This window comes from Gobius niger (genome assembly GCF_951799975.1).
Source record: "Gobius niger genome assembly, chromosome: 3".
NCBI classification, from domain to species: domain Eukaryota; kingdom Metazoa; phylum Chordata; class Actinopteri; order Gobiiformes; family Gobiidae; genus Gobius; species Gobius niger.
The window spans coordinates 21,710,906-21,947,521 of record NC_136854.1 but is presented as its reverse complement, the minus strand read 5'-3'; the positions used below and the strand labels follow the sequence as shown (position 1 = coordinate 21,947,521).

Genomic DNA, 236,616 nt, shown 5'->3' with positions numbered 1-236,616 from the left:
GATCATCTCGAACACAATCTGCAAACATTTAGGTCAGTATAGTTAAAGGTGCATCATGCAACTTTTTATGCGTAAAAAAGAGTTGATTCTAGTGTGTATCTGACCTTGTAGTGACCCAGCGGCTGTATGAGTGCTCAGCATGACACCTTTACTTTCAATCACGGTGGCCTCTAAAACGCTCCGGGATCAATTGTTTTGTAGGTTTTCTGGTGAGAGGGTCAGTCAGCAGAAAACCTTCCAAATTGATCCTGGAGCGTCCTACAGACCACTGTGATGGAAAGTAAAGGTGTCATGCTGAGCACTCATACAGCCGCTGGGTCACTACAAGGTCAAATACGCACAAGAATCAAGTCTTTTTTTTTCTTTAAGTATAAAAGTGTCAAATGAAAAGTAATCAGTAAGTAGTCTCAAGTAATTATCTAATAAGTATCTTCGAAGCATAAGTAACTCTCTGCTGTTTTTGTGTAGAGGTCGGAGACGCCTGATACACATTGACTATGGGGTCTTTTATTGCTACTGTATAATGTCACACCACACAAATATGTAACTGCTCACACTGAATCGATCCACAAGTCTACAAAAATCTATATTTTATGTGAATAAAAGCTATGAGCAAAAAAGAAAATGCATGTAGTAAATAACGCTAAAACACCAAATTCCCATCACTGCAAATCTGGTTTGGGAAAATCATCTCTCTAAACTAATTATACAGCAACCATCTTGCATTGCTCTCGCTAAGTCCTTGCTATAATTGGATTACATGTAGTTAAAGACATCTGGCGTTTTCTAATCACCAATGGTATTTTATTTAGTATTAAAAGGAACTGTGTCCATTTCAGAAGGCTTAAATTCTAATGAAACTTGACTTAATTGGTGCCCTGATAAATTAGGAAAGCTTAAATGCACACACCATCTGTAATACGTGAATTAGAAAAAGGTAGTTTAGCCTGTGTAACTCCCGATTCACGAACAGAACAAATACTTAATAACAAATACGGGAAATAATCTTTTTGTATGATAGTTAGTAGCATAGCACATACTTCTGATTCCATCGCTGACTTACAACAATGACTCTGGTGCTTCGTCTTGAATACGTTTCATGTTTGAGTGCACAAACCCCACTGACACACACAGGCTGTGATACCTGAAGAGGAGCGGTTGTGATCCAGCTCTGGGATGTTGACATTTGCCTGGCACACAAAGCAGGTCGTGTCTGTCTGTGTCGTGTTCCTTTGATCGGCCGCGGCACTGAGAAGATGCTCCCATTGTTCAGGACATGTGCTGTTGCTCCACACTACTACAGTCTCCTCCACACTCTCCTCCTCATCTCCACACAGCTGGGGCCGCACGCAGTGCAGAGACACGCTCAAGACTGAAACCAAGCAGAGCTATTTGCACATGAAAAGGAAAATATTTTGAAAACTGAATAAAATATTGAACTTTTCACAACCCAGTATGAGAGTAAAAAAGCGCAAAGGATGATGGCTAGTGTTTAAGTACAGATACAAAAAGAAGAACAAGGTGCTGCCAAACAAGACAGTAAGAAACCATACAGCGTTTTGCACCCTGAGACTGTAAAGAGAAAGTGACCCCACATAATGATTTGGCCTTCTTATCTAAAATACATGGACATATTAAGCTCTATCTAAAAGCACTGACCCACCTCTGTGGTCACTGAAGAACTCTGGGAGGCAGAGGATGAAGGCGAAGATCACGAGGAACAGAAGTTTAGTCAGAGCTGTGCGGGTCATTGTTGCAACATACCATAAAACCCCATTCTGTTTAAGGGCTTCTCCTAACTTGTGACTTGTGGCCGTCACTTCCTTCTGTAGTTAAACGAAAGCTTTATATTAACAACACACAAGGCACTCGAGGGCCGTGTCTCGAAGAGTAAATGAGAAATACACAACATAGGCAGCAGTTTGTGTCTGACTTCCTATTGCACTTCCTGCCCTCTTCTCAGAACATGTGAGAAATGGAGAGAAACTCGGGGAGGTTTTTTTCTACATAAAGTAAGTACCGGTTCATGTACACGCCTACGTAGACAGATATCTATAGGTATGTAAGTGGCTCTCATCGATTAAGATACAGACCAGTGTTGTTTTATGATCACTATGCACCTCAAAAATTATGTGTTGATTGTGTTCAGTCAATTAATGTTATTATCACTCCTAATTTTAAAGCAGGGTGAGTTCAATGCTCTGTCAGGCTTTAAAACTATAGGATATTTGTATGTGTTTTCAATTATACGGAATTGTAAGGAAAGAGCTTTCATTTTGTCGTAAGAAGAAGACACTGCTGAGATTAAACAACAAACAGTATATACTATAAACAGTATTGCTTGTGTTTTGTCCTGATTATATTTGGATTACTTAGCTACCCCCTCTCTGCTCAATAGAGAACCTGAATATTGGGTAGGCAGCAGATTTGATGGATGGGAGAAGCACTTGTCTGGGCATTGGACCAACACACACAAACAGTGATGCAAGCAGCACACAGGTGGAGTCTTATCTCCACTCTACAGCGACACAGCCCACTGTTAAAGGGCTCTTCTCTGTCCATTACCAAGCCTTATATTTGCATGTGCTCTACTTTTCGTGTGGCCGGTGCTACTGTGTGACTGCACTGGTTGCTGATCATAGTGTGTTTACATGTGAGAATTTGTCAGCTAAAAAAAGGCACCGATAACATCGAGATGCAATATACTGCAAGGGGAACAACTTGCTTTAGGTACTGAAACACTTGCTTGGTTGAGGAAATAAGTCAGGGCAGATGAATGTTAGGGCTTCACAGTTACAAACTTCATATTTCATGCTTGTCTTGCCAGTATTAGATCAGTGATGTTCATTTTGGTGGCATTATGGAAACTGTTCACTTACAGTAATGAGATGCACAGAGCTGCAGCATCCTGGAGAAGTTTGGCTGCATTTAATGATCCGGTCTTTCTCTCTGGCACAGGATGAACTAACACTTTCTCTCTGACAAGGCTTTGGCCTCAGACATTATGTATAATGAGTTGAGCCAGCAGAACTCTGCAACATTGTGTCTTGTTTATAGCAAACATCTGGTGGGAGCTTAATTCATTTGTTGTCTGAAACTCTGTGGAAGATATAGTAAATACATATCCTTCAATTAAACAGAGCGGTCATAATCAAATTCAGTGGATGCATGAAATCAAAGTCGTGTCTCAGAATGGCAATCACAATATGGCCGCTGATTTGATTGTGGAGGGATACATGCAAATCAGACAAACATGCTTCCTAGCTAGCAAGCACCCACATGGCTTCTTTTGCATACTCTACTTGTCAAACATGTCTGCCCAGTTCCTAGATTATTATTTTTCACCCCCATTATAACATAAAATAAAATAAAGCACCTTCACCTCTTACCATTAGTGCTAGAAAGTTAATTAGGTAGTGCTTGTGTCGAGACAAATTGGCAATTCCACTTCTTCTTCATGCAAAATGAATAAGGTAAATTCTAATTTGGGGGCATTGATGTTTTTCTCAATGGAAAAAAAAAAGGAACCAAAAGACATTCACTTCCACTCTACTATATAGTCTCTCCCCAGTACACGAGCATTAACTCCAAATAGTTCCCATTCAGTATCTTGGATAAAACATCAATACACAAAAAAAGAGACAGAAATCACCTATGACGGGAAAGAAGTGTTGTTTTCAGTGTTAGAAGGTTTGATTGATGTCGAGTTGAACCCCTTGCACTGTTGTGAGCACTGAATATAAAAATAGATGTGGGACATTAACAGAGGAATAGTAGTAAATGAGGTATATTGTGGAGGTAAATAGCGGAGATTGAGAGATTGATTTAGCTCCATGTCAACGCCTGGCTCTATGTTGATGAAGCCATTGTAAGACTATCATGATTGACTCATGATGACATTTTCTCATTAGCACTGCCATCATACTGAATGTGTTTTTTATCTGTCTTTGTTGCCGCTTGTGTCAGTTTAAGTCTTTCATTATAAGTTCCTGCTCTTGGAATTTAATTTATTATTTGATCTTTATTGAACCAGGAAAGTCTCACTGAGATTTTAGCTGCCAAGTTTGTTCACTGTGTTCAGATTCAAGCAAAAATGGAGAGGTGAAGGTACAGACAAGATTTAAAAATGCTGCTTATGATCCATGGTTTATCAACATGAAAAAGATGCAGAAGGGTGAGTACAAGTATAATGTATAATCATAAAAAGTTATTTCTGGTACATAAAATCTTATCCACACTTTAAAGAAGGTGAACATTAGAGTAGGCTCGCAGTGATAGCTGCATGGTGTGTAGATAGAGTGGCACTGTAGATTAAAAAGGATTTTGAAGTTCTCTTTATTTAAGGCAAGATATGGGAAATTAGGATTGATTATACCAAAGTGATGGATCAAATATTTTTCAGTTTGCTATGGTATTCGGGATGGTCAGGCAGCAATTCAAGGTGCACTGCACTATGTAACTTTTTATGTGGAAAAAACAATCTTAATATTTGTGCATATTTGACCTTTAAGTGACTCAGTGGCTGTATGGGTGCAGTGTCACATTTGCTTTTCCTCACAGTGGCCTCAATGATGCTCCAGAATCAATTGTTTTTTGGGGGTTTCTGGACAGTTTCTGGAACAAACCCTGAAACACATTTGACTTTGGAGCATCATAAATGCCACTGTGAGGAAAAATAAATGTGCTATGCTGCACCCATACAGCCCCTCAGTCACTTAAAGGGACTATACGGAGTTTGAAAATGGAGTTTAAAAATGTAAAAACTATGTATTTTCCTCCCCCTACATGTTCCAACAATGTCCTAATGTGTAGAATGAGCCCAGACATATTCACCACAACAGCCTCTAAAATCCTGCACTGTCACTCAAAAAGTTGTTACTTCGGGTCCGAAGTGCCGTCATGCACGAGCTTTATATAGAAGGTGCAGTTATACATGTGACCTGAGGTGGCAGTAGTAAGTATAAAATGGCCAACTTGCATCTAGCCCCTTTAAAGGTCAAATATGCACAAATATATAAGCGGTATTTTCACCTAAAAGGCTGCATAGTGCACCTATAATTTACAACGTTATAACATGGTTCTCAAATGTGTAAAAACATGGTAATTACTAAAAACACGACACACACCAAATTTATTTCATGGCATTACGAATAACCTTATCCCGTACTTAAAAAACAAAGCCAACTGCACAGTAAAAAACAAAGCTTTCAGTTTAGTCAACTTCACTTCCTCCCCTTTTCTCTCACTCTAACCTCTGTACTGAGAAAATGTCATGTCAAATAATGCATTTTAACATGGAGAAAAATCAATGTCCTCCGATTGCACCTATTTTCACCACCCGGCGAGGGGAAGAGGGGGCACTTGCTGGGAAAAAGGCTGCTTGTTGATATGACTTCACACAGAACCTTTACTCTTATGGTGCTTTATTGGCCACATCTCGCACTGTTAAATTTTATTGAGCTGAAAAGGGAAAGGAGGTGTATTACTATAAAGATTCACAACTGATGAAATCACAACCAATAAAACTCACTACAGACATGTTTAATTGCTATAAGCTACACCCAGTCCTGTTGTCAGTGCACTAAATAAACTGGTCAATCTTGGAGATTTGTTACTGTTCAAGGACAGTAACAAATCTCCATATTTCCACCTCACACACGGCAGCAGCACTCGGTTCTTATACTTTTACAACGTCAAAGCTGTGTTTAAATGCTAAGTACTTCACAAGCTTTGAATAAACCGTCTCATTAGCCATCAGCGGCACTTTGGGATTGCAGCAATTAGTGCCATAGTCACTATTAAACCTTGAATGACTTTCTTAAATGCTGTAAGAAAGTAAGCAAAACTCTATACAGACTGGCTTCTGGCTGCAGTTTTTAGATTTGACTTTTCTATATGAATTGCTCTGTGTCTGGATGCTATTTATGGCTCACTGCAGCTTCCTAAAAGATTTGTCACATTACATGGAAAACACGTTTTGTGTGCATGTTAGTCAGACTCATCCTTTCCTCATTCTTTCTTCTCAACAAAATCTTGGCCTGGTTCTTACAAATGTATCTGTCACCTCTGGAGTCATTTTACTGTACTTGCTCAATCAGGACTTGCATATTGTGTCCTTGGGAAAGACACTTGATCCACCTTGGTCTATGATTGAGAGTGCTTGTGAGTACAAATATGAGGGTCAATGGATGCAAATAAGCCAATGCTTACCGTCCGGGGTGGCATAAATTTACATGGACGTGTCTCTCACACGATGATCAACATGCATTATAAAAAATAGGGACATGTAAAGACATAGAAAGACAGTATTTCTATGTATGTATCAAAAAACCAATGAAAGTGGTCACACAAATGCTTTGACTTGGGGGAATGTCCCTCTCATGCTTATTGAGATGCATGCGGATGCTGACGCTGCTGCATTACAGGGCTCATTTATGCCACTGCTCTTGATTAACACTCATCATAGAGACTCTGCATGTCACTCAGTTTATTTACTCCCTCTACTCAGTTGCCGTGATGCATACCAAATGCTTTTAGTCTACCACTGTGATCCAGTTGTGATTTGAAACGCTGCAGAGTCAGCGTCCTCTAAATGCCCCCTTCTGTGGTAATTATCCCCACTACTGTTGATGAATCCATTGTCATTGTGTCGGACAAAGCTCCCTGCTCTGCATCTTAACATGTTTCCTTTATCCGTCAATATATCTGAGCAATGCAGTTGGTCATAGATGTTTTCATTGATACATCCACAATAGGGTGGTCCATACATTTTTTTTTTAAGATTCCCTAGATTAGAAACATGCAATGGGTTCCATATGTCACATCTCTGCAAATGAATTAATATTTATAGTTTGCACAAAACACGTGAAAATTCAATTGCCCTATACTATAACATAGCGAGCCAGCTGAAAAAGGCACACTATAATAATTTGTGGTTTTAAACAAAGTGAAACTTGCATAAAATGTTACTTAGAAAGTCCACTAATCACTGTGGCTGTATTGGCGTGCTGTTTCTGCTTGTCCTTGTTTGTTCGGCTACAGTTGAAATCTTTGTTAGAGAATTAACAATGGTGTTCGAGAGGATGGATGAAAAATAGGCAACAGTCTGGATGTCTTATACAGGAGAAGTTTATTTACCACTGGTACGGGATCCGGAGACATGAATTCGAGACATTGCGCTAGTCCCACCATTGAAGTCTGTCTATGCTTCCACAGAAAAGGGATAAATACACTCTCAGTGTTAATTCTCTAACAGTCTTGAATAAGTTTCACTACCCTTTGACATCTTTCCTGGAATTGACCATTTTAACAGCCTTTTGAAAGTCTGCATCATCAGCCCAGTCCAGTCTGCTGGAGAAAGTCTTAAGAATGTTTGTGGCAGATGCAGAATTTCAAATAAACGCATCGTGCTGGTGGTGACAAAATCACTGATCTGTTTCCCTTCATAATCTGCTTGATTAAGGGCATCACAACACTTTGGTGGAACCTCTGACCCTTCCATTGGAGTCAAAAAATGCCAGGCCAACCATCTCTTCATTCAAGTACCAAAGATGTCGGCCGAACGCTGTTAAGGCTGCTTTGACAACTGAATTTTCATACTGTGACAGCTTATTGAGGAATGCCAAATCATTTGCAGGAGCTTTTGCTGGTGATGGGGCTTCAAATCACACCCTGATGTAGAGACTTGCTACAAAGAGAACAAACTGTAGCACGGTGAACTGCTCTCTGAACATCCACATCTTAAAGCAGTAAATCACCTCAGCCATTGGTCTTGCTCCATGAAGAGCACCAGGAGCTTGGAAATAAACTCCTCGAGGTGGATCCTCACCAAGGAAAATGACCATAAGTTCCAAGAACTCTCTGTAATCATCACGTGGTTGCTTACTGCTGAGCTGTTCCATCGCAAACAGAACCGTGTCTTCTTCAACTCTGCAATCTCACTTCTTCCAGCAGCTGTGGAGAAAGAACTGGTATCTATTGAGGACCATTTTTCTTTGAAGTGTTTGAATAGGGCAATGTCTGGCCCTGATGATGCTGTGGTCACTGGAAACTTTGAACAGCCTCTTAAAAAATCTTCTTTTCCTTCCAAATTTCACCCCAAATCATCTTATGGATACCAAAACCTAATGCAGGGTTCTAAGCAACTTTATCTGAAACTTTCTTTTTTGCTTTGACGGACCACCCTAATACACATACTATTGCTTATGTACACCGATCCTGAAGGAGGTAAAGATACGGCAAACGGGACACACTACTTTCTGTTAAACACTAAGTTTAGTTGAGTTGATACGTACCTGTCTGGTCTTTGTGCGTGCCCTCAGTCACGCAAAACGACCAAAGATGTTGTTGGCATTTGGCCTCTCCCAATGTATTCCTATAGCTCCAAATGGGGTGAAGTTAGAAGCGACCAAGCTCTTCCACGGGCACGCACAAAGACCAGACAGGTACGCATCAACTCGTCTAAGCTCAGGTAAGAACATATGTCAGTGTAGAAAAACGGTGGCCTGTTCCTTTAAAGTCTTCTGATGCTAAAGGTAGCATTTATTTACTGCTACCTTTGAATTTGAACACTCAATTTAGCACTCATACGTTGTATCATTCTGCAACCACAAGGGCTCCTAAGATAGACATGGATGTTTCAGGAAATACATAAGGCCTCTGTCCCACTACATGAGGTAGATATCTACTGTCACATCATGGAAAGTGACTATACAAACGCCAGCAAAAAAATATGCACAACCACAAAATCATGTGAAATCTCAAACAGCGTGATTAATTATTGACCGTGAATAGAGCACTTGACGGAACACCTAGCTCTCTCTGTCTCTGTCACGTTCCCTGCCTGACACGTCTGTAACCTCTGCCACTCCATTTTATCGAGCAGCTCTTAATTCTCTCCTTTCACCTCCTGTCATTCGATTTCTCGCTCTGTCCATCCTTGTTCTCATCTACCCTCTGCCGCCTCATCAGTTTACGGATCAATGGCTGGAGAGGGATAAGGTGACCTTCCTCTAACACTGACCAATAGCCAAGCTGGGAAAAAAGAGTCTACCACAGCGAGAGGAGTGGTGTAGACATGAGCACGACACCCCGGCCAAGCAAAGCGGCGCTGCTCTTGCGAATAGGCAGGCTGAGAATGTCCTGTGTCTGTGCTGATAAAGTGGATGCCCTCAGCTGTTTGCACCGTTCAGCACAAATTGGTTCCTGTCCCAACTTGGGTACACATAAAATTAGGTTTAACACTGGGTTGAGACATGAATTTAAAGTAGTCCAGGTCCAGAAGCTGTTTCTCAACACCTTCAACATTTAGTTCTGTCTTTCTGCAAATAACAAAATAAATGGCCACATTTATATATCGCCTTTCTACCTGCTTTAGGCACTTAAAGAACCAGTCACCCATTCACACACCAATGTACACAGACACTGGAGGCAAAGAGGGTGAAGTGTCTTGCCCAAGGACACAACGACAGTGTGCACCTGTGGGATTCGAACCGCCGCCCCTCCGGTCACAAGTTGACCCACTCTACTCTCTGTGCCACTGCTGCATAGAACTTAGTCCATGGGCAAATACTGACATGTTTGCACATTTATGCTCATCAATGTACGTACCGTCCCTATTTAAATAGATAAATAGAAATAAATATTTGCACATTTTATACGTCTCTAGAAGCTTTAAATTTTAAGTCTGAAATATAATCTGCTGAACTAACAGAAGAACCAAATAACTACATTATGTTAGTATTTTTTATGTGGTTTTAAGGATTAGCAGGTTTTATTCAGACTAATACCTCATGGAGGCAGGATATTTTGTTGTTTCTAGAGAACATAACATTACCTTAACAAATGCTGTCTTCACAATTTGCTAGTTTGCAAAGATTGAAATTTTGACTCAGTTGTAATTCATTTTACAGCCCTACATGTCACTACAATGAATACAGTTTGTGGATGGATTACCTAGTATATCATGAACAACCCAATCAGCTGTTAAATGATTGTTTCCTAATCTGATTGTAATCAGTACAATGCTTTGGGGAGGCTCTTACAATAATTTATGAGTGGACTGCGTGGGCACAGACAGCTGTCTCCCTCATTTCATCTGTATGGAGGAGATGGGATGGGATTTTGTGGTGGCTGTAGGGCAGACTGAATTATTAAGACACGCTCTTTATTTGGCTGTAAATGCTCACTGACTTTGACTCTCTAGTGTTACCCATTTCCTCTTCCCTGCTAACTCTCTGCCTCCCGTTAGGAAGCAAGGGACAAAGAAAAGAGGGCACTGCAGCATGACATATTTATGGTTAGCTTTGATGGGATGATCTAAGTTTCAAATGTGGGAGTGGGAGGAGAGAGCAGGGTTGCAAAACATTTTTTTGTGAGAAATATTCAGTGTAGATCTGCTGTATTTGTTTTAAAGTAAATATTAAGTTCATAGAGCTCTTTTAAAGCTCTTCAGCTCTCTTAAAAGGCAGGACAGTCCCAGGCCTTTAAGCATTATTTTAACTTGTGAACACGGACTCTATATTAATGATTGTCCTGTGCTTAAGTTATATTTAATTTCTCTTTCTTCTTGAAGGGAAGGGACGACATTGCCTTAGGGTCCCAAGCAGTTGCTTAGTCTGCGTATAGGCTGGGCCGGCCCTGGAAGAGGGTGAAACCGAGCTGAGCATAGGAGCGTATGATCAATTGCACTGCAAGCAATTCGCCGTCCCCTACCTGCCACACACACCTGCCTTACAGTCACACTAAGAATAGATTTCCTGCACTTAAAGGTGTATTTGCCAATTCCATAGAGACCAGTTCTGCTGCGGTCATAAGAGAGCTGTTAAACCAACAAATGGGTTTTAGTGACGAGAAAGCTTGAAGGGAAAGGCTGCAGAGAAAAAAACACAAGAGTTGTTTTCATTTCTATCAATAATTCAGGATGTGTATTATCTCCTGTTGTGTGCAGGATGCAGTATTCATGCTTCAGCGATTTTAACCAGCGGCAAAACAAGTAGATAAATATGTGAGGAAGCAACAACGCAGGGCAAATAGGAGCATTACTGGTCATTTGGGTTGTTTTTTTGCAGGGTAATGTTGCTGTAGTAATGTTGTAAATAAGACAGCAGTGTTTGCGTAGACAGGATGTGTCTGTCAAGGTTACACTTGATATTTATATCAAGTGAATGTTCATTCACTGAACATGTTCTTGTATCAAACGCTCTAATAAAAGCTACATACATTACACAGATACACATACACATACTGTATTTCACAGTGGGGGGTCATTTGTCAAAACAGGTGCTAAATAGTGAGTCCAAGCTGTAATATCTGTGGGCATGTTGCTCACCATTTAAAATGGCAATGGCCCTAAATCTGTTATGTAAAGGCGAGAATGTTGATTATCCACTTTTGCATCTGCTACTCATTTTGTCCAGAGCTTGGTAAATGACCCCTAGTGTTTGCATTAATGCACACGAAATAATCAGCATGTGGTTCTGTGGTGACCCTAGACTGAAATAATTAACTAATCGGTTATTGAAATAGTGGACAATAATCGCTTAATCGACTCAAAGAGCAAAAATCATATGAAAATGTAGTATTTTTGTTGAAAAAACATTTTATTTTTAAGTATAGGTAGACTGTAGAGTTCTTTGTACATTGTAAATTTCAGACACACATTAGCTCCACTCTTATTGCGGCCAGAGCCTATAGTTTAAACCAGTTTGGGGAAAAACTTCCTCAATCCCTGCTCTTGTCCCCAATAAAGTCCCAATCAGTACTAGTGCAGCCCTCAGTTGTTAAAGCAGGGGCTTTAACGAGGTTAAAGGTTCTTTTCAAATTAATACTGCCATACGCAGTAACGTGAGCACGTGAGCACACACCTCACATTGGCAATACACAGTCATCAGTCTGGCATATTTATATTGGTTTAAATGTTCATTCATATGCATTGTCCCCTTTTTATCTTGAAATAAATAGGTGGTTAAAAGATTGAAAAAAAATATTTTTCAAGATCCTTTTGTAACCAAGTGATTAATCACAAAAATAATCTATATATGAATCGTAGTAGTATTTTTTTAATGCAGGCTGTTATTGAAGCTGCCTCTCATATTTTCTGCTCATCTCGCCTCATTCCCTTGGACGTCTAAATGTATCATACAGCTGAATTTGCGTAACCTATCTGTGCTCAAGTCAGGGCAGCCACTGAAATATGACGACTCTTTGGCCATTGTTGCAACAATAAATTACCTCGACACAGAAAATGTCAGTATGGTAGAATCTTTTGCCTTAAATTGCAATCCTTTCATCCTTCCCTTATTTACAATGTCATTCAGTTTCCCACATGCATCACCCTGGCAGATTCTGTTTTATGTTGGGGATATCTTTGCCCGTGTCACTCTCTGCATTTATACTGGCTTTAGATGCAGCACAAGGGTTTACTCTATATATACTATATATATAATAGTTTGCCTTCTGGAATTTGATGGACTCTCTGGACTATAGAAAATCTGCACCATTCCATATGCTATCAAACTTACAATTCTGCATGATTGAATAAAATAAAAATAATACATTTGTCATTCTGAAGTCTGACTGAAAGGACATTGATCTCCATACCATAAAAAGTTATAAGGCAAATCTTACCACACAATCCAGGCCTTTACCGACCTCAAAGCAAAAATATGGGCTCTTGACGTAGTTACGACGTCCCCATCCCTTGACATTGTTATTCTTGAATTGTTTTATACTGACCTATTGGAGGCCACGCTGTGATTTGTCCGTGGTCACATAATCTCCGTTCTGTGTCCTGTGTAGCAGCAACATTTTATGTCAAAAGTTAAATGGAGGGAGTTCAAATGTCACTCTCTCTGACAGATCGATAAATGCTTCTTTCTCCCCCCACAATAGATGTATATGTGGTTGTGACGGGGCGGCTGATATAGGAGCGCTCCTGATTAGATTGGACTGAAGCCAGGCCCCATTTCTTTTCACTGTCGGCTACGCTGCCAATCGCCTGGCTGACAATATTGGGGTCTTTTTTTAAAATACTTTTGGACACTGTGCTTTGGGATTTCATGTTTTGAAAAGATGTGTGGAAAGTGGAGGAGCTCAAGTATCTCGTGGTCTTGTTCTCGAGTGAGGGACGGATGGTTCATGACGGGCGCAGCTGTATCGGACTGTTGTGGTGAAAAGGGAGCTGAGCTGAAAGGCAAAGCTCTCGATTTACCGGTCGATCGATACGTGGGTCATGACCGAAAGGACAGGATTGCGGATCACAGTTGGTCGGCATGAGTTTCCTTTGCAGGGTGGCATGGGCTCACCCTTAGAGATAGGGTGAGGACTCGGAGCTCAGTCACCTGGGATGCGCTCAGAGTAGAGTCGTTGCTCCTTCACAGAGGACCCAGCTGAGGTGACTCGGGGCTCGGGCGTCTGTTCCAGATTGAAGAACTGGAGGATGTGTGTGTGTGGATAGTGAAGTCAGTGGCACAGACTGACCGGGTCTGGATAAAGCGGAAGGAAATGAAAGGATGGATGGATGGAAACTGGTCCAAAGTGATTCCTCCCTTATTTCTGAGCATATAAAAAACAGGACTACCGGGGGAAATTAAATGAACGGTTGCCAGCTGTTAGCAAAAGGAAATGTCTTTAGGGAAGGCAATGTTGGTCTTGAAATGATCAAAGCCTGAACAAAAAAGTAGCACCACCTCAGGTCAGCAGAGCGAACAAACCCTTTTAAGCTTTCGAAAAGGAGACGGACTAAGAAAGATCTAAGAGATGCACAATAAATTGCCTTGTCGCATAAGGAGACGCAATATCCAATACAAATCACTGAGGTGAGAGATCTTAAAAATGTGAAAAGGTTCAGTTTTCGTTACGATTCTAATGAAGTCAAAATTTTGCTTTAATGTGAACAAAAGTATTATGTTTAAATTTAATGGAACAAAACACAATTCCATGTATGTTTTTTTCACGAGGGAACAACATAACAGTGGTTGTGTTTGGCTGCCTCAATTCTCCACTTTCCCTTCCCATCCTCTGGGCAATTACAGGAAGCCGAGCGGCCAAGCCAGACCATCGTCATTAGCTTTTCTCTGTGTGGAGACGTGTGTGTGCGTGCACCATAGTAAACCCAGGTGGTTGGCTTTAAGAGTTAAAAAAAAATGCCGACAATAACAGGCGTGGATCAGAGTAATTGGACATTTTGGTTCACACTTGGTCTGTTCATACAGTGCCCATATCGGAGTGTGGGTTTCTTTTTCACTGTATTGTACGTTCATTTAGCTCCTCGCACTCACCCAATAACATTTTTCTCCTTGTGTTGAATAAAACATGGAGGTATAAGTGTGTCAAAGTCTAAGTGTGCGCTAAGGGAATGGGGTTTTTGCTCCATGCTGTCTGAAAGGAGTAAACTTTAAGATGTAAGGATGTTATGATCATTGTCGGATTTTTCTGGTCATAAAAGACATTCGGTTCCTGGCTTTTTTTTCACCCTGCCCGTTCTTTCTTAGGACACACTTAATTAGCCCTGGGGTCTTTCATGCAGTAGATTCAGCTGTAGGAGTGAGGGAGAGGCAGGAAAAGGAGGATGAAAAGAGTGTGTTAGGAAAGAAGGAAATGGCTGTCGGGGGTTATCAGAGCAGGTGATCAAGAGAGAGATGGAGTTAGACAAGGTTTTCGGTCTACTATGGTTTACTTGGTTTTACAGCATTTAAGATGTTTTGGTGCAAGAAAACACAGTAGCCTATTACACTACAGCTTATGGGGGTCACCGTCATTACTTTGTCCATGGATGGATCTCATATTTAACACTCCTGAGAAGAACATTTCTACATTTGTATTCAGGCTTTCTACTCAGAATCAATGACATAGTTATGTATAACATTTCACTGACTGATGGTGATTTTTTTTGCTCTTCTAATCTTTCCGATTAGACATCGGAAAGAAACTGGGACAAGTCTGTCTAGACTCACAACACAGTGTTGCGAAAAAAAATACACAAACCACTGAGTTGTGCCCTTGATCCGGGGCTCTGCTTTAGACTGATGTGACAGAGGATAAGAGGGAAATTAACAGCCGAAGGTGGTCTGCTTTTTATTCAAATGAGACACACATTTTCAGTGAGGCTGAGCTCTGCTCTGCCTGCATGCTCCCTGCTTCTGTCAAATTCATTATCAGCTTTAGAATATAAAACGGTCGGCATCTTTTGATTGCGTTGGGTTCTCATTACTTCACACTTTACTGAGCGTGGTTTTTACTTTCACAATTTCTGTACAATAATCTTAATGCAAATGATATGTTGCATTTTTTAGACTCTAATGACAAACTTTTTTCAGTGGTTTCAGCATTTCCCTCTTCGTCCTGCTACTGCTGTCATGTCCTTAGGCAAGATATCATCCCACTCCTCCCCCTCTGGACAGATGTGTAGGTCTGCATCATAACCAACATTCACATGATGGATTTAGAAAAGACAAAATGACTTAGGCAGTACAATGTCCTCATCGTTTAACCTCTTACCCCTGCCTTGACCGAGTGCATTTTCTCCAGTTTGGCTTTACCCAAATCTAACAGCTTAAAGCCTATAGGCCAGAGCAACGCCTCATTTGAAAGCTAAGACCTACAAAACAGATCATGTCTTTTTTGTTTTTCACCACTTTTTGTCACATTTTTTAAGCATTTTGTCGTGCTTTGGTTGCTGTCTTCATCTCTTTTTTCCTTACTTTTTATGCTTTTCGTCATGTTTTTGTCACTTTTCAGTCTTGTTATTGTTGCTTTTTTCACGTTTTGTTTCTTTCCATCACTTATTAATCATGTTTTTGTTGCTTGTTTATTGTGTTTTTGTCATTTTTTTTGTTCCTTTTTTGTCACTTCTTCAATTGTATTTTCATCCTCGTTTTCATCCTCTTGGTTTGACGCTGTAAAGCGCCTTGGAGTGTCCAAAAAAAAAAGCTAAACAAGTTTGATGTATTATTATTAATACATTTAGATACTTTTACTAAATCATGCAGCTCTAGTGTCATTGTTTTGGTCATGGTATGAAAAGCTTTGAGAGACTTTTGTTTGGTTCACAGCTCACTAAAACTATTTTTGTGTGTGTCTACAATCAATTTTGTGGCAGTAACAACACAGCGTTTGGAGGAGTGCAGTGAAAGATTTAGTATATTGGAAGGCATTCATTTGTTGTTGGTTTATTAAAAAGATCTATCTGTCTATATGTGCATGAATCATAAGAGTAGCTAAAGCTATGAGATTGAGATTGATCAATATTCTGACTTATAAAAATAAAAATCTTGCCACATTGCCCAGTTATTATACTAGGCTACTGTCTCACACCTGGATTTACTCCCCCTGTTGGGAGCAATCATTTTGTTCATAAAATCGCTCGTATATCCTCTTTAACCTTCATAACACACATATTCCTCAACTTGACTCCAACCTTAACCCTAATCCTTGTCTCCGGTGCATGCTGTTGTTATTCTATATGGAATCTCTACTGGCATAAGATTTACAGGCTGCTGAACATCTTCACTCTATGCACTGGGCGGAGTCATGTCAAAGTTTGCGTGTCATGGAGAAGCTCAGATGGTGTCCTTGTGTATGCACGGAGACTGTATACTGGCCCTGTGATTTATACTTTTGCATTGCCGTGGCATGTATACAAGGCAGGTAACTCATCTTGCGTGAGTGCGTATGTGTGTAGAACAATGGCTCCTGTGGCTTTGTCCTTGTGGATATTGTATGCACCTCAGGGAGCCACAGCCACCATCCCAGCATCACACTTTTCTTTTATTGCAAAGGATAAGAGCAAAGGATGCGGAACCAAGAATTGAGGCACGGATTGAGAAGTAAGCAGAGGAGACAACAGCAGAATACAGACCTGATCAAAAGTTTAAGACTAGTTGAAAGACGGCAAAAATTCACATAAGCAGGGCCTCTCATGGTGCTCCATCGCTGCTGAGGTGAGACGCAGTAAGTCATTTTGAATTTCTTAAAGGATTCTGAGGGTTATGGAACACAAAAATGAGGTGGAAGACCCAAATAATGTCACCAGCACTGAGCCGGAGGATCCAATTGGCTGTCCATCAAAAGCCTCAGCCCAAATTAAGGTTGTTACTGGTGTCGCTGCAGCCCAATAACCATCAGAGGCATCTGCGACTTAAGGGCTTCAAAAACTAAAAACATCCTCTAAGGCCTCCTCTCCTTGAATGCCACAGAACTGTCCATTTAGACTTAGTGAGAGAGCACCTAACTTGGGACATTGAAGAGATCACCCTCATGACTGTGGCCCTCGTCTGTGTGGTAACCACTGAGGTTTACAACAGGACAACGTTACAGGTCACAATGCCCACAGGACAAAGGACTTCTTCCAGGAGAAAAACATCACTCTTTTAGACCAATCCAAATGAGATTCTTTGGGGATAAATGGCAAGGGAGGTTTACAAGAATGTACAACAGTTTCAGACAGTTTCAGATGCCCTTCGTGAGGCCGTCTTCACCATTTAGAGAAATGTTCCCACTCACCCCCTGGAAACACTTGCACCGAGACACAACGATTGTTTGATGGGATCAACAATATCAGTTGGCTCTACTCATTACTGAGTTCATGTTTGTAACTTTAAGTTCTATTTTGAGGTGTGTTTTTTTGTCTCATTCCCATGTTTTTCTTGCTGCATATTGAGGTTCTAGTTGGAACCTTATTAAGATGCAAAATGAATTTTTGCCATCTTTTAACTGGTCTAAACTTTTGATCAGGACTGTACAAAGATGTAGTTTATTTGAGAAACGCATTTACTGATCAAATATGTGATAACATTTTTGCACCTTTGCAGCTTTTGCCTTTAGAGAATACTCATCAATCCTGCAGGATGACCTGATCATCGCACCACAGCAGACAGATAATGTTTCACTTTCTAGCCTCATAAAATGTTTTTACGAGTGCTCTCCCCAGGGCACTGCTACCTGTTTTTTGTTGGCACAGACTAGTATTTGTAAGTGTATGCGTACACTTGCAGACTACAAAGTGGGAATGAGTATCGGAATTCATTGCGCTATTACAGTGTGTGGGGCAATGTACACAGGCCAAGCATCGGTTTGTGTGTGTTCATAATCAGGATGAATATCGAGAATGAAGTGTGTGTGAATGCAATTTCATGGTGTCATTTGCCTGTGTGGAGCTGCCGTAAATCTGTACCAGAGGATTTTGAGTGATAGTCTCGAGCAACTGCGGCCGGAAGAGCAATAATAAAAGTAGCTGGATCAAGGAGGCTCCTGCCAAGTGGCCAATGATTAGACGGGATTGAAGGAGCGTGGGTTTGAATAGCCCCTCATCTCTGCTTCATTCCCCTCCAGAGGCTAGTTTCAGCTTAGCTTCAGCACTACGTTCATCAGTGAGTGCCAGAAATGTCGACTTTCTTGAAAATTTTAGGATTCAAACTTTAGTCATCTTGTTGAGGCAAGTGATGAATTATTACAGGAGTAGGACAGTTGGGCCACAGATTTTTGTCATTGTTCTGTGGGACTGTCCCTGAATCAAGTTATTATTTTATGGTAAAACATTTACTTCTGTTTATTTGCAGGGAATATTAAACGTTTTTAGCTTTGGTAACTTAATACCATCCCTTTTTGTTGTGGGATTGTGAGAGGCTTCAAGTGTGCAAATTATACGGAAAAGGTTAGGGTGTGTTTTGTTATAGGGAAATTTGTTCTCTGCATTTCAAACATCCTTCAGTGCTGCTGGAGCTTTGTCTCTGCCACCGTCAGGAGTGGTTGCCAGATTTAAAATGGCATATTCTTCACTGAATCAAACCACAATCCATCCAAAAGACATCCGAAGAGGAACTTGATCTGGAGTGGTCGTATTGTGCCTGTTCTTGTTTAAACGAAGACACATGACTATTGATTTAAAGCTCTTCCTGGTCATCCACTTGCCCGTTGTTTTTCTTCTTGTATTGAAACAGCGGCTCGGTGCATGTGTCCCTTGCAGCTGTTGCTTGTCTAGATGCAGTCTTTGTTTGTCTTGTGCGTCTATTGACTCTGTAGCATTGATCCAGCATAACAGGGGGCTGGTCCTGCTCGTATACTGCAATGTACCCTGAAATTGAGGAAAAGCAGCTTGCTCTGCCGAATACAGTCTGTAAAACGGAAATAGACATCTGCCACCCTCAGTTGCTTGTTTATGGGAAAAATTAGTCTCAGTCCTTTCCTTTAGTCTGTGGAGCCAATTTATGACCAACGCATATCACAAACTGACCTCGCCTGCTTGACTTATTGATTCTTCCTGGAGTGGGGCTCTTAAAGCATCTCATCCCTAATGTTGGTCCAAGTCCAAGGCGAATAAACTTCCTGTCAGTGGATGAGGAGGTTGCATCAAGGTGAGGCTGGTTCTGGTTGACTGGTCTGCAGGGCTGCTTGATGCCCCGGGCGTCTAAATGAAATGGCTCCCATAGGACCCACTCCCACTGATCATTACTGTCTCTGAATAGCTGCTGCATTGCAGATAGAGGAAATGGAAGAGTGAGAGGAGAGAGATGTCGATCTGTATTTGTACGATACCAAAAAATATTTAACTTTTCAAATACCACCTGGCCTAGATCAAGAGAAAAACAGGCCTAAACCGGGTCGAAGAAGGGAGAAACAAGAGCTAAACCATGACTAAATATAGCTAAAATAGTCGTACAAATCGAAAAAACAAACCCTAATTTAAATGCATCACAAAGTATGAATGAAGTTGTCTCCAGTTAAAATGAAAATTGCAGAACTGTCACATTCTTTATAGCTGTATTTAGCCCAACAAAAAAAGTCAATTGTAGAACAGGCGAATCACTGACTTTAACTGCCTGTCGGGCTCTTTTGAGGGAGATAAAAAGTTACATCCTGAGAATTGGGTCAGATACACAAACCCCCAAATAAAACAGTAATTTAACCTAAAACAAATGTTAAATGCAAGAGTACAGTGGATTTAGGATTTACAAAGTATGTCATTAATTAAAACAGTCTTTGTTGGTAATTCCCAATATAACTCACTGCTAGTCATGTTTTCCATTCAGTACAAAATAGTAGAAAAACGAAGAGGCAGAGAGACAGAGATGTGAGCGGTCCTGTTTCCTCTCTCTCTCCTCCACACTCCTGATCCTCAGAGCGTCCAGTTGCGTTCACGGTGAGCGGGCGGTAACCGAAGAGGCGCGTGCAGCTGTGTAGCTTTAACTCCGGAGCGTCTCGTGCTCTCCCCGCCATTTCCTGTCGGTGCTGAGCCTGGAATGTCGAGCAGCGGCTCGGGCTCGTCCTCGCGGAAGGAGTTTGACGTGAAGCAGATCCTCCGGATCCGATGGAGGTGGTTCGGCCACACCGCGCTGTCTCCCACTCACTCCCCGCCTCTGGAGCACTTCTCCGGGAGGAGAGCGGGCGGCAGCCCTGGAGACAGAGCCTCCATCAGCGGCTGTAGCAGCTCCTCCTCAGCCGGCATCAGCTCCAGTGTGGGCGGTCAGGGCGGGCTGGTGACCAGCGGCAGTGCTGGGTCTAACCTGTGCCACGGGATCAGTAACAGAAAGTTTGGAGAAGCGGCGGGGAGTCGGAGCAGTGCTGCTACACCCGGGGCAGGCAGCTCCTGCCCCCGCTCACTGAGCCAGCCCGAGTGTAGGAGCTCCTCCGCGGCTCTTTCGTGGGACTCTCCCCCGCTTCTACGTCGGCCACGTCCGCTCTCGTGCATGGAGCCGTCTGGAGATGCCCCGTTGCCCCCGCTGCCCCTGGAGCCCTCTGCCCAACCCGGGCTGGAGGAGGAGGCAGCAGCGGCTCCAGCGGCAGCGGGCACCGAGGACAACAACAACAACAACCCCGCAGAAACAGACTCCAGCTCCTGCAGGTACGGGCGGGTTTAAACATTACTCACAGTCATTAAAAAGTATTCAATCTCAGCGTTGTTTTAGTTTTTTCCATGTTTATGTTGTAATGTGTAATGTCGTTTGAGTTACCACTGAGTAAGCTCCTCTATGATCAACTACACTGAGTTAAATCAGCGTTTATGACCCTTTATTAGAGAAAGATGCCATCACGAAAGAAACAATAAGGCATTAAGCTTCCATTGTATAGTCTATCTTCTGGCACAGACTATGTCTATCACTGGCAGTGATAGTTATTATGTTTCCTGTTTTATTCTAGTTCAGATTATGATTAGATCACACACAATGACACAAATGTTTTTTTCAAGGCACAAGTTATTGTAATAAACCACAAAACTTTAACTTGAATAATTTCCAAACCGGTTTGGCTGAACACATTACACGCTGCGTGGTCTCTACATAGACTTTTCAGATTTATACTGGATGCTCCAAGGCACATTTTCAAGCCAAACTACAGAACTTGCATGCATTCATCTTATGAACATTGTGTTTATATCATTTGGTCAAATGGGCCTGAGCAGCACCAGAAGAGCCTGACTTTGTCTTGAAGCAATGCACTTCCAATAAAAGCTGCACAGATCCAGTATTTAGTGCGTAGTCCCAGGCAAAGACTGCGGCATATACTAGTTAGCATCTGTAAGCATTTAGTCAGTTGTGTCTTTCCTCTGTGTACTGCCAGATAGTACGGCTGACTGAGTGGGATTATGGGAGATGTACTGAATCCCGCAGTGGATGAACAATATCTGTCTGTACTCCGCTATCACCTCCTTCCATGACAAGTTTTCCTATTATTTCCATTAGCTGTAATGTAGAACTTAAACAAATTATTGAAGGAGATTTGACTTTGAATCTACTGTAGCAATGCAATGTTTTTTTCTGCAAGCAACAATGATCTTAATCTGCAGCTCTACAGTAACTCGAGACTCCCCTTATTGAACTGGCCAGCTCAACATGTCATTTTCATTGCTCACCTTTTAACATTTGCTTTTGTGAACTCCGAACTACCTTTAGATTGCTATCACATCGGCGTGCTTGTGTTTGAAGGGCGGACCCCCACACACACTGACAACATCTGAGTCTGCTTATGCCTGGCAAAAAAGGTTTTCAAAATCTGTTGGCATGTTGTGCCTCACCACAAACACACTCTCTCTATCTATCCCTGTGCTTTTCTGTCTGGCCGTGTTTGAACGGCTGCCAGGCTCAATTAAGAGCCCTGAAAAGACAGCGTTCCCATCACTTCAAAGCTGTCTCCTGTGGCAGCGTTTAGCCACAGCATTCATCTGCACACACACACACAGTCGGACAAACGGGCAGGATGCAGGCCAAACACCTCCTCTGAGCTATGAGCCGTGATAAATTGGAGAGCAAGTTTCAGACGGTGAAGGATAAGATTGCTGGAATGATGCATGAGTGAGGAGGACAAGGACGGTGGATGTTAGTTAAGCACAAAGAGGCTGCTACAATGTCTCCGTTGGACTTGCAATAAAGAGATTTTGTCCCTAAGCTATATTTTAGGATGACTATTCTCTCAAAAACTTTTCATTGTAGTGGTATTTTTATATTAAGGCCCTCTTACTGAAGTCTCTCTTTGTCTCCCTGTGGTGGTGTATATAGAAAGAAGTGCTTGCCATTAAAGGCAGGGGAAATGTCCGCTCTGTATCAGGCTCAGCTCCTGTAGACATTTAACTGGCATCTTCTTTAAACTGAGCTCAATTTATGTGGCCCTTTAGTCCCAGTAATTGGACCGTTAAGAGTCTTTGTCCACCCGCAGTGACTTACAGTGAAATCAGTGAAAAGAGAAGGCAGAAGAGGTATGTGTGAGAAGGGCGCCGACATAAAGACTGCCTCACACAGCAGCTGGTCTCACTCTCCTCACACATCTGTCTCTCTGTGTCAAAGAAAAGCCATCAGTTTCTGCTCATGGTCTCAAAGCTCCTGTGTCCTTGTGTGTTTGTGTGTACAGGACGTCCAACAGCAGCGTTACCCTGTCCTCCTGTGTGTCCATGGAGCCATGCGCCTGTCCAGAAGACTGTGTGTTCACCGCTCTGTCCCACGCCGATGCCACCTTCCGCAAGATGGAGGGCTACCTGCGCTCACGTCAACTCTGTGACGTGGTTCTGGTGGCGGGAGAGAGGCGGATACCGGCGCACAGGTAACCAAGGATCATCATCTAGTTATTACGCAATGTTGAGTAATAACATGGTCCCTTTTTACCCTCCTTCATCCACTGACTTGCTAATTGACACCGACTCAACCAATTCAAAATGAAATAAAACAAATAGAAGTGTGAAGAAAAGTACAGATAATGGAATTCATTGAAAACTTCCATATTCTTTTCACAAGATGGACAGTTGTGACAGAAATCCTTTGCTATACCCTGCTATAAAAAGCCCTTTTTTATTTTTGCACTGGATGCACATAGTCAAGTGGTCCTGAGTAAATCGTGCATCGCTCACATGCACACTTGTCGTCCAGCTTGCTGCAGCTGTAGTCTCTCTCCATCCTTCTCTCTCTGGGCGTGTGGCCTCTGTTGCAGCAGCAGCAGGCTCCTTCAGTGTAAAGATGAGGCAGGGGAGTGGCCCTCCATCAAGCCGCAGATGCCTTTTCTCTCTTGCTGCCTTCTACTTCTGCTTCATTTGGTTAGTCTGCAGGCACAGATGGTGGCAGACTGAAGACCCGCTGTACAACAATCCTAATGGAGCATCTTTGTATGTGCTCTGGGTGCTTCAAGAGATGGATTGCTTTTTTGTTTACGACTGATTTATTTTATATCTTTCTAGAAACACATCTTGCGCCGTTTCATCCATGAATTTATTACAATATGTGCTTTAGTGCTTGCGTTTGGTTCTGTACAGGTTTCTGCACTGTTTTCATTTACAAAAAAAAAACATTCTAAAAAAGGACATTCTTAATAATTGAATCATGATTTCAGCCACTTATTGCTCATACTTTGGGGACAATGGTGAATGTGTTGCAACCTCAGTCTGATCCTGTCCTCGACTGTCACTCCTCACAATGACACAAACAGACTGTTTTGGTTGGACTCTTTGGCCTCCTGCGCTCAGTCCCTCTCTCCTGTTTCCTGCTGCCCTTTGCTGTGGCAGTTTGTCAACTTTGTGTTCTTTCCATTTACACGGGGACATCTTGGCTGCCATCTATTTGTCTCCCACACATTCATGTTTATGTATAAATAACCCATAGCTGTAGCCACTGTCGCTCACAGCACGTCACAGAGGAGAGCCACATGAAAAATGAAAGCAGCTACATTGTGTCCAGGCCAGGGGATAGAGCTGTGTCCTGACTGTAGAGTGTTGTGATGTCTTTGTAGAAAACAAACACCCCCTCCAATATGCACATAAATTCAACATTACGATTCTCTGATTAGGGTTATATGACAAAGCGTGGTTGGTTGTCACATCCAGTAATGAGTTATAAATATACATACATGACATACGCACTCGTGTGCAGGCTCTCGTTCAAGTCTGTTGGTTTGGAGAGGAAACAGACATAGGAGCAAAAAATCTGCACAAAATTCATTTTAACAGCAAACATTTTGACATGATATGACAAGTGCAGCTGCTGTGTAAGCACAGCCATGTGTATTTTCAGCCTTATTTAGATCAAACGCCAAAGAGTGTGCGGTGATCAGAAGGACTGCTGCTGATGTTGCTGTTACACGCCTCATCGAGCAAGTCACTGCTGGATCATTTCTGCAGACGTCTCAATTTGAGTAACAAAAACCCACACCACACATGGGCTGGTAGTTGGTACACAGACTTTATCTGAAGAATTGGACCATAAAGTAAATCATATCTTGCTGGATGCCATTGTGAGATTGCAGCCAACATTCTTACACAAATATATGATACCAAATGACTATCTGGATCACATGTCACAACGTTTGTTGACGGCAGTTAACAAGGTCCTTTGAGTTGCATTAGTCAAAACAACATTAAAAAATTAAACAAGGTTGAATAAACACAATCTAGCATTATGATAGAGGTTATGCAGATGACATTCCAGCATGGCAACAGCTTAGCAACAGAAGTAAAATGAGTGTCAATGTATATTTGTATTTGCTTTGACACTTAGCCCACAATGTTGAGGGTTCTGTTTAGAATGAACCAGAAAAACATGTGCATCCCCTTTACGCACTATGGGGTCATTTACTAAGCCTTTGCTCACATGCAAAACGAGTAGCACGTACTAAAGCAGAGCAGCATTTCCTTATTTACAGATGTGTGGCCCTAATACTGTCATTGTTTCAAATGAATGTGAACGCTAACTTATATAAGATAAGTCTTTATTGATCTCACAATGGAGAGATCTTGTTACATTCAGCTCTCAAGAAACACTCAGGGTGTGCAGGAGAGACAGGAAATGTGCAAACAGTTACATAGCAAATAGAGGTATCAGAAACTTCACGGGGGCAAAAAGTATGCTGTAAAACAAATAGACTAAAATATCCTAGACAGACTATAGTAAGGGGGGCAAAAGTATATGAACCAAAATGTATATACAGTAAAAATAAAATAAAATAAACATACTGTAGTAAAAAATGTCAGTGTTGGCAGTGCAGGTTTTATAGTATGTAACATATTAAAATCTACATTGGCTACTATTATAACAAGTGGGAGTTCAGAGCAGAGAGATGAATCCTAATCTCTGATAGTTATTAAAAACAAACCAAGCAGTCAGCTACTCCCTTAACGTGTGTACTGTTATGAACTTTGTAGCTGTACTAAACTGATTGCCAACATATTGCTGTAAAATCTCTGGGCTTTCCTGTCTAGTCTGAAGGACAACGTCTGTAGTCATTGGATCACCTTTGACTGATACATACCCTCTCTCTTCTCAGACTCGTGCTTTCATCAGTGTCCGACTACTTTGCCGCCATGTTCACCAGTGACGTGCGTGAGGCCAAACAGGATGAGGTAAAGATGGAGGGCGTGGATCCCGATGCTCTGTGGGTCCTGGTGCAGTATGCGTACACAGGTAAACCTGCTAGGCTAAAACACAACGTGATGTCTGCACACCCACAGTATGCAGTCATTTTGAAAGCTCTGTCCTCTCCGGCGTCCAGGGCGTCTCGAACTGAGAGAGGACACCATCGAGTCTGTACTGTCGGCCTCCTGTCTGCTGCAGCTGTCCTCCGTGGTTCAGGCCTGTTGCTCTTTCCTCATGAAGCAGCTCCACCCGTCCAACTGTTTGGGGATTCGCTCGTACGCCGACGCTCAGGGCTGCTGTGACCTGCAGAGGGCTGCCCATAACTACACTATGGTAGGTTTCAACAGGTCTTTGTGTTCTTTCAATCCCATCAGATTCTTTTTGTCTCCTGTCGGCATTGAGAAATTGCCTTGAACACACACGATGCCACTATGGTCTGTCTTCTGCTCATGGTTGCTATGGTGACTGATATAGCAGCTTTGTGTCTTTGATGTTTTTCCTCATCTTCCTCAGTTTTAGTGTGTTGTGGCAATACATAATTATAATTCTATACTATGGTAAAGTTGCACAAGCTGTCATGCAAGCACAAAACAAAGAAAATGGATCTTTTGCTCATCCTGCCTGTATTTTTCCAGCTTTTCGTTTCCATCTCTCTCTGACCTTTCTCAAGCCCTCATTTCCTTCCCTTTTATTCCACCGTCATTGATCCTCTGTCGCCCTCAACTAAAATCTTCCTCAGTCTCCTTCCCCTCACCGCCCCTCTCTTTTCACTATTCATTATTCATTCATTTTTTCTCCCAATTGAGACTAATCGGCCTCCTTCGCTCTCTGTGCGGCCTCCTCGCGGCTCTGACAGGAACACTTTTTGGACGTGGTGGGGGGCCAAGAGTTTCTGCTGCTGCCGTTGGAGGAGATGTCGCGGCTGCTTACCTCAGATGACATCAACGTGGCAGACGAGGAAACCGTGGTGAACTCGCTCCTGACCTGGGTCCGCCACGATGCCCCCAGTCGCCAGAGGCATCTCCCTTCTCTGCTGACCCACGTCCGGATCTCTCTGCTGCAGCCACAGGTAAAAAAAAGACACCACAGTTGTCACATTACGGGCACCATCTGTTTTTTTTACTCATCCAAGTGGGAATTGCTAAGAAGGATGCTGAATAATTTCCATTACTAAAACCTCATTAGCATAATTCACTGTGACTTTCTTTCTGCAACTCTGTGACACCTCTTTTCCTGCTCGCATTTTCCCCCAGTCTCTTGTTCCAGCAACAATCTGTCTCACTATATTCACTTAGATTGTTAGACAATTAGATCCTTTACATTAGCTATAAATAAGCGCCATTACCGCCTCGGATGTGCGCTTCTGTTTGTGTAATTGGGTGTGAGCAGTCTCTCTTCACTCCCTCCCCCCATCGTTTCTCCTCGGCTACTGGACTATCGAGCTGGTAATGTGATTTTGAGCCGTTTATATGCTGCTCAGATCCTCCGCTGCAGCCCTGGGCTTAAATGTGCACTCTTTCATACACGCACGCATCCCTGACCTTAATTAAGTGCGATATCTTGGTTAAATGGTTCTTCATCTCTCTAATCTCCTTTAGTTTATATACTTCACTTTATACTAGGGCTGCACAAGTTTGGAAAAAATATGTGTCAAGTTTTCTGATCAACATAGCAAAAGTAAATTTGTTTAAATGAATGACGAAGTTCACAGTGTACATGTTAAACAAGTTCAGAAAGGTTAACATTTCAGTGCAGATGATTATGTCTTGTCTACCTATAGTAGACAGTTAAAATCCCGAGCACTCACAGTAGAGGATGCGTCAGCCATAATGGACAGATACAGGAGAATTCTCGGCCCTCAGCAGAGTGAGCGGCCATTGCTAAACTGACAAATGGATTAACATTCGGAGACCTCAAGGGCTGTAAAATGCACATGAAACACAGAATAATCTTCACACAGAGGGCAATCAATATTCATAATATGCCGCGTGATTATTCATCAAGAAGAAGAGGATGTCATAAAGCAGATTAATACCTCTAATCCCTGCCCCTCGTTACCCCATCTCACAGCGAGAGGGTATGGTACATGCGCTGTATTTTCTTACATACTTAAAAATAAAAATGTGGATTTATTTTCGAGACCACACAAAACTTCTTTCGAAATGTAATCTTTTAGACAAATAATAGACTGTGATGTAATGTGATGTATGAGCCTGAGAGAGTGCATGAAGGACGTTTTTGTCATTGCTAGCTATTTCCCACACTACTTGCATTTGAGTAGGGTCAAAATGTCTTCTTCTCTGTGTTTTTTTTTGCAGTTCTTGGCAGATTTGGAGTCAAACCCTCTGCTCCGGGACAGTGTAGAGTGTCAGCGTTTGTTGATGGAGGGAATGAGGTACCACCTTCTGCCTCAGAGAAGACCTTTACTGCAGAGCTCCAGGACTCGACCACGAAAGGCCACTGTCGGGGCCATGTTTGCTGTCGGGGGCATGGATGCCACTAAAGGTGAGATGCCTTATGTCTCTTCACTTTACCGAGCTATAATGTTTATTATATTCATTAGAAATCTTTGAAAGTGTGAAGACTTTAAGTCAAATGGGTGTGATGTGAACCCTCGCTTCTGACTTTCAGGCGCCACGAGCATCGAGCAGTACTGTCTGCGGCGGGACACATGGCGGCAGGTGGCCACCATGAGTGGCCGCAGACTACAGTTTGGAGTGGCTGTCCTGGACGGACGGCTGTATGTGGTGGGGGGTCGAGACGGACTCAAGACTCTCAACACTGTGGAGTGCTACAACCCACACAGCAAGACATGGAGCGTGATGCCCCCAATGTCGACACACCGACATGGTCTAGGTAAGACGACGTGTGGTCACACATAAGGACTAGTAACAACTACTGGTGTCATTACTTAGTCTTATTGTAGTTAGCTCTTGGAAGCACTTCAGAGGTGCCTGATTGGATCTCATGTTCACTAATGGATATTTGTTGTGCTCTGACTAATGGCCCTAAGTGCTGAGTCACTCAACAAAATCTTACTCTCCCCTTTTCAAACATGTGTTTGAGCGGAGCCCTGATATACGGATGTACGTTGTCCCGCAGGTGTAGCTGTCCTGGAGGGGCCCATGTATGCTGTCGGGGGCCATGACGGCTGGAGCTACTTGAGCACAGTGGAGAGGTGAGGGCAGGCTGTCCATATCATTGTGTTGCACTACATCCACATCTCATCAATGTCACATTTTGACAGGTGGGATCCTCAAGCTCGACAATGGAGTTTTGTTGCAAGTATGTCAACTCCCCGGAGTACTGTAGGAGTAGCTGTTCTGAATGGGAAGTAAGTAAAAAAACAAAAAACACACACAAACATATTGACAGTACATTTTTTTTTAAAAGTACGTGTTTCATGTCTGTTGTGCCACTTACAGGTCAATCAAGATGTTAGTGTATATGTCATAGCATTTTATTGCCTGGCTTAAGCCTCGTGCTTTATCTGGGATTTTCTAGCAGCCCGCCAGAGAAGATTAAAACTGAAAGCTACTGCTTGTTGTTTTATTGGTCTGTGCCACTGAGGCTCCAGCACAGGCCTTTAAAGATGGTAATTAATACAGAAACAAGTGATTTGAGCTAAGCATGCCCAGCAGACCCGCCTTTGTTTGTAGACTGGGCATCATGTGTGTTGAACTGGTTTAGTTCATTACTTGGTTGGTTGGTTCAGTTTCAGTCTAGTTTGCCCCTCTACAGACTTTCTTCTTGTTTTGATGCCCTGGGAGTGTAAGGAAGATTGATTTTTTTTTTGCACCCCATTCTGCCTCTCCCTAAAACTTTCCCTAGACGCTCAGATTGCTGCAGTTGTTCCATTCGTTTCAGCGTCACTAAAACGAAATGAGGCTTTCGTTCCAGAAAGGTGTGCAGATTTTGTGTGATAGTGAGGCCGATGTTGTTGTGTTTGTCTCCGGAGATAAAGCCTTGCTGTTGTTGATTGCAGGTTGTATGCAGTGGGGGGTCGGGACGGCTCATCCTGCCTGCGCTCGGTCGAGTGTTTTGACCCTCACACCAACAGGTCAGAATGAAGACGACGATCAAAATAGATAGATGTGCCCAGATGTCTTTCATGTTAACTCTATGGACACCTTTTTCAATGATTATATTATTTTATTATTATGTAAATAGCACACAACAGAGGCATCAGTTATGTTTTCTATTCTTTTGGTGCTAAAAATACGCTGGCCTTGCTTTGCAGGTGGAGTAGTTGTGCGCCCATGGCTAAACGGCGAGGGGGAGTGGGTGTGGCCACATGGCATGGCTTCCTCTATGCCATCGGCGGTCATGATGCTCCTGCCTCATCCTTGGCCTCGAGGCTCAGCGATTGTGTCGAGAGGTACACGTAGTATATGGTGTAAATTTAGTGTTTAGCTTATTTTATCTTTCACTCTTCCTATAATAGTATATTACTGCACTATATTTTGTCCTGTGTATAATTTCTCAATTTATGATCTTTATTTTTCTTAATTTGCTTGTCTGCTCTCCATTTCAATAGGTTGCATTGTATTCATATTCTAGAATAGGATGTCATGGAGGGCTGAGATTCACTGTTTTGAAAGAAATGTTTAACCTGATTATTATTTTTGAGGGATTATGCCCCCAAACCTGCCAGATTAATCTTTTTCGGGAGAAAGTCCTTTTGACAGACCAACATCACCGCCATGTTATTAAATATTGTGCCACTTTCAGACACCATTATGAAAAAAATATTTGAATTATTAGTCCATTGAAGACACTGAACTTTGTGCCAGTTTATTTGTTTCATGTGGACAGTAATTACAGAGGTATTAATCCAAGTTAAAACCTCTACATTTTGGTTATGAAAGTTATCGCCATAGCCTTCTTAGCTGCCCACTACCTCAGGGTTAAACTACTGGCTCTTTAGGATGTTGTCACATGAACACAACCTACTGCCAAAGCAAAGAACGATATTTAACACACACAATGTACAAATGTCCTTTTTATGCTTATTAAATGTAAAACTGTGTATTTTACAGATATGATCCTCAGACAGATGTGTGGACAGCTGTTGCTCCCATGAGTGTTAGCAGGGATGCAGTTGGTGTATGTCTCCTTGGAGACCGTCTCTTTGCTGTTGGCGGCTATGATGGGCAGGTCTACCTAAACACTGTGGAAGCTTATGACCCTCAGACAAACGAGTGGACACAGGTACACACCCTGACGCGCACACACTGCTCTGGAAACAGGAACTCAAGAAAACAACATTTAATACATTTTTACATTTCAAAAAGTGGAAATAGTGGACATTTTGTATGATCAGTATAGGCAAACAAGGCGGCGCTCCGGAGCTTCTTCAGCTTCAGCTGACTGCTTTGAGTGTTGAGGCGCTAATTAAACCACAAATGTTTTCTGGTTCTTACTTTGACGATGTAAACCCTAAGTGACAGAAATCTGCTGCCTTTCCCCCTGTTTTTGTGTATAGAGCGCGATCCACAGAAATGAGCTCTGACTGAATTAAGTAAAAAGATTGTGCATTGATGTCCTGCCTCAGAGCAGCCGAGTGCCAGCTGACTCATTCGGCCCCGCCCACTGGAGCTCCATGAAGCACAGAACATATTACAAAGAAAATTGCTCTTATTTATTGGCCTGATTGATCTGATCATTCAAACATCAATAGCAGATTGTTTATGCAAAAAACCACACAGCTGAAACTTAAATTGCACACATTGATTTGATAGAGTCAGTTAGTGCCCAAACAGAATGAAGCTCCGAATCTTGATCAATGATTTTTTTTCACTCTGTAGCACATTTTGAAAAATGTTTCTTTAATTGTTAAGTGGTCTTCAAGCTGCTGGTACTTGGACTTCTTTAAAATGTTAATGTTATTCATTTTAATTGAAGATAATTTCATTTATGCTTTAATATTTAATATTTAGTGTTTTTGATTTATACATGGTTTACACACACTCAAGACATAATTTTGTCCTATTTTAGATGTTCCCAGTGTAGTCCCAATTTGACCTTGATGTAGCTCTTGATCTAGATCTAAGTCTTTTCTTTTTTTTTCCTTTTTCTTTGACATTTATTTAACCAGGAAAGTCCCATGGAGATTAAGAATCTCTTTTTCAGGGGAGTCCCTGTCTCTTAGTGAAAACACCATAGAATTGTGAATTGAGGTAAAATAACAATGTAAACAATGTACACATTACTAAAGTGAGCACTGTTATAGTGGATGCCATTAGGGCAATTCATTTGGTCTGTGAACATAAAATTATAATTGTAGCATAAACTAATGCAATAATTACTACTATATTTTTCTGCAGGTGGCCCCGCTCTGTCTGGGCAGAGCAGGTGCATGTGTGGTGACTGTCAGACTCTAACAGCACAGCCCGGGTATATCTACATACATGCTCATTGCACACACCAAGAAGAAAGTTTTGGAATTAGACTTGTAACAGCATTGACTAAACAGCTTGCTATATTTTTTGTTCCTTTTTTGAGTATTTTATTTTCTCACTTGAGAATCTTGTAAATGACTTCTGTGATCAGTATTTGGGCTGACATTCTATACTGTAGGTGAGAAGAATTGTTAAGACTGTTGAGATGCCTGATGCCTATCATGTCTATTTTCAGGATTTCTAGCACTGACTGAAGTACATTACAATGATGCTATTTTCATGTTGCTCCCGTTATTTCATGCTGCAGTTGGCAAGCCCTTGTGTACTTGCTCTGTACCCCCGACAGGAGAAACAGTTCTGACATATTCAGCACAAGCTTCTGAGCTGCCATGCTTTAAAACTTTGCTCAGTCTTTATTCTGTAGCACATGTCTCATTTCACATGCACATTGCATCAAGACAAGCCACAGACACAAGTATATTTTTGTACGACACATGTATTTTGACATGTTTTAGTTTTAAAAGGGGGATTTATAATTGCTCCGTTAACAACAGATTATTACAGTGTATTTTTATGTGAGTTGACTTTATTCCATTGAGTTTGAGAATTCCACCATTCCCATCTTATATGCAATACTCTACCTCCTTTACCGTTTTTTTTTTGTGGGGGGGGGATCACTGCATACACCCAGTGCACATCCTTTGGAAAAAAAAAAAAAAAAAAGCAAAATGGCAAGTGAGCAGAGTAAGCCATGTAACAATTGATTAAACTCCAGGTGGTGTTACTTGATGTTACATTATGTTACATTACTAAGAATGAATAGTTACATAGTACATAGTACATTCTTGTTATATCATTGACTTTACACGCATAATACATTAAATTTCAGGTTGGTTTTGGCCATATATTTGCAGTTTCTCCCTGACCCTGCCTCCTCACAGCTCTCAAAATACACATTTTTACAGAAATGTAAGGGACACATTTAGTGCCTAAGCAGGGCAGGGCCTTGTTTGGTATTTGGATGGGAGACCGCTTATTATTATTATTATTATTATTATTATTATTATTATTATTATTATTTTATTATTATTATTATTATTATTATTATTATTATTATTATTATTATTATTATTATTATTATTATTATTATTATTATGAAGAGCCAGTCAAGATTGAAGATTCTCACAAACTTTCCAAATGTTCTCACAGCTAACCCATATTAATTCAGGCTTATCAAACAGCAACATTTGCCATTTTGCTTTTGCGAATGTGCTCGATGTTTATGTGGAGTCAAAGACATATATAGTTCCGCTCTATAGATGTATGCTAATGAACAAACATTCCGATTCAAATTATTTATGAATGTGTGTAAATATTATGTGTCGGATTTCTTGTTGGAGATTTTTTTTGTACATACAAATGTGTATCATAATAAGATTTGTATCATGTATTGTGTATTATGATCAAAAGCAGGTCAGAAATGGCCTTCTCATGCCTCTGTGCTTTTTGTACCATGAATTGTAATGCCTCCTGTTGTACATTATATATGCAATATACCATTATTGGACTTTTGTACATTAAAATCAGTGTAAGATATAATACAGCACTGACTTCTCTTGTGTGAAACAAAGATTCGACTGCTTAAGTGTAGCATTTAAATCGTGTTTATGACACCAAAGTTGTCATTGACACTTAACATTGACATTGACATTTTTCTCTTAAGCACATTGCTATAAAAAAAAACATTGCTGTGGAAATGTGAGTCCTTATTTATGGGTGGTGTCTCTGCATTGGTGCATCCCTATAAACATGTTTTTATGTGTCTGAGGGTCTGTCTATTGAGTGAGTGCAGAATTGTGAGGTGCAACTGAATTCATCATCTGATTTGTGCCAGAAGGTTAATGTTAGAACTCATTATTCTTAGATGTAAGCTCTAATTAAAATGTTCAATGGCAGCGAGCTACAAGTACAAGAATTGGACAAAATATAGCTTATCCTGCGTCACTGAACTGTTAGTTTATGGGTCTATCCGCAGTAAATTAAAAGTAATAAGGGCCTAAATGAATGTCTCTGAGCTGGCGACACCAGGCCAGCTCAGAGACACTGTCCCTCTAGTGTGTCCTCGGTCTTCCACGAGGCCTCTTCCCAATAGGACTTGCCTGGAAAACCTCCTGAGGGAGGCGACCAAGAGGCATCCGAAACAGATGCCCTAGCCACCTCAGCTGGCTCCTTTCGACGTGAAGGAGCAGCGACTCTACTCCGAGCTCCGCGGGTAACTGAGCTCCTCACCCGACCCTGCGAAGGAAACTCTTTTCGGCCGCTTGTATCCGTCATCTTGTCCTTTCAGTCATCACCCAAATCTCAAGACCATAGGTTATAAAGCCACCCCAAATGTACACTATCAAACAGGCTTAACAAGGCATGAATAAGCAAGTGAATGATTGCAATGATCAAACATTTAAATGTAACAATGTAACGGCTTAAACATTTTTATATATTAACATTGTTTTAGCTGCTTTTGAAATGGTTGTAATCTTAAGAGCAGGGACTAAATGTATTTGAGAGCACTTTGATATGAAAATCATAAAGTTCTTTCGTCCAAATAGTTTTGCACCCATTTGTAAGGCTATAACTTTAATCCCATAATTTTAAAAGTATTGTATTACTGTCTATGTCTACAGATATAGCCTACCAATAGTGTTATTTTTGTGTGCTTATAAATAAACTGCAAAAGGGCTATTTCTGTAGACATGATTTCTCTAAACTTGAGAGAAACCATGTCTACAGAAACAGCCCTTTTACAGTACATTAGTACGGCTTTAGTCTAAGCCATACTAATGATCATATAATATGCAGTTTTCTGTTAAATGTTTTAATATCCTTCTGTAAACCGAATTTGTTAATTACTTAGGTAAAACAGAAAAAGGTTGGCAATTGTTAAACAAATTAGAATCACTAGATTTAAACAATGGAGTTACTAGTTTGAGATCTCTTTGTACATCAGCTATTTTGAGAGACAGAGAGAGAATAAAAGTGAAAGGCTCAATAATAGAGGAATTTACTTTATTTATGAGACAGCTCTAATTTCATCATGTCCTGGAGTAGCCGTGTCCCTCATCTTTAATAGGATCTGAAATACATAATTTGGAGTTGGAGGATCAAATACAGATCAAGTACACGGTATATTAATCAAGTACACAGTGTATAATGAGACTTGAGTCAGCAGGGTGTCCTCAATTGTCTGCTTGAAAAAAAATGGCAACTCTAAATGTGATCTGCAGTGTGTCACACTGCATCTATCTATGCTATCTTCTGGCAGGCTGATTGAAAGATTGAAAGACAAGAAGTATTGAAAGTTAAATGTAGTTGACTTGTTATGATGAGTAAGAATGAGTTGAATTTTAGTGTTGGTATTATATTATCATGTACGTAGGCCGTCGGGACTCCTTAGATTATCCATCCAAGGACTTAATTAACCAAAATAACCCACCTCTGAATATAAAAACTTTTTTTTTTACATTTGTGTTTTGTTTCTGAAAGGAGGAACATAGTGGAGGAACATAGTGCTGTATTACTTTCTACCACATTCCTGCTCTTAATCCTATGCTAGTTTAACAATTAAACTCATATTTATCATCAAAACGAGCAAACATACTTAAAAAATCACACCTATTTCTGGGTACACCAGAGAGTACGGCTAAACTGTACCCACTTGGGTAAAATGCAATGAGTTATAGTTCAGCAGTGATTGCAGAAGCTCTAAAAGGTCATAGAATAAGATGCAAATAATGTACAGGCATTTTTTTTTAATCTAGGGAAAAAAACTCAAAAATAGCTAATAAAATATTTGATGAATGTTTTCTTTTATTGGTTTGTTTTTTGGGAACACAACAACAACATCTATCAGCACAAGCATTGCATGGCTGGACCTAGCCCGATGGTGGCAGAACAAGTTACTATGTTGTACTATGTAAGCAGCAGCAGTAAATACCTTTAAGTAGATCTGATAGTAGTATTAAATGTATACTAAACACGGTATGCACTCTGCAACAACCCCATCTAGCGGCCAACTTTCAGCGTTGTTTTCAGGCATGGCACTGTGATCAGCAGGTAACCTTTACTATTCATGATTCAGAAGACTTTGTCGAAAGAAAGATTTTGCCTGTAGCCATACATCTTCCCAGAACCTTGTAACTGCTGTTGGACAAAGTCAAAGATGCTGTCTAAATATGCAAAATCTCTTCTTCGCTCAAGTCTTTTGTCAAAATGCGTAGTAAACATTTCCCCCATCATTAAGCCTCATTATATATATATGTATAGATATATTGAGGGATTTTTTTTAATGTTCCCCGTAGTAGCATATGTTGTTGTTAAAACAAGACCTGCCTGTTCATTATTTACATCTTATTCTATGACCTTTTAGGGCCACCGTAATTGTAGTACGGCTTGGGCCGTTGCTATGACATCGCCGTGTTTCCGCAGACGCTGTGGAGTGAAGCATTGCGGGATACAAATAATAGTCTGCCGAAGATGCTGTGACTGAAAATCCATTCTTTACGAGACATAAAACAAAATATGCAATGAAGGTTAGTGGAACTGGAAAAAGACTAGTTTCTTGCATATTTAATTTAAAGATGATCCGTTGGAGCTTCCCGTCTTCTTACTTGTTAGCCTTAATGCTAATAGTGTTTGTTAGCTAGCATTAATTATACAACGACCAAAACCGTTCAGACTGAAGAAAAGCTTCCACAATTGAATTATAAGATATGACTTAACTAGTTCATAAAGCTGCTGATAATGTAACATGTTCAATTTGTGTTTCAGTGTGTTTTTGTACTTGCGGACAAAGCTTGGGCAGGATCCAACATACTGTACAAGTGGCAGAAAACTCTTGGCAATTACATCGCTGTGGCTGGGTAAGTACATAATCTTGTTGGATTATCATAACAAAAACATGAGTTGTTTACTAAGACATTACATTTTCCCTTTTAGACATGATAACACTGTAAAAATATTTGACCGCCATGGACATAAGTGGGCTGAGCTCAATCTTCCAGGGTAAAGTGCGCAAGTTTAGTTAAACCCACAGGCAGTGGGTAGTACTTAGTGTATAAATGTCTCTTCCTCTATACAGACGCTGTGTGGGGATGGACTGGGATAAAGATGGGGATATTCTGGCAGTGATAGCTGCCAAATCCAACACTGTTTATCTTTGGGATGCTAGTGTCAATAAAACATCTCAGATAGATAGTGGAATGAGGTATGTGTTTGTATAAATTATATGTTCCTTTGACTCAAGTAAAAATTATTATTATCTGATATCTGTTTATTTTAGAGATCAAATGTCTCTCATTTTGTGGTCAAAAAACAATTCTCTGTTGGCCATTGGAACTGTCAAAGGAAATCTGTTGATTTATAATCGGCAGACATCACGCAAGATTCCTATACTTGGTAATGCTCATAATGCCTGCACAGACACCTTGGTCTATGTTTGGAATTCCCTTAATGTCCCTATTGGCTCTCTAATTTCAGGGAAACACACCAAAAAAATTACATGTGGTTGCTGGAGTTCTCAAAATCTTTTGGCTCTTGGAAGCGAAGACAATACTCTTACGATCAGTAACCATGAAGGGGACACCGTTCGACAGGTACAGTATCTCTGATACAAGGTGTAATTACAAAATACTGAGCCTCAAAGTAGAAGTAGTCTACTTATTGTTTCAGACAACATTACGTGGTGAACCAGCTGAAATATACTTCTCTGTAAAAAAGACGGATGAAAGATCAACGCATGGTGAGAGCACTGTAAGTTCACTAATATCACAATTATGTTAAAAAGGGACTTGATTGAATTCTAAATTCTCTGTTTTTAAGTAACTGATTACACGTCTTTTCAGGTGAGTGTCTCCGTGGACAAGAAAATACTGGTTCTTTTCAACATAAATGACCCAGAAGACCGGATAGATTTGGCGTTTCAGCGTCACTATGGATATATTGTATCTTATTGCTGGTACTTTCTTTACTTTTTCAGATTAAATATTCAGGATACCCAGAACTATTCCAGTGTTGTAATAATATTTGTTACATGTAGGTATGGTGATGGCTATATCCTCATTGGTTTTTCCCATGGATACTTTGTGGTTATTTCTACCCACGTCAGAGAAATAGGCCAGGAACTTTACCAGTCACATAACCATAAAGATTGTCTCAACAGTGTGGCTATCTCTTCAGCTTTAAACAAAGCTGCTTCCTGTGGTGACAACGCGTATGTCCTTTTCCAAGTCAAGTTCACTTAATATTTAATAGATTTATTTGTAATGCGCTTTACATCTGAAAAAAAGTAATTAAAGTATGTTTTTGCAGAATAAAGGTCCATGACCTTTCTGATCTTAAAGATATCAACAACATTCTTCAGCTGGATGATGAGACTAAAGGTAACTCATTTCTTTATAGATTTAGTTTTTGTGTTCTTGCTATAAGCTCTTTTTCACCCCGCAGGGCTCGACCAACTCAGCTGGACAGATGATGGTCAGCTATTGGCTATTTCAACCCAAAAAGGAGCACTTCATGTCTTTCTTACAAAGCTGCCCATCCTGGGGGATAGCTTTGGAACAAGACTGGCTTTTCTTACCTCTTTGTTAGAGGTTACTGTGTCCAACCACGTGGAGGGGGTGAGAAGACTATAATAATAATAATAATAATCATAAAAAATAAATGATATATATAGAGAGATTTTTATTTTATTTTTTTTAAACTTTAATGGTCCTCTTCTGTTGGTTTTAGGAGAGTCCTGTGGCTATAGAAGTGGAGGTTGAGCCAACTTTTATTGCTGTGGGCCCATACCATGTGGCAGTTGGAATGAACAACAGAGCCTGGTTTTATGCTGTAGTGGAGCAAAACCCCGGTCAGTGTTATCACTGTTAGAATTAATGACAATATAACATATGATATCATAATAAGTGGTTGAAGTGCATCCTACATTCAACAAAATCAACTTTAACTTCTCGTCAGGTTTTAAAAAGCTGAAGGACATTGAATATCTGGGTACAATAGCCAGCATGTGTCTTAATGCTGACTATGCAGCTGCGCTGTTTGAGGGAAAGGTGCAGCTGCACATGGTGAGTACAACTGATCTTCAACAAACTTTAGTGGTGGTGTTTGCAGTTCAATTATTGACATATTATATATATATTTATATATATATGTCTGTGTGCAGATTGAAAGCAGAGACCAGGAGGAGAAAAGGCAGATGAAGTTGTTCCCAGATGATGACAGGAATGGACGGATTTTATGTCATGCTCTGACAAACGATTTCCTCTATTATGGCACAGATGTATGATTTGAGCCTCTTCATTATTAGTAAACAATAGATAATAAACATACTAGCACCCAAAACATGAACAGTAGGCTAATCCTTTAGGTGGCCACTCCCTGACCAAGATCCTGACTTATCAGGATGTAGATGAGTCGCTGCACTGCGGTTTTCCTGAGGCACTTGTTGACTGATGGGTAAAATGCAGAGGACTTTCCCTACAAACAACAATAATTTTAAATTGTATATGTAGCAAAGTATTATGTCAATTCTTTTACATTTTATATCATTATTATAATTAATTTTATTATTATAAATAGTTTTTTTGCTTGATCTTTTTTTGTTTTCTTCTACCAGTTAGGTCATATTCTGTGTTTCTTGGTGGAGGACTGGGAAAAGGTGTGCAGCTACAATCACTCTGTTAGCGTGATCAGAGTGTTTCCAGACCTGAATGGATCAAGAATAGTTTTTATTGATGACAAGAAAAGTGGCTTCCTGCTCTCTCCTTCAAATGTATGCAAAGGTCTATCACGTATCAACTTCCAGAGCATACACTGAGTGTGACTAAATAAAACGTGTGTTTTTTCCAGGCAACAGATTCCTGCCTTGAGCTCCCTAATTTCTCACCCACCATCACAGGAGTTCTTTGGGACAACTGGCATTCTGATAGAGGGGTGTTTGTGGCTTATGACGATGACAAAGTCTACACTTACGCCCTGCATAAAAACACTATTTATGGTACAGTAGTCGACACATGTGACCGTTTATTTGTTTTTGATATTGTTTTCGTTTTTTTTAATCACATTTTATCTTGGGTCTTCAGGTCCAAGGGTGGTGTTGGTAGGAAGCACTCCCCTGTTGTTTTCTCAGAAGCCTTTGCTCTTATACAATGGAGAGTTGACCTGCCAAACAGCAAGCGGAAAAACAAGCAATGTTACTCTTAGCACACACTCTTTTCTAAAAAGCACTGCCATACAAGGCACAAATTCATCAGATGACCTCAATAAGCAATTAAACGATGCCCTGATGCTTAAGAGGTGAGGTGTGGTTGGTTCAAGGCGACAGTTTCAGTTAATTCAAACATACAGATGATTGTAATTGTTAAATATCTTAATCATATACATATGATATGTTTCCCTAGGTTCCACAATGCTTCGGAACTGTGCAAGTACTCAACCAGTGAAAAAGATTTTGATGCGATGGGTAAAGCCTGCCTGGTGCACATGGAGATTGAGCAAGCCATGCAAATATATCGTAGGGGTGGCAATGTTGGCATGGTCATGTCACTGATGAGCATTCAGGTACAAACTTTACAAAACAGAGATACAGAAATACATATCAATACTTCAGTGCACAAGTGTGTACAGATGGCTATATATATTTTTGTTCCAGGGCATTGAAGACAGGAATTTACTCGCAGGTCATTTAGCCATGTTCCTGGGTGACTTCAACCAGGCTCAGGACCTTTACCTTTCTTCAAGCTGCCCAAACGCCGCCTTAGTGGTAAGCACCATACATGACTTTTGCTTTGTATGTAAATCTAGTTTTAAAGGTGTATGTGTTCTGATATTGATCAGATGAGAAGGGACTTGCTACACTGGGACAGTGCCCTGATGCTAGCCAAGCGATTAGCAGAAGATCAGATTCCTTTTATATCCAAGGAATATGCTGTTCATCTTGAGTTTATGTGAGTACATTGTTAAGTTAATTGCATGAAAAATCCCTTTATATTTATATGAGGTCTTTGTTCTTGTTCTTTCCAGTGGAGACTATGTGAATGCTCTGGCACATTATGAGAAAGGCATGACACACAACAATAAAGTAAGGAAATACATTGATTCATTTTTGCACTGAAACGGGATATTATTCCATCTAAAGTTGAACTATTGTTTATGGCTGGCACTTCCAGGAGCATGACGAGGTGTGTGAGGCAGGAGTTGCCAGGATGTCCATTCGGATGGGGGACATCAGGAGGGGCTCTGCACAAGCTGTTCAGCACCCAAGTCGAGTCCTGAAGAAAGAGTGTGGGGCCATTCTGGAGAGCATGAAGGTTGCATGAACTGACTATTGATGACTATAGTGATATTGTTTGGCAATAACCAATGCATTATTGTAATCCCAGCAATTTGCTGAAGCTGCTCAGCTCTATGAAAAAGGACAATATTATGACAAGGCTGCATCAGTTTATATTCGGTGTAAAAACTGGTAAGACATTTTTTTTCCTTTTTTTTTTCTTTCCTTTTTTTAAATAATTTTGTCTGTTTGTAATTTCCACATAGGAATAAAGTGGGAGAGCTACTTCCAAATGTTTCTTCTCCGAAAATCCACTTACAGTATGCAAAGGCAAAGGAGGCAGATGGCAAGTGAGTGTTTCTGTTTTTATTAGTACCATATCTTGTTAAAGCCATGTATTCATTTAACATCTGTGCACAGATACAAGGAGGCAGCTCGAGCCTATGAGAGCGCCAAAGATTGGGACAATGTGATCCGTGTGCTGCTGGACCATTTGAACAATCCAGAGGACGCAGTGCGCATTGTCAGGGAAACACAGAGCATTGATGGAGCAAAAATGGTTGCAAGGTAAAATGCCCTCCTCACAGTGGCCGTAACAACAGACATAAAAACTAAAAAGTGTTCTTATCCTCAGATTCTTCCTGCGCTTAAACGACTATGCCTCAGCTATCCATTTCCTCGTGCTTTCCCAGTGTAACGATGAAGCCTTTCAGCTGGCACAGCAGCATGGACAGATGGAAGTTTATGCCGACATCATTGGTCTGTCTTTACCTGCAATAACTGCATGCTTGTCATTATTTAGGTAACCAAGGGTCATCTGTCATTTTTATTTGGTCAGGTTCTGAAGCTACACAGGAGGACTACCAAAGTATTGCTCTCTACTTTGAGGGGGAAAAGAAACATTTGCTGGCTGGAAAGTTCTTTCAGAAGTGTGGCCAGTATAGCAGAGTAAGACACTGTGCTGTACTGGGGTTTCACACCATTTGAGCTTATTTTCACCATACTGCTTCTTCTGTCTCAGGCTTTGAAGCACTTCCTCAAGTGTCCCCACACTGAAGATGCACTGGCTGTTGAAATGGCAATAGAGACGGTAAGAGATGTCACATTATTAAAAATATTAAAAATTACACATTTCAACCAATTGTTTTACTGCTGTGATTCAGGTGGGCCAGGCCAAAGACCCCTCACTGACCCACCAGTTGATTGATTACCTGATGGGGGAAAGTGACGGTGTGCCCAAGGTAAGCAAATGTGTCACAAGTGCACACTGTACATACCAACAATGGCTTAGAACTATTAAAGTACTGCAATTGGAATAATAAGACTTGTTCAGATGCTTATATATATTTAAGATCATCCTGCCCTCTTTTCAGGATGCCAAGTTCTTGTTTCGTCTCTACATGGCATTGCAGCAATACCGAGAGGCTGCTCGCACAGCTATAATTATTGCGAGAGAAGAGCAGTCAGCAGGTGCGTACATAGTCTGCATCTTCAGCCACGAGTACATGTTAGAAGTCATTCACCCCCCCACCCCCCTTCCAGGAAACTATCGAAGTGCACATGATGTGCTTTTCAGCATGTACACTGAATTGCAAGCCCAGAAAATAAGAATACCGTCTGAGATGGCCACCAACCTAATGATCCTCCACTCCTATCTGCTAGTTAAGGTCATTGCACCTCATATTAATTAACGGTATGTACAAAGCACTTAGAGTGTTGGAAATTTACATGTTTGTATTGTCAATTCAGATACATGTAAAAAGAGGAGATCATCTCAAAGGGGCTCGAATGCTGATTCGTGTCAGCAATAACATCAGCAAGTTTCCTGCACGTAAGTCATAAGTCTAATTAATGTCTGAATTAAATGAACAAAAGTGTCTTACATTTCTGTGTGCAGATGTTGTTCCCATCCTAACGTCTGCAGTCATTAAGTGTCACCGAGCTGGTTTAAAGAATTCTGCCTTCAGCTTTGCTGCAATGTTAATGAGACCAGAGTATCGGAACGACATAGACCCAAAGTACAGGAAGAAGATCGAGGCCATGGTTAGGTGAGTGTATGTACAGTATAGTATATGTACTGTATATGTATGTGTGCATGTATGAGACCATTTTAAAAATATCTTTGTTTCAATATTTTATGAATCAATACAGGCATCCAGACACATCAGAGCTGGAGGAGGAAACTACCCCTTGTCCTTTCTGTGGATTTCAGTTACCACAAAATGACCTCATATGCATTTCTTGCAAGAACAACTTGCCATACTGCATAGCAACAGTAATGATGTTAAATACAATGTAATATTATAACATTTTATTACCTTTTGTTGATTATGATCCCACTACTTGTCATTGTTCCTCAGGGTCGTCATATGCTGAAGGAGGACTGGTCTGTTTGTCCCCACTGTGAATTCCCTGCTCTCTACTCCCAGTTCATCCTGTAAGTAAACCAGGTCTATACCTATATTGAATTTCAGAAATGTGTTTTACGTTTCTTGGGACAAAAACAGATTGGCTCTAGCATGAATTTATTTAATCAGGGACCATTCACAAATGACATACTCTATAAAAAATTGATGTCATGTGCCAGGTTATAGCAAAGGATGCTAAATGTTCCACCCTGGACAGGTTGATACTTAAATCACATCATGTGCACTGACTAAAAGTTCATAAAATATACAGAATAATAATGGTCATCTATTAAAGATGGTTCAATTAAGCCATTACTATTAGGCCAGACTGTGTTTGGGACTCACCCCCTGGCTTTCAGTACAAAACATTTAAGGACTAGAAATCCAAACCCACCAAGCATTTGTTGTCAAAACATTGTGATAGTTCTACTTGCTGGTCAGGTACTGTATGCTGAAAGCTTGTTTTTGCATTTCAAGGTTGTTGGAGACAGAGACAGCGTGTCCCATGTGCTCAGAGTCTCTCAGTGCTAAACAAATTAAAAAGATTTCAGATTGTTCTGAATACCTGAAGATTGAAGAACCGGACAATTGAGCATTTGTTTCCACCTGCCCAGATTTTACACACCTGTTTGAATAGTTCCTGCAATTATCAATCCTCCCCCCCAGAAAATATATTCCCACATCCAACATATTTAAACGCAACCATTTTTTTGTGAATTATGAAACTTTTTGACAATAAAAAAACTACAGAAACTAACAGTTGTTTGATTTGATTATTAATAATGTTTATGAACACTGCTTTAAAAACACACACACACACACACACACAATTTGAGACATTCTGTATTGATTCAAAAGTTGAAATGTACAATATGTAATCAGTGCTTATCCGAAGCTGCAGCTGTTTTCCGTAAAAAAGTAACAGTCCTTCTAATGTTACATTATTTACAGCCTAAATACTCTTGACTCCTAAAACGACGTGGTGTTGGCATGATAAGTGGTAAACAGATCATTTGCTCCATTCAGACAGGAAAGTAAAACGCAGAAAACACTACTTACAAGTACATAGTTCAGACAGGGTAGATGTTAATGTGAAGTCACTGATTAATGTCGGATGTCGTTGGGGCAAAGTGCAGAAGAAAGAGCATCAAGTCCTTTTCTTTCTCTAGTTACTTTTTGTTCTTGCCCTTCCCTTTTCCTTTGCCCTTCCCGGTGACCTCCGTCTTTTCTTTCTTAGTATCTTTTGTCGCTTTTGCCTTCTTTTGCTGTGGGTAAAACCATACAAAGGTCATTTAAAAGCCAACGATCCGATGATCACCACAAATGCTTTCTTACTTTGATCATGGCGTCTGTTTGAAGGTTGTCTCCTTCATCTTCTGACTCACGAACTTCAGCCTCCATGTCCCCCCAAAGCTCTGACGATTCAACTCCACCGCCACGCCGGCCTTTTTTGATCACTTGCAAGGAGTACGGCGTGAGATGGGTCTCTTTGTTGTATGTACGGGTAAATGCTGCTTTGACCTGTCGGTAAACACAATGCAACAAGTTCAAAAAATATCACTCACTTAACAAAAAAAGAAAATGTGTTTTTAAGAGTTGAAAACCCATTGAAAAACACCAAGAGTGAAGCCTGACCTTTGAGTCCAGTTTGGAGTAGGGATCGGGCTGTCCACCCCAGACACTGATCTCCATCATGCTGTCCACGTCCTCTCTGATGAGCTGGTAGTCGTCCAGGAGCTGCACAGCCTCCCCCGCACCCTCCGCTCCATGCCTCTGGAGCGGATGCAATAGTGCCTTTCGCAAGTAGTGAAGGTAGTCGAGGTTCACTGCCTGTCTGCTGCAGTAAGTCCTAAGGGAAGTAGAAATAGATGTTACTGCTGCTCTGTTGGTGATCACTTACTAGCAGGTGGTCAATGTCACACTCACTTCAAGCTCATGTGAGAAGAAAGCTCCTGCACAATGCGGGAATGTTTATTTGTGGATGAGTTTTTGCCGAGCCAGCCGGGAAATGTGGGGAACTGACCCATGTAGCCTCGCATGAGTTCTCCTGGCAACACACTGGCATATATCGCCTTGAAACACAACATGTCATGGGATTATTCGAAGAAAATCCCAAAAAATGTAAACATAAAAATGCATAAAGCAATGTTCTACCTGCGTGGGCAACAGTGACCAATTCTGGCCAGAACGAATCTTCTTGTCAACAAGATCGCCGTCACAGATCGAGTCTGCAGTTTTGCTGATCAACACCAGGTGGGATTTGAGGTCACCACTAACAAGAGAAAGACTGTTTTCAGAGGCCTTTCCTATCCTCTCTTTATGAATGGTACATGCAGAGATTAAAGAAGCTCACGCTGCAGCTGCTGGGCGGACATGGAGGTAGTTCTCCTGAACGAAGAGTGGTGCGAGTGAATAGTCATGGAAGAAGAGGTCAGACTTGTCGATTAAGCTCATGTGAGCCGTTTCCTCCCCTGATACAAAGACCTTTCTGCAAACATCAAATGGACCCAGTTTCATGTCCTTGCGGGCATTGGCTGCATCAGACTTGCACTGATCATAAGTCATCACTTTGTTCTTGGCAGACCACATGCTCAGGTTGTGCAGCACCTGGGAAAGTACAAATACAATGAGTACTTTTCTAGGACTGTAACAACATCCCTTACCCGTAACAGTTATATCAATCAAACTGGTACCTGTCGGACATCCTGATTGGATGCCAGAATAATCTCATTTAGAGCTGGGGGAGGAATTTTTATTCCCTCTTTGAAAGCTATGGACATCATTGCTCCCTGATAAAGATGTCAGAAAAAAGAAAGGTCAGAAAATGGAAAATAAGATGTATAGTACCTTGAAAAGACACAGTTACCTTGATCTGTTCCAGTCGTGGTCTTTGGAAACGCAAGTCAAAACAATAGTTGGCTAAGGAACGAATCTTCTGATGGTTCCGATCATTACACATGCAAATGATGGGGACCTTTGAATTTTTAATCAGGCCAATCATTTCCTACATGTGGCACACAAAAAATAAGTGTCAGCGATATAAGAGAAAATGTAAATACAATAATATTTTCAACAAAAGGTGGATCTACAAACCTGTATGCCTCCTCGATCCTCATTGCCAGCCATTCCATCGATCTCATCCATAATGAGGACGTGTTTACTGCTCACCTTTTGTGATGTGCCTGCAAAGCACCAGTGTTACCACCACTCTACTCAGCAAAGGCTTCATAGAATACACAACGCAATAATCACCTTTGTAGAAGCCTTCTATGCTTGTGTTATTGAGTGACTCTGCAACTACTTCCTTCAAGCTGTTTTTGCTCCGAGTACAGCTGGCATTCATCTCCACAAAGCTGTAGCCCAGTTCCTAAGAAAGACATTAGTACAGCTAAATTATGCCATATTCAAAAGCTGCATCAAACGTCAACTACTGCACTCAAACAACACGGACCTCACAAACCAGCGCCGCCGTGGTCGTCTTCCCCACTCCAGGAGGTCCAGAAAGTAGAGCCGCTTTAAACGAAGAGCCATCATCTTTTCCGCCTCCAAATTTGCCAAACTTTGCAACTTTACAAAACAACGGGAGAAAATTCAAAGCAATTTTCCTAATGAGATATACATATGTTTGTGGGTTGTCGGATACCTGTGGGCTTGGATGAGACACCGCTGTGGTTTCTGTGCCAGTTTTGGAGCCAACGCACAAGTTTATTGGCACAGCTCTGATCGCCTTGTTGACCGATTACCGTTTTGAGAGACCGTGGACGATATTTGTCCACCCAGAGCAAACTGGGCTCATCTCCGGACGTCGAGGATGAAAGACCCAGGTCTCTCCGGGCAGTTTGGCCAGTCCCTCTCCCAGTGGGCGTGCCCGACTGACCCACTCGAGCACTGTGGGCTTGTGACAGGCTGGTTTTTGAAGGACTCGGAGTTTGAGGAGACCTTGAATTTCCTTTTGAGGGGGAAATCTTCTGGTATTTGGGTGTGCTCTTTACTTGAGCAGATGGAGTTCTAGTCGTCGATGCTTTCACCTTACACGATTGAGTAGAACATCAAAATGAATATCTTTTTTTAATTTTTTTTATGTCCAATCCAACAATCTAGCATTTTACCACAAAGAGGTTGTTACTGATTATAAAAGGAAAGGTTGAAGGGTTTCCTACCTCAGCTTCTGCAGCAATTTCGTACTTGGACTTTTTTCCAGGCCTTGTCCTGATGAGCTCCAGTAAACCATCTTCATCCAAGATCTTGGTGCCTAAGCTTTCAGCCTGAAAAAATGAAATACTTGGGTATCAACATTTCAATTCAAAAACAGAAAATGAATGAAAATAATCACTTGAATCACCTTTTCAAGCTTTGAAACGCCACTGTCCCGCCCTTGTACCAGGTAGTTGGTCTTTTTACTAATGTTGCCGGTCACTTTCCCACCGTAGCGCTCGATGAGGGTTTTGGCATCGTCCCGCTCCATGGACTCTAGGACGCCTGTTATCACAAACACAAAACCTTCCAGGCAATTCTCAGCTCCCTGCAACGTACATCAGCTGTGAGTAAAGATGACCAAACCACAGTTATCGCAGCTTAATCTAACGTCACCTGTGGGATTTGCTTCGATCCCAGCGCCCTTGGTCCATCTCTGTTGAGGAAGTTTCTGAAAGCTGAAGCATTGGCCTTCTTCTTCTCAGCGTCTTCGGGGCTGACACTTGTAGTCTGAAAAGAAAGAAAAGAAAAACATTTAATTATAATGAAAGAGAGGAATGCACCAGTTTATACGGCAAGTAAAACACTTAGCACAAACACATATTTTTCCTCACCTCTGTTTTCTTTGGAGAAGTCATTGGTGTTCCAGCTTTTGGGACAAATTTCTTCTCTGAACTTGGCGACTCTTTTTTAGGTGAGATAATTTTTTTGGGTGTAAATGTCACTTTGTGTTTAGACTGTTCCCTTTCCTCGGCCTTTTTCTTCATCACAGCAAGTTTAGAGCTAGTTTTGACGGGGCTCTTTTTCGGTGATGGAGAAATTACATCCTCCGACATGCTTCGTCTTTGCTGTGGCTTTATTGGACTACTTTTAGAACCAGAAGGGGAGTCTGCGGCAATGCTGGAACTTGCACCATCAGGGCCTTTACGAGCCTGGGAAATACACAGGGTTGTAAAGAAATGTACTTAGCGTTAATTGTTCACAGGTTAAAATGCTATGTAGCCCACCTTCTTAGCCTGTGGTTCTTCATCCAACATAGAAAGGGTCCGGGCAAACTCCTCATCCTCATGGACTTGCTTCTCAAGCTGCAAAGAGACAACAGTTGCAATGTAAACATAACACAGAAATGCATGTTTTACATTTACATCGTTTAACACTGTTGGCATTAGGGCTGGGTACCGTTACATTTTTTTAGATACCAGTACTTGGTTTTTGCTAAATTATTTGCCATATAGAATCAGAAAACAGAGTAAAAATATTAATGTATTACCTCTCCTTCCATTTCATTTCTGTTCCATGTGTAGCATTTGTTTGAGGTAAAACGACAAAAGGGCAGAAAAAAATATATTCCGCATTTGTTGTTTTTCCTAAATTTCACACATTTTTTGTGTGTTTTTTCCTCAATTTTCCCCCAAAAATATTTATTCCCCCTTATTTTGCCCAAAATTTCCCCAGTTTTTATTTTTTAATTTTTTTTGCCCTACACTTTGTTTCAATTTGTGCTTCACTCTTTTTTGCCTTTTAAATTTTGATGACCAACAGCATCACAACTATTTTATCATATATTATATATTTCTTTTCAGTACCTGCTTTCGATTATTATTTCGAAACCAGTCGTACCTTAACCTTTTTTTTTCCCGATGCCAAAATCGTCTAACGTTACCCAGCCCTAGTTGGCATATAGTGATGATTTCTGAACACATACCTCCATGTCTTCATCCATTTGGAGCTCCCGAGCAATCTGTTCATCAGTAAGTTCATCTGCATCTTGGATGGGCTGCACCGTTTTTTTACCAATAAAAGGTGAATACATTAACATAATATGTACAATTCTATAATTATACCAAAACATAAGCACTCACAGCTTTCCGCTTGGCACTTGCCACAAGCTTCTTATCCGAGCGCTGAACAGCCCCGCCACCAAAGTAGTCAAACACTGAAGTGGGCGTTTGTTTGGGTTTAGGAGGTGGAGCTATTTTAGGAGTGCCTGGGGACTTCAGGACAGATGTGCTTCGATTTGTGGCCTTTACAGGAGATGTGTGGCTTTCTTTGGTCCCCAACACTTTGACAGCTGTATTTTGTGATTTACTTGAGCCATTCTGTTTGGTTTTAGCAGCAATTTTCAAGCTTTGAAAGTTGTCACTATCAGAGTCTACAGGAAAAATATGTAATTAGACTTTCACAAAGAGAGTGGAAAATATACATATAATGAATAACTAACGGTGCGTGTGGGTGAAAAAAAAGCAAAAGCTGCACACCAACTAAAATCCTTCATAAACCATGTACCTGTTTCAGAGACATACTGAATCGGATCCTTTTTAGGCAGTTGTTTCACCTTCTGTTTCTCTTTAGGAGACTTCTTTGACTTCACCGGCTTCTCCTCTTCTGAGTCTACATGGAAAATATGGGGACAATTAACTAATAACAAAACATATGGATCTTGGTCTTGACCTTGCATTGTATTGTATTGTGGCACTGGCCTGAATCTATTACTGCGCGTTTCTTGCGTTTCTTCTCTCCCTCTTTGCGCTTCTCTGTTGATTTCGAAGCCTGATATGACAACAAATTGAGTCCAAAAATACAAATAGGAAAAGCAAAGTTGGAAAAATACACACGGATAGCAGTCATTACCTTGGTATTTTTTGTACTTTTTACATCCTCGTCTGAAGACAAGCGTTCCCTCCTCTTTTTCTCGTCTGACTTTGTGTTTTTGTTACCATTGGAGGGTGGTTTCTGCACCACAGGTTTGGAAGACGACGGGGCGAAGAACCGCCTGATGTCCTGTTGTGCAGAGACTGCTGTCAGTGTGTGTCACTAAAGTTCTGATCAGCAAGAGTAACTTGACATAAGGGGGAAACATCACATAGAGCTGAATGCCAGAGCATTAACGTTTCTTTGAAATATCACTTATTTTTCAACATGGCATGATCCTAGCTGAAGCTAATTCGGGCGAAGTTTGGCGCAACGACAGTGTAACAAGAGAAACCAAGGTAAACACTGATGTAAATTGTTAGGTGCAATCTACTACACAAATTAAGAAACTCGTAGGTGCCACTACTACACTTACCATGTCTGGAAATACTTCAAATTTACACTTTCCTGACAGATTGTTGTCAATGTAATTGGAAAATCCACTGCTTGGCGCGAAGCACAAACCTGACGTCGCCTGGAGATGACGCACAACCGGGATACCCACGCGCCTACGTCGACTACGTCATTGTGCATATACAAAAAATAAACAAAGGTTTATTTCTCTGTAACGTCTGAAATGAAGAAAAAATCCAAAAATAATCTAAAAAAAATGTTTTATTGTGTAGCATCCGCCTTTATTGTAGTGTTTTGTTTAGTTCCTTTGGTGTCTTGCGTGTGGCCATGGATCTATTGCCCAGCATGGACACACACATGAACAGTGTGCAGACATCAGAAAACATTAAACAAAGTGTGTCCTCTTACGTTGAAGCCAAACACTCAACATTGTATTGTACAGTGCAAATATTCATAGTGTAAAGGCTTCTTTCTGTAGGACAAACTCCTTATCAAAAATTTAAAAAGTTGATTCGATTCTGTCACAATCCCGACTAATCAGTTTTATATAATTGTACATATCATAGATCTGTTCCTTGTCGAAGCCCAGTCGAAGAGGGTTGAGGTGCTTGACTAGGGCAGTGACCATGTAGTGTTGAGTGGCTACAAGGTCCATAACCAGTCGTACATAACCAGTCCAAAGTTGTGATGTGAGCAGGGGTTGGCAAAACATTTTACAATGTCGAATGTTTATAGCGGGGGGTACACAGATGTGAGACGTCACTTAACAATGGGGTGGCAAGACCTTTAGTAGATCCGCCCCTGGATGTGAGCAGTTCTCCTTGAATGGTCTACACCAGGGGTGTCAAACTCAAATACACAGTGGGCCAAAATGTAAAACCTGAACAAAGTCGCGGGCCACCACTGAACAAATGAACCTTTTAATATGGACCCAAACAAGATTTGCTTTAACATTGAATATGGAACAAGCAACACTTATTACTATACAATGTATAACTTAATAGTCCAGATATGCAAAATCTGAAAAAAATGTATAATACCGGTGGGCCAGCTCGAGTAGTCATAATTACATTGCGGGCCAGAGTTTGACACCTATGGTCTACACTGTTTAAAATAACACAGTATATGCAAGTATATGATTTGAAGTTATTCAGTGGGTAATGAACTTGGTCCCGTACCCATGCCCTGAAGAGGCCCTTGTTTATGTGCGCAGGTTTTGATAGTCAACCATATGGCTTCAGGGAGAACAAGGTTGAGGCAGGAGTTCCAACCACATTGCCACCCATTGTTTCCATAGACCTAGTCTGAGATGGCACAGCTCAAGGGGTAATCCATTAATAAACTTCTAGTCTCAGTACACTACACACGATTTATCGGGCCAATACAGTATTGGAAAATTAGCAAAAAATAAATGAGAACATAAAACCCAATTGATATCGATGTGGTTCTGTCAATTGTCTTACCATATTTTACATTTAATCTTATTTTTATCTAGATTGTGTGGTTTAATGTTGTACGTCAGCGCCGACAAGTTCTCAAAGCATGGCAATAAAAACTTCTGAAACTGAACTAATGAACTTTAACTTCCAAGTTAAACAAAGTCACAAATGCAACCACTGATTATACTGAAAACCAGTTCTCGTATCAGATCCACCTTGAGGGTCAAAGTAATGCTCAGGACTGGTGCTAATACGGTTTATTTTTAACTTCATTATATAGATGTCACAAAATGTATTTAAAAAAAATTCTGCCGCCCAAAGGGTTCTCTCTTCCCCCCCTATAAAAAAAAAAGTTAATCTTGTTATACAAAAGATGCTTAACCAACTGTGTAAATAATTACTCACTGGAGTAATGGAAAAGTTGTTTTTATTGAGCATTAACAGGTATATAACCACTGGTCAAGGTCTTGCTGACAAATCACTGAAGGAAACATCCAAATATTTTGCCCAATTTTTTATTGTTCTGGTTCCACTACTGTTCCCTTCTCAGAAACATAAATGCCGTCCAAGAATTTTCTGATATCCTTATTCTTTACTGTGGTGGCTTGCTGGATCAGAGCAGCTGAAAGGAAAAACATGGGTAAACATTAAAAATGTACATCACAGTGGAAGTGAAACATGGAAGGAAAATAAGAACATACCTGAATTTGATACCAACTCGATGTCATTACCCTCCAGCACCAGCTCATCCTTCTGGGCAGCAGACACTGCACACATCACACCTGCGGGAGACAAAAACGTTCCTGTAATGTTCATGCTTTTAGACAAACTGGTATGTGTGCAACTGATAGAACTCAGGGCTTTGCTTGACACAACTTTTAATGTCAAATATCCAAATTACTGCATTTTTTATTTACCCAATCTGAAAAATCATTCAGAATCCTTATCCAATACGTTTTACTGATAACAGCAGTAAATTAAACAAATCAATGGCTCAGTTGATCGCTTCTGAAGTATGTGGCAAAGTCAGGGTTGACAAAAGGTGTTTATAAGGTCATCAGTCATCCTACTATGGTTAGATTTTTTTGGGGGGGCAACAGCAAAAGTGAGTGGCTTCAGATCTGCCCAAACCGCTTTGGCACTTTGTGGCACTTTTATGTCAAGTCCATATTTTTTAGGGGTTTGTAAACAATCATTTGTGAAACTGTTGCAGTTGTTGCTGCCTCTGCACACCTTTGAAAGTCTTGTACATGATACCTATATTTACTATTTGCACATTATCCTGATAGAGTGAACATTTTCCTGACCATTTGCACCTCCTTAGTGTAATAGAGCTGATCTTTATTTCTCCATTGTGAGCAATAAAGTCCCATCTTAAAACAATGACATTGCAGGGCCAGTGTTGTGTACGTTGTCCATAACCTACTAAACTTATGGCATTTACTGCATAATTCTTTGCTCCACCACAAGACACTACTGAGTTATGCGACATTTCCAGTGTACCATCAAGTTTTTGTATTATTTCACCTTGCCAACGCTCAACCGTTCGACAGCAGCCAGACGGCTGTTGCCAAAGATTGACACCAACAAAATACCCCATCATAGCAGGACAATATTCTGTCTCCCTTTGTTGTGTGTCCTTGAGTTTCTTCAGTCTATAAACATTTACAGAGCGGAGATTCGACACAAGCATGAGCCCTTCTGTGCATGCGCAATATGCTCACACAGGCTTGAAAAGTGCAATACGTGTCATTATTACAAATGTTAGTGGCTGAAGTGTGCAGAGGCCTTTTCTAAAATTACGCTTCACTTTTGACCTGGACGAGAAGCGCGAGTCGAGTATGCAACCAATCACAGCGCTCCTCAATCGAATGGTAAAACATTTCTCACGGTTTGCAAGAACTTGCTACACCCCTTGACAGGGTTGGTGTGAAGCATTATTGCGTTTTGTTAATTTTCACATCAAGTAAGCGATGGTTAAATATCATAATACTTTGTTCATTACTGCAGTTTGGGTCTCAGCTCTTCCCATCCCAAACCCCACGGGCTGAGGTACCGTGGCAGGAGCCATTTGGATAAATTCAGATACATTTTGGACAGTGGAATAGAGCTTAATTTTGGAAAATATAAAATCTATTTTGAAATTAGATTGCAAATAGATCCATTATTTATGTTTTAAATCAAGATTAAATTTTAGTTTAATTCATGGTTTATATTAAACATGTTACAAAGCATTATTTGAGAATTAGAAAATTTGGTTGGGGTAATTGAGCAAAACAAAATAAAACCAATGTGATTTTCAGTTAATTGGGAGTTTAAGATGAGTATTAAAACCATTCAAATTGCAGTTAAATGCACAACATTAACAGTCTCTAGAGAAACTAACAAGATGAAGCCAAACGTTTCCCTTGGTGACTGACAAATGTGATGACTGGACTGGTAATGTCCACGGACACGTGTCGCACCAGCTTTAACAGTCACTATTGTAAACCTGTGTCGGCCACAACACAGGGATTTTAAAAACATTACCATGAACTCCACAAAGTCAAATAAAACAAAAGGTTATTACATTTACAGCATTGTTTTGTGAATAAAAAGCCTATTTTAAAAGGGTTATTGTAAGTCTGATTACATTAAAATGAGTGCTGCACTCATCTACATAAACTGAACTGGTAAAGTGGGTACCAAGTTTTCAACTCACCGCCCCTCATTCGGACTCTGCGGATGTACTTCTCTCCCAGGAAGTTTCTGATCTCCACCATTGTTCCATTCTCCTGAATGACAACGTTGATGGGGAAATGGGCATACACGGAGCGCATTTTATAGCGAAAACCCTAGAGAAATGCATTATAAAAAACGAATAGCATGAATCACTAGCATATTGACCAAACAATTTAATTCATTCTTTGTTAACCAAGAGCATGATTTGATTTCATATTGTAACTTTAAAGTAAAATCAAAGTCTTACCAAAGTGACTCCCTTGATCATGTTCTGCACGTGACTGCAGATTGTGCGGACTGTGGCCAGCTCTTTTCTGTTGCCCCACCATTTATCCACACGTAACTGAAAGCATGAAAAATGTTAAATCTTCCAATAATCCTTCAGAATCCCAAATTCACCTCATATGTTCTAAATTCCTAATGAATGAAAGTACAATTGTATTTACCTTCTTGTGTTTCTTGCCCAGAAGGCAGAGCTCCAGGTTTATGTGGTTGAACTCCCTGACAAGTTTTCCACGGGGCCCTTTGACAGTCACTGTCCGCCCCTTCAACTTAATATCAACTGCAACACAAAAATACAGTCAGAAATAAAATCAATCATTCCGACATAGATTTGAACAACTCTGTCTTACCCCCATCAGGGATGTCCACAACCTGACTGCTGAGAATGGTCTTCATTCTACACAAGAACGAAAAAAAGACATTATTGACACGGTCTGCGACGTATGATTAAGATTTTAACTTATGTGCACCTCTCAGGAATACACAGCTACTTTTTTAGCACTTGACCTGCGCAGCACTTAGGCTAGCTGGGCATCCAAACATAGCGTTGGCTCTGATCAATTCATAGTTTGTATAAAGATTAAAGTACGGTTAGTGGCAGTGGCTTAGACCTAGTGCTCTCAAAATCTATTTCATACTAATAAAGAAATGTGACAGAAAGCAGTGTTTAAATCTCGAAAGGGAGTGACAATCAATGGGTTGCTTAGCATTGCACGTAGCTGTAATACAGGCCTCGAGCCGAACGCACGGAAATAAGCCTCATCATATTAATAAAATACAATAACTATTGACACAATACATGGCTTGTTAAGATCACCATTTCTTACAGTGTATAAATATAACAAAACCAATACGTTATTCGTGGTAATGTGACAGATGAACATAGATTAAGTTAAGGGACGACGGTTCCAGATTTCCTCACCTCGCCGGTAGTAGAGGAAAGGAAGAAGGAGGGACGTCACGACGCAAATGTAGTTTACGTACGTGTCGTCATCAGGCACTGTAATCAACAACAAAACTTGATCGATATTTTTTCATTTTGAACATATATATTTTCCTCTCAGTTCAAACAAGCTTATTAAACAACATAGCCGTGCTGAAAACACGATTACACTATCTTTGAAATTAGGTCGGACAAAATTAACCCATGAAGTGTTATTTTGCGGATGCTCTGTGAACGCTACACAAGGCCAAAGCAGTAGAGGGCAGAGGGTTGTTATTCAATGACAGACATTTAGCTAGCCATGGCGTTGTTTGTACAAAGCTGTTGTGTCACACGTTTTTCTTCCAGCCTGTTACTACGGAGTTCAAGAGGCTGCCCTGGGGTAAGTTAAGCTGTTTCTCTCTGTGTGAAAGGCTATGTTTCTGTAACGGGTACTTTTTAGGGGGACACTTTTTAGCTCGTGTCAGCGTCACGGGACGAGCCTAGTTTTACCATAAATGACTCCAAAATATCGTGAATTGTTTGTTTCGTGTCTGTGCGATGTATTATGCGTATCACTCCTGCGTGTAGGTTTACAGGAGTAACTTGTCAACCGTGGCGAAGTCCTCTCCCCATCGCCCTGACAGAAAGAAGGAGATCCTTGATGACAATGGGCCCGATCTTCAGGACTTCATTTCTGGAGAGTTGTCTGAGAAAAGCAAATGGGTCGAGTATAGAGGCAATCTGAAGCGACAGAAAGGAGAGAGGTATAAAACTAAAGCAATGACAAGTTTCAGAGTTCATTATGTCACATCAGCATAGTTCAAAGGTCACATTATGGGGAAGAAGTGCTTGCTGTGCATCTGGAAGAATATTGGCTGCCGACTTGTTTTTTTTAATCCGTGCTATTTTGTGACAGACTACGACTTCCCCCATGGCTTAAGACCGAGATACCCATTGGAAAGAACTATAACAAACTCAAAAACACATTGCGAGACCTCAACCTACACACAGTAAGTTGAATATTAGGATCTATACGTGAGATTGCGGTGCTGACCTGCCCTTCTTTCATCACCCTTTCATTGTTTTTTGTCTTGCAGGTATGTGAAGAGGCCAGGTGTCCTAACATAGGTGAATGCTGGGGAGGAGGAGAATATTCTACAGCTACAGCAACAATCATGGTGATATTGCTTATTATACTAACATAAACACACAGTGATAACGTGTCATCGATGTTAAAGTAATCCTAATGTTTTGGTAATGTTTAGCTGATGGGGGACACGTGCACTCGGGGCTGCAGGTTCTGCTCTGTGAAGACGGCTCGTCAACCCCCTCCTCTTGATAAAAATGAACCCTACAATACTGCCAAAGCAATTGTTGCTTGGGGTCTCGACTATGTTGTTCTAACATCAGTGGACAGAGATGGTAATGAATTAAAATGTGCCTGTTATAGTGAGTAAACCTGCTACTGTAATCATTAATTTGCAATGAATGTTTTTGGAAGATCTTGCAGATGGAGGGGCGCAACATTTTGCCCAAACTGTTACCCACTTAAAGGAAAGGTATATGTTTTAGCACCCAAACTAGTTGATACAGTGTTGTGTTATTTGTTTGTACACATAATGTACATGTTCTTCTTATTGTGTGCATTTAGGGGTCCTAAAATCTTAGTGGAATGTCTCACACCTGATTTTCGTGGTGACCTGTCAGCAGTAGAGATAATTGCCTTGTCAGGACTGGATGTATATGCTCACAACGTTGAAACTGTTCGTGAGCTACAAAGGTATTTTACAGAACAGTTAAGATTTTGCAGAAGTACATGAAGTGGGCATCATTTCAGTGTTCCTCTGCTCTCTTTTCCAGGTTTGTTCGTGACCCCAGGGCAAACTTTGACCAGTCTTTGAGTGTGTTGCGACATGCTAAAAAAGTGAAACCCACTGTTCTCACTAAAACGTCAATCATGTTGGGATTAGGGGAGACCGATGACCAGATACAGAATACGCTGACAGGTTAGTGTCTAAGCAACTTCTAGAAAACGTGTGAAATAAAATGCAGCAACGATGACAGAAAAATCTGTTCCATTTTTTCAGAGCTGCGTGAGGCTGATGTTGACTGTTTAACACTGGGGCAGTACATGCAACCAACTAAACGCCACCTTAAGGTAGAAATGTCAAACAGAATATTTCAAGTATGCCTTGATTTACATGCCTGGAAAGAGTCAACAGTGAATGTCCGTGTTTAAGGTGGAGGAATATGTCACCCCAGAAAAGTTTGCTCATTGGGAGAAAGTTGGGAATGACATGGGCTTTGTGTACACGGCCAGTGGACCACTAGTGCGATCCTCCTACAAAGCAGGTATGACTAGACTAGAGACATGGTCGTAATGAATATTTCTATCACTTGCGTTTAGTATGTCTATTACTAGTTTATTGCATGCAAAACTGGAATATTTATTTATTTATTATTAATATTTCTCAATGTGTATTTACAGGCGAATTCTTTCTGAAAAACCTACTGGATAAAAGAAAGTCTGAAGTAACAGAATGAACACAATAATACTTGGGTTTTCTATTTTTGTAGCAACTCACCGTATTATCATTCCTGTTTATGGCAACACAAAGCAAAACTTAAATAAGTACACAGTATAAAAGTTATGAGATGGAGTCACAGGAAGCTTAAGAGTCCAAGATTACATCCAGGGACTCAGACAGAAGTTAGGGGCGCGTGGAGAGAAGATATCCCATGATTTGTAACCCACAGCTGCTGCTGGGATGTCCTAATCTATGATTATCTTACACACACCCTCCCCTCAGGTGCAGCCCTTCTACACTTTAACAACAGAGTTGTATTCTTGTAATGTCTTCAGAGAGTGAAGGAGGGACAAGTGCAGCATAACCAGAATCAAGCATGTGCGCCTTTCTTAGTCTCATACTGAAGGTCAATAAACTTCACCTGACTCCACACTAGCATAGCACTACACACTTTTCTTGTAGTTCGAGCACAAACGAAAAACAAACAGCTCTATACATATATTTTATTTCATTGGTTCATAAAAATCAGCAATATAGTAGACAAGAATCTACAAAAATATTGTGTATATATTTAAAAAAATAGTTGTAAGCAAAATACATGATTAATAATAAAAAAGAAATGTCATTTATTCGAGTCCATATGTCAATACATAGCCCACTGTATGTCCTCAGCCTCTTCAGTCAGGAATGTTTATCATAATTGGACACTTTTGAATCAAACCTGCGTTTATTTCTCTAATTTATGTAGCCAACTCAGTTTAGTGTCTTAATGACTAGGAATAACTGAAGGATGATCAGCAATAAATGGGTGAGAGAGGAATGTGTATCCATAGAAATTCAGACTTTGGTTTTTTTAGGAGGTGGTTCAATGGGGGCAATGCGAGGACACACGGCCGCTGGGGTGTAGGGGATTCTTGAAGCTGCAACTTTCTTGCCAATAGTCTCAATCTGCAAATAAAAATATATATTATGATAAAACCTATAAAAAAAACTATTATTTATTGCTTATTGCACTCACCTGGAAACCAATATTCTGGAGCAAAGGATGGAGGTGATCCAACACTCTTCGTCCATCAAAGAGAAAGGCAGGCTTCAACATCTTCTTGTGGATTTTTTCATAGTCAAGTTCCTGAAAAACAAAGAGGAAGCATATTAACTCTTTTTAATTTAAATATTCTGCTACATTTACTACTAAGGAGTTGAATAAAGAAAGTTTACTTTAAACATGTCCCATTCAGTACATATGACCAAGGCATGAGCACTTTGGCAGGCTTCATAGGGATCATTGGTGACGGTCACCAACTGGGACACTAGATAAACATGAGCAAGAGCAAGTTAGCAAAATTGTTCTCATATTTTCACCTGAAATCTATGGCTTACCTCTTTCTGGATTGTCTTCTGAAATGCTGGGCTGGGAAAGGTCATGGATGATTTGTTCCTTGAGGACTTTGGGGTCATAGATGAACAGCTTGGCCCCTTCATCCATGAGGTACTTTGAAATGTAAATACTGGATGACTCCCTTTGGCACAAACACACACGAGTGGTCTCACAAATATTCATATTTTGTATTTTTAGATTCAAACAATAAATAAATCTGTTTCTACTAACCTTGTATCTCCTGTGTCTTTCTTAAAAGAAAAACCAAGCAGAGCTATTTTCTTATCAGTTACCGTGTTAAAGAGGCAATCAATGATTCTACATGCAAAGCGCCTTCTCTGGTATTCATTCATGTCAATCACCTACAGCACAAACAGTTTAAGTAGTGTGTAGAATGATAAACCAAACGTGTAAACTGTGCATTTGCTGCAATTGTTACCTGTTGCCAGTAGGAGGCGACTTCAGGCAGGTTCAGAGCCTCACACAGGTAAACCAGATTGAGAACATCCTTTTGAAAGCAGCTTCCTCCAAAGCCTGGGAAACAGATGGTTATTTAAAAATGATCTACAATATGAATGTATTAACCAGTTAAACTTGTCTCTTACCGACACTGGCTTTGAGAAATTTGCTTCCTATTCTCTGGTCCATGCCGATCGCCTTAGCAACTTCCTCCACATCTGCTCCAGTGGATTCACAAAGTGCACTGATGCTGTTGATGCTGCTGATTCGTTGGGCCAAAAAGGCATTGGCTGCCTATAAATGTTAGTTTCAAAGTAAGTTTTCATTGTTTTTGTTTTTTTACCTCAATGTGAGGAATAAAAAACATGTGGTTGAAGTCCTTTGAACCAGAGGGCGCTGCTAAAAGCAGACCATTTACTTTTAATGTTCTTTGCACAAGCGCAAGCGAGTCTTGTCAGCACCTCTGTGGAGCATCTTGGATTCATTGAAAAGTTCAATTCATAACTTTGATGTGAAAATAACTATTAGTCAATGTGAGCGTCTCCCATTCTGGCATGGGGACACAAGAGCAGCTGCTTTATATTGACTTTTGCATTAAACTGAAAAATGACAAACAAACTACTCATTTGCCCCTTACATTAATGACAGGATCCAATATCCCACTATATTTCTAAATCACAAACTGCGCATACACAATTGTAGGCTTCCTTTATCTCATCGTAGTATTACAGGCTCATATGTTGCATTCTGAAACACAGAAATACTGACCAGTTTGGACAGCTCGGACGACCATGTGTTTGTGGTGATGATCCGTGCCTTGGGAACCCAGTTTTCATAGACTGCACAGAGTGCCTTGATTGCCTTTTGACCTTCTGGCGTTTCATCCCCACCGATCAGAACACGGTCTGGATCCTTAAGGTCTCGCACAGCAGTTCCTTCTGCAAGAAACTCGGGGTTGGACAGCACCTAAATGGATGGATAAACATGTTTTAACTTTCAAACAGGTCTATGAGTTGTAAACTGATGACAAAATACACACTTGTAGGTTAAGACTTGGCTTGGTATTGGCGTCAAAGATTCGACGAATGCTTTCAGCAGCACGGACTGGCACGGTACTCTTCTCAGTGACAATCTTGTAGCCATTGGACATTTCGACAATTCTTCGAGCACATGCTTCAATATACTTTAGGTCAGCTGCTCGGCCCTTTCCCATCCCATAGGTCTTAGTAGGCGTGTTCACCTGGAAAAAACGACATCTCAATTTAATATTATTTTCCTCAAATTCAGATGTTAAATCTAGATTTCAGATTGTGGGACTCACAGAGATAAAAACAAGGTCAGCATCTCGTATGGCAGAGTCGATGTCCGTCGAGAAAAACAAATTCCTCCCACGACATGATTCAACGACCTCCTTTAGACCAGGCTGAAAAAAAAACGAGTATGAAATGAGACACTCACAGTGTAGTAAAGTAAAATTCATATGACTGGTCTTGTGTGACTCTTCAAAAAGGCCAGAGATGACGTAGAGTTGCAACACACGGCAATCTGGAAATAATTAGGTCCTCCTTGCTTCATAGCTACTTTGAGTAATATTTCCTGCGGAATGAATGAGGCTTAATCCAAATTGCCCATGACAGTGTGGTGTGTGGGTGAGAAATTGGGAGTTGTCCGGTGAGGCTGTTGGCACATATTGACAGCCATGTTTCTGTCTTTGGCAGCTGTGGCTATGTGAGCGTCTTACCACCACAGGGTATGGAGTGAATGAGTCATCTGTAGTTCTTTGAGAAGCATGTCAAGTGTCTAAAGCGTAATATAAATGTAAGCTATTATTGATTATAATTGGTTTCCATGTTCTTCAGCAACTTCCGCAGGTTATACCTAAAAATGTTCAGCATGTTCACCAGAATCCTGCTATTACTTTTGGGGATTATGCAACTAAATAGGGATTTTCACAATGAAAGCTATATAATACAACTTATTGGGGATCTTCAATAGTTTCAAGGACATTCTCAAGGATTTCAGGAGTTCCAAGGTTTCAACAGTTTCAAGGATTTCAGGGGTTTCAAGGATTTCAAGACTTTCAAGGATTTCAGGAGTTTAAAAAAAATCTGTGGCCATTGCAAAAGTTTCTAGTGATTAATATTATTATATGAATACAGTACCTCATAAATGGGAAGGGTGTCTGAATTCCAGGCTTTGATACGAGACTCATTGACATCAACAACAGTCACAGTGATCTCTGGGCACATCTCAGCAATCACACTGCAAGTCGGACCGCCGACATATCCAGCCCCAATGCAGCAGATCCGCTTAATCTTGAACATCTGAAAACAAACAGAAGGTAATTGTGTTTGTCTGTAGCAATCATGCAGTGATCTGAAGCAAATCACCACATTTCTCTTTTACGTCAATATGTTGATTGAAAGCAAATTATTCACAAGTTAGAAACAGTGTTAATTTTGACAACATATTTTATTTTAGTTTTAGTCTTAGTCTTTTGACTAAACTATAATTTGTTTTTAGTCAAGATTTAGTCAAAAAAAAACGTTTCAATTTTAGTCTAGTTTTAGTCGACTAAAATCGCATGTCAATTTAGTCGACTAAAATGAAGACTAATTTAGTCGACTTATAGTTATAATATTCATTATAATCATATTAAATCGTGGTCATCGACTTCACGGAGCTGCTTCCACATGAATAAAGCTCAGAGCTGATCATTAGACAGTGAATTTACATGATATGAGTTTTTTTCAGACGGTCAATAAAAGTTTGGATGATTATAGTCTCTCCTTTTCATTTTTATTTAGTCTTATTTTAGTCGACTAAAATATCTGGACATTTTAGTCATAGTTTTAGTCTCATGAAAAACTTTTAAATTTAGTTTTAGTCCAATTTTAGTCGTCAAATATATCACTTTGACTAAAATTAAGACTAAATATTTTAGTCGACGAAATTAACACTGGTTAGAAACACTGACACAAATATATATTCAATGCTTAAAGGGGCTAGATGCAAGTATGCCATTTTATACTCACTACTGCCACCTCAGGCCATATGTGTAACTGCACCTTCTATATTAAGCTCGTGAATTAACACCTTTTTGAGTGACAGTGCAGGATTTTAGAGGCAGTTGTGGTGAACAGGTCTGAGCTCATTCTACACATTAGGACATGGCTGGAACATTTTTAAACTCCCTATAGTCCCTTTAATAAATGCATAAACGTGTATAATCTAAATATGTTAAATAAATAAATGTGTGAGCAACACGTCGGTCAGTCCTATTGAGAGGAAGTAAAGTGCAGCAGAATGAATGATGGTTAACATTCACAGCAGGAACCAGCAGCACCGTTATATCTCCTGCTCAGGAGGAAGAAAGAGCCATTCATGAAGCTGCCCCCGCTTCATGTAGAGCTGCAGAAATCAAAACGACCTTTTATCCCAGATACCTGTCACCCAGTTTGCGGCGCTGTCAAATGTTTGAACACGGGGTGTGATTGATTGATTGAGATTAAACTAAAGGCTCACATTATTGTGCAATAACGCGAGAACTAATATGATTAACATATCAATCTTACGAGAAGCTGCAAGTTGTTACAAGCTATAACTGAGGTAAACGATACATTACCTTTTGCCAACTCGACAGACCAAAACTTGAGAGGTTTTACAGCTTGTGCTCGTCTGGCGATGTCAAACCCGCAGCTCAACAAAAAAAACAACACCCTGTTTTTCGGCGATGATTAAACGTGAGTCAATTCAGGCGAAGAGAGAGAGAAAAAAGATCAATGTTGCTCAACTCAGGACTGGAGTTTGTTCTGCCTCGGACGTGCAGGGCTTGAGTCTGAAGGAGGAGGAGGTGTTGGTGATGTGACGACTACAAACGATTACAGAAAATTGCCCAGTAACTTCCGCTGTGTGTTTTTCAAAGTAAAGGTCGAAAACACCGCCCACTCCCCCCGTAACAAAACACAAACGCAGTCAGTTTATTTCTTGTGTGACTTTATGTAATAAGATCATTATTCTCAATAAAACATAAATAAACAATAAAAACGATACATCTATAAAAAATATTGTATACCAAAAAAACCAGGATGCAACTAAATTACTTTCCATGTGGGATGGTTTTGTTTGGGGGACTCCAGGGTGGAGGGGGGCCGTCATCAAGTATGCCTTGCAACCACTTTTCTTCTTGGCGTCGTTTCTTTTCTAAAGTCTTCCTTGCCTGTGAATACAATGGACCAAAAGCTAAAGTTCAGGTGATTACGATCCAGGAAAGTGCTTTACAACTCAAAATCTTACATCGTGTTCACATTTCCCCTTTCCCCTAAATTTAATTCAGACCTTTCTCCGTTATGCCTAAAATGTAAAACCGAAGTAGCTAATCTCACTCATTGCTACTGGTCCTGCAGAAAAGTACAACATTTTTGGCATATTATAAAAGGTGAACTTAGTAAAATATTCCCCATTCTTTCTACTAAAGAGTGCAATCCACTGACCATGTTACTTGGTGTAACAGATGTCACTATCACTGGGAAGTATGGGAGGCAACTTCACAGGATGCTTACATTTTGTGCAAGGAAATGTATCCTCCTCAACTGGATTACAGATAAAGCACCCTGCAAAAGTCAATGGCATCGTACCATACTTGAATATGTGTCTTTGGATTATTTAACCAGCAAATTGCACTGTAGAGACGATGTGTTTTACAAAATATGGGACCCTTTTATGTTGTACATCGGCATGGACATATCCTCTATACTTCATAGAGGCATCATGTGAACTCACATGGCGAGCTTTCCACTTGTCTCTGAATGGAGTCGGAATGTTTGGTTTTGTTTAGTTATTTTATATTTTATGTTATTTTTGTTTTGCTTTATGTAAACTAAAATCCCAAAAATGTATTATATAAAAAAATTAAAAAAAAGATCCAGGAAAGTAACAGGAAATCCATAATTTTACTCACCAGCCAGCTCTCATACATGTCCACAGCCATTTTATCCTTCTCTTCCTTTAAATAGTGTCCAGTTTCGGCATTATCTTTGAGTTCTTTGCGTTTGGCAGTGGCTTTTTCATAAAGACCATTTTTCTTTTTCTCATTCCTTAAAGAGAAAAGATGAGATTATTTGATATAGACATATTAGACCATCACTAATGATCTCATTTCAGTATATCACACATTGACTCACCACTCCAAAAACGCTGAATAATTGCTTCGTATTCGTTCTTCCTCCTTTTCTTGCTTTTGTAATTTTTGTTCATTTTGATCCTTTCTTGCTTGTCTGTACTTTTGCTGAAGGAGACGGTCTCGCTCAAGTTTCCATTTCTCAAATACCTAAAATGTATTTAAAAAAATAAAATAAAATCAAAAATCAATCAATCATTTTTTTTAAAGGTGTAAATTGTCCGTCATCCAGGTGGTTATTTCAATCATGGAATTAAAGACAACTGAGCTTTTACTTTTGACATACAGTCAAAAAAACACACACACCTGTTCTGCCTCTTGTCTTTTTTCTTCTCTCTCCTCTTTTGCTCTTTCTGCCTTTCTTGTATTTTCTTGTTGCTCTTTGATTTTAATTTTCACACTTTCCCATTTCTTTTCTTTCCAGGCTTCGTAAGAGGAAATAGCGTCTTCCTTTTTAGCTTCTTGATCCTGTACAAATTGAGTTATTTATCATTATTAATTATCATTACGAATAACATAATCTACTTCTTAAAAACAAATACCCGTTTCTTTTTCTCTTTAGCAATTTCCGCTTCCTTTTTCATTTCCACGTTTTGTTTCAAATTGTCCTTTTTTTTCTTCAGCCATTCCTGTTGGTCATGGAAAACAAAAACATGTGGGTACAAATACACAATAATGCTTGACCAATGACAATAAAAAAAAAAAGGATGTCTTTTCATTGTCTGAGCAGTATTTTCTAACAACAACAACAATGCAGTGTGATGGCAGGATTTTGATCAAATGTGCACAGTGACCTGATAAACCGCAGCTCGTAGAGAATCTGCTTGTGGTTCAGAATCCTGAAGGGAAACAGCACGATCAAGAACTCTGAGGGACCCCAGATACTTAGACTCCACGACCTTTGCACTGCCCCCACGGGCTTTCAAGGAGCGTTTAGGAGGGGAAGCGGGTGTCCTTTCAAAACAGTTTGTTTAAATTATTATGTTGCTCGTATTCGTAACTTAGCTCGTCTTTATAGAAATACTTACGAAGTACCACAAGAGTTGTCAGAGATATGAGAATTAAGACTAGGGGCACAGTCTATCTGATCCACTGAGTCTTGCTGTAAATCATCAACAGATTTTATTTACTGCTCATTCAAAGCATTAAATACATGCATTAGCAGGCAATAGAAATACCAATGTGGCTGGTGGCTGACTTATGCTAAGTTCTTCGAATGATAGCCCATGATCTCGGCTGTCTTCTACAAAAAAAGAGAGAAAAGACATAAGTTCCAGTTAACACGTCGCACAGTAGTGCTACTGAATATTGCATTTGTAACCTTTGCATTCAGAATCCATTGCTGACTTTGTGAGGACTGAGTGTTCACCCATACTCGACAAGGACTGGCTTCTGCTGCTTAAACCTGCATCTTGTGTTCCTTCGGAAAACTGACATAATACATTATTTATGTCAATGTAAACTGTTAATAATGTCTCTTGACAATTCACACGTGAGACTCACATTTGAGCTGTAACTGGAGGTGTTGTACTGATTTGACCGCTCACTGGTAGGAGCAAATGGCTTGTTCTGATCGGGAGATGAGGACAGCTTATCTTGTGGGTGATTAGTCAGTGCCAAAACCCTTTGCCTTGGTTTTGGTGTGGGCAGTATCTTTTCTGTAAGGTCAAACATTCAAACAAGCATTGTCGTAATATTTCTTATGTATATAATAAATCATCATCATTCTTTATTCAGACTCCAGGTCCATAGTATAAAAAAGACATATACATAGACAAGACTCACATAAACAATACATACAAGATTATAAAAGACAGCTATACTAATGTTTCCATAAAGGAGACTGGTACCGTGCAGCACAAGACCTGGGGTTCACCAGAGCCACCACCAAAGAGTTCACAGAGTCATTGAAGCGACAAATGAATTTAAAAGTTCTCATTAGTGCCTGAAAGCTGTTGAAACGAGCCTGGCAGAACAGCAGACTGGCACTACTGGACCTGGGCTTATTTAATAGCATCCTAATATAATAAAGGTATAATGTACCTGTTAACTGCGCAGAGTGAGAAGGAGTGCCACCCATGCTTGGAGTCAGTGAATCTGGAGTGTCCTCACGAGTATCAGATGGTAGGGGTGGAGGTGAAGACTGCAAAGCACCCTCTGAAACTGGTGTCAAAGATCTCTCTTGGACGTTAATTGACTCCTCATCACTTCTTTTGTCAGTGGACCCATTGCTTGGAGTGAACTGCTTTAAGGAAAATGAGCCATGATCATCACTGCCTTCCACAGATTGGCCAAAGGGGTGATCTGTATGGCTGCCCTCCACAGGTGAGCCACTTCCTTTAGTTTTGAGGAAAGAAACTCTTTTGGATTTTCCGGGTTTGTCTTCATCATCCGAAAACTCAAAGTTGACCTTTTTGGCTTTACTTGCCTTGAATGCTTTTACTTTATTTTTTCTGGATTTACGAAGTTCCTTTAAAAAATCTGTAACACATATTACACCATAACGACCTTTTGCCCATAATAATGATAGTAGTAATGATCGGAAGACTGTAAATACTTACTATCTACATCATCATCATCATCATCAAAGTCGTCAGAATATTGATCCATCATTACTTTGCTTGCGCGTGCAGATACAGCAGCCTGGAGTTCATCCTGTAATGAACAATAACTAGAAGTCCATTAGTCCAATTGGACACATAGCAGGTTGGACTTCAAACATCAACTCAGGACACATAAGCAATACCTTCTTATTCTCTTAAAATTAAAATAACAATACCTGAAACGTGGTTCTTTTTGATGTTTTCGGCCTCTTGGTGTATGCAAGTATCCCCAACTCTGGATTTGTCATTGTCGCTAAACTCTTTGTTTAACAAGAGCATAGCAGCTTCTATGCTGGCTGTGACAGCGGAACATTGTTACCTTGAGGTTGTTTGAGGCGAAGATTTAGCTACAAACGCAAATGAAAACTGAAGAACAGTTGTGTAGCCACTTGTTTAACGTAACCCAGGGAAACACGTTTTCTTTGTGTTTTCAAGGTGGTGAAAGAACCAGCTTAAAGGCGCAGTACTGCCACCTTCTGGGAGACATTTCCTTTACATTTTTCTGTTTAACTTGTATTCATTTAACTGTAATTGTGAAGAAAAAGAACAATGTTTATGTTTTTATAATTGCATTTTTATTTTTGGGGCTATTTTCCCAAAAGTGCCACATCGGAGAAAATAAAATGGATATTGCACAAAGAAATTGTATTGTAATAGTATAAGTTCAGAAGATTAAAGTGCTATAGTCGAGAAGTTTTGTGTGTGTATAATGTGTATTTGTGTGTGTATAAATATAGCCCTGTTCAGTAACATTAATGTAACATTAAGTTAAACATTTAAACATGAGTAAGTCATAAAAAATACAACATTCAATCATTCAGGCATTTGCGAAAATTAAGAAAATTAAGAAAATATGTGGCTTTTGAGAGAATACAAGGTTGCCCATGAACACAGATAATGTGTTCATGGGCAACAAAGTCATTCTTTTTAACTCCCAGTAAAAAAAAAAAGGCTTTACAAAATAATAATATATCACACTAAAGATGTGTGCAAATGATCTTCATATTTGCTTCAGTTGGCACGTGTAATCGTGTTGGTCTCCTGATTTGGTCTCAGTAACAATTTTAAAGCAAACTCCACCGGAAATATAAAAGGTTGATTGTTGATAAGAAAAACTTTGAAGTTGTGCAGTCTCTCTGGTTGCTAGTCTACTGGTGGTGCAGGAGGTTCTCGGCTATCGCTCTAAAATGAGAAACAAACAACAAAAGACATGCATTTTCTTTACAATGATGAAGATTAAGAGAACATTGATGATGAAGATAAATATGAAATCAAATTTTTACTGAAGTCTGTACTAACATTGGGAGGTCCAATGGATTTGTCTGCAGGACGAGAACCTCTGAGACTCATTGGTCGTAACAGGAACAGCAGTACAGCCAGTAATAACCAGCCAATGAGAATCATCTGCCAGGTGAGGTCATTCTGGCCATTGTTAAAGCCGCCGGGACCTGGTACTGAGGACAGTCAAACTTGAGTATTTAACATTATATCAATGTAAAGCTACTTCTCAGTGACCCAGTGTAATAGCAACATATAACATACATTCCTGAGGGCACTCCGTGTCTGTGCAGAAGGACTGAGACTGTCTGAGCTGAAAACAATGCAGACAAACAAAAGATAACATTATTTTCTGGTATTGCAAATAATTGTGTCCATATATATAACTTATTTTACTGTTAGTGTGCGCTAAAACAACAGCGACTAGCTATACATTATTAAATATAATATAAGAATAGTTATTTGTTAGGGATTCCATGCTTTTCCAGGCAGAACTAGAACACACTAGTAAGGTCGATGGTCTGCAACAACAGCTTGCCATGCAAGTTTTACTAGCTCTTTAAAAGCTATTTAGGTCATATGTAAAACAGAAGCAAATATGCAACACAGTGAAAATACAGTGTGTGTCAGGTACATTGACCCTTATTTAGTCGGTAAAAGTAAAGTATTAGTCTAGATGCTGGTTTGATTAACTATGAATAAGAGAAACCACTAAGATGTGTTGATTTGCCAAAACTCTGCCCTTCCCTTATTCCCTAAAACTCTCCTGAACACTGTCAAAGCAAAGTTCAGTAGCTCTATTTTTCTCACCAGGTTGAGCAAACGTCTCATCGCATGTTCATGACTGCAGATGCATTCACATGGATCAAATCCACCCTCTGCCATTGTTCTTCTTGGCTGTGTCAGACAAAATATTATTGTAACTAGAGAGCACTTATATAAGGAGGAGCACATACTGTAACAAGACACCAAACTAATTGTTGAGTAAAGAAAAGTGAACTAGGTCGGAAAAAAAGAGGCGGAAGATGTTTTTTTGTTTTGTTTTTTTTTAAGTATAAAGACAAATAACAAGTGTGTCTACAGTAATTGCTAAATATAACCGATATATAAGAGACATGTAGTACAAGTAAAGAGTTGAAATTGCCAATAAACAAAGCACATTAGCACAATTTTCCATCAAGCCCAATGCATTTAGACGGATTATTCCTAATACCCAACAAAGGCAGTTGCTTAAGTCATTTTGCCTCAGACCTTACCTGTAGAGATGGAAAAATCACATGCGCAAGCGGTGTGAACAACTAGCACAATTTTGGAAAGACAATATTTCCAAATGGTCGAAACAAAACCCTCATTAAAATCTATGAGCAGGACAACCTGCCGCAAGAGTTGAAACTTGCCAATACACTTGAACCCACCACTGAATCCGGGAACACCAGGAACCTCCAGCCTCAGCCCTCGTGTCGAGATTGGTTCAGACATTTTAAGGGCAGGTCTTTGAGCCAATTAGAAAGAAGCACGACTAAACTTTCAGGATGGTAAACAAATGCACCTTCTGCATGATCTGCCCAACTATGCACACTCTCCTCAGATAATAGTCAATGTGAAAAAAACAACAGACACACGCGGATTAATTATGCAGCAAAAATGTGTAATGATGCAAATGTTTTCAAATAAAATGACAAATTCCGCATCATTCATCAGGCACAGAAATGTTTTCTTTCTGTGAGTGGATTAAGTGAGTTATAATGATTTTTATAAAGACTCAACGATAGTGCTTGCTGTAGGGGAATCATCGAGTGTCTTTGAGATGATCTGACCCCTGAGCCCGACCAAGTTAATGAAACACCGCAGACTGGTCTCGGGACCTCGCACATTATCACCAGTGTTCGCTCTGAAAGTTCTCGACCCTGCTCCGTTTTGCGGCTATTTGTTTTGAACAGCGCCCTGCTCATTGACAAGCGGAACTAAAGAGAGTTTATCTCTGTGGAGAGTAAAGGGCAGCAGCCTCACACCGGCTGACTGGCTGACTGGCGGCGTGGGGGAGCTCCTGAGAGGCCCGTGTGTACCATCTGCGCTGGGGAAGGAGACGAAAGAGTCATGGCGAACATCGCGGTGCAGAGGATCAAACGGGAGTTTAAGGAGGTCCTAAAGAGCGAAGAGGTGCGCTGTTTTTTTTTAAGTGAATCTAAGCGATTTGTTCTAAAATGTAAAACAACATGTACAGATAAATGACAAAGTAGACCACACAAACCCGTGCTAACCTCAAGTTCCAGCGGCAGGTCGGGCCTTAACCGAACAACTTTAGCCCTAGCCTGATGACTCCACTGTTTAGTCTTAACTCTGTTGTTTAGCGAGGAGGGTGTGTTCAAGAAACATCGGGGATCAGGCTATCGCGCAGTCAGGCCTCTGCTCATGTTTTTGTTTGTGCCCATCACTCTTATGCTTACAAATTACATTTTTAACAGCACATCTTTTATCTTTAATATCTGTATAGATCCCTCAATGTGTGAGACAAAGTGTCATTGGCGGATTGTTTTGCATAACGTTAGGTTACATAGTGAGAGGCGTTACATGACAGATATTAGCTTGTTATACGAATAACTAGTTATATCTGTACTTTATGCCGTGATTTTCTTGTTAATTTTCGGTTTACTTGTTGTGTTTCGTTAGATAAGCCGCGTAAAACCGCTGTCTCGATTTATGGTGTGCAGAAGTCCTTTAATACATTCACGTAGGAAGTCCAAAAGCTTTAACCTGAGAGGCATTTTCCACGAGTGAGCTAACCGCTAGTTTAACGTTAGCTAACTGTTGCTAACGCCCCTCACTAAAAAGAAAATCATTGATTAATCGACCAAACAATCTATTAACAATCCTTTCTACCACTGTGTCCAATCTGTTCACTTTAGACGAGTAAGAATCAGATTAAAGTTGACTTGGTGGATGAGAACTTCACAGAACTCAGAGGGGAGATAGCAGGTCCTCCAGATACACCTTATGAAGGTACACTTTAAGCCTTGCCCTGCAGAAAATGTGCTTTTTGATTTACATTGTTTGTCTAAGACATTAACAGCTCCTGGTACATCTTGGTTTTAGGGGGCAGGTTTCAACTAGAAATAAAAATACCGGAAACCTATCCTTTTAACCCACCAAAGGTATGAAACTTTTGTTAATTTTGAACAGATTTGTCTCTGTTTATTCTGATAATGTATATTAAAAGTTCTGATCCATTAGGTACGCTTCATGACCAACATCTGGCATCCTAATATCAGTTCTGTGACAGGGGCAATATGTTTAGACATTTTAAAAGATCAGTGGTGAGATTAATACTCTTTCTCATTGTTTGTGAGCTTTTACATTTAATGATGAATATTTTGTGAAAGCTCGGTACTGACACTTTATCCCTACTGTCTTTCAAAGGGCAGCTGCCATGACCCTTCGAACTGTGTTGTTGTCACTTCAAGCACTCCTCGCTGCAGCAGAACCAGATGATCCGCAAGATGCTGTAGTGGCAAATCAGGTCTAATACCTTCATCTTTTTGAGTTACACTGCCTTATTTCTTTTTACTTTTTTATCACATTCTCTTCTCTTTAAATCTGTAGTATAAACAGAATCCAGAAATGTTCAAACAGACTGCAAGACTGTGGTCTCATGTCTATGCAGGCGCTCCTGTCTCCAGTCCTGACTATACATTCAAAATAGACAAACTTTGTGCCATGGGTTTTGATAAGGTAATATCACTATTGAAAGCAGTCGTCTCTTTCTGTATACACATTTGTTTTGCTACTATGCCTTGTAACCCCTCTCTCTTTCACGTAGAATGCAGTAATAGCAGCATTGTCGTCAAAATCTTGGGATGTGGAAACGGCAACAGAGCTCCTGATAAGCAACTGAGTCTGGGCCAGGTGTGAGAATCCCAAAAAACCAACAAAATGATAGCAGCTCCCCCAGAGCATCGTTCCACCACTGCCTTTATGACAAAGATATCTCCCCAGTTTGTGAGGAAAGATATGCACATCCACAGCTCTAACCCAGTGTGTTGGATCTAAAAAACTGTACAGTAAAAACAAGATAGATCCGCACAACTGTGATGCTCACAGATTTTTATTGCTCTCACCGGCAGTGACATTTCGGGCCTCAGCCCTTCAAACTCTTAGACTCTGCTGGTGAAAGAATTCAAAAGTGGTGAGCATCACAGTTGTGTGCATCCATCTCCCCATCCATCACAACAACAGCCTGATTATCAATTGATTTGCTACCTCCCATGTAGCTCCACAACTCCTAAAATGCTCTTCAGATTGCCCTCTTGTGTACAGCTACCCTAGTCTTATCAAAATGTGACACATTAAGAACATTCAATCATGTATGTCTTCGATGCCATTGTTTTTATTTGTATCAAGACAGCCGCCTAATGGATTTCTAGTGTTATTGGAAAATTATAATTGGGCCTCACAAGAACTCACATGTGGATCCACATTACCATCTTGTTATACTGCATTGTGACTGGATTTCTTGGGGAACGGTTTCAAGAGGTCGTTAAAGAGGAATTTCAAACACATTTTTTCCGGCCCTTTGAAAAATATCTGAGCTGCACAAATCATTCATTTTTAGAGAACATATTTGTACATATCTGTGTGTATATTTAAAATATATATTGGGGTTATACTTTTCTTACATTACATTGTAAAGCTAATTATTTTAAATATGAGCTAAGCCTTGTTTACATTTATACAAAACACATTTTTTATGCATTTGTGGTTTATGAAAAGCCTTCTGGGTGTCCCCATTTTTATTTATTAAAATTTGGTTTTGCACAGGCAATATTGCAAAGATGTATTGGAAGGGAAAGCCACTGCCAACAATATTCCAATGTGTAAATGTCCTCAAACTCCTGATCTCCAAGACACGCAGATCAGGTTTATGATAAATTAAAAGGAACCAAAGCCGCCTTGTGATGCTCAAAGCTTCTTCATGTGGGACATTAGTCACAGACTGAGGGATTGGATTTGACAATTTTGCAAATCTCTACATCAATAAATTGTTGAGTAGACATCACATCACTGATACACAACACTGGGAAATCTTGAGCTTTCTTAGAAGTTATAGATAATGATACACAAACTTCACGTTGCCAAACAGAAGTCCAGCAAGTCATACAAATCTGGAGCTGTAGTTATAGCACACCTGCAGTTGCATTGTGACATTGGATTCAAGTCGGTACTCACATTGTAACAATTGTATAATGCCTTTTCCAAATAGATCCCCGATAAGACTTTCAAGGAGTTTTTTGTAAAGGGCTTGGAGGCCATTAGTCACCCAACTGAAGTTACAGCCATGTCAAACCAGGGACAAGATGCAGACACCACAACCTTTGCAGGAGTCATTGTTGGTCGCTACGGAGCATCATTGATGGCTGTATCTATGTTTTCTATGAAAAAGGACGAAGGAAATTGCCCCTACTTCCCGGTCTTCCTATGTCCCTACATCTATATTGCACGGCAAAAGCATAAATGGGACTAATGCATCCGTTTCACCATCAGGTTGACACTTTTTGCAGATTTGCTTCTTAGGGAAGCAAGCGTCTGCTGTTTAAAACGCATGATTAATTTATTGTAACTGTCCTGATTTTTGAATAAAAATAAAAACTTGTACCTTTGCGATTCCCTTTGTATTCTAGTTTTTTCCCCCCCCAACAATCTTGGTAAAGCAACCAAAAAAGAAAAAACTGCACATACATTTATAAAGACTTCATTCTCCATCTAGAGAGCTTCCTCATTTTTAGTGACCACATGGGCATAGATGGAGCCTTGGACAAAAGCAAAAAAAAAAAAATATATGTATATAATATACACAGTGTATGTATAATCAATGCTATTATCTTACAAACTGACTTCTAAAAATGTTGCAGTCTGACAAGTCAGTGACAGTAAAAGTTCCCATACCGTGGTCAATTGTTAATAGTCATGTTTATTCAAAAGACTTAACTTGATATTTACAAATGTGTAAAACGTGAGCTCAAAATAATAAAAAAAAGGTACAGAGGAAAAGTTCAAGAGAGACAAATAAAGATTATTCCCAGGGAATTTAATAATCAATAATAAACAGTTAAAAATGTTTGTAAAATGTCCATCCAATTCTTTTTCTCTTAAAATGGCTCCATAAATGAACCAAACAAAGAAAATTAACATGATTTCAGTAAGACCTACATACAATGAAATTTAAAAACCCTCCATTATGACAGAGTAATGATGTGTACATGAGTTTGTGTTTTTAAGAAAAGGTCCATAATGTGTCCAGTAAAAGCTTGAGTCAGGAACGCATACGTAGAGCAGGAAAAGTACGTAAACCGGGCTCCTTTTCTACAGTTTCCATTTACCTTCAGAAAATTACACTTTACCTGGAAGAAAAAAAGACAGTATTTTAAAACTATAGTCCAGCCACTCACTCCTACTTGATGGTTCAAACACTGTTCATGTATTGAACTCTTTACATGCAAACTTCTGACAAGTCATGATCTAGTAAAGCATGACTGTATCATTAAATCCCAAAGTGACTAGGATTGTTGGTGGTGATATGGTTGCATTGCATGGCCTGCCAAACTACATGCTTTTTCAAAGATATGTAGTCTGGGAGAGAGTGGGCATGATCGACACAGGATCAATGAGAGACACGCTGGACATGACGCAGGAGTGTCAGGAAGCCTTTTCAAAAACATCTTTTTCACAAGGAACGCTGTTTCTTGCTCTGGTTTTACGGGTTTTATATTTTCCAAATGATTTAAAACAGATGAAAGAGCAGAATAAAACTGCATCAGTTGCCGTACCGCTATCTTTAATGATTTGGAAGAGTCCAGTGACGGCTTCCGTCTCGTGATGCGATGAACTCCTGCCTCCCGTAAAATGGGGAAATTATTGGCTGCCAGCAGCTGCCCACTGTTCTTCTTTTGAACAGAAAAGGAGGAGCATCTGGCTGCCCAGGCAAATGGTTGGCCAGATCAAACAGTGAAGACGCTACAAAAGCAGCACTTTTGAGGAGTACTAGTGTTAGCTCCAATCAAGGTGAATGAATATTTTTGCTTGTAACATAAAACTTGATATAAATTGGGCACTTGGACTGAAGGACTTTGTCAGAAAACTTGACATTTTTCAAAACAAGTTAATTTGTTGTAAATTTTCGATAAAATCTAGAATATGTGTCTGTAAATGTCTCAAAAAGGTTTTGCATAACCAAATGGAGATGATAATTACTTACTATACTTTATTGCGCTTCACACAACAAATTTTTATTTCCAAATCGCGAACATTCAGACTTTATTGTAATGAACGTTTCTACCCAATTACATGCTACACATTAACATGTTAGAATATTCTGCAGTTACTTCAACATGTTGAAGTGCTCAGATAACACATTCGAGTGTCTCCTACCTCAGGTCAATCTGTCTCTTTGTCCCTTCATCGTTTTGCTGCTGCTGTTTTGACACCTTGATGTCGATTGCTTCTGTCAAGGTGGGTTCGGCAGCCCTCTTTCTGCCTCTGCCAGCACCGCCACCTGCCATCGCCACAGCTTTCTCCTTTTCTACTGTAGGAGCGCCGGGGGCCGATTTAGGAGGCCGACCGCGCCGCTTTGTAGGTGAAGCGTCTGTGGAAGCAGGACTTGTATTTTGTGCTGTCTGCACCTGTTTGGGAAACATTCAGGCGGCGTTAACATTTATCATTGACTCAGCTCATTGATTCGTCTTGCCTTGTACCTTCTTAACGTCATCCTTCTTTCTGACTGGGTTCTCGTTGTTTTCTTGTGCTCTGCTTTCTGATGTCTGAATAGTGGCATTGCTACCATGGTAACCATACACAAAAAAAGTCAAACATTGCAGACGGCACCATGTTTGAAGGCACAGCAGAAAACACTCACCTGTTCTTGTTGATCGTGGTTGAAGTCAGTGGGGAGTTAGTGCTGCTGGTTATGTCTGCGGATGTGACAATTTTAGGGAAGACTCTCTTCCCTGGTACTGTGATCGGTTTGTTGACTGCGGCCAAAACTGGAGCTGGTTTTGGCTTGATGAAGAGAAAAAAGAGAAAAAGATTATTCATTGTCCCAAAATAATCAAAAATATTAAAGAGCAAAAGTGGATTTGAGTTTAAGGCAGGCTTTACCTTTCCAGTCAGTAGTGTTTGTCTCATCTCAGCAGAAAGGTACTCTTTATCATTTTGAAAGTCCTGCTCAGGAACAAAGGACAATGAACCAATGCATTTAAAACATATACATACATCTACAAGATCCTATTAAATATTTACAAAGATTTGAATATACACATTTTGTTATTACCTTGTCCTGAATAATAAAGAACTTTGCAGGCAGAACAGGCTCCTTCGGGGAGTCCAAGTGACAAGCAGTGCTCTTATTGGCAATGACGAAGAGGGCAACGTCACAGACCACGTACAGTTTCTGTTCACATGAATGTACACATGAACACACAGTTTGACAGGTGTTAAAAGTGTTTGAACTGAAATAATGATTTACCTCATTGGCTTTTGCGTCGTCTGGAGACTGTGCATCCTTGGTCTGTTTGATGTTTTCTACCATTTTCCTCAGGAAGCCGTGACTGTTGTTTTCGTTCTTGGTCATCAGCACTTCGAGCATGAACCACAGGCACCTGCACACGCATTCCCATTATGTTACATGAACAGTTCAAACACATTCAAGTAGTTTAGTTTATTTGTGGTGAACAATATGGTTGAAGAATAAAAAATAAAAAAAAACTGTTGGAACGGTATTGTTCAAAAAGGAAGTAGAGGAGGAATAACAAAGGAAATACTCACTCCTTTATGTCTTTGAGCTGGTCGTATTCCTGTGGTTTGGTAAAGTCTGGATCGTGAGCCAGAAGGTGGATCATATATGGGACAACATACTCAGGAAGGAGGGAAACCATTTTATCTATTAAGGAAAAAATTAATTCAAATCTAAATCAAATTACCCCTTCAAAAAAACAAAAAAAACCCTCGACACTTACCTTGAGAGACCGGGTTTTGCTTGATATACTCTCTGCGGACGGAAATGTTTTTGAGCAGGCACTGTCGGGCGTGGGCACGGCGCTCCTTGACTGGGTCTTTGGCACATAGAGCAAAGACTGCCAGGTACTCCAGGGGGAGCAGCAGCTTGACAAGGGCCACATGCAACTTCTGAGCAAAAATCTGTCGCACCTGGTAACACTCATCCTGGACGAAATACAACACAAAGACATCATGAACAAAAACTACTTCAGCAGATTATTGAGTGGTTATACAATATGCACTGACGTTGATGACTAGGCCACAGAGCTGGAACTGTTCAGGTGTAATAATGTCATGGTAACAAGGTTCTTGTGCCAACTTCATTATGGCTCCTCCTGCTGCCAACCTCAGTCGAGACATGTCTGATTTGCTAATAGAACAAAGAAAGAATAACTTAGATAGAAGTAGAGATTTTTTAATTCACACATTTATTTAATAGCATTTACCAAGTGGATTCTTTACCTGATTTTTTTCTGTTCAGTGAGGTCTCCTTCACTGACCAGCATAGCGGAAAGCAGACGAAGAGTGGAGTTTGCAGACTTGGATTGGTTATTTTTCATTCCGAGTAGCCAACGAACGAGAAGCTTGATGGCCTGTACCTGGTGATGTCAAAAAACAGAAAAACAGAAAATGCATGAACTTCTTTTGAAAAGAAAGAAACGCGTAGTGTCTCTTTACCTTCGCTAAAACCTCAGGCGAGACTTCTTCATCTGTGGACCACAACTTCCCATTTTTGTTACCCACTGCCTGAAAACCAAACAAATGCATACTGGTATCACAACCTCCAACAGGTTAATGTGTGTTTATCTTAGAAAGTCAGCATACTCTGTCATTCATGAGCAGGTCCTTTACAATAAAGTTGGCCACGATGGATTTCATGGGTGACGCGAACTGATCTGGTGCAAGCATTGCGATGTGACCCAGGGACACGAGAGGAGTAATGAGCTGCTCTGGGACGTCAGCGTTCAGACTGCGAGAAAGTGGCTGTTGGGGAAAAAAGTGCATTGGGTAAATTTCAGAAAAGCGCAATATCCATGTTAATTAATGGCCTCAATCTCCTACCTCAAAAATCTGTGCCAGTTGCACTTCTTTATTGTTGAAAATAGCGTGTATACAGTTAACAGCTTGTTTGGCTTGATGAGGAGTTCCTCGCTTTGCCTTCTGATGCAGGATAGGAATCAAAGTGCTAAAGAAAAAGAAGCTCAGTACATTTTCCACCAATAAAAATATAATTATTTCAACATAAGAGGCAACTGTAAACAGTGTCTTACGATCGTATCTGTGGCAGCTCTGCCTCTATTTTCTGTCCAGTGTTCCTAAATATTTGGATTGCAGCTTCCGCCACTTTATCATCCTCCATCTTTAAACACTGGAGCAAAGACTCGTAGGTCTCTGCAGAGTGGAAGGCAGTCGGATGAGTGAATGACAGGACCTGAAAAGCATTATGAAAAAGGACAACAGTTTATGAATGGGCCTTGTGTTTGTGACAGTAACATCAACCTTCAGTTGCATCATGTACCTTGAGCAGTTCCAGGCCAGCTCGTATCGCTGCATCTCGGGTGACACCTTCGTCGTCGTCATCAGCAGTTCCCTCAATAGATTTGTTCAGTAGCTTCACTAGGGCACTGGAATTCAAATATTCATGCATAAAAACACATTTAAATACAGGACGTTTCCCTTGTAAAAACAAAAAGGAAATGGCACTTCATCACCACTAGGTGTCTCCATGAGTGAAAAGAGCTACTACCTATAGCACTATGTCTCTGTACATGGTGTAATAAGGTGTAACAGCAAATGAATAAATGATGTATAGATTTAAAACCAGTATTTTCCGACCTGATGGCTTCAGAGTCTATATGGACAGGAGCAATGCGTTCCAATAGGAACTTGACCATCTCTAGGAAAGGGTTTGTGGGTTGTTTGGGAAATGTCAGCTTCCTCGTAATCTCTCTCTGCAAAAAACACAACGATTACCATAATGGGCATTTTCAGCATGTACTTCAATCTGCAACAGGGTCATACTTTTTACTTACAACACATATTTCAGCCTGTTTGCAGGAACATGTTGGGCTGATCAACATTTCAAGTTGACCTCTGAGCTTCTCATCTTCACCAAGAACTTGATTGAACTTCTTCATGAAATCTTGAGCCTTTCCCGCATCAGGCAAGTTTTCTAAATATACGTGTGACATTTACTAACTGAATAACTGGGGGAAAAATATCACATAAAATTGAAAGAGTTGTTGTCACTTACTGGCTATATTCATCAGCTTTCCGAGCATTGCCGAGTTATTGGCTTCAGACTACAAGAGGGGACAGCATATGGTTTGTGAATACAACACATTTCTTCATAGAACAGCAATGTATTGATACCTACCACAGGCAGCTTGTGAAGATCCAACAGCTCTTTCACAAGGGCTCGCAGCATGTTTTGACACTTCCACATTTCATTTAGAGCTCTTAAGAGAAAGCCACAAAGATGACACATTACTCAGATATGAAAAAAAGCAATATAACTAACATTTAAGTTTGATTTCCTCACTTTACAGCATTTGTGTCCAAGCAGGCGTAGAGGTAATACAGACACTTCATCTTTTCCTCTGTGTCCAGGTTGTGGGGGACCATGTACTGAGCAAAGATCTTTTCAACTAATAACCTAAACAAAAAACAGATGTTTAAATGAGCCACTTTGGTGAACCAGAACAAATGTATGTCCGCACACCCACTTGTCATCAATGCTGTTCTGATAGTAGATATGCAACAGTTTGTCCTTGATCCAGCTGATCTTTGAAGCAGACTCTTTGCCAGCCTCATGGTGAAGGCAGTACTTTTTATAAAGCTGAGCCAAACCCATCATAGCCTCCTTACGCACTCGCCACTGTAATCAAGAGGATCAAGACTTTATACAACAATATGACAGATTTAAAATGGTAATGGACTACATGAACATCTTTCACACAACCAGTTTAACATTGAAACAAGCACTTGACATTCCACTTTTCCCTCATTCAACCATTAGTCAATTAAAATTCAACACTGCAGTTTTACAACCACAGATCATTAACACCGTTATTAGATCAATTCTGCATGTTTTTTGAGCTCACCCTCTTGTCTAAGGTCCTTTCCCGAACAAATCCCAACAGCTGATCATTAACCAGGTTCAGGTCTTTCTTGCCTGCATTGATTATAGTCACGATGACATCATGACGAATGGCTTCTTCAGGGTCATGGGAACGCACTTTCAAGTATTCTGATTGGGAAAATGAGAAAAAAAATACAACAGCATTTACAAAAATACTATCTGTAACTCTTTTTTGCGTTAACACCATCCGTGACTTCATCTACCTGTGAGGTCTCGCGCCAGATCTGGGTGATTCATGAGGCAGTGGCTGGCAAACTTCACACACTCCAATCTCACAGGGACATGAATGTCATTGAACCTGTGAAAATGTGCGACACAAACGGATTCAGGCCCACAAACAACACATCAACACCGTTTTTTCCATTGATATGTGATCAAGTGGAGGGACAAAAGGCCACAACATGCACACAAAGAATAGTGAAAAAAAAATAAAGCCTTGCACTCACCGGCCTAAAAAACACTGCCACAGCGGCCTGTTCTGAGAGGCCAGCTCTGAGTCTTTAGCTCCAAACAACTTCGCCAACAACCGGACAACAGCCAAGCGTTCCTCACCGTCATTGCTCTGCCCACAAAATTATTGATTACTTATATGACAGAAATGTGACGGTTGTAGCTCAAAGTACGTCTCAGAGGTTTCGTTACCTTGAGTTTAAACTCGAGCTGAGGCATTACGGAGGTAAGCAGCATTGGATCGATTGCAAACAGTTCTTGGATGAGGTCGAACACATGCTCTGAAAGGTCACTCACTGATGACTTGCCCATTACTAAAACTTGATTAAAAAACTAGGGAGACAAGAAAATTAATCATGTAAAGTAGACACAATACAATATTTTGCTTATCAGACAATGCCTACATTTGCGATGCAAGCCTCTATGGTCTGAACTGTTCTCTTCAACAGTGTTTTTGCAAGGTCATATGCTTGTTTGTTCAAATTCTGTAAAAAAAAAAAAAAACATTTTTATTCAAACACAACAGCTTCTCACCATTAATTTACCTTCTTTTCCTTTATTTACCTTGTGTGCAGGAATGAGGTTAATGAGGATGGTATCTAGCAGCTCTTGTGTGACTCCGTCTCCCTCCATGATGATTGAACTCATCAGATCTATCATATGAAGTTGCACCTTTTGGTTATGGCTGTTACTGTAACAACAAAAAGGATTGGATCATTTCTATTATAAAACACACGTATATGTAAAATGCTTGCAGTCTTTTAGAGATCAGTTTATTATTTAGAGTACAGTGAATCGTCCACACAGGTCAGGTGTTTCGAGGCTAGTTTTGTCCAGCTGTTCCAACAGTGCTGCTGATGTCAGATGATCACATACTGCAGTTACTTACTTAATAACAGAGAAGAGAGTTTTAAAAAGCTGGATAAATATTTCATTGCAGTCCTCCAATTCAAAGCATATGTTGTACGACTTCACCCAAGCCAAGTTCTATTAATGCAAAGAGAACATGTTTTAGAATGACTGCAGCGCTAGTTTTTGCGCAATAAGTAAGTAAGATGTCGCATATGAAAAAGCCAGACGTTTTACCTCCAGCAAGTAGAAATATCTATTAAACTGAGGACTCTTAGTGTCTTCCAGGCCTTTTAGTTGCCTTGTGATAAATAGAAAAATTTCCTAGAGCACAGAAATAAAATTGGTTAGTCATTTTGTAAACAGTGAATAGAATTAGTGATGTTTGCCCGAGGCCTTTACCTTGAGTTTGTCGTGGGAGGTGTATGGAGCCTCTGGGGCATAGATCCTGAATATGTCAGCAAGACAGCAGGCCACCAGCAGGCGCACATCCTTATTGGGATTTCTGAGAAAGAAATCAGAGGCGAGGTGGAGCGCCAGACCAAGATACTGCTGCTTTTCTTCTTCAGAGTCTTGGTCCATGTCCATGTAGGTCTTCACCACCATCTTTAGATACAAGAAGAAGAAGGCTTCAGCTTTTGCTAACTTAGCTCTACCCATAGCAAAGCTGTGTGACCATTGTAAAGACACAAAAACACATACTGGAACGATAAGCTTTAGTTAATAAGGGAGGCTATATCTGCTCAGACTGACTCAACATGCGATGTCCTGTCTTTACCAGACCAAGATATTTCACCTCAGTGCACCAACATGAGCTTTCATCCTTCATTTACTTAAGAAGTGACGCTCTTTCTGGTAGTAAAGTTGTTTTTGTGGTAGAAGTCGTACTTCGGCAATTTAATGTAAATTTGAAAAAGTGACATCCCCTTCCCTGTCACTTTAAAGTGCACTTGAAGCACTTTCAGGCCAACAACATTGTAAATAGGAATTTGTTCTTGGCAGCACGGTAGCGCTGCGGTTAGCGCTCTCGCTTCACAACTAGAACGTCAAGGGTTCGATTCCCACCAGGACGGGGCCTTTCTGTGTGGAGTTTGCATGTTGTCCAAGGCCTAGGTTTCCTCTGGGTACTCCAGTTTCCCCTACCACTAAAACAGTGGTTCTCAACTTTTTGGAGCCGCGACCCCCATTTTAATAGTTAAAGGGGTTCGTGACCCCCGCCCGGGTCACACTGTGAGAAATCGGAACATTAGCCTACATAATTCTTAAAAAACAAAGAAAAAACCAAATGGCTAAAATAAAATTCATCAAATTATGAACATATAATGGCACTCTGGTAAAAGTATGTATATTTTATCTACATGATCTGGCGACCCCCCAAATTTGTCTCGCGACCCCCTTGGGGGTCCCGACCCCCAGGTTGAGACTGCACTAAAAACATGTACAATAGGCCAGGATGAATGATGTGTGTGAGTGAATGTATGGTGGTGGTCAGAGGGACCGTTGGCGCAGACGTGTGCAGTCGCGACAGCACTTCTGTCAGTCTCCCCCAGGGGAAACTGAAGCTACAAACGTAGTTTACCACCACCGAGTATGGAGTGAATGTACAATTGTCTCATGTAAAGCGCTTTGTGACTAGGTCTGTGAAAGGCGCTATATAAATAAAGATCTTCTTCTTCTTAATGTTTTGCCTGATGAAACTATAATGAATTGAGATCACATTTTAGCGCTTGTGCTTCACAGCTAGAAGGTCCCGGGTTTGATCCCCACCTGGACCTGAGCCTTACTTCACATCATGGAGATGGGTCCCCGAGCACCGGCCCACGCAGGCAGCTCACTGCTCCTACAGGTTGCCTCAACCCTCAGCGGCATTGACGAAGGGTCAAACGCATAGAACAAATTTCCCTACTGGCATTAATAAAGCAAACTGATGCTTTTTATTGTTAAGGGAGTTTGATTTACGGATTGTGAGCCATAACTGTAAAATTATACTAGATTTAATCCTATGCTTTACACCAATAGTAGTTCACACAATGTGTGGAGCAATCCCTGAAATTTCCAATAAATTTGGGCAAACTACTAACGAGTTGGCGCTTATTAAACTTTTGCATTTTGAAAAAACAATACATTTTGGCCTGATTCACCCACTTCTTAAACACTAATTATTTTATAGACAACAAAAACCTAACTCCAAACGTCATGCATTTGTCAGGCCAAGTTTCTAGAGCAGAATACATTTGTAGATTTGACGTGAATCCAGTAGCCAGTATGTAGATGATGTACAGGAGCTGGGTAAAGTAAACAACCTCACAGTGGTGAGTACTGTCACATTTTGTTCACAGGTACTTATGCTAACCGATATCCAAAATATCCTCTCTTTTTTTTACTTTCTTTTTTGAATGAGATACAAAATACAGTATATATTTGTTGGACCATAAGCTTGACCTGAGCATCATTCCTGAAAAGTGCAATCAAGCAAAGGAAACGTAAACCATAACAAATACCACATTGGTCTTTACTTTAGCTTTGCCTTAGACCCTCGGTAGCGTCATGTACAAGTATGACTGCAGCAGAAAGCAGAGCTGTTCAGGCAAAAACGGTCTAAGTGGGGGAGGGGCAGCAGCGCCACACACTCCTACACAAACACTCCACTGACAGTCCCAACTCCATGAGCAACAGCCACGGGCAAAAGAACAGTGGTGTTGCTCCAATTTCTGTTTGAAACGCCTTCATAACCACTGCGTGTGTAACCTGATATTCAAGATGAAATAGGTTGTGCTCATGTGTCAACAGTTTCACATTGAGACTGAGGGCAGTACTGTTTTCTACAGTACAATTTAAACTGTAAAACTGAAAGGCTGTGGGATGGAAGAGGCCCAGGTGATGCCAATTTTTGTAATGAGAAGAAAGGCGGCCAAAGCAGAGCCACGCTCTGAATCTAATGTGCAGATTTATTAAGCAGCTATTTTCCCTCTGACAAAATGGGAAGTGAAGGACATCTGAAAAACTCTGGTAAGTCACAAATTGTTAATAAAAACCGGTCAGACAGATGCAGCCCGCTTGGAATTTCAATATTGGGACGGGACACAGAACCATCAAACGTTTAAGTCAAAGACTGAAGAAAAGCATAAAGCTATCAAGAATCTTATCTACCAGTGCTGCCATTTTCAACAACTGCAACTGACATGAAGTGTCCAGAAGTACAAGGTGTTCAGTGCTCAAAGGTATTGCCATGTGAGAAAAGTGTAAACACATAAACGTTTTTATGGACTGATGAGTTCAGAGTAGAGGCCAATGCCGATATTTTGGGATGTTAATTTGCCGATGCCAATATGCTCGGCCTATTTTTTGTGGCCTATAATCCTGTAAAACAAATACATGGCCGCTCCAGTACTGGACGATTTTAGGCCAATCATAGTTTCTGTCCCAGTTTGATTAGTTGTCGTTAGCATTAGCATTTTGTTACTAGCCGCGCAAAAAGCGATCAAAAATACAATAGCGATTGAATTCTCCAGATTCTGCAGACATCCAGCATGTCCATATTGAAGCTAACCAACTTTCATTGCAATGTACTAACGATTATTTTGTAATCGATTAATCTATTGATTATTTTTACGATTAATCGAGTAATCCCTTGGCTGTGAATGGTGTGTAGGCGCTGCTTGAAGATGTGTTGATGGAGTAAACTAAAGGGAAATGTTTGTTGGAGGCTCTATTCATGAAATGTACAATGAACAAAATTTACACAGACCCTAACTATATAAACAAAGTAGGATTTCATTAAAAAAACTACATTTTTATGTCATTTTTGCTCCATTTGAGTCTGTGTGAACCAGAAAATGATTAATCGATTATTAAAATAGTTGTCGACTATTTCAACAATCGACTAGTCGTCGATTAATCGATTAGTTGTTTCAGCCCTAGCTCTTTCCAATGCAAAAACAGCAGGAAGTCACCATCACTATCATTTTCGGTCCCAGAAATATCAGCTATTTTCGGCACTAGATTGGCCAATTAATATAAAATTTGTCAAAAAATGTAATTTTATATTAATTTGGAGAATTTGGAGTTTGAGTGTGTGGGGTGGAAATCATCCCATGGCTAAAATCCGGCGTGGCTTGTTTACATGCACGAGTCCCATCATGTATGTTCATTAACATGCATTGTCCCAACCAAATGAATCAAAATAAACAAAGATGAGATCTGTCTTTAGATCATTCCTGACCCATGTGTCTTGATGAATAGTAGTCGTGTTTACGGTTTTCTCACATGGCAATGTCTCTGAGAACTGAACACCTTGTACTTTCACGCGTCTTTACCTTCCCATTCTGTGAGGGAAAATGGCTGCATAATGATTCGGCCCACTTAATTCAAAATGTGGACCTGCTTTGGCCACACTTCCTCTCAATACAAACATCACCATGGGACACTTCAGCCCAACAGCCTTTCAGATTTACACTGTTTTAGTTTGAAAATGTGACACGCAAAGCTACGTGATGCAGTAACTGTGCACGCAGTGTAGAGACAAGACTGTATTGAACTACATTGTCAACTCGGATACACGAGCGCACACAGAAAAAATATATACTGTATAATCAGGGCTCCAGACTAACATTTCACGCTGGTAGTATCAGTGTACCCAAGTATTTTCATTTAGGCGCACAAGTTAGGATCCCCAGTAGGTATGGTGCACTTTTTTGTTGTCAACAAGGCCTATGACGAAAAGTGAACCATACCTACTGTGACATATGGAGGTAGGTCGCTGATGCCACCAGCAGAATAAAGTCAAGATCCCGTCAGTGGCCATCTCAATCTCCTGACCTCAATATCATTGAACCACTGTGGGGAGAGCTCAAACGTGCAGTTCATGCAGGACAGCCCAGGAACTAGAAGCTTTTTTCCAAGAAGAATCAGCCGCTTTACCGACAGAAAAAATAAAGAAACTCATCCACAACTACCACTAAAGAGTCCAAGCTGTCATTGATGTTAAAGGGAGCAATACACAGTATTAAAACTGTGGTTTGCAAACGTTTGATCAGGATCATTTTGGTGCTTTCTTTTTTCATTATGATTTAAAAAGAGCAAACTCAGTGGTTGTGTGAAGCCATTTATGGTGAAACAACTAACTATGAGTGTGCTATCTTTCATATTCTTTGAAAAATAGTAAAAAAAATAAAATAAAAAAAATGGTATGTAACTTTTGAGCACAACTGTATATTTTGATTGGGTTAGGCCCTATCGGATTGAAGTGATCGAAATGTGATTGAAACTAAACATTTCTGCTTAGGGCACCAATGTGGCTTGCATTTGCAACTCAGTTTATCTTTGAAGCTTAACTCTTAATCACTATGTCCTTAATGACCAGCTAGACACAGGAAATGCTATCTTTGCAGTGGGTAATGAGGAATGGATTTGGATGAGGCCATAACCTGGTTAAATCTCAGACGTCCCCACGACCAGTAAAGTCACAAGTCAGGTCTTTGGGGAGATGAGCCGCTCACAGCAAATTATTATAATTCATTATTCATTTACGGTGTGTTTAATAGTAGTAGGATGTTGTGAAATAATAATAATCATCATCATATGACCTGCATGTTTTAGTGAGGGCTGTCCTCTTTCCTCTAGCAAATCAGCGCCCAGCAGTCTATTCATGTTACGTTCGTATCAGGTTAAAATCAGAGCGAAATTCCTTTATAGTGAATAGGGCAAAGGTTCCGTTAAACCGGAAGTGGAGCGATGACATCATCACTTAACAAATGTATAAACTAACATTCCATAAAGACATAACAAAAGTGGAGAAAAGAGCAGTGCAACAGCTCCTTAAGCTGCAAAGTCACCACTGGTAATACATCTCACACACTGTTGTGTCCAAATGCTTTACTGTGAACAATGACGCCAGCATTTTACCTTTAAAAACTACCATTAGTCCGTTTCAAATCCCATATTTCTTTGCGATATGACGCTATAGGGTATTCTTCAATGACAAAATACAGTCCTGATCAAAAGTTAAAAAAATAAATCACATTTTGCATTTACATTTTTGGCCAAATCCAAAATGTGGATCAAGTCTCGGCTGGTCGGGCTGTTGAGCTGCATAAGCAGGCCGTCTCTAAACCATCGCTGGCTGCTGAGGTGGGACGTAGTATGACGGTCACTTAGAATTTCTTAAAAGATCCTGAGGGTTATGGAACAAAAAAGTCAAGTGTAAGACCCAAAAAAATGTCACCAGCACCGAGCTGGCTGTACTTGCTGTACATCAAGACACGGCCCATCCTCGACCAGAATGAAGGCCGTTACTGGAGCCGACTGATCAGTTTTATTGTCGTTTAGATTTACTAAAAAGTTTTTCTTTATTTCTTTTTGCTGCATATTGAAGTTTACTCGGACCTTGATCAGATCTAACTATGTAAAATGTGAATCTTTACCGTTGTGCAACTGGTCTTAAACTTTTGATCAGGACTGTATCGATTATAAAAAAATGCATTCATTTTATTCAGTTTACAATCACGGTAATGTTACGGTATTATATTAGCATAGCAACTGTGTTTTTATTATGTAGATTGACTGTATAATCGAAGTATGTACCCGTTTTTTCATGAGCAATAGATTGCATTGATTGCAATGAAAATAACAAAATGTTATTTTATGTAATAAGTTGGCCAAAAGCTTATTCATAAAATATAACTTAATAATCTTTACCTTCAGGCGCTTTACAACTTCATCATTGCTGATTTTGTCGGTGATCTCTTTAACTCCGGGAGGGTAAACCACTTTTCCATCCCCTATCGCTTTCTGCTGCTGCGGGAAGTCCATGCTTGTTGTTGATGTACGATCCTCACGGTCTTATACTGGCCTCTATGGGTCACAAAACAAAAGTTCAGTACAACCACACCGCCACTATAGACAAAATACATTATTTTAACACAACACTAAGTCGAAACTGCATGTAATTCCCTCTTTAACAAGAGAATATGTCCATACACGTCAACTTTTCTTACAGTATCAGATTATTTGCTCAAACTGTACAGTACTCGCACAAAAGCTAAAACATGCGAGCTAAAATTCTCAACACTGAAGAGCGTAGGGCAAAAGAAATAACCATAAAACTAACAGATGCAAGGGATTGTAATAGGCCACCTGACACGGAGTTTCACAGTTTGATAAAACTGCAAGTCTTCTGATAATTGGGTCATCAAATTAGCTTAGTCCATCACTGGCTAATGGTTAGCTTTTTGCGGGAAGGAAGTAGTGTAGCACATAGTGGCTAAATGCTAACTGCTTAGCCTAGGCCGCAAACTATTCAGGTGCAGACTTCATCTTAGATTTCACCAATGGTGAACAAAAATGTTACAAGTTCTAATTCGTGACACCATATGTATGGCCCATGTATGTATTTTACAACAAACCAAACAACTTTGTTAAGTTTAAATAAAAGCCTATTTTAGTTGTCACGCTCTTTATGAACTTCAAGCATCGCTGTAGACTGCCGCTAGTTTATGTTCGCTGGGCTCCTACGGCCGCCCTCCTCTCTCCACAACTTGCCCTCACAGATGGGTTTGAAAACATCAACAAATGCAAAATATTTACACATTGGCAAAAACAATACGCCAAAAGAAGCAATATACCGGCATACAACTCCCGACATGTATTTACCTTTAAGTGGGCCGTTTTAATTCATTTGTCTGACACAGGTTGGGTTTAGTTTTCAGCACAAAGCTCTCCGCTGTCCGCTCAGAGCTACTTGCCTGTGTGAAGATTGTGTACCTAGTGCGCCCTCTACAGACTCAAAACGTGACTGCAAGCTAACCCCAAGGCGGGAGAATTTTCTATTTACATGACGTGCCCATGTCTCTGGATGTGCCACTGACTGTTGAAACCTCAAGCTTCTGACAAATTAAACCCTCATTTTTAAAATCACATTAATAAATGCACAACCTCTTTGTACTCGGCCAAATCAGTAATCTGTAAACAACGATAAATATTATATACATACATTGTTGCCCCGCCTCTTGACCGGACACTCTTGAAAAGGAGTTAAATCTCGATGAGTTATATCTTGATTAAATAAAGGTCAAATAAAAATAAAATTAAATATAAAGATGTGGTTAATGTTGGTTCGTTGGTTCGTGCCACCACAATTTTATTTGTTTGCATTTTATATCATGGCCACGCCATCATTAACTGTAAAATTATGCAAAGGTGGGTCTCGTGCCTTTACTGTGAAGTCACTTCACAACTTCCGGGTTTAACTGGCAGCAAGTGGACTCCAGGCGAAACTGTTTGGATTTGTGTTGAAGGGTTAGGTTTATCAAACACAGTAATCGCCATGTCGTGGATCTATCTAGCATCATTTGTGCATCCAGTATTACTATTTGTTTGTGTTAAATAAGGTAAACAGTTTGTTCCGTGTCGAAGCTAATGAAAGCTATCGACAAAATGCCTCGAAAAAAGAAGGGCGGCCAGAGCCCAGCTCGAGTCCCCAGCGGACTCGTAGAAGGGGGAGCGCACACGAGTTACCGACTACCTCCTACTACGGCGAGCAACTTTATTCCAGGCTCCTCACTCTCAACGCCTGGTAAAGAGGCCATCGTAAGAAACATGAAGGAGATGTTTTCGCACTTGGACCCAGAAGTCATATACATTGTGTTGTCCGAGTGTGACTTCAAAGGTAGTGCATAACACGGCAGCTCAGCACTTGATCATTAAAATATATTTGATAAATAGGCTACTACACACTACAGTCTATATTCAGCTTTCATACTGTATTTACTTTCCCTAAAGGTCAATACTAGGAGGATCCTTGTGCCATGTTAATATTTCACCATATTTAGTCAATCATTCAATTTTTTTCACCTTTTTCATAACTTTTTTTTGGGGGCTTCTTCAAACCTGAACAGTTTTGATGGCTTTCTCATTTTGATAACAAACATGAATCTGGTCCCTACTAAAGATTTGTTTTGTTTGTCTTGTAGGGCCTCCTACTAAATGAATACATATTGAATTACATTACATTCTGTTCTCAAATGAACTACTAAATTCACATTTTTACTGTGTTTTTTTCTCTCTCCTCTATTATAATCTTTAGTGGAGAACGCAATGGACTCTCTTTTGGAGTTATCTGTCGCTGCTACTGATCCACAACCAATTTCGACCTCTGAGTCTGGCTTTGAGAGAACTGCAGCAGCGTTACTCTCCCCCCATCACTTTGCAGAACTCTGCTCCCAAACAGACACATCGACACAGTTACAGTGCTCGGCCACATCTCCCACCAGCTTTATGACAGAAGATTTGGACTTTTTAGTCGACCAGGAAGTACAGTCACTCAATGCAGAATGTCCTCAATCCAACGTAGAGCCTCAATGCAGTGGAATTTCTATTGAAAAGTCACCACCTCGCCAAAGCTTGCAACAATCCGGTGCTTCATCTCCCCTTGATCAGCTCAGCACTTTGGAGGACAATGAGATGCTGGTTGCTATTGTGGATGATCCCCCAACAGAAACAGCTGTGGACAAGAACATACCCTCAACGGATGTTTTTATGTTCAGTCACCCTTCCGCATTTCAGCGGTACCCAAAACAAAATAATTCAAATCCAAATGATGTAGTTTTAAATTCAAGCGCATCAATTGACAAAACGGATAGCTCTCTGCCAATGACCTGGAACATCAAAGCCCCCGCATTTTATCCCCAAATTCAAGAAAAACAAGTTCCAGCCTTTATTACACCTGTGGCCTCAAACTGGCCCAGAGAACAGAGGCCTACCGTTCCCTGGCATAGGCCTTCCAGCCAGGCACAGCTGAGGCCATGCCCTCCTATACCCGCACCCTGGGCTCTGCCCCCTCCTCAACCCCTGGGTCACTATAAACTGCATCTAGAGGGGAAGGTCCTGGTTTTGCTGCGTGGACCACCGGGATCAGGCAAATCAACTTTGGCAAGGTATATTTAACAATTATATGGTCATCCACCACATAAACAAAACATGTTCAAATGCTACTGTAGAAAATAAAGATATGCTTTATAATGAATCATACACACTTTATAATAACAGTACATGAAGTCAGGTCCTTTAGCTGTGAGGCACGAGTGCTAACCGCTGTGCCACCATGACTCAGGAGCAGTGGGAGATCAGTGCCCGGGAACTCATCTCCAGATGTTGAGTCAGGACCTTGGTGAGGAGTACCTTACTGTGAGGCGAGAGTGCTCACAGCTGTGTTACTGTGCCACCAGAAAGAATAAATTAAGCATGAATTATTTATTATTATTTGTTTTTCTGATATAGACATGACATAACTGCATTGGACAAACCAGATACATTGTTTTTTTGTGTTATAGCAAAACTGCTAATTTGCAACACTTGTCCATAGGAGGCTACACATTTCACAAAACGCAAACACAATACAGTATACAAATACAATACACAATACAATATTTAAAAAGGTAAACAATACACATAATTAGTATATGTATTTGATACAGTGTTGCCGTGTGTGCAGCTTTGACTTGACTTCAGCCACTGTTTCAGACCTCTGTAAAAACTGTTCATTGTCAGTCTGCAATTAAATACAAATAATTTAAATATTGGGAGAACACAGTCCCCACTGGCTGAGGCTCTGGTGGAGGGGTCTGCGTGAACCCTGACGCCGAACAATGAGAGCGGAAAACAGTGGTGAAACACGGCTGTTCAAACATTTAAACATTTATTGATTCAAATACTCTTCTTATACAGTGTTACCAAAACATTATGCTCGACAATGTATTGTTCTGCATGTCTCCACAGAGCTCTGTTGGAGCATAATCCCGGAGGAGTTATTCTAAGCACTGATGACTATTTTATTGTTAATGGACAATATCACTTTGACCCAGCTGTGCTCGGAGAGGCTCACAGCTGGAATCACAATCAAGGTAAATGCCAGATAAACAGTGGAAGATAAAAAAAAAAAAAAAGTTAAGAATGATTTTTTTAGCTGACATTTAATTTACTTTACTATTGAATATTGCTTGTTTTCTCTGAATGATTTTATGATAAAGCCAAATTAGCGTTTGAACGAGGAGCTAACCCCATCATCATCGATAATACCAACCTGCAAGGCTGGGAGATGAGGCCCTACGTTGTTCAGGTACTACCTCTTGAATATCAGAACAATCTGTGTATCTGTTATTGTTGTTGCTATTTTGTTTTGTTTTTCATAAATCTTCACCTAGGCGCTGAAATATCATTACAAGGTTTTGTTCAGAGAGCCAGACACTTGGTGGAAAAACAAACCAAGAGAGTTGGAGAGGTAGCAAACGGAAACAAAAGTTCTTTACTGTGCTTTACAGAAGTAACTGATAGTTTTCCATGTTTGTCTCTATGTATGCAGACGCACAAAGCATGGAGTGCCTTCGGAGAGAATCCGACGTATGCTCTGTGGATTTGAGCGCTTCGTCAGTGTCAAAGCCATTTTGGGTTCACAGATGCCTGAAAGGAAACAAGTTGCAGCTGAAACCGGGGAACAGTTAGTTAATTGCCTGAAGCCTGATGTGCCTGGTAATTTCATCGAACCAAGTGGGAAAAAATCTCAACCTCACACAGAAGTGGCTGCCTCTCTACCTGATGTCTCAGCTACCAATGCTACTGACTCCTGCACAGACGAACTGAAAGACGCAGATATGGATATGGACATGGGGGTTTTAGACTCTGAATTGGAAAGGATTGGTGAATCAGATGAGATCCCTTCAGACAGTATTGTAGAGTCTGTTATCGACAAAGACCATTGCCTTGATGAAATACCTGTGGCCTTTTCTGAGTCTATTGGACAAAGAATGAAAAGGGAACGAGCTGGTAAAAAGTGTGGTTTAGAACTTGCAAACAACTCAGAAGATGCTAGCAAATGTGAGGAGAAAAGTGTATCGCTGCAGGATGAAATGCCAGCTGAAGAGAAAGCCAACTCGCTTGAAGTTAATAAGATTGACTTCGAAGGAGACTGGCCCTCTGCAGCCTCACTAGACCAACGACAGGAGCGGAGACGTGAGCGACGACATGACAATGACAGCAATCCTGAAAACGCTATGAGCAACATCTTGGAAGAAATGGATCAATGTACAAAAACTAAGGATATACCAAACCTTGACACGGTAGAGTTGGAAAAGCTTTTTGATCTAATTAAAACAGGGGAAGACATACCGGTATGCCCTGATATTTCCCCTTTGTCCTCAATTTCTCCCGGTTCAGAAGATGATCTAGATATTAGCAGTGATCAACCACAAGGGAGTCAATCTGAAAATAAAGAGCAGACTGTACAAGAAGCAATCACAATAGATCTTCCAGACAGTGTTTTAAATTCAGAGGCTGCTGGATTGGCTTTGGGTAGAGAAGATGAGCCTTATGTGAACCTTAGGGCGAGTGAAAATACAAGCTGTGTCCCAGTTTGTGAGAGCCCCGAGTGTCAGCACTCTGGAGAAACTGAAAGCAGCCAATCAGGTGACATGTCAGGAAGTCAAGAGCACAAGCACAATCACCCTCGCCGCTCTGGAAAACAGTGTAAACTCGCACTGACTTTTACACAGAATTGTCTTGAAGCATCTGTGGATTCTGCTCAAAATTCTGCTGCGGTTCAGATGAATGATGGGACAAGTCTTGAACTCAAAACAGGCATTAACCCCTGCACTGGAACCAATAGGAAGGAAGAGACTGAAGCACACCCAAGCTCTTTCACCCAAACAGAATCGAAAGACTTTGCCGTTCTGTGGCGAGTCAATGAAAATAGCTTTCATGCATGTTCCAATTCCAGCATTGATTTCAGTATTCTGTGTTGCGACCCAGAACGATTTGTTCCATATGTTGCAGTTGGAGTTGATCTAACCAACAGCAAAGAGATTCCTTACTTTGTGGTCCATGAGAAAAGTACTCAAGTGGAGGAGCGGGAACTCGGGCCAACTCAGGATGTGCTTGAAAATCTACATATCCTGAGGCGCCATTTTAAACGGGTTACGATGGATACACTAGAAGACTTGTATGAAAAATGCCAACAAGATCTTGAGTGGACAACCAATTTGCTGCTTGACTCTGGAGAGAGGTTTTTTAGAGATGATGAAAGTGAAGAGGAGCAAGGAGGTGAAGGTGAACAGACAGAGGGTGACGGGCCAAGCCCCACTATGATCAATGCACTTATGTCTGAAGTGTTGACTGGCTCCAGACCAGACGTGCTTGTGGAGGAAATTGAGTATTCAGATAACATTGCTTCTGAGCCATGTATAAACATCGACACAAACAGCGACTGTGATGTCCCTGTCCTTCAAGAGAAAAACCTTGAAAATGATAATGCAACCTTGCAGCCAATAAGAGAAAACAGAACACCTGCACACATTCAAGTTGGGGAGACGCGGCCATGCGACGGAGAGAAATCTGAAGCAGGTGCTTATGGCGACTGCATGGCAGGTGCTGAAAGGGCTGAGGGGATAGGAGTAGAAACTGATGACATCAGGAGTATCAATGAAATACACCGGCTGCTACAGGCAGAACTGGAAAAAGAAGAAAAAGCACATGAAGAAGAGAAGGCCAGGAAAAAAAATGAAAAACAAAAAAAGAAACAACTCTTCGACATTAAGAGTGTGGAGCTAAAACTGCCCACTGAGCTGGGTTTTCAGCTGACTGAACTGTTCGGTCCTGTTGGAGTAGACCCAGGTAACGGACATACGGGTACTACATGTATTAATACTAAGCACTTTTAATACTTAATTATGCATTTGTATTTTACCAAACTTATAGATACAGCCTCCCCAGAGGACTATGTACTTCAGATGGATCTCAACCTGGCTAAACTACTGCACCAGAAATGGAAAGAAAGTGTTCAAGTAAGTAATCGAGAGGGTTAGTACAGGCGGAAAAAAAATTAAAATAACAACTTTGTTTTACAGGAAAGGCAAAAACAAGCAGCTCTTTCTTTTCGACTGCTTCAAGAAAGTGAGTTTGTAAAAATGAACAAATGAAATGTGCTACAGCAAACCATTTCCTTGTAAAAAGAGAAAGTACCTTTATGTTAAATTATGTTGTCAGGTGGTTCCCTTCGGGATAGGTCACAACAGACTGTGGCAGGATACAGTCCAGGACGTTTCCAGATGAGCTCAGGTGGCACTTCACATCTGGACAATCATCCAGATCTGCCACTTATGGACCATTGGAATGTGTCACAGCCACATGTGTCTCTGAGAAATATAATTCAAGAGGAGCAGGCTTTACAACAGAACAGAGAGAAGGTAAAGCAAATCATTGTATTTTATTAAAATCTAATAATAATTGTTAAATATTAATAAAATAAATAAATATTAATATTAAGGTTAGACAAAGTCGAGCTGACTTGGATAAGCGAGATGGGGCCACTCTACTAAAAGAGGACCAGCTATTTGCTCTCTTTCCCATGATTGATAGGCATTTCCTTCAGGACATCTTCAGAGATCACAAGTGAGGCTATAAATCATATCATTGTATTCATGGCATATTAAGTGTGAATTCCACTTCAATTGAATTATTAAAGTATTTGTTTTTCTACTGTTACAGTTACTCCTTGACTCAAACCCAGTTGTTCCTTCACTCCCTGCTGGAAGAGGGGCCCGTCAAGACAGTTGTTGCACCTGAAGCTCCTCGAATTGTCCACCCAAGAGCAGCCAGCAAGGACAGGGATATGGTACAATCTGCAGAACGGCCACACACATTATGTTAGGATTAAACGATGGAAAATGCGATTGTTGATAAAGCTTTAATGAATCTGTTTTTTGCGTACACTATACTGATAATTGGCTGTAGCTCTTAACTGTTTATTGTTTTCTATTGTTAGATCCAAAAGGTTGCAGATTTATGTGTTATACCATACAGTTAAGTTAGTTAATTTGGGTACCCTCACAGATGGGCATTTGTTATTTCTGCTGCGTTCTCCCACTCGCAGCAGCAGCTCATTTGTTTACCGTTACTATGGTATCGGATTGAACAGTAGCAAACTAACATTACTTGTGCTGTTGTACAAATTTAATTCAAGAAAGTTTTAAAGCTGTTTTTTTTTTAAGCCCATACAGTGTTTGTGTTATGAACAAGCAAGGTTAAACTGACACTAACATTTTTAAGTTCTTTCAGAAGGCAATGGAACCAGACATGCCTAATTATCAGGACACAGAGGACCCAGAGTACCAGGACTTCAGAGCTGAAGCCAACCTGCAGAGAAGACGACAGCTGGAGAGTTTTGCCAAGGCTGCAGAGGCCTACAAACAAGGGCACAAGGAAGTGGCATCATTTTATGCTCAACAGGTTAGAGACAGAACCGGACAGTTGAGTTCGGGATTAGATTCTCAACTTTAGAGTCTATAGCACTACAATACCTTTTTATTGTAACATTCAATTTGATTTCATTTGATCCTATATTGTGTAGAGTTGGGGTTCAAATGTTAATTGAATGGTACAATTAAAATTCACCGTTTTAGGGTGAACTTGCTAACAATGTACACATGTTGTTATTTTTTGCTAATCTTAAATCAACACATCAGAGCTTTTAAAGTGTGCTTAAGATCCCGAAATTCTATACAATGACATTTTAATCATATAATTGTTTGCCTTTATCTAACTGATTCATATTTGCAGGGTCACTTGCATGGTCAAAGAATGCGTGAGGCTAATCACAGAGCAGCCGTTCAGATCTTTCAGAGGGTAAATTCCTCCTTATTGCCACGTAACATCCTGGACCTTCATGGGCTTCATGTTGATGAAGCCTTGGAGCATCTGGAACATGTTTTAGACACGAAAACCACAGGTAAACAACTAAAAACTCGACAGGTCTTCATTTAAAGCAGCACTAAGTAACGTGTTTAGCGTAATAAATCCTTTTCGTAGTTCCTCTGGGGGTAATACAAGTGTTAATGGGATGATTGGGGGGTCTTTCATCTCCCCCCTGGTGTCTCTGGCCAGAAAACCACCTTTGCAACTCCCCTGCCTCCGGGTCAGAGCCACCAATGCACACTAATGGAATCACGAAGAAGAAGCTAACAGGCTAATGGGCAAAGCTAACTGTGGGCTAGCACCACTTAAACAGTATTTACAGCCAAGTTTGAGTGAAAAAAATCTCCATTGTGTAATTGGATGTACAATATCCCTCTCTCCCTTTGTCTTTTCTGTCAGCGTAGTATTTACTCTCACAGACAATTAATGAGTAAAAAAAATCATCCAATGGCCTGTAGGTGCATGAGTTACTTAGTTCTGCTTTAAAATATGTTATTCATACCGTTACATATGTCTGTCATGTGTGTATTTTAAAAACCTAATAGGTGTAATTTTAGGGGCACTATTGTGCAGGACAATATTTTTAGTTTTACATATGTCATTTTGAATCAACACACAAATTAGGCATTGATCAATTGGTCAAAAATAATAATGAATATTGAAGGCTTTTGAAATTAATGTTACTAATTCACCATTTTTACATGTACTAAAATGTTATGATGTTTTTAGCAGTGACATTGCGCAACAAAAGTATTGCACAATCCAATACCCCTAACTGAAGTGTATGTGTATTTTCTTTTTTTTTTTTTCTTTTTATCCGATGTAGAATGTGAGAGGGGCCTTTGTCGCCCTCAGCTCTCTGTCATCACAGGAAGGGGGAACCACAGCCAGGGGGGAGTGGCCCGCATCCGTCCCGCCGTTCTAGACTACCTCACCAACAAACACTACAGGTACGAAGACAACATACACACTTACGCACATGCACTTGTCTGCCATCACCCGCTTCTCATCTCGCTTTTTTATCTCCCAGGTTTACGGAGCCCAAACCAGGCCTTGTGTTGGTCTCTTTGAAATAAACTGAACCTGGTTTCTTTGATACACAATCCTGCAGCTAAGAATATGAATGCAAAGCCCAAAAAGCTGCAGCTATGAAAAGGTGGTTTTAAGCGGGACATTACACACAGATTTATGACTGTAGTGTTTAAATTGGTTTTATGGTGTATTTAATCTTTGCATACAGTTTTGGATTTGGGTATAAACTACACTATGCCTTGTTTTGAGTATTTGGATTTTAACCAACTTTTAGTCAATTATGTCAACTTAACAGCCTATGAGATCGACTGCTGTTGGTTGTGTACTGCGTCATGTAGTCACCGAAGACATGGTTGTAACTATTTACCTTAAGAATCCCAGATTTTGATGTAAGTTTACAACCATTCACTAAAAAAAGGTTTTTACTCTGAGGCCAGTTAATTATACATTTTGTTTTATAATTGTCAAAATATGCCATGTGAATTTCTCAGGAGGTTTTAAAGACTAAGCTGTGAAATTTTATAGTGTATACAGTTTATAGTATACACAACTTGTGATTACAACAGAAATATGATATTTTTGTATGATTTTATCTGCTGCATGTAAACATTTACTATGAAATAAATGTGTATTTTGCTTTTGTTTTTAGTGTGTATTGTCAGTTTCCACAGGGCATTAAAAGTCATTAAATGAATTGTGCAAAGAAAAAAATCAGGGCCTTAAATGTCATTAAAAAGCATTGAATTGGATTCAAACTGGCATCTAAATTTATTGGACGATTATGACATTGTTCAGCTGTTTTTACTGTACAAGTAAACGAAAATACCAAAATTAAGGTCTAAAACATTCAGCTGCAGTTTTGGCTGAAATTAAACACTTTTCATTTCCCGCATGTGTGGCATTAAAATCTAGTATTTGGGCATTAAAAAGCACTCCATTAGAGTTGCTTCTGCCAGTATAAACCCTGCAGCAAGGCAAGTTTATATGTAGAGCACAATTACGCAAGGCTGCTCAATGCACTTTAGTAATTAAATGGAAAGTAATTGTTTAGAATTCATTTAAGGAGCAGTATATTTAGTATTTGCTGAAAACCTCTTGATCATATACTACTGCATACATTACATCAGGCTGCAGGTGGCCATTTCCCTGACGCTCTGTGCCTCAGTGTGAATTTGTGAGTGACATGTGAGAGCTCAAAGTGAGGCAGCTGCTGTGTGGGAGGCGCAATCGAGTCAAACCTGTCGTAAAGCGGATGCTCACAGCCTCTAGCTTTGCTTCCTATCGTCATGTTGAGGTTTTGTTACAGTTATTCAGACTTATAATCATCTATGCAACCACTGAATCTGTATTATGTTAAAAAGACATTAGATCGGCATTCAAACACTTACTGTAAATTACATCTCTAACATCGAGGTCAACAGACGCAGCAGATCCCTTCAATCCTTCAAGACCCAAAAGTAAGTTTCTCTTTGTGCTAAATCTTCGAGTGGGGAGGGAAAAATGTGCCACTGACTTTCACACAAATGTTGATGATTTAAGTAAGTTTTGAAAGAAATTATGTTTGTGTTCTTCCCTACAGAGTGCTGTGTAATATGCAATAAGTTGTGGCAAAATGTAACTCGGTTTGCCAAATGGGAGACAACTATTTGAAAAAAAAAGTGTGTTTCCTCATTAATAGATTTAGAACATTGTGTCAATCAAAAAGTGGAATCTTTTATTTCTAAAAGCCACACATTTATTAATCTGGTTACACACATCAGAAATGATTTGAAGAGTAGTTACTGTTGAAGTGTAAAAATGGCTAAAAAAACACACAAGGAAGTTGTATTTGAGGTTGATTTGTAACTGTCATTTCTATTGTGTTTTAGTGGATCTTCCTCTTCGAGAACAAGATGCCGTGTGAAACGGACTCAAGTAGAATTAAGACTGAGATCTTGTATTTGACGACAAAGCGGATGTGAGATGGGCACAGACTATCGGCCTACCAGTGTCAAGTGCCAGATAATTTGAAGCATTTTTAGACCTTCACATGATAAATCATTAGCACCAGACAGTCTACACTGTCCAAAAGCATCAGCCAGCTGGAGCCATTTTTCAACAAGTCAGAAACGACACAGCGAACAATGGCGGAGATGTCGGTGAAGTGTGTCTTGGTTGGGGACACAGCAGTGGGTAAAACAGCCCTGTTGGTTCGCTTCACTTCAGAGACTTTCCCTGAGTGCTACAAGCCGACGGTCTTTGAGAACACCGGCGTGGAAGTGTTCATGGATGGAGTGCAGATCAGCCTGGGGCTTTGGGACACAGCAGGGAATGACAACTTAAGACAATTTCGACCCAGGTCATATCAGCAGGCCGATGTAGTTCTGATCTGCTACTCTGTGGCCAATCCAAACTCTCTGGCCAGTGTGCAACACAAGTGGATATCAGAGGTGAGGGAGCACTTACCCAAGGTGCCCGTGCTGGTGGTCGCCACTCAGACTGACCTGCGAGAGATGGGTGCGCACCGAGGGAACTGCGTGATGCCCACTCAGGGCAAGCAGGTGGCTCATGAGATCCACGCCAAAGGGTACCTGGAGTGCTCCTCTCTCAGTAACCGTGGTGTGCAGCAGGTTTTTGAGTGTGCTGTCCGAACCGCTGTGAACAAAGCCAAGAAGAGAGAACACAGACGCATGTTCAGTATCAGTCAGTGCAAGATGTTCTGACCTCCGCCCGTCTCCACGTTAGATCTTGAAATTATTTAAAATAAGGACGTTTATTTCTTTGTGGATTTAGTGGAATTGTATAGTAGATTTAAGTATTTGGTCAGTGCATTACAGTTTGTATTGAAAATCAATGGCCAACTTATGTTTATATAAAAGGACTTTATTGACTTAATTGCACATTCACCAACTGCCAACATTCTTCGTAATAATGAAGCTGCATCACTAGTTTGATTGAAATGAGCGAATAATTCTTTCTAACACCTGAGAGCTTACCTTTTTTTATTTGCTTACCATTTTTTGTGAATTTTGTTCTAACTAAACACAGGCTACTCCTGCAAATTTAACTAAAATCCATCCACATGGTCCATGTAATCATGAGCGGTATATTAAATGTGTACGGAAAAGTACTGGACCTACAGATCAAACCAAAGGATTGTTTCATGATTTATAATCAAAAGGTCTTCATAAAATGCAATAACTACAGCATTTTAAACCGTCTGTGCCTTTACTGTTGGTTTGTTGCTCCTGTTTACACATGTATTTCTTCAAATTAAACACACAAACAAAGAAATTATCGGGGAGTGGGGTAAGTTGAGCCAGTGGGTTGAACCACCCTTATTTTTTGAAAAAACATTTTTATTTTTATGTAAGATTATAGATTTGATCTTTACATGAATGTGCCAGACAAAAGAAATGGACAAAGTGGCTGTAAAATAACTCCGCTGTTTATAGAAAAAGTGTTTTTCACAACTCAAAGTGAATTTTTGGCCTGATCGCAAAAACGATCGTCACAAAAAAACGAAATGCATGCAAGTCAATTGTTTTTTCTGATGCTGGTTGGTCATTTCGTTCGGTATAAAAGCAGATTAACAGCTTAGGCAGATTTCGTCATAAATTAACTATCTTGGTGTTTTCAAAGAAGAAAAAATGGAGTAAATAGACCGGGGGCATTGGGCAAGTTGAGCCTATCTGCTCCATAAGAAACAACTACAAAACATTTTAATGTACAATTGTATAGTTTTTGCATCGTTTATTGGTGGTGTTGGGTCGAGTCGAGACAAGCAAATTAAAATGAAATATTACATTACATTATTTCTTTGTTTTTTTCGAGACAAAATGGCATAATCTGCAGAAGGAATGAAAAGAAAAATCTATATTTCTAAAAAAAAAAAAATTGCTAATGAGAAACACAAAAATGTAATGTTTAGTGTCAGTTTCACCTTTAAATCTGGTGGTTTCATTTACCTCAAGACCTGGTTCCATTTACCCCGCGTCTGAGGTAAAATGAACCTTTTTTTTTTTGAAGACCAACATCTGTAAAACCATATTTTCCTGATGATTTTTGAAGATGCAAACAACACGTGTGTAAATAACATTTTGTATCTATTTTATACTGTTTTAACACAACAACCACCAAAGCCAACAAGTGGCTCATCTTCCCCCACTCTCCCCAACTATTCCTACATTTGAGGAAACCCCTAACAGTTAATTATACATGCTACCGTGGTACAATGGGTTAAGTATTTGCGAATAGCGGTTATTGTTGTATTTCATGTGTGTTCGGTTGCTACAGTATATGAACACTGACAGGGGCGAAGCCAGTTTAGATTCAACTTCCAACTTCTTGCTGTAGTTGTGTCCCGAGGCAAGAACTTCACTTGCATTGCTCGCTTCAGTCACAGAACAATATATTTGCTCCTGTATTTGTTTGTTGATACAAAAGAAACCCGTAAGCAAAGTAAAGCTGATAGTTTTGGTTTACTGTTTAGAGCGTCATTAGAAAATCCCCCAAAGTCTTCAGAACCTTTTTCACAGAATTTCTCTCAAATAATTTTGTAGTGTAGTATATCTATATTGACGTCAACACCAGCTGTAGCTCTGAACATACCAAACAAATAGACAAAGTTAGTTAGTAACAGCGTATGGTACGAATGTGTCCAAATAAACATCAAGTAATCAGAACCTCAAGGACTCCAACTAATGCAACCGTGACAGGCAAAAAGTAACACATTCTGCTGATTGAAAAGACGTATTTGTTTTGTCATGTTTGTATCGCGTTGGTGTGAAAGAGCCTTTAAACCAATTTAGGAAGGCAGTGAGACCAAGTTTGATTTCTCGTATGTGAACTGTACTTTAAATAAATGCTTTCAGTGTTTTCAAAGCAATGAATAAAAGTAAGGAAAACAGACAGTTGAATGTGCTGTGGTCAGATCTTTCATTTCCCACACTATGTTTGCTCCCACAATCACCACAATGCACCCTGTCCTCCTCTGCACGTTACAATAATACTACTTGAAAGGTTGAAGGCAAAAAAGAGATGTCGATGTTTGCATTAAGAATTTATATCTCATGTCTGCCAATAGTCTTATGCAGTCCTTTAGTTCAGCCGGTATCCTTTACATGTTGTCCTAGTTCACATAAGAGTTCCTTGTGTAGCACGGCCATCAACTTCAGTGGAGAAGGACAAAATAATATCAATAGTATGAGCAGCAGCAGTAGAGGTAATAAAAATGAAAGTAAAGTATTCTAACTATAACTTAAAGTGATCATTTTTTCTCAAGCAGTTGTGTATTCATCACTGCTGTTACTACTACTCTGTCATTTCTGTGTTTTATTTAATAGATGGATGTTGCTAAGTCTTTGTCCTTAATGAAGAATGTATATTGTTCCAGGTCCAGGGCTGGCTGGTATAAAAAAAAACATTAGGAATCCAAAAATGTCCTGCTGGAATTCTAAGCGCAGTTCTATGTTAACAAGTTTGCTTCACTCATTGATGAATTATTACTATTTTCATGATACATGCATGTCACGGTCTTGATTACATACATGACGTCCCTCCGGTTGTTGTTAAGCTATTCAGATCTCAATTATTCTTTCCAAGTCTTGTTTTATAAAAAGAAAAGAAAAAAGACAGAAAAAAAAATCTATAAATAAAATTCCGCGACCTTTACTGTAAGCCACGCTTAAACAGAGCTGCAGGTGCACATTGAGCACAGCTCTCTTCAAGCAAAAGGGCAAAGAGTATATATCATTGTTTCCTGTCAGCTCTATCTATGGTGTTTCGCTCAAATATTCTTAAATTCAATGTCTTACATACATCAATGTATAATCGATGTGTGATCTCTTTGAGCTGTGAGCTTTTTTTCTGGTGAAGTGCTCTCTCACAGGAAACACCTGTTGTATGTTCACTCAGTGCCTCACAACACTGACACAGTTACTCTCGGGCCTCAACAAATGAGGTCTAGGGCCTAATCAAATCATGATACGTGGGAACCTTTTCACTTTGTGAAATATTTGCATTTCAAGAGTGATGACACAGTGTTTCTTTACTTTACTCTAATTTACAGGAGTTTGCAATTGCAAAGTGTAAATGGTAAAATATTATTAACCACAATCTTTAAAATAAGCCACAATAAACAATACAGGGACCGATTGTCAAGAAATCCAAAGATAGGCTAAATGATTGGAAGGGACATCCGTGACTAAATATACAAAGGAAACTATACTCTGGGACATAGTCCACTAATGAAATACAAATTACAAAAAAAATTACAAAAGGCTAATGAAAATATTTATAGAGCTATTGCAAGGGAGCTCGGTTTATCAAGTTTTTGGGTAAATATTTGAAATAATACATATAGATTTTGGTGTTACTTAAGTGAAGAACTGGCTCCTGGACAGAGTTACAGAGGTCAGAATCTCTAGTTACGATTTTCGAAGCCAATGTGGGTAAACATTCTTGTTATCTGTGATGGAACATGTAGAAACCTTCTCAGCAGAGAACAGGGAATTGTTTACAAAGTGAAATATGATCTGGTTCTTTGAGGTGTCCATAAAGCACTTACGACACATGTGCTTCTCTCATCAAGTTATGATGAATGTGTGTGATTGACACATGTCATTGGTCATGTAACGCAGGCCGCTCAGCATGGATGTGTGCTGCTATGTCGTACAGCTGATTCTGCTCGTGTACAAGTGGATCAGGCTGAGAGCATCAGGTTACTGCCTGTCTGCCACCCGACACTGCTGAGGACCTGTGTGTGCATGTCAGTGTGAACGATAGCCTCAGCTCCTGTTCCACCTCAGCCTTCCACAAAATGACAACTAACAACCAGCGCGGCAGACGCGCTTTCTGACAGGATGTGAGATCTTAGGTTTTCTGCTGTGATCGAGACTCCATCAGGCACAGGGGAGACACAATGGAGCTCAGAATAAACTGATGGAAAGATGTTGGCTGAGCTTTGTTTGTTTTACTGAAGCTGCAGCCTGTGACTGGTTCAAAATGAGGACGGCAGTGGTGATTGTATGGATTAGCCTCGTGATGCAAGGTCAGTGGTTCGAGACTTACCTGTATGTCTGTGCTGCTTGTGCACATTCACATTGGATTCTGCTGTCTGTATGTTTTTACAATGTTATTGGTGGTGTCCTTTTCTTCCCCTTAGTGTCCCACGGTGCCCGGGGTCACTACGCCCGTAAACTGCTGAATGACCTGATGGAGGGTTACTCCAATGCACTCCGACCAGTGGAGGACACCGACAGCGCTCTGAATGTGTCGCTGCAGATCACCCTGTCACAGATCAAAGACATGGTGAGTTCACAATAACAACATAAATGCACTTACAACTACTTTATTTAGGTATTTATTGTTTTATTAAATGGTAAAGTAAAATCTGACCATGGAGGTTTACTTTTACAAACATAACCTTAATAAAGTAATTTCTGAAAAATGTTAAAATGTGTTTTGACAAAAATAACTAAAGTTGTTCTACTTGCACCATCATATTCTCTACCATATTCTGAAACTTTGGATCAATTGAAGTGGGTTTGGGTACAGAGTGGGCAATGTAACAGCAAGAGGCAGTGGCAATAATTTGTGGTGCCATCACCAGCAGTAGCCTATGTCAATTTTACTATTATTATATGCAAATATTTATTTTGTTCAGCCTATGTCTTACATTTAATCAGCTAATCAGAATGAATCAGGTTAGAAATAGGTAGCCTTTTCTTTTTATTTTTGTTGTTGTGCAGTTAACTCGTCGTGCAACTTTACAGCCCTTTAACCAACACTTGACAGCACTAAGCTCACAGTACTAGCATCTCAAGAGAGTAAAATTCTTACCAAAACCTCTGCGAATAATGTCTCCAACTCGAAGACATTGGTCGATTTTCAGTTGCTTTGAGTCCGTTGATTTTACGTAACCTGGTCCAATCAGGCCATTACCCATGCTCACCACTAGAGGTCAGCCCTAGACCGTTCTTGGACTAATCCATGGACTGGCCTGATGATGGGAGCCTATAGCTGTGTGTTTGTGTGGGTGCAGGATGAGAGGAACCAGGTGCTAACCACATATCTGTGGATTCGCCAAGTGTGGCATGATGCCTACTTAAAGTGGAACAAGGAGGACTACGATGACCTGGAGATGATAAATATTCCAAGTGACCTCGTTTGGAAGCCTGACATTGTCCTTTACAACAAGTTAGTAACTAATGAAATGGTTGTTTAAGCAGCTCACACAATGAAAGGTAGACTGACATTGTTTTTTCTGTGTCTGAACAGGGCGGATGATGAGGAGGGAGAGCCTTCTAACACTAACGTAAAGCTTCGATACAATGGGGAGATCATCTGGGACTCTCCTGCCATCACAAAAAGCACATGTGTGGTAAACGTTGCCTACTTCCCCTTTGACTGGCAACAATGTAACCTCACATTCGGATCCTGGACCTACAATGGAAACCAGGTATAAGAGAATGTTGATATGAGATGTTGCAGTGTAGCTGTAGGCAAATGTTTTAAAGGTTACATCCACCAGTCAAGACTAAAACAGTCATTAGTCGTGGCTGGAATATCCTATTTGACCCCCAAGAAGAGTTCACTTAATACTCTGTTTAATGTGTTATTTGTGGGAAAGAATAATAAACACTAGCTTCTCAGTTCAAAATTGAATCAAAATACTCATCGCTTACAAATCTCAGCTCCTTCTTGCAGGCCAACCACAGGCATAGTCCTCTGAAACTAAGCAGAAAAACAGAAAAACTTCAGATATGCACATTTGTAGGGTACGGAAGCTACGGTCACTTCTTTCTGACTAATTTTCTCCAAAGTCCTGACTCCTGAGTGCATTCGTGCTTTACACAGGTGGACGTCACCTTAGGAATGGATGGAGGTGATCTGTCTGACTTTGTGGAGAACGTGGAGTGGGAATGCCATGGAATGCCTGCTGTTCGTAACGTTATGATGTACGGCTGCTGCTCAGACCCCTACACCGAGATCACCTATACCCTGCTGCTCAAGCGACGCTCCTCTTTCTACATCTTCAACCTGCTCCTGCCGTGTTTTCTCATATCGTTCCTGGCACCGCTGGGTTTCTACTTACCGGCAGACTCAGGGGAGAAGGTGTCCCTGGGCGTCACGGTACTGCTGGCATTGACTGTGTTCCAACTATTGGTTGCTGAGAGCATGCCCCCTGCAGAAAGCATGCCCTATATAGGTAAGCCTTTGGGCATTGTTTACTTCTGCTGTGTGTCCTTAGCAAAGCTCTCATCATGGCTCCAGTGTAAACTTAACTGTCTTGTATGTGTTTCCATCTCAAGCCTGTTTTGTTCTTTTTCTGCTCTTCCAGGGAAATACTACATAGCCACGATGACAATGATTACAGCCTCCACGTCGCTCACCATCTTCATCATGAATATCCATTTCTGTGGCGCTGAGGCCAAACCAGTCCCTCACTGGGCCAAGGTGCTCATCATTGATTACATGTCCAAAATCTTCTTTGTCTATGAAGTGGGTGAGAACTGTACAACGCCGGAGAGCGAGAGAACTCCTCTGTACTCCGAGGAGCCTATGAGTGAGATGGGCATCTATACTGAAGATTATTATGGCCAGGATGATTCATACAAGTATAGCAAGAATCACAAGAGTCAGGCAAACGGCAATGCTAAGTCGTACCACTATAACAACCACAACAACCATGTGTCCCGGCTGGAGAGAGGTGAGGCCAAGCAGGCGCCCACTCAGAGGTACCATCACATAATGAGAGATGAACTGGACTACCAGGCCCCTCCAAACCTGCAGCATCTGAACGGAGGCCTGAAAGAGCAGCTACTCTTCAACCCGGAAAAACTGCAGGTTCAGGCCTGTCCCTGCTGCTGCCCATGTCAGCAACATAAACAGGTTGGTTGTTAACCACTGGTTTAGAGAGTATTTCTGCATTAGTGGGTAAGGCGCATTGAGTTGCCTTGTGCACGAAATGCGCGGTATAAATGAAGTTGCCTTGCCTTGCCTTGCCTTGAACAATAAAAAGGTGTGACATGTTAGGAGTAAATCAACTTTGTTTATATAAATGTGCAGCGAAGGGAGGATGGCTTTATTTGAAGATGAGTTAATTAAGGATGTTTTTTTATTTAAATATTCGTTTTGGTTGTACTAAAATGCCAACATTTAAGACATTTTTTTTTACAACTAGTAAAAGAAAATTAAATCATGAAAGATTGCGCTGATATAATCAAGCCAGGTCAACAGTGTTGTCTGGTCAGAATTACATCACTACTTAATGTGTTTTACAACAGGGTATGCAATTATAAGGTTAAAGTAAGTCGTCTGTCATGGTGTGTTAATCTTCAGCACTTGAAAGAAAAGAGTTGAATGTATATAATATATTTCTAAAATAAAAAATAAAGCATTTAACTTTCTTTGTGATGTATTATATGTGCCTTTAGGGGTACTCACTATTTTACCACAGAATGATCCTGTCTTTCCTCAGGTTGTCAAGAACATCCAGTACATTGCCAACTGTTTCAGGGAGCAGAGATCAACTTGCATCAAAGTGGCAGAATGGAAGAAGGTCGCCAAGGTCATGGATCGATTTTTCATGTGGATCTTTTTTATCATGGTCTTTCTTATGAGTATCCTCATAATTGCCAAGGCCTCTTGACAGCTTTTGCATGGACTTCAATAGACAGCTATCAAACAGTTTTCAGTAACAGACACTGCATGCTTGAGTCGTTTAACGCATGCTTTCACACCAGGCTTCCAACCTCCAAAGACACACAGAAATTCACCAATGCTCAGTAGAGTTAGTTGACATCAGGTGTTTTCGCACGTGTCATGGCGGTTTAACGGTAAGACAATCTAGACGTTGTCTTGAACATGCATGGACTTTGCATTATGGATGAGCAAAGAGCCAGAGCTGTAGGCATTACCTTACTTTACACTATACAATTAGTATTATTGTATTACTGTTTAAAAGGAAAAGGACAACAACAAAAATAATGAGCAATGTTTAAATTGATTTGAAAAACGTTTTTTGAGCCAGACAGTGGTTATTATTGGCATTCTTGTATGTATGTATGTACGTATGTATATATGTATGTATGTATGTATGTATGTATGTATGTATATATGTACATATATATGCTGTATGTATGTATGTATGTACATATATACAGTGGGGGAAAAAAGTATTTGGTCAAAATCCAATAGAAAGTCTATGGGAAACGGACCAAATACTTTTTTCCCCCACTGTATGCTGTATGTATGTATGTACTGTGTGTGTGTGTGTGTGTGTGTGTGTGTGTGTGTGTGTGTGTGTGTGTGTGTGTGTGTGTGTGTGTGTGTGTGTGTGTGTGTGTGTGTGTGTGTGTGTGTGTGTGTGTGTGTGTATGTATGTATGTATGTATGTGTGTGTGTATGTGTGTATGTATGTATGTATGTATGTGTGTATGTATGTATGTATGTGTGTATGTATGCATGTATGTATGTATGTGTGTATGTATGTATGTATGTATGTATGTATGTATGTATGTGTGTATGTATGCATGTATGTATGTATGTGTGTATGTATGTATGTATGTATGTATGTATGTATGTATGTATGTATGTATGTATGTATGTATGTATGTATGTATGTATGTATGTATGTATGTATGTATGTATGTATGTAGTGTAAGTCTACCTCCTCTACTTGAAGCAACTGTGTACTAGTTTAATAAATGATTCATGAATTCATAAAGTAGCTTTACAATTTTGTGCCCTATTCATTCACACCTGACTTGGTGGTGGTAAACTAATTTTGTCGCCACCGCTGCCCTGGGGTAGACTGACTGAAGTGAGGATGCCAATCTGTGCCATCGGCCCCTCTGACCACCACCAGCCGCTCACTTACACACTAGTCAACATAAACGCTTTGCTTGAAGATGCAAGTAATTGTTTTCCCAATGGTGAGAGCAGATAAACTGGTTGAGTTCAGTGTTATTCAAACTTTCTTCAACACTACTGTATGATTCAATCGTAGATTACTGCACACGGGCCAATTCCACTTGGTTTGATTTTATAAACAAGACTGTTAACATGTCATGTTTGTCACATCACTAAAAACAAAACAGCATTCTAGTATTGATCCGGTAGTATAGGTCCAGTTTGCCTTTTTCCACTAACAGGATACAGAAAGCATGTGAGTACCTCTTAACTCTGTGGACCTTGACCCACTCTTACTTCTAGGTAAGACTTGAAATGATCAGAGACAGACTATTGAGCTATGGTGTCTCAGGTCCAGACTTGTGATGAAGATAACTGTATTTCAGACACACCCACAAAGCCCTCATCCATATAGAAACACTTCATTTTTCTACTGTTTGTGAAGCCTTGTTTCTGCAGCAGGATGTCAGCCAACAGCAGCAAGCACCAATCGGTCAACGGCTTTACAGGTGAGCTCAGGTCCCTCTCTTACCATCTAAACGTTCTAATGTTCTGTCAATACCTGCTAAAATAACATTAATCATATTTAATCATATTTGTTCCCACAGGTCGAAGGACGTCTCCCAATACTGAGACCAGACTGGTGCTACTGGGAAAGACCGGCAGTGGAAAGAGCTCCACAGCTAACACCATCTTGGGGCGCAAAGTTTTTGATTCGAGGGTCAGTGGCTCTTCAGTCACTCAACGCTGCCGCAGGGCGTGTGGGGACTTCTGTGGACGCCATCTGACCATTCTGGAAACCCCTGGCCTCATGGACACTCAGCAAACCCCACAGGAGGTCCAAAGAGAGCTGAGGAGGAGCGTTAGCCTCCTCTATCCCGGGCCTCATGCATTTCTTCTGGTCATTCGGATTGGAAGGTTCACGGAGGAGGAAAAGGAAACAGTGCGGCACATTAAGCTGGCCATGGGTTCAAATGCACTCGCTTTCACTGTGGTCGTTTTTACTCATGGTGACCTGCTGGAGGAAGGGGGGAATGTGCAGCAGCGTGTGATAGACAGATGCCCAGATCTGTATGCACTTGTGACCAGCTGTGGGGGCAGGTACTGTGTCTTTAACAATCTCACTGGGAGAAGCAAAGAGCAGGTTTCAGAAATGTTAGCTTTAGTGGATTCTGTTTTGCAAGCCAACGAATGGAGCACATACAGTGGCAGAATGTTTCATACAGCAGAGGATGAAATGAAACTGCTGTTAGAGAAGGAGGATATGTTGAATAAAAGGCAAGAGAATGAAATCAGAGAATGGTTTGAAAGAGAACTAGAAGTGTTGGAGGACAGAAGCAAGAAAGAGTTGTCTGAGATTAGGAGACAGCACGAAGTAGAAAGGGAAAAAGCAGAGAAAGCAGCCTGGGAACTGGAAGAAGCTTTTCGACAGGAAGTGAAAGAGATCAAAATGATTAGTGAGGAGAGAAGGATCCATGACATGCTGCGACTGATAGAAGTGCAGAGAATGGAGGAGGAGAGAAGGGAAGTCCTTCAAGGACAACTGGACAATGTGACCAAGATGTTGGAGAGTCAAGTGAGACGAGAAGGAAACCTTCAAAGAGCAATGGAGGAGCTGGTCCATAGAGATAGAGCAGAAAGTGAAAAGAAAGACAAAGAAAATGTAGCACTGCAGAAGCAGATTGAGAAACTCAGCACAAGCTTATTGGAGCTGAGCTGCAGGGACGAAGACAGGAGACAGCAAATGGAGGCCATTGTGAGGCGTCAGAGAGAGGAGAATGAACTGCAATGCCAAGTGCTGGTGGAGAGACAGAAGGCAGAAAGAAAGAGAGTCGAATTTTTGCAACATGAGCTCAGAGCAATCAAATCAATCATCAATCATCAAAAGAGCAGCCGACATAGAACAAAAGAAATCCAACTAGGGAAACTGAAAAGTCCTATGTTGAGCCAGGGGGAGCCACTAAAACCACACGGCACAATGTCAACTTTGACGGGTTACATCCATGAGATGGCACTGATGGGCGTCAACGCAACACTAGAAGGTTTTGGAGCCAAATGCTGTATACAGTGACCTTACTTACACTTTTCCTGATCACTCAGTTAATTGGATTTTCTTGACTATGACAGAACAACAATGCCAGCACACAGCGCAGGAGAAGAATATGGAAATTCATAGTGAGTGACTGTACACACTTGTTAACTAATAATAAAACAATTAAAGTAACACTATTTATTTTTTGCCCACTCATTTACAAAATGTGGATAAATGTATGTTTGTGTTGCCCAATGCAGCACAGCATGTGGAAGCAACACGGAGCCGATCTGATATGAAAAGCCAGCGCTACTCTGCAGTAAGAACATAACCGCGGCACGGTGGCGCAGCGGTTAGCGCTCACGCCTCACAGCAAGAAGGTCCCGGGTTTGATTCCCATCTGGACGGGGCCTTTCTGTGTGGAGTTTGCATGTTCTCCCCGTGCCTGCGTAGGTTTCCTCCGGGTACTCCGGTTTCCCCTACCACTAAAAACATGTACAATAGATTCCCCTCTGGGGCCAGGACTCTCCTGAAAAAGAGATTCTTAATCTCAGTGGGACTATCCTGGTTAAATAAAGGTCAATATTTAAAAAAAATAACTAAACAGCACTACTTCATGATAAATTAGTATCAGCTTTAAATCTGACTTGAAATACAGCAACACGTTTGTCACAATACCACAATCAAAATGCAACAGAACAGGTTTCCTCACATGACATGAAGGACTTTAAGATTATTATACAGAGATTATTATTGCATAAACAAGCCTGCAGGAAAAACAAGTCAATTTACAAGAAATGCATCACATCATCAGCAATTAGTTGCCACTGGTGCTTGCAAAGATGAGGAGAGGCTGGTGGGGGGTTTGTTTCTGCTGCTGTACAAGTTTGTAACAAGCTGATCTGATCAATGAAATAAACAAACAAACAAACAAACAAACATTAACTGATTGACAAGATTCCAGAGGGAGAGATTGAACTACATGGACCAGAATGCCATTGGTCCATGGATCACACGCTTTAGGTCAACAGTGACAGGGCTGTATCTGAATATGAATGAAACTCTCTTATAAGCAAGGAATGGTAATATATGTTGTAGCCATACTGTCTGACATACCATTATTTCTCAGATTGTTTAGTGAATTATTTCTGCATTTGACAATAGACACAGGCGTGAACACGTCTTCATTAGACAGTTGACCAAACATCTTTAATAATCCCAGTTGTGCATCCAGAATTCCTTATGACTTCACCTTAGTCAGTTTAGAGCCAGGTAGGTCCCTGTGTATGCGCACACATTTTTTTTTGTGTGATAATTATTCCACTAGGTAACAGGGCGGAGCGAGAGTGGGGGTTGGGGGCACTGCCCTCCAAGTGCCAGCCCACCTAGGATGGCTGAATATTAACATAATAATAATAATTGTTATTTGTAATATCAAGAACTGACCAACAAGTGGCTACCCCACCTTAGTTAGTGCACTAGTTAGTGCACCTCCTAGGCCAGACCAGTGACGCCACAGAATGTTAATACTTGTATCCTTACTGAAGAAAATGTCTCACTCGTAGACAATGCTAGTCACTTCAAAAACTGAAGGCCCCGGTTAGATTCCAGGGCGGTGCGGCCCTTTTGTGTGGAGCTTGCATGTTCTCTCTGTAAGTGTAAAGGTTTCCTCCAGTTTTCCTCCACATTTAGGGCCAGGACTCACCCTAAAAAGAGATTCAGAAATCTGTGGGATTTTCACAAATAAATAAAGGTCAAGCAAACAAAAAAATAAAACTTCCCCAAAGCTATTTTACTTTTGGTATTTAATCTAGTATTTTTGTTTTATGTGGTTTATATGAAATGATTATCTCACACATGCCTGCTCGATTGTTTACTTTGGTTTACTTTGGTCTATACACTGTAGTCTCGTCCAGGCAGGGGGAAGATAAAACACGATGCACAATATGTAGAGGTGGAGGACATATTTATCTGTTACACAAGTCGCCCCTGTACAGTCGGAGCAGGAAGTTATATAACATACAGATCAAGATCCAAGTCTACAATACAAAAACTTAGCAGCAACATGTTAACATTGGAGATCAAGGGGCTAACAAAGTAGTTCATTTAGAAAAAAGTCACAGTATTCCTTAGCATAAATTTGTTAAAAAGGTAAAAACAGTTCTAAGCATCCTCTAGGGTCAATGCTACTGTAGAGAACATGGTACATAGGGAAATAGCTATACATTTATACTCTAATATAAAAACCTTCTGGTAATGGCACAGTACAAACTCTCAGGAAATGCGACAAAAATATACACGTCTTCACGTCACATTTGCAGAATAAAATGTAACTAAGATCTCTGGCAAGCACAAGAATAGATTCAGTGATCAAAATACATTGTGTTCAACCAAAATAGGACAAAAAATTTGTTAGTTCAGCTATTTTGACATGAAATACGCCTCTTTAATACAAAAATAAGGACAAATATAAATTAATATATATTAAAAGAATCAGATTGATACATGGGAGATCTACTGTAAAATGTGTTTATGATGCAATAAATACTTGTCATCCATAACGCTGGGTGGATAAACAAACCATGAGTGTTAAGATTCAGTAGCTGTATAAAATGTGCCCACAGTCTGTAGTTGTGTTGTAGTTGTGTGGAGGGACACTACGCACGGCTGTGACCTCTCTGCTGTGCCTCAGTGCAGCTCCTCTAGAGGTGAGTCCGTGCTACTACCGGTCTAGGTTACTTGTAAAAACACGCAACACACACGTAGGAAGCAGGAAGTCTACAAGAGGCCGCCAGTGCATTATTGACCGTGAGTCCTCCAGGGAAAAGACAGTGGCACACCATTATTGTCGTCATGACGACAAACAAGAAGGAGCAAAGAAGTCAAGGAGTCAACTCTTGTTTTATGTCCTTTTCTCCACTTCATAATAAAAAAGTCAGTTCTTGTACTTTACAATACACTTCGACATCCCCACCGAGGAAGCTTCATACATCAGTCTGGCACTGACAAAAATGAAACTTTTTTTTTTTTACTTTTTACTTTTTACTTTTAAGGGTTTTTACAAAACAGTTTTAGGAGAGAGTGTCAAGAGCGGGGATTTTCCCAGGACAATTGGGCTTTGGACAAAACGGTGTGGGTCCAATAAGGCGAGCAGGAACACCATACACATCTAAGGAAAAGGGAATCTGCCAACGGTTTAGTGTCTTTTGATGTGTTGTTTCTTATTAGGAACATTTTGTACAGCCACACTTGACCACCTTTTCCACTTCCTGAACAAAGGAGGATCCGTCAGTGCAGTGGAAGGTGTATTTCCTGCGTTTGCTGCGTAAGGGGGTGCAGCAGGTGCCCTGTCCATCTGCCCCCCCTGGGCAGCTGCCCCGGCACTCTAGGCGGGAGACCTTCTCCTGGGTTTGGCACGCCGCGTAGCCTTGCTGCCTCTGGTAGACATCTCGGACACGTTCCCCTCGACAGGCCACCTCTGCACAGTTGAGACGAAGAACATAACACTGAATCCTGATGCATAAAACTAGTGATATTGTACAAGGAAAAAGAGAACAAATGATGGCATCACAACATTTTTCCACATGCTCACAGATGTTGAAAAAAGTGACAAGAGAAGGCCAGCTGACAAAACACTCACTTATCACATACAATATGGAAGTAGTGTGAATTAAGGAAAAAAAACAAATAGAAATGCAGACCTGAGCCCCCCCTGAGTCTCACCTGAGTAACCCCCAGTGTGGGGTTGTGAAGTGGCTCAGGAGAAGCTGAGTTTAGGATTAGAAGAATCAAAATGTTAGGCATCTACACACCCAGCAGCCAGATAGAGTTTAGTTATTAAATAGAAGTTCAGACGACAGACAAGCTCTTCATTCTTATGTACGTATCTTCCTTCTGTTTTCTCACCTTTGTCGCAAGCCTCTCCTGTGTATCCACTGTTGCACTCGCAGTATGCTTTGCCCAGGCCTGACACTCTACACTTGCCATGCTTGCAGCGAGAAAGACTGCATGGATTGTTTGCTTCTTGGTCTTGTTCATCACATAAGACCCCAGAGTAGCCCGGCTGGCAGCGGCACGAGTACGAGTAAGAGTTGATAGGCACGCAGCTCCCATGTACACACCTGGACAGAGAGGGCATAATGTTACTCCAGACTGTTGAAGTCTGCTCTTTTATCTTACCACACTCCATCACTCACTTGTGCCCTTCACAGGGGTTGTTGACCTGTTGGTCACACAGTGCTCCAGTCCATCCTGGGTGGCAGGTGCAGCTGAAGCCGCGGTGCCCGGTTGGGTGACAGTCACCCTGCACACACACACCTGTCTGGCAGGGCTGACATCCTGGCTCTACTCCTCCAAACCACTGCTTGTTCGACCTCTGTGCACTCTCAAAATCTGTTCCTACGCTGCCTGGTCCCAAACCAACTCCAAGGTCTTGCAGCCTCCCATTGATGTAAAGATTACGTAAGCAGCCATGGAAACTGGAGCCATTTCGGCCCCCAGAGCTGTGCTGCAGTGCCGACAGCCCACTTGAGAGAGAAGCATGTTTCGGCATACCTAGTATTAGAGGAAAAAGAGTGAATTAACAGTAGCATTTCACCAATTTAAGTACATTTCTACAGTGCAAGAGTATGTACTAAGTCATATTTGCAGGTCGATAGATGCATGGTGGTGAGGCTTTATTAGTTTAGGATTAAGTGGGCCTTACCTCCTAAGTAAAGTGGAGAATCAATGTTCAGTGTAGACTGTTTGCTGATTGAATTGATTGTTTTGGGTTGTCCTCCATCAATCGACAGAGACAAAGTGTCATCTGAGGCTACTAGCTCCACAGCATGGAAGTTGCCATCATTTACAGTCTCAACACTGTGAAAGATGCATAAACAATTTTACTCCATCCTTTTTATTGCAAGGTTACCACTTGTTCTCAACCTTCTCCATACCTGTATATTGCAGAGGGGGCGTAAGATCCAGTATCATAGCTGACCCGTAGTCTCCCTCTATACAGCTCCATAGCTATGTGATCATTATCGCCTTTATACAGCAAAACTCCACTGTCTTCATCTGTTGCAATCTGAAACATCACACAATGCACATCTGTACAGGTACATGTATTTGTGCGTAATACATTGATAAAACAGTGCACAGACCTGCAGGCTCATGTTGGTGTGAGGTGTGAGCAGGCTGGAGGGGAGCTGCAGATACGACTCGCGGTTCACAAAGTTGACGCTCACTAATGTCTCACAGTGCTCACCCTCGTATCCGTGCAGACACTGACAGTGAGGGTCCATCCCCGTGACAACACACTGCGCCTCATTGCGACACTCGTAATTGTCACAGGGGCTTGTGCGAGGCAGGACCATGGGTGGGGAAAACTCGCAAAACAAACCACTGCAAAACATACATTGAGTTTGAGATGCAGGATTATCTACAGACACAAGAGGGCGCCCTTTCCACAGTAAGCCTCTCTTCCAAGCACACTGCATTTTTATTCTTTTCATTTTCCTAAAACACTTGCACAATCTGTGTCTAACAAGTTCCTCACCTGTATCCCTCTGGGCAGACGCAGGTGTATCCATTGACAGCATCAATGCACTGGCCTCCATTTTGACATTTGTTGTCTTCGCAGTCATTGTAATCCACTTCGCAGTGATCACCCACAAAACCTGGCGTGCACTCACACCTGAAAAAAGACAAGCAAACACCATACATCGAGTTATAATCATAATCTTTCTAAATAATAGCAACAACAATAGTGCAAATACGATTGCATCTTCAGCTACAACATTGCGAGCGCACAACTAATGTATTCAGGTTTGGGAATTGTTCACCTCAAGAGTTTCAATTCCGTGGAAGTCGTACTCACTTGTATCCCTGAGGATTCAAGATGCACTTTGAATCGTGCTGACACGGATTCAACTCAGGAGCACAGAAGTCCAGTTTCTCCTCACAAAGCTCCCCTGAAAATAAAAACACACGTAGACACACATCAATTATTTCAGCTGCTTTGTGATAAAGACTTTGGCTAGACTCCGAGACTGTAGGCAATAACATTACGTGGTGTATAAGCACATTAGGGCTGTGTAGGGGTGTGTGTGTGTGTGTGTGTGTGTGTGTGTGTGTGTGTGTGTGTGTGTGTGTGGCAGGGGAGAGCACGGTGATGATGGATGACTCTGTACTGGAGGGGACCCGCATAGTGGCCTGATAAATGATCTCATCTCTGGGAATGTCATTTTCTCTGTGATATTCCCCGGACTATCCTGAAGTCTGAAAGTCTCAACGAATCACCGATGAGGCGTTAGATTAACCAACACTACTAAACAACACTCTCTCAGGGATTATTGTCACTGTGTAAAAAAAAACAATACATATTGTGCACTCAAGTGGAAGGAACATGCAGGATAGTTCAGCATCTGGTGTGATGTAGTTTTTTTTTTAATCCTTTCTTTTGATGCAGAACTTCTTAAGAAACAAAGTGAAGTGCAATGATCTGGAGCAGGCTATGGAAACATATGTAAGGGACAAAATAACATGACTGGTCCCCTAGGGTTTGCTTAATAAATGCGGGAGAGGGTTCACACATAGGAGCATGTACCTATTAGCAAATAACGCACCGCTTTGAACACTACATGCACAGCTTACATGAAACGGGTCTTTGGGGACAGAATCTAACTTTTCTACGTAGCGGAAATGGGGGAGAGGAAGGAAAGAGACGGTGACAGGAAGAATAGACTAACCTCTCTCCACCTCATTGGTAGCAGCTGCGACCATGCACACGATAAAAACAAGACAACGAATGATAGAAAGCAGAGCGGCACTCAGAATAAAGCAAATTAAACAGTAGAAAGACAGAGAAAAAAAGGAAGCGGGTTAGCGGGCAACACATGATCAGCACAATGCAAAGCAGACTCACAATCCAACTAAGCGACACCGATCCTGTGCAAGAAGAGAAAAGCTGTATTTTTTTTTTCTTTCACTCATGTCAATTTGTCTGTTGTTCCAGTGGGCTCAGTAATATGTAAGGATTAAACAACGTAGAGCCGTGCATTATACAGTTTTAATGCACGATGTAGAGGCAAGAACGCCCAGCGGATTCCTCCACGAAGTGTAATAAAACTGTATAATGCACGGCTCCGAGTTGTTTAATCCGCTTTTACCATGGTCACACAAACTGAAACTGTTCATTTTAACAGCCAGACCATGGTGTAAATCATTATATAGGCCCATGCTTGCATTGGATTGTTGATGAGGGCACTCTAACTTTATCTTTGAAATATTCTATGCATTTTTATTATTATTTTTTGTGCATCTCCAACTCTGTCATAGTTATAGCAAGTTGAAAAAAGCAGTTGTTGCATCCACATCGATCATTGCGAGATCGTCTCCTTCCATCGCCCACTGATAAACCTCACAAAATGCTGTGCAGCCGTCTTTTTTACCTGTGTATTCTGGCGAGCACATGCAGGTGTAGTTGTTGATCCCATCCACGCACGTCGAGTTGTTCTCACAGTCGTTATCTTCGCAGTCGTCGATGTTGATTTCACAAGCGTCACCTTCAAAACCCTCTGGGCACACACACCTGAAAGCACACCACATTAAGACTCATGTAGAAGCTGAGGACAGAAGGTAGCGCCACAAAGTAGAAACACTGGCATCATGTCATGTCAATGGGAACTTCAAGCATTACATCTCGAGCGTCATAACTGCTGTTTAGGATAATAGGTACACACACGTCACTGTAGAGTTAAACTAGGCCTAATAAAGACCTCTTATGCAGCACACACTCTGACGGATTAATATCTCATTATATAGTCAATGACAGCGCTCCTCCAATCTCCATGCAGAACAAACGACAGTTCAAACGTGCTTACAGTAAACAGCTTTACTCTTTGTAATAAATAGAAAGGCCTGTCCGGTGCATATGCGAAGGAAGACAGCGCTGCTCCCCCATCGTCTTGTTTTAATTAAAAGCCACTTATCATTACGGGTGCAGCGCCAGTGAAGGATTTGTCCCATCAAAATAATGAGCTACTTCGTACTCGGCCCCTTGTTATAATTGTGTTGGGTAGTATAGCTAAATGCACCAGACCTTTGCAAAAACAGTAAATAGAGTATAATGGGACATTTTCAGCAATTAGTCAGCCAATTAACGCGGTGATAAGGACTTTCAGTGGCATCAGTGGGCTGAATCCGTTTGCAATTCAGTAGTTTTGATATAAGATCTCACAGATGTCTAGTCTACAAGTGTGTTCAGGGATTGGTCTGTTAATTTTAAAATCCCCGCAAGCATAATAAAATTGCCTACCAAAAGTTGCTTCCCTCTCCTTCCTTCAGATGGCAAGTTCCTCCGTTCTGGCAAGGGTTACTGATGCAGGCATGAATGGGCTCCTCGCAATTCTGACCCTGAACATAAACAAGAAATGGTTTGATGGAATGACCTGACATGCAGGTTACAGCTAACTGGAATGTATTGTTGTCATTTCTTCTACCTTGAATCCGTATGGACAGTTGCAGCGGTAGTAGTTAACAGGGTCATTCGTGCAGGTGCCGTCATTTTTGCAGGGATTGGAAAGACACGGGTCACACTTTGCCTGTATGTTGATGTCCACAGGTCCTAAAACAAAAGGCATACCCTTTTTTACATAGGCAATTGAACTCAAATGTCAAGTATTGCAAGCACAGACACCAAGGCAGTTGTACATTTCGACAATCCTGTAAAAATTCTCCATCTTGGAATGTACTGCATGTGATATACAGTGGGGAAAAAAGTATTTGGCCAAAATCCAATAGAATGTCTATGTGAAACTGACCAAATATTTTTTTTCCCCACTGTACATGTGTTTCCAATGACATCACACATAGTTTCAGCGGCCATTTCGAGTACCGAAGTAGAATTATGCAGTACTACAACATTTAACAATATCTCTACTCAGGATGATAATGAAAGACGACTGATTGACAGTTTTTATGTACTCCCAATCATTGCTCAAGAAGGTAAGTGTTAAAGCACGGTCCCAGAGACGCACGTTTATGTGATAAACCAGCAAATGTGGCACAGACGTAGTCGCGCTGTCTGTCGAGCTACAGCAGGATTTACTAAAGATCTGAGTCAGTGTTTTTGCTGCTCAAGACGTTGGCATGCTACCGGTTAGCATTTAACTTCAACCATTGACAGCGTGTCTCACATCTATGAACACTGAGGAAATACTACAGTAACAGCTCAGCTCTGACCTCTGTCAGTCAAGGTTAGATGTTTGGAGTGTGGTTCAGGGTTTTCTCGAAGCTAAGCTGTGGAAGCTAAATGCTAACCGGTAGCATGCTAACATCTTGAGCAGCTTAAACACTGACTCACTGGTTCCTTCACATAAACGCGCCCTCTCTGGCCGTGTTTTTACAGTTATCTTCTTGAGCAATGATTACGAGTACATAAAAATGCCACTGTCTATCAGTTGTCTTTCATTTTCATTCTGAGTAGAGATATTGCTACATTACTGCAAAATTCTACTTCAGTATTCAAAATGACCGCCACAACTCACATGACTGAAAAGCATGAATAACTTGCAGAAATCATAGTGTTGTGACTTGAAACTTTTATTTTGTTCACAATTTGGATGAAATCATAAAATCTCATGGGAGATGTTGCAGGATTGTGCATAGCATGTACAAAAGCAATACTGGTCCAGACATAAGGAGTGAATGGGGAATGGGTCTGTTGGTATTAGGCTCACTGGATACAAAGCACTGGGATTGTCTTCAAACGTAGGTTAGGACGACTCAAAGGGAAGATTTGATTGGCTACTTTACCTGGCACCAGAAAACCACAAGGCCCCGGGACTTCTACAGTGCATCACGTTAGGTTAAAAATAGGTTTCAGTCATATGTCCAGGATCATGGTTACATCAAAGTTTTAGGTGCAACAGTCAAACGCAAGAAAGCCAAAATAACACTGAGCACATTTGAAAAATAACACATGGCAACTTGTGGTCCCCTCAAGGAGTCCTCAGCAGGTTGCTTGTGTAAAATCACTTTGTATCGTACCTGTGCAGGTGAATTTCTTTGATGGAGTTGTCAGGAGCAGTTTGTCAGTCATGTCTCCAGGCCCAGCACATCGCGCAATGCCTGGCTCTTTGTATCCACTCTTCACCCAGTCCGACAGCCACTGCAGGTGACAGTCGCAGTGCAGCGGGTTGGCCCCCAGCGCGCTGATAACAACAAACGATAAAAACACGCTTAACAAAACAAGCAGTGTTATGTAACGGCATTAAGTATCTTCATGAATCCTGAGAAAAATCTAAACACTCTAACTGGGTAAGTGCACGCAACAACTGCATGGTAATATCATCATAGGATGGAAACAGCATGGTGTCTAAGTGTAATAACATTGTAATTCTGGAAACAGTAAAGCCTTATTTCTCATTATCTGTGGGTGCTTTGCTATGTAGCTTCAATTACCATGTTATTACTGAGCTTACAAATTATTAATGATTTATTGCTTTTATTTGCCATCTAAGTGTAATTATGTACTTTGTACTTCATCAAATCGTTCTTGATCCGTAAAGCACTTTGAATTACTTTGTGTTCAAATCATAAACTGTCCTTGAATTGCCTAAAGTGAAGAGTAAATGTGGATATTTTTTCATTATGATTTATGTGTTCTTAAAATGCCTTCTGTAATCCTGCTTCAAATACTGTCAGACCTTTTGATCTTTTCTGATCCTTTCAGAAACTGATTTAATACTTACATGCAAATAAAACTAGACATAGGTAGTTGCAGCTGCATATCCTTATATGATATTTTAAAGTGGGTACCTTAGTTGCTTAGCGACTATGGTACTTATACATATATGCACGTATTTATTTATGGAAATTCTGGGTAAATAGACCTTTATCATGGTAATGTGCTTCTTTCCCATCAAATGTGTGACTTATAGGTTAAAAGGCAGACACTTGAGTGACACTGATATATGCACTCACAGGTGGGAGAGTGATGAGAGGTCTTTGAAGGCTCCCTCTGGTATCAGCGATATGTCGTTGCCATGGAGAGACCTATGAAATCGCGCGCGGAGCAGGAGGAGAGCAAAGAGGGGGGAAATATAGAAACAATTGAACATTGGGGATCAGTGGCACGGCTTTCTCGGTTATCTGCAGCCTCAAGAGTGAAGATACTCACAGTAGACGCAGAGACTTGAGGCCATCAAACGCTCTCACAGGGATGCACCGCAGCCGGTTGTAGCTCAGGATGCTTCACGAAACAGACAAACAAACAAAAAACATGTTAATTAAGGAATAAATAGTGTCTAAATAAATGTCTAATACTGGCACAATTAAGAGGTTTTAGTCAATGTCACAGTGTTAAAAGCAGCTGAGCACAGCACACAAAATAGATATCCCAGTCATATTTTCTCCAAACCTTTAGTGATTTTTTTGTGACTTTTAATAATGGGTCAATCAAACAAATTAATTTGTTGTATGAAGCAAAACAAAATACGGTTTTGAAGATTTGGAGCTGAGATATGAAAAAAAAAAAAAAAAAATCCTATAAAACTTGTTGACAAAACAATTAGACATTAAAAAGGCAGCACTCACAGCGTAAGCAGCTCGGACATGTTACTGAGGCTGTGGTTGGACAACGTGCTGATCTGGTTGTTACTCAAATCACTGAAAAGACAAATGTCAAACACATGCACTGGTAAGTAAACACTAGAAACAATATGACCAAGTCATGTTGTCTGGGCGTCATGTATAAACTACATTCATCCAATTGGGATGTGCTCCAAGCTAGTCCCAAACTGAACTGAAATCAAGACTAATTTACACATATCATAGTATGTTGTGGGATGTCAATCTGGGGCAGTGTGCAACATGCATTCTCAAATAGAGGAGATGCAGTGTTTTTATAACAATCTCTCAAACTTTTTAAGACTTGATAACAGAAGTGTTATTGGTTTAATGTCTAAAATGCAATCTGGAGCCTGTAGTCATTTGATAAAATTGTCTTTTTTTTAAGCAAAGTATCATAGACTTACATCAGTGTTAGGTGCTTGTAATTTGAGAGCTCTGTGGGCACCTGAGTGAAGTGATTACCATCCAGATATCTGCAAAATAAAATAACAGAAGACTAATGAGAGATGAGAAAAGAGACAGAGCCGGGAGAATTTATTTAACAATATAAAATCACTTCATCTCTAGCAGCATGAACAGTCATTACAGCCGGTCGAAGCTATAATAAACTGTAGAGTTTAATATTTAAAACCCTCATAGGAACAATAACACACACACGTGACAGAGATGAGTGTGCTTTACGCAGTTCATCTCCTGAATAAATGAAGTCTTTGTTAATATTTGAGAAATGTATCATCTGGTGAATTAATAGAAAAACCTCCAAGCTATAACTCATGTTCAATTCAAGGCTATCATTTTCTGCGCTGCGATAATTGTGTCTGTGATGGGTTTCTATAATAAAGGGCTCAATGAGTCACCTGAGTGTCAATCTTTCTGTGCAGTTCATCAAATGTTTTATGACTCAGAAGGCTTGTATACTAATAAAAATCAAACATTTATTATCTTAGCTGCAGGCAACGACTCACACCACAGCAGCACTACCATGTTTTTGAGACAGAGGTTTAGCTTATTTGGACGATATGTTTGATAAATGATCTGAGCTCACAGTTCAGTGGTCTCTTTGGGCAGTCCTTTAGGTAGTGTGGTGAGGCCTTTGTTGCTACAGCGCACCACGGTGTCCAAACAGGAGCATTCAGCGGGACATCTCAGCACAGGAGAGCAGCTATTCTCATCGTTACCTGAAGGGATACAATGATGCAACAATGTTTAACTCTGGACCTTTAGGACACAGCCTCCCCATGATTCTTTGGACAAGCACAAATGGAGTATTACGGTGATGATTCCCATTCATAAAAAAATCTAATATTTAAGGCACTGCAGGCACGGCTATGGGCTGAAATAACGAATACTTTGAAATAGAGCAAAACCCTTGTAAAGTTTCAGATCCGCAGCAAACCCATTTTCTCGGATGCTGAGTTTGTTAAAACATACCATCTTCACATGCGAAGTCCTGCACGGCCACATCCTGTATGGGAATCTCCTTCAGGAAGTACGGACTCTGACAGCGAGGGTTGCCAGTGACAATGCGCTTCCGTCTCAGCCAATCACCGAGCCACGCCAAGTGGCAGTTACAGTTGAATGGATTGGCCAGAAGGTTACTGCAAGACAAAGTTATTCATGAAGTACTTAATGTAAGTCAATTTCCATATCTTTTATTTTTTTGGCCTTTTCTCTTCTGGGGTGGTTCCACGGTTGCAGTAATTCAAACATCGAGTTTACATGAGTTTTATACCACTTGTCCCTCCTGACTTGGAACCGGCAGTAGCCCCGTCTTGAACAGATGTATCTAAAGTATTTAAAGCAACAATTCAGCATGTCTGAAGCCAAGTGTTTGTGTTTTATACATATTTGTAATTATTTGATCAGTTCATGTGAGTTGATTATATTAATGTAACCTAAAGCCTGTCATACACCCAAGGATATATAGTGTAGAAAAGTCATCCTTGTTAAATGTTTATCCAAGAGTTTATCAATAGATATAATTGATAATTGTAACATGATGCATTCAGAGAAAGACACCTTTAAGAAAGTCTCTTGGTATCGGTAAATATCGGATATCGGCAGATTCTCAAACCCCAGTATCAAACATGGGCAGTGATAACAAATGAGCTTCTAGTGTAATGAACAGCAAGCAAGTTAATGCGGTTGTCAAATCTGGCTTTCATCACCTCAGGCTTGAAACCACTTTATCCCGGAAAACGTCTGAGTGGCTTTTTCCCGACTTGACTATTGTAACCCACTTTCCCGTTTACAGTTAGCCCAAAACTTTGCGGGGGTCTTTTAAACTGGGAGCAAGAAACACAAGCACATTACCCTGATTCTAGCCTCCTTGCACCAGCTTCCAAATTGATTTTAGGATTTTATTGTTTGTGCTTAAAGCTTTGAATGGACACAGGCCCCACAATACATACAAAAGTCTGTACTCACAGTGTAGAGAGTGAGTGCAGTGTGTCAAAGGCTCCGGGGTTCATGGAGGTGATCTGGTTGTCATACAGGGACAGCAGGCGCACTGAGCTCAGCCCCACAAAACTGCTGTTGCTCACACAGCTGATGCGGTTGCTCCTCAGCATCCTAAAAACAGCAACACGATAAAAGTACTTGACGTATCAGTTGGGTATGATAATATTTAACCTATGAATTATGCATGCTCATATGTTTGAATGGTCGCTGTATGGATATTTTAATGCGGGGCTTGATGTGCTGTGTTGTTGCATATGCGTGTGTGTTTTTGTGTGTGTGTGTGTGTGTGTGTGTTGGGGTCTCACAGTGTCCGCAGGCCGCCCAGCCCCTTCAGCATGCGGTGGTGTATATTCTCCAGCCTGTTGGAGGTCAAGATGAGTTCATTGACCCCGGTGGCTCCTTCAAACGTGCCCTCCTCGACGTCTGTGATGCGATTATTGCTCAGGTTGCTGCAACAATGTAAAGAAAGATGAATAAAAATACCATGTCTATAAAAAAAAAAAAAAGAATAAAGGAATGCATAATCTACAAAGTGCGTTCTCGGTGTGACCGCAGAGTGACTTTGCGAGCGCTCCGGTGTTTTCACGTCTGACTCACATCTTTCGCAGGTGAGGTAACTTTTTGAAGATCCCCGTCGCCTCGAGCACAGTAAACTCATTGTTGTTCAGCCGCCTATAAGAATAGAAGAAGGCAGTTGGAGACAAAGAGAGACAGTAACACAGAAGGCATAAGATGAAAGCCATCTCGAGTTTGTTCTCTGCACCGCACACGGATCGGCTTTGTACTCGTAGCCTGTCGGGGTTGTGTGACTCACAGTTCAGCCGTGTACTGCGGGATGTGGTCGGGTATTTTGGTGAGTTTCTGGTTGGAGCAGTCGACCGTGGTGCCCTCGCAGCGGCACTTCTCTGGGCAGGCCAGGTCGGCAAAGCAGTCTCCCCCGAGTTTGCTGCGATAATCCTCAGTACCTGGAGAGAGTCAGAGTGAAGCTTAGCAAAAGGTCGCAATAATAAAAAAAACCTGGATATTCTTATGTTGATTTGAACAGAAATAACCTGAGAACCTATTGAAACCAAAAGGAATAATTTCAAGTACAGCACCCAAGCAAGGAAAGAAAATGAATGTTCAGTACATATTAATACTGAAGCAGTAAAAGGTCATGGATTAAATTAATATTGTACTGCAGGCAAATTCATTCAATATTGTCTCATGAAAACAAAAAGTGTTGTTTTTTTCTTATTCTAAAGGATTGTTACAACATTACTAATGGTACTACAATTGACAAAAAAATAATGAAAAAATCACAACAACCAACTAACTCATACTCAGGTGCGACTTATATATCAAAATGTATCATTTCACATTGGCTATTTTAACACTGACAGCCACTAGAGGGCGCTCTAGGCTGGTGTACCAAGATCTGCTACTCCTGTTTGGTTTTAATTTAAAAAACTGTAAAGTTTGAAGTGAGCGAGAAACTGGTGAAAAGTGGAGGTTACTCTTACTGCAATGAAGAAAACCAAGAAAAGCTAATCGCGGGCTAAAAGCTCGATGGCCACAGCTAGAAGAATGAGTGCAGTTCTGCCTCCATGCCCTGATGGTGCGACTTATACTCCGCAGCGACTTAAAGGCTGGAAAATACAGTATAATGTAAGTATATCTGATACTGCTATGCTAGTGCTAGATTACTATGGAAACTGAGCAATTATATTCCTCTTAAAGATGCTATTCTCCATGATGGTACTTTATTGAGAATCTATAAGAAAACAAGAAACAATCAGAGTGCTTTCTTGAGGTAATACATTTGCCCTTTATACGAAAAATACATAATGCATGACCTTTACGGCTTCTGTATATTGCAAAACTACTATTTTGTTTTGTATACCATTAATGCACAACAATACAACAACAATTTTGCCCAACCCAATATCGTGCAGATAATATGAAATCATGATTTAAAAAAAGAATCATGATTTGAACATTCATGGGGAAAAGGTTTGGTTTTCTATTTGTTAGGAATCACCACAGGGCAGAGAAAGACAGTCAGTCATCTAGCACCGCACACAAACAGTAAGAGGCTGGAGGGTTAGAGAGGAGGCGACTGCTGTCTCTCGTGTCTGGGGCCATGCTGGAGGCTTGGCAGCGCCGTTCCATGGTGCTTGACAGAACCATGTTCCACTATAGGACCCTGCAGCCACATGGTTAGATCAAGCACAAAGGAACAACCTGCTGACCGGCTGCTCCTCCGCGGGGACACGGGGGGAGGGGGCGGGACAGGGCGGCGGAGAGGAGAAGAGGACACTGAGAGAGGACAAGTGGGAAACATTAGTGATGGAGAGGTTAGTCGAGGTGATAGACACCAATGTTTCAGTATAGCGCTACAACTTTAAAGGTGCATTATGCAACTTTTTATTTGAAAGTCGATATTTGTGCGTATTTGACCTTGTAGTGCCCCTGCGGCTGTATGAGTGGTTAGCCTGCAGCCTTTACTTTTCGTCTCATGGACGCTCCAGGATCAATTGTTTGGAAGATTTTCACTCCCACCAGAAAACCTACAAAACAATTGATCCTGGAGCGTTGTAGAGACCACTGTGATTGAAAGTAAAGGCGCCATGCTGACCACTCATACATCTGCTGGGTCAATACAGAGTAAAATACGCACAATAACTTTTTTTTTTACGCATTAAAAGTTGCATAATGCACCTTTAAGCCTTAAAACATTTATGTTTTCATCTTATTTTGGTGTTAGCTCGTGTTAGATATTTCTGCGTTATTGTTAGGCATATATCTTACTCTTATTCTTACTGTAATCAATCCACTTTATCAGAATATTTTCACACATTATAATACATAGCAAAATTTGCACATCTGTCCATAACTTCTGGCTGTGTGCTAAAACTTTGGTTTAATTACCCGCTTGCTTTTTGCTTGGTTATATCAATATATCTACCCCATTACCTTTCCACAGAAACACAGTGGTGGCCTTTCCCTGTAGCTACTGTAAGTGCCTGAGGGGTCACATCCTAGCATAAGAATAAGGAAGAAAGAAATGGCACTAGGAAAGGTTACTGGGATAAGGAACCAGTATGGCGGGAAACCAGGGTGTAAAAACAGGTTCAGGAGGGTGATTCGGGCGTGCAGTCTGCAGTGCACACGTGTCTCGTTTTAGTGTGTGACAAGAAACAGCAGTTAGTGAGACAGAGAGGAGCGGGAGGAGCCCCAGCAGCACCGAAGGCAAGAGAAGCCACCACGTATTGGAAACCGCACTACTAAACAACAGTACACAAACCCTAACACGTCGACAAGCACAAACCCACAGAGTAAACAATACAGACATCACAGACAGTTGTGTAAACCACTCGATTGGATCTGTAAACATGAGGGTCAACAGAGTGAAGGTAAAAGGGGAGGGATCCAGGAAGTTAGGACTGTTTTTGCGGTGTGTTACTTACAGCCCACATGTTGGTGTACTCCTGAGTGTGTTAGGCAATAGGAAAGAAAAGAAGGGAATTTTCTCTTTTATTAAAAATGAGGTGAGAAAGATGTTCTTTTGTTTTTCATGGTTGCCCGATCAGTGATTCATTCAAGAGCTAATGATTTGTGAAAAGTGAGAATCGTGGAGGCATAACATGGCATTTGTTGGGTGCTTTCAGCCAACAAACACAAACACACACTGTGGCAGAGAGCTGCTTGATTTAAATCTGTTTTTGTGCTGACAATGGAGCAGATAAAAGAATCATAAATAAAAAGTGGTGCGCTTAGTGCAAATGCGCGATTTAGTCCGCCGCTCCCTTTGGCATCAATCACCGAAGCCGTCTGTCGAGATAACACCAGAATTGAACCTCCGAAGAGTTGAGTAGTTCAAACAGAAATTGGATCTGGAATAATGCAGCGTGAAATAAGACGACACAATGCATTTTTAAACTGCCGGAGTTGAGCCGTATTGATCTTTAGGGGCAATCCCAAGGTTTTACCAGGGGGATGGAGCGTGTTTATTCAACTTTTCAACCACAAATGTTGCTAAATTATTCAGCTCTGCCCCGTATGTGGTATGTGCGCTTTGAACGGCTGGTGCCCGGGGTGAGCTGCACAGTTAATGACTACGGCTGTCGCTCCTGTGCGCTGCTGTGCTAATGACCGCCGTTAGCCGTGCCACTGATCTCCTATGCATGTGTCATTTACATATTTCCCAGAGCCCCCAGAGCGGCCTAACTGCGTGACCTTTTGATGTTGTGCACACAGAGATGCTCGCTCAAACATTAGCCGTCATTACATGTGCTTAGAAGAGAAAACGACTGGGGGTAATACGCACTTTGTCAATGTTTTACAGTTTGGGGGGGCAGCGAACATTACATGAAAAAGTGTACCATTATGAGTGTTTAATAATGTCTTGAGAATAGGACAAAGGCTGTCAAAGGTGGCCTATCGTACATAAAAAATGATCAAATTGTATTCATTTTGGATTTTTGGTGATACAAAGCGAGACATTTGTGGGTAATTTCATATTTTAAACTCCTCTCTTGACCTCACCAGTATCAATCTACTTTCAGCACAGTAATAACATGCAGCAAGATGGAAATTGCTTGGTAATAAGGAAAACACTCCCTGAACCCCCCCCAAAAAAAATGTCACACGCTCTAATATTTGGTTGGAGCCCCTTTAGCTTAGATTACAGCACACATTCACTGTGGCATTGTTTCATTAAGCTTCTTCAATGTCAAAAGATCCAGTGTTGCGTTCAAGATCTTGTATTGATGATGGGAAAGTGTGACCACTGTGCAAAGTCTTCTCCAGCACATCCTAAAGATTCTTCATGAGGTAAGTATCTGGACTCTGTGTCTACTTTACTTTTACTTAAATTTGATGATGAATAATTTTTACTTTTACTACTTTCACTTACATTTTAGAGGCTTTATCTGTAGTTTCTACTCCACTACATTTTTAAATTGGGTAAAAAGTAAACCTGAACCTAGACCTGACCGACCGCTGCAACCCCATAACAGTTTGTTAAATCCAGGTGGAGATTTGTTTTGTGGTCGGACAGTGTGCTTTATTGCTGTGTTTATTATTACCAGAATGCTTATCATGTATCCTGTGATTTCCAGTCTTCATCCTCGGTGACATGTGTAATTACAACACTTTTTAGCTACCATGCTGTAATACCATGCTATTATATTGATATTATGGTGCTAGTGTCTGGTACATGTGCTGGTGCTGGACAGTGTTAACGCATTTATAGAGTATATTCCAATCTATAGTGAGATGGCTCTATCTAGTTTCTATCAAGTTACTCTGACAGTTTTTGTGGCATTGTGACAACAGCTGTGAATGCTGTGTATGTGATCAGTCTCAAGCATGTGTAGCAAAGAAAGCCATACACATATCACACACACACACACACACAACATGGTGCTTGGTTTACGGTACCTGGGATGAAATACTGTTCTCTTGCTAATAGAGACAGAGACAGAGAGTGGGAACATCAATAAAAGACACTAATGCTCAAAGCTTAAGAACAGTTTGAGCTAAGGTTAGTAGAGGCTCGGGGGAAATCCCACCAGGAAGACACAGAATGTGAAGAATAGGACATTCTGTTATCTGAGCGTAGTAATAAAATATTTCTCCCCCCGCGACTACCTGAGCAACGGAACTTCTTGCTCTTGATCTGTCCGATGCGCTTGTTGGCGAGGCGTCTTGGGCTGGTGCAGCGCGCTCCACTGGTCTCTATGGGGTTGTCCTGGAGGTAGTCGGCCAACCACTTCAGATGGCAGTCACAGATGAACGGATTCTGAGCTAAGTGTCTGGTTTTCAAAGGACAATCACAAGAGGAAGCAGATTTTTTTTTTTTAATTGCAAAAAATGCATTGTTAATTGTTTCGGTATCCAGGATCTATGAATGAAAATCTGGTGCAGTACATCTCTGTCTCTATGAGCTTAAAGGTGCATTATTATGCAAACAAAAGTTGATATTTCTGCGTATTTGACATTGTCACTACAAGTGGCTGTATGAGTGGTCAGAATGGCACATTTACTTTCAATCACAGTGGTCTCTAGGACGCTCCAGGATCAATTGTTTGGTGGGTTTTCTCTGCTGACGGACCCTCTCACCAGAAAACCTACAAGACAACTGATCCTGGAGCGTTTTACTGACCACCGTGATTGAAAGTAAAACTGCCACGCTGACCACTCATACAGCCGCTGGGTCGCTACCAGGTCAAATGCGCACAAATATCACCTTTTCTCCGCATAAAAAGTTGCATAATGCACCTTTAATGTTTTTATACACTGTCTCTTAGATAAAGTAAAGTAAAGTTAAGTAAAGTAGAGTGTACTGGGATGTTGGGACCCTCATCAGAAAAGCTTCTTCACAATCATCGGATGAGCAGACGCGCAACTTTAATAACACTTGCTAAGATAGAGTTTATATATTCAAAATAAGGTGGTGTGCTGGCATTAAGATGAGCTTATCCAATCAATCGACCGGTGTTCAGCGTCAGTGCAGTGTGTCCTTACAGGGTTTGTATGGCCCGCAGGGATGAGAAGGTTCCTTTGGCGATGGTCTGCAGTTTGTTGTCATACAGTGAAAGCAGATTGAGGTTGTGGAGGTCCTGGAATGCATCTACTCGCAGACAGGCGATCTTATTAGCATTCAGTAACCTGAAAGTCACACCAAAATGAAGTGACGCCTTATCCACTTATCATGATTAGACGAGTATTTCCAGTGTTACAGGTCACTGGCAATGGCTCCGTCACAATGTCCTCACAAGATAACAGTGTTTTAAGTGAGAAGCGTCATTATGAATAATGATGAGATGAACTTACAACAACTGCAGAGAGAACAGTCCCTCGAACAGGCCTTTGGAGATCTCTGTGATCTTGTTCCCATAGAGAACCCTGGGAAATTAAAAATACAATGCTAGTTTTTCTTGTGCTGAAATTGAAATCATAAAGTGTACATTTACTTTTGGACTTTCCCCCCCTATTTTTTTACATGGCAAGATGTGGTTTTAAATGTGATAAACCCCAAATATGGTCAGTCCCGTTCCAGCTCGCTGCCCCTGAATGCAACATAAGCCTAAGTAAACTCCAGGAAACAGAAAAACATAAAACTGATCAGCCTTTGATGCGGAACGACACTCGCCTCTTTCTCTTTTGGCTCAACTTTAAAGGCACCAATAAAGCATTACCAGTGAAAACAGTGCTTCTGACTCGCCGCCAGCACTCAGCACATGAAGCATAAACAGTTATGAACATGTTTCATTTAAATGTCAAAGTGGAATAAAACCTTCATAAATCTACAGGGAGAGGAATGTGCCCTGTTTTTCTAGGGATTTTTTCAAAATACACATCAGATTACACACATAAACAGGGTCAGGACCGTCCACTGCCCTCGGTCTAATGTTGAATCATCAGTCCACTCTACGCTTCACGCTGAGTCAACCATTGTACTTTAGACATATGTTTCAGATTGTTTTTTTTTTTTTATTATTTTGTGCTGAGAGGTTGCCCCTTGGAGACATCAAGTTAGGAAACACACCGTGCAAGCAGCGGACGCTTCATTTAACGCCGACACACACGTTAGCACATTTGCACACACACACACACACCTCCTACACAATCTATGGCTCATTTACATCGTCCAAACAGTGGCACGCAGTGGGTCTTAATGCAAAAGCCATACACTTGTGTGATGTGTCAGCGTGAACGTGTGTGTCCTCTCCGCGGTGAATGTGTAATGAGGTGGCAGAAGCCTCCATTCAGCAAGTCAGCGTTTATGAATTATTGACTTTGGAGAAGACGGGGACCTTAATATAACTCCGTTGTGAAATAGCCCCGCATTGCTCCACCCCTCCTCCTCCTCCAGTTACTGCAGCCAACCACCTTCAAGCAGTGAAGCACAGACGACCTCAGTTCAAAGAGCAAACTTAATAAACGTACCAAAAAAATCATTTATATAAGCTATAAGAAGAAAAAGTTATAAGTAAAACTATAACATATACTGTATACTGAAGAGTTGAAACGGAGCTTGGAGATTAAAGTGATAGTCTGTAAGATTAAATGTTTTACAACTTTAATGGATTGCGTATTACGCCTGGGCTTGCAATATGTTAAAACATTAGTAATACTACATCTTTGTTTTGTTTTTCTAAAGTCCCTCCCTTTGCTGGTTTTTGCAATCAATCAGAATCCCCGGTGCCAACGCTTTGACCAATGAGACGAGCAATCAGGAGAGTTTGATCGTTTACTTTCAAATTCTGTTTCTCCCTCTGCTCATTTTGTAAACTAGGAGTGCCTTTCAGGTCCAATCAGGAGGGGAGGGGGCTGCACTTGATGGTTGACGTTTCAAATCTGCCTCTCACAGCAATCTTACAGACTATCACTTTAATCAAATTAATCCAAGCCTTTTATATTTCTGTCAAACTATTTATATAATTGTTAAAATGTTGCTTATGACTACGCCGGTCACGATAACAAATTTGAAGTTCGATATATATTGAGGCAGGATCGCGATAAACGATATTAGATGCTGTCAACTCTCAGGCATAAAAATTACAGGAAACATTAGTTCTAAAAGTGCATAATAATATCCTAAAATACCACACAAGCTGCAATGAACATGAATTATAATGTAACTGAATTTGCTTCAGTTAGAAATTAAAGTTTTACAAAGAGGAAATAGGGGGGAATGTGTACAGACAGTAAATATCGAGCCCAAAAAAGGATTGTTTATCTGTTTTTTTTATTGGACGACAAGTCGATGCAGTAATTATCGTGACAGCCCTACTTATGACCATTATTTTTATCTAAAATAAACCTCACAAAGCAGAGGACAACCAGCTCATGGTTAATGCAGACGTTTTTAGTTTTTAACGCCACCTTCATTTAGGCTTGAAACCTTAAAGTCAGCTCTGTCTCTGTATAGCGTGTTTAAACAATGGAGACAACGGATGAATATTTACAAGATGCTCTTAGCTGACATGTTGATTAATATGTACTGTCCTAATTCAAATAAAGAAATAAAGAAACTTGAAGTAAAAAGTATCAATTTCGGCAAGAAGCCTGAGGGCAAACGGGCTGCAGCCTTTGGCCATCGCTTGGACACCCCTGCACAAGAATGTACACTCCCTTTTTGGAAAATCAATGGCTCAAAGTACCAATACTCACAGAGAATTGAGGGAGCGCAGGCCCTGGAAAGCATCTGAGGCCAGCTCTGAAATCTGGTTGTTGCTCAAGTCTCTGAAAATGACAAGAAATGTTTGTGACAGTGACAGTTAGGGGACGGTGCTTCAGGTGGGACACAATGGGTGCGTGTGCTGCTGTACTCACATCCTGCGCAGCTTCTTATAAGGAGAAAAGGCCCCGGCCGGGATCACCTTGATGGCGTTCTGCTCCAATCGTCTGGAACCAAACACACACACACAGCGGGCATTGAGAAGGCGAGCCACATTGCCATTCCCCGTATCACCGAGCTGTATCGCTGACGGCTGCTCGCTCCCAGGGGTGCAGCCTTCCCCCGATAAGGCCCTTTGATGACCCGAGCCAAGGTCTGCTACGTTTCTCTGATCTTACTGCCTTTTTAACTCAGAGAGGTGCACCCGCCTCACACGGCCCTAACTATCTGGGCAGTGTTCCATTCAGTGCCAGTCTGGCTCTGGCAAACGGGAAACAGAAGAGAGAGTGCGAAAACTCAAGAGAAAGCAGACCCAAAATCTAGTGTTATCTAAACAGCTCTAATGATCGGTGACAAGGAAAGACGCTGGAGCATGATTTGCAAACTATGAGCAAGAAGTGTTTTGATATGATTCTTGATGGCGCCTCACCTCATATCTTACAGAGAGGCTTTGTTTATCAGGCCCTTTATGGCGCAATTAAAGTGATTCAAGCCCATTCTTTGACGCCAAGCCTCATATTTCAAGACACTATTTGATTCCTATAAAGATGAGACTACTACGGCGTGTCATGTCAATGTGCTATTATTTAAATGTAGATTAGATTTATGGACTTCTCATTGCAGTGCATTTTCTTTAGGTGCACTGTCTTTTACATATAGGAAATAATATAAAACGTTTATGTCTGACAGATTGTCTCGATGGCGCCTCAACCTGCATGTCAAAGAGAAGTGCATTGTTTTTGAAGTTAACATTGCGATTAAAGTAATTCAGAGCAATTCTTTGACTGCATGGTGATCACAGCGCTTCCTGTAGATTTAGAGCAGCCGCTATTTCAGACAGTTGTAGATATGCCAGACTTGGATAAATTTATCTACATTTCTGCCTTAGCGTACATTTCTAATCTTAACATTTACAATATATAATGCACTAAATGTACAGAGAGAAAAAAAAAATCAAACTGCAATATTGTGATTGCAATTTAAAATCCAGACAGCACTTTTAAGTCCAAGAGTATTAACATTTGAGAGAAGACTAGACAAATGCAAGTCCCATGCATTTCAGAACAGGAATGTAGTCAGTTATATTCTATAATAATACCCATGTAAATAAGGTAATTTGTTATTTTGTGCTGCGTAAATAATGCAGTCTTTATGATTTGCAAACATTGAAATTGCAGTTTAGATCTGATTGCGACTAAGCGCCAGATTTAAGCGTTTGAACACCTGCAAAATAGAGTTTGTGCTGAAGTGCAGCAAAAAGCAGGTGCAGCTGAGTTAAATGCTAAAAAGCCACAGCCAAACTCCTTTATATAATATCAGATTTGAACCACTAATTCTACAAACATTTCCAATGATAACGCAGGTGCAACACAATATTTACAGGCATGTGTACCTGGCTTAGCAAATCAGGCCCTACAGCCCTTGTTATTCCTCATATTTCAAGATCATTATCATTACTTAAATGTACAGGATGACTTGGATTAGTTCTAGACCGTGGAGGATAAAATGCTTTTGGAGTCCATGCGGTTACACTGTTAACTGGTATATAACAGCGGCTGGTCCAAAGAATTGAAGCTCATTTGTTCTTGTACAAACCCTCTTTTGTAACACCCGCCTCTCATTCAAATGCCTCTAATCCCTATCTTTCCTTGATGCCATTCACAGACGAGAGATACAACCTATCATGTCCTTCAGGATCATCTCTCTCTCCGTCATTATTTCCTCAGCTGTGAACAGTGGCAAGACAACGCTTTTCTCATTTCACAGAGGTGTGCGTTTACTCCTGTGCACCAGAAGAAACGTTTGGCAAGAAGGAAAGAAGATGCAGAATTATCAGTGCACTCTGCGTCTGTTTGTGCCTTACATTTCCGTGATGGTCTCGGGCAGGTTGGTAGGGATCTCCGTCAGGCCCTTCCCTCGACAGTCCACGATGTTGTTGCTACAGGTGCACGACTCAGGGCACTGGATCACACTGCAGGAGGAGCCTGAGGACGACTGGTGACCTACAAGCACATGTAGATTTGTCACGTATAGTATATTACAATAGTAAAAAAAACACATTATAAAAAAAGACTTCAAAGATTAATACGAGGACATGAAAGGGACAGAGCATATTTTGTTGTTTAAATCGCCTTTATGGTTCCTATCAAACAAGTTTGTTTAATTTCTGTTTCAAGTTTGGAATAAAATAGTGAATACTTGCCTTCATCCCAATCTTGAAGGACAGTACAGAAACAAGACAAAGCACAGACTGATTACAACTGCTCCCATCAGGGAACAAAGAGGCCTAGACAACGGGCCCAGCAACAGACACACTTACCGGAGCACACAAACTCTTTCTTCTGCACCTCGGCCACATTGTGCCCTCTGAGGTGAGGCGGAGACATGCACTGTGTGTAAAGGCCCAAGCGGGGGCGCTGTCGCAGCCACTCGGACAGCCAGGCCACATGACAGTCACACTGCAGGTTGTTGGAGTGCAGGCGGCTGATAGGATGAGTGATAGAGATAGATAAGAGGACAGCGGGACAGAGGAAGGAGACAGAGACATATTGATCAGTCGGTCGTTCAGGCGACTACAAATGAGAGACGCCCTCTCTGCTGTCATACAGATGAAAGACTCACAAGGTGCGGAGCTTAGGCATGTGGTTGAAGCTGGCCACGGACAGACGGCTGATGTTGTTATTGTTGAGGGTGCTGTGGTAAGAAAACACAACTTCAGTCTTGACATCTGTAAGACTAGTGTGACTATACATTTAAGTAAAACGATGTGAGGCGTTTGCCAATTCAGTGCAGAAATCTGCCAACTTTAACCGCTGAAATAAATTAGTGAATTAGTAGCACTGGAGGCAGAATCATTATAAACCACTTCCTATATGAAATATAATTTTGGTAGCATTTCTTAAAAAAACAGGGATGAAAACAGATAAATAGGTAAAGTATCAGAATCATAGCTTGTTTATATGTGCCTTTGTCAAAAAGTGAACAAAACGAAATAGCTACTCACAGCACTTCCAGGTCACGTAACGCTCTGAACGCTCCATCTTCAATGCAGCTGATGTGGTTGTAGTCCAGCTGGCTGCAGGCACAAATAAGAAAGGAAAAGTGATATGGCCTCAAGCAAATCTGGTGGTAAAATTCAAGACTAACAATGATAAGGCTGCACGAAATCCCTCGCCTCCTCTCTGATCCTCTCTCGTGACTGTTGTAGATGTTTCAAAGTGTTTCAATATCTCAAACCATTCTCCTTCTACAGTATCTGACGTCTAATTTGTATGCACTGCTTTTTACCCCTTTCTACTCTCCCTCTCTCTCTTTCTCTCTCTCTCCCTCTCTCCCTCTTCTCAATCGCTTTAGTGAAACAATTTAATTAAGACATAAGGACAGTAAATCATGTGCTGTCACCCACATGCTAATGTGCGCGCACACTCACACACACCCTGCACACACCACACACACACACACACACCACACACACACACACACAGAATGACCATGTCCTTTTGCAATAATTGCCAGGCATTTCAAAAAATTATCTATAGGGGGAAACAGGATGCAGCAAAACAGTTTGTAAATCCATATTTATAGAATTACTGCCGGGCAATTACTTTAGCTGTGAAATGGTCAACAATTATCCTCAATCACCCAAACTGCGACAGATGGCAAACAAACAAGAGGAATAGAAATGCCAGAGCAGTGACATCTATAGACGCTAAAATGCACACACAAGGCTAACGAGCAGAGGTGCCAGTCAATGGAGCAGGCAGGGAGGCACATGACATTTATCACATTGAAATATTGATGCACGCTCGCACAAGGGGGCAGTGCGCATTTGCAAACACAGTGGGGAAAAAGTGCACACATAAAGAAGAAAATGTGCGAAAGTGCCACTTACAGGTTTTTGATCTCCACTGCTCCTCTGAAGGCCTTCCTGGGAACACCCTGGATTTGGTTCTCACTCAGATCACTGGAAACAAAACAAAGAAAGTGGTTTAGAGATAGATAGAGAAGTTTTAGAATATTTTTTGCTCTTCAACAATATTATGTTTTGTCAAAATGGAGCATAAGCTCTGGCAATGCATTGAGTTACATTTCTTCTCCAAAAATGTATAATCCACCGACATCCTGCCACATCTAAAGAAGTGTATGTGCCTTTCATGGCAGGTGCCAAACGCTTAGTAATTCACACTGCCCGTAGGGGGCACTAGTGTCCTCCACTTTTCTCTCCTTTCTAACCTTCTCCCCTGTATGCATCAGAGATATGGGTTTGCATGTAGTTCAATCTAGAGGCCACTGCACATCTAATGGGATTGGGAATTCAGACCCCAAAGGAGTTAATATTTTTTTAACTCATTAAAATAATACATCATTTAAGGCAGCTAACAGAGTAGAAGCAAGAGTAGAAATGCAGTCGAGACCAGCCATGGTAGAATAGCCAAAATATTTACTCAAGTAAGAAGAGTAATTTTGCTTTGAAATAATTTTACTCAAATAGAAGTAAAAAAAAAAATTATGCAAGAAAATGAATTGTAATTTAAGAATGTCTGTCTGATTCATTATATATGTCAACATGACCATTTTTTCACTTACATATTTCCTCAAGGCAGAAAGAGTAATTAAATGCTTTACTCAAGTGTTACTACATATAATATAAGTAGAAGTAAAGTATTATGTGATAAAAAAAAAAACACTCCAAGAAGTAAACCAGTTACTTCAAATAGAGAGTAAATGTCTGTGGTCTTGTGAGTGAAAGACATCTGTGTGTTTGAAAGTCTGCTTCCTCCTCAGCCACCTGTTTATCACTGCTCCAGGTCCCAGACAGACAGGTTTGGCCTTTCACACTTGACCCCACCTTCAGCCTTGTGACCCCAGAGTGTGCTAATCGGCTAGAAGCTAATCGCTAGCATTTTTCAAATTCCTCTCGAGGCATAATTTCATGCTGGTTTACTGTTGGGTATCTTACACTAATCCCTTTTCACAATCATTAATAAAGCCTAACAGGATTAACTTATCATGGTTTACAAGCTCCACGCAGCTAATCAAGCTAATCAAGCTAGCATATCGCACAAAAAGACACCAGTTGCTATGATCTAACAGTATCTCTTTGGTCTCTGTGACAGTGCGGGTGCAAATATGATTTACACATGAACTGGGCGGGGAAACAGAACACATGATTTAAATACTTCCCCTCTGATAATGTAGCTTAATATTACACAAGCGCATAAGGTATTAACATGCTACACACAGACAATTAGCAAAAGCCAAAACTATTCAAAATGCCAGGTATGTTGCTGCTTTGTAATTGTTTGGTTTGGTTTCGACATATTTTTTGTAAAATAGAACCAGTCCACAGCCAATCTTTGTCAAGGCTTGCTATTAACACTTGGCTACTTGGATGTGATTTTGTCAACAATAAGAACATTTAAGTTTTTGTTGTATCAGACAGATGCAGCTACATAACTACATCAATAGGCTGTTTATGTTTTATTTCAAACATCATAACTAATTCAAGTGTGTGGTTATGAAAACATTAATTGTAACATGAAAAAGCCACTGTGTCCATGTCTTCGCCAACAAGCACTGACAAAACGATATATGCTACTCCATTGTGCTCCCGACCCTCTCCGTCCAACAGTGACTTGGGCCTTACTTGCAGGTTCACATGACCCACCCAATCTCTGTGACTTTAGATCAATGCTTGTGATCCAGCTAAAGCCTGTACAAACAGAAGCAGATGAAACGAGGACTTCACTTTTCCCTGTTCTACACACCTACACTCACCCACACACCTCCCAGCGCCTGGTCTGAGTCAAACGGAGTGTATCCTGATACTGTTTTTATAGGGACGAAGGGGGTTTGGAAAACAGCCATGCTCTTTTAACCGCTGGAGCTCCAAATCCAAATAAATATAGTGAAAGTGCTCCCTACACGCAGACACTCTACAGCCCCTACCAGACATCTGCCCGTGTCATGCAGGGCCTGCCAATGGCTGATGCAACGGGAGCTGACAGACTGACGGCGCTTTGTGCTTTGCTAACCTCATGACAGCCAACGACATGGTTAACTTGTCCCAGGCCAAGTGTGTGGAGAGACAACATATTCAGCAGGGACCGTCCCCCCGCCTGCCATGTAAGAGCCTGAGCGGTGTTAATGCAAATTTGTCAATTCAAACGGACCAGGACATGTATTACTTCCACATTACTTCCAGTAAGTCGCCAATTGATGTTCTTAAGTGTATTTAGATAGAAAAGTAGCGTATGGAGAACAATAATTTTCCTGTAATTAATAATAAAAATACACTTACTTAAAGGTGCATTTTGGAACATTTTAAGTGGGAGGGGGGAAAAAAGTTTTATTTGTGCGTATTTGACCTTTTAGTGATCCAATGTCTGTACGAGTGACTATGACGCCTGTACTTTCCATCACAGTGGCTCCAGGATCAATTGTCTTTAGAGTTTCTGTTAGGTTTTCACTGCTGACGCACCCTCTCACCAGAAAACTTGCGAAACAATTGATCCTGGAGCGTTGTAGAGCTCGCCGTGATGGAAACTAAAGGCATCATGTTAACCACTCATAGTCAGTGGGTCACAAAAAGGTCAAATACGCGCAAATATCAAGCCGTTTTTTCCGCATAAAAAGTTCCATAATGCAGCTTTAATATGGATAAATACTCCACTTCAGAACACAATGATTCTGGGATGATAGCACCTTGAACACTCTTACACTGTAAACTGACACTTGCACCTGATAATGCCTTAGCTGTGATATTTCGAGTTGAACATCAGAAGCCCATCCCTTGCACAACGATGAAAAACGACACTCCACTCTCTCCGTGATGGCGGACACGATAAGAGCGTGCTTGTATGTCCACAGTGCAGCACGGTTCACACACTGCTGATTGGCAGCTTGGCTTAGTGTGGGGCTCTTGAGGAAGTTCAGGAGGCCTCAGTAAACCTTATTCATCACCGCGACCACCTGAGACACACAGCCAGAGAGAGAAAATAAATCCAACTTTTAGCCCAACTAGGAAATTGACTTCTTAGGGACTTAGGAGTGGATTTAGTTCCTCGCTTTGCCGCCAAGACACCTGATTCGATTTCATCTTTAGCTAAATCTTTTGTTGGATGTTCCACAAAAGCACTTTCCATTTTTCTTTCTCCGTTTTTACTCAGCTGTGTCCTCCCCTTCACCTATAAGTACCTCTTGTTGGTGGACTTCCCTGAGGTTTAACCCTTAACCTCTGACCCAGGAAGTGGCATTCATTAAAACAGACTCCAGCTGAGTAATGTGCAAGTGTGTATGGACCGTGTGTGTTTTCGTTTGAAGAGGCCGGAGGTATTGAAGCCATGCATGCAGGAACTTGGGGACTATATCACGCTGCTAAGTTGGGAGCCATCACAGAGCGCAGTCTGACAGAGTGCAACACAAAACTGACAGCTGACAGCGGTGACCCAGCACAAAGTGAGGAAACAGACACACACCAGTAACTAACTACTTGCAGGTGCTGCCACCGACCAGACAAAGCCCTTTGATGGTGAATTTGACAGTACGCGGAGCATCTACTAGGCAGCAACTGTGCTGTTTGTGCCGTTCTAAAAAAGTATTTGGAAGATGACCAATAAACCTTATGTTGCCGCTAGAATTAGGAGATGCATAAATGTTAGTTTGTCACTTTGAGCAGCTGTGTTTGTGTCAAGAGTGACTGTAGTCTGATGTATGTTTACACAATAATTTATTTTAATATATAAAAGAATACATGCTTTTGGGATATGCACCATGGCTAATACCACTCCCTGGGCACAGCAGAAAAGTATCTGGCTTTAGTAATGTATTCTTGTACTCGTGCATGTGAAGAAGAGCACACTATGCCTTTTGTTGAATGTTACATTTGTTACTTTTTCTTGTTGATGAGTGCATAGTTTTGGCCAGTGAGCACCGCATTGTGTGGCGCCTCACTTCTAGTGGCCCAGGATGTGTGCATGACAAAGTCAGGTCTTCAGTGTTAAGAGCTTAGAGCTGCTTTTCTGTGGGGCCTTTTCATAGCAAGAGGAGCTTTTGACGCCCTGCGTGTCTAAGAAGACCTGGCCATGAAAGAGCAGCCCTCTACTCTCCACATGCCGCCTGCCCCTCCCTCCTGTTCTCACACACTGGACACACACGCTCTCACCTACTGTCCAGCCTCTCAGAAAGCCCTTTGTACCACAAACTGCCACAAATTTCTTCTAAATCCATCCCCACCGTTTAGCCCTGATCCAGAGACTGTGGGACAGTGCTGGGGTGGCAGAGCAGATAACAACTCATCTTGTTCGAAAACTTAATCCTATTAAGTGTTAGTGTGTGGAGACAAAGTGAAGTGAATGTAAGAGGAGGCAAAATATGAAAATAATAATGGTTGAAAAGAGACAAAGACAACGAGAGTGAGGTTTTGATTCTGTGGTAGGAAATGGTCCTTCAGATAAATCCGGAGAGCTACGAGGATGAAGTGGCCCAAAAGATCACAGCTGCGAGCTGTGGGTAATTAGGAGGAGAAACCCCCAAAAGAAAAGGAGCAATGAGTAAGGAGGAGCGACTGTGAGACAATGGATTTACAGACCACCACCTGGGAATGTGTGAGGGGCGTCCGGCTGCTCTTTGAGTATTAGACAGAGATTATGCAGAATCACACTATTGCAGCCTCTTCTAAACTAATATTGACTTTGCTCGTGAATGACACCTCCGCAGCGTCTCATTGTCTGTTTCCTCTATTCATGGTCACGCCTCGCACACATACTTTAAATGCCAGGTGAGGCGGTTGCCATGGATACGGGGCCGGGGTGGACACCTATGTGGACATGATGGAGAGGAGGTCCCCCGGGGTGTGACAACGTGGCAATCATTCAGACAGGTGCCACACAAACGGCCACACGCGTGCTATGGTTTACAGAGCGCTTTAGCAGACTGCGCCAATACATTCAACAAGTCTCTAAGTTAGCTGTGTGAGTCTTTCTGATTTCTTTCTCCTTGGGTAGCAGGGCCGTCGACAGATTTGCTGGGTTTCACTTGCAAAGGTAAGATACCCTCAAGGGGAAAAAGTCTACAAACAAATCATATTTTGTCAAAGAACTTTGTCAAATTGAATAAGTTATGTTTGTTATATGAATCATTTCGACTTCGTCTTTAATTTGTTGTTCCTAATAATATTAGACTGAACTTTTCCAGAATTGGCTTCACACATTGAAAGTCGGGACAATTTTTCCTGCCTGCCTCTTCTCTAACATAAATAGCTCCATTCAGCTCTCAATTGTCTTGTTGTGAGCTCAGAACAAAGCCGCTGTATGCTGCTCGCCAAACGTGTAACACTAGCATGTTGTCGCCGCGGAGACAACGGATTCTAATCACGTTTATCTGGAGTGATCCAACGTTATACATTAAAAACACAGCTGCATGTGAAGGGCCAGGCTGATTACAGTGGGCTCCAGCCTAGGAACAGATTGGTCAGCGGACTGGGACCATGACTTCATCACAAAATGTTTACACATGTAATTATAGACGAGTGATGAATGGATCACGCACGCACACACACACAGGCACACAAAGTGGATAGGGGCTGACAGTAATGCAGTAATTGCATATGAGCAGAGCTGAGGAGCACTTAGCAGCAGGACATGGTTTCACTCAAAACATGTGAAAGTGATACTTAGATCCGCAGACAGATTCAACACTGATAAAGCATGCACACCTGTGCCTCTCCGAGTTACATGTTCAGAGGCTTCCAGGTTACAAGCTGTACAACCTAATAGTTTTGACAAAGAACACCGAGGCTTGGTTTGTGGCAGAGAGTAATTCAATACGTTTCAAGTCATCCTCACAATGTTTTCCTTTTGTGCTGTGTTAAAGATTTTTTTTTCTCCCATCAACGTATGAACAACATGCTGACAAGAGAGAGCTCGCCACTCTGCAAAACACACTGGCATCCTGCAGTACTCTGTATTATCTCTCAACATCCACGGCTTCATACTGCTTGATTCCTAAAAATGGGAGATGTTTTATTCATTGTCAATAGTCAAGTATTGCTTGGTGGAACTTGGCGCACAGCCCAGCAAAGTTATCCACTGCATCATCAACGTACTATATTTAGCATGCTGTAATAAAACTTTGGGATGCACCTTTTTCCACTATCTCGCTGTCTCGCTCCTCTTTTTATTTCCTGCCCCCCTGCACTGCGCCCCGGTGCCCTCTTCCCTGTGTAATGAGTCTAATCCATCAGGCAGACAGTATTAATTGTATTTCGATAGCGGTGCGTTCGCCCGCTGCTGTCTTCGTCTCTATACGAGTCAATAACCCCAGCTCTTGCACCTACACAGTTGTCTATGACAGGCCCAGCCCGTCTGTATGTGCGCGTTTGAGTGTGTTACTCCAGGTCAGCATTGCATGAGCAAATTTATGGAAGTTTGGCCCTGGAGAGACTGTCCAAAACACACAAGTGCAGTAGACAGACACCACAGCTAAAATCACCGCCGAAACTCATGAAACTCCAAACCGCTCTTTAGCCACAAGTGACATCATATCCCGTTCCTGTTTGCCTCTCGCATTACACTACAATAATAAATAGAACACAAATATGGGAATTTAACGTGGGTGAGTGTCCAGTCAGTGGCAGCTCAAACCTGGTCTCACATGAACTCCATAACCCAGCAATCAAATCGGACTGTTTTGTTTTTTAACATTGTTGTAACAAAAAAGGCACAAAATGGTCATAGCACAATTGACATCAGAACTTTAATAACCCGCTAGGACCTTCAGTTATGGACCATGCGTCACTTTTAACAGTGCACAGAGAGAAATTAAAGAACATCAATGAACACAAACACACAGCAAATCAGCTTTTGTCTTAAAAAAAACATGAAACTAAATTAAAATCAGCAGGACGAGGAGGAGGATTTGGAGTCTAGTCACAGTGGCCGTCACAGGTTTCCCCAGCAAGAGGACAAAGGACAAAATCCCCTGGACATAAGATATAGACTATTACCTTAAAAGAGAAACCTTCACAGCCTTAATTAAACACATCTCTCACCAGAATGTACTTTGTAACCCAACAATGCAATTTCATCAAACCTTTTTCTTCCACTCCCCCTCCACACGTTTGATCCATCCATCCTCGCTGCTTCCCCCGAAAGCTCAATCATTGCATCACTCGAGTCCCCTGTCAATCACCTCATCTCTTCGATTCCTCTGCCGTCCAGACGCCCAGCACTCTCTTGCAACCAAGGACGACGAGACAAAGATGTGCGCACGGCAAAAATATTAAAGTTGTTCATCCTGGAAGTTATTATACTCGGCTGCGATAAATTTGACTCATTAAACTCTAATAGCCCATCTGCTGTTCAGGCCTTCTTGATGCACTGACAAAGCAACCAGCCATGACACAGACATCAACAACAAAACGTGGCCATTAATAATTTAGCGCATTTGAAAAATGGAGGCCATTCATTTCATTTGACAATGTTGTTTGTTGTGAGTGACGGCAGAAGCTCCGGATCTTTGCAGCTGGGAGGGAACGGGGTTATGTCGCATGTCAGTGGTGATGGCTTCCTCACCCCGGTGTCATTATTCAGAGCTTACAAACCGTGGCATCACTGACAAAGACGATCACACTCGTTCCACTCTCTCTCACTTTCAAACGCACACAAGTGCTGCGGGCGGTTTTGGTTTTCTCCGCCCGTGTTTACCCAGCAGCTCGGAGTGACAAGCAGGAATGGCTATCTCTGAGATCGAGATGCTGGAAGGGAAAGTTAAAACAACTGTAATCTAATTGGTTGGAACCAATACAAGCTTTGTTAACTTTGAAATGCTTTGAGAAAAAGTTTGGAGGGCTAATATTCTTTCATTGTGCACAAAGTCATCTTACTTCAGTTATTCAGTTAGCTTTATTGTCAATTCTGCCACATGTAAAAAATAATCACATTTTACTCTCAAACCCTTGGTTCAAAAACACTGGGTAGCACTATAGAGCAAGAATACACATACAGTGGGTAGAAAAAGTACACCGTTTGGAATTTGTCACATTTCTGCCTAAATTGGTCATAAAATGTGGTCTGATCTTCACCAAAATCATAAGAAATAACTGTTTTTCTGTAGTTGCAGATTAGACGCTCACAACGATCAGGATGAATCTTGGACCATTCCTCTTTACAAAACTGCTGCAGTTCAGTGAGATTCAGGGGGTGTACTTACTTATTCCTCCCTCTCCTGTGACTGTTTACATGTTATGGCCATTAAACATATGATAAAATGTAAATGTTTGGGTGGTATTACTTAGAGCAGACACTGTTTAATCGTTCTTTTGATTTGTATAAAGATCAGACCACATTTTATGACCAATTTAGGCAGAAATGTGACAAATTCCAAATGGTGAACTTTTTCTTCCCACTGTACATGTACACAATAGAGGGCAGCAGAGGGAGGGAAGGGGAGAGTTCAGCTTTCTGACTGATGGATGCAGCCAAAGACTAGAGATCAAACCATTAACCTAAAAACAAAAACGTTAATTCAGTTTAGATGTGACACTTCGGTCTGTGTGTTGACAAGAATGTTTCCCTCCCAAAATTCCTAAAAGAAAATGATGATTCTCTGTAGTCTATTTTTTAGGGTGAAAATACAACTCTTTGATATATACTTGGTTCTGGGCCAGTTGTGCTCACTCATACTCAACTCTTTGTTTCAAGTAAAGTCAATACCAGTGAGAAAATGTGAAACCAAGCAACACAAACAACTGTATAAAGATGGTTATGAGCCCCTTCACCCCCACCTTAACTGAGCACATTTTCTCCAGTTTTACCCAAATCAAAAAGTCTCTTAACTGGAGCGCTCACAGCCTATAGGCCAGTGTAACGCCTCATTTGAAATCCAAGACCCACAAAACTCATCTAAGCTTCTTTCTTATTATTGTAATCACGTTTTAGTCATTTTTGTTGAGTTTTTAATCACATTTAAGTTGCTTTTGGCCACATTTTTGGTCAGTTCTCATTGCTTTTAAGTCACATCTTGGCCACATTTCTTTTCTTTTAGTGTAATTAACTGCGATCAAGCCACAAAAATGTGACCAAAACATGTGAAAGAGAGAAAATGCACTCGGTTAAAGTGGAGATTAAGAGGTTAAGTTTGTCCATCAGTTTCCAAAATGGTGTCAGATTACGAGCAGAAAATCAAATTCATGCAATGTTGTCTATTTTTGAATCTTGCCCCACTTCGTGATCATATTTGCCATTTGTTAGACTTTGTAGTGACTTTAAATAAATGTGTTTTTTCAACATTTACCGCTGACCTATTACTACTACCACTTCTACAATTACATATAAACATACTGAATTTTTTCTTCAAATCTAACAGGAAGGTTATGGCGTAGATCGGTACATTCAATAAGGCCGTGGTGGATCTGATTTCTCCCTCCAGGCAACATTTGAGTTGTGTGTGCGCGTGTGCGAGGGCATCGCCGCACACTGTAGTGACAGAGTGTGTTTCCTCCCCTGAGGCCTCTCACTTGAACTCGCTGAGAATGAAGCTCTTGTCAATCGTCTCCTCGGGTCTGTTTAAGGAAATATCCCTCTGTAGCCGCAGGGAATGGAAGTGTCAAGACAGAGGTTACAGCAGCTGCCTCCTTCTGTGTGATTTACAAACAGTCGGAAATCCTTCATAACGAAGCCTATCTATTTGTCTGGGTTTGGAAGTAGCAAAAAGCTTCTGGCATTTCAGGGCGTTTCTGAAAAAATGTACAGGTTTATTCTTGGTTCATTTCTTGTTGTATCTTTTAACCCCCACCTGAACTGAGCACATTTTCTCTAGTTTGGCTTTACCCAAAACCTAAAAGCAACTCCAAAAAAAAAAGTGAGAAACGAGCAACAAAAATGTGCCGGAAAAGCAACAATAACAAAATGAAAAAAGCAAAAAAAAAAAAAACATGACAGAAAAGTGACAAAAGAGTGACAAAAACAAGATAAACTCAACATAAAAAAGCAACAAAAACAGTGGGGGGAAAAATCCACTAAAGAGCTGCAAAAAAGTGACAAAAACGATATAAAAACAATGATGAAAATGCAACAAAAAAGCGGCAACAACTCAAGGAAAAAGATCTGTTTAGATCAGTTTTGCGGGTCTTCGCTTTCAAATGAGGTATTGGCCTTTAGAAGCTTTTAGAAGCTTTTAGATTTGGGAAAAAGTCGAACTGGGGAAAATGTGCTCGCTAAATCCTACTGAAGAATGTCTTTTTCAGAGGAGTCGCGCTCGAGGAAACCGGAGCGCTTAAAGCACTAAGTAACTTGTTTACCATAATAAATTCTTTTCGTAGTCCCTCTGGGGGTAATACCAGAAAACCACAATTGCAACTTCGCTGCCTCCAGGTCAGAGCCACCAATACACACTAATGGAATCATGAAGAAGAAGCTAACAGGCTAACGGGCAAAGCTAACTGCAAGCTAGCGCCACTTGAACAGTATTTACAGCCAAGTTTGAGTGAAAAAAATATCTCCATTGTGTAATTGGATGTACAAAATCCCTCTCTCCCTTTGTCTTTTCTGTCAGCGTAGTATTTACTCTCATGGACAATCAATGAGTAAAAAAACGCAACATGCCACAACACCTGCAGTGGCGCTTATGGCCTCTAGGGGCGTGCTGCTTTAAGCCAAGGGGCAAACATGCCAGCTCACATGGAAAGGTCAGGGGACCTTCTTTCTTTGAGGTGTGAGCGCTAACCACTCAGCCACCGTGCTTTTGGAGGAGTCTACTTTTTTTTAATTACTTGAGTGTTTTGTTTTTCGTGTGTGTGTATATTTTAAATAACATTAGTTGATAATTGCATGCTTTGCTTCTAGGAATTACTTAAATAGGGGCTGTCACTGTCAGACCAACTTTGATAAAAGGCCTCAATAAGAAACAACCCAGTCTAATTTATTAGCGAGTGTGATTAATGGAAATCAACTAAAAGTCAAAGATAACAATAACAAATCAGGGACCCCTTTTATCACCACCTCCTTCTGTTTCCTCATCTTCAAATCCCTTCACTATGTTTCCCCATTGCCCCTCCGCCCCTCTGTTTGCCCGCCAGCTCTCCGGACAGAGGCAACTGAGACGAAATATTCCTCTTCAAATAGTTTCTTTTCTGTCAGTGTTGTCTTTCTTTGCTTTCAACGCTGTAGAGACCCAGGTCACACACACTTGTCACTCCGAACCAGCTGTCCCGCGCCATCTGTCCTCTGTCCACTTCACTCTCTCACACTTCCACTACAGGGCAATGGCGTAGTAGGGTCCCCCCTCACTGCGAAACACACGGCGCTTGAGAACCGTTAATGTTTATCAGGCTGGGTCAAAACATATATCGGAGAGCGATCGCCAAAAGATAGCAAACGTTCACAGGACAGAACAGCAGAGATCTTTATCCAGGGTGAATATGAGGAGTTGGGCCTAATCCGCTCCACTTGTATCGCGTCTTGCTTGGTTGTTTGGAGACTTCTTGTGTTTGCATTATCTAAATACCATATGTGTTGAAGTGAGTGAAATGTGCTGTGTGCCAGGGTAATGTTCTGCATTCCTGTGAGCAGCGAGCTGGAAACACTGGCCATGAAAGCAAACAGAGACGGCCACTGTGTGCCCTGGACCTCAGCCAGAGACTCATACATGCTATAATACATGAGTATACATGAGAATAATATCCTATGCCTCAAAAGGGGCGGGATATGGAGAGATTAATCAATGTGCTTTATTATGACAGCTACTAATGAAGAGTGCTCACTATGTAATCTTTGTGCATTTGCAGGTTGTGAATGAAATTGGCTTGATCAGAAAGTGGATAATTTGGATAACATTTTAAGGCAAGGTATATTGTGATTAATGTTAAAGTTCTGTGTAATAATGCACATGAGTCAAAGAGGCGTGACGAGTATCCGTTACAGCAGGCTTAAAAATGCATATTAATTACATGAATTAGTGCCTGATAGCAGAGGGGCATTTTAAATCATATTTTGGTTAGCGTTAATATGTCATCTGAAGTGAAAGCTGTAACCTGGCAAGAGATTGGCTATAACCTACAATACAAACAAATCCTATGCCAAATGAACCTCTCAACCCACACCTGAACCGAGCACATTTTCTCCAGTTTGGCTCAAATGACTCAAATGTAAAAATCTAAAAGCGACGAAAATGAGGATGAAAAACGCAGAGAGCCAGAAAAGCAACAATAACACAATAAATAAGGGACAAAACATGACCCCCCAAAAAAGCATCAAAATAGCGACTAAAATGAGGATGAAAATACAACAAGAATGTGACAAAAACGTGACGAAAACACAACAAAAATGTGACATAAACACGGCGACAGCGCAACAACATAGCTACGCTCAGTTTTGTAGGTCTTAGCTTTCAAATTACTCTGGCCGAGAGGCTGTAAGCTTTTAGATTCGGGTAAAGAACTGGAGAAAATGCGCTCGTAAGGGGTTAACAGCCCTATACTTTATTTTGTAGTTGGGAAATCAAATTTGTTTGGTTCCCAAGATTCTTGTAACAAAACTTCCCCGGACTGAAAAAAAGTTCTGTGTGTCTGATTATAAAGCCAGTTGTTGCTCCCTGAAAGTTGTGTAACTTCATTGTAAACTCATACCCTTGAAGAATTGCAACGTTATAAATGTGGAAAGTTAGGAATGAGTTAAGACCACAGTTAACAATTTCAAAATATAGGGTATATATACGGTAGAGGGCCTTTAATAAGTGCAATATAAGCCTACCAAAAAGGTTATATGTGCTAAGTAGCCAAATGGAGACAGTTGCCATAGTGATTCCAAGTTGCCCATGTTGCCCTGTCGACACACATGATTCATACAGCGTGGTGTGTCCATTGCGTCCCATCCCATTGCGAGTTTATAGCGTGACGTCACAAACTTTCGCAGGATATATTGTACGTTAAGATGCTTGAGAAAACCCGGGGAGGAAAGATGGACGAAAAAAATGACATGAGCGACCTGACAGACGAAACCACTAATTCTTGTTTCGAGTGTGAAGGACCGGCAGCAGTAAAGAGCCTTGCGCGGCTGAGATTACAGTGAGTACAGTGTGGTGGCGGTGGTTCATGTCTGTCGTCACCGGGATTAAGCTTCGGCCTTATTACAGCCTCATTACATCAGGCTTCTTCTTCCATTACACCCTCTCTCAACATATAGACACGCTCTTTTTAGACGCCGGTGCTCATTTAGAAAACAAACTCTCTCTCATTCAGTTTTTTTCGTTGGAGTCTTTTGATGGAAATATGCAAATTTGATCGACTCAATCTATAATATTCAGTCAAGCGAGATTTTCATTTGTCCATTCTGTTTTAACGCCGATTTGAAGCTGTAAATCTTTTCACACAGTGGCCATGTCAAAGTCAGAAGGTCAGAACAGCATCACGCTATAGTGTGCTAATGCTAATCAGTTTATGTATATACTTTGGTATGTCTGTTCTTCTGTGTCTCTCTATGCCACAGCTGCTGGGTGCATTACCGACTAATATGACACTCCGAGCATGGCCGCGAACACCCGCCCTGCTAATCTAATTTAGCAAACAGTAGTAGCCTCCAATAGGGGATCTGCTGCTCGCATCGCGTACCGCTCTTGTACGTCGCTCCCAAAGTCCTGTATTGTCGACAAAAATGGTCATGGTGGACACTGCGGGCTCGTATTTCAGTCCGACAGCTCATGTTGTTCTGTGGTTGGTAAATGGAACAGTGGCATCATCACAGCGGCTGAACTCGCTGCCTCCGCGTGTCCAGTGGAGATGTAATGTGCCCGATGGAATTTGGGGATCAAAAGAGGAAGCCATTTTCTACAAGAGAATAGGAGTGGAGCTAAAGTAGCGTTTGAAAATCAGGTAAACTATTGTTCTTCGTGTCTCGAAAAAGTCGGGATACTTTTGGATGAGTGAAGTGTTGCCGATTAGTGCGGGCAGGGTGGGTGTTTGTGGTGGTGCTGTTTGGAGGAGCCGGCGGAAGCAATGCCAAAGATTAAGGTTAAGTCGAGGTAAACTTTATTAAGGGGGACTTCGCTCTCTGCATTTGAGCCATCCTCAATACCGTCGCCGAGGGCAACCTGTGGGAGCAGCTGTTGTTTCTTCCAAGGCGTGGCCAGTCCAACTCACTACACTTTTAAAATCTGTTATGTTCAAATATAACCTGTCAAGAAGTAAAATAAATAGGAGTGTGCTTCAAGATTTCACAGTTTCACACCTTTGCGGTTCAAGAATTTGTGTATCTGTTCTGGGAGCTTGTATCATGGCCAGTTCAGCACTACCCAAATCTAAAAGCGTATAGGCCAGTGTAATGCCTCACCTGAAATCTAAGACCTACGAAACTAATTATACGTTTTTTGTAGCGCTGTTTTTTTTTTTTGTTACCTTTTTTCATGTTTTCGTCACATTTTTGACGCTTTTTTGTTATTTTATTGTTACTTTTTACCGCTGCATTTTTGTCACTTTTTTGTTGCACTTTTGTGGCACTTTTCTTGTTTTTTTCCTCACTTTTTTATTGTGTTTTTGTCGCTTGTTTATTGTGTCTTTGGCGCTCTTTTTAAATCTTTTTTTGTTGTTGTATTTTCATCCCCGTTTCCGTCGCTATTCTGAAACTTTTTTCCAAGAAGCTTTTCGATTTGGGTAATGCCAAACTGGAGAAAATGTGCTCGGTTCAGGTGGGGGTTAAGAGGTTAAGATGAGATACCCACCTCATTTTCGTTCAGTACAGATAATTCATTTCTGTCATATTGTAAGCGAAGCAAATTGAGAAAACCTCCCTTGTTCACGCATTGTTCTGTATCTAAAATAAGTTTCACTGCTTCACCCTCTCCCTCCACTCTCTCGTATCTACTTGCCCTTTTCTCTTCCACCTCCTATATTCCTCAGTGTCACTAAACCTCCTCTACAGCCCTCCATCTCTCTCCTTTCCTTCCTGATCTTTGTTTTATTCCACTCACTCTCCCACACCCTTTCCTTCCCTCTGTTCCTCCACTTTCACTGTCTTGGGGAATAGAGTCATACTTTACACTGAACACAGCAGCAAAATGCCAGCCAATACACTCCAGGCTACATTTTGGGGATTCCTATAAGCTGCTGTTGCATCGTACAGCAAATATTACCGCCTTGTAATGTGAACTTAATGCTGCTTTTATAACATTGCTCAAAAAAATAATATGCCCAAAAAGTGTCATCAAGGTTGTTCCAGAAAAATAGCATCCAAAGTGAAAGCATTCATTTCCAAGTATATTGCAGATCATAGCATTTAGGTGAAAAAACGATTTCCAATAAAGTGTTTTTGTGTGCACAATTCTGTATATCAACAAACCATTTTCGGTTCTGTTTAAAGTCGCATATTATCTTTCCAAGAAAAGTCTACTGTTGCCTAAAACGAGACCCATTTCCCAGATTCAGCACTTTGACTTGGAAACAAACACCAAAACTATGCTAAACAAGAGACAACCGTGTGGGACTGAGGAGGGTGAGCAGGTTCAGCGTGCGGTTTGAGACTGGGCACGAGTCTGAGGTAAAAAGTTGAGGAGTATTATTTACAGAATACTTGGCAAAAATACGAGTTTTCGCTCGTACTTTGAATCGAACAAACCGTCGTGTTTTTTCGGAGGGGACGGCCATGTGAACGACTGACCCGTGACTGACAGGTGATATGCGAGACGCGGGGAGCCAAAACCAAAACGCTGAAATAACCGAGCGTTTAAAAGCCCCACTCGAACACACAACACAGACCGCTTTGCAGCTGAATTGTGCAACTAAGCTCAGCTATTCTTTCCCGTTGTATTATATCTGGTCTTAGGGAAGCACTTTCAGATACTTGAGACGGCCCCGTGTGGTCAGGGGTCCTACTGGGGTATTGTCCTCAACCACACAGGTTAACAAGTCACCTCTGACCTCACCGTTTCTACTCCAATTGTTCAACCTCAATCCCCCTTTTTTTGGTATGTAACTCTAACAAGCCATAGTTGAAAAAAAAAGAGTGAAATCTCCGTCCCCTGTAATGACTTGATTCCCCTTGAACGTAACTATTCTATTCAATTCAATGGCTCTTTTTATGCTATTCCACTGCCCATTTGTAAGCCTGTCCTCCATCCTTCATACTCTCCTCCACCTCTATCACTCTCTCTTACTATCCCTCTCCCAAGTGTATGCAGCAATTCATAAGTCTAGGGTTATCATTTCAAAAGCCTTTCAATTGGAGCCGAGCGCATAGGAGCGGGTGTTAAAAAAAGAAGCAGCCCCCAAGGCACAGCACAAGCACGTGCCGTTATAGACTCACCTACGCTATAGTAAAGTCAGTCATATTCTACATAAGAACAGTACAAAAAGGTAAAGCGATGTACCACGACACACACAATTCTGGGTCAAAATGTGTTCGCAAAACCCTATATCTCTCTTGGTGAATCATTTTCCCTTTTGGTGTGCTATATTGGAACATGCAAAAAAGATAAACAAAGAAATCAACTATAACAACACAAACTCATACAAGGCTTGGCATAAACACAAACAACACAGTGGGAACATTATGTTTTCAAAAGATAAAGTCATTCTCTGGAGGTAAATATGCCGATGCTAAGTGCTATCGGGGCGACGCCGGTAATTGCACACCTCGAGTCAACGGGGGGATTCCCGAGGTGAGCTTAAATAATCCTGCGCCAAAGAAATCTGCTTTACAGCCTCTTCTTCATGCTCTCACAGGGAATACCTTGCCTGGCTGCAATCCTGTCGTCACTCCCTGTTGCTCCTGCTCTAAAAGCTCCTGTTCATCCCCCCCCTCTTCCCCCCCGGGCTCTGACTTATAATATTACAATATAGGCAGCTTTTCTTTACACACACACACACACACATGGACACTATATAGCTAATGGAAGGAAGGACAAGGACAATGGCCGCACTCGGGGACACAGACAGCAGCCGGGGTCCGATTAAAGCTTTGGGACGGTAAGCTTCATAATGCATGCAAGAAGTGGTGTGTGGGATGACAGTGAATGCATATGAGGTAATTAGGGAGCGATGGGATAAAAAGATGCAGATTTATGGCTGTTGTTGATTTTTTGAAACATCTCCAAAACATGATCACAAACTCATTATAGTGCACACACATTAGATTTTTTTCCTTTAAAAAAAAAAAGTCCACACAATACTAGGAGTTGTAACTCGCGGTGTCGCCACATGGCCTGGTGTAAAACGTTTTTTTGTTCACAATAAAGGAGAACAACATACCTGCTGTAATGAGTTTAACTGGAAAATAATACAAACAATGGCTCAAATCAAATCAAACTTGTGAATATATGGTTTACGTCTTAAAGCAGAACTGAGTAACTCATGCCCCTAAAGGCCATAAGCGCCACTGCAGGTGTCGTAGCATGTTATGTTTTTTTTTACTCATTAATTGTCCATGAGAGTAAATACTACACTGCCAGAAAAGTCAAAGGGACAGAGGGATATTGTACATCCAAATACACAATGGAGATACTTTTTTTTCACTCAAACTTGACTGTAAATACTGTTTAAGTGGCGCTAGCCCACAGTTAGTTTTCCCCGTTAGCCTCTTAGCTTCTTCTTCGGGATTCTATTAGTGTGTATTGGTGACTCCGAACCGGAGGCAGGAAAGTTGCAATTGTGGTTTTATGGCCAGAAACACCAGGGGGAGATGAAAGACCCATCAACACTTGTATTACCCCCAGAGGGACTACGGAAAGGATTTATTAAGGTAAACAAGTTACTTAGTACAGCTTTAATAACCAGGTCTGCGAATTAGCTATATGCCCTATGAATCGGTTACTATAACAATGCTCTGTCCCTATCAAATACTGTAAACGTATAATAATCATATGACAAAAATCATAATAGTCATAAAACCAGACTTTTTTTTAAATTCAGTGCAAAGACCAGGTTCTCCTCCTATGATTGATCAGCGATTCAGAGAAGAAGATGTTCCATCCATATTAAAAACAATTAGAACAATTAAAGAACAATACAAATCTGCCAAATCAACAGACAAGCCTCTACATCTGTGAACCAGAGGTGAGAAAGGTTTTGAGGTTGCCTTTGAATGAGACAGAAAAGAAAATAGGAGCGGCTCAGGAGGTGAATTAGTACACACAATCCTTGAAGCATCTACCTTGCACTGCAGCACACCACAGACCGATTACTCCTAAGCTCTGCGTCCTGCGTATGTGTAAGTGAAGTGGATTTAACTGTCTCGTTTACCTCAGCCATGGGAAATACCCGTCGCACTTTCTCAATGACCTGCATGTTTTTGTGTGTCCCGGCGTGGCTCTGATAATGTGTATCTGCATGCAGAAGCGTGGCGGGGCGTTCGGAGCTGCTCTATTGATGAGAGAATGAAGTCATTTTTCAATGCGGGGTTAAGCGCTGTATTATTGCCGCCTCATTTGGCTCCTGTGGGCCACCATAGCACCTCCCGTCTGGTTTCCATGGCACAAAAGAAGAACAGAGAGGGGAATGTCCCTGCTTACCAGACTGCAAGTTCATCCATCACGCTCACACATACATATACGCACATAAGCATACACAGGCCCAGGCAATGAGGGCTTACCCACTCACAGACAACTTTCCCACAAAGTTGCAACAAATCAAGAGCAGCGGCGCTAAGTCTCCTAAAGCCGGCCAATATCACATTATACTCTAGTTGTTTCTTGGGTATACAGAGTGGTGTGTGGCTGTAAAAACCCATTCCACTCAGAAGGATCGAGTTTCTGCCACTGCCCTAGTTCAGAGGGTACGAGCAGACTCCACTGTAAATAAAGGAAATCTGGCTGAGCCCGTCAAGCTTGTATAGTCAGATACTCTCAGTAGTGCGTAGTGTATGGAGAGATTGCCTGCAGTAATGTTGTGGGATGGTCTATGTTGCATGAATGAGAGCTGACCGTGAGCCAAGCGTGTCAGTGGGCATAGAGTGTGCATAAAAACAGCATTCCTCTGGTCATATCACACATCACAGCATATAGTGCATAAAGACGGGAGGTGAATGAAGTGTCCAAAGCCATTACTTCAAATTTTGGCAACTTTTTTTCTGCTCCCGTCCTTCCAGAGTGGAGGTCCTGGCTCCTGTTTACTGTAAACATCACCATGTATCACTGTCATATCAGCGCATTCATCCTCTGTAGTAGGCCGCAGAGCCCATAGAGCGCCTTTCACAAGCACAATGTCCATAAAACACACACACACAAGAGCAAGAGGCACCAACTTCTGCAATCTAATAAACCACAGCCTCCAGTTTTCTTTTCACACAGCTCATTCATCATCCTAACATAATGTGTGCATGCTCTTACACACTCAAGCTGTTATATCAACTCTATTACAGGCCTGTGTACTTAATCACAGCAGCAAACTTGGAAAATACTGTTGCGTGGATGTTTTTATCAAAGAAAAAATATTTATAGAATCTTTCATGCATTTCCAACTGAAGCTACAGTATATAGTGTATAGTGTATAGTGTATAGTGTATAGTATATAGTATATAGTATATAGTATATAGTACAGACATTCACATAAACATCCCCAGATATCTGGTAAATGTGTTGGTAGCAACGGTAAAGCTGATTTTTTCAAAATAAATTACTAAATCATTTTACTTGACGTGCTTCGATGAAGACAGTTTTGTTTTGAATGTTGAAGCAATCGCCCCATTATAAAGCAGAACGAGACAGTTTGAGCTGCCAAATCCAACCGTAAGAATAAGTTTCCTTCCATTGAAGAAGGTTCATACTGTCCTCTTAGTTAAAACTATTAAAAATTGTTCTTTTAGTAAGAACAGAACTGTTTGGACCCGGGATGACGGAGCACACACTTTATCCCACACCTGATATGCCGTCCTGGAGAAGCCGTCAGTCAGTAAGTAAGTCAGCAAGCTCTCCCTACTTAAAATCCAGAAAGTGAGTGAAACTAAAGCAGGTAAACAAACCTTCTGTCTTACTAAAAGAATGTTCTTATCCATATCTAAAGTACCTGCACATATCTACAAGTTAATCCGTATTGGTGCTAGTGCAGCTTCCTAAGTGAATGAATTCTGGAAGTTCTGAGCTTTCAAACGAGTTATAGGCATACAGTGAAATTTAATTGGTAAAAATTGTGCCTATGTTTAAAATAAAACAATGTAGTTTCTCAGTCCAGGTAGTGTAATAAGACTCAAAAAAAGGTGAATCAAAACAACTGGACTTACAATAGAAATGCAGCTCAAGGTAAAAGTAGTAAGTAGGGAATGCACTATCGTTTCAAACACATAATAGCACATAGTTTAATTTATTATTCGTCCACTGTAAGAAAAATATTTAGTCTGTACCACATTTTGAAAAATTATGCAGCATGAAACAAGTGCCCCCAAGAGGCAGTAAGTGACATTTACATAGTTACAGGTTCACAAGTTAACTCTGCTAATCTCCCAAACATTTTCGAGAAGAAGATCCTGCACTGCCCCAGACCCATTGCTCAGCGATGAAATCCACCCAATTTACAAGCGGACAAGGTTAAACCAATCAAAGGTTTTAAAATAACAGAAAAAGGATATTTCAATCAACAAAAAGGGAGGACACTTTATCATCAGATGTTCCAATTCATATTTCTAACTTCAATGTTCAATCAAGCAGAGAGAGTCTCTTTCAATTTCTGTTACTGATGAAGAAGATGAGGACATTTTGCTGCCATTTTAAGGAAGAACGTTCCTGGAGGACTTGGACTTGGATGAGGACATACCTGTATACTTTGATTTTGAAAAAAAACAGAACCAAAATGCAACGTGAAGAGAGAAAGACGACTCATTTTGGAGGCACGGTGTTTATCTCACATTACTTGCCAATATGTAAATCCCTGCTCTGAAACATTGCTATGTCCACCCCGGGTAGACAGTGGTGTAGGGAGGGGTCCTGCTGGAGGTGATAGAGATGGCCTACCCTTTACTTCCAGTGTGTCTATAAAAAGCCCGGTGTCACATAGTGCGGTGTGCGTCTCCTGTGCAGACTCTATGATGAGGTGACAAGCCCTCTCAGCTGCACCTGACACAAGAGCCGCATAGCTAACATCTTCACTGCTGTTTATGTGTGTGCATGTTGTCTGTGTTAGCACCTCCTTATGTGGCTTTCAGTGTTCGCCTCGTGGACATCAAAACCAAACCAAAAAAAAGGGCTGCAGTTTTTTATTCTGAGGGCTTTTTTTAATGAGAAACATTTGGTCAAAGCTAAGGCAATCGCTACATAGTAAACCAAATGAGAGATTTTTGTTTTAGTTTAGCAAATTTTTCAGTTATCAAAATTGTGCAGCCCCACTGTCTTTCATTAGCGGTGCTTTTTTTTTTAATCATACAGTGAAGCATTCGGTCCAAGCCTATGGCAACGACAGTCAAAAAGCCCCATGTTATGCCTTCGCCACAACGCCAGCCAGCCATCTGTACTGCACTATTCAAAAGGCACAAAACTTTATTAACTCCCACTCAGCGTGACATGTCTCTGGAAGCAGCAGGCCGCCTGTCAAACTGATAACATAACTTTATTAGGGCGCTATTGACAAAGACAGGACCCAGCTCTATAGGTTCATTAAGAGAAACATTGACGAAGCTAGATAATGTTATTGTAAGTTCTGCCAGATACACACACAACAGAGTGTTGCCAATTAGGTTGATATTGCATTGGAGATGGATAGAGCAGGAGTTGTAACTTCATTTGGGAAAACATTACATAATGCTGAAAAGATAGAAATCCAGAAACATCACAAAACATATTGGGGAGAAAGAAAGAACTCTTGGTAATGAATGTGCGCCCAGAGTTACATCTCCATCCACGATTTTCAGATCAATTTCGTCAATATTCAAATGCTTGGATTGTTGGTCGATGTGGAAGGAGACAGTATTTTGTCCCACGCCATTATTTTGAGTACTTAATCAATGTTATGTTTTGTTTAGGATTTCGAATTGGCCTGGATCTGGCAGCAGTGAGAATGTCATAGATGAGTAAAAACAAGCTTTCATTTTTTTAGCTAATGGCACGCTAGAAAATCGACGGTGGAAAAAATAAACACACTTTAGGTGCAGAACAGCTCAGAACAGGTCCAGTGAGGGATTATGGGCTTAAAAAAATGTGGAGGTCAGTTTTGTTTTCCATCTAGGACATAATAAAATCCACTGAGAACAGATCAGTGCGCCAACCAACTAACAACTAGACCAGATAGGCTTAGTCGTAGGCTTAAAACGTATGACATTAGGAACAGCTCTTGTTAATTAAAATGGCCTCGCCCTGATATTTCAACCCATTCAGCTCAGTGATGACTTCAGACACTTAATCATTCACATTAACTTCACCCGAGTGTGCACAACATGTGGGCCCACTCAGCTGGATTCCTGGGCTCGGTACCATGTGGCATTTGCTTATTGAACGGAACACATTCATAATTTATGTGAGGAGTGTGCACTGGGGTCCACCTCAACCCCCTTTTCTCACTCCTCTCTGCCTGCACAGCCGAGACTCTATGTTTTGGTCACATTTCTAATTAACAACTAAATGATTCGCATGGGAAAAAGTTCTTGACACTTTAATCATTGGAACAATTTGGTCACAGACACCAAATACTGTATTATCACAGTTCATTTCCTTACGTTTTTCCTTTGCCTTTCTCCGAGGATTTCTGTGGAAGTGATGCTACTAATTGACCAATCAGGTTGCACTAACAAGCCTGTCAGACCTTGTTAGTGTCAAGGGCCAATCACGGCCTGCTGCATCGTCTCCCAGGGCAACCGTTAGCCAATGACCTGCAAGGAATGGTCTTCCCCAGCAGAGGCTGATATGGGGAGCTTAAAAGGCACTCTAAAACATGCACAAAGTAGAAAACTGAAGTCATACAGCCACTAATAATAAAAGTGTGCGTTCAAAAGACAGGCTAGTCTGGAACAAAGGTTGGGCGGCCCATTAGTGGCCAAAAGCTGGAGGGCAGAGGCGCACAAAATGAACAGCCTGTCTGCCTATGGCCAGTCTTTTCATGCCACAATAGTAGACCACTGTAAAGGCTAATCCTTTCACTACAACTTCAGTGGATTATTATTTCTGGGTCCTCTTTCTGTCCTGTTTTTCCTACTTTTTGCAATACACAAGTCCATCATTCAAGGAGGAAAAGTTTATTTGCGTCCCCTCTTATCTGTACCTGTTGGTTTCAAAGGGAGAATAGTTGAAAACACACGCTTGAAGTGGCAGTGGGTTGCCTCCTCATTTGCCTGTCGTGGTCACTGGAGCTTGCACATAACCGGCACTGGCTTAAGCACTCGCACACGCACATATGCAGAGGCAGCTTGTTAGTATGTTAATTTTCACTGTGCACACGAATGATCATCTGAGCGCAAACAAACACACACAGGGGGGCATCTGCTCCACCTATGTGATTTCTGAATTGGGGTCCAGTTGTTTATGGGCTTATATCTCGTGTTTTTGTTGATAAAATAGCTGCGCTGTCGTTGTTAGGGCTTGACCGACACAAACATTGAGGTTTAGTTGACACGTGCAATTGCACCAAACCATTTAACACAACCTCGTACTCATTGCGTCTCGTACAAGGGTCTGGACCGTCACAATTGAGCTCCGTTATCAGGTGGGAGGGGTGAACTCCTTTGAAACGATTGGATCTGATTTTCGCTAGTGTTTGGTTGTGACGTATGTAATGCGCCCCAGTGAGTGAAGCAGCGATCATAACTCTATCATAACTCTATAATAACTCTTGGGAGCATTCCTTGCGCATTCCAAGGCTTCAATTGTAATTTCTGGATATTTGGGAGCCAAGCCAGAACGTATTGAAGAGCTTCCATTACTTTTGTTTCCGCCGCCATCGCCAAACTACAGCCAGCAAATGCGGCGCAAATGCTTGACGTCACCGACAACCCCCGCCTCCCCCGCTCGCTGAATGGTAGGTGGAAATTCAACCGATGTAACGCGGCCACTGAGATCAGATTCAGACGTACATGTAGGGAAATTATAATTGACCGTAGTTTACAGATGGCTAAGGCCAGGCTAACGCTATTATAACACAGTATCCAGGAAGGGAAGTTGCACGTCTTCAAATGTTCCGAGTGCTAAAGCCCAAAAAATGATACATTTTATAAATTTTGAAATTCTATGTTGCAACCAAATAAAGAAATATGTGAGTACTTCTGTCTGGATATATGAACTACTGATGTGCCTTTACATTTTTTTTGCTATTATAACACATTCATGTTTTTACAGTTAATTTTTATATGGGAAGCAATGCAGAATGTATTAGCAATGATATACAAGTAAAAATAGAAAAGGTTTGTTAATCTGTAGTTGTGGCCTTTTCTAGTTTGCTTAATGATGAAGACTCGTCCAAATAAACGTCATCTTCAGCAACAAGTAAAGGCTTGCACCCTAGGACCAAGACACTGCAGATGAATAAGGAGAAAAAAACACAGAGATATTCACTTGAAACTTTCCCTGTAGAGTTCTGACATAAAAATGAGGATAAAATGCACAGCAAGTTTTCTTTCATTTGACATTTTTATATAGAAATCAGGCACAAAAAAAAGTCAAAATTGCCTTTATTTCTGGCGAATAAATCCAGGTTTTGAGCCAGGTTTAAAGGGACTATATGGAGTTTAAAAGTGTTAAAATTAAGTATTTTCCTCCCCCAACATGTTCCAGCAATGTCCTAATGTGTAGAATGAGCCCAAATTGCCGTCATGCATGAGCTTAATATAGAACCTGCAGTTACGCGTAAGACCTGAGGTGGCAGTAGAGAGCATAAAATGACCAACTTGCATCTAGTTGCCACATTTGATACAGATTTTTGCAGAGGAGATTGAAAATGTTGTTCAGTGTAACACAAGAAAATTGAATATTTTATACAATATCAGTGTAAATTCCCATAATATGGAAAATGAGCTTTAAAATAACAATTTCTAATATCAATCTTGGAGAAAGTCAATAATTAAACCTTATTGTGGAAATTTAGGCAATTATTTGTTTCCACGTGAAAACTATGTTAAAACAGCTAACTGTCCCCAAAAAATTGAAAATGTAACCGAATGAGTTTTGCCAGCATTCTTTCCCCTCAATACAAAAGAGTCTCCAGTTCTTTCCTCCAAAGTTCAAACTCCAAGTTGATCAACACGCACCAAGCTAATCATTGGCCATATGTTTAACAAACTATTCAATGTAATAATTATACTTCCATGTGTGCTTTGTAAGTTTCTCATACCAGTTCTATAAACACACACACATGCAGTTCAGCAGGGCACTAATCCGGAATCACACTCCTAACAGCGCTGGACAAACCAGAGCCCTGCCATCAGCGGAAAAAGATGGGGAGGGCACGCGGCTGGCTGACATTCCCGGGAACGCTGTAATACTTCATGGCAGTGCGGAACGCCAGCACTGTAAGGGAAGAGCTGCTGTAACGGAGACAGAGAGAAGGGTAATCCCAAATTCATCTTTTCAGGAGCAGAGTGGATTAGAGGATCAGGACAGTATCATGACAAGATTAGGAAGCACATGAAGCTTTACTGTTCTAAGCCAATTACAGCCGTCTCTGTCGTTTTGTGTAATGAAAATGTCTCACGCAGAATGCAAACGTGTGTAGCTCCCAAAGAGCAGAGGCAGGGCGAGAAACTGCAGCAACTTCAATAAAGGTGACGTTCAACAGCTGACACAATCTTATTAAAGTGAATTCTAAAGCAGATGTCTTTCTTTTTCTTTTTTTTAACATGTGAGCTACTTTGTGAAACAAAAATGAGTAACTCCTGCTCAAAAATGTAACTATGCAATTTAGGAGTTCGGGTGGAGTTCGATAGAGAGAAGCCAAGATGATACTTCTGCACATTAAAATAAAAATTAATTTAGTTTCCTCTGAGGATGTTTTCCTGAATGTTTGAACACAACAATAAACTTATAAGACTTTGGGGGCTGCGGCAACAGTTTGAAGATCCTTGATTTAAAGTAATGCGCAAAAGAATCAAGGAATTTACCAGTAAAAGACACAACAGGCACAACCCTTCCACTGATTTAACTAAAACAAAATATACACAGTAATATAATATAATACAATAATATACTACTGCCTATAAATCCAAACACAGAAATAGTAATCATAGTGAAGTATTGCATCAGACAGTACCTTGAACTGTTTTTCTTTTTTTATTTGTGTGCATGTGTCTGGAGGTGCATGCCGGGACATGGGGTTCAGATGTGCCTCTGAATGCTTCATCCCACATATGGGTCACTGCTGCTGTCCCTGCGGGGTCTGGGGGGTGGGGGGCCACCGAAAAGGGGGTTTCTTGCCATGGGGGGAAGAGACAGGAATCATCAGTCGACTTGGATCACCATTTGGAGTCAGTGAGGTCTGCAGTGATGAGGCGTTCAAGGCCCGCTCCAGTCACTCATGAGTAAATTGCAATTACCACTGGCAAATGGAAGCCGTTAATGAGCCGGTCGGCAAATAGGAAACCGGCTGCCAGAGAGGCGCAGTAGGGATTTTGGATTTGACTTAGTGCATATACAGGATGAGTGCAGGTGGCCACCGGAGCTGTGAAGTTTATGGGCCATGTGAGAAGGCCAAAACCACGGGCCGCCCTGTTGTTATTTTTGGTCCGGGCTTCTTAGGTAACTGATGGCCAGACAGACAGACAGATAACATGCACAGGAGACAGAGAAGGCAACGGGCTACAAAACCAAGATGGAAAAAGGGTGACTTGCATTTGGAATTTTTTTTTTTAGCTAATAAATATATCTAATGACATGGGAACACAAACCAGTAACTATTTCATCGTGTTAGAAACGGTTGCATCATGCTTCTCATCTGTCAAAAAATGTGCCAAATCTACATGCCATCGAGAAAATCGAGACAAAAAATTGAGAATGCGTGGAGTGACGACGCGTACGATATTTTAAATTTGTGAATATCGCAGTGCTAAGAAAGTGAATTTCACTACATGTTGAAGGGAGATAATCAGAAATGACCATAGTTACTTATAATTAGAGATGCACCGATCCAGCCTTTTTGCTACTATCCAATATTTACCGATACCAAGAGACTTTCTTACAAGTGGCTTTCTCGGAATAAGAAATGTTATTGACTCATTGTGAGATCAATAAATCATGTTACAGATCAATTATTATATCTATTGATAAACATTTAATAAGGATGCACTAAATATCCTTGGGTATATGAGAGGCTTTAGGTTACATTAAAATAAACAACTCCCATGAAAGTGATCTGATCATTACAAAAATGTTAGATCAGTTATTTCTTAAACTAAAATACATACTGTACACTTGGCTTCAACAGTAGTTATTTTATTTGATTCACCACAAATCTAGTAATCAAGTCTAGTTTAGGTATTTCATTCATTGTTTCTGACCTTGATTAGTTTTCGCTAGCATTAGCTCCTGCTAGTTATGCATGCAATGCTCCAGGTTCTTAGCTTTACAATGATATGCAGCATGCCCGTATTCACTAGATTTAGGTGGTAAAAGTTGTGTTTTAAGGCGTTGAGAGCCCAAACTGGTAAGTATCGGATATTTGCAGCCGATACCCGATATCGTATTTTTTCCAGTATCGGTTCCAATATGGTATTTAACACCAGCATCGGATCGGTGTATCCCTACTAATATTATCTACAAAATGCAAATTCCAACCATATGTACAAATGAAGCAAGTTCTTTCCTAACGCTTGAACTGAGAAACAGTTTTGTTTTGATTAGGGCGAGGTAAGACATAAGATAAGTCATAGATCATTATAACATTTTCTAATTGAAAAAAGTGTTACGATAGCGATCAAGATGTTGGAAAGCATCACCAAATATCTCAAGGTTCAAGGTTCAAGGTTCAACTTTATTAATGTCCCGAAGGAAATTATTATGCAGCAGGAGTCCACACATAATCTGCCACAAGCATAATACCTCTGCTTTAATACTTTCCACATGTAGGCCTATTGTCTTATCAAATTAAGAAATTATTTGAAAAGCATCTGAACTTATCTCTATAAGGAATGACCACAAGACAAATCCAACATCTGCCCTCACAAAAAGCCAGTCTTGACAACTGCACAAAAGGCGTGAGTTAGAGAGTCTTGTTATGACATCATCCGTCATTAAGCAATTAGATGTGGTGTTGCAGGAGAGTGCTCCCAGCAGCCTGCAAAAGCTCCTGTGTCAGTGACCTTAGGAAGACACCATTTAATAACAAACACCGCTGCTTCCTCTCGCTCACGTCTTTTCTTCGGGCCGCCAGCTTCCGTGCTGTTGGCTGTATTTTTCTGAGCCCCCCCCCTGTTTACGCGTAGTCCTGGTGCGAGGGGGGGGGGGGAACGCAGAGGCCCTGGACACTTAGCCTCTCATAGTATCAGCAGCGCGAGAGCCCGTTTGCCTGATCTCCGCTGCTTTTCCACATGACCAGATTAGCAATTAGCTGTAATGACCCGCGGTCGGAAGGTGAGGGTGCACAAGCATCTGGTTTAGAAAGGCAATAGAAGGAAGGTTAAGCAACACTTGAGCCTCATTAAAGGGACAGAGCTGGGAAAGTGCTCAGTCGGAGGCGCAAGCACATCCACTGCAGCCTTCACAACTAACAGCGCACTGGACAGAAGCTGCATGTTAGCTTAAGTGAGGTCCGAATACATAAAAGCATTTAAATCTTCTAAGCAGAACTTGATATTAACAATTGAAAACTATGGACAAATGATGGAAGGTATACTTTTTATATCTATTTCAAGGCTCTTTTGATGTAGTGTATTGTGTAGAGCTACAAAGCACTGCATCACTATCTATCAGAGGGTGAAAATGTAAAGAAAAACACAAAAGAATCCTGTGTTAAGATGTTCACATAAACTTGACGACAAAGCTAATTGAAATTAAAGCTGCTGAAATTCGTATTTAGCGAAAAAAACAAAGAAAAAGAACTGGCCACTGTGGCGATAAGCACAAATATAAGTGACTAAACTACTACTACCGTTAATACTAACAGTCTGCTACGGCAAAGTTTTGGAAATCCTGAAATGTATGTGTCCAAAGTGCGTCCCCTGAAATGAACTATCTTGTAATGTTTTACAATATGTATCCATATACAACATGAAAGAAATGATTTCCTGTCAGTGAAAGTATCCAGTAACTTTGCCATATCTCAAAGCTGCAAGCACAACAAACAGGACAGCTCAGATTCAGATTGCCCCCGAGGCTTTCGTGCCGCTGAGTTTGGGCCAAAGGGTGAAATGCTCTTACCACCTGCTACTGTTAATGCGCACATCTGCCACCAGCGCCACTCATGTTTAGCCAATAACACCGGAAACGCACGGGCTAATAGTCACCGCTCGCTTACAGTTTCCCAGCTTCTAATGGTAGTTCACTGTACATCATTCATTCTCATCAATCGGCAAAGACTCAGAGCCAGTTTGAAAGTGTGAAGTGCAAAGTTTGGCTGCACATCATAAGTCGTATAGAAAAGTATTTTCACCGTGGAAATTATAACGCAATTGGAACGCTCACACTTTTTATCAACAGATATCCTATTTTAGAACCACATGTTGTTTAGTAACATAGTATGTGGTCTATATACTACTGTACATCTTCTAATTAAGTTTCCCCTGAGAATACAGTAACCAAGGATTATTATGTGTTTCAGGTACAACAGGAACAGAGTCCAGTGTAAATAAATATAATAAGAAATAAGAATTAATTCAATTGTTAGTGGTCAACACAGTTTTTATGCAGATTAGAAATCTAAGCAATTTACAGACTCCACAACCCTCTTGGGAGGAAGTCCAACATGTTTACAGCCTAATTAAGCAGCATATGCAGGTTAGGAATAAATAGATTGTGTGTAAAAGTTTTTTTTTTTTTTCCACACACAAACACACGTCCACTCATGCGGCCCCGACTAACTCACTTTCATCTTTGCATGCTAATTAACCTTGACCTGAAGCCGCCCAGCGTTTAATTGTTACCATGGAAACGGCCTGTGTTCCCTGGGCGCACCCCCTCTTCTCCAAACACACCCACACTTGGTATAGTCACACACACACACACACACACACACACACACACACACACACACACACACACACACACGTATACAAAGTGTTCAATTAAAGCCATCCATTCTGCTTGACTAGCCGCAGTCATCGCCATGAGCCCGTCCCGTATCACCCGTCTCTGTCTGTTTAGGCCACACACGCATGGAAGCATAAAAAAACCCCAACATTTGTCAAGATAAGTATTAGGCTACATGTCGCCCCATTTGAGAGTATTTAGTAAACAGAAGGCATGATTCTAAATCCATTTTCTAGAAAGGCTATCGAATAATGCAAAATCCCAATTAAAGCTGTAAAACAATTCACAGCATGGGCGCCAGACCAGCAACGAAGCACTGACTTTTATTTGAATTGCCAACAAAAATTACACCCCATTTTAATTTGAGGCATTTACATCCTTTTGTTTATCTTATTCAACCATAAAGCCAGTTTGTGCCCACCTTATCTCAATGCATCACTTGTGAAATGGTCTATTTTGCATGGAGGACTGTGTGAAGAGAGACGTCCCAAAACTTGAGAGAGAAACTTGAGTGCCCTAAAAGTTAGCCAAGGCCAGCGCAAATCGCTGTCACCGCACAGAGCACCCACAGGGGTAAATGAAGCATGCTGGAGAGTAGGGTTTTAAAATGCAGATTGCCTGTTTTCCTTCGGCGTGTCCCATAACCGCCAAGCCTTATATGACACAGCGTGAAGCTACATCGTGTGTTCACATACAGTCAGTTGAAATGGAGCCTGTAATGCTTATGAACTCCCGAACCCTCTGTAACCTGCATGGGACCAATGTCTGAACATGCAAGTTGTCCGTGTGTTGTGGCTAATAACTCTCTCCTGTCCTCCCCCATGTTCCCCCCAAAGCCATGCCTTGATTTCAGATAGTTACCAGCGCAAGTGACGAAGACTGTATTTTTTAATAGCCTGATTTCCCTGTCAGTGATCACTCAACAACAGATCTCCTTACTGACTTGTGCATCTTAGTCTGGGACTGTAAGGTATGTGTTTTTTACTCGGCGAGAAAAGTGAAAAGCATTGACAACTTTCTGCCCAGAAGTGCAGTTGTAATGATTGCGTTGTAAAACAGGCTGACATCACAGCCTTAGGGGCTCATTTCCTCACCTCTTCTCTCTTCAACTTTATTACACGCAGATACGTGTCTGTGGCCAGATGTGAAGACCGACTTTCTCTAAATCGTCTGACTTTTGAACCTAACAAGGAGAAAAACGGATGATTTTTCTAATTAAACACACATAATAATAAGTTAATTTACAAACTCATATTCAATAATTGTTCAATATACAATGACACAAGATTTTATAATTATGAGGTAGAAGCTCGAACCATAAAAAAATAAAAGGTTCATTCTTTGGAGGTGGTTAAACTTCATATTTCCCAAATCTCTGTCTCCACCTATTCACTAAAAGCAAACAGAGTTGTAGTTACAGCTCATCATACACAGTCCATAACACGGCACACCTTCTCTCCTTTCTTTATTCATGTGTCTCTGCGTCTCGGCTCGTTGCAAAACGTTATGCCTCATTGTAAAACAAAGGCAGGCATCCACCATTCACGGGAATTTGGATACTGGCAGACAAGAAGAGACAAGACCAAACTTTGGTTTGTGCGAGTGTGAACGCTGACAGCAAAAAGGTCAAGGACAATAGAGCCACTTGTGTCGTCATATCACATATTTATGACTTTAGGAAATTAATCATTCTTGCAACTATTGGAGCTTTTGTGGAAGTAACACAATGGAGCAAGATGCCAAGGTATGGAATTACTATCTAAGGTATTACTTGTTGCTGTCTTTAGATTTTAGCAGCTCATTTTTTCAAAAAGACAATAAAGCATAGACGAATGTGGGTTCTAATTGGAACAGAACGAGGTGCTATTTCTATTGCAACAACAGGAATGAACAGGGAGAGGTGATCCTAACATGTCGTTGCAAAGTTGATCTCTTCACTACTTTGAGCATCTGTTTAACCGCGCATTACCCCGTCTTTCCTGGCATGCTTCGTCACTGTGTGTTTCTTCCTGACACTTTCACAGAGGTCAGAGTTCCCGAGAGTAACAGCCAATTAGAGGGGGCACGGCGTTACCGTAGAGATGAGAGAAAACTGTAATTGGATAATGGCACATCAGCATTTCAACCTGTTATTAAGCCTGCACAGTTTTGATCAGCGTGTTGACTCCGAGCAAACCTGTGATTACCGTTCTGCTGATAGAGACCTGCAGACATCACCTGCAGCCTCGTACTTTTGATGCTATTCCATGTTCCTTGCTTTAAATTCATTTAAGCTGTTCTGAGACATGCATACCTCTTCTGAGGTGGTAAATAAAAACAAAAATGGCATGTTTTTAACTTGACATTTTAATTTGTTTTATTCAGATTGTTTGAGAAATACAAGTTTATTTTACTTGATAACTGCAGAATCAATTGTGTTGTGTTCGGCTCCTGGCCTACATCCTCACGTCACATAAACATAGTGCGTTTTAATGAGACCAGGTCGCCACGGTCACCTCAAACACACTCAGCTTTTGGGGAAACAATACGGCAGCCACTAAACTTGTGAGCAACATCTCTGGGAGGAATCAACGGTCACGATCCTTGCTTTCCTGGTTTCTTCTGCGCTATTAGCATAGTGAAGGGCCTTGCATAAGCCTCTCCAAACCAATGAGCGGTGGAGGAGCGAGGTGGGAAGGCAGAAAGGACTCAAGAGCAATGTCCTGTAGAAAAGGAAGCAGCTATAAAAGAGGTGGTGGGACAGGGAGAGCCCAGGACGGGATGGTAAATGGGGCACGAAAAGACCAAGCGAGCAGGAGAGGGAGGGAGCGCAGTTTCTTTGTGGACTGAGCGCAGTGACTTGGGTGCCAATAGGATCGGGCGATGACGGGCCTGCTGGAGAATGCCAGCTATGCCAGTGGAGTGGCACTAATGGAGCCAGAAAGGGGATGCAGTTGCCTGCCCTGGAGGGGGATATATTGTGCAAATGGACAAGGTGGTTTGACACAGAGCCAAGACGGAGGATTGGAGGGGAGGGGTGGATAAGAAAAGAGAAAGATAGCCATGTTAGGTCTGCTGACTGACTGACTCAAACTCAACCTTATTTGTCCAACAAATATTTCACTTGTTTTTTAAACAATCCAACCACGAGAGGTTATTAGATAATTTACTTCAAGCTAGTTTCAAGCTTAGGGAACTAACGAAGGTTGCAAGAGCCAAAACAGCTTGGAAATCATATTGCAATGTTGTAAATGAGAAATGCCAAAATGGGGGGAAAAAGTTAAACTTGCTATTTGCTAATATGTTTTCTTTTTACAGAAATGTCAACAAATTGACCGATGGCCAGTTGAGCAGCACTATTGACGCTGGCAGGGGAAAAAAGAAAAAGATAAATCTGGATCAAATGTTTGCAATGACTGATTTGTGGGACACTGGAGACACATTTTCCACCCATTCTGTGTCTCCATGTCTTCTAGTGTTCCAAAAGAATTCTTCTTAGCCTTTGGGGTTATCTCTTCATAGCCTGCCTTTTCGCTGCTTCACACCGCACACGGACACACTACCTTCAGTTCCCATTATAGCCGTACCCTCTTATACATGGGCGCTCATACAGCGCGAAGGGTCAATACTGCTGAGTAGCTGTGATTGGGGTGAGCAGAGGAGCATTGCATGATGAATTGTCCTGATTACTCCATAATCCCCCTCATAATTCACAAAGCAGCCTGACTCATCCATCAATACCCCGGCCCGGATCCATACCTGCATATACCCCAGAGAGTCTGCCCTCCACAGGGAGAGAAGAACAGGGAGTGGGGGAACACAGGGTACATCCAGGTAGTGCTAATGTAGTTATCAAGGAGAGTACAGATAAGAGAGGAAGTTGAGAGGATTCTACTTAATGGGTAAAGTACCTATTTCAAAGACTTGCCACTTCACCTTTACAGCTGACATGAGCTGAGGTCTTGGTGCAGGTTTCCTTTATAGAAAACCGGTTATTTAGACAGTTTACCATTTACTCTCTATCAAATTTGCTTGGGAGTTCCTATGAGCAAAGCACAGGTAACACGGTGTCATTAAGCTAAGCAGTTTGCCTTAGGTGAATAGGACGGCAGCGGAAGTGGCTCGACAACAAGTGCTGATTTAGGAGCTTTGTTGAGACCCTTCATCAAACAGTGGATACACCGCCCTGGTACAAGACCTCACACACTCATACACACCGAGCTATGGACTCCCAGGTAAGCTCTTCTTTTATGGGACAGGTATGCACCCCCCCACCCCATTCTTAACTCACGCTCACGTTACACGCCCGAGCACTTGTTCCTGACAGACACGCCGGCTCCAAGCTTCAGGCGACCTGCCATTTACTGTATAAGCACCGACATACCACTCTCCCCTGCTTTCCCAACACCCTCATCCCTACTGCACCTTTCACTTTTTCAGACAAAGAGAAAGCGCATCCTTCCTCACTTCAGTTTCCGCACCATTTAAGAGAGCAAGCACTTGTCTAATCCCCGTTCTGAATACCACTCATTCACTGACACTGCTTTTGCCATGTTCCAGGTGCGCAATCTGGCAAGTCCATTATCCTGGATAAGTCATTGGGTGACACTGATGCTCCCTGACCTTTCACTTTTTGGTTAGAACCTTTGACCTTAACTTAACCAGGCCGAAAGGTGATAAAGTAGACAATGATCACTCAACTGGGTTTGACCTGAAAGAGAACATTTGTAGGAAATGAAGAAGAGGAGGAGTGGGGATACAAACAGAAATATGCCACTAGGATATGACAAAGTTCTGAAGGAAGTGTAGTATGTGACATGCACTTTGAGATGCATGTATGCTTGTAGAGGACTGCACTGGCACCAATAAGGACTTGCAGCGCAGTGATACTGGTGGCAAGCATTTAAGAGGAGAGACCGACCCCTTCAGGTTTTCTGAATATTGTTAGCCATTGAATCTGGGGCTCCTGATGCTTTTTGATTGGAGTAACACCTTCTGCAATCTCTTCAGTGAAAATCATGCGATGGAAAGACGGAGAGAGCTTGTTATTACAGTTTTGCCTGCCTACATTTGAAAGTATTTAGTCAGCTCAAAACAACTTCTCTTCCATTCAGGGAAAAAAAGACTTCTCACACTGGGTCGTTTTGGGTCAACTACAATATTTAAATGGGTGATAAGATCTAGTTCTGTAGTTAGAACCAAAACAAAAAATAAACATAATTGTCAAATAATGTATAATGTAATTACGTAAATGCAGCTTTATGCAAATGTATTTTAATAAGTGTTGTGACTTGACCCTCGAAGTACATGAACTAACAGTATCATCAGGTTAAAAAAAATGGCTTAAAACTGCTGTTGGAAATTGTATGTAATCAATATTTCTATACATTATTTGTTAATTGAAGAGATTTAATTCTAAGGAAGCAGAGGCATCTAAATTGTACTCCATATGATACTGAACTAGTGTTTTGAATTTAACTGTCTTGAAATGCAGACTCATACTGGGTCAAATTTGATTCAACAAATCGCCACCCATCTTCATATTTACACAATTTGTCTTCATAACATAATCTCTTCATAAAGCAGGCACTTTGGCAAGCCCCGCAGAATGAATTACGGCATTGTGTTGGTATGTGCATGGCCAAATCGCTGCTGAGGAATAACTGGCCTTGAGCAATTCAAGATAGACAGCCATGTGATTCCAACGATGGCAGCAGCGTGACTCATCCGCACTCAACACCTCCGTACAAGCGTAACTGTTGCTTTTGCACTTTTCTGGCTTGTAATGACGACTTAATGTATCTGCTAACATAAGCCACAACAGCAGCGTAAATAAAACCGTTTCCCCCTTTTTTGGCTCGATACAATGTGTGCTTTTGTGTGCGCTGAAAAGATGCTTGTATTTTGATATGAGAAAAACCGGAGGGGGCAGGAAATATTGCTGCTGGATGGTAAAGCAGTATGTCTGTGCCAGCCGCTGTTTGTTAGAGGCAAAAAAAAAGAAAAAGAAAGAGACTGGAGCAAAAAGCGGGAGGCCAAATCCACACTGCCCCAGGGTTCGCAAGGGTTTTACTTCATTTCCGCACACACGTATAATGGGCCTCGATTTGCATTTCCTATGTGCACACAGCCAGTGGCTAAATATCTCCCCGATCCAAAACACAGCCTTTATCTGCGGACATCAGATAGGAGCCATGGTTCAAAGACACACGGCCTAAAACAGAGAAAATCCTTTTTACATGAATACAAATGAACAAAAAAACTAACATAAATGAGAATGACAAAGAGAGTGAGCGCTTTCTCAACAACATACAGGTGAAGTGCAGGCCCTTTGACATTATTACCAACTAGAGATGCGCCGATCAAGCTTTATTGCTACCGATACCGATATTGGGGTTTGAGTATCTGCCGATATTCAATATTTAACAAGTGACTTAACAAGTAACAAGTGACTTGAGAAAGTGACTTTCTCTGAGTGAAAAATTGAATTGACTTTTCTCCATTTTAAGATCAATAAAGTCATATTTTATTGTCATGATATTACAGATCAGCTATATCTATTGATAAACCTAGGATCATTGGACATTTCTACACTAAATATATTTCAGTATATGACAGGCTTTAGTTCAAATTAATATAAACAACTCACATAAAGTGATCTAATCATTACAAATATGTCAGATCATTCTTTTCTTTAGGTATTTCTATCATTTTCTGACACAGTCTTGATTAGTTTTCGCTATAGCTATAGCATACTGAATTTTGCGTGGCGATCAACGTTACATTTACAACTAACTTAGTGATTGAATTCTCCTGGTTCTCCCCTTTAAAATGACATGCATACAGCATGCCCATATTCACGGAGATTTAGGTGGTAAAAGTTGTGTTTTAAGTTGGCGGTGAGAGCCCAAACTGGTATCGGTTTAGTATCGGATATTTGTAGCCGATACCCAATATCTTATTTTTTCCCGTATCGGATCGGTGCATCCCTAGTACCAACAGTACCATACACGTGAGTTTCCCAGAGATTATGTGGCGTCTGGTTCCGAGCTTAAATAAATCACCTCCTGTTCAGATCTCATGACTGGTACATTCTTCACCTTTGACCTCCGGTGAGCCTAAAGGTCGTCATCGCTGTGGCGACTACAACAGCTCACGCCCTCTGTCTTAATTAAAAGCCATTATTTACTCAGACTAGATTTCATTTTCGCCACCCGGTGCCCTCCGCAGCCTGTCTCCTGGCTAAACGTGGTCACACTGGTGGTCACTCTCGGGCCCATTGTGCAGGGGCTGTAGTCTCGGCTGAAGGCTAAGCTCTCACACAAGACAAAGACACCTCCCTCTCGGCTGCTAAGCAACAATGCCGCCTGGTAAAGCCTCATCGGGGCACCGTTTAGCAGCGGATTAGGGACTATTACACACCCACAAACACACACCGAGTCATTCAGTCAAGTCCCGCAATTTCACTCTCGCTCACTTCTTGGCTTATGGCGCTGAAGTCAAGTTCTTCTTCAAAACCCTAATGCCAAAACAAGATACTGGCCTTATTATTGCGCAGGTAAAGATTCAGTTATTTAGACTCTTTTGGCTGAAGCCTCCACCCTATAATTGTAAAGGATTTTGTAAAACACCAGTCCACATAACATGCATTAATCAATTGTCATCAATTGTACTCGCAAGAGCACTTGTTCCTAAACGACTAGTGTAAAAGAATATCGTTTTTTTTTTATTACTCATTGACCAGGAAAAATTCATCTTAGGAAGCACAAATTTAGTCTTTATGTTGAAAAAAATGCCAGTTGGCCGAGAGGGAAACCAGCAGTTGCCATGAGAAACCAGCCAGAAAAGGCCAAGCATCAAAATAAGCTCACACTACATTTACTCAAAGCACACTGTCCCGGCATCAGTGGTCCCATAGTGGAGTGTGGAGGCAGTGACCCATTCTGTGATTCCCCTCTCCCTTTATCAAACGGGCTTTCATCTGCTCCTCTTTCATGTGCTGCTGATGGCTGTCCAGCACGCAGCCAAATACAGGACAGCAGGCAAATGGAGCAAGAGAGGGATTTATTTTTATACCATGAAACAAGGGGGCGTCGCAGGAAATATCGGAGCTGCTTTGATTGTGGAAGTATTGATAAAGATGGTCTACGGAATAAAAAAGATTAATATGTTTTCCTAAAAAGAATTACATGGGAAATATCAAACATCCAACCCGGTATGACGAAATGGACCAAATATTGAAATGATATATTGAATATAATTCAAAACAGCATATAATTCAAAACAGCATACTTGGAAAGAGTCATGCTAGTTTTATCTACAGAAAAAAACATTTTTTAATTCCACTATATTAATGAGACTTATAGTTCAATTTTATACACACACCCAAAATGCATTACATTTATTCCAATGTTGAACTTTCTGGTTTGGCTCTCCATGGGAAAATAGTTTTATTTTTTTCATAAATTGTCATACCAAAAACTCACGTGTTTTGCCACGTCATTATTTTTTAGTGAGTGACAAACAACTTGACTTTATACCCAGGGCCGCCCCTTGTCAATTTTAATTCATGAATTTCCATTTATATTTCTGTGTGTTTCTCTAGCGCACATGCACAAAGCCTTTAATTGAATTTTCTTGACTCAAATAGCATTGTATAGTTTTGTTGTTTGTATTTTTGCTGTCTTTATTCTATCCTTTTGGACAAATTCATACATTTATTATGATCATCGCGTTTTATATTATATTACCATTATCTACTCATAATAATAATTTAAAAAAAGATCAGAACGTCATGAAACATGAATCAGTTATATTGGAGAAGGAACCTCCACTTCTGAGGTAAATTTATGAAATGGTCTCTATCACTTTGTGTTCCAAAGTTATGTCCGAAAATCAGCGATGTTGTAGATGTCGGGACGATGGTCTTCATGGGGTTCACAAATGAAAGCGCAATTCGGGGCCCCCTATGCCTATGACCAGGGCCTGCCCTGCTTTTACCTGAATACAAATGTGGTTAAATAATGTTACCTCTTTATGGCATATTTTTCTTTCTTTCTTTTATTCATCTTGCAGCAGTCATATCCAAAAATAATGTGATCGGGGGCCACGTACTAAAGCCAGAGTGGATCAGTGAAATATTCCACTGGGTAACACCTTTAGTAGTGGTTCCAACTGTGCCAAATCAAAATGTTACTTATTGAGATAAGAATTGTGTAGAGTTATTAAACTTGCTGCAAAAATGTACCATCTTTCGCAATGTGTGCCAACTCTACAAGAAGCCTGAGTGGAGTGCCGTTAAAAATGTCTGTGGGCTGCATTCGGTCCCTGGGGCGCACTTTGCGCTCCCCTGTCTGACTGTAATTAATTTGTGTAAGCAAAAGATATTCAACTTTGTTCCCGTTTTTGCTTGATGGAGATAGACCTATAAATTACAGATATATAAGCCACAGGTCGACTGCAACGGGACGGGCAAATTCCAAACTAATCTATAGGCTCTTTAGAAACACACTAACTCGATCTATTCAGTGTTAAGGGTTGTCACTATTTCAATATATTACATTGATCAATATAGGACTTCTTCTCCATGGAAACAAACAAAGTGAGTCGCACATCAACGCTTAATTTTTCTGTCTGTATTTATCACATCTGTATCCTTGCACGCTTTGACCACAAGCTATTATTAATGTAATCCGACAGTAGGCATACACGAGCTGTGTACTGGTCACCCATGGCAACTGTCGCAAATACATAAGAGAGCACATCATTTAATTCACAAAGCCTGATATTAAAATGCTCATAAAAACAAATGTGTGTGTTCTGATGTCGCGTCTAAACTTGCGATGACTCTGGTGCATCCACCTAAAAAAACAGAAACATTCATTCCACTCTGAAATGAGGAAACAAAGAAAAACTTTATTCTTAATGGCAAAAAGTTAAGTTTAAAAGCATATAGTCGTAAAAATGTGTGGTTACTTGAATGTTATCAATTAACTGTATATTCTATGTAAATGAAGGAGATTTTAAAAAGTAAAATACTGGTGTCGTGCTACTTTTTGTCAATGGACAATGTTTTCCAGCTCATCACAACAACAAAAAAGCTTTCCCTAAAGTGATAATTATTGCACTATACACTGTACCGTATTTTCCGGACTATATGTCACACTTCTTTTCATAGTTTGGCTGGGGTGCGACTTATACTCCAGTGCAACTTATATATAAAAATAAATAATTGCATGTGTTTGCTATTTTCATACCGACAGCCGCTAGAGGGCACTCTAGGCTTGTGTACCAGTATCCGCTATTTAAAGAACGATCATCAAGCAGCAAAAAAAAGTGTGAAGTGATTGAGGAACTTGTGAGGGGCTGGCGAAAAGTGGTGCATTTTTTGGCCGGTGCGACTTAAACTCCGGAGCAACTTATAATGTTTTTTTCTTCTTCATGATGCATTTTTTGACTGGTGCGACTTATACTCTGGAGCGACTCACAGCCCGGAAAATACAGTAAAATGTGCATTTAGGAAGAATGTTTCACTCTTTTTTGTCAGAGGCACGACTGGGTTTTATTATGTTATTTTTTACAGAGTGTTACTAATGAAGTAGCGCTGTTTGATTGGTTTGTTGTGTCTCTGGAGCAAACATTGACAGCTGTTAGCTCAGTGTGGATAGGGCCATTGACAGACACCCAGCGCACAGCCACTCCAGATGTGTCTCGATCTAACCTAATACCGCCGGAGCCCCCGGGCGCACGGGGATGAAGTGTGGGCGCAGGTGAAAGCAAAGATGATAAAGAAGCAGACGTTTTATATGGGTTAGATTGACTATTGTGCCATCTGTTTACAACTGTCTGAAGTGTGGTTCAGATGTGCTCGGGAAAATGTTGTTGAATCCATGACTCGGGCTGTAAATCAGGGCCTTATAAGAAACATTAAATCCAACTACAAAGAGGTGAGAGGAGGGCGTAAAGCTGCGCCTGCTGCTGTGGGGAAATGGGAAAGAGTTCAAAATGAAACTTAAAACAATGGTAGCTTCTGGGACAGGAAGAGACCAAGTGAAGGTGTTTGAACTTTAAAACTCTTCATGGACTAAAGATTCAGGATGTTGATGAAGTCAATTTTGCAAATGATTTTTCCCCCATCTGCGGCGTCCTGCCTTTTGCTATTTTGGATCGGTCACATTCAGCCTGTTTTAAATGACATCGCAACCAAAAAATCTCCACCAATTGCAGGAAGTGAGTTACAATACGCCGCTCCAAGCTAACCAATCTTTCAACACACAGGGAAATATCACTTTGGTTTCGGATCTTGTCACCTCCATCTCAACCCCAACCGCCAGTTACGGCGCCTCAAAAATGCTGTTTTTCTCTTTCATGTCCCAAACAAGGTCGCGCAACCTTCCACAACACCTGACCTGCGCCTGGACTGTTTTAGCCCCTGGAGTCTTTAAGCCACCACAAGGAGCAAAGGTTAAAACATAAATACTCTCACATACGCAGTGCAGTTTCCCCCAAAGCCTTGAAAAAGTGAAAACATCATTTTCATAATAGCAGGTTAAGCAAGTGTTCATTTATAGCCCGAGAAGCAGGAGTCTGTCCAATCTGTGCATACCTCTGGACCTCAGTGTGAAGACTCGACAAAAGCAGCACTTCTCGGGGCCCTTTTATTGTGATTGCTATAAATACCTCCACACTGGGGGGTTCACAGGATTTAATATTGACCGGGCAGCTTGAAATGCTTTCGGCTTAAACTTCAGCGGTGTCAGTCCATCTCAATGACTTCCATACGTCGGATGATTTGTCTTGGAGATTGCGGTTGCTGCGGCGCCATGTTGGCAATTTCATGTTTGATTTGGTAACGTGTTGCTTTGCAGAGAGAGTGCTTTTAGTTTTACAACAACTGCAACTTTAATGGTCACAGTTGACAAATCGTAGAGACGGCAATATGTAGCTGTAATGTCCCCTGAAAACAACACTTAAAAACTCTGTCCGTAAGGTATAAAGTGAATTGCAAAACAGCGTAATTGTTTTTCTCCCTTAATTCTGCAGCCCTCACACCACACTTTCAATTTTCAGGCCATATGCTGCTGTTTTGTCACTCACCTATAAACAACAAGAAACACATACATCTATACAGCCTGAAAGCAAACAATCTACTCCCAACAAAGTTATTTCTTTGAATCCGGAAAGGACCTGGTGCCAGGGAGATGCAAGGCTGGCACATCGACAAACATTATCACAGAAATGTCTTTAGGTACGTCTGACACGATCGGTTCAAAACAACACATGGTTTGAATAAAGGGGTTCCTCTTCTACATGCACCTGAACATAACGCGGTCCACGGGCCGCGCAGACCCCGTGAGCGACAGCTGAGCTCCGCGCGGTACAGCCCGGTATATTTTTACCTCGCCCCACATGCGGAGCGACATGCCAGCCCTTGGCCTTGAGCACCTCTCACAGATGCAGACGGACGCACTCAGACACCCAGAGGCGCATAGGTCAAGTCCAGCCGCCCGCCGCACCGGCCGCACAACATAAACAACTTTCACACACGGCGTGAATCATCCCAGCCTTTCAATATTGTTCTAGATAAATATATTCTGCCGCGCACATAAATACATGCCACCATAATGATCGTGTGGGACCGCAAATGACCGTGACGGGAAGTTAGTTCCCACAGTTGAGCCGTAGCAGCAGCGGCCCAGCCCTGAAGCCGGCAGGGAAAAAATCCACAGCTCGCCTTACACCAAATAGAGAGGTGCTCCACGACAACAAACAGTGGTTAAATGCAAGCTCCCAACATTTATGTCCTGGAACTAAAGCTGTTTTCTGCCTCTATGTAACTTTAGATGAGAGGCCGAGCTTCTGTGGAGGACCAGTCTCCTATACCTCGCACTCAGAGCCACTTTTATACCTCTGGACCCACAGCCACACATGAGTCCCAGTGGGCAGCAGCTGTTTGAGTGCTAATCTCCATCACAGCTACTGAACTGGCAAGGATTGGGGTGCCATGTAAAACTCCTTTCTTCTTATATTTCCCCAAAACAATAGCAAGAGGGCTCCCCGAACAAAATCATAAAGTCATATCAGGCGCTTATAACAGTAGCAACACAAAAGCTGAAATTAATTGAATGACAAAAGTGAACTTACAGTCTGTAGAGTTTGGTTGTTCCCAGGAAGAGCAGCTCAGGGAATACGGCCAGATTATTCCGATTGAGGCGTCTGGAAAAACACAGGAATTAGGAAACTTACATCTTTGCAACATATATTTGATGATTACACTGAAGTTGGAGTAGTCATTTATTTCTCATCAAGTTTTATATTGTGTTAGGAGCTGCTACACTGACACTTTAGAAGGGGATAAGGAAGTAGCATGTAGGTTGTGTGTGTGTGTGTGTGGGAGTGAATTACGGCGTCTCGCCCGTTGATTTAAGGGGTACAACTAAGGCCGCCGGACAAACAGCGGGCTCGGCGGAGACCAGAGAAGAAGGCGGGCGGAGGAAGATGAGAGAGGGGAGGGAGGGACTTTTTTACTTTTACCACAATGGCGAAAAGAGGGGAGACGATGTGGGAAAAACAAACAGGCAGTCTGGCCGGGCTACCGAATGTGTGAAAAGGACCCCATTGAGTAAACAAGGGCTTCACAAGGAAAGGGCTCACAACAACCTACCCAACACGCACACATGCACGCACATCTAGACACACACACACACGCACACAGACACACACACACACACACATGCACACGCACACACACACACGCACACGCACACGCACACACACACACACACACACACACACACACACACACACACACACACACACACGCACACACACAGAAGAGTAGAAAACTGGGGACGAGCTCAATAATCTAGGTGCAATCATTTAACCCGGCTGAAGTGGACTGAAGAGGATTGTGTGGAATATGTTAGTGTGTGTGATTGGGGGGCTTTGGAAAGGGGGGGGTGACTTTTATAGAAACCACATCCACAAGACGTCAGAAGGATGCTTTCACTGCCAGTGGAGGGAATCGAAGCATTAGCAGAGAGGTAAAGTGCAACAAAGTGGGTCAGGTTGAGTTTATGATGAAGGTTTCCGATGAGGAAATCCTGTTGTGTATTATTATTATTGTTATTATTATTATGATGTCCTATGTGAAATCGTAAGGGACGGTCCCAAACTTGTGACATTGCTCATAGATTTAGAATAAGTAGACTTAAAAACCAAATGCAATAGACATAAAAGTGTACTCCCATTTAACATGAATATATCCGATGTGCCCCGGTCGGCTTATTGGCAAGGCTGGACTGCTGCGCTGACATTCATTCGAGTTCCGGTTCTGACAATTTGCTGAATGTCACATTTAATGTCACTTTCAGAAAAGTAATGGATAACCAAAGCTGTGAGATACTGATAATAGTTCAAATACAGAATGTAGAAACTCACTTCATGACGAGCCCTAAACTTCATTTCATCTGACCTAAGCAGACATGCCAGACATTTCAGCAGTTACGTAACGTGAATATGTCTCGAGAACTATACCCTATTAGACCCAAGAAAATCCCAGGTCACTCACACATTTGAACAAAGCCCCATCACCAACTTTTTAAGACCATCTCTCTGTGACCTCTCAGCTCTTTGTCTTTTACTACTTTTCACTTTGTTCACCATTGAGCACTTTGGGATGATGTCACCTTATCTTTGTGCAGGGGAACACAGTGGCCCGACATGCACACATATCCACGTAGCAGTTACATCAGAGGCCACTTAAATATTTAACGTCCCGCAGAAATGATGGGCCGTGAATTATTTACTCCTCTGTGCTCTGGCTGCCAGCAAGAAAGTGCACAGGCCCACTCCCAGCTCCGGTCCTACCCAGCCGCCGGCACCCACCGCTGGGCTACACCTCCCGGTGGGCTGGTGGGGGTGTGGACGGTGCAGGTGGAGAGGGGGCTATGAGCTCATTCACTTAAAATAGATGCGATGCTGTCAGACTAAGAGAGTGAGCGAGTGAACTAAGGAAAGAGGACAAACGGAGTGATTTGAAACTGCTGGTTTTATGGACAGATTACATGAATGTTATCGGTGCATATTATAAAAATGTCTCCATGATGGCCTACAAACCTTTTCGTTTGAGTGTGAATTTTGGACTGTTGAAAACACTTTATTACAAAACTGTACAATTGAGGGTTTCTGCTCCTTAGTGAAAAAAACTATTATTGCTGGGTTGCAGGTGACATCACAGCATTCTAAAGGCCTATACTAATATATAGAGGAAAAATTATTTTGTTTTTGAGGACATTTTCGGTCTTGTACAGAAAGATCATGGTGATCAGTGACTGATATTAATGATCATTTTTTAAATTCATACATTTTCTTTTTAGCTACGACTTGTGAAAGTGTAATGCTGTTAATAGGAAAAATTGGCTCCTGCCCCCTGCTGGGTCCAGTGACATCATCACATTTTAGAACCTGCAACCCAGCAATACCTGACTGGTTTTTAATGCGTTGTACAGTTTAGGTAAAAGTCTTCGATACAAATACTGATATAAATAATTCTACCAGATACTACTACGACTGATCATTTGCTCTGGTGACTTTAATTTTGAGGAGAGAAGAAAAAGGACAAAAAAGGCTGAGGAAAAGACAGGCATTTTGTTAATAAAGACATAGAAACAATGATATTGCAGAGAATGACTTAAAGGTGCATTGTGCAACTTTTTATGCAAAAAAAAAAAAGTTGATATTAGTGCATGTTTGACCTTGTAGTGGCTGCTAGCATGGCAACTTTACTTGCGGTGTTACGTTCTCTACGACGCACAAGGATCAGTTGTTTTGTAGGTTTTCTGGTCCGTCAGCAGTGAAAACCTACAAAACAATTGATCTGGAGCGTTGTAGAGACCACTGTGATTGAAAGTAAAGTGGCCATGCTGACCACTCACACAGGGTCACGCGACAAGGTCAAATACGCATAAATATATATATTTTTTCCACATAAAATGTTGCATAACGCCCCTTTAAGGAAATCAACACAAAATCGCCAATCTTGTGAGCAAATGATGAAGTGGTGCAGTGTGTCATGAGAAGAGTTGTAACAGTCTCACGCAAAGCCTCGCCGTCTGGTGGTGCTAATCCCCACAGTCATAAACAGATGCTAAAAACCATGCTGCACACAGTAAACACTCACTAAAAAACACTAAATTGTGAGCACATTCGAACATAAATATAGTAACACAAGTCCTCTCAGATGACACACACTGAAATCTGTCTGATTGTGTCCTGTCTGACAGTATCTCTTGACGCAATCAACTCCCCCTTAGCCACATGCCAAATTCCTTCACTATCACAAAAATGAGCCAGTGTTTACCAACAAACAGAACAATTGCGACTTTCTGTAGAAGAGCAAAGCACAGCGGACCCAGGAGGAAAATCTATCACTGATGACTTTCTCGACACAAGCGCTGCTGTAGAAATGTGGCTTTTGTGTGTCTTCGCGGCACAGATAATTTCAAGCTCTAGTGCTCAATAAAAATGAAGAAAAGCGCATTTTGAAAGTTGCCCAGCAAGAACAATACTATCATTCAGGCTTTGTAGATCATAATTGAGCACCAATCATGGGCTTTGGTTTGAAAACCGTTCCCCTCTCTCTATTCAAATGCCATACATATTCAAGAATAACAAAACTTAATGATCTCATTTGAGACTAGCAGTTGAAAGATACCTGTAATCAGTCCAGTTATGCATAGCTATTCAAATGGGGTTTGACAATGCATGCTCTCAATTACAAGTTAATTATCTGGTGCTCTATCTCACCGCCGCTCTGTGAGATGATCCCGTCAGTGCCTCGGATTGTGGTGCATTTTTGTAGTGGCTATCTGTTTGGATCTTGAGCTTTGAATTGGATGGGGCAATAAAGCAGTCAAATGTAAGAGATAAGACCAACCAGGAACTCAAGTCTTTCCTCTGCTCCAGCCACAGGGAGAAAGTGGAGAAGTTTGACATTCCTGTATGCTCAGAACAATAGGGGTGGGTAGGGCATATAAGAGCAAACCTGAAGTGGCAGAGCAGCCTTGCGTAAGTGAATACGCATGTGGTGTATTTGTGCACATGTCTATATGTTCTTTACATGTCTATACACTGACTCCACAGTGAATGCCCTTCAGCCACTGCCCCACACCTGACCCAGCCGCTCCCTGCCCCACAGGCCTGTCACAAACGAGATGAGAGAGGAACGTTTTCAGCCCTATGGGGGGCAGTCACACTGGATCTGTCAGCCCAGCTTAGGACCCTCTCCTCTGGGCAGCGGTGCCCAGCAGGCCCCCTTCACCCCCCACACAGCATGAAGGTCTTTGAAATGAGCCCCCAGACTCTAGACTCCAGAGACAAGTTTTTGTCCGGTGGCAGCGGGGGGGGCATTGATGACTGGCTCTAGCTTTGTGTTTGTGAACATGCCACGCTGCGGACACGGAATTACAGTTTTACTCTCAGAAGGACAACACAGACATGTTGTGTTGCAAATTGTGATACGGGCAATCAAGTGTGTTTGGTATTTGTGTGATACAAATTTGGTATCAAATCGATATATTGTATATTATAATCATTTTAGAGGAAATGCAAGGCATTCACTGTTGACAAATGTTTTGCCAACAATTAATTTGTAAAATTAAACAGGAGCAGCACAGGGACTTGGTTGGAAATTGGTTGAATTCCTTTAGAATATGAATGAAGTTGATGAAATCTATCATACTATTATTTCTAGCATTAGACATGGAACTGCATGGCCCACAGGTTTTGTTTGATAGGACAGAACAGTGTTCTGTTATGTCTAAATACTCATTTATAATTGAGCAGCAAGCACAGGGAGCACTAATTAAAAGTCTCTATCTAACGTCAGGGCATTCCAGTCAGTCATTGTGCTGCATAACACACATTTCTTCACACATCAAGCAGAGCTGACAGTTCAGACAATGGTCATATCACCAGCGAGGGGTCCATGTCCCTCTTTGTCTCAGTGTGTCTCACACAGGATAACCCGGGCTTAATTATACCATAAGAGCCTAGGGGCTGACTGCTGAATACCGGTGATTCCAGACCAGCGCCGTAACAACCCACTACTGTTCCCCGGTCACTTCCCTCTGACGCTGTCCAAAGAGTTTAACTAAGATGGAAAACTCCTAGGCAGGTTTTGGTGACATACGTGCAAAGTTACAGTACTGTTAATTTATGATCTGTTTGATAGTGCATTAAGTGGTTACTTACAGTCGCTCAAGCTCTTTCAAGTCCTGGAAAGCTCCTCTCTCGATTGTGCTGATTTTGTTCTCCATAAGTTGCCTGAAAAACAAGTAATTTTAATTATCTCAAGGGGCCAAAATAGTCATGCATGGCAAATCAAAGGCCCTGTACCTGATTTTTCTAGCTCTGGAATAAAAATTGTAAATCGGTGATAAAAGTGTCCTCCGGTTTCTTGTAAAAGTAGACATTTTTATAGAAGGCTTTTGTGGGGTGTGCATCTAAGCCTTTTTAATGATTGTGAACTGTCAGCTGTCATCACTGAACTGTTATTTGCATAAAAAGTGCTAATGTGAAAGTGCATCATACCATTGCCCCGCCTCATGTCGTTCTGTATATATACAGTATATCCAGGCATGGGACTACCGCATTTTTTCTGTACATTCATTTCTTCAAGACTTATTTAATACATACTCTCTTTACTTCTATCTGTTTACTTTGAATACTTAGAAAAGGAAACTAAGTTGGGCATGGAGAGACAGGACAGAAAAGTCTGACACAGTGATAGATAGATAGATAAATACAGTATGGTTATAGTGGGCACAGAAAACCTGCAGTTTGAGGGGGAGGAGGAGGATAGTGAGACATGGCTGAGAGATTGACAGCACTCACAGGAGGAAGGCAGTGATGGGCAGATAGAGCTGAGGAGCAGGTGGGTGCTGATGGAATGTTGAGGCAGCAAAAGACAGGGAGGCAGGAGACAATCAGCCGCGGTCGATAGACGCCCAGAATTGACTTTAAACCTGGTCCATCACTTGGACACAGACTCATCTATCATCCAATTTACTCCTATCTAACCACACGCCTGTGACTACTCATTCTCTTAGGACAACTCCTCTGCCCCGAGCTGCAGCCTGCTGACCAAGCTGACACACAGGCGTTAGGAGTCTGAGCTCACAATAAACAATCTGTGGCCATACAGCGAGGAAGAACATGATATCAAATTCATTGGTTAATACAGGGCAGACGCGGCGACCTGACCTGGAGGGCACTAACTTCTGGTCTGGATAGCACAGATATAATGTATGTATAATGCAAATCTTCACCCTGCAGAAAAAACATGACAAATCCTCAAATGACTAGACGTGACACTGACAACCATAAGGAGAAAACGAACAAGCCAACAACTGGAAAAACTGTTTATGTTTATGTGGTTGAGCTTTGTTCCTGATGAGAGATTCTGCTTCTTGACTGTACAAAAAACATCTCATGTGAACACAGGTCAGATCAGATCAGATCAAAACGATAATCCACATAAAATACATCACTTCATGCATGAGGTCTGACGGCATAGAGTCACCTCCAACAATTACAACAAATAAAATAAAAGAACCAATCTTTAAATCATTAATAAAAAAAAGATCTCATATTCACCATCTTTAATTTTAACCTTTAATCGATGTGTTGAAATGTTCAAGGTTGCCCTTAAGAGCCAACCGGTAAATATGTACAAAACAGGAAACATGAGACACAGAGAAAGAAATTGCACACACCCAATTAAGGACATAATCTCTGGAGGAATTCCAGTAATGTGTATTCCCTGCCATTCACTTTCTGTGGCTCAAAAGCAGCGCACACAATGACACACAATAGTGCAACCTTCTTTACGCACACATTTCAACCTGACTCCATCACAGGTAGCGAAACCTGTTCCTAGTCCACGCTCTCTCTTCTTTCCTTGCATTCCTTCCTCTGTGGTTGTTCATCTTAATGACCGCTATCTCTTTCCCTGGTTTGGCCTCCGACGCTTCCTCAGGAGCGCGTTAATCGCTCCAGCACATGGGCCATGCAGGGGCTCCTACAGTTTAAAATAAGACCCTTTGACACTTCCACTGGCAGATTAACACGGCAGCATTAACAGGTGTCACATCTTTCTGTGGCCACTGACGCAGTGCTGCATGCGGCACATCCAGAGGTAATGAGGCGCACCCCGCGTGCACTGTGATAAACGTGGTGCTTTAGAAGAGTTGGTGGTAGGTAATGTGCTTTTTGTGCATAGTCCAAATACTAGTATGCGATGTTCACCTCACAATAGGACTGTGGTGCGTAAAAGTTACTTACAACACTCGCAGATTTCTGAGTCCGGCAAAATCCGCCTTGGTGATTTTAGTCAGATTGTTGTTGTTCAAATCCCTGCGAAGAGAAATAATGAAACAAAGTAAACACGTGACACTTGTTGTGTAATTGTGTTGTGACAAGGACAAAGGAGTCTGGAGAGGCGTTTTGTTCAAACTTCTGCTACACTGCCCTTAGTGACCACCAGACCCTCACTGTTTTAAACACCACAGGTAGGCTGCTGTTCCGTGGTTCCCATCGCCTAATAAGCGAGCGAAAGTTTAAGCCCACTTGTGCAAATCCGTTTTTGATTAAGTCGCTGGTCCGCAGACAAGACGATGTGGTCTGAAGCAACAAACCGCGACTCGACCGCAGGCAAGCACAACTTCAGACTCTCCGATTATGGACCACAATTAAGAACACGACTACTTTTACGCATTAATATGGAGAGATAATAGGCCTATCTGCTTGATTACATTGAGTGAAAGTTACAACTTAGGGTGAATTCAGAATCTTGGTAGTGAGTCTATGCTGCGCAACGGACACGAGGAAAATCCTTTCGAGCCTAATTACAATAAGACAGGGAATTATGAGTGTTATGGAGTTAAAAGATCATGATCTAGGAAATGTACAAAATTCATATTCAGCCCTATTCATTTGAAGAAAGTACCAAAATAAGCCTCACAATTTATTCTAAAGCGTACAGTGTGGGTACTCACAGTCGCTCGGTGTTGCGGGGTATGTTACGCGGCACGCTGCGCAGCCCTTGGCCATGACAGTCCACCGTGGTCCCGGTGCAAGAGCACGGCGCTGGGCACGGCTGTGCGCTCACTCCGCTGTCAGCCACAAGCAGTAACAGGACACACGCCAGCACCATGGGGCCAATGGGGCTCAGAGCTCCCACCATCACTGCGGCAAGTGGGGTCAATGAGACCCTTACAACACTGCACAATTTGAGTAAAACCTTAAATCCGCAATGGTCCTTCAAGTCCTGCTGATCGTAGAATTGAGTTTTAGTGAGAATTTTACATTTGACTTCTGCTCGTGTAAGATTGTACAGTTTGGTCCTCCTTGAGCGTGTCTTTGTGGAAGCGTTGTACCGGCTCTGTGGCTGCGCTACAGCGGCGCAAACTTCCACATGTCTCCAACATGCGGTGCACAAATCCCCGGTGCGTTCAGTGCGCGAGCTCTTTTGCTGAAATCACCAACCACCAGGAACACACTTCAGACGCACCCGGATTTACGCATACACTCCAGGTGACAGGGAGAAGAGGCATTTAATTCACAACGTGTCCGACCACAACAACAACAAAGCTGCAGAAATCACCGCGGCAGGGTCCCGATCATCTAGCCATAGCAGGTCACAACGGAGGCAGAAAACAAGCAAGGAAAAAGCTCCGTGAAAGAGTAGCGTGTGATAATCCAACTGTGCGTGGTGCGTCAAAGCGCCGCTCCTCAGAGACTGTGATAGGGCAGAGGGAGAGAGAGAAGGACGAGAGCGGGCAAGTCTCAGTGCGTCCACCCCCTCGCTGTAACTGCGCGCAGCCTGTGTGTGGAGTGAGCGTAGCCCGGAGGCAGCAGCAGGTTTCCAACTGGCCGTCAGTCAAACAGCAACAGTGACCTCGGAAGGGACTTTCTTTACGCACTGCAGTGTCCTCCTGGTCACCTGACAGCCTCTCGCGCTGTCCTTGGAGAGAAACATCACGGGAATCTCCTCGTCTGCGCTTCAGAGTTGTGCGAATGCTACAATATTTTCATTTGGACATCTTAACATTCAAGAGAGTGTGATTAGTGAGGTCATTTTTCAAAAAAACGATGAGTTCATGTTAAATGGCATAGTTAAGTCAAAGTGAAGTAAAGTTTACTGACTGTAACTGATTTGGAGAGAACTGAAATCAGTATATGGACAATATCAAAATCATAGTGTATAGGAGATGGGGGAGACTAAAAGGGTCTTTAAAAAGATGTTGTATTGAATATAGAGCCTAGGCGTAAATTTAACTTGGGAGTCCAATTTCAGCATCACCTCCAGCTAATGATCGCTTCCGTGAGGGTCACACCTCCACATCAGCCCATCAGCGTAAGAGCCACCTCCGTAGCAGCCAATTTTAAGCCTTCAGCAATCATGGTTTGTCTGCTTCCCAGCCGTGCTGTGATCCACTTCCACCCCTTCACTGTCTCTTCTATCCACGGCTTCACCCTGCTGCATCCTTCGCCGGTCTCCCATACCACCACCCGTGTCCCCAATCCAACCTGCTCATCCATACTGACTTTAATTCATACATCGATATCTACTGCCGGGGTCTGATCGCCACAAATAACATACACATGTCTATCCAGGTTGAATCACTTTGCATAAAATGACAAGTTTTGTGTGGGGAAATAAATCGCAGCTGCACATAGTGCCTCATACAGACGGATCATGGCTGTACTCTAGACACTAATTCATTCAACAGCTCTAGACTGATGTGCATTGTAATGACTGAAGTGGCTCCAAGGCAAAATATGTGTAGGAAATGTTCAACCAGTGTGTGCCTCACTTAAACATTTCTAAAATGAACTAGTGCTTATCTCAGCGAGTATGAATAAACATATAAATACAGGCCTAAATAACAGTGGGGACATTGATGCTTCTAGAAATGTAGAAGACAATCAATTGGACAATAGGGAGTGATATGTGCAGCCCCTACATTTCCAGCATTGCACCGAGGCTCCGGGGCAAAAGGCTTGTTTAGGCACAGCATAACCTGACCTGCCCCAATTCCCGCGCACACTTGAACATGCACGCTCCTAAATGCTTCAGATTACACTGAAAGCTCAGACTGAACCACTGGATAGTGAAGTCTTCCGGTGCAAAGAGGCGACAGTGTCTGCTTTGCCTCTGGGTTGGTTTAGACGAAAGTACAAATAAACTTGAGTCATGTGATTCCCCCGCAAAATATACATTACTTTTTAATGAGTGTTGAAGGAGAAAATAAGAGGGCTGACACTTGAGATGGAGGAGACAATGCCGTTTCAAATTGTTTTTCCTGAAGGCAAAGTACTGTATGTTGTTCAATTCAGAATCTACTCCGAAAGCACATTTTACGCTAAAGGCCTGATACTAATCTGGGAAGTTTAATCAACAGATATCACCATTTATTCAAGTTACTGCATTCATGTTATTCAAATATAGTATACAGGGGGTAAAAACGTGGACTAAAATATGAGTAAACGGGTCAAAAATCTCTAAATTGTCGTCTTCTTTACCTTTCCTTATCATATTTGTACCTAGTTGGAAAGTTACTAACTACCCTCAGATCGGTGGGCAGACCTGAGGCAGTGAGGTCAAGTGATAATGTTCCGTGCGGCCTTTGTTTCCCATGCTGCTGTCATGTTGGTTGATGGAGAGGTTGGGCATGGCCTGCAGGACTTCCATAAATAACTTTGTTGTATTTTAAAATGCCACTGTTGTTATTCTATGGTCAATTTGAGGTGAACAAAGACTTATTCATTAGTGAGTTGCCCAGGCTATGATGCTTGTCTGTGCTGATGGGGCGGCAGTGGTGAACACTGTTGTTGCGTCTTTGGGCAAGACACGTCGCCTACCTATGAATGAGAGTGTGAATGGGTGAGTGGTTCCTTGATGTAACGTTGAACGCCTAATGTAGGTGGAAAAGCGATGTTTAAATAGTACAAATAAATACTGTAAATAAATAAGCAAATGATGAGTCACTTTAAACTTTTCACTGGAAAACAATATCTTTACGACACTGTCTTTGTCGTAAATGACTTACCTTAATGAATTTTGTACTATATTTTTGACCATCAGTCACCCAAATCTTGTTTATTCCTGCAAATACATTTTCAGCACACAAATACATTTTCAGCACACCAAAATTAGTTGCTGCCCGATGAAAGTGCTCTCCCAATTGAAAGAATTGTAGTTGGGGCACTCTCTGCCCTGCTCATTACTTTGTTGATTTAGGAGCTGTTTGTGTTATCTTAGGTTTATAGCGTGCACTAAAGCTGGAGATGAGGGGGTCACTGGGCCACCTGGTTTATAAGACAGCTGCTGTAGGGCTGCCTGGAGAGCTAAGGTGGAGGTTGTCCAGTCTGCAAACTCCCAAAGGCCCTCCCTTGTCTCCCTGGTCTGGGCTTCGAACCCAGGACCTTCTTGCACTGAGGCAAGACTGTAAGCCAAAGAGGTGTTGCAATAATGGCATCATTTTTAAATGTTGTTATAAATAACCAACTATAATCAGTAGCTACTGTAAAAATATGATCATAGTCTTGTTATGTTAAATCATCTTTAAACCACATTAGGAAGAGAATGCAACCATATAACCACGAGTCACTCCCTACAATTATGCAATAATTACAGCACCACAAGATGTCTCTCCACTTTCAGCTTGTACATGTGTGCCTCCAATAATCACATCATTAAAAACCAATGGTGTTTATGTTTAGACTGGCATTGTCACCACACACACTCTGGTTACACAGCTGCAGAAACGGCCTGACACACACACACTGCCAGACCAGTGCACACAACATTAACTGCTCAATCTCCTCCTCTAAGAATCCACCGCGCCACCACTCACAGTGAGAGTAACTGGTCCCAGTGCAGAATTAGTGCCCAGAATTGAGACCGGATTGCAGCCTGGAGGTGTGTGGGGTGACGGGACAGGTGTCAACGTTGGATTGAGAGTCTGAAACACACCCATGTTATGACAGAGGCCTGGGGAGGTTATGACCGGGTAAAGAATAGAGACAGGTAAATAAAAGAAACATTGTTGCTGAAAGAAGGTGCGCCTGCTTTCTCCTGAGGAAGGGCCACAGGTGACGTCTGTCAATACAAGGAGAAACATGATTCAGGTTCTTTTTCATTCTCTATTGCGACTGTAACCGCATAGGGCAATGGGGGTTAAGTCTCGTACCCATCAGGGACACAAACGCTGCCGTTAGAATAAGGGTAAAGTCGAGTCTCTGGCCTAGTCCGAACAGAACAGGATTCCCAAAACCCATGTAAGCCCAGGAAGTTCAATTTGGGGGCTGGGGGTGTTATTCAACTTTCCCCTGAGCTGATCATCGACCTGCCTGGGCCTTTTGTAGTAGACTATTTATTATTGGTTTATTTGGTAGGTCAAACACACTCGCACACATCCTGGCCTTTGTAAATGTTTTTAGTGGTAGGAGAACATGAGCGCTAACCGCTGTGCCACTGTGCTGTTACATGCAGTTGTAGTGCTGCTTCTAACAGTTTAGCCGAATCAAGCTGCTTTGAATTGGTTCAAAGTTATTATTGCAGTTTTATTATATCATCCACACCATGAACAAAGCCATAAGACCAAACTCTAGTCTTATGGCTTGTTCATGGTGCCACATAGAGACACAATGAGAAATCAAAGATCTTAGCAACCCTCAAAATAAGTTTTCACCAAACATTTTTCAGAGAATTACATGACAAAGTCAAATTCCCCTGATTCAACCAGACAACAAGTCCATACTCAGATCAATTCAAACCCATCTCCGAGTCCTTTGCTGTCTTTGAAGTTAATTAACCCAATCAATGAGCAAGACAGGATTGCTTTCACACAAATAAGACTCGGCTCCCAGAATAAAAATAAAAATTTGAACTGGCAGATGGTCCAGGATACTGCTGGACCAAAGAACGTGTCCCTGTGGTTTGGACATCCAGAGCGGGATCCATGTCATCACAAATTGTTCACTGACAAAACAATTGCATGACCAGCTGAACATTCAATTCAGCTCCCCAGCTGATCTGAAAACTTGCACAAGGTTGCTTTGTACTGCAGAACCATCCTAAAACCCTGGACCCTGCTAAATTTCTGGACGTATCTACAGTTATTATATGGACTCATGGACCCATTTACTGTTGATTACTGTTTTAGATGTCAATAAACTATTATTAATATTAAACAAACTGAGCTGAGACACTGCTGTTCAGCAGTGGCAATCAAACAGAAGAACTGGCAGCCAAGTGTGTGGAAAGCACTTCATATCAGTTATCATATGTGTATATTTATTAGTTATGTTAAAAAAAACATGTACAATGATGTTTTTTTAAAGGGGTGGGATGACAAACGATAATACCATTAGAAGGCACGATTAATTTATCGTACAATTTATTCATAATTGTGACTATTGTTTCCAGAGCACACGTGGTTGAATTTCCGCTGTTTTTCCCACCACCACAACGGGCATGCTTGAGATTTACAATATTTGTTTGCAAACGTGACCCTTAGCATTTCTCCTTTTATCAACATTACGTTTATCTTCAAGACCTAACTGCCGAAGCATAAAGAGAAACAAAATAAAACATTAATAACACTCATAGCTCTGCATTGCTAATACAAAAGTCTGTTACACTTGGAGCACATGTTCCGGCCCGATAAAGCGCTGTCTGGTGAGACGTGGAACTTTGCATACTTCCCCTCTTGGCGCAACAATTGCGTCTCAGCCGTCCTAATCCTCTAACACAATTATCTGCCGGTGTTTGTGTATTTAAGCACCAACCACTCTGACTGTGGCTTTTCCATGAACGTGAACCAAAAACAACCCAACCTCCGCTGCTGCTGCTGCTGCTGCTGTGCTCCTAAAATAGCATGTTACAAGATAAACATGTGTATGAGTAATAGTGTGAGGTGCAGAGCTGGTGTGTTGAGCGGGACCTTGTTGCGACAACAGGTTAAAACATCTGTCGGGGCTCATCACACGAGCTGAATGGAGATTAGCAAAGGAAATACAATATATCCCTTAGACGCTTTGTCTGGACGAACCGAGGGAGACGTCGCCAAGGTGACAGTGAAGAGATTACAGATAAACAACAATCGCGGATCAGCTTTTCCCTTCACTTCTCCTTAATCTTAATTAGAAAGAATAATAAACAATGCCACGTTCAATCTCTTCACTTTACGGCTGTGTGGTGTATCCTGGGAAAAGCCGAAATGTGCTATCAGTCTGTTTACATGTTGAACGCACTTAAACAATATGCCTATAGCTCTCACAAAGAGGTTTCACAACTGGTTGAAGCGAGATTACAAAGAAAAAAAAGAAGTGTTTTTTCCTGGTGTAAAATGATTCAGTTTCACTTTGATTAATCAAGGTTTTTGTTCTTAAAGGGGCTAGATGCAAGTTAGCCATTTTATACTCACTACTGCCACCTCATGTCATACGTGTAACTGCGCTTTCTATATTAAGCTCGTGCATGACGGCACTTCGGACCAAATTAACACCTTTTTGAGTTAAGTTTATTTTTTTCATGCACTCCTAGTAGCTCCCTTGTTCTTTAAGGAAGGAGCGTGGTCGCTTCTAACTTCACCCCATTTGGAGCTATAGGAATACATTGGGAGAGGCCAAATGCTAACAACATCTTTGGTCATTTTGCGTGACTGAGGGCACGCACAAAGACCAGACAGGTACGCATCAACTCGTCTAAGCTCAGGCAAGAACATATCTCAGTATGGAAAAACTATTCCTTTAAACACATTGTGGAAAATTCACAATAACGTGCCATGGTTAAAGAACCTACATTCGACCTATACCTACATCTCGGAAGGTCACAAGTAGGAGTTTTTATCAGGGTAGTTACTACTGATTTAAAATTAGAGCTTTTGAATTGACCTCTTCAGCTATAATGTATGATACTGCATAATAAAACGGAAAGAGAACTTGATTGTAGGCCTGGACTAAATGTCAAAGATGGATTATATTGCCCAAATAATTATCTCAAAGATAAATGTAAACTCTCCATCTCTTTAGTTTTGGCGAGTAACAGGAGCTCCATGGTAACGCTCAGGGGCTTCAGTCTTGAACAAAGTCAGCTGTTTTGGCTCACATCTATAACAACAACAAACTACTCGAAGGACAGGAAGTGTAGATTCTTAAATTAGGTAGGAGGGATGCATTATATGGGTCTACCTGTTTCTTCTTCAGCTCTTCCCTCTCTTCCTCCCCTCGAGTGAGTGACAATATTGCCATCTATCACGCTGAGCAGCCGCAGCAACAGCTGGCCAATATAGACGGCCATATTGAAGAAATGCAACCGAAATGCTGCCGGTGTTTTGCCAATGACAATCATTATTCTGCTTGTAGCTTTTGGGTCTCTCCTGCTCCTGGCTCAACTGTTAGGCTGAGTCTCACAGGTGACCCTCAGGTGAAGAATGTACAGTTTTGAGCTGATAAGATTCAGCAATCTGCCTGGTTTGAGTAGGTGATCTACCCATCTACTGGTACCCCTGGTTTACACTGTCATTCCTTGCTTTTCCTAATGCATACAAATGCATAAGGAATGAGTGGTCCTTTTTTTAAATATCTACACAAAACTAATTTCATTACATCACTCGAAATAAAATCAGGACCTTTAATTAAGACAAATCCTTAATTTTTACCTCAGACATAGATCATTTATAGGTGTACAGTATTAAGAAACAGTTATCGTCCTGCTAAAGTCCTGACAAGGCTGGGATTCTGGAGCAGAGGGGCTTTAGGACAGGTGTGAAGGATGGGGAGAAGAGTCCTGCCCTCTGTGAGTGTCAGAGGCGCACGGAGAACGTGAACCATTGTACAGCCACCAACACTGCCAAAAAAAGAAAAGAAAAGTCCTTTATGCAGCTCTGCCCTTTGGTGGTACTTTGTCTAAAGCCACTTCAGCATCTTTTCTACAAAGGGGTACAAAAAGATGCCACTGCAGGGCATCGACAAACTGTGCCACTTAAGAGTCGCTTGTGTCGAACCATTAGTCAAAGGGCGGGTATGTTAATAGAAAGCAATCATTTTCAGATGTGTGATAGACGCATAACAAGTGTTTAAAATATTCAAAAATTCAGTGGCAATTACATTGTACAAAGATAAAATGTAATTGGATTTTGGAAAATTTTAGACTTTAAAAACCACTGTACACATCTGCTATGCCAGGTAGTCATGTTTCCGGTGCACATGTTATAATAACTAATTGTTTTGTGTTATAAATTAAAACTTCTATGAAGGTTATGCATGTGGTGTCATAGCAACAGCATGACAACACAATCCAAATAAGTGGCAAGTCTGCAATGTTATGAATGGATTGTGTACCTATATTCCTTGGTACCGCTGTTACCCCCTTTCTAAGATCCAACATTGAGGTTCCGATTTTAACTCGTATCTTAATTCTAACCTTAACCCCTAATATATCCCTGACCCTAAACCTGCCGAGAAAATGGTGATGATACGCTGAGCTGCACACCTGGGGAACAACAGATATCTCTCGCGTCTCGAGGTATCTAGAGGTGCTGTTCCGATGCTCTCTGATGTCCTGGGAGCATCGGGCCGACCACCGGTGCGGAACGCTGATGGTTCTGTTTAGAATACAGTAGAAGCATCATGCACTTTTCAGGGAAAGAAGTTCCTGGGTTTAGTTTCAGAACATGAAGAAGATGGAAGGTAAAACAGAAGCATCGGTTTTGTTTGAGTTTAAGTTTAAAATATGAAAGTGCTTTGGAGTGCGCTTTGGTGAAATGGAGGAGACAGATGAGGGGAAAGAGGTGAGTGAGCGAGGCATGTGGGAAAAATCAATATGTCCTCTACAGAGACTGGAAGAGACAATCAGTCGTGTCTGACCCCCGGCTCCCCCTGTTGTGTGGCTGCGTCAGCGCATCAGCGTTTGTGCATGAAAATTCACCCAAGCACATGTTCAAGATTACAGAGAGATTTACATTTCTGAGATCTATTATAATGGCATAAGCTGGTACGTCATTTACCCTTGTATATAGGTTTTCCAAAATCAGACCAGATCCTTGGAGGAGTTTTTAAAAATTATCATTATTGTTTCTAAATAAAGCTAAATTTAAGATTATTTTGCACCGCACTAAAACACAGTACACAGCAGTGGTTCTAAAACCTCTGGCTTTGAGGTGACACTCTTTACACTTTATCCGTTTGAATTAGAGATGATCTAATCCAGGGGTAGGCAACGTCAGGCCCGGTGGTCAAATCCGTCAAATCCGGCCCTTCAGCACAGAACCTCTGGCCCCCAAGATATGATTTTGAGAAATATTAAGAGAGATCATTAAGAGATTAAGAGTTAAAGTACTCTTAAAATGTGAGAAATAGTGTCAGAATTTTAAAAATGTCCTGTCAGAACATCCCGCTTGGTCATATATAGTGATAATCAGTGATTCTCTACTGGTGGGTCGGGATCCAATTTTCAGTGGGTCGCGAGTCTATAGGGAACTTTTATTCAATATTTTCCATCTGAAACTGCATGGAAACACTAACTGTCTCTGTTAAAATGAATGTTATTCGGTTGTTTGATCATAATTTCAGTCTTAAAGGGATATCTACTGCTTGTGCAACAAAAACTTGTGTGGATAATACAATATTTTACATGATATATGACAAATTATAGTTTTATTTGGGTCCTCGGCTTAGGGCAACGGTGGGTCCCAAAGCCCTGTCTCTTGGGAACCACTGATATAAAACTGGCATTTGCAGAAAATGGTTCTTTGCTTTAGGCTACAATGTGGAGGTTCGGCACTTGGGTGTTTTGGCAATGATGAAAATCGGTCCATGACGCATACTTGCCCACCCCTGATCTAATCTGGGCTTTAGTGATGCATTTAAAATGATGTTTTTCTGGTTTTAGACGTTGTTTGATTCCAGTTTAGACACTACAGTTCAGTTTAGGTCTTCTCACACTTTTTTTTAGACTCAAATTTGTCCTGATTGATCTTGATTTAGGCCTGGTGGGTCTTGCAAAGTCAAGTTATCAGGTGGTGGTTGGTGTTAAAAGTTTGAGAACCACTGGTGCACAGCATGTAAATGAAATGCATCAGTAATAGACATACTGGAACAGAGTTGTGTCATTATTGTTCTATACCTTATCACTTTTATTGGTATTCTTGAAAATGATGAACCAAAGAATCTATTTTATGAAAGATGACCTTGTGCCTTCTTCTCCATAACTACAATGCATACCCAGTACTGAGTTTTCTGTAAAAGGCTCAGTCCACTTGGTCCGGCATCAACGATCTTTTAGGGAGATGTTTGTTCATGTTCCCTGAAAGAAGTGATTCATTCAGTCTGTTGCACTTTAATTGTCTTCATGTTAAATAATCTGTGTGCTACAGCAAACCAAATTTTAGTTTCAATGGACAATAAAGATTGATTTTGTCCAGGGGCAAATGCTGCGCACATAGAGTCACCATAGTGTTTATAACTCGCAGATGATAATGAGTTGTCACTTTACTTACAACTTTAAGTTCTCTTGAACCAGCCCATACTTTCGTGCCTGTTCCAAGCCTGCTGAATGCAGTCACAACTTCTCTGAAAAGCTTAAATCTGAGTTGAAAAAGAATGGAGGTGTCACATCCACAAATGGCCTCTCGAGCACCTTCCTCGCCTTGATTCTTGCTTACAAACGCCTTACAGACTAACAGAATGTACCACTGCTATTTCAAGTGCCAAAGGCAATGGGCCACTATGACTGTCTTATGCTCTTTTCTCTAGAGTGACCTTGCTTTGATAGCTTTTGTTGTTATATATAAAAAAAAAGCTCCTGTCTGCTTACGGATGAGCGAGTGGTTTGGATTTTTTGTGCGCCTCGGGGGCCAGTAGTTTTCACTTGGAGTTCAGTAGATGTTCAGCAGGTTTGTAAAGCTGGCTCGACCTGCCATTGACCAGGTCCCACCGCTGAATAAAGTTTCTCCCAGTGCCCCGGGGCTGCTCTCAGGCTGACGGGTGACGGGTGAGAGGGGGAGGGAAGGGGGTAGCAGAGGGGAGAAGGGGAGAGAAGACAGGAGGAAAACGACCACTCACAGAAAGAAATTTACCAATCACAAAATCCACTTCCCTCAGTCTCTCCATCGCTCCGCTGTGTCCAATCATGGCTTTGTGCCCGTCCACTGGGCAGTTGCAGGGGGTTAATTGAGGTCCGAACAGCAGGGGGCTATTATGATACCCAGACTAAGAAAACACACACATATTCTGTAGCGCAGCCACATAAAGTAAAGGACAAATTAAGAAGTAAAGAAGTAACAATCTCTTTAACTAATATTCATGAGAGAAAATATGTTACATTTTGATCAAATGTACAACATTATTAGTATGTAAAAAAAAATAAGGAAAGAGGATGATATGCAATAGAGAACTCATAAAGGTGACACATTCAAGTATGTGTAAAGAGTTTAACTTTAAATTGATGAACAAGAGAAAACTTAAAGATAGCTAGGTCATCAATAGCTTAACTATAATGCTATAGTTGCATTTCTTTGGTATCGGTAAATAAAGCATTACTTATATGAATATATTTGAATAAATTATATAAATTGATAAATTTGCCTCATCGAATCCTCAATGTTGGGACACAGCAGTTTTCACCTCTTAAGGTCATTACTTTTTACTTCCATTTGAGTAAAATTATTTTACAGTAACATTACCATTACTTCAGAAACATGTTGTACCTTGTTGTGCGTGTGCTTTTGTCAGATGAGATATTATTCTCATTGTGTAAAAATCTTTCATTGCCCAGAATCCAAAATCAGCAGCGTAAATCACCCCTTTAACGCAACAAGTCAGAATGTCAGGCTGCATCAGACTGAGAGGCGTATGTGTTCGTGACAGGGCTTTGTTAGTGGCAGATGGCAGGGCTGTGGTCTGGTGCCAAATTCACTGTGTGATCACGTAAATGATGCACGCCCACATTTAAAAAACACAAACGCCCCGTTACACTGAGATGTAAAGATGTATCTGCAGACGCAGACGTGAAGCAGATGAACACAGAGACTAGAGCCATAATACACAAATGATTTCCTCTTGTGCTCAGATGGTTGTGCTTTATTCTTGCATGAAAAAGCTGACAGAAAGACTTTTGTTGGACAAATATGTAATCCTTGTTTATGGCAGAATGTAGTGGTGTAAAATACAAAACCGAAAGGTGTCATGAATAATGTGTGATCTGCACTTCTACAAAAAAGAAAATCATGTTTCAAACTATGGCTAAAATGGCTTGGTTAAACACATTTGCATCTTTGAACTAGGGCTGGGCTGGGACTTAAGTCACACGAGACAAGACAATATCTTCATAGACTTTTGAATTTTTTTCTCTCCATCTCTTATTTTTAAGGGATTTGCTTTAAATTGTTTGACTGGCTACACTATCAATAACCCTACTTTAATGCATCTCAAGTGAAATGAAATAAAACCTTATCTTAAAATGCTGTTACAGTGAGTACAGGCAGCTTTTCTAATGTGATCCCTGTTGGCCCGCGGTGTTCTCACACATTTGAACAAAATGACATACATAAACAGCTGCATTATTCAGATGAACTGTGTCAATCAGCTATTTTTATTCCACATTCTTTATAAATTCTCATTGTGCAGTCTCTAATATGAGCCGCTAACCGTGTGCATGTTGCCTTCCTGGCGTTGATTGAAGCCAAAGCCGAACAGTGGGAAGCTTTACATCAAAGACTGACATTCACCTTTCACAGGCTACTCTTTTGATGCACACACACACACACACACACACATACACCTACACTTGAGGGGAATTCAAAGTTCTGACACCTTTAGCGTATCAAAAAATGACATTTGCCTCCGGGACCCCAGTGCAGCAGGAAGTGTCAATATATAAGAAAGAAGCCCCAAATTGCGAGTTTTTTGCTTGGAGGTCGATCAATGGGCAAGACACTAATCAGGGTGCACGTAACAATGGACTCTTTTTCACCAATCCCAAGCCTTTGTTAAGGGGCAGTTGAGTTGAAAATATCAATCTAAAATCAGGTAGACCGTGTGGTACAAGTTGGTTTTGGGCATCAACTCTTGTCAAACTTGTGCTCCTCTGAATCCACAAACTATTCTCTGAAAGGGTAGTGCCAAACGTAAAGGGTAAATTGGTAGAACAATAGGCTTATCAATGTGGAACAGGAGCCAATTCGTAATGTTTTCTCCATGTTTAGCAGAAATGATTTAAACTATTCTGAATTATAGCTTTTTTGTTTATTGTTTGTTGTGAACACTATCGGTTTGCCACATGGGAGTTCTCTGTTGTAAGTGTAGGCTCTATGGTACATATGCACACATTCACACTGGACATAAGGCTCTCTTACACCATGAATGGCCCCTTCTGGCAATCGCAAGTCTTCTCTTAAGATGCCACAATAGAAACAATGTACAAACACACACACACATTTGGCAGTTGCCGCATCAAGCAGCAGATGCTTGTGAACGAGCTCTTTTGCTGACACTGATTCATAATGTGGCCATTGAAAATCACTTTGAGTACATTCATAACCACTTATAGCCACCCATGAACATTCACAGCTCAGAGCGGTTGGCACCTACATGCGGCTTACACACGGACATGCACAAAAACACACTAGCTGATAATGCGCTTTACCATTTTATGGACTGAAATTGAAAGGAGATATTGTTTAACAAGATGGATCATATGCAATTTGGACTATGGACATTAGATTTGTACAAAATTCCCTTTTTAATACACAGTCTGCTAAGAAAATTGCTATCCAAGGTGGGATGATCCTTCATGACACAAATTGCTATGAATCCTGAACAATGTGTTCTTAAAAAGCGCCTTAATCTTTGAAAATATATCAGAACATTGGAGGTACTACGTGCATCTGAGCAAAGAGGCCTCCTCCGGCTGTTCCATGTGCCATCTCATCTCTGTCCTGGGTGGACACGCTGGTTTCCTCCCAATAGGACATGCCTGGAACACCTCCTGAGGGGGGCAACCAGGGGGCACCCAGAACAGATGCCCGAGCCACCTCAGCTGGCTCCTTTCGATGTGAATGAGCAGCGACTCCACCCCGAGCTCCTCCCGGGTAACTGAGCTCCTCATCCGATCTCGAAGGGTGCGCCCAGCCACCCTGCAAAGGAAACTAATTTCGGCCGCCTGTATTCACGATCTTGTTCTTTCAGTCATTACCCAGATCTCATGACCATAGGTGAGGGTGGGAACATAGATCGACGTAGCTTTGCCTCCCGACTCCCTCTACACCACAGTTATAGGTATTATTAAAATTAACTCAAAAGAGTTAGCCAAAAGAGAAGTCAAGCTATGTCCGGCTAGTTTGCGATAGTGATAGTGTCAAGCCCTACAAAAAACAAAGTTACATTTATATAAAGCTCTTTTCACAGATAAAAATCACAATGTGCTGTACAAGAAAAAACAATCATAATCAAATATAAGCTTTTCTAATAAAAGTGTTTTTTTGCTTATTCAAAAAATCCATACAGAGGGACGGGGCGAGCTACTGCCTAAAAAGCCAGGTCTCCCAGGGATTTAAAACTCGACTTTGGGACCATCCGATCTGATTTAGGTCTGTGCTCTCAGCACTCTTAATTTCTATGAGTTCAGTTTTATTCGGCTGTAAAATATTAGCTTTGCAGACTGGCATTGCTGACTCAAAATGGTTAGGACAATGTGTTCTTATCTGAAAAACAAAAGCCCCATATAAATGAATCCTGAGAAGTCATATAAAACACAGTTAGGTCATGACTTACCAATCCATCATGACATTAGACAAGCTTGGCAACTCCTCACGAGCCATTACATTATGAGAAGTGATGATGCGGTCGTATTTTTCTGACAGTTCATGTGAACACGTGCTTAAGGGCGTCTGAGGATTAACGGTTATAATTACAGCAAAACATCTGGGTTTCCCCCTTTCTTCACAAATAACAAATCCTAAAAAGGGTGAATAACAGAATGTGGACCAATAGTTAAGTCAGCGGTTGAGTGGAAACAGATGAATGGGGCTTAGGTGATGAAAACCAGGAAAAAGCTCTATTAGCCAATTGGTCAACAACCGCATAAGAGGCAATTGCCTGACAGTGTGAAGACATTTAAGCAAGGCGGGCAAACAGTAGTTACACCAGCTGATCGTTTGCTCTGAGCATGATTGTTTCACAAACTGCAGTACACAGGCTGCTTTAAGTGGTACTTATGCACTGCAAGTCTAGTTTTAAATTTTGTATTTAGTGAGTTGGTGCTGGTTCCAGGTGTCTCTACACTAAGGGAGGCTGAGGAAGTGCGTTTGGGGCATTGTTTCTTCTAACATGAATAGGAAGGGCTTTAAAACCATTAACAATTATACATAATTTGAAATAATACTACTAATAATAATGGTAATGGCTTCTCAAAGCACTACACTGTCATTATTCATTCACGCCATGCTCGGTGGAGGTAAGTTACTATTGTAGCCACAGCTGCCCTTCAACTGACGAAAGCGAGGCTGCCAGTTTGTGCCATCGGCCCCTCCGACCACCACCAACCACACTATTCATTCTGGCCTATTGTACATGTTTATAGTGGTAGGGGAAAGCGGAGTACCCGAAGGAAACCTACGCAGACACAGGGAGAACATTCAAACTCCACACAGAAAGACCCATTCGGCCGGGGATCGAACCCAGGACCTTCTAGCTGTACCACCGTGCCAAACTAATTGTGAAACCATGTTACAAATGAATGGTTGGTTGTTGCACTACCCCTGGGCCACGCTAGAAAGTGGGGTGGCCTCTGCCGTGTCTTCTGATCCAGTTGGAACATGTCACTGGATCAGATAAAGACAAGTTTGAGATTTCTGTTATTTTCTTAGGTTTTGGGAGAAAATAGGACACACTTTCCAACCCTAATATCATAAAGATTACTTGGACAGATACTTTTTTATGCATCAAAACAAGTCTCCTGATATCTAAAGATGTGGTAACGTTTGGCGAGTGTAAAGTCGTTTAGCATGAGGCCCTTTTATTGCTCTTTTTCTGAACTGTATTCTACTGTGACGAGAAAATGCAGTGTGAGCGAAGCGCCTTAACAACAACACAACAACCAATGTTCAAAACCCGTATCTTGAACTTATATTTCTTGGCATCTTCCTAACATACCAACAAATGTTAATAGCTAAAGCATGTTTGCAATTGCTGTGAAGCTCTCCCAGTTCTTTAATAGTTGAGAACAATCTGAAGGAAAGTTCTCCCTTGACTGTCTGTAATGCCTTTGCGCTCAGAGACACACTTCAAATGTATCGCATGTAGCTATTGGTCCACATTCTGTATTCTCTGTACTACTGTGTGTGTGATCTTGTCCATCTTCTTCCTTCAAAACAAATGAGGACCACATGTTTTTGTGGAAGAAACGCTGCGGACCAGGATTGGGAAAGCACCTCATAACCCGTGTAAACCTCCATCCGGCCCTGCTAACATATCCTTCTACTTCACGTCTCTCACCACATCCAAACATCTCACCTTCCAAAGCTCTTGTTTTTTTCCCCCCACAAACTGTCACATCTCATCACTCGCTCCGCAGCTTTTATCCCAGCACAGCATGTGGACAGGTTACGCTCAGCATGAAGTGCATGATGGGAAATTGAGTTCCCGGAGAGAGCGTTTGGACGCGACCCGCCGACCTCACTGGAGCACAGTCAGGGAAAGGAACTGCAGTTGGCGAAAAAGGAGAATTGAGAAATCCCAATATTTTCCTTGAGGTTTGAGTGGGATGACTTTTACATTTGGATGCCAAGAATACAAGAAAAGAAAACATGATAATAAAATGGAAAAAAGGAGAGCTGAAGAGGAAACGGATGGGTGGCGCGTTCACCTTTGTCGATATGGTTGCCAAGACAAAAAGTGGCATCACCGCGACAACGCACACACAAACATGAGAGCGATGTGGGGAGTCTCGAGAACAATCCTGGCTAATTATAAGCTATACTATGAATTCAAAATACCTCACATGGATCTTCAATATATTGCTATAAAGTTAGTGCATTGGGAGGGATTGAACCTTGGAGTAATTGTGTGTATACTGTAAGTGAATGATGGGGAATGCCTTGGCTGACACGGCGCTCGCGTGTGATGGAAAACTCAAACAAATTTCCAAACAAACTCTCTGGAAGCAATTAGCACGCAGAAACAAAGTGAGACGAAACAGCAATCATGTTCTCACCCTGCCCCGAAATTACACATCATATTTTTTTAACAGAATGCAACAAAACTGTAAATGTAAAATGGGATAAACTATTTGAAAACAGCTTGTAATGTTGCTACTACTCCTAGAAAGACTAAGATCTACTTGCCGATGATGTTTTGGACTGTAATTTTGATGAGTCAAATGGTGACTTTGAATCAAAATCTGAGAATAACCCTCGTCTCCCCCAATTTTAGTTCAAGGGTAAATGCACAAGGCCTACATAGTTATTATCACACAAGACAAGAGAATACACTGCATAAAGCGTAAAGCAATGCATGCCAATGAGCAATTTATCAATAAGATTAGCACTTTAGCACTTGAAGCAGTACTGTGTAACTTGTTTGCCATAATGTATCCTTTTCGTAGTCCCTCTGAAGGTAATGCAAGTGTTAATGGGATGATTTGGTGGTCTTTCATCTCCCCCTGGTGTCTCTGGCCAGAAAACCACACTTGCAACTTCGCCTCCAGCGGGTAGGTGCCACCAATACACACTAATGGAATCACGAAGAAGAAGCTAACAGGCTAACGGGCAAAGCTAACTGTGGGCTAGCACCACTTTAACAGTATTTACAGTGAGTGATTTTTTTTGTTTTTCCATTGTGTAATTGGATGTACAATATCCCTCTCTCCCTTTGTCTTTTCTATCAGTGTAGTATTTACTCTCACGGACGATTAATGAGTAAAAAATCCAAACATGCTACGACACCTGGAGTGGCGCTTATGGCCTCTAGGGGCATGCGTTACTTAGTACTGCTTTATCTGTGTTACAAGGTTGTTCCTTTATTAAAAAGATTCCTTGGAGTTACATTTTGCTTCATGCCTGCAGGTTTGAGTTGTCCATTCACTTTGGTCATTTCTTCTTTTTCTGCTGAAGCGTTCTGATCTGCATATCATGGATTATGCTGCAGCGGGAACACAAAACTGTCTAAAGTCTAATCCAAACTTGCAGTGATTTTTTCCGCTTGTAGTGTGTTCATCAAAGCACCATCGATTTCCTACCATCCCATTAACTTAAAACTTAAAAATGTCATTGTTTAATCATGTGTTATTATCACAACTTCCTGCAGAGGCTGTTCCAGACGCATTTGAAATCCTGACCAGCCCAGTCTTTCACTCCTCACCAGTTGAGGACCACTGTTATAGACAGAGCTACTGGCAAAAACAGAAGTTCAATATAAAATATTTGAATACAGATTTGCAACATGCGGACTGAATGTGCAAAGAAAGTGTACTGTTTACAACAGAATTCCCAGATCAGATCCGTGATTACTCCCAGATCTGGGAAAATGACTGGAGCCATCAGTCTGAGGCTCTGGAGACGACGCAGACGCAGCAGTCGCCACCTGATGCTGCTGAATCACAACTACTGTAAGCAGACACAGATGGAGAGGCCATTTTCATCAAAGTCAAGCACTAAAGTCTGTGTTATTTAGAGGCACGAACCAAAATAATCTCTGGAATCGGATTACTGCATACTTCATGAAGCTATTGTACCTGGAGATGTTAAATGTTTACTGTATTCTCTAAATCATATTGGTTTCTATTTTTGTTTCATTCATCATGGGTCATTTAAAGTGCAATAAATACTGTACACAAATTCAAAATTAACAACAGTATTAGCAATCTACATCATATTTAAAAAGAATAGGGAAAAAAAGAAGACAAGGCGTGTGTCACACAGCAGCACTGACTTCAAGACTTGGAATGTGTGTAACCATAATTGCTTGTTTACGCTATGAAATGGATCTGAAGTTTGGATAAGGGAAATGACCAAAGTCTGTTTGAAGCAAATTTCAACTTTTTTGGTCTTGGTTTCACTGTGAGAGGCAACAGTGAGTGTCATTGGTGGCACAGCAGTTAGCCTCCATGCCTCACAGCGGGAAGTTCCTGGATTTGACTCCTGGCATGAGTGAGGCCTTCCTCTGTGGAGCTCTCCTTGTCTTTCCTCTGAGTGCTCAAAGTCCGCCAACCACTGCATGCACAAGAGGCTTCCCCGTAATAGAGATGCTGAATGTCAGGGTGCCTGGCTAAAAAAAGAAAAGAAGGTAAAATTAATTAAATGATAAATAAATTCTGTCATATTTAAAGGTTGACATTCTCACCTTCATCTCCTCAATCTCAGGGCACTATTGTTATTCAAACGAGTCTGCTCAAAAATTAATCTCTGTTAGTACTAGATTTAAACTACGATGACTAACTTTGACATCAGGGAAAAAGATTGCCTCCTGGGAATTTAGAACCGCACTAGCTTACGCCTTAATCTACCCGCCCACACAAACTCTGCTGAATCTTTAAAGAACAGACTTGGGCCGGACATGACTTGTACACGCCAAAAATAAACATCAGCCCATTACACTGTGATAGTTTAGTCCCCTGTGCACCTGTACTCGGGAGTGACCCCACCGCGTCCATCATCAGAGTCATTGGTCTTGTCTAAACACAAGGTGATAGATGCTGCGGCTAATCAAGACAACACACACTGGTAGAATCAGCTCCGATCCTGTTGAAGGCTTTACGACTCCTCACTGCTATTCCCATGGTTCGTTGCTATGCTGAGAACTTCACACTGTCTGCCTTTGCTTATCTTGTTAATTACTTTGCATAATTTAGCATTGTATTTGCTGAAAGTGGTGGGAAAAGACGGAATATTGGGCTATCCACAGGCCCACTGACACGGGGGTGTTTGGAGAACGAAAGAACAAGGGAAAGGGTCCACGGTGGAAAAAGTGCACTTGCAGTTTAAAAAGGTAAGCAACTGATCACAAATACAACATGTACATAAGTGAGGACTTATGTGGCGGAGAGGTGAAGGGTAAATGGGACAACATGATGGGACAACATTGAACACTATGATAGCACACATATTTTCTGGGCCAAATGGGCGCATTTCATGTAAATCTCCAAAGTTTGCACTTCTTTACACATTGCCTGGAGCAAATTGTTGGGTGTCTTGATCAATGTACGCAAATCAGGTTAAAGTTCTGGTAGACCTGCAGCGCATGCCGAAGGGATTTATTAACAGAGTGACTTAATGAATACATACAACCCTCTCTGATTAGCAAGTAGTTCAAGTCATAGTCTCTTGTAGTGCCAAAAGAAATGATGGTGCTCTCAAAGACCTCACTGCGAAAAGTTGAATGAAATCTGCAATCTAAACAAAAGCAGAGTGGTAGGGGCAGAGTTGGTGAGCGGACCACAGTTTGTGAATGCAGGTGGAAGCGGAGAATGTTCAGCCTCCTGATAGCCTGCTTGATGAAGTTGTCCGTCAGTCAGTTGGAGCCTGGCCTGGAGATTCTGCTTAGTTTCCTCCCTGAAGGCAGCACACTGAAGAGATTTAAGGGTGGGACGTGTTGAGTCAATATCCTGAATGGAGGGAGGGCCTTCCATGCCCCAATAATCTTCTCAGCTGCTTTCATTTTGCGCAGGAGGCGACTTTGACAGCGCCTGCAAAGATAGAGTGGGTCGCCTTACAACCAGAAGGTTGGCAGGTCGAAGTGATGTTGCTTGATGTAAACTAGCTCTTTAGTGTCCAACAGAGGTGGAAAAGTGCTACATGAATGTGACCATTTTACAACATGCAGTGCAACCACCATACTACACAGTGATGCAGCTGGTGATACTCTCTTTAAGGACGATAAAGAAAATAAAACAAATAAAAGTCTCAATTATTTTAGCATGGCAATATTGAAATATTCCACATATTTCTCTTTTTCTCTGTGACCCAACAAACACCTCATTCATCCCAGCTCCATGACATCCTCTCATTATTCCTACAATATGCTCATATTGTTGGGTTTACGGGCGTGAATTTGTGGGTATTTCTCTCAGCCACTAAATGTGCTGTAGACTCAGGAAGCCTGCTTACTAGGGCTGTGCAATTAATCGAAATTCGATTACGATTTCGATTACAACAGTAAACGATTACAAAATTAGCATAATCGCAAAAAATTGATTATAATTTTTTTTTTCAATTTTTGTTTTTTTCCAATTTTTTTTTCACATTTTTTTTTTCTAATTTTTAATTTTGGGATTTTTGTCACTTTTTTGATGGATTTTTGTCTTTTTCTGCTGGATTTTTGTCTTTTTTTAATGGATTTTTGTCACTATTTTTGCTGGATTTTTGTCTTTTTTCTGTTGGATTTTTGTAATTTTTTTGATGGATTTTTGTCACTTTTTTGATGGTTTTTTGTATTTTTTCTGCTGGATTTTTGTCTTTTTTTTATGGATTTTTGTCACTATTTTTGATGGATTTTTGTCTTTTTTGCTGGATTTTTGTCAGTTTTTTGCTGGATTTTTGTCACTTTATTGATGGATTTTTTTAAAGGCAACAAATAATCGTTTGAATAATCGTGATTTCAATTATGACAAAAATAATCGTGATTATTATTTTTTCAATAATCGAGCAGCCCTACTGCTTACTCCAATAAAGTTTAACGGACCAGTTCACATCCCACTGGACACTGAACACAACATACAACAGAAAAGCAAAAAACTGACTTCTATTATCTCCAAACTCCTGTGACCTCAATATATCAAATTTAATTAGGTCTTCTCCGCGCTTATTTCACAAATCTGGGATCTGATTGACAGAGATTATTTAAACATCAAAAGACTGGCTCCACAGCACAATTTATTCACTGATTGCTGGATTTTTCAAACTGGCACAGATTGGGAGTCCCTTTGTAAGTCTGCCGTTGAAGTTTAACAATCGGATTGATTACTTTGGAAACAATGATCTTCATTAATGAGTAGTGATCAGTGTTTTGAAAGTTGAAAAGTTTGAAAAATACATTCAGCGGGCAAACGTACTCTGAAAAGATGCCCAGATTTAACAAACAAGAAATCACTGGTTAGCCAGTCCGCCCCATTCATAGTAATGAGCCCGTGTGGCCTTTGAAATGAACATGGCTGCTCTATCTCCCTCACAGAGCGGGCAGACCAGCTACAAGCCTCCACTGTGCTCCAGAGCCTGTCAATCACAGACTTCAACTTTTTTAATTCTGCTGCACAAAATCCAGCGTGGTTAAAAATATGATACCCAGCCCAGCGTTTTCACATGAGTCACAGCATTTTTTAGAACAAAAAAATCAACTCTTTGGAGCCAGGCTTTTAAGCTGTGCTAGGGAAGTCCAAAGATACATGAGAATCAGCAGTTTTTCCAACTTATAGATCACCCTGTAAAAGTATGTGTTCTATATTTGTGCTCCAATGGCCCCTTAAGGGATATAAACTGATGCAGCAAAAACACCATTGTCTGCGTACACTGAATGTGAATGAGAGCGTTAATGGGTGAGTGGTTCCTTGATGTAAAGCGCTTTGAGTGCATAAAGCAGGTAGAAAGGCGCTATATAAATGTGACCATATTCATGCCGATTTACACCTAAGTCATTCTGTCCTCAGCCTCACCCAGTGGTAAGAAAGCCAACTTTTAGACAAAGCTGCACTACTTTTAGTCACAACTGGTGGTTGTCTGGCAGCCGCATTTCCATCAGTGTACCCTGACTGACGGAAATGTGGCTGCCATACAACCACCAGTTTTCAGACATCTTTGTTTGCTGACAAGATGGGGATAAGGTGAAGGTAAAAAACAAGCAAGCTATTGCCTCCAGTTTCTTTCAGTTTGACAAAGCTGACATAGCTTTTGGGAGTAACAAAGGCTAAACTCATCACAGCATTGAAAACATGCAGAGAAATTACATTATCTTACCAAGGTCAAGAGTGTGGTAGTCAACGAAAGAACAAACTTTTCCTTCCATAATCCCAGACTTTGGAGGCCGCGGTTTTGCACATGGACATTGATTGAATCATGAGTCACAGGGAGTTGGACTCTGGTGGACCTGTCCCAAAAACAGGATTTCAAAATCTAAATTGGGGTTTAAATAGACAGAGAATACTTGGCTGGTTTTCAGACCACCTCAATAGTCACCAAATGGTACAGTCCAAGACAGGAGAAATTGCTTTTATTCACATCTTTAAAAAGCAAATTGCTGAGGAAAAATCATTCTGCAGATGTATTTTAGAGCTCCCAGAACAAACAATATCCAAACCTGCACAAATGCTGTGTGACTGACAGGTGGAGTGGGTTAGAGAAAGAAAGAAAGTGTTTTAAAGTAAACAAAGGCAGTGTGATCAGGACCAGACTGAGGCAGATCAAACAGAGTTCAAGTAGAAGAGAGGCTGTAAATGGAGACATCAAGCACTACTAATGTGAACCATATCTGCCGCATAAACAAGTCAAAGCTAGATATCCACACTGTTGGAGCAGTAGGGGCTCAGTGATAGAGGCATTGGTGGCTCAATCCCAACTCCAACAAGAACATATAGGCAATTTGTCCTTAATTTAGAGACTCTTCACCCACCTTATCTTGGTATTAATGTGACACTGTTGACAAAAATATGCTTCATTAATTCATATTTTTGTATATGTGTTTGGGTGATGTCATGTCTACTTACAGCTCTCAGATCAATATTCCCTGAAGCGGAAAAGGGAGGGGTCACAGCCAGGTCAGTGCGCCAGTACACAGACCCACTGACGCTAGTATTTCTCAGACATCACCCTCTGTCCAAATGCACGATTTACTGTGATGGGTGTCACAGCCAGCTGGGCATCCACCCCTCTCTTATGTCATATTTGTGAGAAACAGTTGGTGGCAGAGCACACACACGCAGGTTTGAGTCATTCATAAAAGAAAGTCTTCTCCAGATCTAGCTTTGTTGCTGCAGCCTGAGTTTTATGGAAGAGTAAGAGAGTCAGTTTCGTGGCCTAATGGGAAAACCATAAAACAGATGTGGCACATTATGTTTTAGATTAACATAGATCAAAAGTGAAACGTCAGCTTGACACACAACAGGTTTTGATCAGCGGTATGAGAAAGAAGGTATTTATTTTTTTAAACGCATGCTTTATTAAAGTTTTTGCCATTTCATTTAAATGAAAAAATATATTGTTTGACAATTTGTTCTCATAATCAAAACCAGAACTTAATTCCCACAATGGGCCAATCAGCCTAAACTGTTATTAAATGCCCCCAGGGCGCCCATCCCAAATCACACTCTTCTGCTGTCCCTCTTTCATTTCTATAACATTCATGGACTGAGTCCATTGAACAAAGGCCTAATGAATTTGCTAATCATCCAGGAGGTGTGGCAAGAATAACAACATATGTGTCCACTGTGCATTCATTTATACAGAAGGCTCTTACACTCATCTATGCAATCATCTGTATGACATGACAATTTGAAATAAAACGGGTTTAAAAAATGATGTCGAGCCAATGTAAAAAAAAAATGAAAATAAAAAAGAGTGAGCCAATCCACTCAGGTTTCATGGAGATTAGGCTCATCCTGTTCATGTGTGCCTGCATTTCACTCTTCAGTGTTTGCCACTGCATGCAGAGCTACTGTAATACAGCAGAAATGATCCATTTTGGCAACAGAAAATGCTTCACAGGGAATCACTTGAGACTATAGAGAGGTGAATGTAGGGGTTTGGCAGCCTGAGAATGATGAATGGCCATCATAGTGGTAGCCAGAGCTGAAAGAAGTATATCAAAATACAGCATGTCCTCATGAAAGAATTACATAACACAAGTGGAGGATGACTCAAAATTATCTCAAGTGTGTCAAACCTATTTTCGACAAAGGGCCACACACCGTAGACTGGTGGTCAGTTTATTAAAACCATGATTGTTCTTTTTTTGCAGTGATTATTTGAAAATTTAATATTGGGAAGATGACTTTATATATATTTAAACCTAACTAACCTGACTATATGTGCCTATACCTGTCAAAGCAAAGTCTCCATGGAGACGAGCTAATGATGTCCCTCTCCCAGCAAAGCGACGTGACAGTCACTGCAGCTACATGACGAATGGGAAAATTTAATCTCTCACATAGACCAGAACAGGATCGCCCAGACCCATGTAAACACAACAGACTCAGGCGTGATCCAACTTCCCCGGGATTCTTTCAAACGAGCTCACCCTGAAGTATCTAGGCCTCTGAGGTGCGGATAACAACATTCGGGTAAACCCCTTTTTCACCTGCAAAGTCTGATGGGTAACCGGCGACCCAATAGTATAACTTTGACTAAGGGATAGAGACTTATTGATTATTGTTTTGGAATCTATTTATTCTAAGTTTTTAAATGAATGTTCCTATGCTTTACAGAAACAGCGTTACATCAAATTAAAAAGTTCTACAAATCCATTCACAGTACGCGTTATTAAAGTTACTTCATTTTCTGGAAGATCCACTACATTTTGACATGTTCGGATTCAGTTGTGTTGCATAATGCACTAGTTTTGGTGGTTAGCAATAGACTATATTCACTTCTTTGCTGACAATGTGGAGTAATCGCCAAGTGACAGGTTCCGCTGGTGTGATGAGGAGATTCAATAAAGGTGTTCATGCGAGTGTTTGCGTTCTCGGGGCAGTTGGTTGTTCAGGCGCGTTCAGGAGTGTTGAGGGTATAGCTGTTTGTGTTCCCCTCGTATGCGCCCCAAGCCGAGGTCTGGATATATGTAATTACAAAGCCCCTGTTGCTTCTTATGCTCACTTTGGCTCTGGACTCACCTCTAGGCCCTGTTTATTTCTGTATTGATTCCTGTGCCGTAGGTCTCCCACCCAACCTTAGCAGTTCTTTCCCTGTATTTTGGGTTATGTGTCAAATGGTTATGGAGCCTAATAGTGCAACTCTCAACTTAACTTTTTAATCAAAAGCTCTACTTTTGTACGTGTGAAAGCTTCAATAAAGTATTGGATTTTTACATACAGTATCTGCGTCTTGGTGTCATTCAGCCAGACTTACCAAGCATGTTGGGTTAGAAAGGGCCTTCCCCTTTCATTAGAATGGAGTGGACTAAGTCAGGGCGTGCTAAACAAAGCTTGTTAATGCTGGCAGTTTGGCTGGGTTTTGGAGCCAACTCAATTATTTAGATTCAGGAGCTAGATAGCTAGATCTCTCGCTAGATAGCTAGATCTCTCGCTAGATAGCTAGATCTCTCAATAGATCTCTCGATAGATAGATAGATAGATAGATAGATAGATAGATAGATAGATAGATAGATAGATAGATAGATAGATAGATAGATAGATAGATAGATAGATAGATAGATAGATAGATAGATAGATAGATAGATCTCTCGCTAGCTAGATAGCTAGATCTCTCGCTAGATCTCTCGCTAGCTAGATAGCTAGATCTCTCGCTAGATCTCTCGATAGATCTCTCGCTAGATAGATAGATAGATCTCTCGCTAGATAGATAGATAGATCTCTCGCTAGATAGATAGATAGATAGATAAATAGATAGATCTCTCGCTAGATAGATAGATAGATAGATAGATAGATAGATCTCTCGCTAGATAGATAGATCTCTCGCTAGATAGATAGATCTCTCGCTAGATAGATAGATCTCTCGCTAGATAGATAGCTAGATCTCTCGCTAGATAGATAGATAGATAGATAGATAGATCTCTCGCTAGATAGATAGATCTCTCGCTAGATAGATAGATAGATCTCTCGCTAGATAGATAGATAGATAGATAGATAGATAGATAGATCTCTCGCTAGATAGATAGATAGATCTCTCGCTAGATAGATAAATAGATCTCTCGCTAGATAGATAGATCTCTCGCTAGATAGATAGATCTCTCGCTAGATAGATAGATCTCTCGCTAGATAGATAGATAGATAGATAGATCTCTCGCTAGATAGATAGATCTCTCGCTAGATAGATAGATAGATAGATAGATATATAGATAGATAGATAGATAGATAGATAGATAGATAGATAGATAGATAGATAGATAGATAGATAGATAGATAGATAGATAGATAGATAGATAGATAGATAGATAGAACAATGTGCAAACAAGACAAACCCTGTGTTCAATAATGACGTCAAGAGGAGCAAAAAAGTCCATAAGAGCCAAGAACTTCCAGAGCCACAATTAGTCCGTTCTTAATTTACAGTCAATGGGTGGCCCTGCCTGTGACCTCCATTGCTGTGGCCATAAAAGGCAGCGTGCGGATGCTCTTTCTCTTCTCCTCTTCCACGCTCCCATCAGGCCTGATGCCACGAGCCGCCGCTGCTCCTCCAGGCACAGTTACATTTAGTTACCTTTTGTTAGCCTCAGCTTGTTATGTTTATTCTTTCCTCTCTGTAAATAAATGTTCTGTTGTGAACCTTTGCCCGGTTTCATCTCCCATTGTTTTGTTATGACTTGGAGCCGGTCATAACACATTATATATATATCTCTACCAACAGTTTGCTGAATGTGTGACCCTACCCCTCACCATATTTCCCGCTTTGCAGCTGTGTTTATTAATGCCTTCAGGCCAAAAGGTCCTATAAGAACAACCACAACAATGAGCACAGAATAAAAGGTACTTAAAGTTAAGGATTTTGATATGATATGTTATTTCATATTCAACAGGAGACCAAATACTGTGTATAATCACATCGTTTCACTTGATCAGACTTTCATTAGGCTCATGCTCAGGATACACAAACATGGGCCTCCCCCTTTCTCCAGGTTATTTTACAAGGATTACTCTGCCAATTACATGCGCCGCTTTCCTGGCAGTTCCCACATTCCAGTCTCTTTCTGTTACTTTTTTAATGCCCGGGTTCTCATTCTTCCTTTCTTTTCACCATCCTCTACTTCTTCTCTCTCCTCTGTGACGGAAAGAAATGTATCTAAACTGAGGATATATGGGACTTCTGCTCTTTGGCAATATTAACATTTCAATCACGCTTTTACCTCTGTGAAAGAACATAAACTGGAGAGGGTCTCTGCCGGTTGCTCCCTTAAACTGTATGCGACTGCACCTCTCCTTTACCCTGTGTGAAAAGGGGGTTCAATAAGTGAATGATAATCCGTGTATAGGAGCAGGAGGCAGCCTGCTTCGGGCCCTTTGTAGTTTTGGAGGGCAGATTAGCACGGTGGCTGCAGACAGAACTGGAGCCCTTTGTCTCTCAAAGGCCCAGGATTACATGCAGAGGCTGGCCTATGAACTTTCAGAGTCACTGTGTATCAAATGGAGAGCTGCCGACACTTTGAACTTCGAGATAAAATGCAGAGAATATATTATATCGTTGGTGACCGTTTTTAAATTCAAAGTTTGGTATTGGTTTAGCTTTTTATCACTTTTGTCTTTCTCAAGTCACCAGTCTCTCCATATTGTCTGATTGTTGCTGCAAACGTAAGTCAAAATGTCTGGAGCCCCTCATTTAACTGACTGTTATTTAAGTGGAAAAGTCTCACTGAGTTTCAGATTTCAGGGGAGTCATTCTTGTGCATGTTTTTTTAGGGAGAAACCGGAGCACCTAAAAGAAACCAGCACAAACACAGGAAGAACATGCAAACTTTAATGTAGCTCTTAATTTGCATGCACAATAGACTCCATCACTATCGGGGATTTTCGATTGCGATAAAGCCAGCAATGGCTTAGCAGTAGGATTTTAGTGCCTCAAAGTGATGGTAAAATGTACCCCCCACCCCACCCCCGCCCCCCCCTGTTTTTTTTTCAATAATACCACAACTTTATGTGCTCATGCAGACAGGGATCAAAATGGGGAAAATCAGTTCCCAGATGAATGGTTTTTACCCCTACTTTACAGCACCCCACTAAGAATTACTCCATGAGGATAAACAATGCTGAGGTACGGTTCTGAATATAAGGTTAATTAATTGTGAAGCACTCATTGATTTTCATTTTGGAAATAAATGTGGACAAAAGGATGACACGCTCCATGACCAACATCCTCTTCACATTACAAAAATAGATTTCGGTTGAAGTAGCAACAATGTCTGCAATAACAAAAAGTCCCACAAGAACAATCACTGTGGCTGAGTAACCAGAGGTCCATCTCCTGAATGTGCAATAAGAAATGTATAGGCTGTCAGGGGAAATGACCAGCTCCAGCAAAGTCACTGCTCAGTCACTGTACAAACTCAGAATGAGGAGCAATAATCCAGCCACAAATAGCACTTGGTGTGTACATTTACTCAGCACTTACATTTACCGACCGCTAAAACTCTTGAATGCACCTCTGGGAAAAGACGCCGTTAAAATGAAATAGCCGTCTTAGGTTCATCACACACTGTTAGGGTTTTGCCATCTTCGGAAAAACAGCAACCATGTCCTCTGCTTTCAGTCTGCTCTTAATATGACTTTTTGGTTGAATTTACGACTCCAAAATGCAATTTTCCTGTGGTTTTAAGGCGATTGGCACCTTCCAGCTCTTGGAGAGTTATCAGCAAGAGAGGTGGTTTGTGTGTGTGCATGTACAGTATGCAAATGGGGTCCACAAGGGCATTGCCCAGCAGAAAGTTATCATCCACTACACCACAAATCACAAATAAAGCCCTTTTTCTGACAAATAGTGAGTTAATGACCAGTTTGAGTTTTGAGTCTCAAAAGGGGTCTCAGAGGGGTCACTTTAATTTGTAGTTGAAAAAAGATATGGCTCAAATATAGATAGACAGTCAGCTATCGACACAAAGCCATAATATCTGTGTTATTTTGTTGTCTTATCATTCAGTCTTTCCATTATTGCATACATGCTGTATATAATGTACAATATTGTGAATATTCTTTCAAGAGGTTGACCAGCACACACAAACAGGCAACAATTCACAATCATGTTCATTAGCTGTATAAACACATTTAAGCCAACCGTCACTGCTTTTTTTTTTTTTTACAGTAGGTGTACAGTGAAAATAGGCTAGAATGAACTGAAAGTCAGTCAGAAAAGGCTTTAGTTTCCTCAAAAAAGATACGAAAAAATACATACATTGTATCAAGTATTTTGCTTAAAGCCGCCCTCAGCATTTTGCCGGCCCGGAACGGTTGCATTCCCACATTGCATGGCTGGATGCGCCACCTTCGAAACAGCGTCTTACCTTTGTCCCACAGAGAAAAGCACCGTGCTCCCCCGCATCACCCCCAACCTCTCCGTTTACCAAAATGACCACGTTCGAAAAGGAATATGGCAGATTTACAGACTCCTCCTACCCTGCTCCGATCGAGCATGTTCCTAAAAAGGGCAAAAGGGCGAGATCTTCACTGTAGACTCGGCCCTCGCGGGGCGTGTAGTTCGGTCGTAGCTGCGCCTGCGCCATTAGCTTTAATGCTAACAGCCTGTCAATCAAAGCCTGGCCCTCAATGGTATACAAGACTTGAAGAATTTTCTAATTCGGCACCAGGCTTTAAAGTTATCTAAAACGTGTCTAAAGTGCTATGCCAACTAATGGAAAACTAGCTTGTTCTGCTGCCCCATATGGAGGCACTACAGCATTGGCGGCCCCTAGCGTTGTGGTCATGAAGCAGAGCAACCAACGGTCATTGGTGTGGAGGGGCGTGGGGGAAGGGGGAAAGCCATGGTGCGGGGGGGGGGGGGGGGGGGGGGGGGTCAAGGAGTATAGTCAAGGAGTATAGCTAAGGGCAGCTTTAAACCTGGTAAAAAGTCAGATGTAAAATACATGACTCTATCGTTCGAGAAATATTGGCAGTTTTTGATCAAAAATCATCTCTCTTTTAGCTTTCACACAACAGTTTGAGACTCACTGCTTAAAATATTTCTCAGAGGCAAACATTGTGTTGCCTCATGCTTATTTGTCCCATAAATTTCAATTTGTTATTTCAGCTTTCCAGTTTACACAAACGTGACGGTCCATTTGCGAGTTGCCCTGAGAAGGAGATGTCGTGTCATAATCGGTTATAAAATCTGTGGGAAAGGTGCCACTCGGGAACGCAGGGGTTTATGTCCTAGTTCCAATAACACACAATTCTGCAAAACCAACAAAACATCACAAATCGTCACGTCTCAGGAGTGGCTCAACTTGAAAATATTTAGGAGAATGTCGGAAAATAGACCAAAACAGTGTTATACAGCATTAGCACAAGCTCCAGACTGTGAAGGCATGTGTCATTGGAAGAACATCACAGAGCGTAACGTTTAAACACAGACTAAAATATATCGCGGTGTCCATTCTGGCAGTAACTTAACCTGCATCGCTGTCCTCAGATGCCTCTGATTTTGTTTATGTCCAAGGCCAATCTCCACCCCCAAAAATGTTTGCACTAATCATTCATCTGTGCATTTCTGTGAGATGAGAAAAACACTGAGCTCTTACAAAGACAGAGCCAAAGATGTTAATCAGGAACAAGATGGAGATCTGTATAGTGTCTGATCTGGCCTGCACTGCTCTGTTTACACAAGATATTTTATTACAAGAAAAGGAAGAAGAAATCTGCTGTTCCTTATCACATTAATAATCGTCTTGTTATACAGCAAAGTCCAGAATAATGAGAAAAACAGACTCAGAATCAAAACATGTCGACTTCTCATATGAATGTAAAATTACCCTTAGATATAAATAGTGGTAGATTTGGGTATTTCCAAGCCTGTTTTATCCCTACACTTTGCCTTGCCTTGCATTTGTATTGAGTAAACACTTTTAGATAAGATCTCTGGAGAAACTGAAGAAATTAATAACCCAGTTTGTTTATTTCAGCTTGTTTGGGTCTGTTTCTTTGGCCAGATATTCCCAGTGGATTAAAATAAACACTCCATCCATCTTCTTTCTTGCTCTGCTCATTTACTCTGCAGAGCCTAATTGAATCCAATAATTAATAAAGCTGTGCTTCTTGCATACTCACCGGGACACACTCTGGAGAGTGGCCAGTTAGTTTCAGGCCTAAACTAACAAACATTCATTTTTACTACAGATGATTTAAGGTGCACTTCACCGGGACTGTACAGTATTGATGTCCACCTCACTGTACAAAATTTCACTTTAAAGAAGAACTAAGTATTACGTGTTCCGTAATAGATCCTTTTCGTAGTCCCTCTGGGGGTAATACAAGTGTAAATGGGATGATTGGGGGGTCTTTCATCTCCCCCTGGTGTCTGTGGCCAGAAAACCACCCTTGCAACTTTCCCTGCACCGGGTCGGAGGCGAAATACACAGTAATGGAATCACGAAGAAGAAGCTAACAGGCTAACGGGCAAAGCTAACTGTGGGCTAGCGCCACTCAAACAGTATTTACAGCCAAGTTTGAGTGAAAAAAATTATCTCCATTGTGCAATTGGATGTACAATATCCTTTTGTCCCTCTGTCTTTTCTGTCAGTGTAGTATTTACTCTCACAGACAATTAATGAGCAAAAAAAATGCAACATGCTACGACACCTGCAGTGGTGCTTATGGCCTTTAAGGGAATGAGTTACTTAATTCTGCTTTAAGGTCTTTAGTGTAATGATTAGTGACATATTTCAAAAGATTAGGGTTTAAAAGGTACAGCAGTAGTTTCTTCTTTTTTCCTTGGTGATGATTGGCAGGCAGATTTACAAATCAAAGAAATAGTTGGTCCGTCCAACATGGTGGTTATCGAGCACGAAGACATGCAAAATAATAAATATAATCATGCATCAAGATTGAGAAACACCACCATTTTCTGCCAAATTAACAGGCGAACAACTAAACTCTTTTAATTACAGGCGAGAGAAGTTATAAAGTTAGCTCTGAATGATATTGAATTTGAGAAAGAGTCTTCCCAGATGCTCCTTCTTTTGAACAGAAGGAGTGGCTGACTGGCAAAGGCTAATATTGTGTCTTGTAGGAAGAAGATTACCAATACTTGTTGATTAATTATTATATATATATGCTTATTTTTATATAAGATGACAATATTCTACATCCTTGGAACAGACCTTTCAGCTAAGGCATTAAAAGCCTGAAGGAAGGACTGTGGTTTGTGACCTTATGCAGCTTTCACCTCCCACACGTCAGTCTGGCTAACAGCAAGGTGAAGCGCGCACACACACACACATTATAGCACATACCAGAGATTACACACGCACAGGACTTGGTCAAAGAGGCCTGCCAACTCCAGTAGACTTCATCTCATGTCCTGGGGCGATTGCAGATGTGAGCGACAAAGCACACAGCCACTAAAACTGCAGCTACTGTGAGTGAACGGAAGTTGAAATAATCCAGTCTGAAGACACCTGACATGAAGTCACAGGGCACGGTCTCTTTTGAAAGGTCGCCTGGTGTCTGATTGTGATTGATTGTGGTGTTTAAAAGTGTTATTTTCATTAGCTCTTCAATCCAACCTCTGCTTTCTCTGGTTTCAATAATTCGAGTCAATGATTCTTGAGGGAGGAGGTGAAACGGTTTTCTGACTGCATGAAGCATTGTTTAGAAAAACTCCAGCACTGTGGTCTTTCTCCTTGTACTGCAGCTCTCAGCTCTCATGTTTTATGGAGTTTGTTGGAGACTTTCTGCCTTTACCTGGACAGACATGAATCTCCTGTTTGCCGCTCTGTTGGTGCAAAGTTCATAGATCACTGCTGCGTCGGGGTTGGTTGAGGCTGAGTTATGACTGAAGTCTCCTCCTGCGGGGCATTGGTTTATGGGGTCACCACCAGCTCTGCAGTGACCACCTCGGTATACATGAACACACCTCCTCCTATACAATGCAACCTGGAGGCTTTTGAAGGTTCTGTGGGTGATTTAAACCAGATGATTAGCATGCTAATTACCACGGTCTTCTCAAACTCTCTCCCAGAGCCTCGATTTGACCCTTTTTCTCTCCGGTTCACATCCTCTTACTCTCATAGCCGTACTCATGTCGTACCACTGCCCAGACTGTAAGCCTAATTAGCTCATTTCAAACTAGACTGTGAGCTGCAGCGTAAAGCCATGGCACCAGAAAATCATTATATATAACTACAATATGACACACAAACCGAAAAAGCAGGCATGCTGAAGAAATCACTGCTTCTGACTATTGGCAGGGCAAGGCAAAGGTTGGACGACACGGCTGCGCTTCACGGCGACATGGAAAAACAACTCCAGAGGCAGATTTTCTTTCCCTGTGTGCACACGCCGATGTCAAGAGAACTCAGCTGACAACAGATATGATGTGAAAAAGACAGGAAAAGAGAAGAAAGTTTCAGAGTAGGTCAAGTCTAGCTTCCTGGTTGCAGTTAACCTCGCAGTCACTAACAACAAGCAGATCGCACCCAGATATAGATGGGTGAAACAACAAAATTGAAGTGTTTTCAGCACATTAAATGCCATTTTTAGCCTGGTTTTATTATGTGTATGTTCATTGTAAAACCTCGTAAGGCTGTTTTCATTGTGTGTATGAGGTAGCCCATAAAAATAGTGAACAAAAAAACAGTTAGTGTTGGCTGTAGCGTGGGAGAATAGGTGTGCATGTTGTTGTAAAAAAAAAAAAAAAGACGCTATTAACACCATGAATTACACCGCATTTTATTGCCTAATGGTTGAGGAAAAAATAGCGTCAACATTGCTCAAGTTGGTCACGGATTCGATGCAGTTCCGCACACGTCCCTTTTGGCAACTGTTTAACTAGAGTGGTGCTGACAGTCGCCGTGCCCTGTGTTTCCCTCACACTCGCGGAAGTGTCTCAGTAAATATCCCTCCACTGACGAGTGTGGACATCAAGCTGGAGCTATAGTTGTTAATTGCAGCAATGTGATACCAGCCTGCAGTCCCAAATCACTGATATAATGAGTCTGTAATAGATTTAAAGTTGTGTGTGTTGGTGAATGAATGGTGGCACTGTCCACGGGCCCATAACTATTAGTATACACATCAAATCTGTAATGAAATTAGTTTAATAACATTTTTATATCGAGCACACAATGAAAGGATGCACATTGCAACATATAACAAAATTATGCCCAATAAAGTTGATAACTTTGCCACAAACCGGAAGAGTTGTTTGTTTTTCATTCATTTATTGTACTTTTTTTTTGTTAATTCTGCATATTCACTCATTCTCCTCCTAAAACCCACCTCAACAGAGCACATTTCCTCCAGTTTGGCTTTACCTAAATCTAAAAGCTTCTTGACAGGAGCCTACAGCCCCATTTGAAAGCCAAGACCTTCAAAACTCATCAAAAACTATCTTTTTCCTCACATTTTGTTACTGTTTTGTGGTATTTTTAATGCATTTTCTTTACTTTTTTTGGAGCCAAATTTTCAGCACTTTCTGGTTGCCCATCATCACTTTTTCGTAACTTTTTTATTGCTCTTTTGTTGCGTTTTCATCCTCGTTTTCGTCTCATTTTTATTGCCGTTTGACACTTTTCCCAAGAGGCTTTAGATTAGGCTGATTAGATTAGACTGGAGAAAATGTGCTCAGTTCAGGCGGGGGTTAAGAGGTTAAAGAGAAAAATGAAGAAGGATCATGAGCCTGTTTTTCAATGTTTATTCTGTTAAAATGACTAAATGCTGTAAATCCGTGGGTATGGAACACATTCTTATTTGACTTGTCACCCTATGTGGATTTTCTCTCTATCTTTATCATTCAGTTCCTGCCACTGTAAGTCTATGCAAATTACTTTAAACTACTCATGACTAAAATCTCAGCCACAAATACATGTCACCTTTTCCTTGCAACAATCCTAAAGCAAACTTGTGCAAAAACTGTTAAAGCTACTTTTATCTCGTCAAATCACATTTAAGACACGATGGAACTCAGAGGATATGGTTTTCTCTTCCGTGGGCCTGAGCCAAGCAAAACGTCCAAGACTACATAACACTCTGTACCTCTCTTAAAGCAAAATTGACAGTGACGTTTAGGGTTAATACCTCTTGTCGTTGTGATTCCTGCAAATGTGGGGTTTACCGCTAAGTGTTCCAGCAGCTGCGCGTGAGATAGAGTCTGCATCCAGCGTAAGGCAAAAGCTGTCATTATGGCTGAATCCACTCCACAAAGTCCACACCTAGCAGGAGCCTTCCAGAGGTCACCAAAAGAGCTGATTTTTCAAAGCGCAGCCAAGCGGAATATAAGAGGAAACACCCACCGTTATATATACGCCCGCTGACCCCCTCCCGCCCTCCGCACAGCAGCCCCCCTCTCTCACCATCCAGCATGTCCCTACCCAGGTCTGAGGGTACGAGAGTACAGAGGGAGTATGAGTCATTGTGGACACTGGAAACGACCATGGGAAATGTGAGCAAGAACAAAATCACACACAATGAAAAAAGGTTTTAAAATCTGTTTTGTTGACGCATGAAAAAGAAACACAATAGATCTGTCATAGAAAAAAAGAAAAAGAATGGTCAGACATGACAGCAACTCTGCTTCCAACTAAAAACTAAAAACTTGCAGTAATAGAAGGACATGCAGTAATTGTGCGAGCTCCAAAAAATATGTCTCATTCATGTGGTTTAACAAGAGCCAGTATTTCCAAAGTGTGTCCAACATGAGCCTCGATGATTATTTCATAAGAATGCTGAGAACGTGCCACCAAAGAAGAAGGGAAAGAAGGTGATGCTGATTGTTATGCAGGGAGAAAACGTAGAAGAAGCGTTGCTGTGGGGACTGAAGATGTGGACACCATTGTGCGGGCGCTCATAAAGGTTAGTGACAGAAAAATAGCAACTGGTGTGGAAGCCACTGCTAAACAAGTGTCTGAGATCCAGGCGCTTGCCACAAGAGCTGAAGAGGGTGCACAGAGGAGATATGAAGAGCTAAGCAAACAGCGAGGGCGTATTGACGTCTGGGATTACGGTGGCCACGTGTATTAACTGCTATGGGTTTGGAAGAAGGAGTAGACGGATTGGTTGTGTAAAACCTTGAGATATGGGTCCACAGGTGCTGTATCTCCAACTTGATTTTAAGAACAGAGTCCAAATCCAGCACTGAAGCAGAGTCCCGATCAATTTCTCTGATGACAAGTAGTGTGCAATGGACGAATCGATATAAGGTTCAAGCAGTGACTGTCAAAGAAGTAAAGGTAGCTGTCGGTGTGGACTTTTTTTTCTAAAAGAGGTTTATTTTATTGGGGGTTCAATGGGTCTCTCTCTCTCTTAACACCTAGGTTTCTGTTGTGTTGACTGAGAGATGTGAGCAACCAGCAACAAGTCAGGGAGTTTTTTGTAAATGTTGGTCATGGCTTGGTTTGGCTTAGTTAAGTTGTTGTTTCATGTTTTTTGACTGACGGAAAGGACAGGATGATAACATTGGGTCATTCACGACACGTTTATACGCACACATTTGTTCTTAAGGGCTTCTCAGGAAGGTTTTTGGCATTCACAAAACTTGTTCTTAGCCGAAAACGTTCCTCTGTAAGAAGAAATCCCAATAACAGCCTGGTGGAACCCAACATTCTGAGTAACATATATTTGTACATATTCAATCTTGTCGGCCTATTAATTAATTCCAGAATGTTAATATAATCATAATGATTTATAGATGCCTTTCTTCAGAAATAAGTTGGTAATATCACTTACTTTTATTATTGGCATGTAAAGTACCAGTATATTACTGCTAAAACTTTTGAATGTCGGTGTTCCCAAATATCAATCAATCAATCAATCAATCAATCAATCAATCAATCAATCAATCAATCAAAGTTTATTTATATAGCACTTTACAGCAACACCAGGAGGACCAAAGTGCTACACAGAAAGATAAAACAAATAGCATTAAATGCGCTGCATTAACGTCATTTGATAAAGACGAAGGTCAGATCTTACGACCTTGCGTTTTCATAGGCACGCACTCTAATTGCAGAACATCACGCCATTTCTGCCGCATCTATTTACAGGACTGACCCGGGGAGAACAAAGGAAAACCATTTCATACAGGTTGTATCTATTTAAACATTTTGTAATGAGAGCAAAGGCACATGCCCAAAGGTTTAGGTGGGTGCTTGATTTTTTTGAGTTTTGGATTTGTGTTTTGCCATCCATATCCTCCTCTGGCTGCATGTTGCGCACGGAACTTTTAAGTTAAATCACAGGCGGTGACATTATGCTACTTAGTCCTCACACGCACACGCTTCCAAGTTGCGGTTCACCAAACTCAGAACACCGGTACAAAGTATTTTCCATACTTAAGGATGTGTCGTGAATCTGGCGCAGTTTCCTGACACTGCCTTCGTAAGTACAGGTTTTAAGAAGTGTCTTAAGAAGATGTTCATGAATGAGGCCCACTCTATCTATGAACTAAAATTTGATCATTTGAGTTGATCAAATGCCATCATTATATATGCACTGTTACTAAGTTTCGAGGGCATGCCGGCAGTAACTTGTTGCAGTAACTTTGGGCATTTGAAAGGTTCACCTTAGGCATTGTTCACATCGCACTAAATACAACATGGCATTTTCATCTAGAAAAAGCTAGCAACTTTGTATTGTGTGGCCATCTACGTCATTCAGTGTACAGCATCATTCATGGCACAGCATCATTATTTTCTCCATAATCGAGCAGTCCTAGTTTGTACATCAGCTTCAGCTCATGATGGATATAACCTTGTCGTTCACTATAGCAGTTTGTGACTGTTGGCTGGGGGTGACGGGGCCTTCCCTTCCCCAATGACTCACTGATGAGTCTTGCATTACCCACTGCCAACGAAAAGCCTGGAAACTAAAACCAGGGATATTCCGCTGTGACTCGTGCCCCATGTCGTGATAATTACAACTTGGCACACTACAACAATTAATAAGCTTTTATTTTGGCGAAGGAAGTGTTCTGAAAATAGTTGTTGAAGTGTGTCACTGTATTTTCCTTTGGGGTTGATGTGGTTACGATCCAGCCTCACACCCTTGTTTCCGACATCCTTTTTGCATAACCACAGAAGGGCCTCGATGGGCACAATCTCTCCGTCTTTAATCAATGTGACAGTTTAAAGGGGCATGTGGCAGGAGGCTGCAGGGTTGTGGCAGCTGCTGTTGTGGAGTTTGACGTTGATTCAAAAAGTTCTGAAGATTTTCAGCCACTGAGGTAATTCTGTTGGCGATTTACAGCTTCAGGAAATGGGTTGCCTATTGACTTAACAAACCTATAAGCTTTATACTGGAAGGTACAACACTCTTTTCATTATTACAACTAAAAATGTCAAGCAAGAGTTTAAGGCTTTATTGTGTTGTGTTGTCAAAGAAAGCACGAGAAAATCTTGTGAAGCAGTTTTACCTCTGACAATCGTTTAGTATGTTTGGCACAGTTTGGCATACTGTGACAACATGCTATACCCGCGTATAACTGAGTCTTGGGTCTGCATAGAGAGAGATGAAAATATGTGAGGAAGATATGAGGAGAACACCCAACAAGTTCAGAGGCACCAGTTTGGAGGGAGCTGCCACGAGAGCTCTGCATGCCAGACCTACACACGTTTTACATATTATTTCTCTATGACTTTGCTCGAAAGAGGGTGTGACACTATCAGAAAACAAACAAACCCACACAAGCGCTTTGAAATGCAGCATGTCACATCGCAACGTGAGCCTGAAACACAGCAGACAAGGTACGTTTAATGTGCTTTTAAGCCACATTCTTGCTTTAACGGCGCCTTATTGCACACATTGTCTCTGTTACGGCTTAACTTTTTGGCAGGGCAAGCGTCTGCGCAGGAATCTGGTCATTGTTACAGTTTAACAGCTGGCTCATTATAGACGTTTACACACATGCATATGAAATACCCGCTGGAGCCAACCACAGCAATTTATCTAAGCATTACCTCAATTCATTCACTCTACAGTCTGTGCGGTTCACCGGCTTATTCATCCTTACATGTCCCAGTCTCAAAGGGCCATCAGTGTCTTTTTACTGTGGCCAGACAGACAAGAACTGAGGCTGGTTTTAGTTTGACAAAAGGAAATCAAAGCATCAGATAACCTTACAGATGTATTTAGGCTTGAAATAAAGAGTCTTGTATAAGACACAATTTGGAAACTTTGCGTAGGTTTGTGTAAGATCCATGGCAGCGAATGGGATACACCACATTGCTCTGTGTCAGTCGTGGGATCACAAAGTGGAGCTTTGGCAGTTAAATGACAGATGTGTGTGTTCTTATCATTTCACTACATGTTATGTTTATTGACACTGTATGTGACGAATACACTATCTATCTACTTCTTAAACCCCGCCTTAACCGAGCAAAGTTTCTCCAGTTAAGCTTTCTCAAATCAGAAAGCTCGACTGGAGTTTACAGCCTATAGACCAGAGTAACGCCTCATTTGGCGGCATGGTAGCACAGCAGTTAGCGCTTGTGCTTCACAGCAAGAAGGTCCGGTTCGATTCCCACCAAGGTGTGTGGAGTCTGTGTGGAGTTTGCATGTTTTCCCCGTGTCTGCATAGGTTTCCTCCAGGTACTCCGGTTTCCCCTACCACTAAAAACATGTACAATAGGCCAGGATGTTTGAGAGTGCGCATGGGGGACGACGGATGGAAATTAGCCTAAGGCTACAATCCGGTGTTGCTTGTTCGTTAAAATGCATTGTCCCTACCAGATAAACCAATAACCAAAAAAACAATAAACATTGTCGCTGTGTTTATGTCACATTTTGAAAGCGTTTTGTCATGTTTTCATCTCTTTTCTTGTCTGGTTTGTGTAGGTTTTGTTGTCGTGTTTTTGTAATTTATTTTTTGCTTTTTTGCTTTTTGTTGCCTTTTTTATTAGGGTTTCTTCACATTTTTGGCACTTGTTAGTTGTGTTTTTGTCACGTTGTGGTCACTTTTAAGTCGAGTTTTTGTTGCTTTTTTAATTGTGTTTTTGTTGGTTTTCTGGCACGTTTTTGTTGCTTCTTTGTGTGTTTTTTTTGTTGTATTTTCAACCTTGTTTTCGTTGTTGTTTTGATACTTTGTTCAAGAAGCTTTTAGATTGGGAGTTTAGGTAGGTGTTAAAATCAGTTTGATTAGTATTTTTATATATTTATATATTATATTTTTGACACTTCGGCCTTAGCCAATTTGGCGCCCAAGGCATCTTGAATACTCCACCCCCCTGTGTTTTTCTATCCTAGTCCTCTTGGACACACTTTAAATATGGAAAAGGCTGTCATGAAATGTGTAGTTTCATGACATGACATTTCATTAAGTAAATATACCAATTTTCACCACAAGATGTTTGCTAGATGTTTTCAGCTCATATGAGACTTTGTGCATAAACCAGAGGACAGCAGAGTTTAAACAGTGGCATTAGGGAGTCTGCAGGTGTTTAGGCCTCGCTCATGTGGAACAACATCTGGGCGAATAAATACGGTGAATCTCTGGCAGCGCTGGAGGAGACAAGACTTTTGAGAAGCTCTCTTTCCATCACCTCCGACTCAAATCTGTCATCGCGGTGAACTGCACTCAAGTGAATAATGTAAAACAAATCTTGTCACTGGAACATCACTGTGCTACCCAAATACTTGCCACGGTTTGAACACTTCAAACAGAGCTAAATGTTCACAGACACGGATCCACAGAATGTTGAGATTTTATGTGAGATTGTAAGAAGCCAAAACCTCTGACGTCAAATTTTCTGTTCTCTATTGGGCCCAGGTGGCTGACAAATCACACGGCTTTGACAAGTGCGAGATGGGGACGACTCATCTGCCTTTATTTAAGAGCATTTTGTCATTGAATCATGGTTAATCAGGTTCTTTAATGCAGCATTTGCAAGGCGTCTCACCGCACTTTGGGAGTTTGGTACAAGGATGGGTTCATTGCAAGAATATAAAGTTAAGTTTCCTCTGCTCTTGGTCTGGTGGTTGAATTTTTATCTGTATTTGCCATTACCCTTTTTATCAGTTCAGTTTAGTAATAAAAAGTGATTTGTGTTTCAAATAAATTGACTTCAATTGACTAAACAATATTTTCTCATCTCTTTCTTTCATAGCTATTTTGGCTGGTTCAGCCAGGATGCTGGTTTGGAGCATCAAGAGGAATAGCTAATTGTGTATGTTTTAGGTTGATCTCATGTTTTATTATTGTCCATGTTTTAGGTTGATCAATCTCATGACGACTTTGGCTGACTTTACAGAAGCTCAAATAGAAATCTTAGAAACAGAAGACAGGAATATAATAAAAGATGTTTATGCATGTGAGTAAGTGTCAAATATTGGTATAGGATTATATACATTTGAAATATACAATATATACAAGCAAAACAACAAAAGAACAAACATATTGCAGTGTAAATGAACAATGAACAGTCACAGAGGGGTGAGCTATTGTACAGCTGTAAAGTATGGTATGAATGTGAGCTGTAAGTGGAGAAAGAGCTCCTTTGCCCTTCTACAGTCCGGTGGAGTGAGTGAGCAGGATTGTCCATGATGAAGGGCAGTCAGTGTCCATATACAGTATTACTATCATGTTATTTGAAAAACTTAGAGGACTTAAGCTCACAATGAACCCATGCCGATATGCAGTAACAGTAAATGTCTGTTCCGTCGTCTACGAACCTAGAAAGCACAATATTGGTTGTATGAAGTGCAAAACCTTCAATGTGAAAGATAGCCACAGGTAGAGTGCGACTGGTTGCGCGTGTGAGGGACTAACAGCGTGTGAAAGTGGCTTATTAGTGACACATGTGTGAATAAAGGCCAGTTTTGTCGCCAGGCGTGTGAAGCGTCAAATAACGGTGGCAACATCTCTGTGACAGCTCGGCACCCTAAACGCCCCGGTCAGACTTTGATTGTGATCGCTACTGACAAGGGGAATGAGAGGAGAACAGAGAGGAAAAGGGAGAGTGTTTGTAGATAGGCCTGACTTTATGGCTTCGGCGAACGCTTTGAGGTTCTGACAATGCATCGAAAAAGAGAGGAAGCAATGTGAATGTTAAATCTCAGTTCAAAACGATTTAAAATCCGTTGTTTTTATTCACCGTTGATCAAAGGCAAATGGGGGTACTTTCGGGGAGCAGTCGAATCAAAGTAAGTACTTTCGCAACTACACATAAACACCCTATTGTTTTTATTCATACAGCCAGTATTATTATAACTGCTATTACTCTTGTCTGGGTAGGCTCTCAGTCGTACAGGAGTTGTCCATCTTCAATGAAGGTTACTGAGTCATCTGTAGTTGAAGTTGTTTCGTCTCTCATCCAAAAGGCTTCGTCAGCAACACTAAAGTTCCGTTCAGCCTGCAGTCTAGATAAAGGCCATGGGGAGGAGTTCAGCTTGGCTAAGTCCCTCCCCTCTATTTACAGCTACTCTTACCTGTTGGTAAACATCTTTGTAGTTTAAGAGTCTTTGTTGTATTACGCCCCAACAGCCCTGACTCTTCAACTACAAAGTTGTTTACCTACAGGTAAGAGCAGCTGTAAAGAGAGGGGAGGGACTTAGCCAAGCTGAACTCCTCCCCATGGTCTTAATCTAGACTGCAGGCTGAACGGAACTTTAGTGTTGCTGACGAAGCCTTTTGGATGAGAGGTGAAACGTTTGACACTTCAACTGCAGAGTACAGAAGACGCTTCAAGAACCTTCATTAAAGATGTTATTACCCATCATTATTATCATTCACAACTAAAATAAATTATATGGCTACCATTAGTACCAGAAGTGCAGATTTTGTTGGAAGCGTTGTACCAAAAACACTATACATATAAATCTAAGAGAATGTTTTAGCAAATTTGTAAAAAAAAAAATATATTTAATAAAATCTGTAAACTTAACTAGAACGTATGCTTTTATTATATCCCCTTTAAAGACATTTTTATGCAGCAAAGTCCATCTGTCTTTTTGCTGAGCACCGTGCAAAACTCATTCAGTGACTTCTCCAATAAATTGCCCTCTGCAGTGTTTCACCTTTAAGGACAGGCTCCTATAAAGCTGGCGCGTAAATGTCGGTCATGAAAAGAGACGGTCTCAT

The 236,616-nt window shown here is 41.2% G+C and overlaps 14 protein-coding genes across 21 annotated transcripts; 7 read left to right on the top strand and 7 right to left on the bottom strand.

The window, feature by feature from the left end:
• Nucleotides 1-20,102: 20,102 nt before the first annotated feature.
• On the top strand, nt 20,103-62,625 carry klhl5 (kelch-like family member 5). 2 transcript variants are annotated; one of them, XM_079554180.1, is made up of 13 exons: nt 20,104-20,839; nt 22,840-23,028; nt 25,735-25,871; nt 25,960-26,156; nt 26,680-26,892; nt 28,142-28,328; nt 28,455-28,679; nt 28,926-29,001; nt 29,071-29,157; nt 29,809-29,883; nt 30,064-30,201; nt 30,863-31,034; nt 32,150-32,423. In XM_079554180.1, the coding sequence occupies exons 1-13, from the start codon at nt 20,238-20,240 to the stop codon at nt 32,204-32,206; spliced, it is 2,355 nt and encodes a 784-aa protein (XP_079410306.1). In that variant the 5' UTR covers nt 20,104-20,237; the 3' UTR covers nt 32,207-32,423. The 2 variants fall into 2 exon arrangements, with proteins under 2 accessions (XP_079410307.1, XP_079410306.1); XM_079554181.1 differs by lacking the exons at nt 29,809-29,883; nt 30,064-30,201; nt 30,863-31,034; nt 32,150-32,423 and adding an exon at nt 62,614-62,625 and having other exon boundaries at nt 20,103-20,839; nt 29,071-29,177.
• wdr19 (WD repeat domain 19) lies at nt 36,678-44,593 on the top strand. Its single transcript, XM_079553978.1, has 36 exons — nt 36,678-36,810; nt 37,049-37,140; nt 37,217-37,282; nt 37,359-37,484; nt 37,560-37,675; nt 37,757-37,872; nt 37,949-38,029; nt 38,122-38,234; nt 38,316-38,489; nt 38,588-38,658; nt 38,723-38,895; nt 39,008-39,128; nt 39,236-39,342; nt 39,441-39,557; nt 39,894-40,049; nt 40,127-40,274; nt 40,360-40,573; nt 40,678-40,837; nt 40,929-41,039; nt 41,114-41,223; nt 41,300-41,357; nt 41,446-41,586; nt 41,659-41,741; nt 41,816-41,899; nt 41,970-42,116; nt 42,184-42,308; nt 42,388-42,497; nt 42,571-42,639; nt 42,713-42,790; nt 42,923-43,019; nt 43,092-43,216; nt 43,299-43,380; nt 43,447-43,597; nt 43,701-43,824; nt 43,910-43,986; nt 44,435-44,593. The coding sequence occupies exons 1-36, from the start codon at nt 36,805-36,807 to the stop codon at nt 44,547-44,549; spliced, it is 4,044 nt and encodes a 1,347-aa protein (XP_079410104.1). The 5' UTR covers nt 36,678-36,804; the 3' UTR covers nt 44,550-44,593.
• Nucleotides 45,012-51,331, bottom strand: rfc1 (replication factor C (activator 1) 1). Its single transcript, XM_079554007.1, has 23 exons — nt 51,219-51,331; nt 50,783-50,932; nt 50,632-50,701; nt 50,438-50,542; nt 50,014-50,303; nt 49,857-49,928; nt 49,159-49,236; nt 48,766-49,083; nt 48,548-48,661; nt 48,300-48,479; nt 48,118-48,222; nt 47,601-47,985; nt 47,409-47,524; nt 47,210-47,324; nt 47,051-47,139; nt 46,824-46,961; nt 46,651-46,746; nt 46,311-46,564; nt 46,112-46,229; nt 45,884-46,029; nt 45,593-45,806; nt 45,293-45,478; nt 45,012-45,222 (listed from the first exon to the last, which is right to left on the bottom strand). The coding sequence occupies exons 1-23, from the start codon at nt 51,219-51,221 to the stop codon at nt 45,127-45,129; spliced, it is 3,438 nt and encodes a 1,145-aa protein (XP_079410133.1). The 5' UTR covers nt 51,222-51,331; the 3' UTR covers nt 45,012-45,126.
• On the bottom strand, nt 53,046-56,619 carry rpl9 (ribosomal protein L9). Its single transcript, XM_079554190.1, has 7 exons — nt 56,561-56,619; nt 55,989-56,035; nt 55,803-55,918; nt 55,604-55,699; nt 55,337-55,469; nt 53,337-53,417; nt 53,046-53,257 (listed from the first exon to the last, which is right to left on the bottom strand). Exons 2-7 carry the CDS (start codon nt 56,032-56,034, stop codon nt 53,151-53,153), a joined length of 579 nt encoding a protein of 192 aa, XP_079410316.1. The 5' UTR covers nt 56,035; nt 56,561-56,619; the 3' UTR covers nt 53,046-53,150.
• On the top strand, nt 56,798-59,827 carry lias (lipoic acid synthetase). Its single transcript, XM_079554189.1, has 11 exons — nt 56,798-56,963; nt 57,152-57,327; nt 57,480-57,573; nt 57,661-57,741; nt 57,829-57,985; nt 58,065-58,122; nt 58,215-58,343; nt 58,424-58,569; nt 58,651-58,721; nt 58,804-58,915; nt 59,052-59,827. Exons 1-11 carry the CDS (start codon nt 56,883-56,885, stop codon nt 59,105-59,107), a joined length of 1,161 nt encoding a protein of 386 aa, XP_079410315.1. The 5' UTR covers nt 56,798-56,882; the 3' UTR covers nt 59,108-59,827.
• Nucleotides 59,853-64,780, bottom strand: ugdh (UDP-glucose 6-dehydrogenase). The gene is made up of 12 exons (XM_079554188.1): nt 64,554-64,780; nt 63,091-63,252; nt 62,250-62,351; nt 61,968-62,168; nt 61,697-61,894; nt 61,075-61,222; nt 60,909-61,003; nt 60,701-60,831; nt 60,472-60,611; nt 60,310-60,401; nt 60,110-60,220; nt 59,853-60,039 (listed from the first exon to the last, which is right to left on the bottom strand). Exons 2-12 carry the CDS (start codon nt 63,250-63,252, stop codon nt 59,929-59,931), a joined length of 1,491 nt encoding a protein of 496 aa, XP_079410314.1. The 5' UTR covers nt 64,554-64,780; the 3' UTR covers nt 59,853-59,928.
• Nucleotides 64,781-64,912: 132 nt separating this feature from the next.
• On the bottom strand, nt 64,913-69,120 carry map9 (microtubule-associated protein 9). 2 transcript variants are annotated; one of them, XM_079554185.1, is made up of 13 exons: nt 68,887-69,120; nt 68,669-68,762; nt 68,151-68,588; nt 67,611-67,765; nt 67,429-67,537; nt 67,286-67,350; nt 67,136-67,209; nt 66,902-67,061; nt 66,650-66,736; nt 66,414-66,575; nt 66,112-66,257; nt 65,889-66,024; nt 64,913-65,147 (listed from the first exon to the last, which is right to left on the bottom strand). In XM_079554185.1, exons 1-13 carry the CDS (start codon nt 68,956-68,958, stop codon nt 65,028-65,030), a joined length of 1,818 nt encoding a protein of 605 aa, XP_079410311.1. In that variant the 5' UTR covers nt 68,959-69,120; the 3' UTR covers nt 64,913-65,027. The 2 variants fall into 2 exon arrangements, with proteins under 2 accessions (XP_079410311.1, XP_079410312.1); XM_079554186.1 differs by having other exon boundaries at nt 67,286-67,347.
• A 497-nt stretch (nt 69,121-69,617) lies between these two features.
• smim14 (small integral membrane protein 14) lies at nt 69,618-72,705 on the bottom strand. Of its 2 annotated transcripts, none has more exons than XM_079553109.1 (5): nt 72,250-72,705; nt 70,799-70,885; nt 70,253-70,301; nt 70,010-70,164; nt 69,618-69,892 (listed from the first exon to the last, which is right to left on the bottom strand). In XM_079553109.1, exons 2-5 carry the CDS (start codon nt 70,871-70,873, stop codon nt 69,854-69,856), a joined length of 318 nt encoding a protein of 105 aa, XP_079409235.1. In that variant the 5' UTR covers nt 70,874-70,885; nt 72,250-72,705; the 3' UTR covers nt 69,618-69,853. The 2 variants fall into 2 exon arrangements, with proteins under 2 accessions (XP_079409235.1, XP_079409236.1); XM_079553110.1 differs by lacking the exon at nt 72,250-72,705 and adding an exon at nt 71,245-71,525.
• Nucleotides 72,026-74,518, top strand: ube2kb (ubiquitin-conjugating enzyme E2Kb). The gene is made up of 7 exons (XM_079553108.1): nt 72,026-72,148; nt 72,895-72,988; nt 73,082-73,140; nt 73,220-73,302; nt 73,406-73,505; nt 73,589-73,717; nt 73,806-74,518. The coding sequence occupies exons 1-7, from the start codon at nt 72,086-72,088 to the stop codon at nt 73,878-73,880; spliced, it is 603 nt and encodes a 200-aa protein (XP_079409234.1). The 5' UTR covers nt 72,026-72,085; the 3' UTR covers nt 73,881-74,518.
• A 1,474-nt stretch (nt 74,519-75,992) lies between these two features.
• Nucleotides 75,993-91,241, bottom strand: pds5a (PDS5 cohesin associated factor A). Its single transcript, XM_079553588.1, has 33 exons — nt 91,125-91,241; nt 90,171-90,326; nt 83,877-84,080; nt 83,712-83,798; nt 83,515-83,612; nt 83,190-83,316; nt 83,030-83,110; nt 82,818-82,958; nt 82,622-82,737; nt 82,379-82,473; nt 82,138-82,283; nt 81,760-81,911; nt 81,576-81,689; nt 81,411-81,492; nt 81,288-81,336; nt 81,067-81,206; nt 80,870-80,985; nt 80,553-80,658; nt 80,305-80,465; nt 80,096-80,219; nt 79,859-80,017; nt 79,712-79,780; nt 79,496-79,632; nt 79,280-79,403; nt 78,994-79,198; nt 78,803-78,917; nt 78,504-78,636; nt 78,309-78,428; nt 78,137-78,199; nt 77,895-78,037; nt 77,734-77,815; nt 77,411-77,661; nt 75,993-76,383 (listed from the first exon to the last, which is right to left on the bottom strand). The coding sequence occupies exons 2-33, from the start codon at nt 90,282-90,284 to the stop codon at nt 76,380-76,382; spliced, it is 3,858 nt and encodes a 1,285-aa protein (XP_079409714.1). The 5' UTR covers nt 90,285-90,326; nt 91,125-91,241; the 3' UTR covers nt 75,993-76,379.
• Nucleotides 91,242-91,726: 485 nt separating this feature from the next.
• n4bp2 (NEDD4 binding protein 2) lies at nt 91,727-100,828 on the top strand. The gene is made up of 15 exons (XM_079554191.1): nt 91,727-92,139; nt 92,557-93,406; nt 94,248-94,372; nt 94,499-94,587; nt 94,673-94,749; nt 94,831-97,133; nt 97,218-97,303; nt 97,367-97,412; nt 97,506-97,705; nt 97,786-97,910; nt 98,007-98,133; nt 98,577-98,747; nt 99,078-99,246; nt 100,039-100,162; nt 100,243-100,828. Exons 1-15 carry the CDS (start codon nt 91,908-91,910, stop codon nt 100,286-100,288), a joined length of 4,770 nt encoding a protein of 1,589 aa, XP_079410317.1. The 5' UTR covers nt 91,727-91,907; the 3' UTR covers nt 100,289-100,828.
• Nucleotides 100,829-101,315: 487 nt separating this feature from the next.
• On the top strand, nt 101,316-103,108 carry rhoh (ras homolog family member H). Its single transcript, XM_079553801.1, has 2 exons — nt 101,316-101,701; nt 102,113-103,108. The coding sequence occupies exon 2, from the start codon at nt 102,368-102,370 to the stop codon at nt 102,944-102,946; it is 579 nt and encodes a 192-aa protein (XP_079409927.1). The 5' UTR covers nt 101,316-101,701; nt 102,113-102,367; the 3' UTR covers nt 102,947-103,108.
• Nucleotides 103,109-106,968: 3,860 nt separating this feature from the next.
• Nucleotides 106,969-111,244, top strand: chrna9a (cholinergic receptor, nicotinic, alpha 9a). The gene is made up of 7 exons (XM_079554187.1): nt 106,969-107,274; nt 107,389-107,534; nt 108,268-108,422; nt 108,504-108,684; nt 109,083-109,434; nt 109,567-110,117; nt 110,707-111,244. The coding sequence occupies exons 1-7, from the start codon at nt 107,166-107,168 to the stop codon at nt 110,875-110,877; spliced, it is 1,665 nt and encodes a 554-aa protein (XP_079410313.1). The 5' UTR covers nt 106,969-107,165; the 3' UTR covers nt 110,878-111,244.
• A 5,928-nt stretch (nt 111,245-117,172) lies between these two features.
• On the bottom strand, nt 117,173-193,549 carry slit2 (slit homolog 2). Of its 5 annotated transcripts, XM_079553097.1 has the most exons (38): nt 192,739-193,548; nt 192,026-192,097; nt 189,935-190,006; nt 184,826-184,897; nt 141,528-141,599; nt 140,640-140,711; nt 140,258-140,329; nt 139,944-140,119; nt 139,500-139,638; nt 137,572-137,643; nt 137,410-137,481; nt 135,067-135,138; nt 134,758-134,901; nt 133,882-134,045; nt 129,062-129,212; nt 128,845-128,919; nt 128,553-128,696; nt 128,215-128,358; nt 127,219-127,385; nt 126,833-126,965; nt 126,192-126,260; nt 125,752-125,823; nt 125,336-125,407; nt 125,140-125,211; nt 124,204-124,367; nt 122,655-122,779; nt 122,471-122,568; nt 121,605-121,744; nt 120,903-120,926; nt 120,032-120,125; nt 119,711-119,848; nt 119,316-119,556; nt 119,109-119,239; nt 118,877-119,031; nt 118,368-118,725; nt 118,078-118,292; nt 117,895-117,938; nt 117,424-117,649 (listed from the first exon to the last, which is right to left on the bottom strand). In XM_079553097.1, the coding sequence occupies exons 1-38, from the start codon at nt 192,924-192,926 to the stop codon at nt 117,557-117,559; spliced, it is 4,578 nt and encodes a 1,525-aa protein (XP_079409223.1). In that variant the 5' UTR covers nt 192,927-193,548; the 3' UTR covers nt 117,424-117,556. The 5 variants fall into 5 exon arrangements, with proteins under 5 accessions (XP_079409219.1, XP_079409220.1, XP_079409221.1 ...); XM_079553093.1 differs by lacking the exon at nt 117,895-117,938 and having other exon boundaries at nt 117,173-117,649; nt 192,739-193,549; XM_079553094.1 differs by lacking the exon at nt 117,895-117,938 and having other exon boundaries at nt 117,173-117,649; nt 139,956-140,119; nt 192,739-193,549.
• Nucleotides 193,550-236,616: the final 43,067 nt, after the last annotated feature.

Excerpts from the sequence above, each read along its gene's own strand:
- ugdh (XM_079554188.1), bottom strand. The coding sequence starts at position 63,252 with ATGTTCAAGATTAAGCGGATCTGCTGCATTGGGGCTGGATATGTCGGC. Across the intron at positions 62,352-63,090 it reads ACACCCTTCCCATTTATGAG|CCTGGTCTAAAGGAGGTCGT; the intron begins GTACTGTATTCA and ends TTTTTTTTTCAG. Across the intron at positions 61,895-61,967 it reads AGCCAAGTCTTAACCTACAA|GTGCTGTCCAACCCCGAGTT; the intron begins GTGTGTATTTTG and ends CCATCCATTTAG.
- ube2kb (XM_079553108.1), top strand. The coding sequence starts at position 72,086 with ATGGCGAACATCGCGGTGCAGAGGATCAAACGGGAGTTTAAGGAGGTC. Across the intron at positions 73,303-73,405 it reads GACATTTTAAAAGATCAGTG|GGCAGCTGCCATGACCCTTC; the intron begins GTGAGATTAATA and ends TGTCTTTCAAAG. Across the intron at positions 73,718-73,805 it reads GTGCCATGGGTTTTGATAAG|AATGCAGTAATAGCAGCATT; the intron begins GTAATATCACTA and ends TCTTTCACGTAG.
- rpl9 (XM_079554190.1), bottom strand. The coding sequence starts at position 56,034 with ATGAAGACCATTCTCAGCAGTCAGGTTGTGGACATCCCTGATGGGG. Across the intron at positions 55,700-55,802 it reads TGGGCAAGAAACACAAGAAG|TTACGTGTGGATAAATGGTG; the intron begins GTAAATACAATT and ends TCATGCTTTCAG. Across the intron at positions 55,470-55,603 it reads TGATCAAGGGAGTCACTTTG|GGTTTTCGCTATAAAATGCG; the intron begins GTAAGACTTTGA and ends GCATTTCTCTAG.
- rfc1 (XM_079554007.1), bottom strand. Across the intron at positions 46,230-46,310 it reads GTCCGCCCAGCAGCTGCAGC|TGGTGACCTCAAATCCCACC; the intron begins GTGAGCTTCTTT and ends TTCTCTTGTTAG. Across the intron at positions 45,807-45,883 it reads TCTTCTCACATGAGCTTGAA|GACTTACTGCAGCAGACAGG; the intron begins GTGAGTGTGACA and ends TACTTCCCTTAG.
- map9 (XM_079554185.1), bottom strand. The coding sequence starts at position 68,958 with ATGACAAATCCAGAGTTGGGGATACTTGCATACACCAAGAGGCCGAAA. Across the intron at positions 67,351-67,428 it reads AATGGATTCTGAATGCAAAG|AAGACAGCCGAGATCATGGG; the intron begins GTTACAAATGCA and ends CTTTTTTTGTAG. Across the intron at positions 67,210-67,285 it reads GTCAGCCACCAGCCACATTG|CAAGACTCAGTGGATCAGAT; the intron begins GTATTTCTATTG and ends GATGATTTACAG.
- smim14 (XM_079553109.1), bottom strand. The coding sequence starts at position 70,873 with ATGGCAGAGGGTGGATTTGATCCATGTGAATGCATCTGCAGTCATGAA. Across the intron at positions 70,302-70,798 it reads TGAGACGTTTGCTCAACCTG|CTCAGACAGTCTCAGTCCTT; the intron begins GTGAGAAAAATA and ends CATTGTTTTCAG. Across the intron at positions 70,165-70,252 it reads CACGGAGTGCCCTCAGGAAT|TACCAGGTCCCGGCGGCTTT; the intron begins GTATGTTATATG and ends GACTGTCCTCAG.
- n4bp2 (XM_079554191.1), top strand. The coding sequence starts at position 91,908 with ATGCCTCGAAAAAAGAAGGGCGGCCAGAGCCCAGCTCGAGTCCCCAGC. Across the intron at positions 93,407-94,247 it reads GGCAAATCAACTTTGGCAAG|AGCTCTGTTGGAGCATAATC; the intron begins GTATATTTAACA and ends ATGTCTCCACAG. Across the intron at positions 97,706-97,785 it reads TACAACAGAACAGAGAGAAG|GTTAGACAAAGTCGAGCTGA; the intron begins GTAAAGCAAATC and ends ATTAATATTAAG.
- klhl5 (XM_079554180.1), top strand. The coding sequence starts at position 20,238 with ATGTCGAGCAGCGGCTCGGGCTCGTCCTCGCGGAAGGAGTTTGACGTG. Across the intron at positions 28,329-28,454 it reads GGGCATGGATGCCACTAAAG|GCGCCACGAGCATCGAGCAG; the intron begins GTGAGATGCCTT and ends TCTGACTTTCAG. Across the intron at positions 29,884-30,063 it reads TTTGACCCTCACACCAACAG|GTGGAGTAGTTGTGCGCCCA; the intron begins GTCAGAATGAAG and ends CTTGCTTTGCAG.
- lias (XM_079554189.1), top strand. The coding sequence starts at position 56,883 with ATGGCGTTGTTTGTACAAAGCTGTTGTGTCACACGTTTTTCTTCCAGC. Across the intron at positions 58,123-58,214 it reads GTTACCCACTTAAAGGAAAG|GGGTCCTAAAATCTTAGTGG; the intron begins GTATATGTTTTA and ends GTGTGCATTTAG. Across the intron at positions 58,344-58,423 it reads ACTGTTCGTGAGCTACAAAG|GTTTGTTCGTGACCCCAGGG; the intron begins GTATTTTACAGA and ends TCTCTTTTCCAG.
- slit2 (XM_079553093.1), bottom strand. The coding sequence starts at position 192,926 with ATGGTGGGAGCTCTGAGCCCCATTGGCCCCATGGTGCTGGCGTGTGTC. Across the intron at positions 121,745-122,470 it reads GGAGAGGGAAGCAACTTTTG|GTGTGTGTGCCCAGAGGGTT; the intron begins GTAGGCAATTTT and ends GTGTGCTTTCAG. Across the intron at positions 118,293-118,367 it reads AACCCCTGTGAAGGGCACAA|GTGTGTACATGGGAGCTGCG; the intron begins GTGAGTGATGGA and ends CTCTCTGTCCAG.
- wdr19 (XM_079553978.1), top strand. Across the intron at positions 38,490-38,587 it reads GCTTCCTGTGGTGACAACGC|AATAAAGGTCCATGACCTTT; the intron begins GTATGTCCTTTT and ends ATGTTTTTGCAG. Across the intron at positions 39,558-39,893 it reads TCCTCTATTATGGCACAGAT|TTAGGTCATATTCTGTGTTT; the intron begins GTATGATTTGAG and ends TTCTTCTACCAG.
- pds5a (XM_079553588.1), bottom strand. The coding sequence starts at position 90,284 with ATGGACTTCCCGCAGCAGCAGAAAGCGATAGGGGATGGAAAAGTGGTT. Across the intron at positions 83,799-83,876 it reads CCTCCCACGACAAACTCAAG|GAAATTTTTCTATTTATCAC; the intron begins GTAAAGGCCTCG and ends TCTGTGCTCTAG. Across the intron at positions 80,220-80,304 it reads GAGCTGCCACAGATACGATC|CACTTTGATTCCTATCCTGC; the intron begins GTAAGACACTGT and ends CTTTTTCTTTAG.
- rhoh (XM_079553801.1), top strand. The coding sequence starts at position 102,368 with ATGGCGGAGATGTCGGTGAAGTGTGTCTTGGTTGGGGACACAGCAGTG.
- chrna9a (XM_079554187.1), top strand. The coding sequence starts at position 107,166 with ATGGAAAGATGTTGGCTGAGCTTTGTTTGTTTTACTGAAGCTGCAGCC. Across the intron at positions 107,275-107,388 it reads GATTAGCCTCGTGATGCAAG|TGTCCCACGGTGCCCGGGGT; the intron begins GTCAGTGGTTCG and ends TCTTCCCCTTAG. Across the intron at positions 109,435-109,566 it reads AGAAAGCATGCCCTATATAG|GGAAATACTACATAGCCACG; the intron begins GTAAGCCTTTGG and ends CTGCTCTTCCAG.